This window comes from Drosophila ficusphila, unplaced genomic scaffold, assembly GCF_018152265.1.
Source record: "Drosophila ficusphila isolate 14025-0441.05 unplaced genomic scaffold, ASM1815226v1 contig_197, whole genome shotgun sequence".
In the NCBI taxonomy this organism is placed as follows: domain Eukaryota; kingdom Metazoa; phylum Arthropoda; class Insecta; order Diptera; family Drosophilidae; genus Drosophila; species Drosophila ficusphila.
Genome location: NW_025064091.1, coordinates 3484390 through 3743912, shown reverse-complemented (window position 1 = coordinate 3743912; position 259523 = coordinate 3484390). Strand labels below are relative to the sequence as shown.

The 259523-nt window shown below is 43.7% G+C and overlaps 27 protein-coding genes, 2 long non-coding RNA genes and 6 other non-coding genes across 43 annotated transcripts; 21 read left to right on the top strand and 14 right to left on the bottom strand.

Moving 5' to 3' along the window:
- Positions 1-21484: 21484 nt before the first annotated feature.
- Positions 21485-21566, bottom strand: Trnas-aga. The gene has a single exon. It is a non-coding gene; the product is annotated as a tRNA-Ser (tRNA).
- A 24041-nt stretch (positions 21567-45607) lies between these two features.
- Positions 45608-45689, bottom strand: Trnas-cga. Its single transcript has one exon. It is a non-coding gene; the product is annotated as a tRNA-Ser (tRNA).
- A 344-nt stretch (positions 45690-46033) lies between these two features.
- Positions 46034-46115, bottom strand: Trnas-cga. The gene has a single exon. It is a non-coding gene; the product is annotated as a tRNA-Ser (tRNA).
- A 313-nt stretch (positions 46116-46428) lies between these two features.
- On the bottom strand, positions 46429-46501 carry Trnar-ucg. The gene has a single exon. It is a non-coding gene; the product is annotated as a tRNA-Arg (tRNA).
- An 848-nt stretch (positions 46502-47349) lies between these two features.
- Trnas-aga lies at positions 47350-47431 on the top strand. Its single transcript has one exon. It is a non-coding gene; the product is annotated as a tRNA-Ser (tRNA).
- A 4347-nt stretch (positions 47432-51778) lies between these two features.
- Positions 51779-51860, bottom strand: Trnas-aga. The gene has a single exon. It is a non-coding gene; the product is annotated as a tRNA-Ser (tRNA).
- A 37123-nt stretch (positions 51861-88983) lies between these two features.
- LOC108097460 (MICOS complex subunit Mic10) lies at positions 88984-89489 on the bottom strand. The gene has a single exon (XM_017199734.1). It carries the CDS (start codon positions 89404-89406, stop codon positions 89182-89184), a length of 225 nt encoding a protein of 74 aa, XP_017055223.1. The 5' UTR covers positions 89407-89489; the 3' UTR covers positions 88984-89181.
- A 12934-nt stretch (positions 89490-102423) lies between these two features.
- LOC108097450 (MICAL-like protein 1) lies at positions 102424-104361 on the top strand. Its single transcript, XM_017199722.1, has 2 exons — positions 102424-102460; positions 102546-104361. The coding sequence occupies exons 1-2, from the start codon at positions 102458-102460 to the stop codon at positions 104346-104348; spliced, it is 1806 nt and encodes a 601-aa protein (XP_017055211.1). The 5' UTR covers positions 102424-102457; the 3' UTR covers positions 104349-104361.
- A 2157-nt stretch (positions 104362-106518) lies between these two features.
- On the top strand, positions 106519-107480 carry LOC108097456 (cuticle protein 16.5). The gene is given in 3 exon segments (XM_017199728.2): positions 106519-106589; positions 106722-106937; positions 106939-107480. Coding segments are annotated over 3 exon segments (603 nt in total). The 5' UTR covers positions 106519-106586; the 3' UTR covers positions 107323-107480.
- A 1651-nt stretch (positions 107481-109131) lies between these two features.
- On the top strand, positions 109132-110188 carry LOC108097476 (basic salivary proline-rich protein 1). Its single transcript, XM_017199751.2, is given in 3 exon segments — positions 109132-109863; positions 109866-109908; positions 109911-110188. Coding segments are annotated over 3 exon segments (1053 nt in total).
- A 3459-nt stretch (positions 110189-113647) lies between these two features.
- On the top strand, positions 113648-115889 carry LOC108097440 (calphotin). The gene is made up of 2 exons (XM_017199709.1): positions 113648-113727; positions 113839-115889. The coding sequence occupies exons 1-2, from the start codon at positions 113725-113727 to the stop codon at positions 115747-115749; spliced, it is 1914 nt and encodes a 637-aa protein (XP_017055198.1). The 5' UTR covers positions 113648-113724; the 3' UTR covers positions 115750-115889.
- Positions 115890-117369: 1480 nt separating this feature from the next.
- On the top strand, positions 117370-118651 carry LOC108097432 (pupal cuticle protein G1A). The gene is made up of 2 exons (XM_017199701.1): positions 117370-117407; positions 117527-118651. Exons 1-2 carry the CDS (start codon positions 117405-117407, stop codon positions 118580-118582), a joined length of 1059 nt encoding a protein of 352 aa, XP_017055190.1. The 5' UTR covers positions 117370-117404; the 3' UTR covers positions 118583-118651.
- A 1583-nt stretch (positions 118652-120234) lies between these two features.
- On the top strand, positions 120235-120588 carry LOC108097397. Its single transcript, XM_017199653.1, has one exon. It carries the CDS (start codon positions 120235-120237, stop codon positions 120586-120588), a length of 354 nt encoding a protein of 117 aa, XP_017055142.1.
- A 1968-nt stretch (positions 120589-122556) lies between these two features.
- Positions 122557-123792, top strand: LOC108097429 (hornerin). The gene is made up of 2 exons (XM_017199700.1): positions 122557-122608; positions 122669-123792. Exons 1-2 carry the CDS (start codon positions 122606-122608, stop codon positions 123764-123766), a joined length of 1101 nt encoding a protein of 366 aa, XP_017055189.1. The 5' UTR covers positions 122557-122605; the 3' UTR covers positions 123767-123792.
- An 819-nt stretch (positions 123793-124611) lies between these two features.
- Positions 124612-126377, bottom strand: LOC108097425 (prisilkin-39). Its single transcript, XM_017199693.2, has 3 exons — positions 125703-126377; positions 125242-125648; positions 124612-125122 (listed from the first exon to the last, which is right to left on the bottom strand). Exons 2-3 carry the CDS (start codon positions 125242-125244, stop codon positions 124763-124765), a joined length of 363 nt encoding a protein of 120 aa, XP_017055182.1. The 5' UTR covers positions 125245-125648; positions 125703-126377; the 3' UTR covers positions 124612-124762.
- Positions 126378-126527: 150 nt separating this feature from the next.
- Positions 126528-133332, top strand: LOC108097664 (putative vitellogenin receptor). The gene is made up of 5 exons (XM_017200111.2): positions 126528-127081; positions 127227-127640; positions 127724-130261; positions 130466-132879; positions 132937-133332. The coding sequence occupies exons 1-5, from the start codon at positions 126691-126693 to the stop codon at positions 133105-133107; spliced, it is 5928 nt and encodes a 1975-aa protein (XP_017055600.1). The 5' UTR covers positions 126528-126690; the 3' UTR covers positions 133108-133332.
- Positions 133333-133624: 292 nt separating this feature from the next.
- On the top strand, positions 133625-134312 carry LOC108097449 (protein CutA homolog). The gene has a single exon (XM_017199721.1). It carries the CDS (start codon positions 133702-133704, stop codon positions 134257-134259), a length of 558 nt encoding a protein of 185 aa, XP_017055210.1. The 5' UTR covers positions 133625-133701; the 3' UTR covers positions 134260-134312.
- A 339-nt stretch (positions 134313-134651) lies between these two features.
- Positions 134652-161574, top strand: LOC108097584 (pre-mRNA-splicing factor ATP-dependent RNA helicase PRP16). The gene is made up of 5 exons (XM_017199973.2): positions 134652-136609; positions 136845-137038; positions 158775-159687; positions 160642-160783; positions 160856-161574. The coding sequence occupies exons 1-5, from the start codon at positions 134773-134775 to the stop codon at positions 161451-161453; spliced, it is 3684 nt and encodes a 1227-aa protein (XP_017055462.1). The 5' UTR covers positions 134652-134772; the 3' UTR covers positions 161454-161574.
- Positions 137674-145354, bottom strand: LOC108097586. 3 transcript variants are annotated; one of them, XM_017199975.2, is made up of 4 exons: positions 144373-145354; positions 140743-140921; positions 140050-140154; positions 137674-139065 (listed from the first exon to the last, which is right to left on the bottom strand). In XM_017199975.2, the coding sequence occupies exons 1-4, from the start codon at positions 145007-145009 to the stop codon at positions 138970-138972; spliced, it is 1017 nt and encodes a 338-aa protein (XP_017055464.1). In that variant the 5' UTR covers positions 145010-145354; the 3' UTR covers positions 137674-138969. The 3 variants fall into 3 exon arrangements, with proteins under 3 accessions (XP_017055464.1, XP_017055466.1, XP_017055465.1); XM_017199977.2 differs by lacking the exon at positions 137674-139065 and adding an exon at positions 140241-140289; XM_017199976.2 differs by lacking the exon at positions 137674-139065 and adding an exon at positions 140233-140289 and having other exon boundaries at positions 140062-140154.
- LOC108097585 (multiple epidermal growth factor-like domains protein 6) lies at positions 161485-163198 on the bottom strand. The gene is made up of 3 exons (XM_017199974.2): positions 163103-163198; positions 162164-162722; positions 161485-162102 (listed from the first exon to the last, which is right to left on the bottom strand). The coding sequence occupies exons 1-3, from the start codon at positions 163196-163198 to the stop codon at positions 161546-161548; spliced, it is 1212 nt and encodes a 403-aa protein (XP_017055463.2). The 3' UTR covers positions 161485-161545.
- A 723-nt stretch (positions 163199-163921) lies between these two features.
- LOC108097670 (39S ribosomal protein L38, mitochondrial) lies at positions 163922-165619 on the top strand. The gene is made up of 5 exons (XM_017200124.1): positions 163922-164150; positions 164228-164383; positions 164454-164811; positions 164872-165170; positions 165237-165619. The coding sequence occupies exons 1-5, from the start codon at positions 164000-164002 to the stop codon at positions 165521-165523; spliced, it is 1251 nt and encodes a 416-aa protein (XP_017055613.1). The 5' UTR covers positions 163922-163999; the 3' UTR covers positions 165524-165619.
- LOC108097669 (inositol polyphosphate-4-phosphatase type I A) lies at positions 165562-172434 on the bottom strand. The gene is made up of 9 exons (XM_017200123.2): positions 172159-172434; positions 171798-171961; positions 171474-171632; positions 171133-171417; positions 170027-170554; positions 168977-169526; positions 167372-168692; positions 166279-167012; positions 165562-166160 (listed from the first exon to the last, which is right to left on the bottom strand). The coding sequence occupies exons 2-9, from the start codon at positions 171916-171918 to the stop codon at positions 166028-166030; spliced, it is 3831 nt and encodes a 1276-aa protein (XP_017055612.1). The 5' UTR covers positions 171919-171961; positions 172159-172434; the 3' UTR covers positions 165562-166027.
- Positions 172435-172809: 375 nt separating this feature from the next.
- LOC108097758 (F-box/LRR-repeat protein 4) lies at positions 172810-176326 on the bottom strand. Of its 2 annotated transcripts, XM_017200270.1 has the most exons (10): positions 175259-176326; positions 175102-175195; positions 174787-174991; positions 174121-174729; positions 173952-174061; positions 173723-173887; positions 173494-173659; positions 173237-173428; positions 173103-173172; positions 172810-173041 (listed from the first exon to the last, which is right to left on the bottom strand). In XM_017200270.1, the coding sequence occupies exons 1-10, from the start codon at positions 175571-175573 to the stop codon at positions 172976-172978; spliced, it is 1992 nt and encodes a 663-aa protein (XP_017055759.1). In that variant the 5' UTR covers positions 175574-176326; the 3' UTR covers positions 172810-172975. The 2 variants fall into 2 exon arrangements, with proteins under 2 accessions (XP_017055759.1, XP_017055758.1); XM_017200269.1 differs by having other exon boundaries at positions 175102-176326.
- A 324-nt stretch (positions 176327-176650) lies between these two features.
- LOC108097797 (tRNA-dihydrouridine(20) synthase [NAD(P)+]-like) lies at positions 176651-178446 on the top strand. Its single transcript, XM_017200328.1, has 3 exons — positions 176651-176899; positions 176962-177924; positions 177981-178446. The coding sequence occupies exons 1-3, from the start codon at positions 176686-176688 to the stop codon at positions 178229-178231; spliced, it is 1428 nt and encodes a 475-aa protein (XP_017055817.1). The 5' UTR covers positions 176651-176685; the 3' UTR covers positions 178232-178446.
- Positions 178447-178725: 279 nt separating this feature from the next.
- Positions 178726-181438, bottom strand: LOC108097763 (mRNA-capping enzyme). Its single transcript, XM_017200284.1, has 6 exons — positions 180989-181438; positions 179976-180932; positions 179775-179913; positions 179333-179606; positions 179074-179270; positions 178726-179014 (listed from the first exon to the last, which is right to left on the bottom strand). Exons 1-6 carry the CDS (start codon positions 181190-181192, stop codon positions 178848-178850), a joined length of 1938 nt encoding a protein of 645 aa, XP_017055773.1. The 5' UTR covers positions 181193-181438; the 3' UTR covers positions 178726-178847.
- A 626-nt stretch (positions 181439-182064) lies between these two features.
- On the top strand, positions 182065-185612 carry LOC108097435 (serine/arginine repetitive matrix protein 3). Its single transcript, XM_017199705.2, has 4 exons — positions 182065-182615; positions 183950-184001; positions 184276-184421; positions 184490-185612. The coding sequence occupies exons 1-4, from the start codon at positions 182394-182396 to the stop codon at positions 185105-185107; spliced, it is 1038 nt and encodes a 345-aa protein (XP_017055194.1). The 5' UTR covers positions 182065-182393; the 3' UTR covers positions 185108-185612.
- Positions 185613-186490: 878 nt separating this feature from the next.
- On the top strand, positions 186491-199672 carry LOC108097565 (centrosome-associated protein CEP250). Of its 5 annotated transcripts, none has more exons than XM_017199946.2 (11): positions 186491-186895; positions 186960-187128; positions 187488-188048; positions 188109-188212; positions 188287-188394; positions 188652-195245; positions 196444-196539; positions 196599-196918; positions 196982-197081; positions 197449-197721; positions 197943-199672. In XM_017199946.2, the coding sequence occupies exons 1-11, from the start codon at positions 186857-186859 to the stop codon at positions 199155-199157; spliced, it is 9579 nt and encodes a 3192-aa protein (XP_017055435.1). In that variant the 5' UTR covers positions 186491-186856; the 3' UTR covers positions 199158-199672. The 5 variants fall into 5 exon arrangements, with proteins under 5 accessions (XP_017055435.1, XP_017055436.1, XP_017055437.1 ...); XM_017199948.2 differs by having other exon boundaries at positions 186492-186895; positions 199311-199672; XM_017199949.2 differs by lacking the exon at positions 197943-199672 and having other exon boundaries at positions 186492-186895; positions 196982-197292; positions 197449-197555.
- A 1787-nt stretch (positions 199673-201459) lies between these two features.
- Positions 201460-206458, top strand: LOC108097594 (tyrosine aminotransferase). Its single transcript, XM_017199991.2, has 4 exons — positions 201460-203017; positions 204570-205084; positions 205323-205616; positions 205847-206458. Exons 1-4 carry the CDS (start codon positions 202672-202674, stop codon positions 206189-206191), a joined length of 1500 nt encoding a protein of 499 aa, XP_017055480.1. The 5' UTR covers positions 201460-202671; the 3' UTR covers positions 206192-206458.
- A 226-nt stretch (positions 206459-206684) lies between these two features.
- Positions 206685-209189, bottom strand: LOC108097595 (plasminogen receptor (KT)). 2 transcript variants are annotated; one of them, XM_017199993.2, is made up of 4 exons: positions 208957-209189; positions 207855-207962; positions 207544-207784; positions 206685-207135 (listed from the first exon to the last, which is right to left on the bottom strand). In XM_017199993.2, exons 2-4 carry the CDS (start codon positions 207942-207944, stop codon positions 207002-207004), a joined length of 465 nt encoding a protein of 154 aa, XP_017055482.1. In that variant the 5' UTR covers positions 207945-207962; positions 208957-209189; the 3' UTR covers positions 206685-207001. The 2 variants fall into 2 exon arrangements, with proteins under 2 accessions (XP_017055482.1, XP_017055481.1); XM_017199992.2 differs by having other exon boundaries at positions 207855-207957; positions 208957-209061.
- LOC108097596 (sodium leak channel non-selective protein) lies at positions 207952-222125 on the top strand. The gene is made up of 17 exons (XM_043207339.1): positions 207952-208458; positions 209960-210121; positions 210198-211465; positions 212182-212294; positions 212362-212472; positions 212541-212684; positions 212818-214347; positions 214696-214827; positions 214898-215263; positions 215790-216540; positions 216772-217071; positions 218086-218280; positions 218455-218641; positions 218741-218995; positions 219576-219849; positions 219914-220076; positions 220322-222125. Exons 2-17 carry the CDS (start codon positions 210007-210009, stop codon positions 221219-221221), a joined length of 6804 nt encoding a protein of 2267 aa, XP_043063274.1. The 5' UTR covers positions 207952-208458; positions 209960-210006; the 3' UTR covers positions 221222-222125.
- A 351-nt stretch (positions 222126-222476) lies between these two features.
- LOC122319714 (mucin-2-like) lies at positions 222477-234626 on the top strand (the record flags this gene model as incomplete). Its single annotated transcript, XM_043209542.1, has 10 exons — positions 222477-222986; positions 223200-224396; positions 224547-224789; positions 224877-225290; positions 225630-228110; positions 228198-229847; positions 229935-231842; positions 231930-232124; positions 232212-234236; positions 234324-234626. Coding segments are annotated over exons 1-10 (10860 nt in total), but the record flags the coding sequence as incomplete, so codon positions are not given.
- A 273-nt stretch (positions 234627-234899) lies between these two features.
- LOC108097761 (mucin-2-like) lies at positions 234900-246477 on the top strand (the record flags this gene model as incomplete). The annotated part of the gene is made up of 7 exons (XM_043209541.1): positions 234900-235424; positions 235512-237206; positions 237372-239417; positions 239613-239807; positions 239988-243698; positions 243942-245821; positions 246233-246477. Coding segments are annotated over 7 exons (10200 nt in total), but the record flags the coding sequence as incomplete, so codon positions are not given.
- On the bottom strand, positions 246433-247881 carry LOC108097762 (antigen 5 like allergen Cul n 1). Its single transcript, XM_017200282.2, has 2 exons — positions 247232-247881; positions 246433-246945 (listed from the first exon to the last, which is right to left on the bottom strand). Exons 1-2 carry the CDS (start codon positions 247834-247836, stop codon positions 246642-246644), a joined length of 909 nt encoding a protein of 302 aa, XP_017055771.1. The 5' UTR covers positions 247837-247881; the 3' UTR covers positions 246433-246641.
- A 3279-nt stretch (positions 247882-251160) lies between these two features.
- LOC108097465 lies at positions 251161-251625 on the top strand. The gene is made up of 2 exons (XR_001771784.1): positions 251161-251451; positions 251506-251625. It is a non-coding gene; the product is annotated as an uncharacterized LOC108097465 (long non-coding RNA).
- A 1866-nt stretch (positions 251626-253491) lies between these two features.
- On the top strand, positions 253492-255249 carry LOC108097438. Its single transcript, XR_001771779.2, has 4 exons — positions 253492-253763; positions 253995-254164; positions 254221-254287; positions 254354-255249. It is a non-coding gene; the product is annotated as an uncharacterized LOC108097438 (long non-coding RNA).
- Positions 255250-259523: the final 4274 nt, after the last annotated feature.

Genomic DNA, 259523 nt, shown 5'->3' with positions numbered 1-259523 from the left:
TATTGCAGGTGCGAAAATATGCTGCAAATGGTGGCAAGCAGATGTGGATGAATAACCGTGATGTGAGTGCTCCAAGTGGGTAATAAAAAATAAGGTTCTTCAAGAACTCTTCACAGGAAAATGTGAATTCAATTAAAGTGCCTTTATAATACTCACATATTCAGTTATAAGTACAAACATTTTGGGGTTTTGAAAATTGTAAATAATTAATAACACACAACATAGAATCGAATGAAACCTAAATTCATTTGCGAGTATACCCAATTCCTAACCAGCCTTTAGACAACTGGCTAACAACCATAAGGAAAAGTTAATTACCTCCAACTAGCTGCAATTTGCAGATGATCTTAATTGAAGGCGCGCGTTGAACCCGATGAGAAAATGCAACGCGAGAATTTCGACACTTTAAACGCACTGCCTTTTTTATATTCCCTGTGGAATCACAATTAAAAAATGATTCCCTTATATATTTACTCATGAATTTACTACAATTCTGTTTTAGTTTATATTGCAAAACACAACCTAATACAAGTATAGATGAAAAGATAAATTGCAAAGCTTACCAGCATTTGTAATATTTTAATTTATAACAAAATGTTGTCTTTATAAAAAGTAGACATTCTTTCATTAATTACAAAGTCTGGGGGCTATTAAAAAAATTGTATTACCCATTAAATGAAGGCTTTTTTTTTGAAGAACAACTATTATGTGTTTTTATTGCTTTTTAAAATATCTGTGATATTTTTCTTCGAGTGATGTTGCGCTGCAGTTGCTGTTTTTGCTTGCAGTTTACACGTTTTAAGTTAACAACTACAGCAACTGCCTATCGGCCGGCACCATCAATTGACCTTTCGCATTGGCCAGTCGTGCCCCCGCCACGCCCCCTCCTCCTCCTCCTCCTCCTGCTTTCCGCCTTTCATCGGATGAAGGGCTTGGGGAGCCAAGTGCTCCAAATAAAATACGCTGCCCAGAGGCCCCAGTCGCCAGGCCCAAAAGTCTCCGTCCGAATCGCAGTCCCAGTCCAGGAGGCTTATCTTCTTAGCCGACTGCCGACGTGCCGGGGAAAATCTTCGGGGCTGGGAAAATGCACTGCGTGTTCGCCCGCCGGTCAGCCCTCGAGTTCCAGTCAGGTTTTCCTCCAGTCTGCAGTCTTCAGAAGGAGCCTCCTCGCAAAAAGGCAATAAAGTGCGCATAAATTTACGCGCGAAATCAATCTGGTAGGTTGGAAATTAACCGAAAAACGAAGCAGGAAAACAAACTAAGCTGTAGATAGTTAGAGGTATTAAATACTCTACGGAAATGAAGTTTGTTTTATTAGCTTTTCCAATAAGGTAACAGTATGTAATCAAGTATTATAAAACTCTTAAGCGTACAAGTTGGTTCAACTATAATTTAAATCTGTTCCATTCTTTAACTTTCTTTAAAAATATTTCAAAATATCAAGAAATAATAAAAACCATATTAAATTATTTAAATACTATTTAGTGGTCAAATGCTCTTGAAATATATGAGGAACCCCCTTTTGGTAAGAGTATAATGTGCTGAAAGTAGAGGTGGCTATAGCTCCTCATCAAATCGCATTTTAATAGCTGGCATGGTCAGCTTTTTTTCGCCTTACCCTTTGGCCCCTTAAGTGTGAAATTTAACCAGCTACCATGTAGAAGGCAGAAGGCTCAAGCCTTGGCAAAAACACGATCATCGCATCTTGGCGGAAAATGTTCGGGAAAATTAAGAAAACAAAGGAAAGCCCTCCGTGTGGATGTCGGATGTCGGGAAATGCAGTGGCTCATAATGACTTGATGGGGCCAAACTGAAACTGATTTAATTAGGGATACGGCAAATGCTATTCTGCAGGAGCTGTCGAAATCAATAGTAGTTTTGTAGCTGGTGTGTAGTAGTTTTATACAAAAAATCTTAAAGAAAATAAAGTGTTATCTTGTTTAAGAATAAAAATTTTATTTGTTTGATAATTTGTAAAAAAAATTCCCTATTTAAACAGTTTTATAGATTTTTAATGACATCATGATTAAAATAAAATAAGTATTTTTAAAACTTAAAGCTTCTCTTATTATTTACATGCATTTTTTTGGTTTCTCTCCCTTTACCACTATTAATAACAATTAATTTGTATTTATGGCTGGGCATTCATGGCGCAAAGGGTGCCCACAGCAAAATGCAATTGCACAAGTAAATCCTTGTAATCCCCACATTAGTCTCCCCTTTCTCCGCTTTTCCGCTTTCCCCCTTTTCCGCCCCTATTTACCATCTTTCGCCGGCATCTTGCGCTTCCCCTTTCTATTTTGGCTGGCTTTTTTCGGTCTTAGCAAATTACCTTTACGAGTAAGGCGAAGGGGGTTGGGTGGAACAGTGGGGCAGGGCGTGACAAACCACATGCGATTACACTGACGAGGGGGCGGAGGGGGTGTGGCATTGGGTGGCTAACAAATCGCTGAAAATATGCGATGCGTGTGTCGTTGGTTGTGGAAAATGGAGCGGGAAACTGCGGGAAACAAGCACTAAGGTAATGCATACCCGAAAAAAGTACAGTAAAAACTGCCCAAAAGAACCGTTTTTTTTTCTGTCAACTTAATGCCTTTCAAATATATTTCTTGGAACACACCGCCTTTGTATTTCAAATGTTAAGTGAACAGAAATGCTGTTTTGTATTTGCAATTTTTTTAATGCAAAGAATATTGTTTGAATTTCACTTCATTCTACATACTACGAAGGAATATTCAATTAATTATATTAATTATTATATACAACATATATATATCCCCTATACTTTTTCTATATACACCAACTACACGTATAATATTCTCTCTGGAAAAAAAAACTTAGCACAAGGCGCCCCCAAAACAACAAAAACAAAAAAAAATAAGATGGCGGCGGGCAAACAAGTAAAAATCGCATGCAATTTGAAGAAAAATATGCGAGAAGTAAACTTTTGAAACGACGCATTTTTCCAGCTTTTCCAACCATCCCACAAAACGCCCTGCCCCTCCCCCCTTCCCCCGTTCTCCGTGCGGGTGGTTTGATGCTCATCATAGCCATGAAATGTGCAAGTGCGTTAGCCCCAAAACCAATTTTCAGTAATGACTGCATTTTGCCGTCGTCTCAGCTTTTTCCCCAGAAAGAAAACCCAGCCCGCCTTCGCTTTTCCCCTCCCCCATCCTCCCCATTCCACCATGTTGTCGGTTTAAATGCACAAAAGCGCGCCAAAGGACATGCCAAGGACAAACGTTAGTTGAACCGGGACAGCGGGTGGAAAAGCGTGGGGTGAGGAAGGGGGAGGGGAAGGGGGAGGCGTAAGGCGGTAAGGGGAGGCGCCTTGCGTAATTTGCTGCGGCAATGGCGGCAAAACACATCGCAAAATGGCGACAGATCCAAAAAGGGGAGTCTGCCACACCCCCTTGGGCTCCCTTTTCGCCTTTGCGGGTTTTACAATTTTAAGATTTATTTACGTGCTTCGGGGAGTTCTCCCCACCGACTGACTATCTTCCACCCCCCCTTTCCCCTACTCCCTACTCCCGCCCCCTTTCTCCTTTCTACTTTTCGCTTTCCCCTTTATGATCCCTCGGCCTCTCTGAGGGGCGGATAAATGCATGCGTTTGTTGGCCGAGACGCGCCAAAAACTTTTCCCCCGCTTTTCCCGAACGCCAGCTGCATACGAAATGGTGGTAGATGGCAACCCTGCTCTGCCGCCGCTGCCGCTTTCGCTGCCAGGGTTGGCATGTGCGTGTGTGCAAAAGTCAGCCTGTGACCTGTTTGTCCTCTAAAGTGAAATATTTTGCAGCAGGCGAAATGCAATTTGCTGTGTGTTGTGTGGGCAAAACTTGAAAACACTCGCACACAAACGGCGGCATTGGAAAAGCGGAAAATGCGAGCGTGTCACGCGAAAGATAACAAATTAAAAATATATGTTCGTAAATATTTGAACATATAAAATAATATTGATTAAAATATATTTTAAATGTTTTATTATAATAACATTTATTGTAAAGTTATTTTTGAAGCAATAAAGTCTTGACTTTTTTAGCCTCACATTTAATAAGTTTTAGGTTAAATCGAAATTTTTTTGTTAAAATGCTTGATTGAGAAAATGTAAACTGTAGTTTAAGTTTTGGGAAGTCTAGTTAACTTTGATTAGCTGTTTTTAAATCTTAATTAGTCATCAACCTATTTATTTTTTAATCCATATTTTTTATAGCAGTCGAGTGCCATCTCCATTTGCGTTATCCTGCTGAACTATCGGTTATTCGACCATTGCGTAAGATGTCGCTGGAGCGTCATTTAATGCGCCGCCAGTTGTCTTAGCAGCCGCCTTCCAGTGGCCACAAGGGGGGTCGCCCAGGGGCGGTGGGTTGGACTGACAGAAAGGGGGAGCTGGAGACGTCGCTGGCATATTTCATTTCCCAGCTACTTTTTTGCCGCTTCATTTGACAGAGAATTCAGGGGGGCGAGAAGAAAGGGGGGAAGGGGGATTGTGGGTGGGGGTGTAGTGCAATGGGATCTCCATCATAATCTTGCCCTCTCCGCCCCTCTTCTGCCACGCCCCTGGTCGCTGCTCTAAAAACGCAGAATGTATTTGAAATGTTTCAGCATTGATAAATAGTTTTGCGCTGTCCTGCGGGGATGCAGTCAGTTTCACAGCTTTTCCCTCCCCCGAAAATTTTCCAGCCCCAGCTCTTTGTGTGTGTGTGTGTGTGGGTTGGCTTTCGAAATTAGGAAAATTAATGTGGGAAAATGCTGTGCCCCAAAGTGAAGCGAGCGAGGCAACAAACGCATTTCATATATCATACCGAGCAACGGCAGCCGGAAAATTTATCTCTGGCATTGATTTTCCACTGAGCTATTTCTTTTATTGAAATTTCCCGAAAAGGAAGCAAAATAAAATCATAAATTCTATCTTATGATTTTTTTTTAGCTGGGCTCATATTTATGGTTGAGTTATTTTCGCATTCGTAGTTTGAGTGCGGAAACGATAGCGAATAATAACAGGAAGAATATATTTCAAGAGAAAATTGCTATGGTACTATCTAAAAAATAAGTTTGACCTCAGATCGAGGAAAGAAATTAAAGGAAATCGTACAATAGGGCTTAACTAAGATACATGTTTCTTAAAATAAATCGACCAAACTATATTTGTCATTGGGAAACCACTTAAAACTTAACCAATAAATTAAGGTTACCAAACCACAATCTTTAGATGTATGATACTTAAATATTGGAGCTCAATTGGTCAAGTTATGTGTTTGTATTCTTTTTGTATGCTTTTTAATATGCCATTGAACGACCCTTTAATGTGGTTGCATTCCTTGTTATTACCACTGACAGCTCCTCTGGCCTTTTGGCTGACCGCCTGCCACATCGAATTATGGCTCGCACCTCAACATCGATGGCAATAAAACAGTTGAAGTCGAACACGAAAAAAACGTTACATGATATGTTTCGGGTTACTTGAAGGCGAAAAAAAATTGTAAGCAATTTGCACGCGAGGCGATAAAAATCATCTTAAACGCGCGATTAATGTCAATTTTATCAATAAAATTATAAATAAAGACATGAAAACGAGCCGAGTGCGAGATAAGCGCGAATGAAATGCGAACGCCAGTCACAACAACCAGACACTAAGATACCAACAGCAACAACAACAACACCAAAACCGACTGCAACATCCAAAAGGCAACAACAACAACAACAACAGCAACAACAACGGATCAACAACAACAGCAACAACAACAGCAACAGCAACAACACCGTGGAACAGCAGGCAAATTATGGAGTGTGTGGCACAGGCTCACGTTGCATGGGGCACAATCCAAAAGCCAGGGAAAGCCGATCAACTCGGTGAAATCGAACTGGAAAACACACTGCTCATTGGGATTATTGCATATATCACAAAATATATGTTTAAACCAAAATAATAGTAATATAATATGTAGGTTTTGCTTGGTGTTTAATATTTTTCAGAATAGAATTCAGAGTCCAAAATTACAAAAATTTTATTAAGTCACATTAAATAATACATAACTTATTTTGCAAATTCAAAAACCTTTAATATTACAGAAACTTAACTATAAATATTTAACCGATAATTTAATTGTTTTGAATTCCGTAATGTTTTAAATATTTTAGCCCACTAAATATTATCCAGATAAATGCGAAATACCTTTTCGAAGGGGAACATAAAAATAAAACGCAGCTGGGCCGGCTGCTGGCCTTAATCCTGGGGAGATTAGCCCGTTGAGAGAGCGGGAAAGGGGGGCGCTGACCAAGAAAGGGGGGCGGGGCAGTCGAGGGCGGCTGATGCAAATGCGCAGCTGCCACATGCTCAACTAACTTCGGTGAGTTTTTCGGTCCAGAAGCAGAGTGCCAGTTGCATTGCGGGTGTTCAGGAGTGCCGAAAGGGGGAATGAGAACCAAAAGTGGTCGGGGAGAGGGCCTAAAGCGGCAATTCGGCTAAAATTTATTTCATTTCATTCAACATGCTTAGCACAGTAAGCACTGTGGCTTCAGAAAGATCTCTTTTTATTCCAGAAAGATCCTCGAAACTATCATTTAAACAGTTATTTTATTTCATTTGCCTTGATATTGTGCTGCCATTTATTTTACACATTCTGTAAAGAGCTGAAAATATAGAAAATATATTATTTTCGAGGATTTCTTACAAGTTTTAAAATACTTTAAGGATTTTTTTAAAAACTTACTTTTCAGTTAATTTAAATGATTTTTATTTGATTTTATTTTGTTATTTTGTTATGTATGTTCTATTTGTTGTTTATTTATCTGCGGTTATGATCTGTATTTTATCCTTTTAAGTATATCGCCAGTAAATATACATTTATTAACATAATTTATAAATTATTTTTCGCCCACTGTTTCTCCAATCGAGGCGTTCGCATTTCCCACGCCAACTGCCAAATGGGCGAGTTCAAAGCGTTTTGTGCACGGCCAAGATTCCGCTTCCAATTACACAAAAGATTGCTGAGAACTCACAAAAGCCGAACAGAATCCGAGTCGAGAGCTGGAGTCGAAGACCAATTTTCCAGCGAAATGTGCAACGTGTCAGCTGAGTGGGAAAACGAAACAAGAAGTGGCGAAAAAAATCGCGAAAATTGAAAACTGCTGCTCCAATTGCAGACCGATGACGTCATGGATAAGGCTCTGAAAAAAAAAACAAAAAAAACACAAAAAAAAAAAAGAATAAGGGGAAGGGGAGTGAGCCACTTGTTGCCAATTGAAAATTACACTCGCATGCCAAAATGCCTTTTTCCGATTCGTAATTTTCGCGATTTGCATAAACTGTGCGATTTCGGCCTCAAATTATGCCTACCCCTTCTGTATTTTTTCTTAGCTATTTTCTGCTGTTGTTGTTTTCCTTTTTTTTTTATTTTTCCTTTGTCGGCATGGCGTTTGTCGTCGTTGAAGCGCGCAAAATTTTCTTAATGAGCTACAAACAATGCTCGTAAAAAACGTCGAGCCCAAAAGCCGCTGTATGGCCAAATTAATCGCCGAGGAGCATGCGATGCTAATTTGTTATTGTTATGGTTATTGGTGTAACTAGTTTGTCGGAGTCAAAGACAAAGAGACAGAGTTTCATTGGGACTCCGATTGCCACTCCTTGCTGCCTCTGCTGAATTTACAGAGTGTCCTGCCAGCACAAAACTCAAGAAGGCAACTCGAGGAGTGTGAAGATGACGAAGGATACTTTTGCCTGCCTTATAAATTTGGCTACTTAATGGGAAGTTTTCCCAGGAATTCTCATTTTGGTCACCTTTTGTCGCTGCTTTGAAGTTCTTTTTCTTATTTAACATATGAGGTTTTCTTGAAGGTGAATTATTTAAATATTTAGTAGCAATGAAAACTTATGTTATTTGTTTATTTTTATTATTACAAAAAATAGAAAGTCATATAAAATTAGTATGCAATTCAGTTTCTATCAACGATAAAATATATAGATTTTTGTATTTAATGCATTACTTTATTTCCAAAGAAATATATTTAAATGGTCCAATAATATTCAAAAAGAGCAATTAATCACAAAGTGTTCTGTGGGAAACCCAAGTCAAATACAATGTAAATGGGATTCTTTTCTACAATCGTTTCCCCTGAAAAGTGAAACCCTTTCGGGGATTCCGAATCGCCTCCTCACCATGGCAGCTCAGCTGTAATTACACTTTACTAAATCAAAGTGATCCCCCCTCCAATCGAGTTGACAATCGGGAAAAAAAACCATACAAAAAACCAGGCAGAAGCCAAAGATCAATGGAGCAAATGCCGCCAAAGAGGTTCTGTTCCTAGGTGCGATCAGCCAAACTAGTGGCCACGTCAACTGGCGAAAGGAAATTGCAACTGGCAACTTGCAACTTGCAGCTAGCAGCTAGCAGCTAGCAGCGTGCAATGTGCAACGTGCAACGTGCAACTAGCAATGTGCAGCAGCAAATTAAAAGCGGTGCGCGGGCCGATGGGCTGGCATATTGAAATAAGATCAATATCGCAGTGAGCAGCGCGTAGTTGCGTTTAAAAATATAACTACGATTGTTCCTGCCAACAGAAGCAGTGCAGCAGCAGCAGCAGCAACTTGCAACAGCAGAAGCAGCAGCAGCAGCAGCAGCAGCAGCAGCAACAACTGTCAAACAAGCAACAAGACATATTACGGGCGCGGGCAGAGAACTCAACTTGGCCCAGACATCGACCCTCGAGACTCATTTACAACTGACCGAATGAAAGCTCCAAGTATCGCAGTATCGAAGTATCGCAGTATCGCAGTATCGCCGCATCTCACTAACCGACTACTCGAGTATCTGGCTATCTGGGTATCTAAGTATCTTTCTGAGTGTGTGTGTGTGTGTGTATGCTTGTGTGTGTCCAACACTTTACGCCAAATCGATTGTCCTGCCCCGAACAGATGTTGAGCATGGGATCTTCCGAAGGTGTTCCTTCCGCCCATTTACCAGTGATGTCCATTGAAAAGGGTTCCAATAACAAATGCTAAGAAATTGATACTTTTTGGAAGGTCAAATAATAATTTTATTAGTAATATTGAGTAGTGAATTTACCTTTATAGAAAGAAAACCTCACTTATACTACCCAACACTTAAATAATTTTATATACTCTGCGTTGGTAAATATGTTAAAGTGAAGGTTTGTTTATTTGAATTTCATAAATTTTATATATTTTTTCAAAACTTAGATTTAGCTTGAAAATCCCCAAAAGATTGGTACTTCCCTCAAAATGTAAACTCCGAGACTTGCACTTCTTTTCCACTTTTTTTGTTGTTTTGTTTTTCTGGATTTTTGTTTTGTTTTTTGTTGGCCGTGTTTGCTGCCGCTTCAGAGGAAATCGCCGCCAACGCTGCTACCATAAAAACAATTGCTGTTGTTGTTGTTGTTGCTGCTGCTGCTGCTGTTGTTATTGTTGGTGTTGTTGGTACGCAATTTAAATGGAATTTCTGCTACTGGGCCCACGAACGTTGATCGCCATAAATAATCGCGCTGTGGCTGCAGATTCAGCTTTTGCTTTAGCTTCAGTTCCTGCCTCAACTTTGGACTTCAAGCAGGCAGCATCAATGGTGGCGGTGTCGCAGCAGCAACAACTGCAACAACAACAACAACAACAACAATAACAACAGCAACTGTTGTAGCAGCAACATTGCCAGCAACAACAACAACAACATGAACAACGAGCAACTGCAACGGCGACCGCATCTCAGATCGCGCGATAAGGTAATTGGACTATTATGTCAAAAAGTATTTGGCGTTTAAGAAATATGGCCTGGCATTTGACATTTCGGCAGCCAGTAGTCGTTGTGTTTCCCCCCAGTCCCTCCCCTTCACCCCCTCCCCCTTCCCCCACCCCTTTTACAGCCCCCCTTTTGAAATTCGAACTGCAGCAATTGCCACAGAACAAAAGGTGCACATTAAAAACTGTTCCGATATCGAGATTGCATTGATCGCGGCAGTCGAGGGTTAAGGGGACAACGCATTGTCACCAGTCGGCGGAAAGTCGGTAAGTCGGTGGTTTTAAAGTGTTAAGGGTCCCCCGAAATGATCAAAGCCAATGTGCGTGGTCATGTAATTGATTACGCTGCGATCTTCAATGGCCATCGCAATTGTGGATCTGGATGTGGATCTGGATCTGGATGGCAATCGGTGCTCGATGGAAATTGCCATTGGGTGGGGCAACAAAAACGAAAAAAAAAAGATCGAATCGTATATCGTATCGCAGCGAGATTAATCATTAAATCCGAAGAATGGTGCGATGATCAATGGAGTCCGATTGTTTAGAGCCCTAATCGATTTGGGGTGTGTCGAGGCATTAAAATGATTTATCTGCCGACTTAGGAACATGATTTACAATGCGTTTTGATCAAATAAGAGAACTGGAAATGTTTAGTATGGGATAGGAAATGTTTTAAATAATCTTAGTAAATAAAATAAAATATGTATTACTATTTAAGAGTATATAAAATTTGGATTTACAACCGAAAGGCTTATAATGTAATGTGTTATGTGAATATACAACAAAATTAATAACACTATGCTTTAATATTGCAAAGCTATTATAGTTTCAATGTTCAAACGTTGAACGAGAATCCTTTTCACAAAAAAAGCAAAATGCAGCGATGTGATCTTCATTATCTGTTCCTTTTTTGCGTATAATTGTATGAGATATCAAAGGCATTAAAGTGCCTCACCCGGCCATTTAATTAACCAGGGGCAAGCTGAATGAGCCAAATTGAACATCCCCAAGCGGGAAAAGAGTTGGGTTGGGGTTGGGGGATATGGAATATGGGATATGGCTATGAGAACAAGATGAATTACCTTTTGCCACTGCACGTGAAACTGACACGCCAAGGTGTGTGTTTCCCTGTGTGTGTGTGTGTGTGTGTGTGTGTGAGGGGTATTCGGGGGTTAAGGGAATGGGGGATCTGCAAAAAAGGAAAAGAAGAGCCAGGGGTTCCGGCCATCGTGCCACACATGGCTTTCAACACGTTTTTGGCCATTTCGGCCGCTGCAACTTCTGCGTGACGACTGCACCGGCGACCGAATGATGGCTTAATTCATTTGCTCGCCCGGTTCGCCCAAAATGCATTTTTAATTTAATTTCATGAGGGAAAAGGAAAATAAATTGAATTATTTACTCTGCCTTGAAACACAGAAAAGGAAAGGAGAGCAACAAAACATAAAGACACCAACATCGCGGCACCGAATCCATTAAAATAAGTTTCAATATGGCCGGTACGCTTTCGATTTGGATTAAGTGCAAGTGCAGGGTCTCAAGCCCTTTTTGAAATTCCCCCCACCCTTTTAATTGCCCACCACAATTATGATAAATAGAAGTTCGCTCTTGGCGAAACTCAACTCAACTCAACCCAACCCAACTCAGCTCTATTTTTGCATAATATTCCTTTTTTTTTCCACTATCCGACGGCGCGGATTATACGCAAATCGTCATTGTTACCCCGGCTAATTTTCATATTTTTTCCCCCTTTCGGTTTTTTCGTTTTCATGCATTTAATTGGATTTGGAGCTGGAGAGACGGAGTCGTTTAACTGACTGCGATTACATTCTAATTATGAAAAATTCTTAATAACCAAATGATACAAGGTGGAATGAACAAGAAAAACTTTCAGGGAGCACAAAAAACAGGTGGGAGAAACTTTGGACTTCGTCTCGAATATGGAGTGATGTGGAATTATCTTTTTTTGGATATTAAGTAATAATATTATAGAAGTTTTTGATATATTTAATCGATTTTAAATAAATATTTTAATAATCTATTGATTAGAAAACAGGTTACAAATTAATCAAAAATTGATTGATACTCGTTTGTGTTACTAACTCTATTTACAAATCACTTAGATATTTTTTATGGCAAACTTTACGACCAGTTTAAGCCCAATTATGTATATTGTGTTATTTTCAGTTAATTACGCAATTGCCAAGCGCTGTGTTCATTTGAAGGAATTTCCACTTTTGCGAGTTGTCAAAGTCGCGGCTTGTTTGCATATGCCGTTGAGCTTTTGTGGCCATTTATGAACTGAGCGTTTCCTTTGTACCTGCGGAGATAAACCACAATTGCCCATATGAAAAGTCGTGTGTGTGCTTTATGTATTTGGTCAGTGTGACGTGTTGTTGCCCAAATGCGCATATCAAACATCAAACATCAAAGTGTGCAACATTTCAACGTCTTCTACGGCGACTTCAACTTCAGCTGCGTTTTCCACTTCGACTGCAAGTTGTGTCAATGATTTGAATATCGCAACATTTGTGTCATACCGAATGAAATGATTTCTTGAGCTGAACATTTTCTACTTTTCAAGCGGTTTCCAAAATGTTGCAGCAACATGTTGCCGGCGATCGGTTGACCAAAACTTAAAAATAATACAAAACTCTAGCATAAAAACCAAAATTGATTGAGTGTCTTTAATTTGATGTACACTAAAGAATGATTTAAGAATTTTTATTAAGTCAAAATAGCTTTTATTTATGCTTATCGTCTTTGTACGTTCGTTTAAATAAAAATTGGGAAATTATCAGCCTGCAAATCATTTAAAATTTTATCTTTGAAGGTATGCAATCAATTTTATAATTGCTTAATGATTCTCAGTCACCTGTTTATTGCGCTGAGTGTAGGCACACAGCGATTTCCAATTGCACCATTTGACAGTCGGACAAAAAAGTTGAGAATTCGGACAATGGAGACGATGACAACGCAGCAGCAACATAAATTGCTGCAACTGCAATGCGGACATCGATGTGCGTGCCTGACCAAAAAAACCCAAAAAAAAAAAAAAAAAAAAAAATAAAAAAAAAGACTCTCCACTCGATTCTGCAGCTCGCTTTAATTGAAAGATGTCAATTTGCAAACGCACAAAGTGCGTTGCGCAACGGCAACACCAACAACAACAAAAACAACAACAACAACGACAACAACAGTGACGGCAACAACAACCGCAACAACTGCACATAACAACTGCAGTGAGCCACAAACAACGAACTGGGAAAACAACAAACGAGGCGATCTGCGGGCTCCAAATAAATTTCAGCCAAATTGCCAACGTCAGCGACGCTATCAGCGGCATTTATCAGTTAGCTTTAAACTCCCAAGTACTCAGATGAGCTTAAGTACACTGCGAGAAAGCTACCAGGATATTAACAATTATTATAACCCCTTTGTTCAAAGCCAATTCTCTGGTGCTTGAAATAGTTCAAACATTTAAATCCAAATATACTTATGGTAATTGAATTAAAAGTCTTAACTTGTTACAGTTTTATAAATAATTAAAAAGGCCTTCATAAAAACTATTGTTTAACAAAAGTTTTTATAAAATAATTTTTAAATTTGTCAATATGTAACGTGACCTGAAAATTGTATTTTCAACTTGTAGGTCTTTTAATAAATGAAGTATTTATTTGCATACTTTATTTTTGTGACTTACGATTGTTAAATCTTGAACTCTCTATTCTGTAACTAATTTTGTAAGCCGTCAATTTTTAGCGTGCAACGATGTGTGCGTGTTTTTTTTTTGTATAGGCTGCATGCTTTATCGCAATATTTAATTGGCAAAATATGCGTCTAAACGCACATAAATTGCATTGCTAACGCGTTTGTTGCGTCTTCCCTCTCGCCTCCACCTGTCTCTCCATCTCTCTCTTCCTCTTGCTCGCACAACATCATCTGGTGGAGCGTCTTCTTCTTCTTCTTCTTCTGCGGCCACCGCACGCCAATTACCCACAGCAACAACAACAGCAACCAATAACAATAAAAACAACAACATACGCACACGCAATGTCAAGGCATTTCACTCAACTGTTGCTGCTTTTGTAATTACAGTGAACACTCGGCAGATGGAAGCTCACAACTAATGATTTCATTTTTTGGCAGATTTTTGTTCAATTTTTATGATACAACCAGTTCTAAATATCCAAAAAAATCGGTTTACTGAAAGTTAACCAAAATTCACTACTTCTTTCATAAATTTTCTAAATTTAATCAGATTTTAAACGTTTGTTTTTTAATTCTCTGACGAACTGCATCATTCGTAAATTTTGTTATCGTTTTTTTTTTTTAATTTTATGATACATTAGTTACTGTTTATTAGTAACTGTACTTAGTCCACAGATTCTTTTGTGGGTTTATTCTGTTTATTTCACTGATGCTGCTTTGACTACTGTTGCTCCTTCAGCAATTTTATCTTCTGCTGCTGCCACTCGATGTTGCTGCTGTGTTGCTGTTACTGCGTTTCTGCTGTTGTTGCTGCAGCGGCAATTGCTGTGCGGTTTTCTATATAGCGACATCGTCTTATATTAGTCCGCAGATGGAGGTGACGGCGATGCGAACTAACAGAATTGCTCAGCTGCACTTACCTGCCGCAAAGTGTCACAGTTCTAAAGGCCTTGCTGTAGGCCTGGTTTACACTTGAAAGATAAATCGTTTTTTTTTTTAAATTTTCAAGGAGCATCTCCACAAAATTTTCGAGACAATTCGCAATATCGTAAAATAGATATTTGAAAAAGCTGGTATGCAAATAACTGAATAATTGAAAATAACTTTCCCATTAAGATACAATGATTTGTATCCATTTTATGCAGGTTTTACCGGAATAAAAGTAAATTAAATTTTTTTTTAATATTTTGTTAAATTATCACAAGGTTATGAGTTGGACAAAAAACTCAATTGTGGTTACTTCGATTCGTAACTTTTCTGTTTCCGATTGAGAAATGCCAAGAAGTGTTTCGAATTGCTGGATGTTCGCTTTAAGGCAACCTTGAATGTGCTGCAAATATTTATATAAACTTTATTTATCGGACGGGTGAGACATCTCGCTGGCTGAACTTGCCCCGAAAACTTTTAACCAGCACAACGACCTTCGGTTAAAGTTGCGGAAAATCCACTTCACCCTCCCCCTGCTCCCCCTGTGTGGGTGGGAAAACTTTGTCTTAAAGTTCAAACTGGAGCAAAAACTATTTGCCCCAAATGCGGCGGCCACAATGCATTCTTCCTTCTCCAGATCTCGTTGGCGAAAAACACATAGATACCTATGTGCATCCACGGGGTATAGTACTATATATAGTATAAAGCATGCACTCGCTACGGAGTCTGAGTGTGTATATAACTCTTTTTTATTTGAATGCCGGCGCATTCCCAGACATCGCACATTGGTCCCTTGGCAGTTGGCAAGGTCATTAAATCGGAATGCATTTCTTATGATTCAATATGGAAGTGATTTAAAACTTTTAGATAAAATTATTGGTTTGACTGGTTGTTAAATGTATAAGTGTGTATCTGTTAAAACAATTACTTAAGAATGTTTTTTTTTTCTTAAATAAACAATGTAAAAGAAAAGTAAAAAAAAAGTGAAAGAATTACTATTAAATTTAAACGCTTAAATTGATTTAAAAGTATTTGAATCGCTATATGTATTTTTTCTATAAAAATGTAATGTATTTAAATATTTCAAAATCATATCTTTTAATAAACGGTTTAATTGTTTAATGGTTTTTTTTAGCTTTATGGCCAGTGTGCCACAGCGGCGTCGCAGCTGTTTTCGCGAGTAACTTGAGCAACGTCCTTGGCCATCCTCCTGCTTGCACTTAAGCCTTTCTCTCATCGCACCCAACCCCCTCCCCCAATCCCCTCCTCCGCCCCTTCTTCGTTCCGCAAATCTCCCGCTTTCTCCACCGCTTTTCACCAACCTCCGCCCAACTTTTCCTCTTTTTCCTGCTGCTGTTGTTGTTATTGTTGTTGGCTTGTCTGGCGTTGTCTGAAAAGTTTTCCATATTTTTAGTGCCAGCGAACGAGAGTGCGAGCGAGAGGGCAACATGAAAGGGGGTGTGGAAGGGGGGGGGAGAGCGAGACAGACAGATAGAGTTTTCCAGTTTCCCACTTTGCAATAAGTTTCAAACTTAAATAAGGATAATAAAATGCTGTCGACTGCAGCAGCATCCTGTGACTGTGTGTGTGTGTGTAAGTGTGTGTGTGTGTGTGGATGTCTCATTTGTTCGCTTAGGTACCCTCCCCCCTGTTTCCCCCGTCCCCTTTTGCCAAACCCCCTAAGCCAACGTCCTTGGGTTTGTCTGCTCGCTGTCTGCTCTTCCTGGGAAGCAACAACAACAACACCACCATCGCCGTAGAAAGAAGAACAAGGACTTTTCCCAGCAACCTTGCCATTGCCACTCCCACTCCCCACCGCTCAACCGCTCAACCGCCCAACCGTCCACCGCCACGCCCCCCCCCTTTTCGCCGCATGATTCACTCTTGAACAACTTTTTAACATAATGAAATCAAATAAAATGTAGGTAGAAAGCTGATGCAGCCAAAGACACCCCATACATATAAACGTATATAAATCCCCATATATATATATCTATATCTATATCTATATATATAAGTATATTTATATGGGGAACTTGTGCGAGTCTGGGGGAACAACAAAATATGTATTCCAGTTGTCTGCGGTTTTAGCTGCTTATTCTGTGGAACACTTTCGCTTTTTACCGGAGCAGCGGAAAATAATGCAGTCAGAGCGACAAATGCAGATACAAATACCGATAAAGCAGCGGATGCGGATGCGGATGTGGATAGGGATACAGATACAAGTGCAGATACTTCCGCTGACTCCACTTAAACTGAAGAGTTAATGCAGATTAGGTTTCAGTGCTCTCATCACCTTAAGTAGATTTATAATGTGTGTTCTTTGATTATGAGTGAGCTTGTTTATTTTGTGTGCTGAAAAGCTAATAAAAATTCATGCTTAAATCTTGAGAACCATTAAGTTTATTTTACCTACTTTTAATTTAAGGATATTAAAATTTTCAGGCATGAAAAAATACAAGAAAATCCTAAATACAAGTCTTTGTTTTTCCAAAACAACAGACAGCGGTCCTCCGGTCGTATACTTATTTTTTCGTACATGTGAATACTATTTCCTCGTCGCTTGTCCTGCTGAATGGCTTCAATTGAGCCGAAAAAAACAAAAGCGATTCATTTCGGTTCTGTCCAATTCAATCTTGTCCCTCTTTTCCCAGCAATTTAAATATTTTCCAACAATTTTCCCCCGTCCAATTGCAAAATGAAAATTAGGGAAACAAAAAGAGTGCACAAAAACTATATTGAGAGGGGAACCTCATCCTTTTTTCTTGTTTTTGTTTTTGCCGAGCTGCTCATTTTGGCAAACAGCCGCTGGCAGCTGGCTGAGTTTTCCATTGCTTTTCCCGCCGTTCCGCCCCGCATCTTGCATCATTCGGTATGCGACACAATGACAATTGCAGTGCAACCGTTACGGTTGCCCCACCTTCGGACCCCGTTTTACTTCAACCATCCCGACTGCCTCATTTGTGCATGATTTTCTGCTTCAAATGAACTCGTCTTCGGCATTTATCAGCCGATTTTCAAATGGGGGAAAACTTTCCATGAGGGGTTACATTCGATTCCATGTATTTTCCTACAAATTCGGCAAAGGAGTAACTGAGTAATCAAGTTTTGTACGTTATTTCATGATTTGACTATTATTTAACATATATTTAGTTATAATGTATTTGCTTTTGAAGTTAAAATTTGATAAATTTAAAATCTTTTTGTATTATACAACTTTTTGGGTAGAGCTTTCTTCTTTGTTTTTGATATCACAGACTTTTCAGCTTCCAGTTGCGTGCGTCTCGTTTTAAGCTTGACTTGGCCAACTCCCAGTGACCCCTGCCACGCCTCTGTGGCGACACCGCCTTCGAATTGCTGCACCACCCAGCACCAACCCCCACCACCACCACCACCACCACAACCACCCACCACCCACTCATCCTGCGCTTCATTTCGTGCGCTGTCGTCCATCAGTGAAATAAAAATGTCACTCCCATTGCAATCCATCACGTGACAAATGTCCCTCTGCCTCTCGCTCGCTCCTTCTGCTTTCGGCGTCATAGTGCCGAAAAAAGGAGCAGTGCCAGGATCGGAGAGTACACAGAAAGAAATACATAAAATAATTTAAATTGGGTTTGAATTGGATAAGAACGGTTTTCGATAACAAAGTATAGCCCAAATGAATTGATTTTGCGTTTTCAATTTGTTCTTGGCTATTTAATCAATAAAAAGTCTTAATTCGAAAAAAATCATAAAAATTTAAAACGATTATTTAACTCTTAAAGAAACTTTTGGATAAGTTTGAGAATTATCGATTTAATTAATTTTTCAAAAATAATGAAGATCTGATTTTGACTAAATGTTATATTCTTTTATAATGGATACTTGTAGCGCTTACCTTTTTAACTTCTGTTTAATATAACAAGAGGATAAGAGAGGATAACTACTTAGGTGACTTAAAATGAAGTAAACATTTTTTCTTAGTGGAGTGGGCGGTGTGGGAGTGGCAGGCGGCCAAAAGCCAAAGCCAAGCCCAGCGAATGACGTGACATGGCGAAAAACTTTTGGTTCGCCAGCAACACGCAGTGGGCGTGCGGCAGGGGGCGTGGCACACTCCCACACACACACACTGCTTTGTTATTTTTTTTTTGTATTTTACCCATTTTTTTTTTGCAATGTTTTTTTTTGTGTTCTTCACTCTTTTCTGGTCTGTTATTTTTATGCGCCTTAGTCTGAGTTTGTCTTTTGCCTCGCTCCTTTTCTTCTTCGTTTTTTGTTGTAGATTGCATCCAAAATTTATGTTGTGTGTATGTGTGTGTGTGTGTGTGTGTGTGTATGGCAGTGGTGGTGTGGGTGCAGGACTTGGCCAAAATGGCCGCTCCAAGTCGATTATTTATAAGCACTGACAGCGTCGCGTCAACTTGATGATAAACTATGTTTGCCGCGGCGTCCTAATTGAAAATAATGTTAGTCGGCCCACCGCCCAAATGCCCACCCAAAAGCCTTCCCCAATCACGTTTCCCATTTCCTGCTGCACTTTGAAAAAGTATTGCATTTTTCATAAATTTCGGCAACCTGTTTTGGCCATAATGACATCGAATAGCATTAGAGAAAGGTTTTAAACTGTTTAAACTCTTTTCTTAAACAACTTCAATCCAGATAATTTCCATTAAGCCAGGATACCAAGTTTCCAGAGAGAAATATCAATCGTTTGGAAATTTTATTATAAGTTAACTCAGAGGTGATTCATTCATTCTAGGTTTTATACTCCTTTTTTTGTGTAAAAAATACACTAAAAAATAAAATACGAAACCAAAGTAAATGTTTCATTGCTAAAAGTGACTTATTAGAATATAATATTATTTTATTCTATTTTTTTGCGTGTGATTGGTAAAAGTTTCGGCCAGGCAGAAGCCAAAGGAGCTGTAGGCGCACTGGACGTATACGCAATGTCACGTAGGCGGTGGGCGGGCCAGAGGAATGGCAAAGGGGGAGCGAAGGGGGGATGCGAGGTTGTAAAAAGCGGGAGGCGAGCAAGAAAAAAAAAAAAGTGGCGCAGCCCCCGAAAAATTGCAATCAACTGCAAAATTGCCGACGTAAACGATGGCCAAAAAAGAAAAAGTACAACAAAAATTTTATATTGCCGAGGGTGCGGGGGAGGGGACTGCAAAGGGTGGTGAAAGGGGGAAAGGAAGGGGGGTGTGATGGGAAAATCGAAACTGGCAAGGACCAAGGAAAGTCGGACCCGGGAGGTGCAAAAAAGCGAAGGAAAACTGCAGCCAGCAGCTGCCAGGACACGTACATCCAACAAGCGTTGGAGAAGCCTGACGCTGATGGAGTCAGGAGCCAAAAACGATGTTTGTCCCACTCCCCCTTCCACCCCCTTCCCCCTTCCACCACCCTTTCGCCACCCCTGCATTCCACTCCCCACGCGTCCCCGCCACCTGACTGCGTTTTTACTTCCCTGGCCTTCTTTCTCTTTTTTTTTTGTTTTTTTTTTGGTTTTTGTTCTTTTTGTGTGTGTTGTTTTTTGCGCCAAGCCCGTCGTAAAAACAAACTGAACTGAAAAGCAGCCCAAGGAGGCAGCCAAAAGGAAAGCAGGCCCCCTAAACCAAGCCAAACTACCCAACTGCATCTCCAGGGAAATTCTGGGGAGAGGGGCTTGAGGGGGGAGGGGGAGGAGGTAGGAGGATGGCGTTTCGGGTGGAGGACAGGCCCAAGGAGCTCCGGCAAAAGGCCAAAGAAGCAACGGAATTAAGTGGTTCCTTGCGAGACTTTCGGCATGCCCTCGCTTTTCGCAGCGTTTTCTCCTCATTGGGGGAACAATGCGGAAAAAGGAGTTCAATAAGATAAACTATAATTTATAGTACAAATTTGTACAATAAAATTATTACTAAATATAATTAAACACAGCCATTCGAGGTTCCAATGTTTATTTAATTGGAAAATGTCTAAAAATGCCAGATAATATATAGTTTTTCATTTATAGCCTATTAATTGATTCAAAATGGAATGTAGATTTATAGATTTAAGATCTATGGTTTTCTAATATTGCACGGATTGTTTATATTGATGCTTATGAAGTATTATTAAGGCAACCCTTCAAGGTTTATTTACTTTCCCTGCTTTCTTTAGATCCGCGCTAACTCTTCTATTCTGCGTGATTGTTAGAGTAGAGGTTACACACACAGAAAAACAGGCAGAAATTCCATTAATTTTTGTCCTTCTTATCGCTCGGTGGCTCAGTGGGTCGCCGATGGATGGTGGGGTTGTGTCTACCACCAGTGATTTCCACCGCTTTTCGCCATTTTCCGCCCAGTGCAATCTTTCGTTTTCAGGGTTCCCTGCGTGCCGCTGTGCTGCAGCTTTGGCTTAGCAGCGTCACGTGCTGCAGCGCAAACTTAACGCATTTCCGTGCCCAAGGAGCGCCGCACCACCCCACTGCACCACCCACCGCCGCCCGAAACCACTCAGCCACCCACTGCACCACCCAGCACCACCCAGCACCACCCAGCACCAGCACCACCGAATTGCGGGGAGGGTGGGGCGTGCTCAAGGGCCTTATTGATGGCAGCAGCGACATGGCTGCGAAAATTTATTGAAGCGTTAAGTTGCTGCCTTCGGAGACTCGGTTTAGTTTTTCCCCCAAATCACTCCGCTTTTCCGCTTTTCCTCCCTCTCCCCCCTTCACCGCCACTTGGCAGGTATGAAATGCTCTTTTGCATGACCCCCGAATCGCTCCCTGCAACTTGCCCCCGAGTGGTTTTCAGTGTACACTTGTCCAGCTGTTGGTCAATACACGAAAAATGCATTACGACTGTGTAATTCCATTTAATTAGTTGCCCGAGCAAAGCCATCACAGATAGCAAAATAAAAATGGTACAACTAAATAGGGGACAAATAGGAGTTAAAAAAAGAGGATGCTGAGACTCAAAGACTCCTGATTGCCATCTGAAATTAACATATCCAAAAACAAATGTTTAAAAGTTCAAAATAAAGGAAGTAAAACAAAATAGGAAACTATTGGAAGTCCCGCTGTATCTTTCTTGCAACCACAAATAAATAAATATATTTCGATCGGTTTTCACTTTACAATATAAAATATAATTATATACAATCCGCAGTCGGTAGGATTCGAACCTACGCTCCCAGAGGGAATCTGATTTCTAGTCAGACGCCTTAACCGCTCGGCCACGACTGCTTGATGTTTATGGCCAATTCCTAATTGGCCAACACATATGGGCCAGATTATTTTATAATCTATTTATAGATAAATCTGTTTAGATATGATAGAACCAATTTTATTATAGAGTTTCTTAAGAGGTATTTGTTGATAAGATTACACAATCAATATAATTTAAAGATAATAAGCAAATAATAAATGCGTACGTTAAGAAATTCTAGTTAAAAACTTAGTAACTTAAAAATATTACTCATCCGCCAAGTTGGTTTCATACGCATCAGCATATATGTACAAAGTCACCATAAACTATTTTTCAGCATCCGTGCATATTCAAATGTATATTTTAACACAACATAATTTAATTACTTACGAAAAAATCGAATTAATTTGTAGTGCTTAAATGGTAGTTAAAAATAAATTGTTCATCCGCCATGTTGGCCTCACGATTCTCCGTAAAATATTTTCCAATATTTCTGAATTGTCAATTGTAACTTCTAACATACCAAAATGTAGTTACTTGCGCAAAAATCAAATGCATTTGTTACGCTAAAATGGAAATTAAAAATATATTATTCATCCGCCATGTTGGCCTTTGTGTTTAGGAAAGTGTATGTTTTTAAAAAGTTTTCCCACCTTCTGTTCACTTTATCCACACTATAATTGCAAAACAATACAAAAATGAGGCGATAGTGAACTCTTTACTCCACTTTCCACGCTTTGTTTTTTTTTTTTTTTGGCAGCCAATCAATGTTCGATTATCCATAATTTTATTTTAGCCGCTCTCATGCATATTTCGCCCCAGTCGACGGATGCTACATTCCTGGACAGTTATAAAATTTTGCAGTGGCAGGCGATTTTCCCATTTTCCACCGGCCTGCCATCCGTTGGGGGAAATGTTTATTTGCCAACTCTTCATGTCTATTAGGGAAAATTAATAGTCTATTTATTTTTTTGTTTGCTGCTGCCTGCCATCAAAATAATTCGACATTTAACGTGGCAGGTGAGCTGCCAGTCGATTTCAAGTATACATATATATATATATATATAGAGTTTCGTTTTTTTGGAGTGCAGGCACAGGACAATCCAAATCGAATCGAAAACCACTTGAAAGCAAACAAGCAAATTCCCAACCGTTGTTGTGCCATTAAAAATGAATTAAAGATAAGTTTGGGGACGGTAGACTTTTGTTTTGACGATGGGCTCCATTTTGTTTGGTTGCATTATCGATGAGGTGCCAAATTGATTCCAAGTGCATTTACGTGCATGTAATTTGCCTACCGAAGGGTTGACTTTGACTTCCAGGGGATGGTACGTAAAAAATCCCCGGGTGAGAAACAATAACAACATTTTAAAGTAGAATTTATAATGAATAGGAGGAATAAGAGATAAATAAAGACTTCATACAAAATAAATATTTTAAAACCAAAACATTAGGCAAATAGTTGATATTTTTAGAAGTCCCAAAAAAAAAAACGCCTTTGAGGTATGCAACATATTTTGTAAAATTGAGGTAAAGATAATAAATACAGTATGTATTATTTGGTTTTGAATTATGTACCTTACTTAAATATTTTAATACAAAATAAGCAAAAAAAAATGGTACATATTATTTTACAATGTTTTTGATATTTTATATGATTAGTTAATATACATATATTTTTTTAACTTATATATAAAATGTATATGCGTATACGTATTTTTCTTGTTATGATATTTTTTGTCAGGTTTTTTTTTTGAAAGGCTTGCAACATTCCGTGTTGCATCAACAACGCGAAGAGCTCAAAAACTGCAGCTCAAGAGCGGCGTAGAAAAGAGCGAGGCTTAAGTGTGGCAAGAGAGTGGAAAATGGCAAGCAGCGTGAGTTTAAACTGCAATCGAACTTCAACTCAAGCGTCGCAGCCAGCAGCGCAGTTGGCGTTGCAGCTCAAAGAGAAGGAATGAGAGAGCTCGCGTGAGAGTGCAGAACATTGAGTGCTAATCTAAGAGCGATTGCCAGAGAAAAGTGAGCACAAGCAATGATTCGAGTGCAATGTGAAAGTAGAAGAGGAAGTGAGTGCATGTTGCAAGGAAAAGTGAGTGTTCAGTAAGAGAGGATGTTAGAAGAAAACCATTTAAGTTGATAAAAGTGTTACAAAGATTATGAAAAAATATGAATAAAATTAAAAAAAAATTATGTTTAATAAATATTTAACTATTCTTTTTATGTGTATTAATAAATATGTGCTGTAAAAATGTTTTTATAGGAAAGTTTAAAAATCAGCTTCCTGTAGTTGGCTTAAGATCAATTCAATGTGAAATCCAAGTGGAAATCTAAAATTTTTAAAAAAGAATTAGAAAGGTTAAAAAAACTTAAGGCTTAATTTGGATTTTCATAAATAATTATTAAATAAAAAGCGGATGTTGGTATGACAAAGATTTAGGTATTGTCTTAACAAGTCTTAACAAGATGGAGGAGTAAGACACATATTTATATCATAAATACATCTAAGAACTACAGTCTTAAAAAATAGCTAGCTAAAGTTAGGGCTAGAGAAAGAGTCCTTGGAGGAATTGAGCGTACGAGGTAACGGACACGAGTCCGTTTAGAAAGTAAGAGACTGTCGAGTGCAATGCGAAAGTGAGTGCATTGCGAAAAGAGAGTTCATCTGCGTTTGAGTGCACCGCTGACCAGCTGTTTGTGTGTGGGCGTCGAGAAGGGGGCGGCGAAGGGCGGCAGGGTGGCGTGGGGGGCTTGTGTAAAGTTGTTGAGTGTGCGATTTTTGGCAGCGACGTCGACGACGACGACGCCGGCAGAGACAGAGGCATTGAGCCGGCGCACGTGGCCACGAAACTTCGACAACGTTCGACGTTGCAATGGGTGTTAGACCCCCTCCGTCTCCCCCACCCCATGGCTCTCCACCTATGAATGGCCACCCCCTTGGCCCCCCTGCCGCCCCGCACGCATTCGCAGCCGCAGTTGAGCCCACTGGCCACGCCTACGCAGCGGAGGCGGCAGAGGGAGAGGGGGCCGTTGGAGGCGCTAGTTGGGATTGGTGCGCCGAACTGGACACTGCCACAGAAATATAACACCCCTCGCTCTTCTACCCCCGAATTCAACCGACCCCTTTGCCACCGCTTCCTTCTCTTCTCCTCTTCTCCATGCTCTTCTTCGGGGCTTTTCGGACATGGCGCGTAAAAAGGCGCTGCTGACGTCGGCGTCGGCGTCGACCTTTCCTGTAAAAATTTTTGGGGATTATTGATGCGAGGCGCACTGAAACGAAGAAGAAGAAGAAGCAGAATAAGAATAGGGGGTGAAAATAGGGTTAGAAGAGAGGTGTTATGAAGAGCGCTATTGGGCTAGGGGAAGAAAGAAAGAGTCGGGAGAAGAGGGCTCGGAAGAAAGGGAGTTTAGGCAGATGGAAGAAAGGGAGTTTTTAAAAGTGGTAAGAAAGGGGGTTATTAGAGAGGGAGCGGACCGAAACTTAAGGGGTGCAAAGTAACCGAAGGGTAAGAGAAGACAGAACGAAAGAAAGTGGGGGAGTTGAGGAACAAGAGGTGACAAGGGGAAAAAATAAAACGTGACCGATGGGGAGGTAATAAAAAAGAGGGATAAAAAGAAAGCAGAAGAAAGCAGCGGTGGGGTGCAAAACTACTGTTATTTTTCGTTTCCTTCCCCTCTAGTTTTTGTCTTCTCTCCTCTTTGTCCGTGGGCAAGCGCAAAAAGCAAATGAAAAATATTAAAAACTATTGATGAAGCACATTCGAAAGAGAGGCAAATACCCGGCCAGAAAGAGAGAGGGGCTGTGAGAACCAGAGAGAGACGGCATGCGTGAGTGTGTGTCTTTTTTGTGTGTGTGAGTGTGTGTGTGTTTGAGTGTATGTGTGTGCGGGTGGACATAACGGCATAAATGAGGCTTTAAGCTTGTTAACAGCCAACGCAGGCAGCGATGCCGGCGTCGCAGTCGAAAAAGTTTTTAGTATAAGTTACGAAAACTAATCGTGTGTGGGAGCGAGAGAGGTAGCGAGGGGGCAGCGGGGGAGGGAGATGGAGAGGGGATGATGACCCCACCAAAGTTAATATGCAATTTTTCGCGACCATTTCCCTTTTCACATATTTTGCTGGTTAATTACACCGAGTTTGCGTTGAAATATGTTTTTTGAGGGTGCACCAAAGTGTAAACGCTGGAACTCATCAAGGTGAAAGTTATTCACATCACTCAAAGGATTTATTGAAAACATCCAACAACATTTTAAATGTTAAACAAAGGTGATTACACAAAAGCTATAAAGTTGTATTTTTCTGGTCAGCTGGCAATTTAAACAATTGGTTTAGAAATCTTGTCTGTTGATCAGAGAAACAAATCAAATTATTCTTAATTTCTTTTTTTTTTTGATTCGGTGAAATTGCCTAAAAATAAAACAAATCTTATTGGAAAACCAATTTAAGATGTACGAGGTATTTGGGTATAACGATAATTTTAAGATAAAGACTAGAATCAGGACTGAAATCGCCTTAAAACAAACAAGTTTATATCATACATATGCTTACTATATAATCACAGGTGTGTGGGAAAGGACAGAGCTTTCCTTTGTGACTTGTTCATTGGCGGGACGAATCAATTTTCGCCCTGCCGTCGAAACTTACCTGCCCCGGCACAACTGTACCTGGGCACGTCTGTATCTGTATCTGTAGCTGTATCGAATCCTTTGGCGCGTTCGTCGCGACATGGCAATCGCTCTAAACAAACACAAAATGCAATAAATTCCGAAGGGCCGAGCTTAGGTGTGAGTGCTATCGATTATGGGCCCGAAAATCCGCATTCGCAGACGGACAAAGGAGCAAAAAAGCAGGACTCCGGCTTTGCATGTGTGGTCCTTTTGCTCAGACACACGGCCAATAGATGTACGCATTGATATAGTTCCGTCCGGGGAATCCCAGACGAGGCGGGACTGGGCGGCGTGGAAACGGAGTGGCAAGTGGCAAGTGGCAACCTGGCCAACCCGTAAACTCCGGCTGCCGAGAAACCCGAATCCCGAATCCCGAATTCGACTCCCCATCCAAGTCCCAATCCAAATCCGAGTCCTAAGCGAACACAAACGGTCTGGAATCGGCTGCCCTCCGCCCCCAAGTTTTTTCCTTTTGTTAATTAAGTTTCGTTTGTTTTGCGAGAGCCCTCAGACCGCACCGTTGTCGTATTTGAACTTTTGGCCAGGACACGCCAGGATGAGCACAAAAATAGGAGCACAGAAAAAAAAATTATTTTAAAATATTATCAACACCTATAGAAACATGTCATTAAAAACTAATTGTCACAAAAACCTTTATTGTGAAGTTTAAAATGCATACATTAATTAATTGATTGATAAGAATATAATTTACTTATTGTTCCTTTTGTAAAATTAATGCTAGAGATTATAATTTACTTATTGTTCCTTTTGTAAAATTAATGCTAGAGATTTGAGGACTTAAAAAAATAAATCATCGTATTTCTTGAAATGATATGCGATACCATTTAATATAAAAAATAGTGTTTCTTGTGTCACTTAATAAAAAATCTAGTTACCCCACTTATTTGAATAAAGAATTATTTATCTTAACTCTTTTAATTTTACAGTGTCCAAAAGGGTCAAAGAATTTGAGGAAATGTGGCCATATGAAGCAGGTAAATGGGATTTTATTTTATTTGAGACTTCAGCATGCGGGCGTTCAGTTTATTTTCAGTGGGTTCGGCTTTGGTCATGTTCTTTATGCCTGAGTCGTCTTCAACTATCTGGGAGTAGTGTAGATAATTTTCGAGGTAAATCGGGATCACCATAGAGATCCCCATTCGATCCCCACAGGCGGCCAACTCACTCCACAAAAGATTGATTTTTACCAATAAAACAGCGAGCAGCACGAGGGGAAGTTACTTTAATTAATAACTTGTCAGAGTGCAAATGACATGGGGGAAGCTACCAACTTAGCGCCCTTGGGCCAAGCAATCTGAGCAGCAGCTCCGTTCGGGCCAGCATCTTGGCCCGGCCCGAAGTCTCAGCGTATTTGGCAGCAGGAGACGTGCGGTAATAGCGTAATAGAGCAAAACAGAGCCAAAACTCTCGAGTTAATTCGCGGCTTCCATTTGAACTTGACTCGATTTAGTTGTGCTCCTTGCGGAAGATACAAATCATATTTGTCGTTGGCACTCAGCTTTGATTTTTGTAATTACTTTTTGTACTCCCTAAGAAAAAGAATATTTTATATTCTAACTATGAAACAATAATAATAATAAAAACAATAACCTCAAACCTCTCGAATGTTTCATTTAATATTTTGTTTTCTTGAGGTAAATTTGTATTCTTCATCATAAATTTCTTTTTCTTTTGAGTATTTTCCACATCTACTTTTCCACTTGACCACAGATTTCGCAGCTCCTTTTGGCCACTTTTGGCGACGTTGTCGAACTTCATCATTTTAAGGTCAAGCAGATGGAGTGGAAATATAAATAAACCGGAATAAAATGGAATAAAATAAAATAGGATAAATAAAAGTGGCAGATATGACCGCCCCCCTCATTTCCATCCATTTCCCAGTGGCCGAGCTCCATCTTCCCTTTTTATCCATCTCCATGCAGCCATGTTGACCTAATTTTTTAACCCTCTGCCGTTTGTTTGTCTGTCCGTTTGTTTGCGCAAAATGGGTTAAAACTTTTCCCCCACTCTCCCTTTGTGTGTGTGTGTGTGGTGTGTGTGTGTTTGGAGCTTAGGGGCTGGCTGACTGGGGTTAAGTTAAGTAAGGCAAACTTAGGCAAACCGGCTCCGCGTCCCCCGTGCTTTTTCTGACCCCCACGCAAAATGTCACACAATGACGCAGCGCTAAAATGGCAGTCGCAGTAAATGCGAAAGAGCGAAGGGAGCCGAAGGAATGTTGGTGTCTTTCAAGGATTCGCAGACCCCTTGGATTCTCCCACTTTCATCCGGGAATATTCTCCCCCCCGCCCCCTTTTTTCTGCTTCTGACTTTGGCGTGACAAATGCATGGGGCCAATGTGCAATGTAATAGAAAAAGTTAAATTAGACGCACTGACATGGGTTTCGCTGTCCGGATTGAAGTGGGGGAACTATTTCTAATCAATAGTTGTTCAATCGAAAACGAAATGGTGATTAGGTAAAGGTAATATTTAAAATTAGAAAAACCATATGAATTTCATGCTTATAAGAAAGTTGTTTAGGGAATTAACAAACAATGTACAAAATATATTTTTTCGGCACACATTACTTTATGTTATTTTATAGTATTTAATAACTTCCATTCTGCATTTCTTCTGCCGACTATTACAGGGTATGGTCATTTATTTTATTTCCTCCAATCCCACTTCATTTGCTACGTCATTCATTACGTCATCGGTTGCCTTTTTCGTTCTGCGCGAAGGCAAGACAATCTAGCCTCCCAGCGAAGAGAACCTTCATCATGGCCATCTCCATTGCCATGTTCATCTGCAAACCCATCATCATCATAATCGCGATTAAATTGCAATTTTTCTCACTTAAAGAACGTAATTCGCTGCGAGCCAACAATAATGACGGCCAAGTTAATGTTTTGCTTACCACATTCATTTCAACTCGCAGCAACTTTGGACACGGAATGAAAACCAAAATGGGAGTGAATAGAACGGAATGGCAGTGAAGGTGCGGAACATAATTAATAACTCAATCCAAGCGGAAACCCTAAGACAGGCATTCAGTGCAGTTTAGTTCAGCTCAGTGAAGTTGGAGTTGCACTTGATTTTCTTGCATTTGTACTGAGAAAAAATAAATATGCACTCTATAAAAAAAGAAAATTAGAGAGGACTTAAATGAAATTATAATTAAATGTTTAACGTGCCAATAAAGCTGTTTAAGAAATGATTTATGAACTTTTTAAATGAAATATTTAATTGAAGTTAACATACTTTTAAAATTCTTAGAAATTTGTAAAAAGAATAGTAAATAGTGAATTTCTTTCTTTGGTTTAAATTGAAGTCTTTTTAAAATAGTACTTATCATAATTACCATTTTCCTAAATGTGTTAATAGGAAATTCCATTTTAATTAGGAGAATATTCAAGAAGAAGGTTCCTTAAGTATCTTTATTATTTCAGATTGCTGTGCAGTGTTTTTCGTGGATGTTCGCACCCTGCGTTTATGAAGTGCGTGATCGACTTGGCGTTAGGAAGGGGCATGAAGTGAGGGGCATGCCCCCAATACAAGCTGCCTGCCCCTCGTGAGCGGTCATAAGATAATGGATAGCAGACCCACGCACACTTCGCAGGGGGCAATTAAGTGCGGCAAGACAGCTTGAAAAGGCGGAAGCGTCGCCGCTCTTGACGCACTCGCAATGGGGCGGGCAGGGGAACCCGTGATTATAATCCGGCATCGACTTGCCACAAAGAGCCTAGATCTTGTGGCAGTGCCCCCTTTTCGGCTGCCCTGTAATTAGCACTGGGAGACAAGCGAGTGCGTCGTCTAACGGAGGGATACCACACTATCCACTGTACTTGCATAGTATATGGTATATGGTATGGTATACCAGGTACAGTGGGGACTCGGGCCCGCGGCCGTGGGCGTTTTCGGATAGGCGTGTTTGATTGTTCAATCATAAGCGGCTGGCCATAATCACAGTGCTCCCAAGCGCTCTGTTTGCCTTGGCAATTAACCGGGATTTCCCGCACCCGGCGGGAATCCAGATGATAGCGAAGATTATTGGGATCTTAAGTGGGTCCATTTGGCGGGGGCCGATCATGATAAACGGCCGATGGATGGTTTTATAATGGATTTCGCCAAGGGCGATGCGAGCAGGAAAACGCACGAATGATAACTTTCCATTGGGCTGGGTGGTTGCAATGGGTTAGGTGTTGAAATTATAGAATCCACTGAGGCACATTCCAAGCTGAAGTATTAAGGGAACGAAATTAGGTACCTATATTTAAAATAGATTTATTGCAGAAACTGAAGGCTTTATAATCACAAGTTTTGCCAGCAATCCATTCAAATAAAAACTGAAATAAAATGCAAAGCATTAAATATAAGAATCAGGAGAAGAATAACTTGAAATTAATATTATTTTGAGTGTCAATGAACCAAGTCAAAAATATCCATGTAACATTTAGATAAGATCGTTACAATACTTCTTCCAACATTTCATATTTTAATATATGTACGGAGTTGAGAACAAATTAAATACAAATAAAATATAAAATAACCTTTAGATTCCCTTTTATTCTCCCTAAAATAAAAAGGGTTTATACATAAGTATGATGGGACTTTAAAAAGGTAATATAACATAATAACTTGAAAATAATATTATTTTGAGTATCAATGAACCAAGTCAAAAATATCCATGTAACATTTAGATAAGATCGTTACAATACTTCCTCCAACACTTGAAATTTTAATATATGTATGTACGCAGTTGAGAACAAATTAAATACAAATAAAATATAAAATAGCCTTTAGATTCCCTTATTCCTTCCTAAATTAAAAGGGGCTTAAAAGTATGATGGGACAGGCAGCTGTCGGCGGAGAATTCCCCCGATTGATTGAGTCGCCGCCAAGTGGCCGCCTTGCCTCGAATTATATCGGTAATCTTAAATGCCGCGAACAGTGCCACTGCCACATTCACATCCACTTCCAGGGAAAAGGCAAAGAGAAATGCTCTTCCAATAGCCGCATATATACATATATATATAGCCATATATTTATGTTTACGTCTATATGTCCGTATGTAGATGAGCATTTAACGCGCCGCTTGCATGTGAAACGAACAAGTTGCTGCTGGGACCTCCAGCTGCACCTGCAATGCATTTAATTGCTGTTAGAACTTGGCCATAACGGCTGATCTGCCCCGCATTCCCCACCCCCCTCTCACCCACCCCCCTAACCACCCCTTCCCCCCGCCGTTCGAACCGATGATGATGAATTGCATTTTGCACACTTTAATTGGATGAATGTGTAATTAAGTTGTGTGCCAGTTCATAAATTGAATGCAGCTCCAGCTCGCAGATCTCGCAGCAATGCAAAATGCAACTGCAAACGTAAAAAAAAAAAGAAATGAACAAAAAAAATTAAAAAAGAAATACTACCAACCGTTTTCTCGCTCGTCTGTCTGGAGCTTGGGTTTCGGCCACAATTTCCGTGAAATCTTCAAATCAAACAAGACACATGCGTTGCGCATGCGCATTGTCCGCTGCCATCTGCACCACGGCATCACGGCCACGCAAGTCCTGTCGCCACACTGACCAAAAAAGCTGGGATAAAGGTGAAATAAGAACATACCAAAAACATTGAAAGCCAAATGAAATGAAAGGATAAGATACAATATGTATTTTAATACATAAATATTAACCTGGAATCGCAAAGTAACCTTATTTAATATTTGACTTTTTAATATATTAGCAATGTTACTTTAAGATGTAGTCTACTAATTAAAGGTTGCATCATAAAAATGTATGGTTCTTTTCTAGTAGCAAATTATTTAGAATTCTTTTATGTTTTGTTATTTCTATAAAACACCCATAAACCATTTTATTTGGAACTATTTTTGTATAGTGTTCCAGAAAGGGTGACCCTTGAAGGAGGCAAAGGGTTAAGCGGTTAGGGGGGTGGGGAAAGGGGCATTCTGGGGGGAAAGGGCACTCCTTGGGCCACCTTGCTGGCTGTTCGCTGCTCAGTGAGCCGTCGTCATCGTCGCGTTCAACTTCGTGTTCATTAACGCTTTGCCCATTAAACTTGAGGACTGGTTCCCGACCATCCAGCCACCCCTTCTGCCCAGCAAACTTCATCCTGCTCGTCAACCGGCCTCAGTGCTTTTCGGAAAGCGTTTAATCGCATTTACATAGATTAGGCAGAATTTGTGTGAAATTGAAACTCAGCGAACGCAAAAAATAAAAATAAAAATGCAGGAAAAAGCGAAGAAGCGAGGGAAATGAATAAATAAAAGGCGTGCAAAGTGCGAAGATAACACGAAACCAGGTAGTTTCTGATGGACAGAAGAACACCGGAGTCAAGATAGATTCATTGGAACAGAATTAAAAAGAGTGACAAAATAATAATAAAACAAGAAGGAAACCCTTTCCCTTACCCTTGCAGCCATAAAATATTTTGAACAAAATACACAAAGGCTAAACAACATCGAAGCTATTACAAAAGCTATATGATAAAATCGTGCGATTTTTGATACAAGCCTAGGGAATAGTAATATGAATTATAAATGTAAAAAATATAAATATTAATATGCAAAAATAAAATAAAACTACCGAAATTGTATTATACTGTTGCTCTGTCTCTCTCTTTCTTTCTCTCTCTCCATTGGACAATTTTTAGAGTACCCACTTACTGTTGGATTCTGTTCGCCTGGTTGAATATGTTGGGATTGGCTGACCGATTTTGAGGAGACCAATTGGTAATCTTGGATTTCAAATACCAGGCAAACAGAAATCAATAGATGGGAGTTTTAATTGTATGAATTTTCCCGAAAAAAGTGTGGCATACTTTTGGGAGAAAGTAAGAAAACTGAAAAGTGGCCTTGGATTCTGTTCTGGAATTCTGTTCGCCTGGTACTTAAAAAATGCGTTTGGCCCAAAAATTGTGGTCTTGGCTGACCGATTTAAATCGAACAGAAATTAAATCAATTTAATCGTTTTTCGTTAGTTTCTTATTAGTAAAAACATTTTTCAGCCTTACAGATAAACTAAGAAATATTTAGAATACCATTTCTGGGTCGATATACGTTTATATAGATTGTGTGCCAGTTTTTATTGGTGCAACTACTCAAGTCCTATCTGCCACGTCCATTTCTGGCCCTCCAATCTTTAGTGCATATTTTCCTGGTGCTTACTTTCCTGTTCATTTCGTTCTGGCATTCTTTTATTCCTCTCTCTTTTTTTGTAGACTGTCTTTTTTATCACAACCCAAATTTCTTCATCAATTAAGAACATCAACGAGTTGAAGAAAAGGGGGAGTGGAAAGGTAGCATCGAAGCAGAACAAAGAGTGGAAAAACAAGCCAAGAAATAAGACCAGAACTGGGAATGGGTGGAAAATGGCGTCTATGCCTGTCCATACTTGTTATTATCCTTCGAGTCGAGGACGCTGACACTTTTTCGTCATTACTGTTAAAAGCGTTAAGGCAAAGGACGAAGCGAACCCAACAAACAACAAAATGAAAAGAGTTTTATCAGCCAAAATAAAAGGAAAACAGCCAGCAAAAAAAAAAGCGACGAAGAAAAATAAGCAAAAAAAAAAAAGTAGTGAAGGAAAACTGCAAGGAGCTGGCATAAAATCTCTGTAGGATCGAGGGACGCGGGCGGGACATGGCAGGATGTTTTGTTGGCCAGGGTGCCAAAAATTGAGGTTATCGCTGAGCAACGGCAGGACGAGCACGAGAAGCTCACTGGGAAAAAGGGTGGACGACAAAGGGTCCCTTTCAACCACATTTCAGCCATTAAAACTTCGAATGAAACAACCAATTAAATTATGGCAATTAGATGTAAATAGGTAAATAGTTTTTTAGCTGCATATTTAAAAAAAAAATATTTATATTGTTTAGAAGGTCACAATGTGAATAAAGTTGGAGTTTTATTCTCATTACAAATATTTATATCAAATAATATAAATATTAATATCAAAATAACTCTTGTAAATTTTATAGTAGGTACATATATTAATTATTTAAGGAAATAGTACAATTTTTGGAAATTATAAGCGTGGCTTTATTTTTTTGGCGTGTTTCCAAAAAAGCCACACACAGGAGGCAGCTGCATACGGGACAAAAATGCCAAGGCGCGTGGGTCGGCATCAGGGTTGCCAACTCTACGTCTTTTTACGTAGATCTACGTACTTTAAGCCTTTCTTGCAAACCTACGAACTTAAGTCCCAGAATCTACGTATTTTCTATCAAAATTGTTCAAATTTGCAAAATAGACTGAATGGGCATAATTACCTTTATTTTCGCGAAAAAATTAATAAACGTTCCGTTTCTTACTAACGGACACCCCTAGCCTCTTGTTTAATTTGTTTAAATTAACTACAGGTGGTATAGGTAGGTTTACCAGAATCTCGTGGCAATTAAGCCAAACTTTATACACAAATATATTAAAATCTATTCATTATTTAGCCTTATTTACTTCATACTCTATGTGCCAATATATAAATATCTATATACACAGATCATTATATTTATATTTGCATGTAAAGTTTGGTTTATTTGCCATGAGATTCTGGTAGATCTAAAATTCATAGATTTTTTTATTTTTAAATTTGTTGTTTGTTTGCTGTCTACTACTTTTAGGGTAATATAAATTGTCATTTTATTTACTTTTACCTACCCTACTCTCTTAATTTCCCTCAGAAAAAAAGTACGTAGATCTACGTATTTTCTATATGGCAATTTCACATTTCTACATAACTTTCTTTGTCTGACCTACGCCTTTTTATAAATCCGAGTTGGCAACCCTGGTCGGCATGTCCTTCATCGGGCTCATCAGGAGTGGCAGAAGACGGACGGACAGACGAACGGACGGACAGAGAGACGAACGGACGGACAGAGAAACGGACGGACGGAGGCAGCTGCAGCAGGATTCTCGTCGTCCTCGTCTGGTGAGCCCCGTACAGCAAAGCATCTTACCATAGTCCTGCGTGCTGCACGCGTCGTTGCGCTTAAATGCCAAAATGCAGTACCCTCCTCTGCCATCCCAATTTTTGCTTATTTCTGCCGCCTGCCCCCCTTCCAAACCCACTGATTGCCGTTTTTCCAGGCATGCCCACTCCATCCTGAAATCCTCCTGCCACACACACATCTTACAACGCAAAACGAGTGACATTTTCAGATAAGACGGCGTGGGCATACACTTTTTGTGCTGCGTTTGTCCTTCCTGCCATGGAAACTGCAAATCTATTACGCCCAACCGAATCTGTAAGAAAGTAGCAGCTTTAAATAATAAGGATATAACTAAGCTTAGATAACTTAATCTCTATTTCTGCATTTCATAAGTAATTGTTGAAGTAAATAAAAGCAAGGGGATATGGTAAGCAATTTAAGCTTACAAATAAAAGACAAACTTAAAATGCTTTGAGAATATTTTTTTAAATTTTAAAAATATATTTAATAAACAAGGTAAGCTCACAAAAATTGAGGTAATAGCCAAAGGCATCAGTGCGTTGTGCATTTATTTCGACAAAGCTTGGCTTTTATTCGTTTTGTTTGTGGGTGGGCGTAAAGTTTTTCCCAAGTTTTGGCAGAGATTGATGAATTTTGATGATGTTTACGCGCAAAAGAAGAATTTTTCTTCAGCTGCATTTGTAGGTCTCCCAAGCAACCAACCAACCGACCCGCCAATCCCCTCTTCCACAAATTCCCCCTTTCATTTTTGTTTTTTTTTTTTTTTTTTTTTTGTGCAAAAAAGAAGTTTTTGGAGCTGTGCAGCGAGCGGCATCCTTGAAATAACCTTAATCCCCGGCACGAGGGGCAAAATGAATGATGTTCTGCGGAAGGCGAATGGAGATACCCAATCCTTCGTGTTTCTTGGTGTCAGCGGCCTGCATTCCTTGAGATGCCACGCCCACAACACCCACACTATCACCCCCCACCAGCTTTATGTTTCAAGGATATCGTTTCATTTTTTACCCCACATTTTCGTCTTCGGTGTCGTCGTTAGATTTTCATTTTCATTGCAATTTCATTTGCTTGCCGCACGAAACGCAACGCAAAGTGGCCAGGACCCCTCGCAGTTATGCCATTCCTTCTTTGGCATCCCCTCTCCCCCCATCCTCCCCCACCCCCTTTGGCGCCACCCCTGTGTCCTTCGGTGCGTGTGCAATGCAAGGACGCATATTAATATCCTTACTTAGCTGCATGAAATGTGCTTAGCACGTTTCCACACTTTCCATCGCCTTCCCCTCTTGCATTTTCCCACCCTGTCACTTGAATAGGTGCAAAGGGGGTGCCAAGGGGAAGGGGGAGGGGGTTCGAAGGGGCCAAAGGCTCCCCTCATTTTGTAGGGGGACCAAAGAAGCTGCAGGGAATTTCTTGTTGGTTCTCAGTTCCCAAGGGGCGAAATCGGGAGAGGCCTTGGATTTATTAAAGCTATTCAAAGACGTTTTGGGATTTGATTTTACAACAAATGGTTGTTTTTCGTTTTTAAGCTATTAATACGAATTGGCATTTAACCAGCTGTGAACATAGGGGAAAATAAATGGTGTGTTTTTAAATGGAAAATAGGGTATTTAAGTGCATATTTGATAAAACAAAAAATAATACAATGAAATGTGGATAATAAGTGGTTGGAAATTATGTTTGGAAGGGAGTTATATTCTTATAAGTAGAGCAAGCATTTCAGTTTTTAAAGTAGAAGAAATTGTATGGGCAAAAAAAAAACAATTTACTTATGCGATAGTGAGACACTTTCCGCTAGCAATTAGTTCCACTGCGAATTGGCGCTGCGCTGTCCACTTTCGCAGGACGTCGAGGAATATCGCTCATGCCACATGTGGACCGGGGACGCCAATGGCAATCGATGAGAGGCTGCACCAACTGCACACACACAACAGCAACGTGCAACAAGGACAACACAAAGACGACGTTTATGCAACAGTCATTCGCTGAAAATGGCAGCCCATGGAGCAAACAACAAAGGGTGTGGGGTGAAAAATAAAAGAGTTGGCTGCAAAAAAAAAAAAATCATCAGCAGGGAGGAAAAGGCGGAAAGCAGAAAAAAAAAGAAAAACGTCGCTAGGAATGGCATGAAAATGAAAACCTACCGAGTTGCAAGTGGATGCTCTCTGTGTGTGCATTTTGATGCTCTTATTGCGTTTCCCACACACACACACACACACACACACACAGATAGCAAATCAAATGAAACACCAAAACACAGACAAGGGAAAAGCGAAGGGAGAATGGAGGGGGAGAAGGGGGTGGGGGAGGGGGTGGCAGAAATTGAGTGCCGCCCATGCAATTTGCAGTTATTGCCCCAAAGCATCGCAGCGCAGAGCCCCTAAAAAACAGCCAGAAAAAAAGGATCCCCTTTGGCAGAGGCTTTCATTTCGTCAGGATGGAAATGCGGATTCTTCTATTTTTTCTTTTCTTGCTTTTCTTTTTTTTTTTTTTTTTTAGCTTTGCTCCTGCCAGCATTGCCAAAAAATCTCCAACCGGACGCAGTTGGTCAGCTAAAAATCGCACTCCTCCCCCGCCAACCGCCCACAAATATATGCACGCTGGAAAAGTGGAAAAGAAAATGTAAATGAAAAGAGCGTGTGTTGCGGAAAAAGGGGGGAAAAGGGAGCGAAAGCGAAGTGAAACACACGAAACAAAAAGAAAGAAACTAATTCGATTAATCATCAGGCCAAAAGGCAGCAGCAGCAGGCAAAAGGCATCCTGCCCGGACCTGCCAGCCATCCAGACAACAACAACAACAACAACAGCAGCAAAAGCACAACACAACTCGAAAGGGGGGAAAAAAATAAGGAAAACTAAATGGAAAGGACCCCGGCACGCACACACACAGCAGCAAGGAGATACTCACAGATACTTGCAGCCCACTGCAGCTGAACGGCGAACGATTGTTGTTGCCGCTGCCACTGATGACTGACTGTAACACACCCAACCACCCAACCACCCACTTCTTTGCCCGATTCTCGACAAGCCGAAAAAATGATGGGGAGTCGGAAAATGAGGAGGGGCTCCGGGTGGACGGCAATCAGAGCCACAGGAAGTCGCAACCATGCAACTCGGGAAATACTCTAACTAAAACTGAAAGCAGAAGTTCACTATAAAAAATACGTGTATGATCTTTAAAATAAATACATGAAAATTAAGATTAAAATTAATTAAATATAATGTAACCATAGGTAACATCTAAATAAAAGAAATAGTTATGTTTTTTCTTCTGCTGAAATCCAAGATGGCTTTAATTAGTATATATCTTTTGCTGCTCCAACTTGATGACCAGTTGATCGTACTCCTTCGCCTGCAGTGATTCCCTCTACCGTGTTTTCGTGGGTGTCCGGGTTGAAGCGAAGGCGTTGCTACTGACGCAGCGCCATCCGCCCAGCCCCACCGGCACCACCACCACCTCTGCAGCTGCTGCACCACTGAATGGCCTGCCCTAAGCCAGTGGACCAGTGGACCAACTCCACTGGCGACTCGGCCCATCCATCCGGATTCAGCCCACACGACGCATGAACAGAGTGGCATGTGTGTGCAAGTGTCGGGGGCACTTTTAAAGGGGCTAACGAGGGGGGCCAGCCGGATGTCAGTGTTTGAACTGACCAATCTGCAGGCATATATTGCAATAGGCGCAAGCTGCAGGGTGCAGGACACACAGTGCGTATGCGCAATGCCAATAAGAAACTCCCACAGGTAAAGAAACTCCGAAAGTCCGCTTTACAAAAGTTTTATACCAAATTTGTACAAGATTGTCAAAGAAATATCATAAGCTTGGTAAAAATAACTTAACTCGGCTTTATGTTATTTTGCCTGAAAACATGAAAGAAAATGCGTTGAGACAAAAATAATTTTGGACCATTTTTTGATGTTTTTACTGAACAAAAATGTCAAAAAAATGGAAAATTCGATTTTGCAAAAATTGTTAGGGGGCATGATAAATATTTCGAAAAATTTTATTTACCCAAATTTAAAAAAGCTGGTATGCAACTATTTTATAGGCCTAGAATAATGAAAGAGAATGCCATCTCCGTTGATACAAAATGCTTTTTGATAATTTTATGATGTTTTTACTGAAGAATTCGATTTTGCGAAAATTCTAAGGGGGAAATATAAAATAAAATACTATGCTGATGCCGGAGATGCTGATATCACCTCAATAAACTGGACAACAGGCTGCAAGATCAAGGATTTATGGCTAGATTTTCTATTGAACTCCACTCCAGGATGCAGAGCATAAACCCATTGGGGTAAGTATTACATTTTATGGAATAATTAATTAGCATTAATAAACTTACGAATATTTTTCAATTCTTTGTTTCATTACATGTGACTACTATACCTTCCTGCTTGGAGTGAACTTCAAGATGCAGTGTATCAATAGCCCAAAGGGGTAAATATCTTTTTTTTACTTAAAATTTCCTAATTTAATTTTTTTTTTTTTAATTTATTTTTAGGGTAAAGTGTAAATGTTGTGTATAAAGTGGTTGCAGTGATTATCTTTCTTGAAGAACACGAGAGGTTTCAGTGCAGATCAAGGATCTAACTGAGTAAGTACTTTCTTTTTATATCAACGGGGATGTCATTTTCTTTCATGTTTCTAGGCCTATAAAATAGTTAAATTTTTTCGAAATTTTTATGGGCTTCATTTGGAAAGTTGGGTATGAAAACGTGTGTGAGACTTCTTTAGAGAGCGAGGAATCATGGCTGTTTTTCTCGGTACCTGTTGGAAATCAAGCGGAGGAGGCATATACTTAGAGCTAGCTGCGGACCTGAATCTGGGGGCTGGGGCCATGCAATTAGTCTAATTGCAAAGCATGCCAGCCAGACTATTTCCATTTGCATTCCCGTCCAAATCTGGCCAAGACAGATCGAAGAGGCAGCGGGCAAACTGGCGCTAATCGTTCAAACGAAATCAGCAACAATTCATTTGCACAACAAGCGCCCAGCCAGAGTTCCATTTTCAGAATTCGAGGTCCAGAGACCACTATACAGTATATACATTATACAGTATACAGTATACAGTGAAGCCAGAGACTGGCCAAGTCCAACTGGCAGATTATCTTAATTCACGTTGTGGGAGACTAATGAGTGCAAACCGTCGAGGAAGTGGGAGAACAGCCAGCGAAAACAAACGTGAGGCCTTTCTCTCAACCGCAGAAGACGCCTCTCATTTTGGTTGTGGCTGTGGGTTGGGTTGGGTTTTGTATTTGGAATTCGAATTAGGTTTCGGTTTGGGTTTCGGTTTGGGTTTGGGTTTGGGTTTTTGGATTTGGATTTGGACTTGCGATCGGACGTTCATCCATCGTGGCACTCAACAAGATGCGTGCATTCGGTGGTTCTGAGTGGTGCAGTTGTATTTCGATGTCTGGTGGAAGCTGCGTCTTTAATTGAATTAGTGGGACCAGTCAGCCAAGCTACGTTTACTCGCTACAGGCACTGAGAAAAATAAGTGGGAAACTATACAAAGTGGATTTTATGAAAGAAAAAGATTTCATGTACACAAAAAACACATATACGTAGTCACAATATTTACTTAACCATATTAAAAATAAATGTGCAATGAAATTTATGTTAACAAACTTTTATGAACACCATAAAAAAAAACCATTCAAATGTTTTCTTTTTAATTTTTTTTTTCAGGGAATATAAATATTATTTGTCATTTAAAAATATTATATTTTGCAACTCAAATGGATAAAAATATTTTCTCTGCATGTATGGAGCTCCTCAACTCGCAGCGATCTGTGCGTTTCAAAATCGCATTAATTGCGCGCGAGTTCCCGAACTCGAACGCGATTCCCGGGCGATTCTGGGCCCCCACGCCCCCTTTAACCCGCCAATGGCCCGCTTGGGGTCCCTGGGGCCTGGAGCCTTATCTGGCCGAACGCGTTGTGCGTTGTGCTTGTGACGCCTTGTGTCGCTTTTAATTAAGCATAAATTTCATCACACAAGATACGAGAGATGCAGTTGAAAGGGGCACGCAGTGGGTTCTTGCATTTTTATTGATGTTGCAGCAACATGCAGAGCGGCACGACCCAGGCAGCTATTTTCCCCGAAACAGATCCTTGGGGAGACATTATGACAGCCGCCTAATTGATTGAGCCATTTCACTGCTGTCCCGAAAACTTTGCATCTTAAACGGGGGGGAAATGGTTGAAGATGATGGGGTTATGGTCGGGTGCAACTTTATTTGGGGGCCCCCTCGTTTGTCAACCGTCCGCACACAGATTGCACAGCTGCCGTAGTTGGCCAAGACAAATGGAGCGTCATTACAGTTGGCCAGGAGCAAGTGCCAAGTAGCAAGTACCAAGAACCGCCAGCCAGGAGCCACGTCCTGCGGTCAGCCATCCAACTGAGGAGTTGCAGGAAGGAGGAAGTGGAGGTGTTGAGGTGCCGAGGAGCTGAGGAGTTGGCCTGGCCAACTGGAGCGTCAGCAGTTCCCCCAGCGAGCCATTATCGCCGCCACTAGCCATCGATCAAGTCATCTTCATTTAGGCTTGATCTTAACAGCAATACAAATACCAAAAACTAAAAACTATAACTAAGCTTGCACTTAACTTTCCAATTATTTGCAAACTGATTTTTCTGTATTTTAACATTTTTCAATACCTATTCTCCCGTATTTAAACTACCAGCTCGAGCTTATCTTTATTCAAAAGGCAGGACTTCCGTTTCCGCGTATATAATATCCACGTATCGAATGGGCTCTTTAAAGGCACCTCCGACTTCCTCCGTTTTGGTAACTGGCGAAACGTGGGTCAATGACTTGGCCAAAAGCTTTTGTTTGGTTATTGCTTTTGTTATTACAACAGCCCACACATGTGCCCGTCATCCATGGGCCACTTTTTCTTCTGCCATTCTTATTTCGGCTCGTTTTTTTTCCTGGGCTTGATAAGAGCGACAGACGCTGCCCATTCCGAGCACCTGACAAACACCTGTCTGGCCGAGGTCCTTCTGCTCCAGCTCCTTTTCCTCCCCATCCCCGTTGTGAACTCCATGCCCAATCTCATCCTGTTCCTGTTCCTCGAGCTCGTGGCTCCTGCGGCCTGGCCTGCTCTGTTCTGATTTTTTGTCATCATCGTTTGAAATCGTATCGCATTTTTTTAAAGGATATTGTTTCAAATAATTCAAACTGTAGGCACACTCTGCAAAAAAATATGCTAAGCAAACTTAAGGATTTGGCAGGAAATTATATACTATACAAGCTTTAGATTGGTAACCAGAGTTACACAAAAAATGAAAAATAATATTAAAGAACTCTGAAAAGGCAATCAATCTACTTATTTACAATGTTATTTATTTGCAATAATAAAATACAATACATTTTTTAGGATGTTGACTCTTAAAATAAATGGATTTGAAGTCTTCTTTTTGATTTAAATTTAATTTGTTTAGGGGAATAGCTTAAAATGTGGAATACGTTTTTGTTTAGTGCAGAATTGGCTCACTCTCCGCCTCGGTTAATGTTTGCGCCAATATTTTGCGGGCAGGTGGTTGCTGGCGGGGGCTTGCCACCGCGGTGGTGGGGCATCGACGGTCTGGCCTGGTCAACGCGGGGAGGCGCCTCCATCGGTCGCCACTGGTTTTGCTATTGCTTTTGCTTTTGCTGGCAGCTCCGTCGTCGTCGTCGTCGTCAGTGTGTCCAGTGGAGCGTGATGTCGTCTGACATTTACGGATATATGTACATGGACAGCCGATTACTCACATAGGGAATCAGGGGATCCAGGGGCGGGGGGAAGAGGGGGATGGGGGTATTTTGGAGAAGGGGGTGAAACGCGAATGCGGACTTTGCTTTTGGACCCCGTGGCCCCAGTCCATCCATCCTCCGCCGGTTTGTGCCTCGTTTTATGTATTCCCGTATTTGCGTTTCCTCTTCACTTTTTTGTTTTTTTTTTTTTTTTTTTGGCTGCTATATGCGGCTCCTCCTCGAAAATATAGAGGATAACACGGAGAAAAAAAAAAACGAGAAAACTTTGCAAAAATTTTGTTAACGTAAAAAAGTCTCTTTGTTCTTGTTTCGGTAAATGGGAGAGGGGAATGGTGGGGTTCGGATGGATTTGGTGGGAGTATTCCATAAAAATATGCTAGCCATGTGCTTGCTCTTTTTTTTTTTTGCTCTCGATCTCTTGGCAAAAAGTTTCTTCACTGCATTGAACAGTTCGATTGGGTTTTATTTAACCATATTGCTGAAAATCAAGAAAGGTATTAAATTCCCTTCAGGGGAATAATAAAACATGTTATATTTAATGAAGATACAATTGATTTTGTGAAAACTCCGTTTGCTTTTCTAATTTTGTAACTTTATATATTATTTGTTGGGCATATGTTTTAGAGCATTTCACAATCGTTTTGGCCTAGTTAGTGGATCCTTCAGTAGCTCCGCGTTTTTCTCCCGTCCATTTGAGGGACTCAGACAGCCCCCTCGGCAACCTCTGCACCCCAACCCTTAACCCCCCTCGTGACCCCTCCCCCTTAACCATTACCTCTCCGACGTATCGTCAATATTTTGTACCTTTATCAAAATTAAATTCCGGCTATGAACGTGTGCCTCTTTCGGGGATTTCTGTTTTGTGTTTTGAATTTTGCATGTCTGATGTCTGGCCATCAGCCTCCCAACCCTCCCCCAAAAAAAAAAAATCCGTTAAAATTTTCCAGGTTGAGAATGATATGGGGTGACATCGTAACTGTTTCACTTTAATTGTGAACCCAAGTGGAGTTCCTGAATTCAGGGATTCTGAGCCTATCAGCGATTGCCCTGCCATCCGATTGGGGTGAACCTTCAGTTCTTTGGTGCAAGCTGCAACCCCATTGCAACGCACTCATTACAACAAAGGCCCAAAAGGAGTGCTTGATGGATGCCAGTGGCGTGGTTCCGTGGTTCTATAGTCCCTTGCCCCTTGTCCCTTGTCCTTCGTCCTTTGGTCCTGATCCCGTTTGCCATATGTGTGTGGTTGAGTGGGCTGCCTTCTTTTTCGGGTGGCTAGGTGGTTGGGTGGTTAGCCGGTTTGGTGGGTGGGTGTTACCGGCTCATCGATATGAGGCGACTGGCCGCAACCAATCGCAGCGCGAATGCAGCGCTGCAAAAAAACGCAGCTACAGTGCTGACCAAAAGGCGACGCCCATGTGCCCGCCTGCGATTTGCATGCGTCGCCGTTGCCGTTGCCTCAAAAACGTCACCCAGCCACCCCCTTTAACCCTTCGCCAGTGCAAGGGGGTTGCTTATGTGCCGCGTGTGCACGTTAATTACTCCGCAGTGTTCTCGTTCGCTCTCCCTCGTTCCCCCCTCCATCCATCTCGCTCTATTCCTGCACACACTCAACAACTTGTGAGTGTGTGTGTGTGTGTGTGGGCGGATGTGTTGTGTTCATCAATTTGCCATCGATTGCAAAATGTGAAGTCTCAATCAGCGGCAGGAACAGCAGCTAAAAAATTCACAGTGACAGATAATAAAGTTTACGAGTACCCTCACTGGCTTCCCTTCAAAAAGTCAGCCTTAAAAATGCTGAAGGATTTTTTAGGGAGCAATAGAAAAGATATAGATCATTTGCAACGTTAATGTATACATTCCAAAATAGAATGTTAATTTCGTTAGAATGTTACATTTTACATATTAAGCAGATTTACATAAATAGCATCTCTGGTTGAAAAGAAATATATTCTTAAAATTATTATTATTATAATTTAGTTTATAATATTTATATTTATTTCATCACTCAAAGATTTATTACAAAACATGTAAAACAAATAAGAAGGAACTCTGCCATTCCCTCCGAAAAGCAGCTGCACATGCCGGGCTTACACCAATCTCAGATCGAACCCTATATGGTATATAGCCCTGGTCAGCCTAGTTGGAAACTAAAAATAGAGCGGTCCAGCAACAGCGCGGAGTGAGTGAGAGAGGGCGATTTCCGCCTCCATCGACAATATGTTTCACATGCACCAATGTCGTGGGCATTTACTACCATTTTTTTCGCCTCTTTTTTTCTGCACCCCCCTTAACTATGTTACCCCGTAATCCCCGATCAGTGCCACCCACTCCAACCAGCCCCCTCTTCTCATCAACCACTTGCATCCATAATAATTGAATTGGAAAAAACCAAAGAGGGCTGGGGGCCGCGGTCTGTTGGTTGGTTTAACGCTACGCGACCACAGGAAAATTGTAATTAAACAGGATATGATGTTGGTAAAGGTCCAGGCCAGGCCATCCATGAGTGGGTGTGCCAGTGTGTGTGTGTGTGGCTGGATGTGATGGCTGAATAAACTTGTTGTCTCCTAATTGGGAAACCGCTGGGGCAGCTCGGGCAACAAAACCCGTGCTGACGGACTTCAATTTGTCATCAAGTTTAAATGAAGTGTACGTAGAAAAATGGAAATTATTGGAGAAGAGCCAAAAAGAATTGGAAATCGCAGCCGGTAGGATTCGAACCTACGCTCCCAAAGGGAATCTGATTTCGAGTCAGACGCCTTAACCACTCGGCCACGACTGCTTGGTAAAATATGCTGGAAGACGAATCCGAGATACTATTCAAAGGGTTAATATCCTTCTACCGTTAGTGATCCTCACTTATTCGAAACAGTAAACACTACAAGCGATGAACTACTGAATTTAGATTTAAAAAAAGATTTGGGAAATATTATTAATATTTAACATGTCTTATTAACTACATAGCCATATAAATCATTAAAAATATTGCCATCAAAAACAGGAACACTTTTGTATTGCACTAGAATTAAAGAAAGACAATATTAATTTATTATTCAAGCTCTCTAAAATTATAATTTAATTTTTATGCAATGCATATCATGTTTATCCAAAATATAAGGACATTTTCGCAGCCGGTAGGATTCGAACCTACGCTCCCAGAGGGAATCTGATTTCGAGTCAGACGCCTTAACCACTCGGCCACGACTGCTTCTTGTTCTTGCGGGTGACAAATGAGCTGCTTAGCATTCGTATTTGTGCTAAAATCAATAAAATTGCAAGCATTCATTCAAGTGAAGAAGCTGAACAACAAAACTTCTTGGCAGGAAAAGTAGGAGAATAAAATGTAGAAAACATAAAAGGAGCATGGTATTTATTTGAAGTCTCAATATGAAAGGACAAAACTATCTGCAACAAATAGGTTTGGCTGATCAAATTATGGCTCTAAGAATATATATAAAAATATTTTAAAAATGATGTAATCAAATTTGAAACTCGGAAAAGAAAAAAAAAACCACGTCTTTCGACCGTGACAGGACTCGAACCTGCAATCTTCGGATCCGAAGTCCGACGCCTTATCCATTAGGCCACACGGTCAGTTGTTTCATCACCGCTAAAGTTGCCAATAAAAGCAACCAATTGAAGTTTATCTTGAAAGGATGTGGCAGGATGGGGGTTGAGCCACAAAGCAAGGCTTGAAAAGTTTCCTTAGTAATTTATAAGTATGTTTAGTATTAAGATCTTTATTATTAAAAGAAGAAAATTATAAGAAAAGCTACGCACTATAATGCGTTACACTCACACGCATAGTTTCAATGCACCAAATCGAGCGAGACGGGAATACTCTCTAAATTAAAATCCCCAAGTGGTGGGGCACTATAATGTAAATCAATTGAATACAAAGATACACCATGTGGATTAACATACTTGATCAATTGGACACAGTATTTAAAGGGATACTGGAAAACACTTTCAAAATGCTTAGTACATTAGGCTAAGTTTACCTTTGATGTTATATATTAATTAACGTCTCCGTTACAATATATTAGTTCATTAATATGATTTAGTATTTTAAATAATTGCGAACTTTCGCAATTTATATTTGTTTGGACATTTGTATACATGTAAGTATTAATCGATTATAATATGTGCGTTATGGGTAGAATTCGAAATAGAGGGAGAGGGTATGACAAAGTGTTGGGGATAGAGGGAGAACGATAATTCAATTGGTTGATGAGGCGGAAAGTGGTAAGGTAATCTTGCACACTCATTTTGCACTGAACTCGCCCACAAAATATGAACTATTGAATAAAATATAAAACGAGTTTTAGTTATACAAAAATCAAGGAGTTTAAGGATTTATTTTGTGGATTTACTCTGAAAATTGATTTTGATAAGAGTGACCAGATGTATTTATGGATTAAGGTGGTGACTTTCGCCACTAAGCAGTCGTGGCCGAGCGGTTAAGGCGTCTGACTAGAAATCAGATTCCCTCTGGGAGCGTAGGTTCGAATCCTACCGACTGCGGTTTAAGACACTTATTTTATAAGCTATGATATGATATTTAGAAAACACATCTTAGGTAATTATCTAATAATGTGTATATGATATTTATTAGTTCTATATTTATTTTGTATTTAAATAATCGGTCATTTGTTTTGATTTAAAATTCCTATGAGCCCCACAATAAGCACATCTTGTTTGCCTTCGGCAAAAGAGAACATTATTGACCTCTCCTCATGACCGTTTCATAACCGAAACCTGAAGGCACGGCGCTGTCCTTAGGTCCCCTGCCAAATCTAGATTACCGCAAAAACACAGGCCGCACAACATCTAAATCAAAGGTGAGGTCAGGTGGTTGTGGGACAGGTGTAAACCAAACAGCCAGACAGATAGCCCCCAAAAAACCCACACTTTCCCCCCCACCCCTTGCGCCACCAAGAGACAGACAGTTTATTTCATATCTCGGCGAATATATTCGAGCTTAATAATTAATTTTTGGCGAGCCTCTGGCGCCGTGTCCTTTTCGCAGGAGCAAGAGGCCTTGTTGAGCACAACCGGCGACATCCGTTTCAGATTTGGATCTCCTCGCCAACTCCACTTCAGTTCTGTTGGCTCTGTTCTTGCCTGCTTTTTGTTGGTAGCTGATTAGCCGCACTTAGTGGAACGGCATTAGGCCACTTGACGAAATTAAAGGGATACTCCAAGGGGTCCTGCCAGCCGAGGTCCTCGGGCGGTCGTGTGTAACGGCGACAGCTGCTAAGACGTGCAAAATAAACAGAAATTCCTACCGAAAATATAATCCGGAAGCAGCCACATAATGACAAACGCTGTGTGCGAGCGAGACGGCGGGCCAGTGGGCGAGCGAGAGGGTAAGAGGGTGTGTGGAGAAGGGAAAGGGGGAGGGGGAGGGGGAGGGGGAGGGGGGAGGGGGATAGATCCACAGGACGAGACAGACAAAATGCCTTGTTCCAGCTCGAGCCGAAAAGAGGAAAAGGATTATAAAATACGACAGAAAAAAAGGAGTATTGGGCCGAAAGGTAAACTCTGCTGACCGAGATTCAAATACACTTATGAACTTAGGCAGATTAAGTTCAATATTACCTGTATTTCAAACTCGTCGTGAAAAGATTTTTTACAAATAACAGAGGCAGTACTTTTTTGTATAGCTCTTAACTTGATTTTAAAATATTAGGAAATTTTCCTGTGATTTTTTTCCAATCAAAATATAATATTTAAATATTGAACATATCAAATATATTCGACCCATTTTTCCAACATTTCTCCCTGAATTCTCTCTATTCTTCGAAAGGGATTTTCTAAAATTTAAAATATCCTGAGAAAGGGTATGTGGATAAGCCAAATAAAAAACATTGACTCGGGGCGATGCCAGTGCCATCGACAGCGGCGTCATTTGGCGTGCATAGAAACCGTTAGTCCGGCCCTCGACAAAATACAAGTAAATATATCCAAAAAAAAAAAAGCAGAAAAAAAAAAAAAAACAAAAAAAAGAGAAATGAAAAGCGGCGGGCGAGGAGCCCGAATGTTTGTACTTTAAATGACATTCCGCAGTAAATTTCACGTTTATAGCCGGCACACAACAAATAAATATCAAGCGTTCAGCGGCGCTGCAAGGGCTGCCAAACAATTGAAAGTGGACGAAAAACGAGGAACGAAGAGCGAAACGGGAACGGATGAGGGAATCCTGCTGTCGTCCTGCTGCCACCGCCAGGATCAGCTCCTCCGACCAGCAAAACAATAAAAAATGATTGCACAAAATAATAAAATAGCGGCAGAGGACGGGGAATCAAGAAGGCCAAAATGGCCCTTCTCGGCGCTTCTCATAAATTGAAATGAGTAAGAGGGCCATCGACGCAGGATGCCAGCAGTTTTTGGAGTTAACTCCGAAATGGTTATAAATCCACCATGTGTGCTATAAAAAACATAAACTTCTAGGCTTTGGGAGTGGAGGGGAAAAAACAAAAGATTTGCTTACTTAAAACTGTTTGTGAGGAGTCTATATTAGGAGAAATTAAACAAATATAACAAGCTATGAATGTTCTTTTAAAAATGATGTATAAATTATGATTTGCTCTTCACTATAAAATGAGGTAAACAAAAATGTTATGAACTATATATTTTAAATATCTCCAAATGTTAAACGTTGCTATAACCACGTTTGGCTTCAGGACTCCTTTCCCACCCATGGACACTTGCTTCCCCAATAAATACACTCTGTGGCCATCTGGGCGTCACAGGGCGGGGCAATCAACTGGTCGGGTTTCCTGACTGGAGAGGACTATCCCAAGACGAACGTATCTGCGGCACTTCATCTTGATTGACATGCGCATTGAGAGCGTTGACATAATGATGGACAGACCTGATCGCCAACTGCGTTGCTTGATCTGACCGCTGGACTCGGATTGCATCCGTCCTCCGAACAGAAAACTCGGAATTGGGAATTGGCAACTGGAAGCTGGGAAACGGGAAACGGGGAACTGAAAACTGAAAACTGAAAACTGGGAGTCGGCGCTTGGAGTTAACCACTCCGGACGATATGCGTAATGAGAGGAGCTGCTCCTTTCCGATAGCGGTGATTGCGGCCTTTAAGATTTTCCACAATATCAATTTTCATTGTTTCGTGGCTTTGTCACTCACGATCTCTTTGCGATCGGTGCGATCTGCACTATCTGCGACGACATAAATAGACGCCAATTAAATGGGCCCTTAATGGGACACGTTTTTTGGTCCTTACACTAGCGAAAAGATGGTTAGAGCTCTAGTTAAGTTTCGGAAGTCGTTCAAAAAAAATATGAAGGGGTGGAAAATATTTGCTCTCACTTAAAATATATTATAATATTGTTTTATAAATATATTATAAAATAGATGCCACTTTTGAATGACAAACTTTTGGTTAAGACAGTTGTTAGTTGTAAACTTTATATGTATTTAAAACTAAGCAAACAAAGACTATTTATTATTGCTTCCAGCTTGAGTAGAACTTGAAAAAAATATGTTGTTAAGCTAACCCTCTTTATGTCAGATGCCGGAATTGAGGCAGCCACAAAGTAACGGCAAAACGGAAATAATTTTACAATAAATTATATCAAAACGAATCGCACACACACACACAGACACACACACACAGCCACGCAAATATGACACAGAAAGTTCTTGGCTAAAAGGGGGCAAAAGGGGCGGGGGGAGTGGCCAGGACGAGAGCGGGACAGAACCAGTTTCTTGAAACTTTGCGAGACATAACGGCGTCTGCCAAAAAGGAAGCAGACAAAGACCAAAAACAGCAACAAAGGCCAAAAGCCACAGCCGTGGGCGGCAAGCGAAATGGGGGCGTGGCGGGTTTTCGGGTCGAAAGGCAGAACACCCTCAAGAACTTTTGTGGCGACAATTTCCCTGACTTTTCATACCCTATCCTAAAAAGGATATAATACATTAAGTCAGTGAGATGATATTATTATCGGTACATCTCTGAAGTTTTTTCAGTTAAAAAATAAAGAAATAAACTATAGAATGTATTTGTTTATGTATTTAGTTTATCGTGTAATCTAAATCATCCTCTGTACAAGTTGAAATTGAAACGGGCTTGCAAATAAATTCTTTAAGTGTTTCTCAGGAGAAATGTTTTCCTCAAGGGTATTTGGTTGAAGTTTGATATCCTGGCCGAGTTCTTTATTTTTTGCCATGCTTATTGCAGTCTGTTTTTGTGGCATTCGGCCTAAAATGCCGAGACCTGTCGAAAACTTTTTCATCGACTTGCCGGGATTGTGAGTGGGTGCCAGCCAAGGTAAGAGTTCGCTTGGTTATCGCCAACTACCAGTGCATTTTATTTTGTTTTTTTTTTATTTCAATTTTTTGTATCGAATATCGAAGGATTTGATATGAAGGCAACAACTTAAAGAGAAAGCAGCCATATTTTATTCGAGCTCAACAAGGATATTGCAACTACATATATGAAGGCCTTGTTTATTTATCAATATTGTTGAATTAGAAAGAGATGGTTTTTTTTTATAATTGTTTATAATATTTCACTCCTCTAAATTATCACGAATTAGAAAGAGAGCGATTCTAATGAGCTTTAAATAAAAATTACGGAACTGCTATTGATTCCATGTATTACATTTTGCGCTGCTGGGAATTGAACTCAGAGCTGTCAGTCTTTTATCGACCGATTTAACCACTGGGCTACGGTATACTATCAGAAAGCAGAAAATGTTGGGATCAACTTAAAGATCACCGATTTAAAAATAGATTTATAAGAAATAAAAATTTTCTAATCAATTTTTTTTTTAAGAAACGGGTATTTTTTTATTTTTTGTAGTTTTAGATTTTTTTTTTCCAAAAATAAGTTTTTCTCATCGCAGTCGGTAGGATTCGAACCTACGCTCCCAGAGGGAATCTGATTTCTAGTCAGACGCCTTAACCGCTCGGCCACGACTGCTTATTGGACACAATTCCACGGACAGATTTTAAAAAGGGGTGAAGATATCAAAGCAACCCACTTAAAAATACTTAAAATTGCTTATCAGACACCTTATCAGTGAGCTCTTCATATTGGCATGAAAATACCTTCCATTGAATAGATTATATAAAATAATAATATGTATTACTGTAGCAAAAAGTAATTCACACCATTTTGCACGTTTGTTTCAAACCCAAGCTTACACTTTCAGAAAATGTTAACTTTTTGTTAGATGTCCCCTTTCTAGTTTATTTGTTTGTCATTTAAGTGGTTTAGTAGACCTTTTCCCCAACCCGCTCGTCATTCCCTTTGGCTGTCTGGCGATGTCTGGTGCTTTGTCAGATTTTCTTATTGCGTGCTCTTAATGACACGGCTCCAATTAAAGCGGCGCACATTGTCAAAACAGCCGCCAACGAATTGAAATCAAGACGGGGCTCCACAACAACAACAACAACAATAACAACAAGAAGAAACCTCGGCGAACTGCCGCAAGTTGAAAGCTTCAATTTACCACCCATTGTGCCTTATGGCAACTCTGGCAGATCTCAAAAGACAGAAAGGAGACCACGGCGCATGCGCCCCGTTCCTGTTTTTTATGCTCCCCCCTTCCCTCTTTCCCTCTACCCCCCAGCATATTTCCCCAATTGGGATATGCAAAGAGAGCACCTGTTGCGGGGACTTTAGGGGGGCTTGTGCCACAGGGATTTGTACACTAGCAATAATTAAGTAATAATATTATATTTAGTTACATTTGCTTCCATTTAAAATGTTATTCTAAATACAAAAGATGACTAGATAATAAAAACTCTATGCTGTAGCTGTCAACTATCGAAATAACAGCTTTATTATATAAATATAAATATTAATTTCTTATATTATATTCAAATTTTTAATTATATTAATTTAAAATTAAAGCTAGAATTTTAAAAGTAAGACCATTTTCATGGTTTTGTAAGATGGTTTTGTCATTTATTTTTTATTTTTATAGGACTGTCACAATTTGGGTAATTTATTTTGTGGCGAGTGTATTAGGGAGTTGAGTTGGTGGCGCGTGGGTTAAGCAAATTTCTTGATTTACGTTTCGTGGTGGCCAGTTGACAGGCAACGCGAACCCCGAAAACACCAGAAACATCGAAGCGAAGCCCCGAAGCGGAGACAGCGGAGACAGCGGTTCCCCTTGATCTGGATTTGGATGTGGATGTGGATGTGGATGTGGATATGGATGTGAATGTGGCTAAGGATCCCAATGGGAATACCAAAGGTTGAGGGGGAAAGATCTCTTTATGGGCTATGTGTTGAGGGGGAAACGCGGTTACAAATTTTACAGCTAAGCAAATCGCTGGAATTAATTGCCCGGCGATAAGCAGGTGCCCCTTCAACATTCAATTAAGTTGTTGCCGGATTGCAGGTGCAAGGTGCCCCCCGAAACGGGGTTGCATGCAACGCCAATCCCTCGCCGGAGGAGGTGCGAAATCCCCGGCGAACGGCAGCCAAAAAATGCCAAACACTCGCCAAAAGCCCCCTTGCGAATTTATCCGTTACTCAACCGAATATATATATATATATATATATGTATATTCACATAAATCGAGGGATCCCCTTTCCATACTTCGCTTTTACCTTTAAAATCCAGGACTGTAAAAAGTGGCAGCTGCCCCTTGCCACTGAGGTAGTCGGCAGTCAGTCGTATTACTGTGGCATCATCGCCCCGGGGCCACGCAATTTATGGAAGCGATTAAGTCGGGGCAACACGCGTCCCCTGAACCCGTGCCACTATCATCCATCGCAGATATCGTTCGTGCCACATACCAGGTCATTCCCCTTGTTATTACATCAGTTTTTTGTCAGCATAAATCGATTTATTGGGATCCTCGTCTCCGCGAACGCTGCTCCTAAATTGTTGACTTTTCAGCGTTCATTTGACGCAGGTCGGTTCGCTTTTTCGATGGATGAAATGATATACTGCAGTCGAATTTTTAAGTACATAGATCCCAAAAATGACCTAAAGGTATGTGCCTACTTATCTGCTTTGATATAATAAAATAAAATTTAAGTTTAATTTAATAAATAGTTTGTATACATTTCACAATATATATCTCTTTCACTGTTGATACTTCTCAATTTAAAATTAAAGATTTCAATTCTTTTTGGACATTTTTTAACCATATCCTTTCTCTTTCCGCTAGCTTAACTTTCGTATTTTACACCCAGACTTCCTTATCTTATCTGCATCGGCTTATCTAAACTTTATCTTAATTTTCCAGCTCCGTTTTATCACCGAGCTAACGTAGCAAATCATCTTTCTAGGATATCGCCCACAGGCTGCATCAGCGTTTTCCCTGCATTTTCCAGCTTTTCCCCTTCTCCCCTCCCCCCCCATTTTTGACTCCCCTTCGTCCGAAGATCGGTTTATTGGAGGCATCGACTGCCAGAATGTCAAATGCACGCAACACCAGCCAAATGCCATTAGCTTCTCCCCGAGTTTCGCCCACTTTCCGCTGGCCAACTTCACTTGGCCTTTCTCTTTCTCTTTCTCCTTCTCCCTCTCTCTCTCTCTTTCTTCCACCCTGTCGCCGTCTCTGTCCCCAAAACAGCCGTCTCTTTCCCGCGCCGCATGGCCCATTACGCTGTCCATTTGAGTGGTCATTATAGTAAATTTGATTTGGACTTGGCTGCCTTGCTCAAGCTGGAACACTTGGCTCGGCCGGAACTACACTGTAATATCAGAACTAAGGAAAAGTCTACAATTCCCAAGCCTAAAAGAAAAACTCATTAACAAATCTTTTCAATATGTAAATATGTCTGTATATTTAAAGCAATAAAAATAATGTAAAGATAATTTTACCTACTTTAATTACACCCACAAAAAACATACATTTCAACCTATAGTAAAGGCATTCTAAAAACAATGTTCCCTTATATTTCTTTCAGTGCCTTGCCGCCTGTGCCACACCATCAATAGCCAAGTGACACAGCTGCAATGAAAAGGGGAGAGGGAAGCAGGGAGGCAGGGGCGCCGGCAGCGACTTTGAGAGGGGGCAGCTGAAATATCGAACACGTAGTTAATCAATCCATTGGTGGTCCAAAAACACGACGCGCCAGCAATTACTGTTAACTGGATTGTTGCTGTTACCATTCCTCAGCCTCCTGTACGCACTTTTCTCCATGGGCGGCGATGGCAGGGAGAGAAGGGGGAGGGAAAGGGAGGGGAGAGAGGGGAGAAAGGGGGGGTGGGCGAATGGAATTGGTTGCCAACGTGGGCGGCAACATCTCTCACAGTTGGCAACATTCTATTTTCCAATTCTTCCGAAGATCCCGAAACCTCCTCCTCAGCTGTTTTAACTGCAATTAAAACGGTTTCTGGGCCACATTTCATCGATGCCAAGCGATTTCAGCCAAGTAATTACATTGTCATTACATTGAAAAGGCCTAGAAAGGTGAAAGCTAAATGGAATTGTGTAAAAAGGGAGATTTAAAGATGGTTTTTTCATTGAAGAGACAAGAACTTTCATTTGGAGGTAATAGGCGGATTAAACAAATTTTGAATAGCTGCAATCGCTCTGTAATTTCTTTCGGAGAATTCTAATGGCCACAAATTAAGAGATCTTGCTCTGTAGAATTACCAATCATTGCCGATTCCAGAGACATCCATTAAGTCCGGCTAAAAAGTGTGATTACATGGGTTTTTTAATGTTTCTAGCCGCATGTGTAAGCACCTCTTGGATTGCCCTGCGATTAGATTAGTTATGCTCGGCTAAGCAAAGACGCGGATTCCGAGATACAGATCCAAATGGGGCGGCCACTTGAAAAGGAAAGTGGGCGGGGCATAATTGCCAGTGGGGGGATGGGGAAAGATTAAGAAGGGGGTTAACTATTTTGCATACACACACGATTCCAGAGCCTTTGACTGCTTTGTTGTCGCGTTTCGCATAATTACGCGCAAAGCTTGATTCTAAACTTAATTAAAATTATTAATACCAGGGGCGTACAAAAGGAGGGGAAAGGGGTTCCAGGGGGTGGTGGGGGTCAGCCATGAAGGTGCGCAGAAAATGCGTTCAGGCGGCCGGAACTAATAATGCCGTGCATGCAAAGCGGCGATTGCCAATCCCCATTGGCTTTTCCGCAGGGGCAGCGCGAGTTTAAGCACTGGAAAAAATATTTATTTAAAAAAAGACTATAAATATATAGTCAGTAATGTTGAAACAGTTACTCATAAAATGAATGACTTTGTAGCTTTTTATTTAGGGCACCTATAAACTGTTTACAAAACATTAATTCAAAGTGCATAAAACTTGTCTTTAAACTCATTTATTAACTTTGAATATGTTGTGTTAAATGTATTCACCCCAAAGTTGTTAAATATATATTATTATTACTAAATTAAAATTGTAGAATATTTTCTTATCATTCAAATGAAGCTTGCTTTCCAATGGTTTAGGCTACATAAAATTATTTCGAACCAACTCCAAAACCTTTCATCCCACAGATTCCATCTGCAGGCCTTACTTCACAGACCTCTCCTCCATTCTTCCAGCTGCTTCTGTTTCGGGAAGAATTCTTCCGACCTGTTGCTAGTTGCAAGTTGCAAGTTGCCAGTTGCCAGTCGCAGGTTGCAACCGGCAATCAGCACGCAATTGCGAAATGTTTTTCCTAATAGAATCCCATGTGCGCATCGCATCGCATCGCAAAACTTCGGACTCGGCTCGCATGCAAATTGCGAACAATTATATTGTACGATGCGGCAGCGCCAAATAGGAAATATTTTTATGGAGAACAATTTAACATTTTCATATTTGCGCGCAGGGGCAGCTACACATTTTTTTTTTTAATAGAAATAATTGCAACTGCATGACGAGCTAGCGAGCCAGCTCGCATGGAAAGTGGCCAAGATTCGCACCTGGCCACGTTTTGTAGTATGTAGTCGTAATTTTGCGAGGATCGCGTCAAGATGTTCGCACTTCGTAATTTGTGCCTGTGTCGTCCCATAAATTTGATGCCCAATTATTGAAATTGCATTAGCTGTGCGTAATTGCCGGGCAACATTCACTTGCGTCGCGGAAAAGTATAAAAAAAAAAGCCAGCGTTCGGAAAATGGAAAATGGACCAGCGCAACATCGAGTTGCATGTCCAATTAACACTTATGTCATCAAGATGGCTTGCAGATCGTTCGAAAGTGCGATTTTCGCCTTATTTACTGCCTGTTAATTGCGTTTAGTTTGCGCCACCGTTGAGTGGGCGTGGCCCATGTCCGCTTGGAATGGCTTGGAATGCGTTCTCCAGTAAGCCGCGTTTATTCCGCGACAATTTCCTTGTAAGCGGAAGTGTCGTATGGTGTTTACAAGGACGTATGAATAATGTTCGGGGGAAGTGAACTCAAAGCCTCACTTCAGTTATCGTTAATCGGAAAAGAAAACACAATCTGCTTTCCGCAAATTGTAACTGTGATTTATGACTTTGACATAGTTTTTTTCAAGAATTTATAGCAGATAATAGCAAAAATAGATAATAAAACTATGTATTAAAAAATGATTAATTAAATAATAACCTTCAACAATTATAATACCAATAAAATTGAACAAACACAATAATTTTTATGGTCTGTAATAATAATGGCTTACTTAACAGATTACCCAATAAATTTTCTTTATTGGATATATCCTACACTAGTTCACTGCTCCGCCGTCAGGTGGGGTTCTCCCATCCTTAAAAAAACACAAAAAAAAAACAAAAACTCGAGCTTGTTTATTCATTAGGTTCTGCGGAAAAACGTGTTTAATTTGTGACAAAACGAAGCGAATCTCCCGACAACGCTTGGCCCGCGGGGCTACTGACTCATATCAGTATCGGTGGCATCTTCGACTCAACGGCGGTGGAGCCACAGCCTCCACTGGGTTTTTATCCACGGTGGGGCAATAAAAATTTATGAAGCCAGCCAGAGAGAGAGAGGACAGGGTTCAAGCTTAACCCATTAACGGCCAATGATCGTAATAAAGAGGCTACCAAACGAAAAGCTACTTACCAAAGTAATTTACTCCGAAGGCTTTTAATTATAAACTCAGGTGGCTTTCCATTTTTATTAGGCTGTGTGTGGACTTTGCAGAATTTATTCGTTTGAATTGAATGATTTTGTTTCACGAAACACTTTGTGTTGAATATTATTACCTCTGTCTTAAGTAATTTATATACCTCTGCAGAGGTTGTTATCCATTTTTTTCTGTTTTTATTTTCGTTGCTTTTTAATAGGTTTTTTTGAACTGATTGCTTACTCATGAATTTTCCAAGCCAAGTTTAATAGGTTAAGACTTTTGGAGGAGTTATTCCATGGTGCGTACAACTGCGTCAACTCCTGATGCTGCTAAATTAATAAGAATCGGGCGCATGCATTGGGAACTCGTTTCTCAACTAGGCTCAGATACCCAGATACCCCCCTCGGCCCCACCCCTCCTCTGGGGGCTGCGACGCCCCTGGCTTGAGCCTGATTCAACTGAGCCTTGGCAGATGTCACGACGCGCATTGTCAAACAAGCCCGAAAAAAATCCAAGCCAGGCGAGCGAACAAAAACAACAAAAGCAAACAGACTCCAAAAATACAACAAAAATAAGGAACCCAACTCACACACAAAAAAGCTGAAAAACAAACGCAAAGTTGGCAACATTTTTTCGCTTGGCAGCCACCAAATTGTAACATAAATAGACTGGCAAAAGTTAGTTAGTGCAGTTGTAGTACACCGCTAAAAAAAGGGGGTTACAAACTAAAGGCAATCCTTCAGTTAAATTTCAAATATTTTCTCAAGACTGAAACTATTTTCTATTTAGAAATTATATAATCACTCAAATTTATGAACAGAGTAATCTACTTAAAAATAGCTTTAAAATATATACATTATTATATTTTTACAGATATCTTAGTGTACAGAAACTTTATCAAGGCTTTTTTCAAATTCAAAATATATATTTATTCTCTGTGGAGGAGTACTCACTTCTAGGGAGAAGGAATAGTGCCAGGGACGTGGGTGCGGGAGTTGCAAGGGGGTATCTCCGCGGGTGGCGGGATCGGGGGTGTAAGTGTCTCCTCCAAATGCTGCTGCACATGCGCAACTGCAACAGCAACAGCAACAGCAAAAGCAACAACAACAACAACAGCAACTGCAACAACAGAAACAGCAACGTCAACGAGAAAAGTTCAACATGGCTTGTCGGTCTTTGTGGCGACCATGAAAAACGTGACATTTTTATGTTGCAAACTTTAAATCTTTCATATCAGAAAATGAAATGTTGCAATGCAATTGACTGCAACAGCAGCAGCAACATCAGCAACAACAACAACAACAACCACGTTGGCATTTTCAGCAACAACAATTGCAACAACCATTCATGTGCACATGTTTCTCAGTTCTTCGGTTTTGGTTTTTTGTTTTTTTCTTCTATTTTTTTGGATTGGGATTTGGGTTTGCTGGAGGTTTTGCATTCTGCTCGAGCCCCATTCAAATTAAGTTAACAAAAGACAATTGTCAGTACTTTCCATCTCAATTTCCATGAGCTTACAAAGAAAATGTCTTAAGGATTGTGCAACTTTCTTAGGTTGGTTAAAGAAGATTGCTTTTATTCTCACATGAAGTTCTGAATTTGATTTTTGCAAGCGCTTTTTAACTAATACAAATTTGGTTGGTTTCTCATTCTAAAATTTACAAGAGTCCCATATTAACAGCAACTTATTGCAAAAAAAACCTGCAGATTAAGTGTTTGAAATGGAAAAGCTTACGTTCTTTTGACGTGTTATTAGTGGAAATATCGAAATACGAGCGGTAACGAAAGAGGCTTAAATCTTAGATGTAAAAGGGGGATAAAGCCGGATCAAAACAGTTTGCAACGCAAGAAGGGTTTTCCACTCACCTTCCTGCACCAACTCGTTGCATTGATTAGCAATTCCATGCAGAGGAAAAATTCAAGATGAGTGCAGGTTTTTCGTTTTTTGTTTTTGTTCGCTGAGTTTTTTTTCGGTTCTGTCGGTGACATTTAATTTATGCTGACGTTTTTTTTATTTTTTTTTTTGTTGTTTATTGCGGTATACATATAGAACGCCCGGCGATTCCCGAACCCTTTCAATTCGATTTCAAGCTATATTCTCTGGCCTCCCCGAGCTGTTCGATTTTGGTTGGCCAGCGCATCGACACGCATCTGTATGGATATATCCATATCCATATCCATACCCATATGCATATGCACTGGCTACACTCGCTACACATACGCCCCGTTGGCCAGCACGGTTTTCTGCTTATTTTTGTCGTATTTTCCTTTTTAATTACAAAGGAAACAAGAAGGATGCAGCGCTCTTTTCCGCCGATTCCCTCTCTCTCTCTCTCTCCCTCTCACTCTATATATATGTGTGTATATATTCGGAAGGGAAGGGGTTTTTTTTTTGGGGGAGGGGGATTCCCGCTAGTTTTTGGGTGGTTTCTGCTCCTCTGCAGTGGCAATAATTCGATTAGTGCTCGTGTCTATTTTCAGCCTCCTCTTGCTGTCCATTTTTTATCCAGGCCCCGTTTTTCCTATTATTTTTTTCTATTTGTTGCTGTTGTTGTATTTTTTCTGCATTTTTTTTTGTATGTGAGCTTGCTGCGCCCAACAGTTTTTCCAGCTTTCTGCTTGTTTTGCCATTTTTCCACCCATATTTTGCCAGCGCTCTTGTTTATTTTGTATTTTGTATGCCTTTGTTGCCGCCAAGGATGTTGCATGCTGCGCTGCTGCAGGACTCTATCGAAGCGAGGACACCCGCGCCTGGACATTGGTCATCATTCATCAAAGTGAAATGTTGATTTAGTGCCCCGAGCTGATGCCACCAAAAAAAAAAAAAAAAAAAAAACAACACAGAGGAAAAAAACAAGGGAAAAATGCTGCAAAAAGAGGCAGCCACCAATGGAGGATGCACCTCCCTTGTTGTTGTTGCTTTTTTTTTTTGCTATCCGAGGATGGGGTGACGGTTTAGGGTGGCTTAGGGTGGCTCAGTGTGGGCGGCCGAGCCTGGTGGCGCCATTTTGTAGCCTGCCGCCGTTATTTTTGTTGTTGTTGCAGCGTGTGATGAATTGGTGCTGTTTATTCGACTGCAAACATAACCAGCATGTGCAGCAGGGCTCAGAAAAATGGTTGAGGAGACGAAGGGGGGTAAAGGGGGTCGAAGAAGGGGTGGAAAAGGGGGCGGAAAATAGGGTGAAAAATGGGGGGTTTTAGCTGCTTCTTGTTATGCTTTTTGATTAGCAGCGGGCGGAAAAAAATGGCACAAGAAATAGAAGAAGCCGAACCAGATGAAGAACGAAAAGAAAGCAAAATTAAAATTTCCCAGGACATGTGTATGTGTGTGTGTGTGTGTGTAAGAAATATGCAAAAATTGTTCAGCAGTCGAATAGAATATATTCTATTGTTTAATAGCAAGTAAATAATTTCATATAGATTAAAAAACAGTAACAAGCTAATAGCATTTAAAGGCAATAAGATAATAAGTGTTTTTTTTTTTAATACGAGATATATGATTCATAAAAAATGTAAAATAATAATATGTAATGCAATCTAAGGATTCTAATTATCATACTTTCTAAATCTATCCCCAATTTAGGGTATAAAATTGGCACTTTTTTCACAATGCAACATTTTTTCGCTCCGCTTTCGTTTTCATCTTTTCTTTGTCATTTTTTTCGGCGTTCGCTGTTTCTGTTCTGTTTTCCGTTTTCCGTTTTCCGTTTTTTCGAGTGTGTGCGGGCTCCATTGCTGGCCAATCAGATCGGTGGAGGCGGCCGCATGCGAGGGCGTGGCATTGCAGGCCCGATATCGAGCTGTACTATAGCTGCCTCAAATGTTGGACCCCCGTCGATGGGGTCCTTTTTCACATACGGGAGTTACAAACAAAAAAAAAATAAAAAACTAAAATGGAGAATGGGAAATGGGAACCGATGACGATGCTGGACAAATTTACATAGCTGAAATGGAGGGGGTGGGGATAGGGGGGAGGGGATTTTGGGGGGACTTTGACAAGCTCCCTGGCATATTGATTGAACGCTGCCCGCATGCAGGTGAAATGCAACTCTTTTTTTTTTGTTGAGAGAGACTTTCCACGGATTTTCCTTGTTACTTGTCCACGACGAGTTCTTTTTAATTAACGCTAATTCCAATTACATATTTCGTTGATTTCGTTGTTTGATTTTGCCAGGTCAGAGATTGCAGATATTCCCGCATATATACTTTTTTCAAAGTGGTTTTTTCCTGTTGCCAGGGAAGTTTGACGAAGTTTGCCAATAGAAATGAGCATTGTCTCAATTAAAGATTGTAATTAACAGCATGGCTTAATTGTATAGAATGATTGCAGAGGGAAGTTATTGAACATAACCTTTTTAATACATCTTGAATCAATTCTTGTAAAACTTTAACTTATAAAACGAAATTTAAAACAAAAAAGGAATTTTAGAATATCAAACAATTGTAATGTTTAAATACATCAAATAATTTTTGCTGTATTTAAATAATCCTTCCAAAGTTCACCTCTATAAATGTCTTATATAATTTAGATTTTTTCTTTATTTTTTTTCCGCTTTTCAGCAAGTTGCGGGCGCCATAAACTTGGAGATCGCTGGGGATCGGCGAGCAATGCGAATGACATTCGTTGCACTATTTTTCCCCCACTCCGCCCCCCTTTTTTGTTTTTGTTTTTTTTTTTTTTTGTTTGAGGTGCTCTTCTTCGCGTTGTTGTTATGCATTCCAATGGCACTGGGGATCGTCGAAAAATGCGCAGATTTTCGTTCGGAAGAGCAGCTCTTTAAGGAGGGGGCGGTCCGTCAGGGGAGAGGGGAGGGAGGGGGAGAGTAGAGTGCAGGCGGCGGGGGGCGGCGGACAAAAAGCGCAGGCGGGTGGGCGCCGTTGGCCCCATCGCGAGAGCCAAGAACGTAAAGCATAATAAAAAGTCGTGCCTTACGTGCAGCAGTTGGGAGCCCCTCCCCCTCCACACCGCTCCCAACCCCCCCCTTGCCGCCCAGCCCAATGCCCCTCTCACTTTGCCCGCCAGCCCCCCATTCCACCCACTGCGAACTGGAAGAGGGAGTATATTAACTTTTAGCTGGGTTATGGTACAATTAGTTTAAACATAAAGTATACATATAATCCTATTATTTAATTAAACTAAATTAGTTTTTAAAAAGTTAAATAATTTTAAATACATATCGCAAAATATCTTGTGCCACTACCTAAAAATTAATCAAGATACTTTAATTCTTAACACACATAAGAAGAGGTGTTTGATTTTGAGCAAGTCTTCTTTAAAAATAAAATGTATATAAATATAATTGCTTTAATCAATTGATGTCTTTAAATATATATTTACTATATTTTCTAACTTCAAAAAATTGTTCTTGAAAAATACAATACACCTAAATATACATTTTAAATATCGTTTTGAAATTTTTCTATATTATGCTTTTCAAATTTAACTTTTAATGAGTGTTCACAAGTCGTTTTGATCTCGCACTGTTGGCCGTTGCATTTTTTTCGGTTGCCTAAGCAAAACATTTTTAGTGGCCATGGCAAGGACCCCCCACCCTTCCCCCACTTCTCCCCGCCCCTGCCACCCCCTCTGCGATTTGCTGTTTTCCGTTTTTTATGAGCGTCTTAAGGGCACGCACGATTTTTGTGATTTTTGCGTGGCGCGTTTCACCGCGGCAATGGGCCTGGTTCTCAGTTGCAGTCTGAATCGTTTCGGCCCGGCCATAACCCCCATCCCCATTCCCATTCCCATCTCCATCCCCATGCCCCCCTTCGCGGCCCGCCCATGTGCGTTATGTGGCACTGATTACCGTTGGCTGTTTCGCGAGCAAAAGGTCAGCAAAAGCGCAGTTTGTGCCATGAAAATGTTTCCTGGGCATCGCTTCGAACGCTTCGAAAATTGAATTTAATTTATTTCGCAGTCGACGCTGGCAGCGCAGTGATTATGATTATGGCCCCGGTTCGAGGGACTTTAATTAACCGAAATGTTTATGAGCCTTTGCATTTCCCCATTTCTCCATCAAGTTTTCCTAGGATTTTTTAATGCAAGAACTGTGTTTTGGGGCCGGTCAGTCGCCAGGTTTTTCTCTCTCTGTTCCCTGGTGACCACAAAGGGGTTTCCGCTTTTTTTTTTTTTTTTTTGTGTGTTTTTCCAGCAGCAGGTCCTTGTAACATTTGCTTGTTATTCTAACAAATTCGACATTCGACAGCAGCACAAAAGTATAGCCAAAGGAATTGCTGCTAAACAGCAATGGCAGTAGCAACTTAATAATGCTCTTAAAAAAACTGTAAGTGGTTAGTGTTAACAAATTAATAAATGGCAAATATGTAATAGTAATAAAGCTTATTTGGTAAAAATTAAAAAATACGTATTTTGTTTTCCTATACAAAAGTAAAATGAAATGTAAAGACAATCTCTTCTCCTTGTATTTTATTTTTTTGTATAATATTTCTGCTAACAAATGAAAGTAAGCTTTCTTCGATACAAAAACACATCATTAATTTTGACGCAGATGTTTCCTGGTTTTTTTGATAAAGTAACATTATTTTCTTGATCGAAACTTAAGGCTTTGGTGGTAATTCCCTCTGCCAAAACGAATGTACACCTTCGAAAGCAAGGCAACTAAGAAGGTTTAGGATCTCTTTTGGGTGGGCGACAGGTGGGTCGAGTGTGTGTGTGTGAAAAGAAAGGGGCGGGGCTGTGGGCGGAGGGGGAGGGGTGTGCGGATGGGCCGTTTCAGTGTCGGTATCTGGGGGCTATACGACAGTACAGCAAATGTGAATTTAGTTGCCACCAAAACTGCAATAAGCCGGTTGGAGGGGGAAGATAGGATGAAGGCTTGGAGGTTGGAGGTTGGAGGTTGGAGGAGGAGAACTGGGAACAGGACAACGTCATTGCAGTCATTCGGTTGCCGCTACTTCGCACAGCTTTCCTCCCTTTTTCAGTCACACCAAGAAAAATATCACAAATATGTTAAAGAGTTTGATAAATTTATAAGCAGATACCGATTTTTAAAACAAAAAAATAAAGAAATATTTTTCTAGTGCTTATATCTTCAAATAAAATCAATAAGCATTCCATTTGGCGGTTCTTAAGTTTACTTTCTTAAGGTATTACTAAGCTTTTTGATTTAATTTTAAACCAGTGGAATTTTAAAATTAATAATGTAAAACTGAGTAATTTAATCAGTTCTTAATTTATAGGCAGCTATGTTAATTTTTAAATATTTCCTTTTAGCTTCAAATGATCTCGTTTTATTGCAACAAGACAAGCAGTATTTTTCAGTTTTTCCCTGTGTGCAGGCATTGTTGGTCCTTCGAGCTTTCTTGTAATCCTGTCAGAGCACGTGTGTGCTCCCCTCACCGCCCCTCCCCTCCCCACCAGATCCCTCCACGCCCTTTTACGCCCCCCGTCCACTTTGCTCTCTAAAAAAGCGAGCTGGAGTCCTTGCATTTTATTTTCGTTTATCATTTATTTACTACTCAATTTTTCTACTACTTTAGTCGCGTTGCTCTTCGGGGGAAATGGAGGGTGGTGCTGCTGGTGGGTGGTGCCTGCTGGCGAATGGGTGGGCGGTGTTTCGGTAGGTGGTGTGTGGTGTGCGGTGCGGTGAGGAGCGGCCCAAGTTTATTTCGTATGCCAAGTAACGGCAGCTCAGTGCAGCTGTTGTTGCACGCGACTTTATCCTTCAAATGTCCTTGCGTGCGTTGCAAACGCCGACGACCATTTTACGTGCCACAGCACCGGCCCCTTTGACCCCCAGCCCCCCTTTCAGTGCCCCCGCCCGCCCCCTTTGGAGCCCCCGCGCCTCTGGATTTTAATGGCTGCAGCAGCCCTCGGGGAGTCCCCGCAGTGAGCAGTGCATCCACATCCTTGCATTCGTGATGCGGCCGGCTTTGCCCAACGCCTCCTCGCTCCCTTTATCCTCTGTCCCGAATCTCCTTAAGTACACCGCAAGAAAATGGGAGCTTAATATCACAAATAGCAAGAACACAAACTGGTTAAATCTAAAGGAATTCTATAATCTGGTTGTCAGTAATTACTTTGATTTTTAAATACATACGTAGTATAAAAAGAATATATATTTTGCAATTATTATTTATTCACGTAATCTTCTTTAAATACATTTAGAATTTTTAGCAAGTGAAACATATTTTAATTTGAAATAATTAAAGCATAAAACTACGTAAAACATTTTCGGAAATCTTTTTCTAATACGGTAATTAGTTTGTTAAGCAATTATTATTTATTATCAATATAATATTATACTTTTGACCAGTTTTAAATTTGATTTTTATTTTATTTCCTATTTTACTTGTGCCTTTTGTATTTTTGTTTGATTGCCCAAAGTTTCTTTGCGTGTTTGTTCCTCGTCGCCATTTTAATTTTGCCTGCTGCACAACGTCGAATTTTCTAATCTTGTGCGGACTACGGCTCCCCAGTTGCTGCCTCGTCCTGTTCCTGCTGCAACTCCTGCAACCCCCATCCCTTTCCATCCCTTCTCCATTCCCACTTTTCGCAGCTCCTTGTGGCTCCTCGTTGTTTGTTGCTGTTGGTTCGGGGGTCGCAGCATTTTGGCGCCAGAGGTCGTTTAAAGGACTTTTGCCGCAGGCCTTCTGCTCCCCTTCCACCAACCCCTTTCCCCATTCCCCATTCCCCTCACCCTCCTTCTATCCCCTCCTCCCCATTTACTCACTGTGTGTGCGTGGCTGTACTTCGTCCTTCGTCCTTCGTCCTTCATACTCCGCCCAAGATGGATGACGTGTCAGTGGGAATTGATGATGCTGGGGCTGGCCAGAAAACAAAAATGGCGGCTTCCTGCAGGAGCACTTCCCCTTTTGGCCACGAGGCGTATGAGTGATGCAGCCAAGGCATCCAATCCCAATCCTCCTGGCCACGATGTCACCCACAGCCGATAGCCAGGCTAAAAGGAGAAACGCAAGAGCTACCACATCCCAAATTGAAAGGGTTTCAATTAATAGCAAGCGTTTTTAAATACCAAATCATTTGTGTCTTTGATTTTATAAACTTACTACGTTAAATATGCAGCATTTTCCTGCGAGAAAATAAGGTAAATAAAATTTAGGCTCATTTCAACCAGAAATAACACCAAAATTAACCCGGTTAACTTAATTGATTTTGGCCTAAGCAGAGAAAATAAAAAAGAATCAACCCCTTGTCAAAAATAAAAAAAATCAGTAATCGTAATTTGTCACCCAAAAAATCAGCATTTAAGCCATAAAAAGTGAAATAATGGACAGAATATGGAATGTCCTACCTCGTTAGACTCGTAACATGATTCCTAATGAACTGGCATTCAAACCCAGAAATTTTTTTTTTTTTACAAAAAAAATCTTACCTTAACCTTAATGTAAAAATTAAAAAAAAAATTTCTGTGGAATCAAATTAAAAAACTATAGTGATCATTACCTAAAGTTATTAGCTGGAAAAATCAGTATCTTACTGACCTGTAACTTCTGCTTTTGCCTTTGGCCTTCAAATGTTTTGCCTTATCAAAGTAGGGGAAATTTCTTAAATTTGCAAGTTGATGCTTCTGAAAGCTTGGCAGGGCCCTTTAAAATCGAAATCTAAGCTGCAAATCTGGCCGAAAGGGTTGACAGGCGCGGGTCATCATCCCGGGCAACCAACCTCCGCATCTCAGCCAAAGTTTATGGCCAGGAAAACAATTTGACGATCAGTGCCGCGACTGCCACAAAAGCTGAACAGCAAGAGTTTGCGCGGCCACAAAATCCAATCACAAATTGCCAGCGTCGTTCAATGTTGTTGTCGTGGTCATGGGCAGAACAGCAACAACAACAGCAATAGCAATAGCAATAGCAACAGCAACACGAGCAACATTGCGGCACAGCGACAACATGCGGCAAGATGTGCCAAAAGCTTTTTGGCCAAAAAAACTCGCTGGTGTTCGGTGGTTCGCTGGTTCGATGGTCCGCTGGTCCGATTTCCCACTCGAGAGCCCGCCCGTTGTTTTCGCCGTCCGCTGTTGTTGTTGTTGTTTGTTGTTGTTGCACTCGCCATGGTGCCATCGTGTTGCTCCGGGGACAAAGCTGCAACAACACAACGGCAACCTGCGATCATGGGGCTCATGTTGCGCGCGCGTTTCCACTCACCTGGCGAGATTTGTGCCAGCAGACAAGTGCGACATGATGTTATGTGTCAACAGCTTAATTCGCAGCGAGACGAGCGAAAAGTCGCGATCGCAATGGCAATGAGAATGCTTTTCATGCATTCTATATATATATATATATATAGTATAGTATATATATATATATATATTGGACGGAATCAGGAACGCGTCGTTGTCTGATTCCAATCTGCGTCTGCGGAAAAGCAAAACAAATCCGAACCGCCAGCCGAATAAAAAGGAACGCACACAATTATTTATTATGCTCCGCTCTTTGAGGTGACACCCCAGTCCAATTCTCATTCTCAGCCAAAGTCTCATCCTCTTTCTCCGGCGAAACGGAGAAACGGAGAAACATTGAGACAGGGACATAGAACCGAGTGGAGTACATGGAGTTTTCTTGGAGCTGACACTCCGGTCAGTTGGACAAAGACAAGTTGGGCAGTCTGACCTCATTGAAATTGACCTAAAACAGATTAAGTTACCTTAATTGTATAATTCTATATCGGAGTAACTTACTATTAAGAAACTAGTTCACAAATTCAGATTTCCATATCACAACCTTTATAAAAACAAACACCTAACTGCAAGTAAACAAGTGTAACTTGCATAAACATTAAATAACATTCTACAACACCCATTGAAACATAATCACCTGCAATAATCGTATGTAAACTCACTCAAAATTAATCAAACTCAACAGCTTTTTATGGCAGAAATAAACAAATAGTATACTCATCCAATGAAGCAGTAAACCGACGGCAAATGATTCCCACTCCACTCGATTTTCAGGCACTGAAGCAGAAGTCATCTGGCAATGATCTTGGGTTTCCACCACTGCCAATTTTCCACTTTTCCTGCCCACTTTTCCATCTTTCCTCGCCCATCGCCATCGTTTTATCCCTCCTGTCAATTGCCTAATTAGTTGGCAACATTTTTCCCACGCCCACGCAACTTGAACTGCCGAGCGAGCCACTTGTCTCCCACAAATCGCCATGATCTATGGCCAGAAAGAGAGGGCTTCTTGTTGTGAGAAAGGGAGGGAACGATGAGGTTCGAAAGAGATGGGAATAGGTCATGGAGGGACCAAATTTGGCAGCTGGGGGAAGAAAAAAACGATGGGGAGACATCAACATCGAGCCAATTGCTGGGGAAATCAAAGCACGCTGTTTTTTGGTCAAAATGAACAGGGAAAGCGCAGCGACACAAGGGGGGAATGGAGGGGGGAAGACAGCGAACAGAAGACTGCGCGAGAAGAGAGCAGAAGATCCGTGAAGAGCGGAGCTTCGCGGAGAGCCAACAATAAAACTCATAAATCAAATAAGACAAAAGACTCGAGGCGAACGCAGGACACGAAAAACGAAAGCTGGCGTGCGTCGCTCGCTGCCACTCCCCCTCCCCCGGCACTGAGAGAAAAAGATAGTTATTTACATTCAAAAAATCCTACCTCGGAGGCCAGCTACAATTTAAATACGGCGATATGTAGATTCTTTTAGAAAAAAGGAAAATACAAAAAGAATCCTTTTTGAACAGATTTTAGATTTTTGTAAATATTTTTTTATTGCTTGGTGACATTTTTTTTTAAAAAGATGCTATTAAAATTCTTAAGCCTAATTTTAAAATGTAAATTGTTTTACATACGGTAGTTTAATTTACAACTTAAACTACAAACACATATCAATCACGATTGTTTACTTTAAAAAGTTCATTAAAAAGAAATAAGCACCACTTTTTTTTAACCATATTTCTTCCAGTGCACTTCTTCTAGGATCCCGAACAAAGGGCGGCGGGAAAGGGGGCGTGTACAACGCAATATTGAGCCACGAACTGCGAACAATGGGAGCAAATAACTGGCAGGCATTTCGCAGTCTCAGTCGCTCCCAGTGCAAGTCCGCATCCAAATCCAAATCCAAAACCAAAACCAAGTCCCCATCCAAATCGAAGACGCGAAGGCGAGGACGACAACATAGACGTAGACATAGACATGGACATAGATGGTCTCCAGATGAGTCTCCCAGCGATGAAACACGAAGTGGAGGAGCAACATCCATCGACCGCCGACCGCCGACCACCGAAGCAGCGGCAGTGGCCCAAACTCCCGAGTAGCCAGCGATTTTCAAGGTAAGACAAACACTCTGCCGAGGGGATTGACATGCCCCAAACGGCAATGGGGAGCCCGATCAATCGAGCCTCACGAACTCTGGATACACTTGGTGTGGAGTGGGTAACCCATCTTGGAAGTCCTCGTTCGGGCTGTAGCCGCTACCGAAATTCAAAAAAAAAATATATCTATACTTATTCTAAAGTTGAAAAAGAACTTTTTCAAATAATTAGTAGAAAAATAGCAGAATTATTTGGCAATAATATTGTTTAATTACAATTTTTATATTATAAACTTTTGTTTAAATCATTTGATTTCGGAAGTACAAAACCTTTAAAAGAGGAACTATACTTTACTCCATTTAAAATGTGTTTTCATGTTTACAACCTATTGCTTGTTGGTTTTAATAAATGGTTGGGATTAAATATCCTTTAGAAATATTTTTGATTATATATAAATACATAATACAAAAACTAAACCAAACCACATGCGGAATTCCAGTTACCCTCTGCAAATGGAAAGAGTCGAAAAGTCACCAAAATGATGCACAAGTGTCGCCCCAGAACCCGGGGAAAGATCGAGGGCAGAGCGCTTTGGGATGGGATGGGATCCCGGCCAATCTGGTGGGGATGGGAGGTGGAGGTGGAGGTGGAGGGGGAGGTGGAGAATCAGAATCAAAAGCCAGGGTCTTCGGAGGTGGGTCCACAGTCTTAGTCAAGGGCACTGGCACCGGCTGTGATTGTGATTCCGACTGGCCAGCGACAAGATGAATTTCCAGCGTATTTCGCTTTGTTACTTTTTGGTTTCATTTCGGTCATGGGACCCAAAGCTAGATATATATATATTCGAATATATATATATATATATAGTAAATATATAGAAAGATTTTTTGGGCGCTTCGTTACACAAAATCACGAAGCGGATCGTGCACGACTATTTTGCGTGAGCTGAGAGCATGATCAGCACTCGACTAAAGGACCCAACTTTAGTTGGCCCATGCAGCTGCGACCCGTTTGCCCAGCTTCAGCTTCGATTTCCCTTACCTCCCCCCACCCCCTTCAAAACCCCCCCAACCACCCCCCACTATATAGGCAACCCATATCCCCCGATTCACACTCCTTCGCCGCACTGGCACCTTTTGGGCTTTTGACAGTTTAAAGACCAGAAATAGCTAAAACGAGAGCCACCAAATTGGTTCTGTAATTTGAACTGTTGGGGATTTCGGGTCGGCAACCTGGCACACGTCCAAAAAAAAAGGAAGGTGAGAAGGGGTTTGGCTGGCTTTTTAAGGCAAAATACTTTAATATAAATATACAAACATGGACATAAAAAAAAGGGTTGTACAGGTGAAACTATTTGAATAACTAACAATGCAATCGAACTTTTGGGTGTTTTAAATACATTCCTTTGCAAGATGATCTTTTGAATGTATCTTTAAAAAAATGATGAATGTAAATTAATTTGTAAACTCAAATTAAAGCTACTAAAATGCCTAATACATTTTAAGAAAAAGAAATTAAAGTATTTTAAAAATGCTAATAAAATCAAAGAAAATTTTATTGAACTTCCTTCCTAAATAAATTTTAAATTGAAGTAGCTGATATTACCAATTATCAATGGTTAAACCTTGTTCGTCAAGTTATGCCTCAATGATTCCTCGCATTGGCACTTCAAATGCACCTTTAAATATCCCAAAGTTCGTCAAGTTTTCAGGAATGTCTAAGCGAAACTCGAATCTCTTTAAGCCAAGGAACCCAGGCACTTTGTTTTATTTCTCACGCCTTGAACTTGACCAGTGGCTTTAACCTTTCGCTGACACAGAGAACTTGCAGTCCCGAGTTCAGTTGGGCTAATAAAAATAGCATCATGTTGCATCTGTTGCAGTTGCAATGGTTGTTGCTGATGTTGCTGTTGCTGTTGCTGTTGCTGCAGCAACAACTTGACACGACGGCACAAGTGCCGGGCAGCGCAGTCGACGTCGCTGTCGACGTCAACGTTGGCAGAGTTAATGAACATAAGAAATTCGTTTACATTTTTGCCATTTGTGCGAATTAGAGACAGGGCGACAAGGCAACTGTGCTTCTGCACTTTTATTACTGCCAACTAACTAGATAACAACAACAACAACAACAACTCCAACAACAACAACAACAGTAACAACGAACTGAACAACTTGCGCTTGTCAACGGAATTTCAGTTGCCAACTTCCTTTACTCCTGACTCTTTTTTGGTTTTTATTTTTTTTGTGAATGTGGAAATAAGAGGAGCCGAACTTTAGAAAGATATATTCTGTGTTAACCATTGAGTTTATTGGAAATAACAAACAACCATTCAGTTTTGTTGTATTTTTTGCATTTAGTTACCTTTTAATATTTCTATTTTTCAACAACTTCTACAAGTTTTGTACACCATTTAAAATAATTTTGAAATACTTGTCTTCTTTTCTGATTAAGTTCCTTTTATAATTCTTTAGTTTAAATAACACAAAGCTTTATAGACTACAATCCGCTTAGACCAAACATCCTTTTTGTAATTTTTCAGTTCAAATGACACAACGATGTGTTTGTTGTTTTAAACAGAAGTTCTCCCCAGAGCCGAGTGAATTTTCTTTTCGGATCGGGGCCACCCAATATCGAATCTGCTTTTGGGCCCACCTCCCACCGCCCATTTAGTTGGGTTTTCCGCCAGTACATCGATATGTGAACAGTGCCGGGGAAAATGGGAAACAAGATACAACGAAACAAAAAAAAAAAAAAAATTAGAAACCTTGCGCCTGTCTGCGAAAATGCTGACTGAGGCAGAAGAACAAAGGCGAATTCTGCCAGGAGATGTCGGCAGGTGCCGAAATCGGGGACCAAATGGTGAGCGGGGGGGTGGGGGAGGTGGTGCAACAACGAGGCTTCACTGTATGTGCAAGTGTTTTCCAGTTGATGTAACATTACTTTGAAATCTTTTGCCAGGCAGCCAAATGAAAAGCAAAGAGAAGATGTTCGCCGCAGCCGAAAAGAGGCAAAAGCCCCCGATCTGGGCAACAAGGGGCTTCTGGGCGATTAACCCACTAAATACTTATGGCTTCTGACCCATTGAGTTCTTCATTAACAGAGCGTTAAATAGTTTGATTTATTCCGAAGGGAAAAAGCCATGATAATTATGCTAGCTTCAAAAACAGTAAACCTCTTTGCAACACAAAATCAGCAATCTCTATTAAATGAAAAATTAACATGTTTTTTTAAATTGGGGGAGAATGTTGAATTGGTTATAAGAATATAAATCATTAAGGTAATAAAGAAAACCTCAGCAGATAAAATTATTTTCAATAATACTCTGTCTATTTCCCCAAATATTAAAAAATCCAGCAAAAATTGTTTGTTGTACATACTACATAATTTCATTAAAAGAATACTGGAGGTTAATTCCTGGTTATTAATGGGTTAAATGGGGGAACTTCGAGTGGCGTTTTGCAGTTGAGACAACGGATATGGATACTCGGCTTAATTTCACCAGCGCTCTGTTGGTCAACTGGCCAAACAAAGTTTGCCATTTTATTTTTTTTTTTTTTTTTGGTTTTTTCGCTGGCCTTCAACGGAGGAAGGGGGACGGGGTGTTTTGGAGGGTCGGGGGTCAAAGGGGCGGCGAGAAAAAGGGGCTTGGACGGGGGAGGCCTGGACGATGCACGCGAAACGCTTCGCTGGACAATGAACAAGCGAAATTAGAGAATGTAAACAGCGAATTTTATCCTGTTCGCTGCTTTGCCAACACCAGCAGCCCCAATAACAACACTTTTGTCAACAGCAGTGGTTAACTAAAGAACACCATTTAAATAAATAATAAAGATGCAAGTTACCCAAAGAAAAATCAGAAAACAATTGGTTAAGAAAGGTTTAATATGAATCGAAGGTCTATAGAATTTGTTTGATAATGAAACAAAATGTTAAGATAAAAAACTTATATCTAAAGGAAAAAGTAAATTTTTTAAAGCTTATAAAAATCAAAAAATAAAATAAATTGAATAACAAAAATGTTGTTGCTGAATTATTTTATAATTTTTTTTATCAACATTTTTCTGTTTTATATCGTTGACTTCTGCTGTTGTTATGTGTACAACAGCCAGATGAACAAAGCTCCAATGAAACGTGGACCATTTTTCTTTGTCCTGAGCCTGGACCTGTCCAATGGAGATGGTAAGAGCGAGAGGGGGAGAGGGGGGAGAGGGGAGTGAAGGAGAGTGAGGGAGGGGGAAAGAAGACAGCTACAACGGCGCCAGTTGACACGTCTTTTTCCTTTGACAAACATTTAAACAGGCGCTGTGACCAGCAACAAAAACAATTACAAGCAATTCAAGTTCCACCTTAACCTTCGACTTAACCTCGACCATAAAAATAAAAGAAGAAGAAAACACAGCGGCAGCAACAACAAAGTCAGCCTCTGACGTGATAACACTAAATTAGCAGTGACATTGATTTTCCGGGGGGGAAAGAAGAGTGCGTGGTGGCAAAGTGGCTAATTCCATTGCCAAGAAGCTGCGGGTTCCGACTGACAAAGTCGTGACCTTTTCAAATGACAGTCTACATAAGAACCCAGAGATCTTAGTGTTTAGAAAAATCAATTTATCTACATATATATGTGTAATAATAAGAAAGTGTTCAAAAAGAATTTTAGGGAGCATATTGTGTGAAAACATCTTTAAAGATCAATGAAAAGTACCCCAAATAAAATGACAAAAAATAGTAATTACATATAGAGACGATTGCATGTGTATTTCCATAGAATATTTTTGGCTGAGAGGATGGAGGATATTTTCTTTGGGACTGTGTGTTTATAGAAATCCCTGACTAGACATAAAATCCAGTCGGGCGTATATATACAGGACCCAATACCGAAACCATTTCGGCCACTTGCCAGAAGGAAATGCGCAGAGTGGAAGGACGAAGGGCTAGGCCATTGTTAGCGGTTGCCCCACCACCCACTGAACCACCCACTGAACCACCCACTCATCTGTCCGCATTACGTCTAACGGTTTGTCGGTCTGCTGCCGCTTCATCAATTCAGTCCATGTCCGACCAACAGAAACAAAACAGGAGTGGCCCAAAGGATCGGAGACTCCAGATTCCAAATTGAAGGTGGAGATGGAGATGGAAACGGAGGTGGGGTTCAAATGGAGAACGGACGACATTTCCACATTTCCATTTGAATAATTTAGACATTTTCGTTGATGAATAACCGAAAGCACATTGATAGATATTCGCTCCACTCCTCCATTCGCCCAACCATTCATTCAGTCCGTCGTTGTCTACGCAGTCCGACCTGTACGATACCATATATCCATATCCCTTATATATGTATATACACACGTACACACATACAGTGGGCTGTCTGTCTGGAGTCAAGTGGCCCAGTGGAGTGGGCATGGCTCTCCAATACTATCCCCACATTCGATATACGCCTTTGTGTCCAACTTCGTGTTTCTCGTTTTGGTCAACTTTTGGGCTTCAACTTTAAGGCAATCTACCAATTAAATTTGCAAGAGGAGGAACTATTTAGAGTGGAGATAGACTTGTTTTTAATTAATATTCAGTTATTGAATTTATGGGGCGGAAATTGATTCGGAAAGCAAATAAATATCCTGTCGTTAAATTCCAAAAAAATATAATTCGAATCTAAAGGATAAAAAGAGCATAGTAATAAAACTTACCAATAGTTTACCAACTTTTGCATTTACAAGAACATTAAGTAAATTGATTTATTCACTTGCATTGTGCGTGCACAAATGATTTGTAACTACACATAATTAATGGTGGATAATGTTTACAATAATTCCACATTTGCAGTTCCAGCTTTCAAAAAAATAGCACCACTATTTTTTCCGCACTTTGGCGCATTTTTTTCATTATGATGGATTTATGAGACATTGTCTTGTTGAACAACAGCATTCGGCAAATTGTTGCCAACTTGATTGTGAAATATGTGTGTTCCTGGTTGGTTGAAAGTGGCAATTTGGTGGGGAAAGCTACCGACTTAAGATCCCCGGACTCTAAGCACTGGAATCCCGAGTTCTGGGTGGGGTGTTCAGCTTGTAATGAGCCAGCGCTAATTAATTTGTATAATGTGCTGACTGAGAGACGACCACTGATAAGTGGCCGTAAACACACAAATGCATGTAGGCCCCGATCCCCTTTTTTCTTTTTATTTTCCTTTGCTCGCCGCCACTGAACGCTTCGCATAGCTTTTTAGAATTACACGAAGACAAATACATAGTTGTTTTGTTATTTACTGAAATTCTTACACGCTATTTTATTCAAGTTTAAATACTCATTTTTTGTATGCATAGAACGATGAGTTAATATAAGCAATAGTGAATCTTTGACATAAATAAAATAAATATCTTGTTTATTTTTAATTAAAACTGGGCTACATTAATATCAGAAATTATTTTCTATATACGTAAGTAAGAACTGCAAAAAATAGTTTATTCAAAACTCACTCAGCATTAAAAAGATTCGGCACCTTTTTTATGGAATGATATTTAAAAGATATATTTTAGGATTATAATAATTTGGCATTCCCTTTTGTTTCAGTGTATCGGCCAATCAATTATAGTTCCTAAACACCCGACTGCCCCTCGAGGTTCGCGTGGTGCGAAGAGTAAAACGTTTATAGTGCGTGTAATCAGCTCTTAACTATAATTTATAAAACTGCATTTCTTGCACCCGTCACTGCTCCCCTTCCCCTTCCCCTCCCCCTCCGCCCCCTTTCCCCCCTATCCAACAACTAAGCCGGGTTAGTTCGCAGTTTAGCGCTGGAAGAAAAAAATGAAACAAAAATGGGGGAAAATAACGCATCGGCACGACGGAAGCAATAAACTTCTGTATAATTAAATAAAATAAAATTAAAAATGTTAATGAGCCCGGTCTCAGTTGGCAGAAGGAGAGCGTAGACACCTTACTCTATAATCATGTTGGGTAACTCTTTTGGATCCGAACGCATCGCTTCCCCAGTTTCCCCAGAATTTCGCCCCGCTTTCCTCCTCTAGAATCCCCAATGTACGGCGGCCTGTAAACAATTTAGCGTGTCTCTTCATATTATATCATTAAAATTAATACGAGTTTAGCGTGCCGCAAGTTATTCACTTTGGGCTGCTGTCAAAGTGCGTCCACCAATGCGATCCATTGGCCCATTCCATTCCGACCACTTACACTTAACATACAGAACCCCATTTTCGCGCTGCGTGTCGCTTAACTAATGGGGGAGACTGTTCCCAAATCGCTGATTGCACCAGACAACGATCGGATTAACACGCCAATTATTCAAATCGAAATTGAAATAGGTGATGGGGGAACCACGTCAAATCGCACTTGGGAGTGCATAAATAAGTTTCGACTGAGATCTTGTTATTAAGTGTATATCTAATAAATATTTTATAATAAATTAAGTCGAAATTTAATTGGGTGATGCTACAATAGGTAGTTTTGAAAGAGCAGTTGAATACAAGTAAAACATAATAAAGAAAAAGTTTATTCCTCTAATTATTACAATTACTTTAATTAAACGTATTTACAAACAATTCATGGCTTATTAACCTTTTAAATGTAAGTTTTCTTATGTAAACATCTACATCTTGTTTTAAAATTTAAATATTTCTCTCAACTGCTTACTATATACATACATATATCTTAGACCAAACCAAACTGAACTTAAGCGATGATCGTCGGTTATGCAAATCAGAAACTGTCCACAACTCCCCTTTGCATCCACTTGTTTTTCCACCTGGCGGGCATTGTTGTGGCTGATTTTGCTTGTTTTTTATTATTTTTTTTTTCGTTACTTCTGGCCTAACACGACACTGACAAATGTTAATCCATTAAGGCCCTGTCAATGGGCAAATCTGTCACAACAGCGCAGGAACTGGAGGGGGTTCGCCGATGGTAAAGCGTATTAGTTTCGGATCCTGAGAGTACATCTTAATTGGTGCAAGGTGCATTGCTTTACTCCTTTTCTCAGCCAATTTTTTTTGCCTTTTCCCTGCATTGAAAAAAATTACAGAATCGGTGGGGTTTCCTTTTTAAAGTATACTAGATAAAACACTCAGATATTTCATTGACAAACGTTATGATTACCTTTTTATTAGAGAAGTATTAGGCTATGAAAAAAGTGGATAACAAAATTTATTAAAATATATACTTTATATCTAACAACAACTTGATCAATTAAATATCAATTCAATAGAAATCAAACGAATGAATAGGAAGTTACTTTCCTCAATCATACTCCTGTTAATGATATTTTTTTCTCTGTGCTGGATTTACAGAGACAAATGCGAATGCTAAACTTGGCCAACAACAAATTGGCAATCAGGCCGGGCTTTCCATCGCTTTGCCCACTGGGCAGGTGTTGGACAACTTAATGCGAAAAGGAGTCTGGGGATCCGGGAAAGGAAAGGAGTTGAGCTGCGTAGAGCGCGTGCCGTGTAAAATTCTTAAGTGCCTGCTCATTAATCGTAATCGTCTGAGGCCCTGACCCCTTCTCCCCTTCCCCCTTCTTCCTCTCCTTCTCCTCCGCCTCTGTTCCCTCGTTTTATGATCGGAAGGGGAGCTCTTTTCCAGCTCCTTTGACGCCTGCCGCTCCTGTTTTTTAGCTGCCACGTTCCCCGAAACCGCTTGAGTTTTACACTACAGTTAAAATATTTATTTATTTTAAGTGTACAAAAAATTTACACAATTCTGATAAAAGAAAATTTGCCATAAGTGTAATAGATCAACTGAAAATATATTTTAACTTGCTAATCTGATAAAACAAATTTGAACAATGGTACATTAAAATATTTTGTATTTTTAAGGCACCAATTTTAAATTAAAAATAAAATACATTTTAGCATTACCTATTTTTCAAAATATTCTTTACTTTTAGTTAATATTATTAAATATATTTTGTTAGTTTCTTATAAGAATTGCGTTTAAAGAATCGTTGTTACTCTGGATTTAAAATAGGAACAAGTCACTAAGTTTCTTAGCCAAGTTTCTTAAGCCAGCTCCTTTTTGCATATTCAAACCGGCAGTTGACAAAAAATGAAAGCCATGGACGGGGATTGGGGATGGGGTAAAAGGGGGTGGCGGGTTAAGAGGGGGAATGGAGGTACCTTGTCTAATTGCGAACTGGATAAACACCAAACTGCCGGCTACGCCTCTTTGTCATTTGTCAGCGTTCGTTTTTAGGTGTAAATATGTTAATGAGTGTGAGTAATTTCCTAGAATTTCCTGCCACTCGCGATTGTCGATAGGCGATAGGCAGGCTCGGCTCTTAATTGGAATTGGAATTGCCGGGTGGCGTATGACGTATGCCGTCGATTAATTTCGCTCTGTGCGTAATCAAGTCGAAAATTTATTGAAGTTGCAATAATTGCGCCTGCGGCGAAAGGAGTCGTCGGCTCCAACGGCGCCAATGGGTTAAATGATGGGCTAAGAGGGGGTTAAGGGGAGCGGGGGAGCTGGGGGTAGCGGGTTAGTGTGAAGGGTTAACGCAGCAGCGATGCTCATTAGAAAAGCTTGAAAAGCTTTCGCCTGCGTGCGTTTGATTTGAGCCGCAGACGATGACGACAAAGCTTCACAGGCTCTACACTGCACAAAACTGGGAGTGAAATTCAGAAGAAATTAAAAACCTGAATGGAGGGAATATAAATGGAAAATTTCCAAGGAACCATTGCTTAACTTCTTGGAACTACGAGCTAGAAAGGCACTTTAATTAATTATTTTATTAAATTATTTTAATATTCATAATCAGCCGTAGTTAAATGAATCTTTCTAAGTTCCAAAAAATGCATTTTTTTATTCAAACAACATTAATAAATAATTTATTAAATATTATACATAATAAATTTGCCACCGTGCACCACTTGGCACTGCTTAGTTCTCAGTTAAACACCATCCAGCGTTTAGAAGCCCCCTTTTCCCGCCCGTGGCTTTTCGTGGAAAGGGACTTACAAGGGGGGCGGGGAGGGGAGGTGAAGGGGTTCTGGAAGTCATGTTTCATGCATGAATTGTAGCATAACTTTTGTTGTTCCTGTGCAATCGAGTCAAGTGGCACACAGTCGCGCTAAAATACACCGCACTTTGTGTTTGGGGATTTCAATCAGGATCTGAAAACCTCCTTGAACCCCAAACACCACAAGCTCCGCGAAATACGCACTTGTGTGCCAGTCCTGATTGTCAGCGAACTGTAATTGGGATATAACCAATCCTTTAACTCAGCCATCTGTAGTTTAACACAAGTTTACTGCAAATTAAACATTAGCATATAGAGTTTGGTCACCTGGCTGAAGACAAATTATTGGCAATGCCTGTGGCCCCAAGAACCTCAGCTTTAATGGGAAACAAAAAGCGCCAAAGCCAAGGTCCCCCTCCATTATATATACATATTTGTTTGCCTTTTTTTTTTTTGGCTCAGCTAGGTCAGTGATGCGATTCCAATGCCCTGGGGGCCAGCAGTTAGTCTGGACTTCCCCCATCCAATTTCCAAAACCTGGCGTTAAATTTATTACACAAAAAAGGGGACCCAAAAAAAAAAAATAAAGGAAAACCAAAAAAAAAAAAAAAAAACAGACCCTCATGAAGAGGAATTAAAACAATTGCATGCTTTGCATAATTTTTGTAAACAAAGTGGCCGCTCAAGAAAATGTAGAGGGGATGGGGAAAATTGTGGGGTTTTTGGGGGAGTTTCTTGAGGGTGGATCACCTTAAGCTGCCAAGAAACGCGCGAAAATGCGAATTAATCCACAGCCTGACTTCTGCATTGTTTAAGCTTCGCTGATTTGGATTTCAGCCACTTCAATTTGCCTCTTCCCCCCGGCGAACCTGGCTATCGATTTACCAAATCAGCTAAGCCCCCCGCCCGCAGTTACTGAAAATCCACGAGGCCCTCTCCCTTGGCTCTGTCAGTTATTCAATTTTTGCCATTTTATCGCTTCAACATGGAAAACCTTTTAAAATCACACACTGTGAGAAAGGAGGCGAACTTCTGGGGAGGCGGGAGGATAGGCTGTGGATAAGGAAGCACACTGGAGAGTATTTCGATATACTTAAAGATTCTTGAAGTACAAGCTTCAGAAAAGTATTGTAAAGTTTATGTAAAGCATTACTATTGTAATATAAAAAAATCAAAATATAAAAAAAATTGTGTAAAAATATATACATATATGTAATGGTTTACAAAAATGTCTGAAAAAATAAACAGAAATAGAAAATGATTACAAAGTAATACAATCCATTCTCCCCTTGCAACGCGATCTTAGCATAATAAAAAACTATAACTTACTTTCTTTCGGTGTACGCACACATGGCCTGTCAGTGGGTGGCTGAGTGGGCTGAAACTCTTATCAACTGTTATCGATAGGCCGACTGAGCCCCAGAAACTGAAACCGAATCCACAGCCGAAACTGAGCCAGGAAGTAATACTTGGCCAGAAGTTGGGGCCAACAGCCTTCCTCCAGACAAAAACACACTCATTCACACACACACACACACACACACATGCTGGCAGCACACACACTTTGACAACTATAATTGGCTATAAAACATTTCGGAGGGCCGTTGACTGACATTTCAATAGACTGAGGAAGTGGCTAAAAAGCCAGCCGACGAAACCGAAAATCATGCGAGCTGCAAAGTTTGTTTGGTGGAAAAACCGTAGATAAAAAATAATACCAAGACAAAGAAATGACTTTTAGAACCTTAAGAAGGGTAAAATATATATACATATGTTTACTCCGAATTAAAAGCATAAAATCATTAAAAGAAAACCCTTTATTGCTTTTGTATTAACAAAAACTTTGCAACTGCCCATCAAATATTCCTTGGGCTATACTTATTTTCACACTTTACCTAAACACTGTTCGCAGGGACATTAATTTGCCATTCCCGTTCAAAGGACACGCACTATCACGCACCCTTAAAGCCAAACCCCCTCTTAAATTGAACCCTCTACTGCCATGCCGCACCTCTAATTTCGCATTGATGCACTATCATTTGGCTAAAACTTTTCAATTAAATGTTAATTATGCGAAATTGACATTGGCCATTATGACAGGTTGCGGGTTAGTTTTCGATCCCCCCCGTCCCGCCCCCTCTCCATTGGATCCCCCCTGCGGCACAGCGCCACTGGCCAGTGGACTCTTGAAAACTGCAAATTTAATTTAATTGCATTTCATACGCCCATTTGGCTGCCACTTTGAGGTTCCTCGCGTTGCTGTCTGTGCAACACTTGACTTATTTAGGCACCGAAACCCCGAGAAAGAGACGGGGAGATCGTTGGCGAAAAAGAGTGAGGGAGAGAGAGAGAGAGAAGGACCCCTGTTCGGGTTTTTGTTTGGCGCAAAATTTTAATTGCCTTGCAACGGGCAACTGGAAACTGGCAACTTGCAACGCGCTCGGTCTAAATTTGGTTACCTCTTTTGCTCAACGAAAAAAGCGGCTTGTTTTAAGCGTTTTGCCGCTGCGCTTCGCTGGTCAAAAGAAAGAGCTGGAACAAGAATTTTTGTGCAAGAGAAAAATACGAGAAATAAGGTAAATAAGGATAAAATAATATATAAAAATTATTAGCAAGAAATATAGTTACATAATATGTATAGTTTTATCAAGCATAGTGACTTTATTTTATGTTCTCTTCCAACAATGAAACTATACTGCTAGCAAATGCACATAAATTTAAAACCCAGCTTAAAACTCTCATTCAAGTCCTGCCAGCAAATAAACAAACAATAAGGGGCACGAATTGGAAGCCAAGTTGCGTCTGAAAAAGGTGCGACAATTTAGACGTTGTCCAGGTCACCAATTAAATAGGATACTTGGGTCCTTGCCACTGTCATTTCCAATTGCCATTCACATTCGCCGCCCATTTAACCCGATTGTCACTCGATGCAATAAATTGAAATTGACCAAAAGCGTGCGGCAATGTGCAATGTGCAATGTGCAATGTGCAACTTGCAACTCGCAGCGTGCAACGTGCAACGTGCAACGCGTATCTTGTTGCAAACTCTGCTGCAAGTGTCGCTCGTTTCGTTTATACTGCTGCCGGGAATTCGGTTTCGGTTTCGGTTTCGCTTTTTTTGGGGCTTGGCTTGACAATAAATGTCAACACTTGGCGGTCGCTAATTTATTTGCGCGTCCGATGCACCGTTCACCGTATAAAATGGTTTCCCAGGATGAGGATCACCGATCGGTCCATCGATTCAGATGGATCTAAGCGGATTTCGAATACCATGATTCTGGGAAAAGGAATATTCATATAGGTACTATATGCATCTCTAAAGGTTAATGGTTGAATATAATAGTATTCACAATTTCCCTTTTCAATTGTTTGAGAAGAAAGAATTTGTAAATTTTTCTACAAATTTTAGTAGGGTGACCCAAAATAGCACTTCCATAATCCATAACTTTGCCAATTTTAAACCGATTTCAAAGTGGCATACCTTCTAAAGTGTGTGATGGGATTCTTAAACAAATAGCAACTAAAATGTTGACTTCGGAAAAATCTTTACTTTACTTGTTAATTCATGACAAGTTATTTTAAGTTCTTATAAGTTGCAGAAGGGTGACCCAAAATACTTTCTTTCATACCCAATAGCCTGGGGAGATGCAACCATCTTCAAAGGAGACTCGAGCACACATTAACCACTCGCATGTCTGGCATTAAGGCAAAAAGCAGGGTGCTGTGCGTCTCTTTCCGCCGGCTTGTTTCTGTCTCTGTCTCTGTTTCTGGGGTTTCGCCCACCTTTATGACGAAGGCCAAACAAGTTGAGGTAGGTTAATTTTATTGGCCAAATAAGTGGGTATCAAATTTAATGGACAACGGAATGAGGGAAACAGAGGGAAAGGGGCTGGCACTTTGGGGGAGGTGGAACCAAAAGGGGGAAAAGGAGGAAAAGTGGAAACGCGCGGTGCATAAAGCGTAAAAATGAGCCAAAATAAATAAGAAAGCCGCAAACGGAGCCACGAAGAAGTCGAAGTGCTTTTCTTGCCAAAAAGAGACGGCAAGGGGGCAAACGGAAAGAGAGGGAGACAATGGACTCGACGGCCCTTTGATTGATTGGTTGGCAACGGAAGCGTGACGTCACAGACAGCGGCTGAAACTGCCAACAATCCCACAGATTTTCACTATCCGGAAAATCAAAAATCCACATGGAAACTAAAATGCAAATGCTATTACGATTGGTAAATTTATTTTGGGAAATAACAAATATAAATATGAAATATAAAAAGCATAAAGAAATGTTTCTTATTTCATCAAAATCTCTTTAGCTTAAAAATTAAACTTTCTGTGGCAAGGTTTATAACATTAATAAGATTAATTGTATATTTATTGATGAATTAGATATATATAGGTATATATTTAATTTCAGTATGTCTTACATTTCACAAACACAATATTAAATATGTCCACGTTGATATATAAAACAAATCCAATACACCTTCAACATATGGAGGTGAAAAACTGAACTGCAGTTGTTTTCTCACTGCAATCACAACTGAGATTGGCTGGCCATATGTTTGTGGGTTGGGAATTACCTTAACCTACTTCCCACTCCCCCTTTCGCAGTGCCTTTCACCCACTTCACCCACTGATTGCTGGCCAATTGCCTTTGGACCTGGCTCAATGTTGGTTTACTTTAGTTTAGTTTAGTTTGACTTGACTTGAGTTTGGTTTGGGTTTGCTTTGCTTTGCCTAGCTGCCATCTACTAACAAGCCGCCTCACGAAATTCTTCCGCAATTTTCACATAACTCAGCGGTGGAAAAGGGGGATGGAGGAGGGAAAGGGGGACTGCTGGCAATTTTCACGCTGATTTCTCCTCAGGTTTTCCACTCTGCGTATCAGGATCGTGTGATCTGCCCCCTCGGAGACGCATGATCACGTTGGGCTTACGCATCATTTAATGGGTTCGTGAAGTGAACTTGCAGCACCGACTTGTTGATGGAAAAGCCAACTTCGTAGCAAGGGGGCTTTTCCCTCTTTTCTTTCTACCGAGATGATGATGATGATGATGATGAAGAAGAAGAAGAAGAAGGCACCCACCAACTGGGCATACAACTTTATCACTTGCCCACAAAATATCTTCAATTGGTTCCATTAAACTTAAGCTGCGATCCCTGAGCACGTTTCTGCATCAACTCCATGACCACCACCTGAACCCCCTGCGCATCCACTCAAAAAACACTGGAAAAAAGCTTTAATTAAAGTGAATACCAAAGTACATATTGCTAAAAAATGACTAATATAATTTGCACAATTTATATGTCAATCAGAGAGTATAAAAAAATTCTGTTTGCTATTTCTATTTTTTTACATTAACAACTTATAGACAATGATTTTTTTTATGAAGACCATTTGATTTTCGAAGAATTATATTTAAATATTTTCAAAATAATTTGATTCTTAGAACGACTACAAAAATATTCAATAGCAAACAAATATAAATTCAAATTTTATAAGTACAAATGATGATTGTGTGATTTAAAAATGTTGATATAATGAAAGTTGATATAAGAATTGTAGCGAGAATGGAGTTATATTTAGGATGCGATCCAGGAAAACTATATTTTAATAGAAAGATACAAAGCAAATGAAACTTTTATATGGTTTGTCATAACTTGTTAATTTGTTAGTCCGAGTTGCTATCAATTTTGTTAAGTGCAGTTGGTGCGGCTTCCTTCGTGCGTTGCCATCATCATCGTCATCCACATGGCCGCATGGCCGCGTGGTCGTGCCCAAAATTAACCTGACCAGGGCATGATCATGAGGAGCAGCATCAGAATCGGCGGCAGAAGAAGTGGCAGAAGTGGCAGAAGCGGCAGTTGGAAAGCAAAAGGAACGCAGTCCGAGGCTCGCTATAAATTCTATTGGCGTATCTATCTACACTATTTCTAATTTGGGACTCTCCCCCTTTTCCTTACCCCTTTTCCCCCCTCCTCTTCGGGGAAAATGTGGGGGTATTTTTTTTTTTTGGTGGGATCTCGACTGGATTAGCTCGCAGCTCGCAGCTCGCTTTGGCCAATTTAAGTTTAAGTGCTTTGGTAACAGTTTCGCGCTTTCGAAACTTGAGTCGTGATTTATTTTCCGCCGCCTCAGCCTCCTCCGCTCGAGGAATGCCTCCTCGATTCTCCGCTCGCGTTCTGTGGGTTTTCCTCAAGTGCCGTTTTTCACGCCACGACACGCAATCGCCGCGGCCCGGGTAAATTAGGAAAATTGATCTAAATTTTCTTGGGAACCTTTGCCATTCCAACAAAAAAAAAAAAACAACTAAGTAGGATCGTCAGCATTCGAAAAAAAAAGCAACTGGATAAAATAAAGGGCCAACCATCAGACATATGCTTGGCAAAGAAAAGAAAAAAGAAACAGAAAAACCTGAGGGCTTTTCGCCAGTGGCTGCGGCTCATCAGCATTTGTCCAATTAAAATTCAATAAAAATTCAGGCGATTCCTGCGAAAATGAACCCGGCAACTCGGGCCGCTTATCATAAAATTGCGAATCTCCAAATCGGGGGCATGACTAGGAGCAATCAGTACAAGTTCCATGTAAACAGTATCGGCATCAGGGAGCCGGGGAAACTGGCAACAACAAGTCCCAGTTAAAAATCTTTGCCGGGTCAGCGACAAAGTCAAGTGCAAGACGCAGTCAAAAGCTCCAAGCCAACGGCTCCTTCGGTTCGCCTACACTTAGAGAAAAATTGGAAAGAATTTCCAAGGCAGCTTTAACTAATTTCAAAAATATAATAACTAAAATGCTAGCCATGAAGATAATTGTTTTTTATGTAAGCCAAAGTTATTTTTATTAACTGCAACTATTAATTTCTTTTTCTTTCAGTGCATTAGTAGCCAGGCAACAAATGGTGCAGTGCATCAGCGGAGCAGTGTGGCATGCAACCTGAACTTGCAGCTCGTTCGGTCGTCACATAATCTGCTCCAAATCAAAATTGCTTATTAAACGTGGAGAGCGCGAGAGCTTCGAGTGCAGAGGAATGGTTCTGGCCACTCGGTCTAGGCCTTCCTTTTGTTGGTATGATGTGCAGCCAGTTCTGGCCAAAAGGATCTGAGAACTAGTTCAAAGGGAGTTTTACTAATAATAAATATACGTACATACATAAAATTTATGTAAATAATCTTGAATAAATAATTGAATTAACATAGGTATGTTAATTGAATACTTCAAATGTTAAGCTAACCTAACTAAGAGATAATTTACAAAACCAACAAATCATTTAAACTATTTATCACATTTTATGTAAAAGAAATTTACACAACAATTTCTTTACTAGTTACCTATTTTCCAAAATCTTGCCAGTTTTTAAACCATGAACCAAAGATTTGAGAACCAAACTAATCATCTCAACGGGAAGCTGCGTAGCTGCCAAAACGAATCTGTCGCCGCATCGGATATCGTGTATATCGTATATATATAAATGTATATATATATATATATATGGCCAGTCAGTGGAAAAGGAACGGCGAAGAAAAATTGCTGCCGAATTCTGAGGCCACAGACACAATCCAGAATCCAGAGTCCAGAAAACAAAAAACAGAGTTCGAGTCGATCACGATTGCCTCTCCGCTCGAATCGAGGATCGAGGATCGGGGATCGGGGATCGGGAATCAGGGGATTGGGGATCGGGGATCGGGGTTGGAGAGTGGAGGCACCAATGGAGGCAATGGGTCTTCGACTATCTTGATGGGCATGGGATGCGATGCGATGCGGCGCTACAGGCTCAACTCAGCCGAATTGAGCATTGATCGACGATGACGATGACGATGTCGACAGGATCAGAGTTGCCCACTCAGATATTTAGTTAGCCAACCTAAATCGTATAAAAAATGCTTATATTAAAATGTACTTCTTTTTATTATATACTCAAAGTTAAGTGGCTAAATATTTATTAAGACGAAACAAAATATTTCCAATGTGTTCAATACAGATTGGAAATTGCTTTTGTATATTTCCCAAGTAAATATATTTTCTTATAACATACAATACAATTTATATGTATTTGCAGCTTTAAAGCTAAAACCTTTTAAATTCTAAGTCCCTTTCAACAGAATTTATTTTATTTAATTTCTACATTTTCTCCAAATATTTTCTAGCGCATTTTCGCAGCACTAAAGAAAAGCGTGATGCACTTCTTTCTGGAGAGTGCAAAGCTGCCAATGAACCAAATCCAGCCTCTGGTCGCGGATCTATCTCAATTCCTACATTTGACCTGTGAACCGTAATGGATTTTGTATATATTATAATTGCCGACCGTGCTACACAATCTCCTTAGGTTTTGAGTGCGCTTTTTCGACTGGAGTTGCTCTTTTGGTTGGTCGATCAACCGATTGCCTCGGAAGCAACTGCATTCAACTGCATTCGAAGCGCTGCCCTCGACAATATCTTGGCAAATGGATCGCGAAATGCGATCTTTCCGAGAAGAAGACAAGTTGAGAGAGCCGCGGAGCTGCGAACTGATGGTGAGGGGGGCATTTCGGTGGACTTGTCGCATTAGCACCAACCTGAAAACGGGATTAGACCAGATTTATGGTGCCCTTGAACGATCTGCTGATCGGTGAACATGAAAGAGCGACTTGTAATGGCCGAAAAAGAGGAGAATCGGTGTCGAATGCCATCGAAGATTGGCACAGATCACTTGCTTTAGATCGCATACTGATCTAGATTGGAATAACTTAATAGTGCGCTTTTTCGTTGAATCGAAAATATGCATGAAATCACTTGTTTAAAGAGCTTTCAATTGGCTAATAAATGATTAAAGCTTTGGATGATTGCTCTGAATTAATTATGTTAAATTAAAAGTATTTGAAGCGATAGATAAACGTATACCATATATATTATATGATTTGCAGTTTATTTTGTTTCTTATAGACCATTGTATACAGCATCTCAGTAAAAAGCCGAATTTCATCGAGTTCACGTGTTCAAATCATTCCACATTCCACATAAACGCAAGCCACCGAACCACAGGTATTCATATGTAAAATAAAGTATCCGAATGTTCTGTAAATCACTTCCGTTGGGAGAACTTCACCTCGTTGAGTTCCTTTTCACAGCCACGATATGCCATTCCCACTCCGAATCCAGTGCCCAACCAAACGGGCCAAATGCGCCTCCGGAAGAAGAGTAAGGTGACCACCGATCCGATGACCAGACCTCCGATTCCCTTCACCAGAGAATCGGAAAAACAGCGATTCAGGGTTTCCCGCAACCGATCTTCGGGTGCAGTCGACATATTTGCTCTCGTTCCAGCTGATTATCGGAAATTTATGAATTTGTTTTTGCTGCCAGATGATGTGACATTAACCAAATCGAAAGGGCTAAAGCAAACAACTACGGAAATCTCCGGGGTTACTGGGATTACACAAAAGTTCAAATGTTCCAGTTGAGTCCGCGTGATTTTAGCCCATATCTACTTAAATTCCTGTTGCCACATTAACAGCTCAGTTGGCCAAAAGCGGGATTATAACTCCGCTTTGAGGCTCTGCGGAGCCACTTAACCTTGTTCAAGCAAATCGATCACGATCGATTTCTGCCAAAATAGATAATAATCGATACGTACTCGCTGGCCCAATCTTCGGCCATCTTATCGATCTATATGGGCATGCAACATGCGATTCCGAGTTCCATTCTGATTCCCAGTTGGCCAATACACTGGTACAAACAAATTGAAGATACTAGACTATTTTCACAAGAAATGAATAACTTATTTAAAACGAATGACAAGTTTAGGGAGCTTACATTATATATATTAATGTATATTAAAATGTGATATTTAAACATATTTATTTCAATTATTATATTATCAATGTATACAATATGTTCGGTTATTTTTTCTGTACAACTTAGCTTGCACCTACAATCAACCATTCGAGTTCAGCCTCGACTTTGGATTTGGCTTCAGTTTGTGCCTCGGCAGCTGGTTAGCCGGGTAATCATGTCAGCATAAGGCAGAATACCGCAACATTATTTTTATCGATATGGCCCAAACACTGGGCCAAAAAATGAAAATTCAAAGGAATGATGGAGTAAGAGTAGTGAATGTCCAGGATATCAAGGTTGTCAATAATATGAAAATAATAAATTGTCTATAAAATCGTTTGCTAATGGGGTAACAGTGCATTTTAAATTTCATTCGGGGAGAGTGGATCAATAAATAGACTGGTAAAAAATGTGTAAATAAAAAGGATTTCGTTTTATCACTACCAAATAAAAACGTAAGTTGAATTAATTAAGTTACTGGGAAATTCTTACGTTCTGGAAATTCTTTATAAATTTGCTATATTTTCTCAAAAGAAAACGCTATTCCCATCCATATTATTTACATTTCCGGAGAAGCGTATTCCCGGTTCACCAGTTCGCCCAACTCCCAACTCCCTACTCCCGATTCCCAAATCCCAACTAGCAACTCCCACCGAAAAAAAACCCACTCCGATTTTGGCCGACTGCTTGGGAAAACGGCGCAGGCGACCGTGTTGACGTGTTAAGTGCTTTGGCCAAGAGATGGCCCCGAAAAAAGGCTGAGCAGAAAAAAGAAGGCAGCAATTGGAAAAAAGACTTGAAAAAGTCCGTCTGCTCTTCCACTTGCTTGGGCTTAGGCTATAATTTCAGCTCACCGCCCACCATTTTTTGGGCTTTTGTTTTTTTTTTTTTTTCTTTTTATTCGAGGCGTTTGGGGGCGCAACGGAGCTTAACTCGAAAATTGCAAATTCGGGTGTTCAATCGAGTCAAATCCTTTTCTATTACCAACTCAGCCGCTGCGCTGCGCTCTGTGTTTAAAGAAATTGTCGGCCTCATGAGCAATTTAATGCCTGATTTGCCTTTGCCTTGTGCGATTTTAACTCCGACTCTGGCTCCGATTTAGCCAGGAACTCCGTTCTTAGCCTTTGGTTGCATTTTCATGCTTTTCCCCCCGGCCACGTAGGTGATTCCCGCTTTTGGGTGTTGGCACAGTTTTCCGCCTGCGAATTTTCCCTTAAGGATGGGCGTGAACCTCAAAACTGAGCAACGGAGTCAATTGTTTTATTAACTGACTTCTCAAATGTCCACAGTTTTTTTACTCCCAACTTCTGAGCTCAATAAAATGGATAAGGATTCGGATATTTTAGAAATTAATGAATTTTAATGGGCGACATTATAAAAGTATATGTAATGATTAGACATTATAAAAATATATGTAATGATTCGAAATTAATTCTAAATGCATTGGAGATGAAATAAAATAAACTACTTACTTATTTTTCATCAATTATTTATTTAGGAAATTAACTTTAATTTTTAGAAAATAAAAAACTAAGCTTTGGGTACAAAACCACCTCAATATCTGCGATTATCAGTTGGTCAGTTGAGCACAGCAAATTGGCCAAACTACTCAAGATCATAATGAAGACATTTATGGACCCGCGACCGGATTCAATTGTGCGGCATTCAACAATTTTTGCAATCAATGCGAATCGGACTAGGAACGGGAATAATGCGATGGCCTTAGGGTACTGAATGCATCTATGTGTACACCTGTGGTCAACATATTAGTAATGCTTCAATAAAAATAAACAAAATTTAAGTGTATGCTGAATAATCAAATACAAGAAGCAACCATATTGTACGAAAAAAGTAAGCTTTAAAATTATTTAAATTGGTTTTATATAATATGTTTGTGTTCATTAAGAAATGTGCGTTATATTCATTTATTGTTTAAAATAGTAAACAGATTTAAAAAAATGTAATTTAAATTATTTGGGAGTAGCTTTCGACATTGTTTTGGAATCCCAATCACATTCATGTACATTTTGTTAATCCTTACTAAATTTATTTATCTGTGTCGTATAAAAGCACCTAAATTTGTGATAACCCCAGGGGCTTTGTGATTTTTTTGCTGACCCCACCTGTGGGCCCGTGTGTGTGTGTTCTGTGTGCGTTGGGTGGGTGTCCCTGTGGCCGATCGTGCTCCCCAAGACTGGCGATTTGGAGGCGGGGGGCGGGGGCGGGGGAATCGGCACAGAGAACAACTCAATGAGGCACATGCAAGTCAAAACATTGGACCTGGACCTGGATTTCGGACTGGGCTTGGACCCGAGCCCGCTGGCCATATGCTCGCCCGCTCTCATCAATTCCGACTTGGGGGCCTTGGCCAGGCCTGTATTTTTTGCCTTTTTCTTCTTCTTTTTGGCCAGGGATCTGAGCCCGGTCCACGCTGGTTGGCTGGGGCTCATTATAGATGCAGCGCCGATTTGTTTTGTTGTCCCCCCATTTGACTTTGAATTGATAGCATCAGGCAGCAGCCAACATCCAACTCCGTCGGCGGCTGCTGCTCAGTGCTCAGTTTTCCCCTCCTCTGCTTTCCATCCTGCCGGGATTTTCCTTTTCGCCTGCCTTTGAGATATATATAAATGTATTTGAACAATTGAGTGTGCTGCGCATGCGCGCTTGCCCAGTGCAAATATTTTAGATTCGCATAAACTTTGCATAGTTTTTGCCCGGCTTTCCGCTTCCATTTCTCTGATTTTTAAAACGCCTGCACAGTGGGTAAATTACCTAAAGGAGTTCGCAATTAAATGTAATGACTCCGTGGCTAAAAATATTATTATTATTATCTAAAAGGGAATGGTTGCGTGAGAGAAAGGAATTAAAATAAACCATAAATATTTGCATATAGTGATAATAAAGCAAGTGACTGTATATTTGCTCATTTTAGCATGCCATTGTTCATTTATTTTTATATATTATTATTTATTTTAATTAATATCTCACACTTCTTAAAACATTTTCTCATCATCGCTTTTCTGCATTATTTAATTGGCAAATCAACTTTAACAATTCGCTGTTCGAGTTTGAAGAAAGCAAATCTAGAGCTTAGGGGAATTCCCACTCACGACCACTGTTTTTTATGACTGCGTGTGCTCCGAGTTGTCCACGCACTCTCTGCAGTCACTGTAACTGCAGTTTTTGCTTTCCTGTTCCCGTTCCCGTGTCCGTGTCCGTTCGCGCTGTCTTCACTGTGGCGCGGTGCCCTGGGCTGTTTAGCTGCGCATTTTTATTTAACATATCATTTAAAATTCATGTAAAACACATGTAGCTGGGCTGCGGGCTGCTTTGCATACGGTGGGCATAAAGTACGAGCCAGCGGACAAAACGGACACACGGACAAGTGCAGGGAAACAAAAACTTTAAGGTGGCTAACAAATAATAATTTTTTGTTTGCAAATTGGTTATTAAATCCGTATTTATTAACCAAAATATATACCAATTAATATTAAAAATATTTTTAAATTTATTCTTAAGCTTCATAATAAAAATAATTTGAAAACATTTTTCTTTAAGCTTTAAATTATTTTAAAAATACCTATTATTTTATTACCCCTCTGTTTCGTTCAAATACAATAGCAATATTTGCTATTTACCCATTTCTTTATCTAATATTTAATTTATATTTCTTTTCGTGTACGGACGGACAAGACTAGCGGACAGTGGAACGGACACATCACACCCAAGCGCCAGGAGGGATCGTTTGTGGGAAGCGGAGGAGGGATCGGGGATCGGGGATGGGGAATGGGGATTGGGGAATGGGGATTGGGGGATGCAATACCCAACCCAACGAATTCATAAGCAAAGGCAGAAGGTCTGTATCTGAAGTCGCATATCTGGATAGGCGAGGATTTGGCCATGGGTTCCTTTTGCCGCGATGAAGATGTCGCTTGTTGCTTGTTGCATGCTGCATTTAATTTGTAAACAAAGTCTTTAGTTTATGACTTGAAGTTTTATTTTAGCATATCTAGGCTCCTCCCGCTAGCATTTTGTTGGAAATTTGTAAACAATTCGGAATTCCAGAACGCATCATTGCCAAAGCAATTTGCATATGCAGAGGGGCCGAGAACCGAAAGAAGTTGAGGACTGGAGAACTTCAGATCTGGTCAGTGCGATCTGCGGGTTGTGGGTTGTGGGATCGGGGATCTGGTATCTGGTATCTGGTATTCCGGACAGAAGCCATTGTTGTGGCCTCGAGGCTGACCTTTTGGCCCCCTCCGCCGTTTTGGCCGTGGCAGCCGTAACAAATCAGCAATGACGTGCCCCGACACTAAATGCAATTTATAACACTTTTTTTTTGTGTGCTCCTCTCGGCTTGCCCCTTCTCTGTTCCATGCCTCTCGGTTGCTTCGCCAGCGAAGATTGTCAAACAACTTGACTTAAAGGCAACTTAACGAGCAGCCCCCCGATGAACGACAACTTCATCATGGGGTCGACGCGGTCTCCTCCTCAACGGAGGATGCTGTCATCGGCATCAACACACGATGGACCCGCGGTTCCGTGGACCCCGAAAAAAGCCATCAAAAGCGTTCAGCCAGCGAACTTAAAAGGCAACGAGAACGGCATGAATGGTGGGATTGGATGCGATGGAACGGAATGGGAGGTGTTTTGGCGGAGAAAGAGGCTTTCACTAGGGAGAGATTCACGGTACTGTAAATGCTCTTTATTCAAAACATTTATAAGCCCAATAGCATTAGTAATATTCATCAGTTCCAAAATTGCTGGCGTTTGTTTAAGTTGTGGATTGATTCCAAACCAATTTAATGGTAAGATAAATAACAATATCTGCACCTGTTTTATTACTATTTTTTTATAATAGATTTAAGTATTTGAAAGTGTTAAGTGTTCTTTAAGAAGTAATAATTTCAAATATTTTGCACGTGTTAGAAATTAAGTTACATTTTCTTTAAAATTTGTTTGGTTTTGAGCTACTGAATACTACTTAAGACACCTTCAGCCTATAGATTAAAACCCTCACATATTTCTCAATGCAGCCTGGTGATCTCATCCGATTATTGCTCGACTATAGGGTATATATTATCTGCCCTACTCCTGATATATTTATCTTCGCAGAGCCTCCCACGACAGCGAACTGCACTTGTCTGGAGCTTGGTTTTTATGAACGCTTGGGCTTTAAAATAAAACTACCGCGACTTTCTCCGCTCTCCCCTAACATTTCACCTACCCTTCCCCCAAAAACTCTCTCTTCCAAGCACATGAATAATGCAAATGCCCGAGACTGCGAGAGGAGTTCAGATATCCTTCCGAAAAAAGCAAGATATAGCCCTACACACATAAATGCAGTGAGAGAAATCTTAGCATAGATAAATATTTCTATGAAGGAAATATCTAATAGTTTTCAAGTAATTTATAATATTTTAGTAGGCAAACAAAATGTACTTATTATCAGTTAAAATTAATTAAACATATTTATTTATCTTATTTGATTTATAACTCCAAAAATTATATTTATTTTAGCAATTATTTAACGTTTTCTTAAATGGTTACCTTTCAATATTGGATTTATTTTTTTGTCTGTGTGGTCGCATCTGGGCTTAATACGCCATAACTCACCAACACCCACACACTGCCACAGTGACACTAACAGGGACACGCTCACTCACTCATACATAAAACACACACACACACCAACACAGAGCAAGGACATCGCATCTCATCTAATATGACCGCCCGTCACTCATTAAGCCGTCGCTGTCGTCCGCTCTTTATTGTTGTTTATATTCCTATATAGAAAATGTTCGTAGCCGGCGGTTATCAGAGCCCAGGAAATTGCGATTTTTCATTTCGGTGTTTTTTTTTTTCGCTTTTTATTTTCGGGGAAAAATAGAAAAACGTCGGCGGGGCGGCGATGTGAGCGTATCAAATTTTGTCAAATTTTTCGTTGCTGTTCTTGCATTATTTTAGCAAAATAATTAACACGAACCATCCATCCATCCATCCATCATTTAGTCAGTCCGTCATTCTGATGGTCTGGCCTCGTCCTCAGCCTGATTTAGAGATGTCCTTTTTGGCCTTGTTATAGGAAATATGGTTTTGTATTAAGAATTTTCGGGAATTTATAATTATGTATTTATAATTATTTTCCATTTAGGGAAAATAGAAAATCTAAAATATATGTTGTATTTATTTAACTTGTGTGTTAAGTAATTTATATTTATTCCATCTTATTCAAACTAAAATCTAATCAATTAAATGGTTTAAAAGAAATTTTCTAACAATAGTAATTGGATTTATTTTTATATTTTCTAAATGGCAGCACTGTTTTTGGTCCTGGCATTCTGGTCCTTTTGCCTTGAGGCATTTATTTATGGTCCTTCCTAAGCAGCCGCATTATATGCAACATTTTGTCGCCTTGTGATTATTTTCGGCTTTTCCTGGAAAAGTGGGCGTTGGGGAATAAAGGATGGGGGCGTGGCAACTGCACCTCATTTTGCTTGATTGCTTTGGGCTCGAGGCTTTTGCCAAGTTGATTTTTTATTTGTGCCTGTCGCCGTTCTGCAACCATCATCATCATCTTAGGGCTTTTCTTGTCTCCAAATGAGATGAGTTGAGTTAAGATGAGTTGAGTTGAGATGGGATGAAATACTGGGGGGGTGGCACATGTGCTCGTAATATTTTAGTGTCCTTTTACTTATGCACCACCCACTCAGTGGTGGCACTATCCCCAACCAACATCTTTGTTTCTTTGATATTTGCTTAATTTTTAATGGGCCAGCCTGCAAGTAGGCAGCCATATTTTTGTTTTACAACCCCAGCCACTTGGCTTAATTAAAAGGAGAAGGTTGTATCTTTAGGATTCCAAGATAAATAATTTATATTAGTGCCGTAATATATAGACAGCATGTTTATCCATTATTTTGCCTACTTTCAGGCCGCTTATGGGAATTGGTTGTGGGAAATTATGCCTATTTATGGGCTGCTTACCAAATTTCGATACATAAATTAGTTCATCTTTGTATACTTAGTCAAAACACAACACGTTCGGCTTAGCAATTATACCTTATTACTTTTTTATCTCTGTTTAGGAAATTTTTAAAATCTAATTATATTTTGCAAAATAATAATTCATAAGTGGATTTGAAAATGTAATAAAGCCATTATAATAGCAATACTCTCAACCCTTTTTAAAAACATATTTCAGATAATCAAAAAGATGGTTCAATTAAGTGATGGTAGTAAGTTTTAGAAAAAAAAATAGTTTTGCATCAAAACAACAATTTATTTCAAACGAAAATAAGGGTCATTTAATGGGGTCTTATTATGAAATCATAAAGTTTGCTTTGAGCAAACTAATAAACAAAGTATTACTTCCAATTGGTTCCGGTCTATATCCACATCGAAATTTCGGTAAAATTTCATTCATTAATCAAATAAAAATTAAACCAATAACAGTCAAGACTTGCTTTGGAAATTTAATTAATTACCACTGTGTGTTATTCCAAAATTATATAATTAAAGGCAAACTGGGCTAATAGATGATGGAACAAGAATTTGGACTTATGGAGGTTACGTCAATGGGATTCCCCGCAACAACGGGTGACCAGCGAAGATTTAGCCACGTTCATAAATCATAAAAATAAATACTTGCCGATTTTTCAAGTGTGTGAACCCGAGTGTCGGAAAAAGGTAGAAAAACAAGGGAATGTTTGCTTAACGGAGGGCGAACTCTCTTTAAAGTAAAATATATACAAAATATTAAGATATTTTAAAGTATTAATATCCACTTAAATAAAAGAATAAAAAAAACAATAATTCAAACAAAAATAAACATTTTGAATATTAAAATGCAGTTAATAATAATAGGAGGAAGTTAAATTTATGTGTTTACAATTTTTGAAACCTAAAAAAAAAAAATAATAAGCCCCAACATTTTTAGACCATCCGTGACTAAAATAACATTTCAATGGCATTATGGAGAGCTCAAACTAATAAGCTTTTTGTGGTATTGAAAGAAAAAAACAACCAGCAAAAATCCCCGCAATTACTGAGTGTTAGGAAATCAATAAGCCCGTTTGGTATTTACATAATTCATTGAATATGAATTCATCACAGAATCATGGACAGAATTAGCCTTTAAAGGCGTTTCGCCTCGGTTTCCCACAGCTGGCGATCATTTCCCCCTTTGGATCGTAAAATCATTTGACAAATTGAATGACATTTCGCGGACAATCGGCGATGACAGCAAAAATGTCACTAATTATGCCAATCGAAGCCGATCTGGCCGATCTGGGATCGATTTCGATCGTCAAGTGTCGAATGATGGCACATAGTCGGGTAAACTTGATTTTGTAATTGCGAGCGAATTACGCGAACTCAAAAGTGGTTTTAGCCTGAAAACTAGTTTCGTGGGTCCAGTTGGTACACCCCTTTAGTTGTTGTTTATGGAAGATGTCACGACGATGGCTTTATTATGCGCTCAAATCAAATGGATTTCTCTGCGAGAAAGAAGTTACTTTGTACACAACAATTGCGGCTTAATTTCGCTTTCAATACGATTTTAATTAGCGCGATTCGGTCGTAAAGCTGCCAGCAGACGACTTCCTTCGATTGCCCTTCACTTTCGCGGATTATGGCCGTAAAACAATGATTAAACTTAATTTTTAATTCCATTTCGTCTTGGACTCTGACACGTTTCGCACTTGGCGAGAAGGTCAGGGTCTTCAATCCACATTTAGCCACCTTATTTCTGCCGAGTAATCAAACAAGTAATAAGATCTCGGCCTGGCCAAAACCTTCGCATCGATTGATTGCCGTCGTTTTTGACGAATTAACGCTGCTGATGGAAAAGTCCCCGCAATATTTGGTCAATCAATTAAAACGCATCTTAAAATATCGGCCCAAGTGTGACCGATTTTTCCTGTTTTTCCACAGATGAAGCAGGTGCACACAAAAAGCAATTGTTGCAAATGAAAACGCTCAACAAATTCCGATCGTTTGCCTGGCGAATTAAGCCGTGAAACTGTTTGCCTTTCGGCAAGTCTCTGGGAATTTACGGAACAAACAAGCCCACTCGAATGCGTTTTACATTCATGCCAGATCAGCATTGAGATCTAAGCATATATTTGCGATGCCTCAGATGATGCTAGAATTTGGCAAACAGTCGGCCAGCTTGAGTTTACTAGTGGCATTATTAATGCTAATGTTTAGGCAAAGTGAGGTTTAAGTTTTGGAAAAAAAAAACAATAAGGAACTATAAAATTGATTCACAAAACAAGTGTTAATAAATCCTAAAAAAAATGGAGAACATTTGAAAATATCCATATTAACTAGAAATAAAAACCTACATATGAAAAATCATTCAAACAAATTAATATACATATATTTTTTCCGCTAAAGTGCTGACAACTCCCCCATAAAAAGCAAATTATTTAATTAATGTTATACGCATCCCAAAAAAAAGCAGACATTTACTGGCTATAAAATTGATGGAGTATCCCACTCATAAACTGACAATGCCAACTTATGATTTACTGACCAGATCGAAGATTCTGATGCGGGCTGAAATCATAACATCACACCCACATCTCGAGATCTCCAGTGGGGAATTGCCCAAGAGCAGCATCTGCAACATGCAAACATTGTTTTGCGGTTTTGCAAAATGTTAAACAGAAATGCAATTTGGCAAACGTTATTTAAGAGCTCACCGTGCTTGTCTTATTTAAGCATCGTTTTACTCATAACGATCGGCGTTGAGTTGAGCTCAAGACGTGGCCAAAATACATGGCTAACAAGTGTGTCCAACATGCATGTGTACCCCAAATAAGGGGGCAAAAAAGGGGTTGGGGAGGGGTTGTATGGAACTGAAGGTGTAAAGGGGGTCCAGTCTCCGAAAGCCAGTTGTTGTTTTTGTTGGGCGAAACAATTTGTCGCGATTGACGCCGGTTTCGCAATTGTTTTATGGCCGCTGCCGAGGGCCAAAACCCCTGGCAAACATTTACCATTCTCAAACACGCGAGCTGCACAAATATTTGAAGAGCCCACGTCGGCTACCAGAGAAGAACCAACTACTATATCAAGAGTGGAAACCGAAAGTGTTAGGGGAGTATACCTTGTATAAAAAAAAATTGTTAAGAAACTGCAAAGAAGAAATTAATATTAGAAATTGTCTCACAAATAAATCTTGCATAGAATAATAATTATACTTAAAAAAAGGTAATTCAAATCCCTGTAAAAAACCTGTTCTAGACATGCAATTTTTGGGAGTAATATACAATTTCGTAATCATTAACAAACACAACAGTTTCGAAAGTATATTTATGAATTCTAAGCTTCTGTTTCTCAATGTCTCCTAATAATTTCTTTTTTATTAACTTTTAAACACAAACGAGCTTTACTTTTTTGTAGAATATTCTTTTTTTTTCTGTGCTAATCCAAGAGCAAACGAAAATAATTGAGGGCTGAGATCCACACCTCTGTTAGGTCACCAACAAGTTTGACTGACAAACGCACAATCAATATCAATAAATGTATACACACAGTTGTTCAAACTTGATCTATTGTTTGGCGACAGAAGAGAAAGAACGAAAACAAATATATATAAACATATATCTCGGACCTAACCATAATTATAAATCTTTTGTCGCTCAACCTGATTTTTAGACAGACTCTGGCATTTGTTTTACACAAAGGCCATCAATATATTTAAGGCTTTAATTTTATCGTGTTCTTGTGTTTTAATTACAAGCAAAAACAGATTAAATTTTCATAATTAAAGGCATGCCAAAAGCAAAACTAGAGTCCAGACAAGGCAAGGCATTAAATCTGAATATTTTTAGGCCTAGAGTTTATGTTCATAAAACGAGTTTGGATGCTCCGAACTGAATCGGCAAAGAACCTCAACCATTCCGAGTGATTCACGCTTTGTGACTTGTCCCAAAAAGTTGGCCAGATCCACAAAATTTGCATTCTCTAAAAATATACTTCCAGGTTGTTTTGCAGTCAAAATTTGGACGTCACAGTAAGATGATTATGTAAATAAAGCCGGTGCTATAGGAAAATAACTGATTGAAACATAAATTTACATAATTAACTAAACGAAATTGTTCAAATATGAAAAGAAATGGGAAATACAAATATTTAAAATTCTACCTTATTCATTATTCATTTGATTTTTCGACAACACCAGAACAAGGAAAGTAATGGTAAGAATATGGAATTTCAAACCTCCTGAATTAAGATTGAGCAATTATAGTAATCAGCATTCATTATTCAATACATTTATATTTGCTCATTTTTCAAGCAATTAAGTTATAAGCTCTATTGACAGACCACCTATTTTCATCATTTTGACAAAACAAATCAATAAACAAAAATCCAATTCTTTATAAACGAGTTTTTAATGTTCCCTCCCAGTTCAATGTTCGTTAACCAATTTAGATTTTTGGCTAAGAGCACACGAACTAAGCCATTAAATACCCTTTCCTATTTTTATTGTTATCTCAGGTTAATGGTTACCTTGCTTTTATTATGAAAACAGTAAATTTATTAACTTAAGCTAATTTTACCAAATGATGGCCATAAAATCAGCTGAAATATCTGTTAACCGTATAAATTCATCCATAAAATGTAAGCTGAAACTTTATATAAAGGTTGCCTTTATTATTAATTCGCCAATGCTGGCGAAACTAATTCGAAACTGGATTTTCTGTCAGTTGGCACACTGAATCACTTAAAATGAAATTGAACCATGCCTTGTTGGCTTCACATTTGTGGAGTATGCAACTAGTCCGTTCTCGTGCCGTAAAAATCCAAAAGTAGAAACATTTTGATTGAACGCCGCCTAATAAGCAGCGTCAATCTGAGTTTGAGCATCCATCGATTGATTCTCCAAGCCCAATTAGCAGACTCATTGGCAGGCCAGAGTCTCTTGGCCAAAAGACAAGGAACTGGTTGCCGGTCCAAGCCGATTATGACACCCGGCTGAACTTGCCAAGCGCTAATCATTAACTCCACAATTAGCAAGCCATCGGGAGGATGGAGTTGTACAGAGAAAAAATACTACTTCATTCTGCCGTAAAATGTACAATCATTATTTTAAATGTAGTCGTTGTACCATCTTTTTCAATTTATTTAATAACCTTGTTTTTTTTCTGACTTTAAAAAGATAATCAGAATAATTATATTATTTTAAGCATATTATTCAGCGGCGAATGGTTAAAATATTTCTATTTGTGTAAAGGCCAGACGACAGTTTAATTGACGGAAAGGCCAACGCAGTCAGACCCGGAGAGGTTCTAATCAAGATGATAAGATCACCGCTTTTGTTATGTTACCTATGCAAATTCGCAAACCGAAATCAAAATAGGAAAACCAGGCAGATGCTTGAATATGTAGAAATTTTCGAGGGAACCGCCGAACGGAGCCAAGATCAAAACAAAACTCCAATTAGCATAGGCCCATAATCTTTTGTGGGTATAAAAACCTGAATCGCCCATCTTCAGATCAACAGATTCGGCCCAAACATGGTAAGTTTCGGTTCTTGGGGGAACATTTCGTCCACCGCCCGTCCCGCCCTCTAGTACCTATTAACTTTCTTTGCTCCCCTTGCAGAAGTTCTACGTCATCGCTTTGGCCTTTGTCGGCCTCGTCGCCGCCGATGTTAGCCACCTCAAGTTGGGCCAGTCCGCGGATGGAGGCTATGGATTCTCCGCCTCTTCGTCTTCATCATCCTCGTACTCCTCATCAAGCGGAGTGGTTGGAGGTGATTCCAGCTCATACCAGTCTGCTGAACACTTGAAAACTGCCCAAGTGATTCCTGGAGGGGATTCGAGCTCTTACCAGCCCGCTGAATACACTCCCGCTCACTTGAAGCAGGGATCATCTGCCTCTGGTGCTGACGAAGTGGTTCCGGGTGGAGATTCGAGCTCTTACCAACCTGCTGAATACACTCCAGAGCATTTGAAATCAGCTGAGATTGTTCCCGGAGGTGATGCCAGCTCTTACCAGCCCGCTGAATACACTCCTGCTCATTTGAAGCAGGGATCTTCTGCATCTGTCGCTGCTGAGGTTGTTCCTGGCAGCGAATCGAGCTCTTACCAACCCGCTGAATATACTCCAGAGCACCTGAAATCTGCTGAAATTGTTCCTGGAGGAGATTCTAGTTCTTACCAGCCTGCTGAATACACTCCAGCTCACTTGAGGCAGGAATCTTCCGCCTCTGTTGCTGCCGAAGTTGTGCCAGGAGGCGATTCCAGTTCTTACCAGCCCGCTGAATACACTCCCGAGCACTTGAAAACTGCCGAGGTTGTTCCTGGTAGAGATGCTAGCTCTTATCAGCCCGCTGAATATACTCCAGAGCACTTGAAGTCGGCTGAAATTGTTCCAGGTGGAGACTCCAGCTCTTACCAACCTGCTGAATACACTCCTGCTCATCTTAAGCAAGCATCCTCAGAGGCTGTTGCTGCTGAAGTTGTTCCTGGAGGAGATGCCAGCTCCTACCAGCCCGCTGAATATACTCCAGAGCACTTGAAATCAGCTGAAATTGTTCCTGGCGGAGATTCTAGCTCCTACCAGCCCGCTGAAAATACTCCTGCTTATCTCAGGCAAGTATTGACTGCTCCTCTTGCTTCTGAAGTGGTTCCTGGAGGCGATTCGAGCTCCTACCAACCTGCTGAATACACTCCCGCTCACCTCAAGACTTCTGTTCCGGCACCCATTGGAGCTGATACGTATGCCCCAGCTCCAGCTGCCATTGGAGCTGATACCTACACTCCTGAGAAGTTTATTCCTCAGGCTGATCAGGATGCCCACTACAAGTATGTTCAGGAGCAGCAGCAAGAGCAGGAAGCCGTGGTTCCCGGCGGAGATTCGAGTTCTTACCAGCCCGCTGAATACACTCCTACGCATTTGAAGACTTCTGTTCCGGCTGCTATTGGAGCTGATACCTATGCCCCAGCTCCAGCTGCCATTGGTGCTGATACCTACACCCCTGAGAAGTTCATTCCTCAGGCTGATCAGGAGGCCCACTACAAATATGTTCAGGGTCAGCAGACTGCCTCAAATGGAGGAGCTTCTGGATCCTATTCCGTCTCTTCCTCGGCCTCTTCTTCCGTTTCTGTCGGAGGATCTGGCTCCTACCAGAGCACTTATGTTCACAGCCAGATCGGAAACGCTGCCCCCGAATACCAAACTGGCAACCTGATCGCCGCCTATGTGAAGGGAGAGGCTCCCGCGGGAACCAACACCATCACAACCGCTCATCAGTACGAGGAGCCCACTTCCAATGGCATCGAGGAGTTCAATCCCGAGACCCACGTGCCAATCGCCATCGGTGGAGACACCATCACCCCTGCTCACCTCACAAAGGAGGCACAAGAGACCCAGTACGCCTCCAATGGCGGTTATGTTTACTAAAATAAATCTTTAAGAGCCCTAGAGTCTAATAAATTTAAATATATTTTTTTTCAAATTATTCAATAATTTGTTTTTTGTGATTTTATGTGATTAATTGGTATTTGCATTTCCTTTCTTGCATTTTTCGAGTTTGTATTAATCAAGGCTCCTTACCTTTGCTTAACATCCACAGTATTACTTTTATCTTATAACCTGTTTTGGGTGAAGCATTTCCCGTTCACAGTTACTCAATTATAGTTCTCGGAAAGCTGATGTTGCATTTAAGTTTCCCCAACTCCAGTTTATTAACCCTGAAACTTGCATTAACTTGTCGTCCTGCCAATTAAGTTTGGTCTTACCTCTGCACTGAGATTTAAATAAAGTTCTACAATTGAGATTTTTAATTGATTGAATTCTTCTAAAACAAATTCAAACCCTAATCATGATCTACATTAAATTCGAATTTCTAGAATTTTCTTTTAAATTGTTTTTAATATTTACAAATATATTTATAATTATATTTATGGAAAAAAATAATAATTAGTAAGTTATCTGACATCTAGAAGCTCTTTTCCTGAACAGGATTGTGTCATTCCTGAATTTATACTCGCATATTTTTCTCTGTGTACGAGCTGCATTTCAAGTTCATGGACACCCGGCAGACGCAAGTTGTGGCAGCGAGTAAAAGTTGTTGCCAGCTATTATTATGTAAAGCCCGCCCTGGAAGTCGTAACTCTTTAGCGGTTGTTCTCAAGGCCGTCTTCTGCCGGCTTCTCAGATGGGTTTATGGCTTTTTAGAAAGTGCGAGTGCGAGTTCGAGTGCGAGTGCGAATGCGAGTGGGGATCTGTTTCCGAACACGACATTCTGGGGGCCATCAATCTGGCCAAGTGTCTCGAACGAGGCCAGATCTTCGAATGGATCTCTTCTTTTTTTGGCCGGCCCATTTCTGCGGTTAACCACCGAAATGTGGCTAAAACGAGAAAAGGTTTCGTGGCGTATAATGTGCTAAATTGAATGTTAATTAGTCGAACCTCTTCGCTTCGGGTTGCGGGCTGGTCTCTGGTAGTTTTTTTCTATTTTTTGACTTGGTTTAGGATTTAATTTTATGGCCCCCCGTAAGCCGCCGTTAATAAGCTTGATTGAAGACCCCACGAAAGGTGTCCCAAAGTAGTTCACCCGCCGAAACCCGTTGCGTCGATGGAAAAAATATAATATTGTAAATGAGGCAAACCCGTTTGCGTGTGCGATTTCGTTCGTTTTATGTTGAATTTAATTTTTTATGTGATTTTCCGTTTGGTAGTTTTGCTTAATATATTGTTTTAACCCCCGCCCTGATTAGTGTTGCCATTTTGGCGATTTTATTGCTAAATGCAATAAAACAATGTGGGCGAAAGAGATGTTCATTAATAATCAATTATTCCTTATTACTAGCCATTTCCAAAATGAACAGACCAACTAATTTGCCAAATATATTGTATATTTCAAGCGCTGCATGGTGTAATTTTTAGGTCAAAATTTGAGTTTCATAAATGATTTTATAAATAATTTCCGAGGTAGTAATTAAATGTTGACTTATACTTTATCATAAATGTTCATTATATTAAATTTGCTGGGTAGGATATTATATATATATTATTATATTATATATATTATATATTATATTAGTCAACAAAACGTACAAATTCTGTAATACAATTTTTTTATAAATATAAAAATATTATAACCGGAATAGTAATTGTAAACATGTAAACTATCATTCCTTTTGTTTTCAGTAAATATAAAAATATTATAACCGGAATCGTAATGTGGGTATTTGTAAACATGGAAACTATTGTTCCTTCTGTTTTCAGTAAATATAAAAATTTTACAAATATTACAGAATGCATTTTCCAAATGTAGCTGTTAATTACAACTAGTATTTAGCTTTGAACCTCTGAACTTCAGGCACCTCTGGCCCACCAGTTGCTGTTTGTCTCGATTTTATGATGGTGACTTTTGCTGCCGCTTCTTCTTCTTCTTCTTCTTGGTCCGCTTGGCCGCTTAACCCGCTCCATCTTCTGCTCCATCATCTTCTTCTTCTTCGGCGGCGGCTGCTGTTGCAGTTGAGAGACCGCTACAAAGCGGCGCTTTTCTTCGGATCGACCGCCGGCCGGCGGCTATAAATTGAAAGCCCGCTCTAGGGACCGGCATCAGTCGCAGCCTCAAGCTCATCCAGCAAAGTCGCTTCAAGCCCCCACAACAAACCACCAATAATCAAAATGGTCAGTGAAGGATTACAAGATATAAACCACCAAAAAATCAACCAGAAAAATTTATATAATTTTTTAATTACATTTTTTTTTTGTTTTGGTGACCTGTGTTAATGTGAAGTGTTGTTGTTATCCTACTTGCAGAAATTCCTTGTTGCGTTCGCCCTGTTCGCCTGCGTGGCCGCCGATGTGAGCCATCTGAGCAACGAGTACCTGCCGCCCCTCCAGCAGTCGTACGCCGCCCCCTCGGTGAGCTACTCGGCCCCCGCCGTCCAGCAGTCGTACGCCGCCCCTGCCATCCAGCAGAGCTACTCCGCCCCCAGCAACGAGTACCTGCCGCCCGTGCAGAGCTACTCCGCCCCCCGTTGTCCAGAGGACCTACTCCGCTCCGGCTGTCCAGAGGACCTACTCCGCTCCCTCGGTCAGCTACTCTGCTCCCTCGGTCAGCTACTCGGCACCCTCAGTGAGCTACTCCGCCCCCGCTGTCCAGCAGAGCTATGCTGCCCCCGCGGTCAGCTACTCCGCCCCCGCTGTCCAGCAGTCGTACTCCGCTCCCTCCGTCAGCTACTCCGCTCCCTCGGTTAGCTACTCCGCTCCCTCGGTCAGCTACTCCGCCCCCGCTGTCCAGCAGACGTACGCCGCCCCCTCCGTCAGCTACTCCGCCCCGTCGGTGAGCTACTCCGCCCCCTCCGTGGATGTGGGCACCCAGTACGCCTCCAACGGAGGATACGTCTACAGGAAGTAAGGAGGCAAGGAGCTCAGAGGCCTGCAACTGAATCCGAAACAGTGTAAATACATGCATACTGCCCCAGTTCACCATCCCCCCTCCTTCTTTTTTTTGTGCACTGTAAACTATTTTAACAACGAAAAGTAAAATGCCAATAATCCGAAAAAAAAACAAAATATATAACTTTTTTAATGGAACTTGGGAATCAATGGAATTTTAAGGAATTCTACAAATTTAGACAGACGAATGCTCCAACTTAAGAAGAACTTTTCTAAAAATAAGGAAAACATGGTAACAATGAATACTAGTTTTGGAAAACTATATTTTTTGGTTCTTAAGGATGAGTACATATATAAAGACTTATAGTATATATCGAATCCAGTTAACTTAAATAGAAAATTTTACAAGCCACAAAACGAACTTGTAAAATAAGATTCACCCTTTATTTAAATTGGTTAAATTATTTACTTTATTAACAAATCCAACACTGAAATTTAAAAACCTCTAAGTTAGCCTTCATTGTATTATCCATACCCAAGTTACCCAATGGTTTGCGTTCGTATCCTAAAACAATAGAAAACAAAGAAAATCCAAATAAATTAATCTTAATGGTTTTGTAATCCAACAATCAAATAAGTTAAATAGACAACTGGTTTCTTTGTATTATTTCTTTGTACTAAAACCCGAAAATAGAGGAAAAAAAAACTTTTTAGGAAATGCAAATATCGGAATTACAATATTTCTATACATTAAAAGCGAACAAAGAAACTTTTTATTTAGTGTCAGTCTAGAATTTTTATAGCATGGCTTTAAATAGTTTAGTTTAGTTAGGCTGTTTTGAAACTAAAGCCAGTTAAACCAGATCATAAAACTTCAGGCCGCATCAATGTCCAATGTATTAATTTATGATTGTTCTGACAAACCCACGTTTTATAGTTTTGCATTTAGCAGGTTCATTTTTGGCAAATCACCAAGTTTGTTGTTTTGTGAAGCAAAACAATTTTACGTTAAGCTTTAATTAATCCACGAAGCTTTTAATAAACGGATTTAAGCTTCGAATAAACTTGGAAGCTGCGACTAACTTGTCTGTAAAACTTTACTGCTAATTTAATGTCTTGAACAAGCTTTATAATTAAGTAGAGCTTGCAAATTAATAGTTCCTTTTTTAAGCTTTTACTTTAATAGGAGACTTTCAACACTGGAACGCTTAAAACAATTTATAAAATCATGCTAACTACAATTTATAATACACATACTAAAATCCTAGAAACATTAGGTACTGAAGCCTGAAACTTGTATTATAAGGAATCTATATTTTGTAGTTAAGGATGTGAGGATGTTTTTCTCTGACGCTTTTCTTGGACCTTACCAACACTGTGTTTAAAGTTTATTTTACAAATTCAGAACTTCTTTAACCTCTTTTTGTTTAGATTAGGTAATAAGTTAATCACAAATAAATTACACCTTTTCATGTTCTTTGTTTTCTTTTCTTTTTAAAGCCATTTCTCATCATCTCTTTTCGGTGCCCCATGCTAAATTTGGCATTCGTTATCGGCGTTGGTTTATATATGTAAAATGCGGCCGCAAAATTAATTTTTATAGTTCAGTTTTAACACTTCCCCTCGCCCTTTTTTGGCCAGCAAATTTGCGACTATTTATGGAACCTTTTGTGGTGATGCAAAGCAATTTCCGTTCATCGAATGGGAAAGTGAAATGGAGCGGCGACTATTTATGTAATATGCCGTCTTATAAGTGGTGGATTCGAGGCCCGTGGCCACATAGTTTCCGTCGCCGTGGAAGCTCTCAGAGATCAAGCCGCACTTCAACATGATCCATCGATGGGCCATTCTGGTCCTGATTTTGCCCCTCATCCGCGGGGATGTGAGCCACCTGTCCAAGGATTACATTCCACCGAGTGCCGAACAGGACGTGCACACCCGTTCTGAAGCAGCCAACGAGATCCAGAAGGATCCATCCGGGTTCTATCCCTCCACTGGATTACCTCTGCCACCTGGTTATGCCATTCCCACGGGTGGTAATGTCCCACCTCCGCCTGTTCAGCCGCCAAACTTCCCGCTGCCCATCTACCCGCCCTTCTTTGGATTCGGCGGAGGTCCTGGCGAGCAGGGAGTGGGTCCTGGCATCGGTCCGGTGCCCTCGGCGTATCCCAATGGTGGGCCCTTCCCGGGAGGGCCGCCAAATGCCGCATACCAAGTGCCGCCAAATGCAGGAGGTCCCTTCGGTGGAGCTTATCCCCAGGGACCTGGTTTTCCACCACAAGGAGCGGGTTTCCCACCTCAGGAAGCGGGTTTCCCTCCTCAGGGAGCAGGATTTCCACCACAGGGAGCAGGATTTCCACCACAGGGAGCAGGATTTCCACCACCGGGAGCAGGTTTCCCTCCACAAGGAGCTGGCTTCCAACCACAAGGAGCTGGCTTCCAACCACAAGGACCTTTTCCACCACCAGGAGCACCCTTCCCCCCACAAGGAGTACCCGGAAATGGATTCCCACCACCGGGAGCTAACTTCCCTCCGCAAGGAGCTCCCTTCCCACCACCGGGAGGAGCTCCTTTCCCCCCGAATTCCTGACCAACCAGGGACTTCCCTGACCAATCCGCAGGGACCCTTCCAAGGACCCAATCCCGGAGGATTCAATGTGCCCGTGGGATTCGGTGGACCAGTTCCCGGACAGAATCCCTACCAGCAATTCCCGCCCGGATTCGGAGGACCGGCGCCACCAGGCTACTCGGATGAACAAAAAGAGGAGGAGCACAAGGATGCAGAGAGGACTGTGGTGCCACCGCCTCTGGCCGATGATCCCAAAGGCATTGCGGATACCGTCTACGCAACAAATGGCGGATATGTCTACCAGAGGGCCAAGTAACCCAAAGGTTTTATAGCCCCAATTTGGAGGGGTTCGAGGGGTTCGATGGAAAGGAGAAGGAGGAGGAGCGCATCAACATGTTCATTATAAATTATCATCCATTTTTTTGTTTTGTATCTCTCCGTTTGTGTTTTTATTTATTTATTTGTTTTGTGGCCGTAAACCAGCGAACAGACAAAACGATTGTCTTTATGCAAATCGAAGTCTTCGCCAAAAAACTGACTGATAACCATAAACGAGACGATATATCGCCGTGATTGATACACATATACATATGTATGTTTTTATGCATACACCGTCTTGACGTCAGTTTCATAAATTATGATCTCTTCAAAAGTACAGACAAGGCGATAAAAGTCTGAAAAATATTGATAATTCGTTTTGGTTTTGGGATTTAAAGCTTAGTCCTAGGGTTATTATGCACACATTATTTACGATCTGTGGACTGCATCCCTAAAAGTTTGTTGAACTTTGGACAGTCGATAAAAAGTAGCATTTATTGAAATATATTTTTCATGTATATTTTCAACAAAATGATACTCAATCAAAATAGAGATTAAAATCTACTACCACAATTTCGTAGCTTCAAATTACAAAACTTATTACAGCAGCAAAGCAAAACGCTTAAGATCCATATCAAATTTTTGTTTTTTATTTAAAACCTTTACAACATAAAGATTAATCTTTAAGTATTTTGTATATGAAATTTAAACAGAAATCAATGAACTCTCAAGTTTTAATCATAAATGATTTTGGTGTTAAAAATACTGTACTGGAGAAATATCAATTACCAATTAATATCATAGAGAAGTGAAAAAAAGAGGTCTATAATTAAATTGACCTCCCAGAGGGCAAGCATAAGAGACTAAAATTAATGATATATGTGGTTTCTGCAAAATTCTAAGAACCGTCTGACATAATTTCAGCTGCTAAAATTGGTTGGCCAAACTAGTTTCTGACGTCAAAGAGTTTCCTTAAAGAACATTTATGTTAATTCGTTTCTTTCTCAGGCATAACATGGGAATTGGCATAAAAGAGGGGATTTTTCCATCGATAAATTTTAGCTTTGTTCAATCCCATATTTAGCCTCTCATATAAAAATTACAAAAAAAAATACGATTTAGACGTAAGCTAGCACGAATTGATTTCTATTCATCTTTTTTTACATCTCCACTGAATTATTTATGTTTTGGTTTTGATTGTCGTTGTTTGGGATCCAATAAGCACATTTAAAAGCTTATATGACATGTTTTTTTTTATGGCTTTCGAAGAGTCTGCGAAAAGAAGATAATTACTTTTAGTCTTTTGTCCGGGACCAAGGTGGGAGATCTTTCTGTTTGCTTTTGTAAGATGGTTTATTATCTTACACAAGTCGGGGGATCAGTTGGTTTTAAAGCTCGCCCACTCAGTTTTATGTGAAGGTTGGTGATTTTTAAAGAAAAGTAAGTAAATAGTATTGTTATAATTTTTATCTAGTATCTATGAAGTATTACAAGTATTTCCGTTTATTTTTGTAACTACACCATACATTTATGTTTTATTTTTTGTTGCTTCTTGTTGGTAAGTTTCCTGATGTGGGTAGCAATTGTTCTGCAGTTTAAAGTATATAAACTATTATAATTACAAAAAAAAAATTCAAAATAGGCTTTAGGTTTTACCATCTAATCTAAAATTCCACCAAGCGTTTTGGCAGCTTTTAGTATTTAGCCACTCTTTGGTTCAAACATATGCAAATGGAGATGGGCCTTTGGCTTCGCAGTTGGCATATCCAATTCGATTTACGAGCTTGTTGCAATTTTCGCCAGACTCCGCTTGAATATTCATCGCGAGCGTGAGCTATGGTTTTGGCTATAGAGGCTGTTCGCAGGGCAATTAGTCATAATTAAGCCCCACTGTGCCCGCGGTTGTCAAGGGGCCCTCAACTTGACATTTTCTTTTGTGGACCTGAACCTTGTTTTCAATTTGTCACTTTTCTTCGGCCTTTTGTTTGAGGCGCGTGTTTGGAGCTAAAGCGCCAGATGCTGCAGAAGTTCGCATTCAAAAGTTTTGGCCTCCGAAGATCCGCATTATCTGGCATTAATAATTGTATTATCTCAAAATGGCTCGGTTGTACGCCCATAACACGCTTATCATAATCTCTGCGACACACGCCTACGAAATGCATATATAAAATATCCATATTGTGATCGAAATCGAAATCGAGATCCCGCCGAACAATCGGAGGCCCCTGATTACCTATAACTTATGGCCCATTGAAAACGTCCGAAGGTTGGACACATGTCTGCCACCGACTGAGATCTCAGAAGTTGGGAAATCGGCCGACGAGCGATTAACATCTTGCCATAAATTTCGAGATGGCTAAAACAATGGATGAAAGTGGTAGCAATGCGTGAAAACTCCGAAATGATTTTTCGGGGAGAATGTAGCTTCCACTTAGCTAACCGCAGCCTATAAATTATATTTCTTAATTTCATTTAAATGATTTCGTTTGTACCAAAAAAAAACGAATCATAAATTAAACAAATGCATAATAAATCATTTTATTAAGAGAATAGTAGTCTTTATTATAATCTTGAAAATATAGTTTATGTTTTAAACTCTCTTCAAGTAAATGCATCGCACATCAGCTATTCAAAAGAGAAGTCAATGCACTCAGGTCATCAAGCTGAAGTGGCCAAGGTGTCAATTGGCCAGATGGACATAAACCATGCCAACTAGATATTGATAAATATTTAAACAGCTTTTGCACACCCATTAATTTTTTTCAGCTTTGTTTCAATTTACTACACTGAAACAAAACAGAAGAGACAATTCAAAACAAAACTGGCATTCAAATAACGAATTACTTATATTTATTGAAATTTAAGTTGCTTTGATGGCAATGCAAATTTTGAAATGAGTAACCTTAATTAGAAATCAATTAAAATAGACAAAATCTTTTATTAAATTCAGATAAATGGTCTTTCAAATAATATTGCTAAAATAAAAATACACAACTAAACCTTTCTGTTAATTTTTTTGACTAGAAGTTTTATACTTTTTCACACAAATTACTATGATTTAAATAGATTTTTAGGAGACTTTCAGTGTCCCTCTTATATAATTTCAGGGTGTTAACTTATACGCTCAGCTGCCAGGCTATAAAAAAGTAGAGTCCTCAGATAAATTAAAAATGCACATTATAACTCGGTGTGTAACCCGGCTCAGCCATATTCGGATTTTGTTTGTTATCAAACGGAGGCTTTGGCGACTCCGCGATGAGTCGTGCTTTTGCCCATTTAATAATCCGCACCGAAATGAGATGTGTTTTGCATGATTTCATTGTTGGCCATCTGCATTAGCATTCCCCCCCCCTCCTTCCCCCTTTTCCCTTAATCATCGTGTGGCCAAGACATCTGGTGGATCGCACCAATTAAGGGGAGAGCTGCCAACTATAAATGCAGATGGGGTCTCCAAGTTGGTCATCAGTTAATCGGTTACGTTCGCTCGGTGCACCTCTCAAGCTCTCCGTTGTTGGTTTAGTGACCCCAGTGAAGATGGTAAGTGACCATCTCGAAAACCCTTTATCCACCGAATTTTTTTTCAAGTGACGTATCCAGTGATAATGAATGATATGACATGTGATGCTATGTGATTTGTTCTACCCGCAGAAACCCTTTGCCTTCGTTGTTCTGGCTGCTCTCAGCTTGGTGGTGGTGGTGAGCGGACGTCCGGGTGCCCAGTATTTGCCACCTCTGCCGGTGAAGGAGGTGTCCGCCGCACCCAGCTACCAGCAGGTGGTGCAGCCCCAGGTGCAGAGCCAGGTGCAGCAGGTGCTCCACTCGCAGATCCACATTCAGCCGCAGATCCAGCCCCAAGTGGAGTCCATCAGAGCTTCCATTCCGCTGGCCAGCTTCACCATTCAGTCGGGCGGACAGCAGCAGCAGCAGTACCAGAGTGCTCCGGCACCAGTTCCGGTTTCCATTCCTGCCCCAGCTCCAATTTCTATTCCTGCTCCCGCTCCCGTTTCCATTCCTGCTCCTGCTCCCGTTTCCCTACCCGCTCCCGTGGAGATCCAACAGCCAGCTCCCCAGGTGATCTACGAGGCACCCAAGCCCATTTTGGCCACCCAGACGGCGGTGAAGAACGCCTACCTGCCACCCACTCCCGTCCAGCAGTTCGTGCCCGCTCCGGAACCAGTGGTTGAGACCATTGCACCACAGCAGGAGACCATTACCACCACCTACACTGCTCCCGCTCCAGTTGCAGTGCCTGCGGTCTATGAACAACATCAGGTGGTGCAGCAAACCTACTCCGCTCCTGCTCCAGTGGTTCAACAAACTTACTCTGCTCCCGCTCCAGTGGTTCAGCAGACATATTCCGCTCCGGCTCCAGTGGTTCAGGAACAAGTTTACAGTGCTCCAGCGCCAGTGGTTCAGCAAACTTACTCCGCTCCCGCTCCAGTGGTTCAGGAACAGACCTACTCCGCACCAGCTCCAGTGGTTCAGCAGACTTACTCCGCTCCGGCTCCCGCTCCAGTGGTTCAAGAACAAGTGTACACTGCTCCAGCTCCCGCTCCAGTGGTTCAGCAGACCTACTCCGCTCCCGCTCCGGTGGTTCAGGAACAGCCTCAGGTGGTTCAGCAGACTTACAGTGCACCAGCTCCCGCTCCAGTTGTTGAGCAGGCGTACTCCTACCCAGCTCCAGTGGTTCAGCAGGCTCCCGTTATTCAGCAAGCTCCTGTAATTCAGCAGGCTCCAGCTCCAGTGGTTCAGGAAGTGGTTCAGCAAGCTCCAGCTCCAGTGGATCAGCAAACTTACACTGCTCCCGCTCCGATTGTTCAGCAAGCTCCAGCTCCAGTGGTTCAGGAAGTTATTCAGCAGGCTCCCGTTATTCAGCAGACTTACTCTGCTCCCGCTCCAGTGGTTCAGGAAGTGGTTCAGCAAGCCCCGGCAGTTCAGGAAATCGTTCAGCAAGCTCCAGTGGTTCAGCAGACTTACTCCGCACCCGCTCCAGTGGTTCAGGAGGTCATTCAGCAGGCTCCAGCTCCTGTGGTTCAGCAGACCTACTCCGCTTCGGCGCCCGTTTCGATCCCTGAACCAATTCAGCAGATCGTGCAGCAGCCGCAGTACAGTGGTTACTCCTACCAGTCACCCCAGCCAGCTCCAGTTCAGGTTTCCCTTCCAGCTCCAGCTCCCGTGGTGATCCCAGCTCCTGCTCCTGCTCCCGCTCCCATTTCCATTTCTGCTCCTGCTCCTGCTCCCATTTCCATCCCTGCTCCTGCTCCTGCTCCCATCCAGCTGCAGCAATCCTTTGTGCCCGCACCACCGGCACCCATCCAAGTGCAGCAGCCAGCCCAGCCCATTGTACAGTACAACCCACCAGCGGTGCAACAGCAGCAGCAGATCTCCTATGCTCCCGCTCCCGCTCCAGTTGCAGTTTCAATCCCTGCTCCTGCTCCTGCTCCCGTTTCCGTTCCCATTGTCCAGAAGACTGAGATCGTGAGTGCTCCCGCTCCTGCTCCAGTTTCCGTGGAGATCGGAACGAGCTACGCCGCCAACGGTGGATACCTGTACAAGTAGGCGGATGCCAGTGAAAGGACCCCGGCGGAAGTCCGAACTCGCATCGAGTTGGGCAACCGAACATCGATCGCTGATCGGTTCATCTGAACTTAGTGTTACGTAGCCAATTTCTAGCACCTTTTTTTCGTTATACAAATTTTTGTTACGTTTTTGTTTACCAATAAACTGTTTTTGTTAAAAAAAATAGAATGTGGCTTCATTTGAATATTTTATTGAGAAGGAAGTCGAGCAACATTCGAATGGACAGTATAATAAATTCATTTTATTCCTGAGATTTAACAGGACATTGTGGAATTGAAAACCGGTTAGTTATTGGTGATTCATTTGTGTGCCTTCATTGTGCAATTGGTTATCAAATAATTTAATTACAAACAACAGGTAAAATATAGATGTATCAATTGAAAGTGGAATACAAAACCTGCTTGCAATAAAATAGAATGTCATTCGAGGTATCAGTAATTAACTTTTCGCAGAGAAGTTTCTCCAAAATACTAGACATGTTTGTTTCACTAATTTTTGATCTGTACCTATTTAGCGCATTGAAATCTTTTAAAGACATTTATATCTACCTTAATTGGCATTTTAAGAACAAAACCATATCGCGTAAATAAATCTCTCTTATTTAGAACAATTCCTGAAATTCCAGTACTAATCATGAAACTCCATCTTCCATCGGTGACTTGAGTTATGGCTATTTCACAAAACGGTAAGCCGCAAATTATAAATCACTTAAAGCGGGTTTGTCCTATAATAAAGTATAAGGTGGATACATTAGAAACATAATAGCTAAATTTAATTCCTAAACTGGTGATATTTATTGATCTTTCTAAGAATAATAAATTAAATCTGTTTATTGGGTTCAAAAGACTTTCGCAAGATAGTCTTTGAAAGTCCTGGTTCGGTGTTTTTATAAATGGATTTATAAAATGGATTATTGTTCTAAAGCTGTGAAAAGAATTGGTTGGGATTTCTGTAAAAGTTCTTTAATCAACCAATATAGATTGTTTATATTTCTGAAGAGACTTCAAGGATGTTGATTCCCATTCAGCGGACATTGTAAGCCGAAAGTGTGTAAGCCATTGTTCCCCTGGTAATTCCCCCCCAATGATTAATGGAGTAACTTTCCAGAACTCGGTCGATGCTGGCTGCCTGTACTCCAACCTCCGAATCCGAATCCGAATCCGCTTTGATGGATGAGTAAGTGACGGAACCGACTTATGAATGGAGTTCAATAACGAGTTTCGTACGGGCCGTGTATGCCATTTCTCATGCATAGCATTTCTTCCCCATTATCAACATCATCATCTCGGATTCGCAAGCCACAGAATCGGATTCTGATTCAGATTGGAGCTCGAGCTTAGAATGAGAATCGTTAGGGGAGTGGAAACGGTGAAAAGTCGGAATATTATGGGCGGCTAATGAGCTTCGCGGACGAAATGCTTCATTATTATTGCTCTTTTATTTGTCGATGGCTGGTTTAAAAGGTATAAACGATATAGTTTGTTTGGCTTTTCGGTGTGCGTTTGTTCTGGTTTTCGTAGCGCCTTTTGACATTCGTGTATCAAGTTGGCCCGACATTTTTTTGCCTCGACTATAAATAGGTTGCCTGATTGTGGACAAGGTACTAGTGTTCTCACAACTTCGGTCCCAGCAACATGGTAAGCTTTGGATGAGACACCTCTAACTGGGAGTACAGTTTCCTTTTCGCGAAATCTTTAAATCGTTTTTTGTTGTATATATTTTCCTAACTTTGTAAATTTGTTCTATAATTTTTTAGAAATTCTTCGCTGTCCTTTCGCTTGCCCTTTTGGCTCTGGCTTCGGCCGATGTCAGCCACTTGGCCAACACCTACCTGCCTCCCCACTCCGGAGCTGCCTCCACCAGCTACGAGTCCTACCAGGCCGCTCCCGTTGAGGCCGCCGCTTCGGAGACCTATGAGGCTCCTGCCGCCGCCACCACCTACGAGAGCGAGTCCTACTCCGCCCCAGCTGCCTCCTACAACAGCGAGTCCTATGCCGCCCCAGCTGAGGAGACCGCTTCCTACGCCGCCGAGACTGTCGAAGCCGCTGCCGAGGAGACCTACGAGCAGCCCGCTGCCTCCTACGTGGCTCCCGTGGCCACCAAGACCTACACTGCCCCGGCTGTGTCCTCCTACTCCGCTCCTGCCGTCGTGAAGAGCTACTCCGCTCCCGCTGTGTCCGGCTACAGCCAGACCTACACTGCTCCCGCTGTGGTGAAGACCTACTCCGCTCCATCTGTGTCCAGCTACACCGCTCCCGCTGTGGTTAAGTCCTACACCGCTCCCGCTGTGGTGAAGAGCTACTCCGCTCCTGCCGTGTCCTCCTACTCCGCTCCTGCTGTGACTAAGACTTACACCGCTCCCGTGGTAGCCAAGACCTACACCGCACCCGCCGTAGTGAAGACCTACACCGCCCCCGTGGTAGCCAAGACCTACACCGCTCCGGCTGTGGTCAAGAGCTACTCCGCTCCAGCTGTGTCCTCCTACACCCAGGCCTACACCGCTCCCGCTGTGGTCAAGTCCTACACCGCTCCCGCTGTGTCCAGCTACTCCGCCCCGGCTGTGTCCTCCTACACCGCCAAGACCTACACCGCTCCCGCTGTCTCCTCCTACACCGCTCCCGCTGTTGTGAAGACCTACTCCGCCCCAGCCGTGTCCACCTACTCCGCACCAGCTGTGTCCAGCTACACCGCTCCCGTGGTGGCCAAGACCTACTCCAGCTACTCGGCCCCCTCGGTGGTGAGCAGCAGCTACTCCGGATCGTCGGGATCCTCCGGCACCGTCTACGGCTCCAACGGTGGATACGTCTACTAAAGACTGCATCCCAAAACGAAGCTAATCATACGACAAAAACCTTTTTTTTTCCTACAATAAATCGAATGTAATGTGCTAAAAACAAAGAAATCTAATCTATTATTATTAAACAAGTTATATGGTAAGGTTATTGTCATACAAATCAAACAATCAAGAGGCAAAGATTCGCTGCCTGATTCCATTTGGTATCCCAAAGCCTAGTTGGCTGTAAAATTTAATAATTTTTCTGGTTTGGCCAGTTCTAAGATTCTAGTCATGAGGTAATTCCCAAGAGATTTAATCGTTTTTGCATAAAACCGGGATTGAACAAAGGTAAATATTTGATTCTTTCAAAACCGCAAATTTTGTTGTATAGAATGCACATTGTATTCTGATTTGGTAACCGATTTAGTTATCAAGATGACGAATCCATTATTATATTTAATTATTAGTATGCTGATTAAATGGCGTTTTTTTTACTGCAAAGATTATTAAGTGGACGACAATTTAAGTACAAGTTACAAGTTCCAAGACCTTATCCAATTCGGATTATTAAAAATAATCTTATAATTCTTATAGTTATAATTATTTCATTATAATTCAAGTTGATTCCACTTTCCCTTTTTTTCCGTTTTTTTAATCTATTTTCTAACCTGGTTAAAAATTTATAAAAACGTGTTTATAGATTGTTGTTATACATACAACTTCGCTGATCTTTCAGCCTTAAAGTTTATAGCACAGCTTCCAATTATTGCATTGTTAAACTTTTGTTATTGTTTGCATTTTTTACCTTTGAGGAGACACATAACCATTAAACAAAGCCGCTTTCATTTCAGATTGGCTCCTTTAAATCCGATAAAAAGCGTCATAAAATCGCAACATCACAGCCAATTAAACAGTCAACGGTCCCAAAACCTTAAATGCAGTCGTCAGTTTGCGATTGCCACTTTTCAGAGAAACCCATGAAAATGTGCTAGCCAAGTGTTATACAAGTTTTTAAACTATTGCGGCAAATCAAGAAGTCATAAATACGAATATCGAGCGAAATGATAAATAAGAGGAGGGGATGGCAAACATTTATTTGCCATTAAAAGCAGAGCTTATTAATTATACGGATCCAATCGGCGAGATCGTGCAACTGGCATCGTGAATTTATATTTATGTCTGTCGTCAGGCGAGTCCCACTCTATACCGTCCCTATACGGATATATATATGCCCAAATGGCAGTATATCCGAATTTGCATTTCTGTTTGCCTTTTCCACTGCCTCTGCCGTTTCTCTTGTGAATGGACCAAAGTGGCGTGTGTGCATTATATACACCCGATATCCATATATACATATATATTCATACACATATGTGTAAGCATGCATACATTTATAAATTGTATCGCTTAGTGCGAAATCGAAATCGGGTTAATGTCCAAAAACTTGTTATGCCCAAAGCAAGGCAAGGCGAAATTGTCGAACTGAGACAAAAACAATCGAAAGGCGATGAAGAGGAGAGCGGCCAAGAATCAGGCCATTCTGCTGGAGAGAGCTCTTCCTGGAGGCTCCGGACTTCCAGCTCAGGATATAAAAGAATGCCGCTGGGCGGTCAAGAATCGCATTGAGGAATTGCCAGCCGCAGGAATCGGTTTTCGGATTTACAGCGTTACATTGCATAACATAAGTCATGTCGAAAAAGGGTTACATATTCACCTTTGCTTTGGCCCTGCTTACATTAACTGGCGCCAATCCAGTAACTTATATGGCAACGGACTCGGAGGTCACCACCACTCGACCGAAACTCATCATCGAGGAGTTGGAACCCATGAGATACGAGTTCATCACCGAGCACCGACCCACTTCGCTGGGGCAGAACTATTATCTGAAACCTGGTCAGTTGGTTGGCTCTGTCACTCTGGATTCGGATTCCCTTCAGGTGCGACACGATCAGGACGATGGAAAGCCGGTGACCAGCAAGCATAACATCCTATTTGTGGCATATGCCAAGGAACTGGCCCAGGAAACCAGACTAAGGAAGTAGAAGTAGTTTCAAGTGCATTTTATATATGTTTAAAACGCGATGTGGTATTATCAACATAAAATACATTAGTGGTGAAAACCAGATACATTTTTTTTTATATTTTGGTGCTTTATAAAAGATAAGCTTTATTAATTGTAATAAATACTTTTTTAATTTATTTTGTGTTTTTACCAATTTTTATTTCATTTAAGGAAATGTTAAAAGGAAAACTTTTTGCACAAACCAATTTAATTTCCACAAAAAAAAAATATATTTATATAAAAAAAGCAACACATTTCCCGAGTTTTCAACACTCAATAAACTACTTTGCGGATTTATTTAGCATTGATTTGAAGAACATTTTATCTGCAAACACAATCGAATTAGATTGGAAGACATCTGAAGACAAACTGATCTGCTAAAAGATAACTCCATTCAACCGATCTTCGGTCCAAAATGAACTTCCAAAACTATTCACCTAACTCAAGTACGCATCTCGTAGACAAACTTTAATTAGTGTGATTTTGTTTTCTTGTTGTGCTCTACAAGAAATGGGTATACTAACTTTTAGAGAAGAATATCTGTCATTAGATATACAAATCTAGGAAGGAAGGTTATAATTATAATATCTTCAAAATGTTTAATATTTTCTATTCCACAAAATCGTATTGAAATTACTTTTCTTTGCCAAAATAAACAGGTAGTAAATTTATTGCTTATGATAGCAGCTTCGTTTCCTAAACAGTTATGACAATAAATTGTTGAACAATAAAATGCGGCGAATGACTTTGACAATTTTATGCAAATTGACCCAATGGACTTACAAGGGTATTTTTAACATCCACCATAAACTCATCGCCTTGTTTTTTGTTTGTTGTTAATTCCTCGGCTCTCAGCATTTTGTTTTAATTATATAAACGCACGCAAAAGACATAAACACAGCGAGTACAAGCAAAAAGGTGCCTGACCATTAAGCCATTAAGCGATGTGTGTGGATTATAATTAATGTGTGCGGTGAGTAATCGATGCCATTCGAAGCGGGCTGTCAGTGCATGGGGGCTCTGAATTCGAATCCAATCTATTCCAATTCGATCCTCAGTCTCTCCGCTTTTTTACTCTTTACTCTTTTTTTCTTTTTTGGATTTGGATTTGGATTGGCTTGGATTACCGGGCTCACGAACCCGCGAACTTCTCACCCGCGGCAGAGCGCATCATTAATTACCTTCGGCGACTTCCGAAATGGACAGGGCTAAAAATAAACGGACAAATAAATAGACTCTACGACATCCTCCAATCGCGCCATTCTTTATTGGCACTAATCAACAGGGTTTCAACTTTAACGTCAGGAACAAAATTTAGTCAAGGAACCATATTTATGAGGTAATATTAAATATGCAATGAATTCCCTCAACTCGAACAATTTTTAGGGATTTAAGGGAATTCAATTTTAACATTAAACAGTTTTTCTGTATTCTAGTTGTACGACTTTAATTTAATATATTATATTTTTCGTTTCACAAATTATTCTTTCGACTAAGGTCTTTATTCTTATTCTTTTTGTAGAAAAGAACTTAAGCGTGGGAGTTATGTAAATTTAATGTCCCATTGTATCATTACTAATTTGGCAAGCTAAAAGCCACTAACTAAAGCTGGGAAATAAAAGTAGTAGCTTGGCACTTCTGTTAAGTATTTCTTCGGAACTAATGTGATGTAGTTAAGTGTGCGTTTAATCAACAGCAGCCACCGAAACTACGATCATCAACACCAGAAACTCTTGCCGCCCCATTCCATTGCGTTCTAATAGCATTGCTTTATTTTTTGCGCTTCAGCTCTGTGATTGTTTTTTTTTTTTTTTTTTTTTTTGCTCTCCACTTTTTGCGTGTGCTTCTTTGGGGGATTGGAAGATTTGTACCTGCACACCCATTGTTCGAGGTTTCCTATAAAAGTGTTGGCTCGCGGCGACTGTGGCATCAGTTCCAATTCCCACAACGCTGAAACAGCAGCTAGAAAAGCCCATAAGCCGAGAATCCCTTTAAGAATGGTAAGTGGTCTTCGGGATGATGACTTAACTTAAGATTCACCTCGATTTTTTTCTTTTTAGCGCTCCTTTGCTGTTGTGATTTTGGCCTTGGCCTCCGTGGGTCTGGTAACCCCCCTGAGTAACACCTACTTGCCACCGAAGGTGGGTGTCCAGAGTGGATATAGTGCGGCGGCTTCGAGTTCCTCGGGATCTTATGCAGCTCCGGCGGCCACTTACGCCCGAAGGGTTCAACCCGTGGCGGCTCCTTCCAGGCAGTACTTGGCTCCAGCTGCCAGCCAGAGTAGCTACAGCTCGGGAGGTTCCTCCCACTCGGGATCAGCTGCATCCCATGGATCTTATGCAGCTCCTTCTGTATCTCATGGATCTTACGCTGCTCCATCTGTATCTCATGGATCTTACGCTGCTCCATCGGTTTCCCAAGGATCGTACTCCGCTGGATCTGTTTCCCACGGATCTTACTCCGCTCCTGCTGCATCCCATGGATCGTACTCCTCGGGATCCTACTCAGCTCCTGCTGCATCCCATGGATCCTACTCCGCTGCCTCGCACACCAGCTACTCTGCTCCTGTGGCCGCTCCCTCCAGGAAGTACTTAGCTCCCGCTGCCGTTTCCCATAGCAGTTACTCCGCTCCCGTGGTTTCCCACAAGAGCTACTCCGCACCCGCAGTTTCCCATGGATCGTACTCCTCTGGCGGAGCTTCTCGTGGTTCCTACTCCGCTCCTGCTGCTTCTTACACCCATACCAGTTACTCCGCTCCTGTGGCAGCTCCTTCCCGGCAATATCTGGCTCCAGCTGCTTCGCAGTCAAGCTACAGCTCCGTTGGATCATCCTACTCCGCTCCAGCTGTGTCCCATGGATCCTACGCCGCTCCAGTGGCTTCCTACTCGGCTCCGGTGGCTTCCAGGAAGACCTATGCCGCCCCAGCTGTCTCCCATGTGAGTTACTCGGGCTCCAGCCAGGGATCCAGCCAGGGTTACGCAGGAGCTAGCCACGGATCTGGCTATGGTGGATATGGATCTGCTTCTTCTTCCGCCTCTGGATCCAGTTACAGTCACGGTTCTGTTCAAGGATCGGGTCTGCGATCTGGCTACGGATCGGGACATAAATCCGGTTCCTACGCTTCGAACGGCGGCTACGAATACCGCCTGAAGCATTAAAAGGATCTCAACAACAAACATATCAATCGAACAACAATTTCTACAATTTTTTTTTTTTATCGAACGAAATAAAGTTAAGAATGCAATTCACTCTGATCTTTTTGTTAAGGAACTGGAAAAGCAAAAATACTTTCCCAAAGGTAATTCAGAAGTATGTAGTTTTTTTAGAAGGTATTTTACGTTAAAATCTGACTTCTTAAAAAAAATTTGTACAATTTTAAGTTCTGGAATTGAAAAAAATCGACCAAAAATAAAAAAATTAACTAATGATGCAGTTTGTTAAAGAATTAAATCACATAACTTTTTGAGGTATGCCACTTCAAAATAAGAGATCAATCAAAAAGTTATGGGCATTTCTCAAATCCATTTATTTTTTATGAAACCATAACATATTCAATTCTATTTTCTGGCTGCTCTACCCATTAACCCATCTACCCATTGATCAACGAGAGCAGTGGAACCACGTTCGGAGATTGTTCGAGGAGCAGCAGACAATTATTCGTCTTGGAGGAGCGATTTATAATTAAGATTTATAATTATTAAGGGTTTGTGTTTCTTTAGAGATATCTTTCAAATGTAGGATATTACATTATAGATTTTAACATATTATTAAGTATCGAATTGATTTAAAATTATCTGCTATAATAAAAATAAATGTAAATAAAATGTTTTTTATTAGATTGGGGCTTTATTGAAAATGATGAGTGGTTTATAGAATATCCTCATAAGGAGTGGCTAAAAGAGGTATGATTCTTTATGGCAGATACCAGGCAAACAGAAACGCCTAGTAGGTGTATCATATTGAAAACATTCCACCAAAATTAAAAAACAAATTGAAATGTATGTTAATCAATATTAAGCACTCGAAAAAGTTTAGTAACCATAAATTGCACAAAAAAAATTGCTTAGCCAAGGAAAAAAAAATAGGGGAATATAGTTGTCCGCTTGCTCCATTGTTGCCTCTCAGTTAGGGCCTCCATTTCATGGGTACTTGGCCTAGTAGACGTAGCCGCCGTTGCTGCCGTACTTGGTGTCCAGGCCAGAGTAGCCGGAGTAGCCCGAGTATCCGGAGTAGCCGGTATCCGCTGGCAAGTAGGTGCGAGAGGGCGAGGTGTAGGTGGTGTACTGCGGCACCGCATAGCTCCTGTAGCTGGACGAGACGATCGGCGAGGCATAGCTGCCGCCGCCCGAGTAGTATCCGGATCCACTCGAGTACGACGGATACGAGGAGTATCCGGAGGAGTAGCCGGAGTAGCCACCGCTCAGGGGTGGCAGGTAGCTGCGCGACAAGTGCGACACATCGCCGGCACAGAAAGCCAAGGAGGCGGCGAAGATTGCGAGGATGGCGAGGGAGTTCTGAAAATTTTAAAAAATAAATTAGAAAATGTAGTACATATTAGATAAATATTAAAAGACAAAAAATAAATGGTAATATGTATCCATGAAATAGGTAACTACGCTTTATTATTTCTTACCATTTTGAGAATGATTTGGGATTAGGTTCGTAAAGTCCTGAGAAGGATTAGGTTTCTATTAGCTGTATGCACCGAATGGAAGCCGACGATCAACTGTTGCTAATCCAGCGGCCGGCTCTAGTTTTTATACGCTTCTAAGCGCGAATCGCTCGCTGTGCACCCAAATACCTTACAACTGATTTTAACGCCTTGACGCGGACATGTCGGCGGACAGGGCCCATTATTCAACGGGCAACCGGACAGAAGAGTCCCAGCAGCTGGCTAACTTTGAAAAGTTCGTCATGTTCGGTTGTCATCGCCGCTCGTTCGATATCCCACGACTCGGACTCATCCAGCGGAGAAGCCCCGAAATTGTCTGGCCGTGGAAAAACCACGTTCGCCGAGCTGTGCCTTATAGAGTGTATGCACTGAAAGGAAATTCTTTTAAAGTTATTGAAATACGATATAAATAGTAGATTTACCTTTCATTTTTAAATTAATTTAATTAATTGTAATAGCAATATGCGTCATCTAGCACAATAATCGCTTCTGTTTTATATTTGTATTTATAATTTCTTCATTTGAACTTTGCAATTCATTTAGTAAAATTTGAGCTGCTGTTTTCTCATAAGCTATATTGACCTGATCGAAAAACTTGCTACATTTTTCTCTGAGTGCATTCCCAAGTTTGGGTTTGGCTTTGCGTTAGTTTTTATTTTTACGAGTGCGGCACGCCCCCTACGGCGTGTGAAGTCGCACTCGCTCTTTTCCTTAATTATACAATTTGTGAGTGCTCTTCTGGTTTCTAAGCAATTCGGGTTTTGTCTCTGATTTTTTATGACATTTCGCGGTCGACGGCTAAAGCGCTTTGGTCTTGTTTATATGTCGTCGCTCATAAATCTTGCGGCATAACCGTTATTAATTGTTGCAATGGGTCATCGGAATGGGCAGATGTTTCTGTTTTGGGTCCCGCGGTTTCCCACTGCAGCGACGCGCTTCGAGATTTCTAGACACACGCTGACATCATAGCCAGCTAATTAATCACTCTGTATTTGGTGCAATCCTTTTGCGATCCATGATTTGATATGTGATGGTCGAGTTTTGGAATGGGTAGTACCCCGATCGCTGGACGTTGCCACCCGGGTGCGGTATTTGGCATACACTTCGAAAAATATGCTGTTAATTGTTTTAAATGTTTGCTTTTCTTCTTTAAATACCAATTACAAGTAACCCTTTTTCCTGCCCAACCTTAGTGGTGTTTTCTTGTCTAGTCCCTCTGGTCACTCGAAGTTAACGGTGCTTTTCCAAAGCCCGACGACTGGCTTAATCCACTGGAACAGAACGGTTTCCTCGTTCAATTCGTTTTCGGCTTTCAAAGCTGCAAGCCGTATTTCCTTGTTCTTGTTACTTTGTTGTTTTTTCGCTATTTCAATTAATAATTGTCTATTCAAGTTGTGTGTTTTGTGTTGAATGTGTGTGGCGGAGCACCAGGTGCCCACCGGAAAGAGAAGGAACCGAGCAGAGAGCCCGAAGATGAACGTCGGCCGGCGAGGATTCAACCTAACCTCGCAAACACGCGCTCGCCATTGCAGCGGAGATCCAGGAAATCGCCTGAAAAACGATCCCACCAATGGATTCGCATCCCGTAGAGCTGCTGCGCGCCACGTGGCCATTATCCCGCTGCTCCGACTTTTTGTCCTTGTTCTCCTTTGCGGTGCGACTGCTGCCGGCACGCCGGGATCAGCGGACACGCGGTGCGATGTTGGACAATTCCGGTGCAGAGACGACGGCTGCATCTTACAGGCGAAGATGTGCGACGGACGCGGAGACTGCAAGGACGGCTCGGATGAACTGGACTGCGGTGAGTGGAACTTAAGGAAATCTTATAACCCTTGAAAGCGGTTATGTATGTATGTATGTTTAAAACTTAGCTATTGCAAAACATCCAAAAACATAAAATAAAATTATTAAATTATATATATTTTCATTCCATATCTAATATAAAGACTACAAACTGTGCCGACCGCCTCATTGGTTCCCGTGTGCCCAGCCACACGGAGCCTGCCTGGCAGCGGAACTAATGTGCAACGGCATCGACAACTGTCCCGGCGGCGAGGATGAGCTCAACTGCCCGGTCCGCTCGGGATTCCGTTTCGGAGACGTCCACCGCAAGCGCAACTGCAGCGACACTGAGTTCACTTGTCAGCAGGACCGCAGCTGCATCCCGATCGAGTTCATGTGCGACGGACGGAAGGACTGTGTCGACAATTCGGACGAGGTGGCCGGCTGCAAGCAGGTGGAGTCCACCTGCTCCTCTGCCGAGGGACATCTCTGCTCCAATGGAAGATGCCTGCGACGAAAGCACTGGGTTTGCGATGGCGTCGATGATTGTGGCGATGGAAGCGATGAAAAGGCATGCGGTAAGTTAAGGCAAATAATATGCCTAAAATATTAACTTCTGCATTAAAGTGATTAACCAATTACAAAACTTTCCTTTCTTCAGCGAACCTCTGCCAACCCGAGATGGGAAAATTCCTGTGTCGCAATCGCGAAGCCTGTGTCCCGCTGACTGAAGTGTGCGATGGCCACCGCGACTGTTCCGATGGAAGCGACGAGTCGGAGAGCTGCACATCGAAGCCGGATTGCACGGTGAAGAAGTGCCCGCCAGGTGCCAAGTGCCAGATGATGCCCACCGGTGGAGCGGAGTGCCACTGTCCGTCGGGATTCCGTCAGGCAAAGTTCGAGGACAAGTGCGAGGACATTGACGAGTGCCAGGAGCGGGATGATCTGTGTAGCCAGAGCTGCGAGAACACCTCCGGCGGATATCGATGCGTCTGTGATGCGGGGTACCTGATAACCAGCGATAATCGCACCTGTCGCGCCAATGCGGATCACCAGCCACTGCTGCTGTACACCACCCAAATGACCGTGATGGGAATGCACCTGCGCGAGGACAACGTGAGAAACCATGTCTTCCAGGTGGCCGGAAATCTGAGCAAGGTCATTGGCGTGGCCTACGATGGCAGCCACATCTACTGGACGAACATCCAAAACGAGGCGGAGAGCATTGTGAAGGCCAACAACGATGGTTCGCATGCAGAGATCCTACTCACCTCCGGATTGGATGCCCCCGAAGACCTGGCAGTGGATTGGCTAACGCAGAATATTTACTTTTCCGATAATATAATGCGACACATTGCCGTGTGCTCGAACGATGGCCTCCACTGTGCCGTGTTGGTCACGCAGGATGTCCACCAGCCGCGTTCCCTGGCCTTGTGGCCCCAGCGGGGTCTGATGTTCTGGACGGATTGGGGTGCCAGGCCCATGATTGGCCGTGCCTCCATGGATGGCAGTCGATCGCGTCCGATTGTGAGTGACAATATCCATTGGCCGAATGGCATTGCATTGGATATGCACCAGCAGAGGATCTACTGGGTGGACGCCAAGTTGGGCAGTGTGCAAACGGTTCGGCCCGATGGCACTGGTCGTCGCACAGTTCTGGATGGGATGCTGAAGCACCCGTACGGCCTGGCCATCTTCGAGGATCAGCTGTACTGGTCGGATTGGGCGACGAAGAGCCTGCATGCCTGCCACAAGTTCTCCGGCAAGGGTCATCGCGTTCTGGCCAAGGATCGAACCATTTACGCTGTGCACATCTATCACCCGGCCAAACAGCCGTATTCCGATCATGGTTGTGCGAAGGCCAGGTGCTCCCATCTCTGTCTCCTGGCCGAACCGGATGCCGGTGGCTTCAGTTGCGCCTGTCCGGAGGGAATGGTGCTGTCGGCGGATCAGCAGCGCTGCACGTTGACCGAGAAGCGCCAGCGATTGTTTGTGGGTCTGGCACAAGTGCTGCTGGAGATCGAGCACACCGCTTTCGGACGCCATGTGGTGAGCAAATCGCACACGCTTCCCTGTTCCATCCACGAAATGGTCTACAATCGCATCAATGGCAGCCTCATCATAGCGGATAATGATCAGCGTCTGATCCTGGAGTATCAGCCGGAGGAGCACGAGACCAGCGTGCTGGTGCGCTCGAATCTGGGAAATGTGAGCGCCTTGGCCTTCGATCATCTCAGCCGCAACTTGTACTGGGCGGACGTGGAGCGGGGTGTGATCGAGCTGCTCTCCCTGCAGACGCGTCATCGTGCGCTGATCCGCTTCTTCCCTGGTCAAGAGTGGCCCATTGGACTGAGCGTCATGCCGGCGGAGGGTTATCTTTATGTGGTGCTGAAGGCTCGAAGGCACACGCACATCGACAGGATTCCGCTGAGCGGAAAGGGAGAGCAGGTGCACGTATTCGAGGACGATTTGGGCGATGATGACATCAAGCTGGCCGCCGATTACGAGACGCACACGCTCTTCTGGTCGGACAGCGATCTGGGCAGGATCAGCTACTCAGACTACAGGCAGTCGCAGATGCAAACCTTCCGGGGGAAACTGAGGAAGCCGTACAGCTTGGCTCTCGTCCAGCAGGATCTTTTCTGGAGCGAACTAGGCTCACCGGGGATTTACTGGACGCACAAGAGCAACATGGGTCCGCGCAAGCGGATTGACATAGAGGCGAAGGGTGATCCTGGTGCCATTGTACCTAGTGTTCCCATCGCCGCACCGCGTAGGATTCCGCTGGCCTCCAGTTCGCCCGTCAGCCGGGAATCGCATCCCTGCCAGCAGCAAAACGGTGGCTGTTCCCATATCTGCGTGGGCGAAGGTCCCATCCACGCCATCTGCTTGTGTCCAGCCGGATTTGTGTATCGGGATGCGGGCAATCGCACCTGTGTGGAGGCTTTGGACTGCGAGTTCCGTTGCCGCAGCGGCGAATGTCTGACGATGCCGCATCGCTGCAATGGACGCCGCGATTGTGTGGACAACTCGGATGAGATGGACTGCGACGAGGAGCACCGTCGGAAGACGAAGGTTTCCTGCTCGCCCAAGCAGTTCGCCTGCCACAGTGGCGATCAGTGCGTGGACAAGGAGCGTCGCTGCGACGAGCGGAAGGATTGCCACGATCAGTCGGACGAGCTGCACTGCGAGTTGTTCGGTAAGCGAATCCGGAGAAACCTGAGTGATTGTGTCCACTCAGAAAACTCAAACAGGGAGTGGAGCGTACACTTAGTATATCTTTGCAGAAAGTTGGAAAAGATCCATGGTAAAAATAGTTGAAATTTTGTGAAATGGAAAACACATCATAATATAAAACCTTCTGGCCTTACTTAACCAATCCCCTTTAATTTCCTCTCCACAGACAAAACGAAGAAGTGCCATGTCCACCAGCATGCCTGCGACAATGGAAAGTGCGTGGACTCCAGTCTGGTGTGCGATGGCACCAACGACTGCGGCGACAACTCCGACGAGACGATGTGTGATGCATCCGCGGCCTGCGAGACAGGGATGTTCCAGTGCAGCAGCGGGTCCTGCATTGCGGGCAGCTGGGAGTGCGACGGACGGATCGACTGCAGCGACGGATCGGATGAGCACGACAAGTGCAGCCATCGCAGCTGTCCGCCGGACATGCACCGCTGTCTGTTGGGTCAGTGCTTGGACCGGAGTCTGGTGTGCGATGGCCACAACGATTGCGGCGATCGATCGGACGAACTGAACTGCGGACCCGGTTCATCAGCAGTGAATATATCCTGCACCGAAGATCAGTACCAGTGCACCAGCAACCTGAAGATCTGTCTGCCGTCCGCTGTTCGATGCAACGGAACCGCGGAGTGTCCGCGTGGCGAGGATGAAGCCGATTGCGGCGACGTGTGCAACATCAACGAGTTCAAGTGCCGATCCGGTGGGCAGTGCATCCGCAGGGACTTCCGCTGCGACGGCGAACGGGATTGCAGCGATGGCAGCGATGAGGTGAACTGCGAACAGGAGAAGGGCAGCCACAACCAGAGTCAGATTCAACCGTGGGCCACTTCGAGGCGCGCTTGTCGGCCGCATTTGTACGATTGCCACGATGGCGAGTGCGTGGACATGTCGCGGGTGTGCAACAACTTTCCGGACTGTTCCAACGGACGCGACGAGGGACCCCAGTGCGCCACGGCCTGCCGATCCGCAGCCGGTCGGCAGGTGTGCCAGCACAAGTGTCGAGCCACTCCTGCCGGCGCCGTGTGCTCCTGCTTCGATGGCTATCGCTTGGACGCGGATCAGAGGAGTTGCTCGGACATTGACGAGTGCCAGGAGCAGCAGCCGTGTGCCCAGCTGTGCGAGAACACTCTCGGTGGCTATCAATGCCAGTGCCATGCGGACTTCATGCTGCGCCAGGATCGCGTCAGCTGCAAGAGTCTTCAAGCGGGCGCCACTCTGCTCTTCAGCAGCTTCAACGAAGTGAGGAACCTCAGCGAACAGCCCGTGATGCTCAGTGTTGCCTGGTCAGCGAATGATTCGAAGATCTCCGGCTTCGATGTGGATATGGAGCGGCAAATGGGTTACTTCTCCGCCGAGGAAGAGAGCATCGTATACCAATTCGATTTGCAAAAGAAGCACGTAGTGCGCGCCTTGGCTCTGTCTACTCCCACGAAAGTCTCGCTGGATTGGGCCACTGGCAATGTGTATGTGGTGGCTGCAGCCGGTCAGGAGATCCAGGCCTGCAACTTTGATTCGCGCATGTGCGGCAGAGTGCTGCACGTGAAGAATCCCAAGCACATCAAGCACCTAACTGTGGATGGCTACCACGCAAAGCTCTTTTATTTGGCGATACACACGGAGGGCTTTGGCCAGACGAGTTCGGAGATTCACATGGCCCGGTTGGATGGCAGTCGCAAGGATATGCTGATGCAGCGGAGTGAGAGCTACATGACCGCCGTGGCCATCGATCCGCATCAGCAGATGTTGTACTTCGTCGACCTGCACACACGCACGCTGGAGAGGATCAGCTATAGGTTCAAGATGGGACCGCTGCGCCGACCGCAGATAATGCTGCAGAAGTCCAATGCGTTGATGCATCCCTCAGGATTGAGCGTGTTCGAGAACAATGCGTACATCGTGAACCTCGGCTCCATTGAAGCGGTGCAGTGTGCTCTGTATGGAACGCGTGCCTGCAAGAAGATCAACTTGAATGTGCTGAACGCCCAGGACATTGTGGTGGCAGGAAGATCGCGCCATCCGCAGCCGGCGTCGCATCCTTGCGTGCATGCCCACTGCCACGGATTGTGCCTACAGGCCGATTACGGATACGAGTGCATGTGCGGCAATCGCGTGGTGGCCGAGGGCGAACGGTGTCCCCATGGCTCCGGCAACGAGGTGGCCGTGGGTTCGCCGAACAGCCTGGAACTGGAGCAACAGCCGTCTGGCAGCCACTGGCTAATGGCGCTGGTTGTACTGATTAGCGGATGTTTGGTGGCGGGACTCGGGTACTTGTACTATCAGTACCGGAAGCGCGGCCACACGGATCTCAACATTACCCTGCATTTCCAGAATCCGTTGGCGACGCTCGGCGGCACCAAGGCCTTCTTGGAGCACGAACGTGCCCAGGCCGGTGGTGATTCCGGCCAGGAATCGGGATCGGGTACGGGAACCAGTCATGGCAGCAACGAAACCTTCACCACGAACAGCATGGCGTCCTCGAATTCCCGCCTGCCGAATGCCCTGCAAAGATTACTCCGATCGCGTCAGTCGTCCACCGATCCGATGGCTCAAGAACTGCTTCTCGAGAGCCCCAGAGTGAGTAGCGGGGAGAATATGTGATCCAATTGATTGCCCTAACTCCGTACCAAGCAGGAAAGCAGCCACCTACACGCGATGGACGGAGGACGGCAAGGAGGCGGAGGCAGTCGGCAGGTGCCGGACATCCTGGTGGCAGATTTTGACGACGATTCAGCCGCGCACCCAGCTGGACAGTTCGGGGGAAGTCACTCAGTCATGGATGCGAATGCACGACTTGTGCCGTAAATAAAAGGGAAATCCTAGCTGGAGAACTGGAGACTAGTTATAGATGTTAAGTGTTAGATGGTTTCTGTTACTTTTCATTGTATTTATTATAGCTCTGTAGTTATTTTCGCATTTAAATGTTACTCGGTGATTGGTGTTGATTTATAAAGCTGATTTATTTCAATTTTTCACAAATATTAAAATAATAAACAAAAAAAAAAAAAAAAAAAGAATTTTAAAAGGCAACTCTTTTGTTTTATTTGGCCCACTTTTCCCAGAGTATTAGAAATCTATTTATATTTTATATATGTGTATTCAAATAAAACAAAACAAATTGAAAATGCCTAAAATTTGAATTAATGAAGTTTCGATTTAATGTAACGGAAGCCTTCAAACGGCTTTTTTTAATATTTCCCTTGGAGTGGCAACTCTAAAAATTTAGATCATGTGAAGGGGACCCAGGGATGTAGACCAACAATATCTAAAAAATAGCTAGGTCATGAGCAACTGGAAAAGCAGTCTGGCAACGCCGTAGCCGGTCTTGCTTTGCTTTGTTATTGCTATCTGCAATTCGCACCGAACTTGGGTTTTTTGTGCCGTACAAAGTGCAGGTTAATGCAATTTCGGATCTGTGCAAGGTTCTTGCCCTTTCGCTGGGTGTTTGCGCGCAACCTGTTCATCGTTGCAAGCGTCACCGCGGTCACAATCCGTCCATCGTTTGCCTCGAGCAGTTTGTGCAACGCTGCCAATCAAAACAGCTGCATCTCCTCCAGTTTGACATACAATACCGTTGCCAGGATGAGCGACCAAGCGGGTGAATCGCCAGCAGCTGGGAAGTCCTATCAGCCGGGCAGCAGTTCGGTGGCCTTCGTCACCACTCCAGATCGCGAATCGGCAAGGAAGCTAGCACGCAGCATAATCGAACGTAAACTGGCCGCCTGCGTCAATATTGTGCCAAAAATCGAGTCCATTTACCTGTGGGAGGGCAAGGTCAACGAGGACAGCGAATATCTGATGATGATAAAGACGCGCACCAGTCGCATCGACGAGCTGAGCAAGTTTGTCCGCGAAAATCATCCGTACAGCGTCGCCGAGGTCATTTCACTGCCCATACAGAATGGCAATCCGCCGTATCTTGACTGGATCTCGAAGACGGTGTCGGAAAAACCATAGATTATACCGAATTTGTAATGCGTTTAATGACAATAAAGGTTTATTGAACGTGAGCGAATTGTTTTTGTTTTAAAGCTCAACAAGGGCGCCAAATTCAAGTGTTGCCAGTATGTTTTAATTTACCTTCCCTTTTTAGAAGTCTGGTAGTCGCAACGCTTAGAAAAGCAATAGATAATTGCACTGACATCAATTTATACCAACACCTTTATATACTTCTAAAAAAAAAAGTTGTAGGACTTAAACAAGGTTTTATATGGTAAAAATTATAAATTATAAATAAATATAACATATATAAGTAAATTGTAATAAAAACCAATGATCGAATCGTTTAGCTACGATATAGCCAGAGCTGCGGCACTGCCACCCACATAATTTCAACGAGGTGGCAGCCTCAGTGGTCAGCTGTGCGGCGCAACGCCAACGCGAATGAATCGTTTTTGCGGCAACGAGGAGGAATTGCGAAAAAAGCAGCAAGCAGGACACTAATCCACTTGGCCAAGGCACCGGAACAGGATGTCCGACGACGAGACCGGCGTCCACCGGCTGGAGGGCACCTCGGGCCAGGAGACGCGCGGCGGCCTGGTAATCCGGAAGCCCAAGGACGCAACGCAAACGAAAAGTGGCTTCAAAGTGCCGCAGGGATCTCTACTCGGTCTGGACAAACTGGCGGCCAAGCGACGGGCCGAGAAGGAGCAAGCGGAGCGTCTAATCTCCTTCCAGGACAGCGAGTACGACGACGCCGCCGGCGGTAGTTCCACGCCCCAAGCCAACGCATCCGGCGGCTCGAGCGGCAGCAGCAGTGAGTTCGCCTTCAAGAAACCGGACACCAAGAGCTTCGAAAAGCTGCGCGGCCAGCTGCGCGAGCACAAAGACGAGACGCCCTCGCACACCGGCGGCGTTTCGGAGAAGGCGCGCGAACGCCTGCGGGAGCACATTCAGCGGGACAGGGAGCGCGGTCGCCAGGTCAGCACAACCACTTCGGGCGAGGAGAGGAGCCGGGATCACCGCGACCGGGATCATCGCAGGGAGCAGGACAGAGAGCGCGATCGGGACCGCGACAGGCGTCGCCAAAGAGACAGAGGCAGGGAACGCGAACGCGACCGGCATCGAAGTCGCGATCGGGATCGAGATCGGGATCGCTCCTTATCCGAGCGTAGTGTGCACACGCCGCGCTCGGAGCCGGGAACACCAGGTGGCAGCCACGGCGTATCCAACAGCTCCTGGGACGATGAGGATGGCGAGGGCAGTCAGCGCAAGTCCGATTGGGACATGCCCACGCCCCGTCGCCATGGCAGTCACGCTGGCGAATGGTCGGCGAGGAGCAGCAGTAGCAGCAGCGGCAGTCGGCGCCACCGGCAGGATGACACGGCGCGTCCGACGCCGGCGCATCGCTATAATCAATGGGCGCACGACCGCAAGCGCAGTGGCGCCACGCCCTGGGGCGAGGATCCCGAGTCGCTGGACCTGTGGGAGGAGGAGCAGCGGCGCCTGGACCGCGAGTGGTACAACATCGACGAGGGCTACGACGACGAGAACAATCCGTTTGGCGGCGCCAACTCGGAGTACTTCCGCAAGCGCGAGGAGCAGCTGGAGCAGAAGCGAACGAAACGCATTAGCGCCCAGCAGCGGCAGAACAATCGGGATAATGAGCTGTGGGAGCGGAACCGCATGCTCACCTCGGGCGTGGTCACCTCGATCAGTGTGAACGACGACTTCGACGAGGAGGCACTGGAGCGGGTGCACCTGCTGGTCCATCACATCATACCGCCGTTCCTCGACGGCCGCATTGTGTTCACCAAGCAGCCGGAGCCGGTGGTGCCCGTCAAGGATCCCACCTCGGACATGGCGCTGCTGGCGCGCAAGGGCAGCGCCCTGGTGCGCACCTATCGCGAGCAGAAGGAGCGACGCAAGGCGCAGAAGAAGCACTGGGAGCTAAGCGGCACCAAGCTGGGCAACATCATGGGTGTGCAGCGGCCGCAGGACGACGAGGATGCGCGCTTCGACAAGGACAACGATACGGCCGACTATCGCAAGGACCAGAAGTTCGCCGATCACATGCGGGACCAGGAAACGGGCGGCAAGAGTGACTTCTCGCGCAAGAAGACCATTTCGGAGCAGCGGCGATTCCTGCCCGTGTTCGCCTCGCGGCAGGAGCTGCTCAACGTCATCCGGGAGAACTCGGTGATCATCATCGTGGGCGAGACGGGCAGCGGCAAGACCACGCAGCTCACCCAGTATCTCCACGAGGACGGCTACAGCCAGCGGGGCATGATCGGGTGCACGCAGCCGCGTCGAGTGGCCGCCATGTCGGTGGCCAAACGAGTCTCTGACGAGATGGACACTCAACTGGGTAGGCATACTATCTAACTAAGTGTTGAGAATATATTTAAGTAGTTCTTATAGAAGGAGTATAGTCTCTTTGATAGTTGAGCTGTAACTCCAATGGGATGAAAACCCTTTATAACATTTATGTTCCATTCACGCTGTTTTAAAATGATTTATGTAGCCTTAAGTTTATTTCATATTGTTTTCCAAATGATTTGTAAAACTGCATACATAAAATCAAATTTATATTCTTTTTTCAGGCGAGGACGTGGGCTATGCCATTCGATTCGAGGACTGCACCTCGGAGCGCACAGTGATCAAGTACATGACGGACGGCATCCTGCTGCGCGAGAGTCTCCGCGATCCGGAACTGGACAGCTACGCGGCCATCATCATGGACGAGGCCCACGAGCGATCCCTCTCCACGGACGTGCTCTTCGGACTTCTACGGGAGGTGAGTTGCTAACCACATTGATCCTTACCTTACTTATTGGTTCTCCAAGAAATTTTTGCTTCCCCTTTATTGGTTTGATTCCTCAAAGATTTCTCGAATTTCAAGATGATTTTAGGTGGTGGTTACTTGCATACATTGTTTAAATGTGGAATACTTTCCAAAAAAAAAAAGTCTTCTGTTTGCAAATATTATCAAATAATATCCAAAGTCATTTTTAAAACAAAGAGTTTATAATTTCGCATGAAAAAGTCAGATTTTATGTAAACATTTTACCTTTTTTGGCATTCATTTCTTGACTTTGTTATGTTGGCTTAAGGTGACATGCGCCTATCTTCATGCGACAGAAAAAAAAAAAAACAAGATAAAAAAGAAACGAAGTTCAATTAATATTGAAGGTGATAATTTTATCTATTTGATTATTATTGCTATACTATCGTTAACAATGCCAAGGTGTGTGCCGAAGAGCCATTTAATTACTATGAAGTGAACAATTAATTAGCTCGTTAATGTTTTATTAAAACTCTATTAATACAGTAACTGAGTTCCGAGTTTAAGTTCTATATTTACCTTTTCTTGATTTACTCGATTCCTTCTCTCGAAAGAAAATTCCATTTAAAGCAAAGACACAAAGTAGATTTTGTTGTATCCGATGGTAAACATTTAATAATAATATCAATATAAAGCATTTTACAAACGTTTTATATTTGAATTTTTTTCCACATTGTCGAAATGTATATAAGACTACTATAAATATTTTATAAATTGCTTAAAAAATACAAAACTTAAACAGAATAAGTAATAATGTATATTAAGCTTACGAACTAGCGTTCTGATTTCGTTTTCGTTTTTCCATTGTAATTTTGTAAATTTTCTCTCTGTTTCTGTTTCTGTTTTTGTGGGTTGCGTCTTCTTTGAGTTTATTTATGTGAGAGTCCGAGTAGATCGTCCGGTTCCCTATATACAAAAATATGCAGTTTTTGCTTTGATGTTGCGTTTCTATATATTTTTGTTTCGTTTCTAAGTCATTGTGTTACTTGTCGCTCGGTCCATTGGTCGATCGGTCATGTAGAGCTAAATACATAACGAAACATTTCGAATGTTTGATTGTTTTTTACAATGCTAAATTATGCCTGCTACGTAGAGTTCTCATCGATTGATTTTCCTGCCCCTTTGGGTGGATCTCTTAACTACGCTTAAACAACAAAGAAAACAAAAAATGTTGACTTGCATTCGCTTGCCATTTTCACAATGTATAAATATAATAATATGTATACGTATTTAATCACATGAAAACAAAAAATTAGGGCAAAAAAAAAAAACAAACAAATATTTAATAAGTCTTTTCGAATTTCACAGTGTGTGTGTGTCTCTCTCTCTCGTTCTGTGTCATATGCACAATTGTAAATACAAAAGTATTTGATAAATTGCAGCTCGAGTTGCAACAGCTATACAATCATGGGCGGGAGTGTAGTAGTAGTAGTAGTGGTAATTGTTGTTGTGTCTTGTTGTGTTGTGACTTAATGATGTGGGCCATGTTTCTTGCTCTGCTTTGCTCTACCTTTATCTTAATCTTTTCTTCACTTTTTATTTCTTTTATTAAATTTTTACCTTAATTTTTAATACTGCCAAAAAGCCCTCGCCCTGATCTGAATATTTTCTTGGCTCTCTTTTATTTTATTTTTATTTTTTTTTTGCACTTATATACGTATATTTGCATTTGGTTTTTTTCCACTGCCCTTGGCGTTCTTAGCCAATAAATTATCTTATCATCCGAATTTACTTTAATACTTGTGTTTGCTGTATAAAATCGCTCTGTGGTCTGTGGTCTGTGGTTTGGTTTTTTGGGCAAGGTATTTCTTTTCTTTCGAATCGAAATGAAGTATGGCATATGGGGGGTGGCTTTGGGTTGGGTTTTTTTTTTCTTTTGCTAGTTACTTTGAGTGGGAATAGCATTTCTGGCGATTATTGAGCACCAGCAGCATGCCCGCATTCATGCCCACGCTGCCCCATTTCACGCACTCCGACATCTGCAAGATAGATTCACTTGTAAGACACGGGGAACAAACAGGCATACGTACGTCTCTCATGTGGCGATGAAGGCGGTTAGCCGGAATAAGAACTATGGTAAATAGCCGTAAAAAGTAGAAGAAGTTATGTGTGCGCACCTCTTCTCATTCTCAATTTCACCAAAAATATAGCTTTTCACTCCACATATTTTAAGATTCTCCAAATAAAGTTTATCGCACATTAAGGTTGCTAAACAGAATCCGTAAAGTCTTAATAATCTTGAGGAAATTGAAAACCAGAAAGTGGTTGCACATCAAACATCAACATCAAATGGGCAGTTTTGCAGTCTCACAGAAATACAAAATAAATATATACAAAGTAATGCTTTCAGTTCAGGTAGAAGATGATCGATCGCTTTCACACGAAATGTGGGGAAAATTGGGTGGATGCATTTTAGATTTTTTTCTACGGTTTTACTTGTGGAAATTCCTCGGGGTTAGCATCTCTATTATTTGTTTTAATTTTTTTTTGTGGCATGAGCAAAGCAAGCATGAATCTGTGGCTGAATGATGATGATGGTTAGAAAAGATAATGTTTCTTTTTCTAGTTTCTTCAGTACGTTTTTAGTCCACGATTTTCACTTTTCGTGCATGCGTAGTTTTTTGAGTATATGAGTTTTGGTCAGTGTGTGTGTGTGTGTGTGTGTGGTTTTTACATAGCCTTTTTTTTAAGGAATTTTCTTTCTTTTTTTTGCTGCTGCAACTACAACAATCAATGCATGTGGGTGGCGGGGGGAGGTGGGGGAAAAGGGAGAAGAAGGTGGTTGTGTGGCAAATTTGGGTTTCTGTGTCGGAGCTTCATGTGCTTTTTTTTTTTGCTCCTGGCCTTCATTCTTTTCTTCATTTCTGTTTTTTTTTTTTTGAGAATTTTTTTTGTTTTTTGCCGGCTGACTTCGCTTATCAATTGATCAGGTGCAGCAGCACGTGATTGGCACTCGTGGTTACCTGTCGCTTGCGCAGATCCTGCTGACGACTCCCATATCGACACCAGTAGACGAAGTGCTTGTTGTTGTTCCACAGACTCTGCTTGGCCTTGCGCGCCACCGACACCTGTGACAAATTCAAAATAGGTTAGTGACATCGTTCCACAAGTTGGGGACAAGCGGCAAGGCGGCTGCTCATATACACATTTTTACTTGTACGTCGTTCGATATTTCGACAGGGTCCTTTTTACCCGAAGCTACGCTAAATAAAGATTCGAAACCAAATTTTGAAAAGAATAATTTAATTTCTTGGGTTGCAAAACAGGGAAAAAAGCTTAAGCCACTCTTAATCACTTCGGAATATCACAGATTGTAATATATTTAATTCACTTCACTTCGTAAAACTACATAATTTGATTTGAATACTTCATAGTTTACCTTATTTAAGCTTTAAAAAAAAATAGATATCTACTTAAATCTAACTTGAAACTGAGTTATTACTTACGTATTATTTTGACTGAATATTAGTTTACTATAAAAAGGCATTTTCAATTATTAATTCGCTTAGTAAAATATATTTCCTAGAGAAATATTCTGAAATTTATACGAATAATCTTCACTTTCCTAAATACTAGCTTAATATTTCAAATATAAGTTCGCCCTTTGGCTATCTGACTTTAAGTAGAGTACGTGACTTTTGGCAATATCCTCTCACCTGATTGCGAATGTCCTTTTCGTTGTGCGGCACCTTCTCCTTGTCGGCAAAGTTGTTGATGCGCAACTCCCATCCGTGACTCCAGATATCGGCCAACGACATCTTGATTAGCTTATATGTGCCATTCTCGCGTATTTTCACAGAAAATATCTCAATGGTCTCGGGCTTCGGTTTATTGTCTGCAATCGGACAAGATCAAGAGGAAAATATAATTAGACTGTGTGTGCACTTCCATTAACATCACTTCAGGCCATGCTGAATGTTTCCCTGGCAATTTACCAGAACCCCAAGCCCCCGAACAGGTGATCCCCATTGCAATTCGTTTATGCCTTGTATGCAGGCAATTCAGTAAATAATAATAACAATTGATTTCCATTTGCGATCATCGATCGAATGATTCTCCGCAGACCAGCGTAGAATATTAATTGGGTGCGCATAACAAGGTGAAAATAAAATCGGGGTTAACTGGCAAATGCCTTTCAAAATATTTAAATGCATCTATGGGTAATATTCTGCCGTTTATGGGTACTAGTAGTTTATTTAATACAAAATATTATTCCGGGTGTTATGTATTTTCTTGTTGTCATGCTCGTTACGTTTAGGAACTCTTCAAGTGACATAATATCATGGTTGTCATGAGTGACTCGAACTGCTGACTGCACAATTCGTTATAGCATTTGTGAATTAACTGCCGTGCAATAATTAGCACTCCTTAGTATTTTACACTCAGTCGCTTCTGCTTCTTCCTGCTCTAATGGTATTTCTCAAGCCAAGTATATAATTCGTTTATTTGCTGCCATGTCCCACCAATTTGCAGGCATTTAAAATTGTTTAGAGCGTTTTGTGGGTGGCTGACTGAATGGTTTGGTTGTTTGGTTGTTTGCTTATTTGGTTGTTCCCCCGTATCGTTTTACCTCGGGCTCGTGGCAGTAATTTTGTAAGCGAATCACCATTATCTCCCTAATGGCATTTCATTAAATTCATTTTTATTTTTTACTGAACTTTGGGCGTGAGATTTAGAGTAGCAAAAAATGCTAATGCACTTTGCAGTGAGCTCACCTCTATGATATTCAAATTAAAGCCATTCAAAGGGTACACATTAAAATATACTGCAGGCAAAAATTGCTTTTAATTTGAGTGATTACTGCATATCAACCTACGGTTTTTGCCCATTGGACCATTAATCGTTAAATGCTATGACACCTGTGTTTTGCCCCAATATATTTATGGATTTAATGCATATTTGCTTTTCTGTAACGCTTTCTAATGAAAGACAATCAATCAAATTTGATACCACCCCTCCGATTTCTATGCGAGTTTTTCTTTTCTTTTTTTTTTTTGTACGTGACATGGGACCATTGTAAATATCGTTGATAAGCACGCATGCGCAATGCACAGCAAATTCCACTGCCATTTCTTCGACTCTTTGGAAACACATTCGTACATATGTATATGTATATCTATATGTATTTGGTATACATATGTACATATATCATCGTAAAAGCCAGAGTAATTTGCTTTGGACAATAATCAGTGGCTGTCCGAGTGCCTTGTAAAACGATTAGCGCTAGAATGCAAAGTTTTATTGATTGGAAGCCCTTTTGCAACCCAGAAAAGCTCTCATTATCATGAAAATATGTGTACAATTTGTACTTGCACATTTTCCCATACAAGTTGGGGTAAAATAATGGCTTTGAATCTTTATCTTCAAGGTAAATCAAAAGTGTGGCTCCCCTGGCAACTCATTTTGAATTCTAGATTCTCAGACCTATTATGGCAAAATCAATCAAATATACCCATATGTCAGTGTCTTTTTTTTACCAAAGAATTAATTCTTTAAGCGGAAAATTGCCATTGTTGTAGATAAAACGTTTTGCTTTGTTGAACTATAAATAGTAGAAATAAAAAAAAAAATAATTGCTAATTAATTTTTACTAACAGTGCTACTTTTTTGGCGCTTGCTGTTGCATATACCGATAAACCCACACTCAGCCACACACACACACGCTTGCATGGTCGGCTGCGGCACGTGTGGTGGGTTATTGCCCGGCACACGAGATGCAACAGTCGTGTGGGCGTGGTGAGTTTGTTTGCAGTGCAGTGAAGCTCACCACTTCTGCCACCCAACACTCACACACACACGCGCACAGTGGAGACCGGCTGCGCAACCATAATCTGATTTAATGTTAAGTTTTCTCCTAACAAGTTTCCCTGTCCCTGATTTAATTACTTATCAACCTTAGCGCGCTTGTACTGTAACCACACAGTGGTTGCTATTATTCAAAAGATAGGGAAATGTGCGTGACTCGCGGCACATGATGCACAAGTCAGCCTTATGTTTACTTTGCTTTCGGTTATTCGGCTTTTTTATTATTCCGTTTATTTATTTTTTTCCGTCTCTCTTTTTCGTTTATGTTTAAACCTTTGGTTTTTGGGTTTTTTTTTCTGTCCAAAAGTTTGGAATATTCTAGCAGCTGTCGGCGCAGCATTGTGAATGCCCTCTGCCGACGCCGACGTCGACTGCGCTGCCGGTGGGCGCATTTGATAAGCTCCTCCGTTTTAGTTGTTGCTGTTCGTATTGGAATCTCCTTGCGATTAGATAAAAGCACGGCCCTTGTCTGCATGCATGTGTGTGTGAGTGTATTTCGTAGCCAGTGCGCATGTGTGTGGCGTTTGTTTATTGAATGACATTCTACAATTTGCCCAAAAACCCATAGATTAGCTTAATGGGCCTCTGACGTCTGAAGTTTTGTGATTAATCATCGAGAGAGAAATTCGTTCAGGTATTCTGCAGTTAGGTTTCAGCCTCTTCGAGGTAAAACTACAGGAGAACCTCGAACAAACAACATAGACGAAGTTCAACAAACTGGGCAAACAATGCAAAACATAAATAAACATAGTACCTTAATATAAACTAGGACAAGCAAACAACAACACATGATTGGGAATTAGGAGCTAAATTTGCTGAAATTTGCATAATAAAATTTTGATCTAGTCAAACAAAGGAAAGTATTTTAGGGGAATTAACACAAAATCTAGTGGGGCTTTTGGGGAATAAACATTGTTTCTACAAAATCACACAATTGCCCAAAGCGCATTAGTCAACCATAATAAAAGATAAGGAGCGACGCCAAACCACAAAGAGAAATGAAATCCCATTAGCACTTGCTGCATGCAAAAGTGCATGTGATCAAGAAGTCTGAACTGTATCTGCATGTTTGCTTGGCTTTTTAAGATTTGCTCAAACTGATAAAATATTAAGTGGTTTGCAGGGGCGTGATATTTCATCAACTAATGTAATAGCTTTAGCCAATGCAAATCTCGTTGAAGGTGTGTGTTTAGCGGTGTTTGCTTAAAAACATTTTTCTATACTTTATCTAATCTCTAATACTAAATCGTTGTACCTTTGCCTTACCTCAACGAAATTCTTTATCTCTGTATCATTAATAAATCTAAATCATTTTTCGGAAAGTTTTTTAAGATAGCAAAGACTTCTAAATTATTAGTATTTAAATTTATAGCACCTTTTGTGCTTAAATCCATTCATTTAAAAATTGAGAAGAAACCTTTACACGTTTGGAAAAATCTTCACTGCTACTACTGTGATACACCATTTACCGTTAAGCTCACCTTTGGCCACCTTGCAGAGGACGATGCCGTACCAGGACGCCACTGGCGTCTCGTTCTCGTCCTGCGTCTCCAGGAAACTGCTTCCGTTGCGCGGAATAACCAGCCGCGGTGGGTGGGATAGGTTTTTGGCTTGGGTGGGCGGTGGAGTGGGCGGCTGGATGGTCAGCGGACAGTCGAGCTCCTCCAGGACGTCGACGTCGACGTCGCCGTCACCGGAGGCGGCGGCAGCGGCCGCAGCTGCTGCGTTGGCCGCCGCCGCTTCGGCAGCAGCGCTGCTGCGGATCTCGACAATAAATCCGCACTCGACGACGGCGCAAAAGATGCGCTGCTCCTCGGGCTTGAACCACTTGGATTCGCGCAGCTTCTGAACGGCGACGCTGCTGCCGAAGGTGGCGCCCACGATTCCGCCGGCCTTGTGGGCGGTGGGCGGCATCAGCCGGTGGGCGGTGGGTGTGCCGCCGTGGTGGGGATTCTGGTGCTGTTGCAATGGCGGTGGCCAATTTGAAGTTGGTGAGCTCGGTGCCGATTGGGAGTAGCCGCCACCGCCGGTAGGTGGCGCCACGGCCACCGGTTGGTTGTTGTGACCCTGCAGTGGCCACCACTTCAGCGAGCTAACAAAACTGTTCGAACGGTTCATTGTGGGCGTGGTTGCGTTGGGTGGGCGTGGGCCTGGGCGCCCAACTTTCACTCGAAAAAAATTGAAATTCACTTTTCCGCGCGTTTTCCGGAAAAACGTCTTTGTTTGCAAGAGTTTGGTGTGTTTCTTTTTTTCGATTTTCGGCTTTGACGCTCGCTCCAATTCGCTCTGTTTATTTACGCCTCGATTCGCTTCTTTTCTGGTTTATGTTTCTTTTCTGTTTGGTTTGCCACTGCCACTGCACGAAGTTCGAGTTGTTTTGCTGTGTTTCAGTTTCAGTTTCTGGCTTTTCGTGTTTTTTTCGCTGCTGAGGTATTTTGCCTTATCCGCTCGTCGTTGGTTTGCTTTTTTACAAATGTTTTGGGGTACGACGCTTTATATGCCTCTGCTCATGGTGGAATAAGTTTAAGGTGGTCTTGTCGACTCCCTCAGTCCGTTAAAAAGCCCAAGACCTGAACGCGAACGATCTGTTTCGTTTGCTCGGTGCGCTCTCTGCTGCAGTCACGAAGCGTTCATATCTCTGTCGGCGCTCTGAGCTACGCTCACGCAATGTTAACCCAAGCGTTAACAGCGGTCGCTCTCTCGCTCTTCGATGTTAACCCGAGCGTTAACAGCGGTAGCTCCCTCGCTCTCCAATGTTGACATTTTGACAGCACAGTGCACAAGATCTCCCTCTCTTGGAATGAATTGTTGAACATCGTCGAAAATTAAAGTTCCAATGGTAAAAATGGAAATACCTTTCAAAATTGCCTAAAAGATAAACGAAACTGAACATGTACTTTGTTTTCTATACACAGGTAGAAATAAATGTAATGGTTGTACTATAAAGCTTGGCTAAATATGTACTTATATTAGCAATCTTCATAATATTTTGTGAATATATTTGAGAATTTCTAGTGTTTCTTTTGTTATAAATTCGAGACTTAGAAAACATGCCTAATGTTAATCTTTTTTTTTTGTTTTCTTTTTACCAACGATAAACCACTGTTCATTATTGTGGCCTTTTCAGATTACAGTTCATTGACGACGGCTAATAAAAATATGAAATTCGTGTTTTTAGTTTCTGTTTCCAAATGGATTCGCCTAACAATATTATTATCAAAATTTGCAATCTGCAACAAAAAACAACTCTCCAAATCATGTCCACTTCAAAATCTAGAATTTTCGACTAGTTTCAGATTGGCAAAATGCTTTTAACATGAATAAATGAAAGATTTCAGCCAGTTGCATCCTTTTTGTTTATTCCAGCGTTAAGATTGCAGTGCTGTTATGTTAATGTTAACTGCATTTCGAGTTTTTGTTTCAATAATAATAAACAACATAAAAAATTGCAAATTTCGGGCATTTGAGAGACTATCTAAAGATAAATAAACGAAGAGCTATATTATTTATAACCAAAGCCGGTTTCGGAGAGAATTCTCAATTGGAGACTCTCTGTCTGCTCTCGCTCTTTGAATCTGTGGTGAGTTTGGCATTCCGCTATGCTGTCTTCTCATTTATTTGCCATGTACTTCGCCTATTATCTTAATAATTATCTATTCCACGGCGATTAAGCTCCAATTTCGATCCTTTTCGGGATCGTGGAACCTATCCCTTGCAACTAAACTTGTACGAACGATTTATGGCCCTCCGATTGGAATCATTACAGGGGCTTTCGTTAACGTCGCAGTTATTATGTATTTGTCACGAACCCAGATACAATACCGATTCGCAGATACGTCACAAGCCAGGTGGATTGATTGATGTGGGAGGGGATTTATTGCCTATTGGTTAATGGTTTGTTTTCGATTCGCTTCGACGGCTTTCTTGCAGATTCCAGGTCGCGGGACTTCAGTTTGAACATGTGATCGTTTACAGGTGAAGCTTGTCAACAAGAAACTAACAGTTATTTCAGGGTTTGAACTTCTGTATTTTTAACAGTGAATATAAAAAATATTCTACACCGCTAGAAATATGAAATGTATTAATCATATTTTATTTTTTATTCGTTTCCAACCAATGTTAACATATACTTATTATTAATTTAATTTTTTATCGATTTTGAAAAATTTCTTAGGTTGCCGTACAAAATCAAGGGATGATTGATACAATCATTGCGAATTTCGGAGCAGCTAAAAATAAAGCCGAACGCTTCGAAAATGGGAGCACGGATGATAATTTTATTTATAGCAACGCTAGAATATTTTGCTGTTGCAAATTTTTAATGCTGACCAGCTGAGCAGGTTGTATTAAATTGCCGTCGACGACTTCCATTTCAGAAACTGGATTTCCGAGATAGACATTCATGTGCAATACGAAAACGTTCGTCTATCACAAATTTTAAGATTTGAATACAAAGTCTTAAATCGTACATGAATGACAGCAATAACAATAAAAAGTATGTTTATGTTTTGCTCTGTGTACTACTGCCACAATCGCTGCATCCCGTGGATCGATATCGTGACGGGGGAAACTCGTGGCCAAAAACGAAAAGTTCGAAACTTTTCATAGTGACGTAGTCATCAAGTTTCGTTTCTTGAGCGTGCGTATCTATTTTTTTTTCTTTTAGGTATTTCGGTGCTCCTCTCTTTATTTAAGGTGCGTGTGTGTGCGTTGTCACGTACAAACATCGGAGAATCGGTTCCGTTTGGCTTGGGCTTTTGGGTTCCAAGGGGAGAGAAAGAGAGGGAGCACTCGACAGCCGAAACTAAGTTGACCCATTGCCGGTGCCAAAGCTTTAAACTGGGCCAAGAAGCACCAGAGCCACCAGCTGAGGCAACAGAATCGGAAAATGTTTCGGGTCAGCACTTTTTAATAGTTTCTGTGGTACGGACTCAAGAATTTATCTACTGACTCAAGAATTTATTATACCTTATTATTTGCAAGATGCATGGTAAATATCGCAAGTACATGGTAATTCTATAAAAGTTGTTCAGACTTACATACAGAGAACAATTTACAAAGTAAGACGAGCTATTTGACTTGGCAAACTTGTCCCATTTACACAGCTTTTTCAAGAGGAAAGCTATTTTAAACAAGGGATATCAAGATGTTAAATGCAATCAGCCTTATTATTCCTACCAAACAAACAACTTTCAAAGATTTTGTGATAATAGGTGGGTAATTTTAGACCCCCTAAAAATATGAATGAAATCTGCTATCTGCTCTATGTTTAGCACAGCTATCTTTAAATTGTTTACCAAAGAACTTATCACTAGTTAATAATCTTGGTCATCAATTAGAAAGAAGTTTGAATACTTTACTTTTGAGATATTTACTGAATTATAAAGTTACCCTTTAAGACACCTCTTATTATTCAACAACAATTGTACAACAAGTACAAGTGTTTTTATTTCTTGGCTTAAGTTTACTATTAGTACAACTAGTAAGCAACATCATTTTTAAGGGCATTCTAAGTTCGTCTTTTATTATTAGTTTTATTTTTCGTGTCTTGTTTTCGTTTCAAGTTTTTCATCTACTCTTTTTACAGTCGTCGTCTCGCTGCTGTCATCTAAAAATAGCATTTGCAACTCGCTGTTTTTGTTGTTGGCTGTTTGCCGTTTGTTGTTGTTGATTTTTCTCCATATCTATTTATAGCTTTAACCTTGGCTGCCGGCGGAAAACGTCGTGGAGAATAGGCGAGTGGAGACTAGAAGGGTGGATGCCAGGTGGAAGGGGGAAGGGGGAAGGGTAGTAGCATTGTTGTTGCCTATTCCAAGTGCCTAATTAGCGAAGCCGGTCCAATAAAATGTTGTTATAGTTGTTGTCGAAAAACGACAACATTAAATGTGGCACAAATCAAAAATTCATATTTCAGCACTTAGGCGCACTTAAATAATTCTTCGTAGTGGGGAAAAACATGAAAAATATTTAGGTGTTTGGGGTTTAGAAAGGGTGCCTCTAAATAGACCCCATATTTTATGCTGCAGTTTGGCCAATTAAACTTAAACTTCAAAACATTTGACAACATAAGAAATCATTCAAAATATGAAATATAAATAATAATAATAAAAGTGGCTTACAAAATCTTTTATTCAAAACAATAAAGAGATTTTAAACTGAACTACTTATTTAATACTACTATCTTGACCGCTGCTGTACCGATCCCCCTCACCAGCCACCTGCAGTTTCTCTAATTGCTCTGCAGTTTGCTAACACACACATACATATGTATGTATGTATTTATGTACCTTGCTGTCTTGTTCTACTGCTGTTGTTGTTTTTGTTTTTGTCGTTCTTGCTGCAAATTGCGCAATCAAATTGAAAGCGCTGCCCGTTTTGAGCGTGTGTGTGTGTGTAGGTCAGTGCCTCAAAGGAGAAGATACCGTTCTGACAAGAAACAATCTCAGTCAATCTGAGAAGATAGTTTATTGTAAAAAGATTTGATTCACAGGAGATTGGTTATATTACTTGATTTTAAAATGAATTATTTTTTAAGATATATTTATATTACATTTTGATACTTTCTGTTATTTTGTAAATACATTTTAAACTCTTAAATTTCGTATCATATAGTGGGAATTTTTGTGTGCTAGACTAAAGTGTTCACACACTCATACTCGTAGTTTAAGTGCTAATTTCAGATTTGATAAGATTGCATTCACTAATATCGATAAAATTTAAATGTTTTCTTGCTTTCTCACGAACAACGAATATATAGAAAGGGTATTTAAGCAATGTCACGTTTTTTCACTTCGATTTGTTTATTTCTTTATCATGCGCATAGTTGCCTTAGCTATATCTAATTTATTTTTAGAATTTTTGTCCTGGTTTTAAGATTTCGAGTACCTTTTTTGAGTATTTTGCACTTATTTTGAGTGTGATTTGATAAGATTACACTTAGTCATAGCAAGGCTGATTCAGCATTTCCTTCTTTTCTGACGATTATATTTTTAGAAAGGGTATTCGAACGCCTTCTTTTAGGTGAAATCTCAATAATTGCGCTTTTTCTTGTGTTGGCAGCGATCGAAGAAAAAGAGAACAAGAAACTGCCACCTGAGCTCTCAGAACCACCTGTATTTGTTTACCTTTGTCGAAGGCTTTTTGTCGGTGCAAATGCACGGGGCTTCCGATTCGGGCTCGGGCTGCATACATAAATAGCTAAATATATGAATGAAAATCGAATAAATAAAACCGTCATCTCAGCTTAGTTCGGTCTTAGGCCAGTGACAAATGGAATCCGCCGTACGTGCGCCAATCTATCCATCTACTTCGGAATCCATACGCCTTATTCAGCCAAACCCGCACACTATCTGAAAAACATAAGTACATATATACGACTCGAGTGTGTATTATTTGCATGCGGAGTATCTGTGGCAACCAAACCCGTTTCGTTTGGGGACTTAAAGGCTTCGTTTTGCGCATTTTACCGCCAAATGCCTTCGCAATCTGGTAATATCCAGACTTTGAGCTCTTTCCGTTTCGCTCTACGACATTCTACTACTAAATTCAACCCTATTTCTTTCACTTTCTTTTGTTATGACTCTCCTGTCTACACAAACAAAAAACTTAATGGTATATACATACGTACATAAGGAGACTAAAACGGATATGGGTATTTGATAAATAAACGATTTTTTAATTTCAAATTAATTCGAACCGAACTCTGAATGTATTTGTATCGGGAATACCAATTAAAAAATGTAAAAATTATATTTTTTCCTAAAAAATATTTTCTAAAATATTTGAAAAGCTATATTTTTTTTAATATTTTAAACACTTGTTCTTTTTATAATTCTTAAATTTTTAATCGGGTATCCAACAAATTGAAAAGCTGTTAAAAAATGTTATCCTTCACATACCTGTTTTGTTTCACATATTTTTTCCTGTGTGATCTTGTGGTGGGTGAATGGGAGGTTTCGTGGGGGATTGGATGATGTGTCTGGCGCTTTCAGAGGGCGACTATCCAAAGTTCAAGCCCGCGACCCTCTGATAGATGGAAAATGGAAGTAAACAAGCGGGAAAAACACCCAGGGGCAGACAAAAAGAACCGGAGGAAGGGTGGCTGCCGAAGGAAGGTGCGATGTGAACACTTTCAATTGAGTGCCTGTCTAGTTGTTCTGTCAACAGCGTCCACAATGCCCCAGGTCAAAGCTTGAAAGCTTATTTGATAAAAATACAGAATTGTTTGCACTCTGATGGAATTCTACTCAAGACGTTAACAGACAGACAATAAGTACATTCCAGTTACTTGTAGAGTTCCGACTCGGAAACCTTTGGCGATTACATACATATTTATAAAACGAAAGTAATAACTTGATTTAGGGAGAGCATATTTTTTATCTGGATGAATACATGAAATAATTCAAGGTCCTAAAATGACAGTGGACAATATTTTTTAATTTTCCTAGCTTTACTTATTCTATCTACGGGGCTTAAGCCTCCAAAGTTAAAGCATGAGAACCATCTCTGCCGCTCTGCCCATCCGCTGCTAACGTCGCTGCCCGCGTCGCTGTCAGCATTCCACTGCGCATTCTTTTTTATATTTTTTTTTCGGCTTTTTGACGGCTATTTTCAGACATTTTTATAGTCATGCAAACGAGACACGAGCACAAAAACAAAGTGAAATAAAAGACAATTCAGACAGATAAATGAAAATATGCTAAAAAGAGTTGTCGCTCAATTTGTGTTTTTGTTTTCGGTTATTTTAACAGCCGCGGGCAAGACAGAGCCGCTTCCTGGTCAAACGAGAGGGGGATTTATTGGGGGGACTTTCATAAGGCGGAAGGACCTGTTAAACAGCTGTTCAAGATCCAGTCGAATTAAAAAAAAAAGAAACGACTACACTTAAGAAAAAATGGCCAAGGGAAAATGAATAGGCTTATGTATGCTGAAAAAGAAAAATAATTTTCAACATATAAATTAATGATACAAATTGTTAAACATGAGATAAAAAGAATATTATTAATTATATTATAATATAGCCTCTAACATTTATTTTTAATTTTTATAAGTGTAAATTTATATTTATTTTGCCGGCTTGCTCTCCATCTTAAGCTCTCTTTCAAAGACTCTCCACTACTCTCTCTTTCTCTCCCTGGTTGCAGTGTATTCACCTTCGCCGTCTGCAAATTGATGAAAAGTTTGTTTATTTTGTTTATTTTCAGTTTTGCACATAACTTGTTTGCGAGCCTTAGTGCCAAAACAAAAAATGCAATTTCGGTTCGTGACTGTTTTGATATTTATTCATTGAAATTTGTTGACTTGCAAATCTGCTCGCAGTTTTGAAATACTTGTCTGTGTTGTGTTTTTTTTGTTTTGCAAATTTTATCTTGTTTTGTTTACATCTTGCGCTTCGTTCGGTTTATTTTTTGTTGTGCTCGTAGTTTTTGCCAAAAAGCCATAAATTGCTCTCTGCTACGTCACAGGCCCATACACATATAAACGTGCTGTTTTGATGTTACTGCCACACCTCCAAAAGCCAAGAACAACAACAAAAATATCTCGAAAACTCACCACACTGCAAAACTTGGTGTTCTCTCTCGCTGGATTTGCTCTCCTTCGCTCTCAATCGCTCAGTCAGAGGACTTTTTCACTCCCCCTTTTCCGCTCCCCCATCTTATTTACCACTTTTCCCAGTTTTTTTTCTCCTCTCAAAATCTGCTATTCATTATTGCTTTTTAGCCAAAAACTTTTACAACTTGAGCAGATTGCATTGTTTTTATTTTGGTTAGGTTCAGCTGGGGAGACCATAAAAGTGCCCCAAAATTAAAATGGCTTGTCGTTAAAAGTTCGCATAATGCTAGGAAAATGAATATTGGTGACCAGTTTTTGGAAAATAATTAACTGAAAATGTTGGGGATAATACTCGTATAATGCAAACATATGTAAATAAGGCCATGGAAATCGTGGACTGTACATATGTATTTATGTATGCATTTACTCACTGTACAGTCATATTTTCGAAGTCTCGTCGGGATCAGTGGAACTGAAGTTCATCAGACTCGCATAACTCACTTGCCACCCACAAACTTCCACCGAATACCACCCACCACCCACTTTTCGCCCACCCGCCGTTCAAAAATTTGCATCCAGCAACCTCGAGCACAACGTATGTGCCTCAATGCAAACGCTCGGTAAATTGCATCTGCGGCATTTTTAATTTCCAACATACAAACGCTCGTACGCTTGTAATTTATATCGGCGTATAGCTACGCATAATAGAGATATATTTGTATCTTTAAATATACACACACGATTTTCGTTGGCGCCAGGAAAGCGTTTTTCCAAGGCTTCTTCGTTCGTTTTTGGGGGCTAATGCCAATAGAGGCCAAATATACGGAATAATAACGTTTATCCTCAGATTCTGCCGTGTTTCATCCATTAAACTCATGCTTTTTAAAAGCTAATCAAATTGTTAGCCTTACGGATAAATTTTCAGGTTGGATATTGAATGCAATAATGTTTCTTAAAAAAATATATAAGCAAGCAAAAACCAAGACAAAATAATCGTAGTATTGGAAATAGGTACTATTTTGAGAAATTGATAAATTGATAAAACCCTCATCGTATTTTTTGGCCCTAAATTCATCCTCACATGCTTGTTAAAATTCCGATGTTTTTGTAGATACAAATGGATTGTTGTCATCGTGAAACTTTTTGGCAACGTGCCTATGAAAAATAAAATAATTTTATTTAAATTCGTGGCATTTTTGATTGGCAGAAGTGCATGCAATTTCCTCCTCAATATCACATCAACGAATATATATATTCCTTCAATCCCATATTGATGTGTTGCTTTTGTTTTTCTTGTTGTGGCTCTGTTTTCATGTTGATTAAGTGGGAATCGAGAATATTTAAGGGCATTATCTGCTCGAATTCTCGCAAGCTTCCTGTTTCTATAATAAGATCATGTGCAAATGTTCCATATAGATACGGAATTGCGAACTGTGTTTGCACATGATAGCAATCGATAGCCCTGCACCTTATTGAAAGAAAGTGCATTCGATTATTTTAATTGACGTCCACGAAAATGAACTTGAGTGGTCTTATCGGGATCTAAAATAGTCCAACCCATACAAGTGCCAGAAATATAGGTGGCGCTCTAGCTGATATTGTTTTACGACTTCGATTGAATTAGTCCCAGTATCAGTTGGTCTTCGAGTACAATGTTCTGCTACCCATGCAGAAATAGAATAAAGCACGTGATCTCAGTCAGTTAGTCAGTTAGCCGGGTTATTAGTCACGGCTGATGCAACGGACGAAATAATGGCTTAAATCTGGAAGAACGATTCCATAATCATCGTCATCTTGCAGTACAGTTCCAATAGAAACGGAAAGTTCCCTCGATGAGTAAGAAGTCGGGATGGGATACGTGCATTTCACATTCACACTCCTAATCAGCTGGCCTAAATCGCACATTCATACGAAAGTGTAGTATAATAATACTTTAACCGGGTTGAGTTCTTTTTTCTTTTTACAAAGTTTTATACTCAAACCTGATTAGCGGGTGGGTTCGTAAAACACATGACCACAGAGACGTTAGTTTAATCAGTCGACCTTGAGATTGTGATTGGGAAGTGAGATAAAACACAATAAAACGACGTTGTCCGGTAAATAGGACTTTAAGATAGTGTCGAGATCTCAAAATAGAAGTGCAGTTTAAATGGCACTGTAAACTTATAGATTACCTTGTACTTGAAAAGGAATGTCCCATATAAGAAACACTATAAGTGCCTAAGACCGGTAACGTAAAGTGGTCATGATAAATAATTGATTTTAAATCATTCTCTATAACAGTATATCCACTGTACCGGTGGGATGTTTGTTTCCCTCATTAAAGTATTGCAATTCTGATAATTTAATAGTGATTTATATCCGTGCAATCTTCATTGAAGAACTTTGTTCATATTGCCAACTGAGTGATAAGCATACATGAAAAATGCAAATATACTATATTAACATTCATTTATCGGTTATCGGTACTCTATCGTAATTACCGCTAACGCCCACGTGACGTCATCTGTTGAGATAATAAAACCGTTGCACGATTGCGTTACGATTACCGTTACCTTCTCTTCGGATCTCTTTTCAATAAAACCATTTCGCCAGCATCATAAATTTTGCGCACAAGCAATAAATACAATACATATGTACATGTACATGTGTGTGTGTCATATGCAAGCCGATAAGCTGCATAATAAACCGCATTACGAATGGGTTGCGAATCGTGGAAATGTGGGTGGTGGGTTCTTCTAATGCGCAGTTTGCTTGGCTTTAACTTTGATTGGAATTGTGAGATTTTAAAAACTGTTCGCTTACTCTCCATAATAATATTTCATTTTTAATTAACATAAAACAAAAGCTTAAACTGCAAGCAATATTTTAGAGTAACAATTCGTACTTCCATGAATAATATCCAAAGCAATTCTTCATATAAAACCCCTGAGCGCTCGTTGAAAACGAATTTACCTGTGGTTTGTTGAATATTTCTTGAAAAGTGCCTACGTGTGTGTTGACACGGCTGCCTTGAACTCACCACACCGCATCTTACCCCTTCCACAATGTTATCCCCAACCCCCACTCTTTACGAAATTCACCACGAGCCGAGTCAAACCCGAAGTTTAGAAAACCGAACTTATTTTTGGGGTTCTCTTTATCTTTCGCTCATCCTGTTGCTGCGGTGAATTCGCTCAGTGGATATGAATTCACCTCCAACGAATTTGAGCAGGACTCTCCAACGAATGTGCGAGAGCAACTCGAAGAATGGCGAGGACTTTGCATCCCCAGTACTTGTAAACTCAAGGGGGATATTGTTTTTATAGTTTGAGATATAAACCTTTTATCGACGATTCATATAATGCCTGATATCGTGAAGAATTCCTAACAAAAGGTGGTACGATTATCCATCAAATATCAACCTATTATTTTAATTAAAACAAAGGTATTATTTTGTATTTCCTTTAAAATGTTTGTTAGGATACTTTTTGGTCGAAACGCCTAAGTTTTCTAGGACGCTTAGCCAGAGCTACGCCTTGACCTAGTGAAGGGTCAACGACTGCAGCGAAAAGCTGGACGGGATGTGGGTCACATTTGTAACCGTTAGCTGGGTAATCTGACCCCCGCTGCTCCACTTCATAAATCCCATGCGGCGAACAAAACAATAATCCTTTCCACTAACTTGAGTTGGAAATTAAGCATGAAAATGTTTTACGAAAAAGCGGCAAGGATTTAATCCGAAATAAATAATGATTTAGTAAAAAATGTGGATATACAGTAGAATCCTGTTATAACGACTCCGCTTATAGTGTCCGTCCGGGTTGTGCGTCGAAAACTCGATGGTTTGGTTGGTCCCCATACAAAGTTATATGAAAGGGCCTCCGCTTAGAGCGTTTCCGCTTTTAGCGACAAACCGCTTATAAGAATGAAATTTTTCAAGAAAATTGAAAAATTTAACCGGATATTGCGTCGTGCCGGAAAAAATACAGTGCCATAGTTCCAAATTTAAGCATCAAAACACGCTGTTAGAAATGTATGTACACATGCCAGAAAAAGTATGCGTACAAACTCGATGCCTAACTTTGATCGCTAAAAAAACATATATATATAATTGATATCGACTTAATTTTTTTTTTTATTGTTAACACATTTATTGATTATAAATATATTTAGTTTTTATTAACATAACACCTTAACTTTATTTATTAAAATTAAAAAACGAAAAAGTGACGAATTTTTAGCCAGAAAAAATATGCGTACAAACTTCAAAGTTGCTTAAAAATGGTACTTAATTCTAATTTTTAATAAGAAGTGGGGTACCCCTTTCGTTTGATAGCTTCCTCCAAACGTTTTGGCATTGATTGTACCAATTTTTCAGTCACCGATGGGGAAATATTAAGCCATTCTTCCATAATGACGTCCTTCAGCATAGCCTTCGATGTTATGGTTCGAAGGCGGATCCTGCGCTCCAAATGATCCCATAGATGCTCTATGGGATTCAAATCTGGCGACTGAGGTGGCGAGTGCAACTGGTTTTTGGTGTTATAGAGCAACCATAGCTTTACATTGTGGGCTGTATGCTTCGGGTCATTATCTTGCTGGAACCAAAAGTCCTCAGCTAACCCTAATTTTCTGGCGCTTTCGTGCAAATTATCTTTTAAAATTTGCAGATAAGCCTTGTGGTCCATGGTCGACTCGATAAACACCAGATTTCCTACTCCACTTGCCGCCATACACCCCCATACCATCACACCGCCGCCACCATGCTTTACAGTCGGAGCAAGATTTTGCACGTCCAGCGCTGTACCGCTCTTACGCCACACCAGTTTTCGCCCTTTTATTCCAAAAATGCAGAATTTACTCTCGTCGCTGAATAGGACCTTGTTCCAGAACACTGCAGGCTCCTGGACAAATTTTTTGGCAAAATCTGTTCGCTTTCTCTTATTGGCCGGCGATATTAAGGGCTTCTTCCGCGCGGTACGGGCATGTAAGTCCTCTTTCTTCAAAATTTTTCGGATTGTATCCTCATGAAGATCTTTGTTGAACTTCTCCTTGATGTCCTGAGTAATTTTGAAGGCTGTTAATCGAGGATTCAGCTTCACACTCTTCAAAACGTCCCGCTTCTCTCGATCCGTCAGCTTAGGTGGCCTTCCAGAACGTGGCTTTGACCTAATTGACCCGTTTAAATCGAAGTTTTCGAGCACTCTTTGTATAGAGGAATGAGCTCTGCCAACAATTTTCCCGATTTCCCGCAGAGTTTTCCCCTCATCTCGGAGTTTTACAATTAGTTTCCTTAAATCGGGATCAATTTCTTTTGTCTTCTTGCCCATTGCGATTTTTTCCTCGAAGTGACGAAATTTGCTCAAAGAACAAGTGCCAAGCAGTTCTTAGAGCTTTATTTACCGTTTCTAGTAAACTAACGGTACCTAAAGCTGCATACAGAGCAGATACACATCGTTTTTCAAATTTGTACGCATATTTTTTCTGGCTAAAAATTCGTCACTTTTTCGTTTTTTAATTTTAATAAATAAAGTTAAGGTGTTATGTTAATAAAAACTAAATATATTTATAATCAATAAATGTGTTAACAATATAAAAAAAAAATTAAGTCGATATCAATTATATATATATGTTTTTTTAGCGATCAAAGTTAGGCATCGAGTTTGTACGCATACTTTTTCTGGCATTGTATTTGTCAGTGAACGTCACCCTTGCTTGTGTGCGTAGCAGCGACACGAAGGATGTTGCACTGGCACAACTCTCTGTTAGTTTTAGCTGTCGCCTTAACAACGCTGCTGCGAGAGAGAGAGAGTCGAAGTGCAATGCCGACGTCACACTGTGTGTGCAGACCTCATAGTCTATTCCATGAGATGTCCCGTTATATTTCTAGTTTTTTCTTCTTTTTTTCCGAGTAAAACTGAATGTTTTAATTTGCTAAATGCAATATGTGCAATAATAAGCTCATTCAGTTTTCAGTATTTAGAAAAACCTATGTTTTTGAATTTAATTTATTAAATTTTTCGTTTTAATTAAAAAATTAATTTGATTTATTTTAAAAACCTATAACAAACACAGCAACCATAAAATAATCAAAAAAAAAAAATTGTTTTCCTCCTTTTGCTTAGTGCGTCTTCCGGTTATAACGACGAAAAATGGTCGGTCCCTTGGAAGTCGTTATAACCGGATTCTACTGTATATATGTACGTATAAAAGTGGGTTCCTGCATTCAAATGCTTCACTTCAAGCACTATCACTTATTCCCCAAATATTGTTTTACCGTTAATGAGAGTATAATTGCATACATACATACATACATACATATATTATTATTCTTCCTCTTACCTTTCAGATTGTGGCCCGTCGACATGACCTGAAGCTGATCGTGACCTCGGCCACGATGGACTCCACGAAGTTCGCGACGTTCTTCGGCAACGTGCCCACCTTCACCATTCCAGGACGCACCTTCCCGGTGGACGTGATGTTCAGCAAGAACACCTGCGAGGACTACGTGGAGTCGGCGGTGAAGCAGGCGCTCCAGGTGCACCTGACCCCCAACGAGGGCGACATGCTGATCTTCATGCCGGGCCAGGAGGACATCGAGGTGACCTGCGAGGTGCTCGAGGAGCGCCTCTCGGAGATCGAGAACGCGCCCCAGCTGAGCATCCTGCCCATCTACTCGCAGCTGCCGTCGGATCTGCAGGCGAAGATCTTCCAGAAGTCCGGCGACGGAGTGCGCAAGTGCGTCGTGGCCACCAATATTGCGGAAACGTCGCTCACCGTGGACGGCATCATCTACGTCATCGATTCGGGCTACTGCAAGCTGAAGGTCTACAATCCGCGCATCGGCATGGACGCCCTCCAGATCTACCCCATCTCGCAGGCGAACGCCAACCAGCGCAGTGGTCGGGCAGGACGCACGGGTCCTGGCCAGGCCTACCGCCTCTACACCCAGCGGCAGTACAAGGACGAGCTGCTGGCGCTGACCGTTCCGGAGATCCAGCGCACCAACTTGGCCAACACGGTGCTGCTACTGAAGTCCCTTGGTGTCGTTGATCTGCTGCAGTTCCACTTCATGGATCCACCGCCGCAGGACAACATCCTCAACTCGCTGTACCAGCTGTGGATCCTCGGGGCTCTGGACCACACCGGTGCCCTCACCACCTTGGGTCGCCAGATGGCCGAGTTTCCCCTGGATCCGCCGCAGTGCCAGATGCTGATTGTCGCCTGTGGGATCGGCTGCAGTGCCGAGGTCTTGATTATAGGTAAAGGAGGTTCTTATGCATATAAAGCATAGAACTAATAGAATAGTTAGAAAATTAAACTAAAAGTGCTTACTCGAGATTTAATGGAAATTCCCATCATAATTTTGTGCTTAGATATTTCTAAAAAGGAAAAAAAGAGGTCTATTGCAAGAGATAATGTTTTTAGCGAATAGATAAAAGCGAATAGAATAGAATAGAATTAATAGAATAGTTCAAAAACTAAACTAAAAGTGTTTACTCGAGATTTAATGGGAATTCCTATCATAATTTTGTGTTTAGATATTTCTAAAAAGGAAAATAAAGAGGTATATTGCAAGAGATAATGTTTTTAGCGTATAGATAAATAGAATAGAATTAATAGAATAGTTAGAAAACTAAACTAAAAGTGCTTACTCGAGATTTAATGGGAATTCTTATCATTATTTTATGTCTAGATATTTATAAAAAGGAAAATAAAGGGTCTATTGCAAGAGATAATATTTTTAGCGTATAGATAAAAGCGAATGGAATAGAATTAATAGAATAGTTAGAAACCTAAGCTAATAGTATTTACTCGAGATTTAATGGAAAATCCTATCATTATTTTGTGTTAAGATATTTCTAATAATATTTTTAGCGTATAGATAAACTCGAATCCAACTGCGACATTTGTTTGGGCAATGTTTTTATCGCTGACACTAAAACGCAGAAGAGAGCAATTAATTCGGCGAAGAATTCGATTGGGTTCATACAAAAGTTAATTAAACAACAAGTAGCATATAAAGTTATTGTAATCAAACAGCCAGAGAGTAGATAGCGATATTATGAGGCATTCCCATCCATTCAAGTTATATTGATTCGATTTTAAGATGTTCAAGTCTTTGTGCAACATAGAATATAAGTAATTTAACATCTGTAAGTTATATCTAAGGTTATCTGTATTAATTCAAAATCTCTTTCTTTTATTTGCCACAGTTTCCATGTTGTCGGTGCCCTCGATCTTCTACCGACCAAAGGGACGCGAGGAGGAGGCGGATGGGGTTCGCGAGAAGTTCCAAGTGCCCGAGTCCGACCATCTGACCTACCTCAATGTGTACCAGCAGTGGCGCCAGAACAAGTAGGTCCAATCAGCATGACTCCAATCCAATCATGACTGAAACCAGCTAATCAATCCCATATCCACTTGCAGCTACAGTTCCTCGTGGTGCAACGAGCACTTCATCCACATCAAGGCGATGCGCAAGGTGCGCGAGGTGCGCCAGCAGCTGAAGGACATCATGACGCAGCAGAACCTGAGCGTGAAGAGCTGCGGCACCGACTGGGACATCGTGCGCAAGTGCATCTGCTCGGCCTACTTCTACCAGGCAGCGCGACTCAAGGGGATCGGGGAGTATGTGAATCTGCGAACGGGAATGCCCTGCCACTTGCATCCCACCTCCGCTTTGTATGGCCTGGGCACCACTCCGGATTACGTGGTGTACCACGAGCTGATCATGACCGCCAAGGAGTACATGCAGTGCGCCACCGCCGTGGATGGCTACTGGCTGGCCGAGCTGGGTCCCATGTTCTTCTCCGTGAAGGAGTCCGGTCGCAGTGGAAGGGAGAAGAAGAAGCAGGCGGCCGAGCATCTGAAGGAGATGGAGGAGCAGATGCTGAAGGCCCAGCACGAGATGGAGGAGCGCAAGCAGCAGGCGGCCGAAAGGGAGGAGCAGTTGGCCGCCAAGCAGGAGATCGCCACCCCGGGAAATGCCACGCCCCGTCGCACACCGGCCAGGATCGGCCTCTGATCAGCTTACGAATAAGACACCTTTTGTAAAGCCCGTTTCGTTCAATTCATTTATGGATAAGTTTAACATGTTTTTTTTTGCTATACACTCCCCTAATAAAGAACCATTGTAAACTGAAGAAGGAGAAGGGCCACGAAGCCCACTGCTTGATTACTGGCTGCTCCACTCTCCACGAAGATGCACTTGTTGTCCTCCAATCGGTGGGTCTCGCTGCAGGAGCACTCGCCCCACTTGCAGACCATGGCAGCGGGCTCAGTGACGTTGTCCGCCTCCAGTGATTCGTTGCGACACTCGCTGTCGTGGCGACAGAGTGCTCCGAACGGCACGATGGGCTCACAAATGATCCGCTCCCGCTGGCTGTCCAGGTCCTCGTCCAGTTCATCCCTCTTGCCCACCTCGTTGGCTACCCTTTTGGGGTAGTGCGACGGTCGGCAGCTGCAAATGTGATCCAGGCACTGGCCATCGGCCTCCAGGTTTAGTTTGCACGGAGGGCTGTGCTCGCAGGACTCGCCGTAGGCGGCTCCCGGGATGCACTTGGTCATGTTGCGGTTGTGCACAAAGTTCGGTGCGCAGCCGCACTTCTTGGTTTTGGTGAGGCAAATGGAGGCGCCGCAGCCGTCGCAGTCTTTATCCTCGCGGCAGCTGGATTCTGGGAAAGTAGGATATGAATACTATTCTGATTATATGGTGTTTCCTCTCAGTGTACTCACGCAGCACGGCCAGGCATCGTCCCTCGTGGAGCTCGAAGTGGTTGCGACAGAGGCACTGGTTGGCGGAGCAGGAGCTGAAGCGATCCGCCAGCTGGCACTGCCGCTGGAACTCGCACTCTCCGCCCATTCTGACCACCTCCGGCAGACACCTCCTGCGATCCGCACTGGGCACGAATCCCGCGGAGCAGATGCACTGGTCCCATTTTGCAAAGCAGATCGCATTCGGCATGGGACACGGACAGGGGCCGCCGATGATGTTCGTCAGCTTCTCCTCCACGGGAGAACAGGCCACCTTTTCCCCGGAACCACGTGCCGTGCAGATGCAGGCCATGTCCACACAGCGACCGCGCTCAAACTGCGCACACTGGACGTCCGAGCTGCAGGACAACTCCAGCAGATCCTCCGATCGAGTGGCCGCTGGAAATCCAGCCAGCAGCATTAGAATCCAGATGTGCAGCATTTGAATTTTAGTTTTCTGCGGTTGCTCCACGTTGATCGACTGACTTGGGAAACCGTTACTTACCTGGGGATCAGTAAAAAGCTCGGCTTTTAAAAACACCTATCGATTATAGATAAATTAGTGCTGTCCGTTTTTTAAACGGTTCTAGCCTTTTTGTATTTTTGAATTATGTTGAGTAGTATACCAAGAAAAAAAGGGTCTTGGAAAATAATAAGGAATGTTAGCTTAGCGTTCAAGCTTTTCAAAACATTAAGTCGTTTGACTGTAAGTCTTAATATGTCCAAGTCATAATCAAAAAACTTTAACACAAATTTCTGGTAAAAACTATTAAAAATGGTAATTGTTAATTTAATCAAATACATATTTCGAATTATGGTCAAAAAAGGAGAAGTATAGTCCAAATATGCAGGGATGTAAGCCCTGTACCACCCCTCTGCGTCCGTCCAGTCTGTTTATAAGAACCGCTGCTGCGCATTCACCTGCTTCGAATTTCTGCTTGCCTCGTTTTTGGTGTCCCAAAAACAGCCGATTTTGCTGCCCAAATCGATTTTCGACACCAGGCAAACATAACTCATAGCTGGTTGCAGCTGGTAATTTGAATTTAATGAATTAAATTATATAACGGTTCTTTTCTTAAGAGAGCTGTCCTTGAAAGGCTTCCCCTCACTGTTCCACCAATCAGAAAGCCGTCTCGCTGAAAAGTACCGTTACTTCAAAGTAATCATCAGATTAGAGATGGAAAACCACGTTGATTCTTTGTGCGTGTCACGAAACTGGCACGCCGCGCACGAGTAATTAATAAACGTCCATATGGTTGTTGTTGTTGTTACAAGAATTATTTGTCACGCGCCCGTCACTAAGTAAATATATTTTAAACTGATCAGCTGATCGATTTGCACCTTCTTAGCGATTCTGTTTGCCTAGTGCTTGCAATCTAGTTCGTCACAATTTTCTTGCGAAAAGTGTGGTTCTTTTCGTGCATAAGCAGGGACGGACGCAGAAAAAAATTTCGGGGGGTCCGATCGAACAACTTTTTATTTTATTTATTAAACAAAATTAAATCTAGTATAAAACTATACAACACTCTGGAACACCCCCTGTGTCCGTCCCTGCAAATATGGAATCTTACACACCGTAAACTCGTAATCGAATTTCCAATCATTTGGCATTTACACTTCAAATTTTAAACGAATTGTTTATTGTTTAAATTTAATTGATAAAGCTCAGCAAAGACTTTAACCAATTTGAAAAGCTCAATTGTGATTTATCAATAACAGCGGGCGGGCAGTCTGGCAACATTGTGGAAAACGGTCGTTAGCCAACACTGTCGGCAACTCTAATAAAAAACGCGAGCCGCCTGCAAATTACAAAACACCATGTCTTTCAGTAATTTGTTAATGAAAAGCGGCCTAAGCCCGGGCGTACGTGGTGCCCAGGCCGGTGTCCTGATGACCACCAGCCGGCAAGGGCACACCATCCGTGGAAAGCCACCTGGCGTGGCTCGTTCTTTGGAGCAGAGAATCCAAGGTAGGTTGTTGATGTAACCATTATTCTAGAGATCTTTCGGTAACTATTAACCTGTTGTTTTTATATCCAACCAACAGAGGAAAACGTCAAGGATCCAGAGGTGATAGCCCGCGTAAATATTGGCTTCCCACAGCTAAAGGAATCCCGATCGGCGCAGTTGAAGGCAAGATTGGAGCACCTAAAAGCTCAAAGGAGCAGCAAGGAATTGGAGAAACTGGCGCGCAGCAATAAGCGTAAGTAAATCCCGGAAATATAATATGCTTTTTATGGTATTAATGGAAATATATGTAAATACCTGCCCAGTTATCATCGATTTGGACAAAGTGCAGCAAACGTATGTGAAGACGAGTGGTCAGCATGATCTTCGATTGCTGGCGGATCACTATGGCGTCTTCGAGCATTTGTTCGGCAGTGCCTACTTTGTGCCCCGAGTGCCGCTCAACATAAGCTACCAGCTGGATGGCGATAGCCTGGCCCCCGTCTACAATGGCAACGTGATCAAGCCAGCGGAGGCAGCAAAGGCTCCCCAAATCAGCTTCGATGGAAAGATAGATCCCATTACTGGACAGCCCGCTGGGCAGGATACCTTCTGGACCCTAGTAGCCACCAATCCCGATGCGCACTATACGAACGGCAAGGCGGAGTGCCTGCATTGGTTCATGTAAGATGGGGTTTCAGTTTAATTCTACTTGAATTTAATCATAACTGATCTCTTTTGTAGTGCCAACATACCCAATGGTCAGGTGAACGATGGCCAGGTGCTCGCCGAGTATCTGCCGCCTTTCCCGCCACGCGGTGTGGGCTACCAGCGCATGGTCTTCGTGCTCTACAAGCAGCAAGAGCGCCTGGATCTGAGTTCCTATCAGCTGGCCAAGGACGACTACAGCAACCTGGAGAAGCGCACCTTCAGCACTCTGGACTTCTATCGCCAGCATCAGGAGCAACTGACGCCGGCTGGCTTGGCCTTCTACCAGACCAACTGGGATGAGTCGCTGACGCAGTTCTACCACAATGTTTTGAGTGAGTTTGGGGGTATATAATCTCCATCAGATCTTTTATTTATAAAGTGTTATTTATGTCATGCAGAGAGCAAGGAGCCGGTGTACGAGTACGATTTCCCCAAGCCGTACCTCTCCGATCAGAAGTTCTTCCCGCTGAAACAGCCCTTCAATCTGTACATGGACAAGCACCGCGACCAGAAGCAGCTCAACAAGGAGTATCTGGAGCGCAAGCTGGCCAAGACGCATCCCTTCGAGGGTCCGGAGAAGCCGCTTCGCTTCCCGAATGCCCATGCCATTCGCGATGTGCCCTCTTGGCTGAAAACAGAGATCAGGAAACAGCGCTTGGGCACTGGACGGGTGCAGGATTATTAATGGGGAATCCCCGTACAACGATGTTAAGTTTTTCTGTGTAATAGTGGTTAACAAGTTTGTTTTTATTCACTGGAAGTACATGAGTCGCTAAAAGTACACAATTGCCTCATCTGCAAACTACAACTACGTGGGTATAGCCTAAATAAATATTGGAAGGGGGAGGGGGAATATATAGCGGGGGCATGCCATCGAATTGGACTTGGAATTAGAGTTGTGTGATGCGTTAACAATTGTCCGGAAGATTCTCCTTTAATGTGCTAAATTAATTAGTTTCCTATTTACTTTTTACTTGATCTCTCATTTCGTTTTGCTTGCCTTGCGCAAAATTGGTTAAATTGTTTTGTATTTTTGGCACAGTTTTATACGTTTTGTTTTGCTTTGCTCTGCTCCTGCTTTTGCTTTCTATAAATGATATATATCTCTGGATTCAGCTGCCCACGGTCCGTTCGAATCCCATTAAGTACTTGGACATCCAGGAACGGATCACGATTGCGAGTGGAAGCATTAAGTTTGCGCCTTGCCGTAGCTTCCAACTGGGGGTCTGTACATCGCCGGCAGAAAGGAGACCTGAGTTCGGTTGAAGGCGTACTTTCGCTTTCCAATATTCTTGAGAACGTTGTCCATGCGCGTGCCCTCACTAAAATGAAATGCATGGAGACAGTCTATTTAGCATTGGGGGGCTAATTGATTAGGGATCTTATTACGAGGTTAGCAAGGTATGCCACTCCATACTTCGATCATTATTTTCCTCTCACCTTCGCATTGTGCTGAGTGCGTAGGGCACGTGCTTGGCCGGCAGCTGGAACTCGCGCACGAGGACACGGCACTGCTCCAGGGTGACCGCCATTCCGGTGCGATCCTTGGCACTCTTGCAGGAGGTGAACCGCAGACCGTCCATCAGCCGGCAGGCGTCCTCGGCCAAGTGCAGGATCTTCACGTTCTTCGAGACGTTGGCCCGCAGCTGCTGCTCCATGAAACCGAGCAGCGATTGGAGGGACTCGCCGGAGTCCACTGTGCCGAGGCCCAGTTTGCGATAGCGACCGAAGTACTGACTCAGCCGCAGATAGTTGTCCCAGTTGGAGCGGTGCTGCTCCCGCGTTTGGCCCAAGGTCTCCGCGAAGCTGGCCTTCTCGTTGATGCCGATGTTGAAGAAGACGGGCGTGATCTTGAACGAGATGGAGGTGCCGTTGCCCGGCAGGGAGTGCTCCGGAACGGGCAGCTGGACCTCGAGTGCCTGGCGAGATCCTGTGACTCGGGGAGTGGGCGCCAGAGCCGCCTCGCCCTGCGCACGCACCAACTGGAAACTGACCGCGGAGAGGTCCTCGATGGCGATGCACATGTCGCTCCACATGTCCGCCTCGTTCCCGTACAGCGTCAGCAGGCCCTCGAAGTAGGCCAGTGGCCCCAGATCCCGGAGCATCACCAGGTAGCCCATGTCCAGTTCGCTGCCCCACAGCCGCAGCATCAGGGAGCTGACCAGAGCGGTTAACTGGAAGAGAAGGGGGAAATGATTTCGGTACAGAAAAATATTAGAGATCCTGTAATGAGTATTTCATCAGGAATTCGTGGATCCTGAACTACAATCAATAAATATTTCTTTGGGGTTAAGTTAATGTGAACAAGTGCGAATTCAATTAGTAAATAAAGCTAAAATTCCTTCATCATTTATACCTATCAAAGTTATTTGAGAGTTATCACAAATATATTGTTGAGCACCTCAATTATTTCAGTTTAATTAAAATGGAAAGATTGTAACTACTTTTAAGGTTTAAACCTAAACCCAAGCTTGTTTACCCTCTCCTATTCACTTTCTCCATTTCTCCATCATTAGCCAACTATGATCCTTACCGCTTGGGAGAAGCAGACGTCCCGGCGGTAGGTGATGCTCGCCTGCAGCCTGTTGCAGCGCATGTCCTGCTGCAGTCGCTGCACGGAGTGCATCAGCCTGGCGGTCTTCAGCAGGCGGTCCATGGCGTGGCGCAGCTTCCGCATGCTGGGCCGCAGCTCCGCCGCCCAGTCCGTGGTCATCGAGAGGTCCAGGCCGTCGGTGAACTTGTTGCCCTTCTTCACGGCCGCCGGCAGAGTCACTCCAGATCCGTTGCCACCCTCCCCGGAGGGCTTGAGATCCAGCTCCAGCTGGGGTGGCTGCTTGCCGGCCCTGGGAGCAGCAATCACATCCGGCGCCTGTTGCGGCGCCACTGCAAATCCCTCCCGTTTTATGGGAGCCTTTGGATGGCGCAGCCGAATCGCTGGACTGTCGCAGCGACCGCAGAAGAACTTCAGCTTGCTGACCAAACACATCACGCTCGCCTCGATGTTCAGCTGGGTGAGATCCAGGGGCTCCGGCTCCTCGGTGGGCCGATAGTAGTTGGCCGACGGCGAGGAGCTCATCAGCTTGGTATCCAGGAAGCCGGCCGGCGGCTGCTGCTGATTCCGCCGCTGCTGCGCCTGCCTGCCCACCATCTCGTCCAAGTCGATCAGCTGCAGCACGGATGGCGCATCAGCTGGCGGTTGTGGAGCCTGCGTGGTGGTCTCCTCCGGTCGCGAGTGCCAAGCCAGCGGCAACGACTGATATGTGGCCGCCTCCTCCTCCTCCTCGTTCCCACGCGGGCTCCTGCCCTGCTCCAAGCTCCTCAAATGATCGTTGTAGCACTTCACCACGTGCTGCAGCGAATCGATGGCTCGAATGTCCAGCGAACTGGACGGGGAGCTGTTGCTCGGATGCCAACTGTTCGAGCGCATCAGCGGCGGCTGACCGCGTGGCCAGAGATCTGGGGGCGCCACCACCGGCGTGGCAAAGTCCTCCAGTTCCGGCGACTTCAACTCCAAGGCCGTCAGCTGCTGGGTGATTTTGCGGAACGGCGACATCGGCTCCATCATCACGTTCTCCGGCTCCTCGATGATGCGATGGCGCTCGATGAAGGCCACCGCCTCCTCGACGATGCTCGGCTCCCAGATGTTGAGCAGCGTGCGGGTGCGCGCCACCATCTGGTTGCACAGCGGCATCATGTCCTTGGAGCTCCTCCGGCCGGCCAACTGCAGCAGCTGGGACATCAGCTCGACGATCTCCTTGCGCAGCTGCTTGGTGGCCTGCACCGCGTCGTTGGCAGCCTGCACCTTGCACGCGTTGCTCTGTTCCAGCTTCCACGATTTGCTCTCCTGCAGCAGTCTAAAGTATAAAGTAAATAGACCACTTAATACAAGAAGATTCGATGGGATTGAAAGCAAAGGTTAAAGGTAAAAGTTAAGAAGGGAAATCTCTTAGTTTCAAGGAAAGAAAGAAAGTAATCATCGATTGATGATGGTGAAAAATCAGGTTTTCTAAAGATATATAACACACATAGTTTAATAAGCCAAGATTGTCGGATTTTCCTCACTTATTAAGGTTGATATATGTTTGAGTTGAAATGGGAACAAACTCCTCTTTAATGTTAAATTGTTATCCCCACTCACTTGATGAGACCGCCGCACTTGCGTCCCTTGGCATCGTGGCGAGTGAAGGCGCCCACGGTGACCACGTCCAGGAGTCCCCTTCGCTGCAGCGTATCGTTTTGGGCCCACATCCGCTGCACGTGCAGATTGACCGGCAGGAACTCCAGCGACTCGTCCGCCTTCGCCGAGGAGCGCTTGAAGGAGACGCCTTCGCGGGCCAGCTGCTGGATGTTCTGCTTGGCCTGCGAGTAGTCCTTGAGCAGGCGCAGGTGCTCCTCGAGCAGGTTCATCTGCCGCCAGCGCCACTCGCCGCTCAGCTCGCCCATGCCGGAGATCTCCTGCAGCAGCTCCTTCTCGCGCTGGATCCAGATGGAGAGCAGCTGCTGGGGCAGCTGGCAGCACAGGCGCGCCTCCAGCAGCGTCTCCTGCACACTGATGTCCGCTCCCAGGGAGGAGTGCAGGCGGTAGGTGCGCAGGCGGGGATTGGAACACACCCTTTGCAGGCCGCACTGCTGCGGCACAAACAACCGGACGCCCAACTTCGGAGGCAGCGATTGGGTGCGTCGATGAGCTGTGGATATCGTATGGGATTAGCATTAAACAATGCAATTTAAGCTGTGAATAAGTTGCTTAATGAATCAACATGGGAACTATCTATGTAAAGATTACTCATATTTCCTAAACTTTAGTTTTAATATCTTGTTTGTACAACTGAATAAAATACGAATATAAAAATAATGTTTTTTCTCTGACTAATATATAGCTTCTATGGGGTTTTACTTGGCTTATTGAGTACATAAACTGATGGGATAGAAACAACCACAATTGCTATGTACATATAATGTTGATAATATCGATTGAATAACAAGTTTTCCCCACATCTTTAAAACATATATATGTATAGATTAAATTTGTATGATATCGAGTGAATAACAAGTTTTTCACGCATTTAAAGCACACTAGCATTAACTTAATATTAAAATAAAGCTCTATTCTTAACCCTCGAAACATTGGAACCCTGCTCCCCAAGGAATCTGCTTGGGCTACATTTAGAACCCCTCCGTTTCTCACCCCTTCTGCCGCTGGTGGCTGCTCCCGTTGCGGCGCTCGATCCCGAAGCTGATCCATCAAAAAGCTGAGTGCTGGAACGCGGTGGTCCGTTGCCCGACTGGCCGGTCTCCACGGCGGCGTCGGGTGACCAGGAGGCCAGCGTGATGAAGCCACACTCGCCGCGCGGCGAAGTGAGCGGCAGTCGCAGCCGACTGGTGTCCTGGAGAACGCCCAGGTTAACCTCGGCATGGCCCAGCGGAAGGGCGGTGAGCGTCATCCTCTCGCGGACATCGAGGACACTGAAGCGAAGTCGCGTGGCGGCCGAGCAGCCAGCACTCCGCTGGAAGCGCATGGTGCAGAGGAACTGCGGACTGCGAGTGCGCTCCTGCAGCTCCGTGCGCGCGTGCTCCCGCCAAACGCAATCCTCTCCAGTGGCCGGCAATAGAGAACAGACCACCTGCGGATTGGGCGAGCGACCCAAGGTGTCCAGCGGAAGGGAATCACACGAGAGGGCCGTCTCGCAAATCGGCAGCTCCGAGAGGTCGAGTTCTGCGAAAAGAAAAGCGAAATCGGGTGAGTTCACCAATGGGGGGACACATCTTAAGCGGGGGAGGATCAAAAAAAACAAACAACAGTTAATTCCGTTTAAATTCATTAGCAAATCAACAGTTTATTCCAAGAATAAATTCATCTTTTTAGCTCCATCACATGGATTAGATTCCCAGCTCCGATATTCCTTCGGATTAAATATACATAAACATACAACATATAAATTCAAAATAGAGGAATCAATTGCTACCCATCTCCGATTACGAGTACAACATACAAAGTTTAATAATAATAATAATATGCAGAATGTGTGCGAATGATGTGTTTCTTGTTTTGGGACTCGCCCAAAAATGGAATCGAATGACAATAAACCGAATGTGGGTGCTGCGTGAGAGTGAGCGAGAGCGTGAGTAAGTAAGTAGGATTGGAGTGCAGGTGCGGTTGCGTGAGTGGAACAGAGCATTGGTAAATGTTTGGGGTTTGGTTAACAGAACTGAAACAATAACGACCTCCACGCTCCTCCGGCTGATTGTTTGGTTTTGGTTTTGTGGTTTTGGGTTAGAACTGTATAAGATCACCTTCAAACGAGGCCATCGCCTCCTCCTCCGCGCGGCCATCCTGCAGCTGCAGCTGCTCCTGCACCTGCTGTTCCAAGGGCAAGGATACGGGCATCCCCAGATCAATGTGATTGCCCATTCCCGTGGCGTTCAGCTGGCGGCTCTGCTGGGCTAGTATCTTATCCTGTAGCTGGCGGATCAGCAGGTTCAGCTTCTCGCTGGAGGCCTGTTCGATGCAGTTCACCCAGGCCAGTCGCTCTGCCGAGCTGCGGGTGATAAAGCGCTCCGATGTGCTGTCCTTGAAATCTGCAACAGTTTATAAATCAAACAAATGGCTTTAACTCCTAGGGAAAGCAACTTACCTATATCAAATACGTAGCCCTCGGGATCACGCTCCTCATTCTGGATCCGCGGACGACAGTTCTCCAGCACCAGGAGGCCGGCCACCGCTGACTTGGGGTCCTTATCCTTGAGGTAGAACAGTAAATTGCCACGCAGTTTACACCAACGTTCAACTCTGACTGTGGGCGGGAGAATGAAGTGCATAAGCAGAGTGCCTGGACAGGACAGGACCTTCTAGTGGGTCGGGTGGGTGTGGATTTTTGCGGGTGCTCGTGCAGGTGGGGGTGCAAGAGTGCAGGTGGCAAGTGCCAGAGCAAGTGCATGAGTGGTCTAATCAGGGATACCTTCGCTGGAGCGCCACAGGAAGCCCTCCTGCCGGTCAATGATGATGAGCGGACCCTCCTTGTCGAATCGCGTCGCTGGATTGCTGGCCAGGGAGTTCAGTTCCGACTTGTTAAAGCGCATGGCGGTGGCGGCGTCGCGTTGTCGTTTGCGTCGTCGTCGTCGTCTGGAAATGGAAATGCAAAATGGAATTGGATGAAACTCATTCGATTAGCAATCCGTAGATGGAGAGGCACTCCCGCAGTTGGCCACATAAATAATTCACTGCAATTACACGATGTGTACGTGGCCCGGTGGGCGTGGTCGTGGCCCTGGCCGGGCGGAGGGGGTCGGGGCAATGCTGCCAAGCGTACACATACACACCTCCTGCTCCTGCGCCTCCCTTTTGGTCCTGCTGCGACCTCGTTACGCCTTGTTGTTATTGCCCGTGGCTAATGATGCCCAGCTGGCAACGGCCACTCGCTCTCACTGCCTGCTCCCGCTGGCCAACGAGCTGTGTCATCCGATGCTCCGAGAGTCTCCCCCTGCCCCACCGCTTGGCTTTATTTAGCTAATGATAAACAAACTAATTAAATTTAGCTACAGATAAGAGCACTGCTCTGCTGCTTCATATTGGAAAATCTGCTGTGGGCGACAGTGTTGAGCAGTGGCATGCCTAGAGATGACACAAGTTGTCGTGACTTGTCGTGGAGTTAAATAAAAACTTATGCGATGAATAGTCTTTTTAAAAAATGTTTATTATAACCAATTGTAAATTACAGTTAAATTTATTTTTGTAAAAGTTGAATCTCAGGTATCGACGTTCTAATTGGAAATTTATCAGCTGGACTACAGTGTTGAATAGTTCTTGAAGCGGTCTCACTCGTTGCTTAGAGATGGAAGACTAGCAGCACTCATGAGTATCGACACGAAAATTTAAATTGCTGAACTGCCAAAAAGAATATAGAAACGTAGATGCATAAAAGAAAAACCGTTAAATATTTTTACACAATAGTGATTTAAAAAACGACAAGATTTATATCAAATGTATTATATTTATAACAGTACGTAGATAACATTTAACTATAAACAGAGAGACAGAATGACACACATAAAAGGATCTAAATGTACAATGATCATGGTACCAGGGATAATAGCTATTAAAACTGCATTGTCCGATTTCCAATTTTCCAGTTCAGGGCTAGTGATGTCGGCTGCTCTTGATGTCCACGTTAAATTGACGCGACCAATCTGACAACAAATCAAACTGGAGGACATAAGGTGTTAACTATATAAGCAAATTCGAAAATAAGTTAATGCTAACTTACATCACGATCCATGATATTATCGCAGAAACTCAGGTCGAGCAATTGAAGCTTGGGACAGTGAACCAAAATGCTGAATAATTTAATAATTAATTGTTATTGTTATATTATATTATTCAATATTGAAGAAAACCTACTCATAAACACGTTCGTGCGTTATGTTCAGAATGCCCATGAGGTCAAGTTGCTCCAGATTCTTGCCCAGTGCGGCAATATGCATGAGATCGCGTTCGGTAGTTCCCCGGACCGCCGACAAGAATAGCTTTTTCAGCTTGGGGCAGTTGGACAGCAGCTGGAACAGGCCATCTCCGAGAGATGCTTCCCTTAAGCTATAGCAAAAAAGCAATAAAATAATGGGAAATAAATAATATATGTCAAGGGACTAGACACTAACCACCAGCCCAAATCGAGCTCCTCCAACTGATGAAGGCGCGCCAGCGACTGGAGTCCTCGGGCTGACAAAAAATGCGCCTTCCAAAGATCCAGAGAGATCAGCTGCGTATTGTAGGTGGCCAAATGGGCGGCCACATTATCCATGTTTACCGAGACACCACAAAAAGCTAATCTCAAATATAAAATAAATGTTTTAGGGTTTCTAAATCAATTTATTGTCCTTTGCTTACCCAAATTCAGGTGTTTCAGCTTGCGATTGCCCTCGAGCATGCTCAGCAGAAGTTCCGTTTCAAAGGCCGTTTGGAAGAGATCGAGACGCTCCAGATTCTTGAGGTTGGCAAGACAGGAGAAATTTAGCAGCGGCGGATCAGTAGCGCAGTTGCGCAGGCTCAACTCTGTGATAGTAAATATATCATTAAAATATGTATTCTTCAGGAAAAGGTGTTGAGTACAGCCAACCTATTAGATTATCACAGACTATGCCCACGTTTTCAATGCAGCTAGCATTGAGAAATTTACAGGAGTTTAGTCGCAGGTGGGTAAGATTATCGCCGCGTTGGGTGAGGAATCTAAAAGGGGATTATGAATGGATTAGCGTAATCCTTTAGATCCTTTAACCAGAACTCACTTCTTAAACTCGGTGGGCGAAACGTTGCCAAGACCGCCGCACCAGGATAAGTCTAGCTTCCGCAACATGGTTGCCCGACGGGCCAGGGTGCACAGCAACTCCGAGCTGGCCACATGCCAGTAGGGCTTCAAGCTGAGCTCCGCGTAGAGCAGCGGATGCGTGGAGATGTCGTAGAAGATGCGCGACACCTGGCCCACGCGAAACAGGGACTTCAGGTCCAGGTAGCTGAGTATGCGCAGGAGGATCTCGAAAGGCAGATCAGTAAGGCAGATTTGCGGCGGCGCCGGGGGCTCCACCCGATTCTCCATCAGGAACTGGCTCAGATCGTTGTTGATGAACTCGTGCAGCTTGGTGGCTCCATCTTCGCCGACATTCGGTTGGAAATTCAGCGTGCGCAGCTTGTTGCTTATGGTTCCACCACTGCCTTCGTGGGGTGGCGAATGTCCAAGAACTTCCGCCGCAAGTGATTGCCTCTGCGATCGCTGTTGCATCCGCTTCTCCTTGCCAATGAGCTTTTGCGCTTGGAAGACGGTGCGACCGCACAGCATTATGGCATCGATTTCTGTGTAATAGTTCAGCCTGCTGTGGTTGAAGTCTATGCGCAGCGTTCTGTAGGAAATTAATAGGTTAATATTAGTCTTAATGGTCAGTTTGTTGGGTTCTTACTTCGTCATCAAGTTGGTTTTCTTAAGTGGCGGCGCAAAGCGACGCGAGTCTGCCGGCGGTCTTGCTAGATCCTCTTCAGTGGCCTCCCACAGACAGGTCCAGTGTTTGGTGAGGCTGTAGGCCCAGATTCGAACTACGGCGCCTGGATTAAAGGTCTCAAAGATGGCCACTTCCGTCGGCACGACAAACTCCTCAAAGTACACAACTGAAATGAATTGAATTAATGAGTAAAAATTGTTTATATAATTAAATTTATGCAATCTGTTCAAATAAAACTCATCATCTTTAAAAGCGTCCCTATACTAAGAATCTTACCAACATAGTCGTGAGTGGCCAGCTTCGGTAGATTCTGCGGCTGAATCTCCCGCGTGGCTGACGGAGCCCGCTGCCACCAGTCGCCGTAGGTGCGCTGCGGGCGAGAGTTGAAGGGGAAGTCTGAACGGGTGTTTCTACCAGCACCAGACCGACTCACCATGGGAAAGGTCTCGGGATAGTCGCCGTAGGCAGGATACTTTGTTGGCCGCCCAATCACGTTGGCCGCCGTGTACGAGATGCTGTAGTCGATGCCATACTGCGAGCTGAAGTCCAGCACACCGAGGACATACTGCTCGAGGTAGTAGCCCTGGTCGGACTGCTCCTCCGCCTGCATCTTGCTGCCGCTGCCAAACCAACCGCCGTACTCCCGCTGTCGCTGACGCAACATGGCCGTGAAGTCGACGAGGGCGTCCGCCTCCGCCTCCGTGTCGCTGGAATCGCCCGGTTCGCCGGCGTAGGCCAGCAGGGACATTGCCAGCGCCAGTTGCCTCGGACGCGGACCAAAAGTCAACCTCAGCGTGTCGATCGCCTGCAGGCAGCACGCGAGTCCCAGTTCCCGACCCGCGTACCAGGGCAGGCGATGGGCATAACCAAGCCAGAGTCGCTGTCGCTTTCGTTGTTCTTCCTGATCCGGCTCCCTAGTCCCCTGACTGAATTGTCCTGCTGCTGGTTTCCCGTTGGTTGGGTTGTTCTGGTCGCCAACGGTAATTGTGCTCCCCGAGCGTGTCCTTTCTATAACGTTTTCGTGGCTGAGGACCACTTTTGTACGGTCTCGGTGCAGGGCCAGACCTTAGGGGCTCTATACCTTGAAATTCTCAACAAAGGTAACCTTGTATATGAAGGAACTTTTAAAGTTTCAAGGCTTAATGTGTGATCCTTGGGTGTATCGCGTCCTTAGGTTTTCCGTGGATGGGGACCACTGGGGTTCGGTCACGTTGCTGGGCCAGACCCGAATGAATTTTGCTCCCGGTTTGTAGTCGCACTTGGAAAATGCTAATCCAATTAATGGTAAATTGTAGGGTCCTCTTTGTTTTCCAGCTTTATCCGCGCTTTGCTTTTACTTGGTCCGGTGAACTTTGACTTCTACCCGCCTCTTCTGTCAATGGAGGGGGTCTCTAATTGTGCTAATTTTCTGGGCGGTAGCAATTTATACAGCTTGTTCTTTGGCAAAACGAAATTGGCTCACAAAATTTTGGCTCGTCAAAATGAAAACAACAATGTTAGTTAGTGGTGGCACAAGCAACGATGCCTGATACTTTCCTTGAATCCGTGACTTGTAGTTTATCGATGTTTTCTTCGCTAATCGATAACATACACTTAAAAAACTGTTGCTAAATATAGTAAGATAAGGAAGATTATAAAAATATGAATACAAATTTAATTTATTCTAAATTGAATTCTAATAATTTAAGATCTATGATATTACATAACATTTTTCCCCAACAACTTCATGTCTTGATGATCGTCATGCAAGATCGTCGTCAGCAGCTTTGTATGATTGCTCTATCGTGCAGAGGCCACCCTATCTTAACGTACCTAGTCCCCCTAATCCAACGGCGTGCAACAGCTGAATTCTGCAATTCCATGCTGCGATTGCATTTGCCATTGTTTTTCAAAAGGTCCTTCAGCATGAAGACTCGCCCGAGGCTGGACTACCGCAACAAGCTGATTTTGGCGCCCATGGTGCGTGTAGGCACACTACCCATGCGCCTTTTGGCCCTGGAAATGGGTGCGGACATCGTTTACACGGAGGAGCTGGTGGACCTAAAGCTGATCAAGAGCATTCGAAGGCCCAATCGTAAGGGAACTGCACATCAAATCACCAAATTACCAATCTAACCATATTCCCTATCCCTCCAGCTGCTCTTGGCACCGTGGACTTTGTGGATCCCTCGGATGGAACGATTGTTTTCCGAACTTGTGAGCAGGAAACCTCGCGTTTGGTCCTCCAAATGGGCACCAGTGATGCAGGACGAGCTCTGGCCGTAGGCAAACTGTTGCAGCGCGACATCTCTGGTCTGGACATCAATATGGGTTGCCCCAAGGAGTTTTCCATCAAAGGCGGCATGGGCGCCGCCCTGCTCTCGGATCCCGACAAGGCAGCGCTCATTCTGCGCACTTTGTGCTCCGGCCTCGACATTCCCGTCACCTGCAAAATACGCATCCTGCCCGACGTGGAAAGTACGATCGATTTGGTGCAAAAGCTAGCCGCCACAGGTATTGCAGCGATTGGTATTCATGCGAGAACGCGCGACGAACGACCTCAGCACCCTGCTCATCCCGAAGTTCTGCGTGCGGTGGCCAAAGCAGTGGACATACCAATTATAGCCAATGGTGGCTCGAAGAGCATGCACTGCTACGAGGATCTGCACAAATTCCAGGCGGATTGCGGTGCCCACAGTGTGATGGTGGCCCGTGCCGCGCAGCAGAATGTGAGCATCTTCAGGAAGGAGGGTCCGCTGCCCATGGACGAGCTGATTGAGAAGTACCTGCGATTGTGCGTTGACTACGACAATGCGCCGCACAACGCCAAGTACTGTGTGCAGAGTATTCTCAGGGAACTGCAGGAAACGCCGCGCGGTAAGCGCTTTCTCCAGTGCCAAACACTTCAGCAGATTTGCGAGATTTGGAACCTAGGCGACTACTGCCGCAGGAAGCAGAGGGAACTCAAGACGATGGGTAACTCGGGTAGGGCGGAGGTGGAGCCACCCGAGGCGCAGGCCAAGCGACAGAAGCTAGAGGAGGCGGCCACGGCCATTTCGGATGAGTTTGTGGGCGTCATTTGCCGGAACATGCCCTTTCTGCGTTCCACTTTTCCCAGTGGTAAGTGACCAGTGATTAGTAAGCAACAGTTTCTACATCTTCTCCCTTCCCCACAGATAACCATTTGCCGAAGACGCAGCTCTATGTTTATGCTGGGAAAGCTGGCAAATCGCCTCCAGTCTACGAAACGCAGCAGTGCGACAAGTTGTTCCGCTCTATTTGCAGCTACGATGGCCAGCGATTTAGCAGCTCTTTTTGGGAGAAGAACAAGAAGCAGGCGGAACAGGGAGCCGCTCTGGTGGCCCTACTCCACCTGGGCCACTTGGAGGCGGAGGCTTTGCGCGATAATGGCAGCCTGCTCAATTGACCACCTTAGCTTGTTATCTGTTTGCCCATTTGTGTTAAATTGGTACCTTCTCGACTATGTGCGAACTACTTTGTCAGGTCTTCAATTGTATGATTTTTGCAATGCGAATTGCAGCTTCCTTTTATGTTTAAAGTAGTTGAATACTAGTGTTACTTGAACATAATTGGGTTCAAATTATGTATATTTTCTCAATAAAGAAAAGTTCAAAAATGTTACGTTTATGAATACTATTTTCCTAAGAAACAAAAGGACTTCTCTAAAATGTTGTTTCAATTTTGCAATAAAGTTGTTGGTTAAATTCAGAAACAAAAAATATGTATTTGCTTATGAATTTACACATGGAATATTCAAGGAATGTTATTTTTTGTTAACCCACAGCTTACAGTAAATCCTATCCCAATAAAAACATAATACATCACATTCCTCTAATTATTTAAGGCCTAAAAAGATTTCAAAATCCAACTCCCAACGATCATTGTAATTCAAACAGTTTGTTCGGCCAACACAGAGTTGAGTGTAATTCTCATTTTGAATTATATTTATTGGGAGGGGCTGTTTAATTTCCTAGTGTCGGGTTCAATGGTGAGATGGAGAGATGAGGCGTGAGGAGCTACGCTTAGTGGGGCCGGCGCTGGCCCTGCGATCCGCCATGGTGACCATGGCCATGCGGATGAGCATTGGGCGGCGGCGGCATCATGGCATGATCATCGCGAAAGCCGCAGTTTGCGATGTAGTTTAGTAGGTATTCCTTAGTAACCGGGTGCTTTATGCTCTCCACAACGGCTGCAATAGCATTAAATAGTAGAGTTTATCCAAGCTGGTAACCGATTATTTTTACTTACAGCGTGCTGTATTGTAGCTATTGGGATGCTTCTTGTCTGTTCGCTCGCGCATAAAATCCCAGTTACCAGACTGATTCATAGTGCACTCAACGATCCTGTTGTCCAAGTCACGGATCTCCTTTGTCAGCTTTTGCATTCGCCCGAATGGAGCATCATGGCCGCCCACATAGAGGAAGCCCACTTTCTTGGTGAGCAGGCTGCATCAAGCAAAAGATGGTGGGTTAAACCCATGGGAGAGGCTTCATTACAACTATCTTACCCTTCGCCGCGTTCCGTGATAATTTTTAGCCGAAAGTCCACGGAGTTCAGCTCATGTGGCTTCCACTTGAAGACGTCTGGGCAAACGCCAGCGGTGTACGGCTGCTGGGATGGCTGAAAGATCAGGCCATCGGGCTCGTGGGCCAGCGCTCTTGAGAACTTCTCACCCAAAAGGCGGGCAGACATCCAAATGTCCCAGAAGTCTTTGCCGCGCACACTAAAAGCCTGCAGTCTCTGGTTAATAATGCCATGCTTCATGCCGAGGATGCGGGGTCCTGCATTTGATTGTTTTATTTAGTTTCATTAAGTTAATAAATATATGAAATACTTGATTGCAATTATTTGAGTGAATATATAATAACTATACATTCTCTAAGCAATAAAATGCAATAGAGTCTTGACAAACCTTAACGATCATCCTACCCAACAACAAACCAACTCACCTATAACATCCTTCTTAATGTAGTCCAGTCGATTGGGATAAAATGGCTCGTCCTTTACATCGCGATGCGAAAGACGCACAATATCGTAGACGAGGTAGCGCGGCGTCACAGTATCGCCAATCTTGTCCAACACCATTTCCTGCAGGGCCAAAACGAAAAAGTGATTAGATAAATCCAGCGATCTGCGATTGACAAAGTTACCCCATCGACCAGCGTGCCCTCGAGGTGTTCATTTAGGTTCTTGCCATCCACAAATGCCACGTTCTCCACCTGGAAGCACGAGTGGTTGCGGTCGAAGAAGTACACCTCATCCCGGCCGTCGATGAGCATCATGTAGCGTGTGCCATCCGCCTTCCATGACACTCGATAGGGTATCTCGCTGAGTCGCTTAATGTTCTCCTTTTCCATTGAAACGGGTTGGGCGCCGGGAAAGCCGTTCTTGTTCCAGTGGCACCAATCCTGCACCTTGCGCTGCAGATCCCCTAGTCGCGGCTGATCGCTGACTTGCCGCACGCCCGGCACGCCGGCCATAAAGGTGGCGTTCTTTATGACCATCTCGCGGCGTCGCTTCTTTCGCGGCTGTCCATCTGATGTGGATGCATCGCCATCGCCCTCAGCTTCCTCGCCTTCCAGCTCCTCGGCGTCCTCCTCTTGTTCACCAGATTGCTGTGAGGTGGAGGAGCTGTTGTCGTCGAAGTGCCGCTTGCGACTGTCCGGGACCGAACCATCGCCATTGCTGTCATCGTAGTCCAGACACCAGTTGGGTTGCTCTGGCGCTGGAGGCGCATCTTCCTCGTCTTCATATCTCTTGTACAACTCGTTAATGTAGTCCTGCTTGTAGATGCCCGGTGGTCGAGCATTGGCAAAGACCGCAAGGGCTGCCTCCACGGAGCAATCCAGCCGTTCGACCATGTAAGAGACAATCAGGAAGCCGGTGCGATTGAAGCCGTGAGTGCAATGCACGGCGATGACGTCAAAGGGACGCTCGTTTATAAAGTTGTCCACGATCTCGATGAAGCTGTGCGTCTGCTCCGGCGAGGGTGTCTCGCCATGCCCGCGACACTGCAGCTTAATGTACTGCGCGCCACGCTCCTCCACCGTCGAACGATCGTAAAAGCGTTTCGTGTTGGTCAGATCCACCCAGAGGCCCAGTTTAAGCTGTCATTAGGGATTAAGCGGTTACAAGTGGGCAGCAGAGAACGAAAACTATCTACCTTGAGCGTCTTGCAGTAGTCAAAGAGCATCTCGGGGCGAAACGTGCACTCTATGGGCATCTTGTCCTGAAAACTCTGACTTAGCGGGGTTTTAAAGGCCAGAAAACGCTCAGCGATGATGGAGTCACTCTTGCGGGGGCAATACAGCCAGCGGTTGGGCAACGGCCCGGAGCCACGCTCGCGATCTCGATGGGATTGGGCCATGCTGCGGTCGCTTCTGCTGCCAGTTGATGACGACGACCGACGACCAACGACGACGACGACGATCGCGAAGAGGACGAAGGACGGGCGCGATTCGCGTTCCCGGTGCACGTCGAAGGACGGCGGGGGTAGGGGACAGTTGCTGGAGCAGATGTGGATCCCGATGCAGCGAGTGCTCGCCGGCCTTTCGAGGATTCGTTTTCGTCGCCCTGGAGAATTGTTGTGGTTGCGTTGAGTGTGACCGCGCACAAGTACAACAAGCATACGGTGGCCCCCAGAAATATACCAAAAAGTACAAAAATACCATATAACCGATAGCACCGGTGTTACCGTATCAGTCGCAGGCAGCGATGAGTAGTTGCTATCGATAGCTTTGCTCAAACTTTGTTGGGGGTATTTTTTATTTTTTCAAATTTGAATTTCAGATTGTTAAAAGATTGCACAAAGCTTTTGTGATATTTAACTGAAGTATGTATGATTTATTTTTGTTTTATGTTCGCATTAGGCATTGCCAGAGCTCGCAAGGTAAAAATCGGAAAAAGGTAAATATTATTTTTTGTAATATTTACATTTCTGTTGTAAATACTCGAAATTTACTTCTCGAAATTTATTTCCAAATTACGGAAACAATAACAAAAAGGCTTATTCTAGGGCAGATTTCCTCATTTTACTAAAGTAAAATGGTAAAACAGCAAAAATTTGTTTCGTTTCAAAAACGTCTATCTTTTACCGCTAAACTATATCGTTAATCGGTTTTCAAAATTCACACGAGCTGCAGAATAGTAGCGAAACTTTTGCATAAAAATAAACAGTTTAATTGCTGCATATTTCCCCGTCGGTGTGTATACGCATCGCGATTCGATATGAACTTGGGGCACACACAGCCCCACAAAAAACCCAGAGAATTATTTACTGCAGTGTAAATAAACAAGGCGTCCCCGCCTTATTGTTTTTGGGTTCGGATACTTAACAACAAAATGCTCGCTCGGCCGCAGAAATGCCCGATGTGAAAATCGAATGGCCATTTCGCTCCTCATTCGATCCATGATCGCTGATCGGGCGCGATCTCCATTCCAATTGTAAAGTTTTTTTTCTCCAAATTCCGATCATTTAATTTGCAGTTTCAAATAGTTCGATCGATCGTATCGCGGCCCATTTAACCGAACTAGACCGTAAGCCATTTGGGTTCGTCGTAAATTTTTCGATGGCCGCGACCGTACCGATTTCGCAGGCCCCAAAACGCCAGCCGGAACCCAAATTCCCGGCAGCAATGCGGCGAGGATCGGGAACGGTGAACTCCAACCCGGCAGTGCCCAAATCGCCGGATGCACTCACCTCGCTGGTGGCCAGAAAGAGTATTACGTCCATGTCGGAGGAGGAGATCATCCAGGAGAACCTCAATGAGATCCTTGACCTCAAATCGCGCGTAAGTTCGGGATCAGATATATATAGGCTATTTGGAGTATCTAATATCCATAGGTAATTTTTTTTTTGAGTACATTGGCAATTCATGCGATTCTTAGAAAACAATATAAAAACAGATAAAGAAATAGTACCTTAGAATTTCTGCATCCCCACATGGTTTTACGCGAACTCCTCATTTTTCCAATCCATTAAAGAACTTGAAAAGTTTCGGTTCAATATTTGTTAATGTACATACATATATTACTGATATAGAACTTTGAAATAAACCATTAATTTTTAGGTGTTTCTTGCTAATTTGAAATTAAATTGGATAAAAGGAGCTTTCGATTTTGGATTCCAAACTATCAGTGCTTTTTTTCTGTGTTCGTGATTCATCGGAAACACCTTGATTTACGGGCACGTCATTACCGATCATTTGGGCTCCCAGTTTTTTCCGAGATTTGCAGCCGTCTCTCAAAGTTTGTACGACGCCATCGTTTTGTGGCGCCGTCATTACCAGCAGTTCGAAAATGTGTCGAACATAAAACCTGAAATGTGCCGTTAGTTTTGCCTTAGATCTTTTGCACCTACAGTGGATATCGAACTTGCCTTAGTCATAATGTTCGAAATCACTGAGAATATATTGAGCCACTAAAAACTCCCATTTAAAAGTTTAGTTTTTAAACAAATACCTCTAAAATGGTTAATTTAATTGCACTTTGAGTGCTTACAACATCTCAAAAATCGCACATTCCAAACCCCAACAGACTCATAACATTAAAATCACCTTAGAAGTTTGTTTCCGGTCAAATCCATATGGAAATCAGATAAACGAAACATATCTCCCAAATACACACAACCTTTCTAGGCGTTTGTGTAAATCACGCCATTTTATGAAGTGTAAGATAATCAAACTTATATTGGGTTTCTTGTGGAATTTTTGTGTGCTATTAAAATAATTTCAATGGACAAGGTGGGGATTTTGAACAATGTACTACTGTACTACTTGCACTACTTTTTTACTTTGTTATATTTATCAGAACACATTTTTTTCTAACACTTTGATGTTCTTTGTTGTATGTTTATTATAATTAATTTAATATGATGTTGCAGAGGGTTTCGGCTATAATAGTGTCCACTGTAGAGCCTGTAGTTGCGAGTCCATTGTTTTTCTCTTGTGTATAAGCGTCTATATGCATGGAACGTGGGAATTGTAAACAATTGTTTTATGGCATCACTCGCAAAAACAGAAAGAGAAGAGCGAACCGATAGCCCTGAAAATTCTGTGATTGCATCCAGGAATAATTTAATTGCTGTCCCCAATTTATCATTCTGGTTTTATTTGTCCTTTTGCAGGAGGAGCGAAAAGCCAACGGACGCCTGGTGGCTGTCATCGTTTGTTTTCTGGGTAAGTTACTAGGTTTGGGTGAGTTGCAAGGAAATATTATATACATATATTTATAATTAATATCAAAGCAGGTTTTCGGTTAATAATTTATAAGAGATATTTAAAACCTTTTGTATAAAATTATTTGAAACAATCTAAAATCTTTTGATTGGAGATCTTTTTAAAAAAAAAAACCCTGATAGCAAAAGTGATTGGTTTTTAGGGCATTTACTTATTAAATTATTTATTTATTATGAGTTAATAATAATTGTTATCCACCAATCTCTATCCTCAGTTCTCTTCCTTGCCGTTTACCACGCCTGCGTTCGAAAGTCGGAGAACTCGCTGGCCGGCGTCCTCGTTCCCGCTGGCATCATGCTCTCCTACGGCGCCTGGGTGGCCGTCCTGGCCAAAAGGGACAAGCACCGGCGGGCCATGTTTGTACGACACACCCACTTGCCGGGTTTCAGTGGCCAAGCTCACTCAGAAATGCTCTTCCCCTTTTGCAGGAGCGGCACATCGAGGAGGTCACCTTGAAGAACAAGATCGAACTGGAGGAGAAGCACGCCCGTCATGCGAAGCATTCTCAGTCGCACTCGAATCTTGGACACTCTGGCACGGACTCGACGGGCAGTGCCTCCAGCACCCTGCACTATGTAAACGAACTGCTTCCGAATGGGGAGCACCGCAAGAAGCAGCGACGCCATCGCCACAAGGAGCGTCCTGGCGATCGCGAGGATCACCATAATCGACAATCCCTGGAAGTGGGAGTGCATCGTGGAGCACCGAAGCGGCCCAGTTTTCGGCAGAAGCTCTTCGGCCAGACCATTGCCCATGTGAAGTTGGTCGAGGCTCAGAGTGATAGCACAGATTCCGCTGGCGGAACAGGCACGGGTTCAAATCCAGTTCGTAGTTCGGGTGCGAGTTCAAATCCAATTCGTAGTACGGGTGCGGGTTCAAGTCCAGTTCGCAGTACGGGTGCGAATTCAAATCAAAGTCGAAGTACTGCTGCGAAACCCGCATCCACCGGAGGTGACTCCTCCAATGCCGGCGAGAGACGCCAGAGACTCCAGCGCCTAGACACGCTGCCTCTGCCGCAGGTGGTGCGAGTCGGCTCGGTGCCATGATGATATTTAGGCTAGAATTTTTTTTTTTGTTCTTTGGGGTCGAAGGGAAGGGGCTGGCCTCGCTACTGTATCGCGTAAATAAATGTATTATAAAAAATATAAACAGGAAGTTCGCCTTTATAAATAGACGGCAATCAAAGGAAGGAAACGATCCGATCTCCGCATCGAAATCAATGCAGAATACGTGAGAATTGTATTGTGCAAACAGTTGCGCCCATCTGGCAATCTTTTCACATTAATAATTGGCTAGTGGAAATCAAAGCATCGTTATTATTTCTTGCATTAAAAAAGGAAATTATTTATTTGAATACTTTTTTATATTTTTATAAAGCTGAAGTATTCTACAAATTAAGTAATATTTGATTAGCAACTTAGTGGCCAGCTAACATCGGTTTTACTCCATCCTCCCCTAAAAACATCTCTTTTTTAATCACTTTATTGTACATCTTTTTCCTCGCTGTATTTTGTTTAAATCACCTTCAAAATATAATGTAAATACAATGCATTTCCATTGTTTGCCCGTTACTTTTACGACCAGCACTATGGGCTCCTATGTAGACGTTCCTGTTCTCGTGTGCGTGCCCAGAGACACGGAGTGGGCGATAATTCCGGGCACATTGTTTTTGGCCATTGGTAATTGTTATTGCAGTTTAATAGCTTACATGTGGTGGGCCACACTCTGCCGCCGGTTGCCCCCTGCTTTTTGGAAATACCCCAAAGCCAGAAGCACTTGATTGTTTACTCGTTGCGTTGTTTGATGCCAAAATCAGCGCCGTCAACTTTGAACGGGCAAAATCATAAAAGGGGCGGAATTTATGGATTAAATTTAGCAAATTACGATTTTTAGGTACAAATGTAGAAGCAACTAAGAATCATTTTGGTTGATTTACAAGTATTTATCGAGCTATTCAAGTCCAACAAGTACAAAGTGTATTAAATTAGAAATATAATACATATACATATACACAAATATATATTAATTTTTATGTTTATAGAATTTAATCACAAACGATCGACTTTTTCGAAAATGAAAAATTTAAACGCCGATGACAATTATTTCAGCCGCGTAATTGGAGGAACACCCCTATTCGATAGCCCGACAACAGGGCGGCGGAGACACCAACCGGGGTTGTTTAACCATGGGTCAACGATAATATTTTCGGGGAATTAAAAAAACCGCAACTGGCATTCAAATATCGATTCCAACATGTATGAATTTTCTCATCGAGTTTATCCACATCTGCCGCTGCTTTGCTACTATTAGAAAAACGTTGTACTTAAGATTTTAGGTAGGAAAACAGGGAAACCAGGTCATCAACCATAATCGCGGTCGCAACAGTCTGCGATGAAACATCGATGGTCTGCAGTCATCGATCTCAAATATTTTAAAGCATCGATGCGCTCACCTTTAGCTCAAATTTCAAATTAAACGACGCCAAACACTTAGTTATTTCTTAGTTGTTTTCGTTCGCGTCAAGTAGTCCGTTTTTCGTCTAAATTGAAGTGTCAAAATTTGTTGTGTAGTCCGGGTCGAGCGAATAGTCAGTTTACTTCAAGTTTACGTAGAAATAAGTACACATCGGACCAGCAGCTCCGGTCTGCTTGTGTTTGTAAAATTATATATTTTTTTCGAGTCGTGTTTTTTTTTTTCGATACAGTTCCGTTAGTTCTGTTGTGCGTTGTGTTTTTGGTTAAGAGTTCCGTTGCTTTACACTTTGTTATCTTTTTTAACCCGTCAAAACTGTAAACATGGACCTTCGGAGCTGGGGCAAGGTCCTTGTTTGCTGGGTAAGTTTGTGGCTTCGGTTTCGGTAGTGTGTCCGTCAACCTCATAACGATTCTCCACCGGTAGGTTAAAGAGTGTCACTTTATCAGCGACTCGTTCAGCTCGCTGGAACATTCCGACATCAACGCGTTCTTCAGGGCCTTCGTGAAGGAGGTCAACGCGGAGGCGGTGGTGAAGGAGGCGCTGCAGGATCAGCCCAAGAAACGCCGCAACCCCCTGCAGGCCTTCCTCAGAGGTGAGTGGTGTGGTTCCGAGATCCAAAAACCGACGTATATTCCCCCAAAACGGCTGCAAATTTGCGCATTTTTCTGAAAACATAGTTGCCTGAGAATCCTGTCCGACATACCTTCACACTTGCACCCCGAAATTGTCATACAAACACGTTCCTAAAAACGGGGTGGCAATCCTAAATATTTTTGCAAAGAAAAGTTTCCTTATTATTTACCCTAAAATGTTAGGCCTTTTATATTATCTTCCATGTCTTCTGCATATTCTTTGTAGTATCCCAAGGCCCTAGATCTGCTTAATTGATATAATTTATCAATGAAATTAGCTCTTAGTAGGACTATTAAAAATTTTTTGATTTTCCCCTAGCGATCTATCCGGAGTTCAATGCCCACGTGAACGAAAGTGGTCGCCTGGTCCACTCGGAGTACCTGTACGCGTACACACTGCTCCTGCATTATTCGTGCGTGAAGGTGCCCACTCTTTTCTTTCACAACCTCTGCAAGGCGCTGCCGGAGCAAATACAGGCCTGCATCGTCGCCCTCTTTGAGCAGACAGTGGACCAGCCACTGACGCGCCAATATCTCCGCCAGTCGATAGCCAACGTGGCCAGCGTTAGCCGGCAGGGCGTCCCAGTCAGTCCAAGCCAGCCCAGTCCCGAAAAGGCGGACAACGATGTTAATTCGTCCCCATGCTCGTCCAGACCCACCTCGCCACTGCCGGCGGACAGCACGCCACGGCTTCGGCAAACGCCAATCCTCCAGACATCCGACAGCGACACCCCGCAGACTCCGAAGACAGAGCTGCTTGAGGCGCGAACGCGGGAGCTGCGCGGAGTTCAAGCCCAGCTGGCGGTAATGAGCTACGAAAAGAACGTTCTCGAGGAGCAGACTGTGGAGTGGGAGGGTTTAGTCAAAACTCTAGACAAAGGTACTAATAAATCAGGGTATTTCAATTAGTATCAATATTAATTCCTTTCTCGCTTCGCAGAGAATAAGATAGCCAAGAGTGAGTTGGCGAAACTAAAGGAGTCTAAAGCCCAAACCGAAGAGGAGGAGGCTGATCTGGCACCTCGTTGCGATGAGTTTGAACATGTAGGTAGACCGCCAGATGGTCACAGGTAGTCCGGATCCGGGCCGTAAACTAATAAAACTTTACCTTATTTCAGTTGAAGCGAAGCCTGTTAAAGGAGATCAGTCTCAAGGAGGCAATTATCGCCGAGACCAACGATAAGCTGATGGATTTGCACATGGAAAAGTCCGAGCTGATCGAGGAGGTAAGCTACCTGTTTGCTTTTATAGACTTTATACAACGGAAATTATATGCTCGATTTTCGGCGAATATTAGCGGAAAACTAGGAACAAATTTTGCGAAACTGTACGCTTTTCTTTTATAATTGGAAAAAAGTTATCCTTTATAAGTAGTAAATTTAGTCTTTTCAAGTGAATGGATTTATTATGATATTTTTTAAAACTTTTTTTTTTTGATAGATTTGTTAAAATTGTATGCATTTCTTTGTTTTTTTTTTTTTAGCTCAAAATGTCCGGGGAGCAGTTAATGATGAGCATGGATCGTAACCGCGAACTGGAGGCGCGCCTTGACGCCATTAACTTGTCGTTAACGATCAAGGATAACCAGATCCGTTCCCTTGAATCGGACAAGGAGGAGCTGGAACGATGCCTTCAGGAAGCTCGCGAGGAGCTGCACAGTAGGCGGGAGGTGCTCAACGCATCCTCCGACTTGTTGGACTGCTCCCTATCGCCACAGACCTCGCCACCCGAGAACCTGGCCAGCGCAGTTATTGACAAACAACTGCGCGAAAAGGAGCACGAGAACCTCGAGCTCCGGGACGAGCTGCAAAAGCAGAACGATTCTATTCGTCGGCTTACCCAAGCCGTTACTGGAATTGTCAAACGCTACGACCCGGAGCTCGAGCTGTTGGACAATCCCGACAAACAGCTCGATCAGCTCCTGGATAAGTGTCAGACATTAGCCCAAGAAGCCCAGACGAAGATTGTCAATCTTGAAACGGAATCCGCAAAAGCCTTTCGTAAGCATCAGAAGAAAGAGCACAAGTTCGAAATGGAACTTTGCGACAGGGACATTGCTCTGGTGAACTTGCGGGCGGAGAACGAGGCGTTAACCGAAAGCCGCGATCAGCTTAAAGAGAGGGTCGCAGACCTTTCCTGCATAGAGTACCAGCTAACCCAGAAAGAACAGCAGCTCAACCAGTTGGGGGCTCAAATCATGGAGCTGCGCAACAAGAACGCATCCCTCGAAAGAAGCCTCGAGCGTTTTGAGGAGGATCGAAGCGCCGATGCAAAGCTGCTGCAGCAGAAACAGAACTGTTGCGACTACCTGCGCAGTAAGTACGACCAGTGCCGCAGCCTGCTGAAAACCAGCAACGAGGACATGGCCATGCTATCCGAGCAGCTAAGAGTGGACGGCTGGCTAAACGTGGTGAAACGCGTAGGCGAATTGGTCGAGGTGCAGGCGCAGCACGAAGATCTCAAGCGGGATCACGCAGATTTGGAAACGCGCCTCCAGGTGAGCCTCAAGGTGCACAACGAATTGCTGGAGAGCCGCAAACTGCAGCACATCGACTTCACCCAGTGGCATGAGGCGGACCTTCGTCACGCTGAATTCGTAGAGAAGTCGAAGGCCAAGGAGCAGGAATATCAAAATGTTCAGCAACGCAACACAGCGGTTATTCAGATGCTTAAAGCGGATCTGGATAAAATGGAGAAGGAGCAGCAAAACGCCCAGCAAGAAAAGGAGCGTTTCCTAAGCCGCATTAATAGTCTTGTTCGAACTGAAAGTACTGAAAAATCCTCTGTATCTGGGGAAACTATCGAGGGGTACGAGGAGGTTGTATTGTTGCTTGAGCAGCAGATAAGCAAAGCCGCCACTCTCAACGCGATAGTGAATGATCAGATTGGGCAGTTGGCAGAACTTGGACGGCAGAAGGACACTGACACCGACGAAAGCAGCCGTTTGGCAATCAAGACCATGTGCAAGGGGAAGTATAGCGAGCAGGTCATCGCTTCGCTGGAGGCCACGCTCAAGAAGTGGCATGCTACACTGAAGTCCAAAGAAGCCGAAATGGCCAGCAAAGCCCAGGAGTTAAGCCAACTGCAAAGTATTATGCAGCGCTCCACAAACGAGCTGTCTTGGTCACAAAACCTCGAAGATGAAGCGGCCAGTGTCAAAAGAACCATTAAGGATCGTCTCAGGACATTTGGTGTGCTTACCAAGGCAACGGAAGGTGGAGGCGAGGGCCTTATCTATTGGGTGAATGAGTTTGTGACGACGTTCAACGAAATGGCCATGAGTCGCGATGTCCTGGAGAGGAGGTGCGAAAATACCAACGGGATCGTCGAACAACTGCAGCGGAAGAAGGCTCAATTGGAGGAGCAAATGGTTCAGCTGCAGGGCCAAGTGGTTCAGCTGCAGGATCAAAGCGAACAAATGGCCTTCAGCCCAACCGGCCCCAAATGGAAGCATCTCAGGGACACCATCAATAACCTGGAAGAGGTCAACAGTAGGCTGAGCTCGGACAACGTGGAGCTGCATAAGAAGCATTGTGCGTTGAGTCAAACTCTATTCGACTCGCACACGGAGGTTGGTCGTCATGCGTCAAAGATTGTCGAACTGGAGGCTGCGGAGAAGCGGAAGACAGGCGAGTTGTACGAGTGCCAAAGGAAGTATGACGAATTGAAAGCGGAGCAGACGGCAACTGAAGAGAAAATCTCAAAGTTAAAGGATTCATATGAAAAACAAATTGAAGAGTTGAAAGCCAAATGTGAACAAGGCAGCAAAGATGCAAAGAAAGAGGTAGCAGAAACCGAGCATTCTGAAGGCAAACTGCAGGAAAGCAAGGAAGAGATCCAGAAATTAAAGGAGGAGAACATTGAGAACAGCCAACAGTTGAAGGATGCAAAGGAGGACTACGAGAAGCGCTGTCAAGAGCTCGAGAAGCAGAAGGAAGAGCTTGAGTCGAAGCTGAAGACTCTCGAAGCGGAATGCCAGCAGCGCTCGGAGAAGGTAGCCAATAACGCGGGCAACGATGACGAGCTGAGGACACTCAAATGGCAGCTGGAGGAGGCGCGCCAGTTGGAGCAGCAACTGCGCCAGACGCTTTCCACGCACAAACAGATAATGGAGGAGTCGTGCGCCGAGCTGGAGGAATCTCGTTACCAGTTGGGAACACTGCGCCAAACGATTGCGGCGCACCAGAAGATTCTGAGCGAATCGAGTGCCCAGGGCGAAGCGGGTGAACTGCAGGAGAAGCTGCTCCAGCAGCTGCAGAGCGTTATGAATGGCGGCGAATCCGGATTCGAAGTAGCCGGCTTGCCATCCGAAGTCATGCGTCACAGGCAATCCGGATCATCGGGTGCTTCCAAGGCTAAGGCACAGGCGGAACTCGTGGCCAAGCTACGGCGCGAAAACAAATCCTTACAACGGGAATTGGAAGCTCAGGTATCCAAGGAAGAGGCTCACCTAGCCGAAGGCAAGGCTAGACTGCATCGTGAGAATGAAGCTCTTAAAAAGGAATTGGAGGAGGCTCGTCGCAGGGAGAAGCAACTGGGCCAGCAGAAGCCAACTGTTGAGGTTAAGTATGCCAGGACCCTGGCCGCACAAACCGATCTTGTGGGCAAACTGCAGCATCAGAAGGAGACGCTCAGAAAGGAATTGGATGCGATTCGCGCCAGGGAAAAGCAATCGCGCCACCCAAGGCCAAGCGGCCGAAGTCCTGAGCCAAGGTATTCCCGGGATAGGACACCACAAACCGAAACGTTGGCCAAATTGCGGCGCGAGAAGGAGACCTTGCAGCACGAGCTGGACACGGCGCGCCAAACCATTGAGAGCAAGGAGCAGGTTATCAGCGAGTCGCATGCCGAGCTGGAGGCCTTCCGTCGCGACAAGAACAAGCTGCTCGAGCAGGCCGAGCTGCAACTTTCGCAAGCCAGAGCGGATCTCGAGACCCAGAATGAGCTCGTGGAATATGTGAAGAAACAGAAGGAGCAAGTGCAGCAGGAGTTGGATGAGGCGCGGCACCACGAGTCGAGTACCGAAATGCAACTCGCCGAGAGACATGCTATGCTCGATTCCCAGGTTGAGTTCCTTGAGACTCTGCAGCAAGACAAGGAGGCAGCGCAGCGGAAACTGGAGGAGATTAGCCTGCAGGAGAAGGAACTTCGCGAACAGTTACTGAACAGGTCCAATAATGAGCAGGCCCGGGACTCGCTGGCCAATTTGTACATGGAGAAGGTCTCTGTGCAGGCCGATCTGGACAAAGCCCAGCTAGTGGAGAAGATGCTGCGCCTGGGAGTGAACAGGTGCTTGCAAGCTGAGAGGGATCATGCCGAGACACGAGCTGTACTCGAAACTCTGGTGGTCTCGACGGAATCTTCTCAGCGCGAGTTCGCTCGCCTTGTGGAGCTGCAAATGAGACAGGAGGCGGAGGCGGCGGAGGGCAATGGAATGCCGGAAGAAAACCTATCGGTGGGCGGAATACTCAGGGAGCTGGAGAAATCCGATTCCCAGGAGTTTGAATCGCACGCTGTTATGGAGAACCAGAAGCAGCCAACAAACGGTTTGAAGAAAGAGCAGTGCGAGGAGAGCCAACAACCATCCAATACTCTGAAGGAACTTGCTGAGGTAAAGGCTTCATTTGAGGAACTGCGCGAATCCTTGGCTCGTTTACAGATTGAAAAGGAGTCCGTTGGGCAGGAACTAGAAAAGGCTCGGCTGCAGGAGAAGCAGCAGCGTGAGCAAATGCGGGAACTCACCGAGGCTAAGATCTCACTTGAGAAGCAAACAATGCTCCTGGCCAGTCTGGAGAGCGAGAAGGAGTCTGTGCAGCGGGAATTGGAGGAGATTCGCCTTCGAGAGAACCAACTGCTCGCGCAGATACAGAACGGATCGAAAGCTGAGCAGGAACTCGAGAAACAAACTGAACTTCTCTCCTATTTGGAGAACGAAAGGAAGTCGGCACTGCGGGAGCTAGAGGAAGCTCGCCTTTTGGAGAAGCAACTGCTTGAGCAAGTACAGAAAGGATCGCAAGCTGAGCTGGAACTTAAGAAGCAAACCGAACTCTTATTCAATCTGGAGCGCGAAAAGAAGTCTGTAGAGCGGGAACTGGAGGAGATTCGCCTCCGAGAGCAGCATCTGCGCGAGAGGGTACAGAAAGGATCGACAGCAGAGCAGCAGCTTGAGAAGCAAACCGAACAGCTATTCAAATTGGAGCGCGAAAAGGAGTCGGCACAGCGGGAGCTAGATGAAGCCCGCCTTCTGGAGAAGCAACTGCGCGAGCAGATCCAGAAAGGATCGCAAGCTGAGGAAAAACTTGCCGAGGCAAAGGCGTTGCTTACAAAACAAACCGAACTTCTGGGTCTCTTGGAGTGCGAAAATACGTCTTTACAGCGGGATCTAGAAGAGTCTTGCAAACTGCAGAAGGAGCTACAAGAGCAACTGAATATCAAATCGATCGCTGAAATGGAACTAGCTGAGGCCAAGACGTCCCTTGAGAAACAAACGGAATCTGTGGCTAAATTGCAGTCTGAGAAGATCAAAATAGAAGGCGATCTGGAGGAGTCCCGCAAACTGCAGAAGGACCTACAAGAGCAACTGAAGAACAAATCTATCGCTGAAGTGGAACTAGCTGACGCCAAGGCGTCGCTTGAGAGACAAAGCGAATCCTTGGCTCGTTTACAACGCGAAAAGGATGCCGTCGAGCAAGAACTAGAAAAGGCTCGACTGCAGGAGAGGAAGCAGCATTGGCAATTGCAGGAATTCATTGACGCTAACAGTTCGCTTGAAAAACAAACCGAATCTATGGCTAAATTGCTGTCTCAGAAGAAAAATATAGAACGGGATCTAGAGGAGTCTCGCAAACAGGAGAAGAAGTTACTTGACCAACTGAAGAACAAATCGATTGCTGAACAGGAACTTTCCGAGGCCAAGGTCTTACTTGACAAGCAGACGGAATTCCTGGCCAAATTGCAGTCCGAGAAGATCAACGTAGAGCGGGATCTGGAGGAGGCTCGTTCTCAGGAGAAACAACTTCGCCAGCAAGTAGAGAACGGATTGATCGCAGAGCAGGAACTTTCCAAGGTTAAGATTGAGCTTGCCTCGCAAACCAGTCGCTCGGCCAAGTTGCTGTACGAGAAGAACGCTGCAGAGCGGGAACTAGAGAAGGTTCGCCTGGTGGAGGCGAATCTCCGCCAGCAAATGCAAAACAATGCGAGTGGCCAGCAGGAGAAGGAAAGGCTCTCCGAAGTGCTGAGCGAGAAGCAGGCTTTGCAGCGGGAGCTACAAATGGCCAGAGATCGGCTCATGAAGGCCGAACGCGATCACCAGGCGAAGATGTCCACTCTCGAAGACCAAGTGGACACCCTGGAGCGCGGGCAAAACCTGGAGATCGGAGCCCTCAACTCTGAGATTGAGCAGCTGAAACGTCGCCTGGCCGAACGGGCGAACCATGTGGTCGAGATGCAGCAGCGCCTGGACAAGGAGGTTGTAGAGCGCAATCACCTCCAGGAAGAGTTGGGCCTAGTCACCGATCAGCTGGCCAGTAAATCCGAGCTGGAATTGCGTCTGGGCGTCGAAATCGCGGGACGCAAACAGGCCGAGGAGCAGCTGGCCGAGATCAATGAGCGCATGGCCGAAGTCAACCAGGAATTGGATGGCACGCGGCTGGTGCACGAAGCACAGCAGTTCGAGCTGGAGGAGAAGACCCGCGAAATTGAGCGGGAACGCGCCGAAACGGTGGAGCGTATTCTGTCCTATGAGCGCCGCCTGGAAACCCTCGAGCATCAGTTGGCCGAAAGCAACCAAATGCTGGCCGAAAGCAACCAGAAGCTGGCCGAGATCCAGGCTGAGATTCAGGCCAACGAGACACAGGGTCCCAGTGATCTTGGCGCCACCTACAGCAAGGCGGATGTCCCCGAATCGGATGGCAGTCTCGGCGAGCTGACGGCCAGGAATAACAAGCTGGCGCTCGACTGCCAAATACTGCAGGCCAAGTACCGCGATGCCAAGGAGGAGATCCAGCGCTGCGAGCAGAAGATCAAGGACCAGCGGCTGGAGATGGAGGGCAAGCTGGACAAGATGAAGACCAAGATGGTGAGTCGATGCGGAGTATTTGAGCCCGAGTTCGAAGCCAAGTCGTTGGGTTTCGCCAAGGTGGCATGGTTGCGCTGGTCGAGGGTGGTTCATTCCGCTCTCGGTTGTCTCCTTCATCACTTCGGATGGTGTTCGTGGCGAAGTGTAGTGAGGGAAATGATCAGATTCGGGCACCATGCCATCTTCCACCTTCCTTTGGATCTGTTGCTTGTGCATGTTTTGCTCTACTAACTTTTTATGTTGCTGTGGTTGGATGTTGATTTCGGTAGCGTTGTATATTTGTTGGTGCTGTAATTTACGAAGAAAAGGTGGGTCTGTCCGTTCAAGAGCTTGTTTCCCAGAAACAAGAACACGCTGAGTAGTATGCAATAGTTTACTTTAGAAATGAGACTTCAAAAATCCACACTTGCTGCGCTGTAGAACTATTGAACTTGATTGTTGTCACATCATGGAATTAAAAACATATATCTTTCCTTCCTCTTTCTCCACCCCACTCACTCCAATGCAAAAATCACCCATCCGCACCGTATTCCCAATACCAGAAACCCCACATCCCCACAATGCACCACATATGTGATGCGCCACGCCAACAGAGGAACCGAAAGACCCAGACGCGACTGACGGTCCGTCCGCATGTTGTTGACTTTTCGGTGGAGAACGAAATGGCAAGACCAATAATTCGAACGGTAGCAGTAGGACCAGATCAAGAATCCGAAGCGGTAGCAGAGTCGCTCGATTACAGTAGCCAGCGCCAGGCGGTCCTCTTGAACCTCCGTGGCGGCCGACGAACCTTCCAGTGCACCAGCACCGGCTTGGTCTTGTTTTTGGCGGGAGCACATGCTGTGTTCCTGGGTTTGATGCACATGATCCTGTTCAAGAACGAAACCGATGTGGTTCTTCAGTCCCGTAGACCCAGCGAATTCTAGGAACATGACCTTTTGTAGTTACGTTTGTTACTTAGCTGTTTAAAATTTGTTATTCGTACTTAGTTAGATTTTTACATAAGATAAATTTGCTATATGTTACGGCATTATCCAAAACTTGTTTGTGTTTGCTGTCCTCCTCACTGCTGTCTCTCACTCAACCCTACAACCGAACCTACTGATCCTACACCTCAATTTACACTGCCCATACTAACGATCACGCACACGCACACGCATTCGCATTCGCATTTGGACACTTGACCCACTGCCAACAGCGATCCCTGTACACGGCGGAGGTGACTCGCATGAAGGAGAAGCAGGAACGAGATGCGGCCAAGAGCTCGGCGGAAATGGAGGCCCTCACAGCCCAGGTAAGCATGGTTGTTTTAAACCTGAGTAGCTTAAAATGATTAATTCTTTTCCCTTTTAGAATGCCAAATACGAAGAGCACACGCGCAAGCTGTCCAACCAGATTGTCCGGCTGAACGAGAAGATCCTGGAGCAGCAGAAGCAGCATGCGATCATCAGCACCAAGCTGCGCCATCTGCAGATGCAGCCCGTCTGCGAAGCGAAGCCGTCGAGCTCGACGATCACCGTTTCGGCCACTTCGTCGACGGCGACCGAGGATTGGCAGCCCTTCAAGCGACCCAATGCACCCTCATCCAATTTGGCAATGGAAGACGAGGAGGGCGAGGTCTTTAATAACACCTACTTGACGGATCTAAAGTTGGGCCGTGTTCCGGACATAACGTAAGCCCGTCTTTCGTTTGCAATATATGTGTCGGATGGTAATTTGTAATTTGTTCATTGCAGGGCCGAAGAACTTATCTATCGCAATTCGTTGCAACCGCCACACTTGAAGAGCACCTATGCGGCGCAGTACGATCTGAGCAGTCAGGACGAGGATATTAAAGTAAGCGTCGCCGGCAGAAGTGGCACCAACAGCAGCATCAACAGCACCACCACCAACACCAACACCATCAACAACAGCAACATTTTAAGAAACAGACAAGGCTCGAGCGGCACATCCTTGAACGAGCCGCAAGCAGCAATCAGGGCAAAGTGGTCTCGCATGCTGCGACGCCAGTAGCTCTATTAACCCTAACTTCTAACCTAGAGACTGAGTGAGCCTTTGTCCCATGTGAAGTCTAAAAGTGTCTCCGAATTGCTGTGATTCTTATTGTCATTGTCTTGCTTTATATGTTGTGTTGTTGCGTGTTAAATAATCAATTTTAAACTGGGGTTTCAATATAATTCGGTTTTTGTAATCATTTTTGCAGGACGGACCGCATAGTTTGGATGACAGCATGAGTGCATTGTTGAGCTCTTCAGGCACGGGAACGCGCAAGAAGTCGATGGGCACCCACTATAAGCGACCAGGACCTCCAACGCCCAGCAAGAACGGCGGACGATTGTCCTTCGGCAGTTCGGAGCCACCGCGCGAAATTCTGCGAGAGTTTGGCGATCATAGCAACACCGGCAAGACTCCGGCGCGTTTCAAGTTTCTTACGCAGCGTTTTAGCGTTGGCAGCAGCGGTTTGCCACGGGACGAGGTAAGTAAAAAGAAATCAATGTTGGTAGATATGTCATTTTCCATGTTTTGGTTGTGTTCAATGTGCTTTTGTTACAAAGAAATGTAAGCTAGTTAGTGGGCTATTGCTTTCGTTCAGTGTAAAGTGTGCCTCAGCTGCCACGTCTCGTCCTTGTCCACTTCATGTTCTTTGTGTGGCTGTGTAGCTCTGTAGCCGGCAATTGACTTGGCAATCTCCCACAGCTGCCGCGTCGTCAGCGGCCGAATCTTCTGACCGGCGTGCACCGCCGCATTTTGCGCGAGGCGGTTGGTTTGTTTTGCACCTCAACGCCGCGCAAGAGTCGCTCCTACTACGATCATCAGCGTATGATTCGTGCCAGCGATCCGAAAACCTCTGCGGCTAATGAAGAGGATCAGGAAGAGTTGGTGGAGGAACAGGAGGAGGAGGAGGAGGTAGTGGTTGAGGAGGAGGTAGAGGAGCACCCAACGGAGGATCAAGCTGAACAGCAGGGCACTCCGCACCTGTCGAACGCAGCACTGCTGGCGATGACCAAAGGCAACACGCGTCGTCTCACTGGTCAAGCGAAACTATGTAAAGGTCGTGTTTCCCTCTGCTTGCATGGCAATATTTTTGCCAAGAGCCGACCGCCGGCATTGAAAAGCACTGGCACGCGAGTTCAGCTGCGCCGAAAGATGCGTCAGGAGCGGATGGGTCGCTTCGACAAGGCGCGTCACCTCGACCAGATGTACACCTCCGGAAATGTTTCGTATGCGGTGCAGAAATCCGGATCTGGCGATAATAACAACTACAGCTTTCACAATCGCAATGAAGATCGAGTGGAGCGTCCGCTTGTAATGGGCAAAACCGTTGTAGTGGAGGGCAGAAGAGGGATAGGAAGTCCAGCTGTGGCGGCCACTTTCAGCGTGGAAAAGCACAATACCACTTGGCAGATGCAGCAGCAGTTTGAGACCGAGAACCAGGCCACCTGGACGCTGGCAAACGGCGAGAGTGCGCTGGAGCAGGAGAGCCAGGAGGACTGGCGTTTCGAGCAGTTGTGCCAGGAGACGGAGTCCACGGCACCGTTCCAGCTGCAGCCGCACATCTACAAGCCAGCCGAAATGCCAGCGGAGCTGCAGCTGCCACAACTGGCTGCCTCGAGGAGCAGCAACATGACCGGTTGCAGCTGCACCACCAACGTGACCAGCGTCTCATCCTGTACCACCTACTCGATGGGCAGTGTGCACATGCAGCCGCTGCCGCAAATCAATATCACCTACGTCCGGCCAACGAGCTCCCAAATGCACAACAAATCCACGGACAACCGCTCACCGATGGCTCGAATTTGGCGAGCTCTTCGCAATCTGAGATTCGGCGAGCGGGTGATCGTGGGACTGCTGTTGCTGGCCATCGTGGACTGGGCACGCCGGTTACAGGTAACAGACTGGTGCTGGTGGTAAAGGATTGGGACTTTGAAAAGGCCCTACTCGTGGTTATTAGGATCAGCCTTCAGATAGCTCGCACCGCCAACCAAAGCAATGGAAATCTCACAAATCCCAATATGCTAGGCTCAAATGATTGCAATATGTACTCATGTCTTGTCCATTTTACAGAATTCCCCGCCCAAGCGACGACTTAGCAACATGTTCAAGCGCAAGTAGGGGCGCTTTCGTAGTATTATATATCATTCCTGTACCTTAGGCAGATCCGTCAACGTCTCTGGAACTACTACTTACTTATAACTTTCGCAAAAAATGTGAACATTCGAACTGGCTTGTTTTGAAATCTTGCTTTATTATAATTTATCAGTTTTTTTTTTGATTTTCGTTTACAATTTAAATTTAAAAATTGATGTTAACTGTATGTTTCATTGAGTGTATCTATGTATCTACCGATGCCTTGCATTGGCTAGCGTAAACTAAGGGCAAGCGTAAGATATGAACAATAAATTTAGGAACATACGTATTTAAAAAAATGCTCAAACCCGATTTGATTTATTGAGTCTTTATTTGAGAAGAAAATGTGTTCTGCTTATTGAGCGCCAGAAATTTAGATTTAAATTACACCTAATTGGGTGTGACAGTGATTGAAAGTTATTTGATTTCCATTCCAATATAATATTTCTTAATCATTTTCCGGAACGATATTTTTTTTGATAATTCTAAGATGCCTCTTTTATTCGGAACAGTGTATTTTAATTGCTTTCATTTGTGGTTAAAAATCTTGAATATGTAAAAAGTTTAACAAACTAATCTAATTGATAAAATATATAATGTATATTTATCTAATAATAAAAAGCTAAACTTAAGATAAAATAAAAGTATATTTTTGAGCCCAAAAAATAATCTTAATTGAAATTAAAGGAAAACGGTGTGTAACTACAATTCCCGTGTGTATTGGGATTTACTCAATAACTTACATAATAAGTTTCGCATTTCACGATTATAAGAAAAGGGAGGCCGGGACTATTAAGCGGTTGTCTTTATCTTGGCTTTCAATATCGAGGGGGGCGTGAAAACGGCGGCAGCAACGGTCAGAAAAAAGAAGTTCAAGAAAACCTGCTCCAAACAAGGTGAGCAGGAGGCTCGCTCCACCGATCGGCTGACTTACCCACTGACTAGCCAGCCTGATATCTGAGAAATCGGGGACTGTTATGATGCAATGGCAAGGCTAGCACGAAAAACATATTTTTGTTTATCGAGAAATAATATGTCAATTAAAAGCCCGGTCAGCAAAACAACAACATTGAGTGTTCACTGTGTAAATAACAAAAAATGTTTACAACAGTCAGCACATTTCAGCAGGGGCGGACCCAGGGGGGTGGTCCTGGGGATCCGGATCCCCCCCCCCCCAAAATCTCAGAATTTTTCAAATTCCCTTACAGCATTCGCTCTTTTAACCATATAAACTAAAAAATTTTTGATCGGACCCCCCCAAAATTTTTTTCTGCGTCCGCCCCTGCATTTCAGCATTATTGGCTAGGTTTAAAATAATTGAACGCATTCACTTGCAACAAAGGCATTACGTCATTAAAAACACTGACGTTAGCGGAGCTTTATGAGAACGTTTTAATAAATACAAATTTTAAAAATAATCACAAAAAATCAACTCTAACGGCGTTAAAATGGTAATCGGATTAAAACTAAATTGGGATTTTATTATGGCATTAATTTTTTTTAAAGAAATTTAAGTAGCTGCTATTAGATCTATAAATAGAATAACGTTATCATTCCTTCAGTTTTTGGTGCGAACCATCTTCGTCATGACACTAAGCCAATTTCCAGTTGAAATAAAGCCTAAAATACGGCCATCACATTCTTCTGTTGCGATTTGTTTTTATGGTCTCCTTTAGTCAAAGACTATTTTTTGCAAAATCATACGTCAATTGAGTTAAGCTCTTGATTCTGGGTTTTTGCGACGCAATTTGGGAACTGCAACCGATTCCTGTCCGGGGATCAGCTCCAAAATTATTGCAATTCCCAGGAATTGCATCGTCATCGTCAACAGGTGTGGTTGTCCAGTAAATCTAGCTGATCTAGTTGATCGGGTTCAGATCGGTCTGACTATAGTCTCTAATGCATATTCGATTATGCAAATCGATGCGATTACATCAATGGACTTGAATGCCTCAGCGAATTCCGCATCTGGTGAAGGTGTTTAATAGGTATTTTCTTATTAATGGTAATTAATGTTATTCAAAGGGTTCAAGTATTCTGCATGTCTGATAAGATTCAATTGTAAACGTACTTTTAATTACGTATCCTTTTTTAGGTGCTTCTCTGATAAATAAACATTAGATTAGTTACATAATTCATAATAAATTTTAAATATATAAAACGCTTGCATTCTTCTTAAATAATATGAATACAACGCTGCTGTTGAAATCATTATATTCATTTGATTTTAAATGGTAGTGTACAGAACCAATTGATTATTTAAAACGCAAATATTATATTTCAGATATAGGTAAACATTCGATATTGTGAATCCTTTTTAAATTCAGTGGTTTCTATTGTAATGCACTGGGTTATTTCTGACATTTCAGTACATTTTTCCATCCATTTTCCGGTTGAAATGGTAGTGTTTAGGCACGTAGTTGACCGGATCGATGACCGCTAAGATCGGAGAACCGGGAAATCTTTGGGTGGGTGGGTGGTTTAATCGGTCGGGTGGGTTCGTTCGGCGATTTGGCAGTGTGCTTCGGTTGGGCGGATTGGATGGATGGGCGGGTGCGAAATGTATCGGCCCTCGATCACTAGATATGCATTAATGGTTTTGGTTGGTTGGTGTTTTGGATTTGGCCCAAGACGTTATAGACAACTTTGGCGCATTTAAATGAATCGATGCGATGCGGCTGTTGTTGTTTATATCAAATCGAACTAAAAATCTGGTTCCGAGTCGGGCCAGGCATTATATGAATATGATTTCGAGGCGGCGGGTATTCAAATCAGTCGGCGCCCCGTGTTTGTTGTTCTTATTTTATTCGATCGGCCCTCTCGGCTTTAGTGATCCGAAGCCAAAGTCAGGCGCGTGCTATCCGCCGGTGTAAATGTGTGTGTGTGTGTGGGCTATATACCCGCATCACACACAGATATATAGAGCCTATATGTCGGCGGGTAAGCGGAGCCCGCCAGAGGCGATAAAAGCCCCAAGAGATCTCCGAAGTAGATCAGTTTAGTTGAGAATTCGCAAACGAGCCAAGAGATCCCCAGCCAGATTTAATCGGTCCGACTTTCATCGACCAACAGCCCCACCGATCGCAACTCTAATGCTTGTCTGGAACGATAAACAGGATACCAATTTCACGTTCATTTGAGCCATTTGCTCCACAGACTAGGAATCGAATCGCAATTAAACCGTTCAATCGAGAGCATTTCGAATTTCGTTTGTTTTTGTTTGTTTTGTTTTTTTTTTGTTGTTGTTGTTGTTGTTTTTGGATTTTTGTTTATTGTTAAAAGGGCCTGTCTGGTGATAATGCCCAGTAGTGTTGCCAACGAGAGCCAGTTCCGATTCCAGAGCAGTCGCAGTCGGGCCAGCTGTCCCAGCCGGAGTCCCAGTGAGCCGGAAGCGCCGGCCACGCCGGCCACGCCGACCACCGATGAGGTCGACCAGACGCTCTCCGAGCTGCAGCTCCAATCGCAGGAGATCCGGCAGCAGCAGGACCTGATTGCATCCACCAGCAGCAAGGGACGCGGACGCTCGGGATGGCAGGTGAAGGCCTCCAAGTTGTCCGCCAACACGCACAATCGCATCCGGAACATTGTCGAGTCCTTGAAGATCAAGCCGAATCCGGAGAAGCCCATGATTCCGCTCTCCATTGGTAAGTTTTTTGTAGTTATCAGTTAACTATTTATATAAATTATTGAATTTAAAATTTAAATAATATTTCACGGTAGAGTATTGAATGATTATAAATACGTCGGTGACACTAGGGAAGCTTTTTTTCAAAATAACTTTTTATAATGAAAGTATTATATTTAATACCAATACTTTCTTCAGTTCTTGTTATTTATATACACTGCAAACTTTTGCATCTTTTTATTAGTAAATATTAAATCTTGTTTTAAAATTGCATTTTATGATAGGATTCATATTGTAAATTGTAAGCATCCTGTGAGATATTCACCTTTGCATTTCTTGTTTTCCTAAAAGAGCGATTCAATTGTTTTTAATGCACTGACCAAATCATCTGATCAATTTCACCCTTCTTATGTATTTATATGTATTCCTTTAATTTATAGTTCAAAGACCAGTTTAACTATCTGCTACCTACTTCTTGGGGTTAAATACTCCCTGAGTTCTGGGAAAAATCCCCTGTAGCTAGTGCAAACTATCCAGTTTTGTTGGTAACCTGCTCCTCATTTTACCATATCCCCATAACAAATCTGACGTTTTTGCTACAAGTTTTCGGGCTCATTTGAATATTTTGGATGTGTGATCTCTTTTGCTTCTGCCGTTTTTTTCATTTTACTCATTTTTGGAAGCTGACTGGCATAAACTGAAGAAACAAGTTTTTCGCAAAAATGAACACCAAAATGAACTCGGTACATTTTTGGAGTAAATCGATGCATATACTCGGATGTGTGCCAGTACACACCCACAAAATCGAGCCAATCAGAAATCGGTGCACGGTGATTATATCGCCAGCGATTCTCGGGTGATGGGCTTCCCTGATATAGCACATATCCGAGATAAAAATCGGGTTTTCGGCCTTAGGAAATTTACAGAATATGCATTCGCCGATCGGCACGAGTTTCTAAATTCGCGCTTAAATATTCCAGATACCAGATATATAAAATGTGTAAGGCTGTTGTTGTTTCGAATGTTGTTCTTGTTTTTAGTAATATCGTATTATTTTTGTAGCGAGGCACGCGCAATTTATTTGTGTTTTGAGTGGTATTTGCATAAAATGTAGTTCCACCTGTTTAGCAGACTCGAGAATCGAACTCGGGATCCCAACCAGAAACTTCTCCACTGCTTATCCAGTGGATTCCCGGTCGGGAATCGAAGCTAGGCGGAAACGAACGAGTTAGCCATTGACCCAATGCAACCTGTGATTCGGCAGCGAAGTCACCTGATTTTTATTTTTGGCAACAATTAATGCAAGGTTTTAAAGTGGATTTAACATTGATAACTTCAAGAATACTGCATGATGAAACAAAATATTTATTCCATATAAATATATATATAACATTCGGTAAAATTATTGTGGAAAGATTTATCCATTAAAAATGCATACCTATTATACTTATTTATATTGATTTGATAGCTTTGCATAAAGCCTTTTTTGAAATTTAAATGTTAGCAAATATTAATCTTGTTATAAGGAATATATTGAGTACTAATTCCTAATTGTTTTTTTTTGCTACCAGGTGATCCCACAACCTTTGGCAACCTGAAGGCCGCCGATGAGACGATGAAGGCGGTGCTGCATTCGCTGGAGAGCGGCAAGTACAATGGATATGCCCACACCCAAGGTCACGAGGTGGCCCGCCAGGCGGTGGCCAAGTACAGTGCCCACCAGCGGACCGACGGGGACATCGATCCGAACGAGGTGGTGCTCTGCAGCGGATGCTCCTCGGCACTGGAGTACTGCATCCTGGCGCTGGCGGATCGTGGCCAGAATGTTTTGGTGCCGCGTCCAGGATTCTGTTTGTACCACACGTTGGCCGAAGGACTGGATATTGAGGTGCGCTACTACGACCTCCTGCCCGATCAGCAGTGGCGCGCCGATCTCGTCCAGCTGGAGAGTCTGATCGACGAGAACACCGCCGCTTTGCTGATCAACAACCCGAGCAATCCATGCGGCAGTGTCTTCGATGAGAAGCATCTGCTGCAGCTGATTGACATCTGTGAGCGCCACTACTTGCCCATCATAGCTGATGAGGTAGGTAACCCAAGGGAAACGGCTTTAAATTATAACCCATGCCACGGAGAATTAAAAAATATAGCCTTTGTTAAGCTAAATCATGAGAGGTTGTTATTTGAGAACAAAGCTTTTAAACAATCATTTTAAGAGCATACCTTCATGATCAAGTGAAATGGTATTTTGAAGAAGAAATATTTTCAAAGCCATGCAAGTTTTAAATAGTTTTCATGTTAATAAAGGTGTAACTTTTCCCCAGATTTATGAACACTTTGTGTTCCCTGGCTCGAAGCACTTGGCTGTGAGCAGTTTGACCAAGGAGGTGCCGGTGCTCTCCTGTGGAGGATTGACCAAGCGATTCCTGGTTCCCGGATGGCGAATGGGATGGATCATCGTCCACGATCGCAAACAGCGTTTGGCCAATGCCATCGGTGGACTGAAGAACATGTGTGGTCGCATCCTGGGATCCAACACCATTATCCAGGGAGCTATACCCGAGATTCTGACCAAAACACCACAGTCTTACTTCGACGGGGTTATTGAAGTGCTTCACGTAAGTAATTTTTAATAAATACATATATTAAATAAGATGAAATGTGTTATTCGTAAAGTAAACAACATTCTCTTATTGCATTAGTTTGATTTAATTAACTTAACATAACTTAAGTAATATTAAATGTAAAAGCATTTCAAGATAAAAAAATTTGCCTTTTATAGACATTTAAAAAAATATTGATTCACAGACCTATTTAACCATACTTTCCCGCTTTCTTTTCCGTGTAGTCTAATGCAACACTGGCCTACAAAATGCTGAAGCCGGTGCAGGGCCTCAACCCGGTGATGCCCAATGGAGCCATGTACATGATGATCGGCGTGAGCATCGAGCGCTTCCCGGCCTTCAAGGACGATACCCACTTTGTCCAGGAGCTGGTCAACGAGCAGAGTGTCTTCTGTCTGCCGGGCAGCTGCTTTGAGTATCCAGGATACGTGAGGATCGTGCTCACCGTTCCGGGACCCATGATCGAGGAGGCCTGCTCCAGGATAGCCGAGTTCTGCGATCGCCACTTCAAAAAGGACAACCGCACCTTCATCGAACACGGATTGCTGGACGAGGATCTTGCCTTCTGAACTGAGCTGGGAGCAAAACATTTATTAGACATTCTAGACTACAGTTTTTATCAAGTGTACATAAGTAAATGTATATAATAATATATATATATATATATATATATATATATCAATCATTAACTATCCAATATAAGGAGTATTGTCTCAAAAAATTGCTGGAAAAGTGAAGCGCACACACAGATCGAGAAAAGGAGCAAGTTAACTGCGGTTAAGTAAATGGTCGTTATAGAGGAGGTCTGAATATAAATATATATATTACGCGGCCTATATATATTTGAGCTATCTAGCGCTGTAGGCTGGCTGGGGTTCTGTGCGATAAAATATGTGTTTCAATGTGAGTTTAAGAATAGAGCATCGCTCCTTGGGAGCATTATGATATGATGACACGTGCTTTTAAATCAATGGTAATTAGTTGTGTGGAGTGCTTAGGATATTCAAATGGTTAGTAGAAGATCTTTACTATTGCATAATTAATTAGTTTGATTATGCACCAATTTATAGAAATAGTATTGCTTGCTCTTGATTGGTGGAGATGTGTTGTTAAACGCTATAAATGGTTCATTGTGATGCAGGTGAGTGTTGTGAATTGGTGTTGAATGGTCCCTACAGTTCAGCATTGTACAATCTAGCTAAGGGCTTTTTTAAACGCCTGAAACTGTGTGTGAATTTGCTTTGCTGATTGTTGTTGCGGCTTCATCTTTTTGTGGCCGAATCCTATTGATTGCGGTGTGTTCTTCACTGGGGACCTGAGCACGAGAACCCAATCCCGCCTACAGACTAATGGGGAAAGGGGCAGCCTTTCTTCTGATTCTACATGTGGTGCGGATGCATTTTCTTCTCCATCTCGGTCTCCACGCGAGCCTCGTCGATTCCAGCGACCGTGGGCAGTCCACCTGGCCAGTGGAGCAGCTCCTGCTCGTGCTCCATTATCATGTTGGCCTCCGCTGGAAAGGATTTCAAAAATAGGTGATTAACATTTCTGGTTTCTGTTGGACTAGGGTTATTGTAATTAAAATGAAATTACATATTTTGAGCGACTTAAAAACTCCACTTTTTACTATGAAACTCGGTATGATGTTAATCATAAAACTTTGCCCAAAAATATGCTTTCTGCATTCCTTGTTATTCTTTTTTGAGAGGGTTGAAGTATCTTAAGATTCACTGTATATTTAAATCATCCGATACGAATCAATAGCATGCACTTTACTTAGTGCTTTCCAATCTCTAGAGATTTGTGTTGCACCCAAGTGATTTTAAAACCAACTGATGTGGAAATGCCCTGAGGTTTCAGTGACCTGTTTTGTTCTGCTGTGAGATGTGGGAAAACCGCCCTTCCTCCGGGAAATACCCACCTTGGATGCGGTGCAGCTTGCTGCCGTAGGCCCAGTCGGTGTAGTAGCCCACGACGAAGGTGAGCGGCACGAGCGGAGCCAGGGCGGAGACCCTCTTCACCCGCTGGTAGTAGCTGGCGCAGCCGTACACCGCGCTCAGGTAGAAGCCACTCAGCCAGTAGAAGAGCTCCCGGTGCTGGGCGATGGCCAAGGCCTGTTCCCGCTGCTTGATCTGGTAGTGCATCTGGATCCAGCGCTCGATCTGCAATCGAATGATGGTCAAATGGGGATTATGTAAAGACAATAAGACTGTGACTGTGCAACTGACTCACCTTGAGCTCCTGGCACTTGCGGTAGATGGGATCATCGTGCTCCGGATAGCCACTGCCGGAGGTTTTCTTGCACGAGGCCGTGGCACCCATTTCGATGCGATTGCTGCTCTGAAATTGTGGGATTTTTAATGGTTCGCCTCGCTGCTATTGTTGGCCACTCCGGCGGAGTTGCCACTCCGGCCAGGAACCATCGACCCGGCTAAATGCTAACTGCGCAGGCGTCGTCCCATTCCTGTCCGGGGGTTGCACTGGCCACCAGTGAATGACAGCACTGCGAGGAGCTGTCAGTTCAGTTGGCTGACTGTGGCACTGCCTGACTAACAGACCGAGTGGCCAAAGAATCCCGTCGAAGACCGCGTCCAAAAAAAAGCTCCATTAACGAGCAACTCGACGCGTGTTTGGCTTGAAAGCGAATGAAAAAAGGAGGATTTGTGCCAACAGAAAGTTTAATTATGAGTGCTGCAGTGATTTTTCCCACACTCTGCTGTGTTGCAAGCGATTAATGTGTGGCAACTGTGACAGAAATCGCGCGAACTCGTCGCTTTCCTCCGTCGAAAAGTAGTCAGGAATACCTCCAAACTAAATCCCAGTCAGCAGGCGAAAAGTGAGTAGACAACATCGGCCAAGACAAAGAAAAATGCCATCACATGAATCCGGGTGTACGGCCATTGGATTGGATTTCGACGGGGGGAACAGTGGAACAGTTTGGTAATGACAATGGTTTTGCAAATTGGGGATGGGATGTGCCATGTATAGTATATAGTACGCTCGAACGGCGAGAAGTGGTTGCTCATTCGGGGGTTGCAAGTGCGAAACGACTCCTTGGCAGACTGTCTTTCAGCCACAGAGAAATAAATAATAATTATCTTGAAGATATATTTCAAAACTTGATTTCCTGCGATACCATTTAAACAGTCCATTATTTAATATTTTCATGTTCAAAATGAATGAGTATTAATATCTATAAACCTACTAAAGAACCTATAATCATTTTGATATGATTGAAATATATCAGCAAACTTTTATATTTTGACATAAAGAATGATACATAGATGAGCTTGCATCTTTGATTTGAGTTTATAACTTACATGTAAAAACTTACCGGATGTATTCGAAACTTATGGAAAGTTTTTCGGGAAACTTTTTCACGGTGCAGCGAGCTGAGTTTGAGTGGTGCACCTTCAACCCACCTTGGCAGCTGTTCGAATGTAAATATTGACACAGGTCTTCGCTCTAATTGCCGCCTGGCAGGGAGAGGAGTTCCCAGGAATGTGGGGATTGCAAATTGTTCGGTTATAATGGCCCACGTTTGGATATCGAACAAACTTGCACTGAAAAAAGAGGAAACATTATTGATTCGTGTTCTTCATGAAATGTTAAGTCTTTTTGAATAACATCTTAAAGTATTTATTTTATTTGTTTATTATTAGTATACTGAAAATATAAGAACAGAAAGTATTAATGTTGAAAGAAAACTGAATTTCATAAAATTTGCAGAAGTCTCACTTATTTAAAATCTCACTTATGTAAAAATATGAAATTACAAAATGAAAACAGAATACAAACATATTTTGTTACGATATAATATAGAAACGGTAGTTTCGGTTTCAAGATTAAGAAGACACTGAAGACCCAAAAATCTATGTATGTATAAGAGATCCGCTTCCAAATTTTAGATCAGATAAGATAAGATTAGATAAGTTAAATGAGAGCAAAGAGAAAGTTCCGAAAGGTTCTCTCCCATTAAACATTTGCCAAAACAACGGTTATTATTTCTTCTTTCTCTTCAGTGTACCAATTTACTTGATAAATGTACGAAACATACATACAGTAGAATCCTGTTATAACGACTCCGCTTATAGTGTCCGTCCGGGTATTGCGACGAAAATTCGATGGCTTAATTGGTCCCCAGACAGACTTATACACTTAAATAATTCTGCTTAGTGCGTCTTCCGGGTATAACGACGAAAAATCGTCGGTCCCTTGAAAGTCGCTATAAGCGGATTCTACTGTATTTGTTTTTGTTGAATAATATTCTATTTGGGAAAGGTACATTTCCCCTGGCTCCTATTCAATAAATTTAACTTTTTTTCTGTTTTCCGTAGCCACCTTCAAGTACCGATTGTTCCATGGGGCAGGATGCGCCGCTTGAATGATTGACCGCCTTCAGATTCGTCGCTTGGGTGCAGCTGCTAGAAACAAACGCGCGGGAGGCGGGGGAGCGGGAGGACCAGGAGCAGGCGGAGGCGGAGGAGGAGGAGGAGGAGGCGGAGGCGGAGGCGGAGGAGGAGGCGGAGGAGGAGGAGGAGGAGGAGGGAGGAGTAGGAGGAGCAGGAGGAGCAGGAGGAGGAGGAGGAGGAGGCGGAGGAGCGGGGGCGGCGGTACAGGGAGCGGGATCGGGCTCTGGATCTGGATCGGTAACTGGTGCATCAGCGAGCGCAACGGTAGCGCCACCTGTCGGCGGGCCAAGCAGTCACCATCATTCGCATCCGCATTCGGCGAGCGGCATCAACACGCCGGCGACGGCGAGCACCAGTTCCTCCAGCGGCAACAGCTTGACGCCGCAGCAGCAGCAACAGCAGCAGCAGCAGCAACAGCAGCATCATATACAGCACCACCAGACCCACCCGCATCCCCACGGGCACCACTACAACCACCACCAGCATCCCCACGCGCTCCACCATCCGCATTCCCATCCGCACGGCCACCACCATCCGCATCCGCTCCATCCGCATCCGCATTCCGGGGCGCACTCGTCCCTGCGTCACTCGCAGCAGCAACTGCAGCAGCAGCAACAGCAGCAGGCAACATCCGCCAGCCAATTCAGCTTTAATCCCTCGCCGGGCAGCAGTCCTGGCAACGGTTTGGGTCTGGGCGCTCGCCAGGATGCGGCCAGTGCGCTCAACAGTCCCACGACCATTGTGAACTCCGGCAGCGGCAGCGGCGGCGGCAGCAGCGTCGCCTTCGGAATGCAGCCGCAGTCCTCGAGCGGCGGCGGCGGAGGAGGAGGTGGAGGTGGAGGAGGTGGCACTGGAGGAACAGGAGGCGTCGGAGGTGGAGGCTCCTCAACGACGGCAGCTCCCTCCTCGGGTCACAACAATGGCGGAGGATTGGGATCTGCGATGGGAGGCGGCGGCGGCGGAGGACTCAATCTGCTGGGCGGACTGGGAGGAATGGGTGGCATGGGTGGCATGGGCGGAGGAGCAGCTGCCGCCGGAATGGGAATCTGCGGCGGGATCAGCAGCACCGTGGGCAGTGCCGCCATCACCGGAGTACCGCCCATTGGCCTGGGCATTGCCACCGGGATCGGGAACAAGATCATGCTGGGAAGGAAGCAGAGCCTGAAGGGAGGGGAACCCTTCCTAGCGGACTACGGACCGGAGGAGTCGCTCAACGAGAGCGCCGACATCGAGTGGGTGAACAAGCTGTGGGTGCGGCGCCTGATGCGACTGTGTGCCCTCGTGTCGCTCACCTCCGTGTCCCTGAACACGCCCAAGACCTTCGAGCGGTATCCCTCGCTGCAGTTCATCACCTTCGCCTCGGACACCGCCGTCACGCTCCTCTTCACCGCCGAGATGATCGCCAAGATGCACATCCGCGGAGTGCTGCATGTGAGTAGCTAGCAACAAAATAGAGATTGAAGTGAATTTATAAGAATTATTTATGCATAAGAATTATTTATTCATAAGAATTATTTACCTATTTATAAGAATTATTTATTCAAAAGAATTATTTATTTATAAGAATTATTTATTTATAAGAATTATTTATTTATAAGAATTATTTATTCATAAGAATTATTTATTTAGAATAATTATTTATTCATAGGAATTATTTATTTAGAATAATTATTTATTCATAGGAATTATTTATTTAGAAGAATTATTTATTTATAAGAACTATTTATTTATAAGAATTATTTATTTGTAAGAATTATTTATTTGTAAGAATTATTTATTTATATGAATTATTTATTCATAAGAATTATTTATTTATAAGAATTATTTATTTATAAGAATTATTTATTTATAAGAATTATTTATTTATATGAATTATTTATTCATAAGAATTATTTATTTATAAGAATTATTTATTTATAAGAATTATTTATTTATAAGAATTATTTTTTTATAAGAATTATTTATTTATAAGAATTATTTATTCATAAGATTATTATTTAGTTATAAGAATTATTTATTATTATATTTTTATTTACCCAAATCAGGGTTCTCCTCTTTGAATATTATTTTATTTTACAAAAATTAATTGCATATAACCATTTATCTATCACCTCGTTAATTTAATTATATTATTATTTTCTTTTCAGGGTGAGGTGCCTTATTTGAAAGATCACTGGTGCCAGTTTGATGCCTCCATGGTCAGTTTCTTATGGATCTCGATCATTCTGCAAATCTTCGAGGTGCTCGAGGTAGTTCCAAAGTCAGTATATATCTCCAAAATCAAAACCACGGCACATTAATTAACAAAAGATTTGATTTTATCTTAGGTTTTCCTACTTGTCTATTATGAGAGCTCCTCGACCGCTGATAATGATTCGCTTCCTACGCGTCTTCCTCAAATTTAGTATGCCAAAAAGTCGAATTAACCAAATCTTCAAGTGAGTATCTGGTTGTTATCAAAGGAATTAATAATAACATCAATTAATTTTTTAATTTCCTTCCACAGACGTTCGAGTCAGCAAATTTACAACGTAACATTGTTCTTCCTCTTCTTCATGTCTCTATATGGTTTACTTGGGGTTCAGTTCTTTGGAGAACTGAAGAATCACTGTGTTATGAATAACACGGAATACGATCTACTTAAAAGACCGTAAGTTTGAGATTGGTTCTTGGTTTTTATATTTGCAAATATTTTTATTTTTATTGTAGAAAACGAATTTCTTAATTTATTCATACCGTCAGTTGTGGTAAATCATTTGAAATGAACTTTTTCCCTGTTTCAGAATTCTGACGATCAATTCGCTGGCCATTCCGGATACGTTCTGCTCGATGGATCCCGATTCGGGTTACCAGTGCTCGCCCGGAATGCGCTGCATGAAGATGGACTTCCTGAGCAGCTACGTGATCGGATTCAACGGGTTCGAGGACATTGCGACGAGCATCTTCACGGTTTACCAGGCAGCCTCGCAGGAGGGCTGGGTGTTCATCATGTACCGGGCCATCGATTCGCTGCCCGCGTGGAGAGCTGCCTTCTACTTCAGCACGATGATCTTCTTCCTGGCGTGGCTGGTGAAGAACGTCTTCATTGCGGTGATCACGGAGACCTTCAACGAGATTCGCGTGCAGTTCCAGCAGATGTGGGGAGCACGGGGCCACATCCAGAAGACGGCCGCCTCGCAGATCCTGAGTGGCAACGATTCTGGCTGGCGACTGGTGACCATCGATGACAATAAGCACGGCGGACTGGCGCCGGAAACGTGCCATGCCATCCTGCGATCGCCGTACTTCCGGATGCTCGTGATGAGCGTCATCCTGGCGAACGGGATCGTCACGGCCACCATGACATTCAAGCACGACGGACGACCGAGGGACGTGTTCTACGAGCGGTACTACTACATCGAGTTGGTGTTCACCTGCCTGCTGGATCTGGAAACGCTCTTCAAGATCTATTGCCTGGGATGGCGGGGCTACTACAAGCACTCGATACACAAATTCGAGCTGCTCTTGGCCGCGGGCACCACGCTGCATATCGTGCCCATGTTCTATCCCTCGGGATTGACCTACTTCCAGGTGCTGAGAGTGGTGCGACTGATCAAGGCGTCGCCAATGCTGGAGGGATTCGTCTACAAGATCTTTGGTCCCGGCAAGAAGCTCGGCTCGCTGATCATCTTCACCATGTGCCTGCTGATCATCAGTTCGAGCATCTCGATGCAGCTGTTCTGCTTCCTCTGCGACTTCACCAAGTTCGAATCCTTTCCGGAGGCCTTCATGAGCATGTTCCAGATCCTCACCCAGGAGGCCTGGGTGGAGGTAATGGACGAGACGATGATTAGGACCAGTAAAACGCTGACTCCTCTGGTGGCGGTGTACTTCATTCTGTACCATCTGTTCGTCACACTGATCGTGCTCAGTCTTTTCGTGGCGGTGATCTTGGACAACTTGGAGTTGGACGAGGACATCAAGAAGCTGAAGCAGCTTAAGTTCCGGGAGCAGAGTGCCGAGATCAAGGAGACCCTGCCCTTCCGACTGCGCATCTTCGAGAAGTTTCCCGATTCGCCGCAAATGACCATCCTGCATCGCATTCCCAACGATTTCATGCTGCCGAAGGTGCGCGAGAGTTTCATGAAGCACTTCGTCATCGAGCTGGAGACGGAGGACTCGCTGGTGGAGAACTGCAAGCGGCCCATGTCCGAGTGCTGGGAGTCCAACGTGGTCTTCCGCAAGCAGAAGCCCGTCAGGATCATGAACAAAACGGCCAAAGTTCGGGCCGCCGGCAGCAGTCTCCGTAAACTGGCCATAACGCACATTATCAAGTGAGTTTAAAGTCTATAAATATTATCATTATATTACTATTATAATTATTATTTTTTTAACTTTGGATACAAATAATATCTGTAATTTATGACTTTTTTTACATCAAATGCAATGGAAGATCTTCTCTTCATTTCAAATACAATTCACGTAAAGAATAATTTCCGGTGATTGTCGCATTATATAAATCTAAAAAAATATAACACACGTTTTTTTTTATAAATTTTTAATTGAACTTAAAGCTATTGTTTCTTGAACTTTAAAGTAAGAATGTTTTAAAAACCTGAAACTCTACCTTTTAGCTTAAATTAAATTGGCGTATGTTGTTTAAATTTCCTTTATTTCCGCAGTGACAGCAACAACCAGCGGCTGATGCTGGGCGACTCGGCCATGTTGCCGGTGGTGGGGACCAAGGGGGGCGGTGGGCTGAAGTCGCAGGGGACCATCACCCACTCGAAGCCGTGGCGCGTGGACCAGAAGAAGTGAGTAGCTGGGCCCAGCCCCATCGAGGCGGCTCGATCCGTTTGATGTGTGTCCACTACCAATCCGCAGGTTTGGTTCCCGCTCCATCCGCCGCAGCGTTCGCTCCGGATCCATCAAGCTGAAGCAGACGTACGAGCATCTGATGGAGAACGGGGACATTGCCGCCGCTCCTCGAGCGAATTCCGGAAGAGCCAGGCCGCATGATCTGGACATCAAGTTGCTGCAGGCGAAGCGCCAGCAGGCGGAGATGCGGCGCAATCAGCGGGAAGAGGATCTCCGGGAGAATCACCCATTCTTCGACACTCCGCTGTTTTTGGTGCCGCGGGAGAGCCGGTTCCGGAAGATCTGCCAGAAGATTGTCCACGCGCGATACGATGCGCGTCTCAAGGATCCGCTGACTGGAAAGGAGCGAAAGGTCCAGTACAAGAGTTTGCAGTAAGTGGAGATCCTTCAGAAAATGTTGTGTGTTCCTAATGAGATAAGTTATTCGATAGAATTACAAATATATAATCCATGAAATATTTTAAATTGGGTAGATCAAAGGTCATATATCTTATAATTTAGCCATTTGTAAAATTCTCAACAGAAGATTAATGGATGTGTTCTTGATGAGATTAGTTATTCGATGGAACTACAAATATATTTTCCATGAAATGTTTATTTAATTTAAAATTGAGTAGATCAAAGCTCATATAGCTTATATTTTATCCATTTATATAATTCTCAACAAAAGATAAATGGATTCGTTTTTGATGAGATTAGTTATTCGATGGAACTACAAATATATTTTCCATGAAATATTTATTTTAAATTGAGTAGATCAAAGCACATATTTTTATAATCCTCAACAGAAGACACGGCCGCGTAATTCAGCATTGAAGCTCTATGCTTAGTAGAAAATTGAAATAGAAGTATTGCCAATTTCTTTTAGAACCTTCAATAATCCCCAAATCCTTTGCAGCAACTTCCTCGGACTGGTGACGTACCTCGACTGGGTGATGATATTCGCCACGACGCTCTCGTGCATCTCGATGATGTTCGAGACACCCAACTACCGGGTGATGGATCATCCGACGCTGCAGATCGCCGAGTACGGGTTCGTTATTTTCATGAGCCTGGAGCTGGCGCTGAAGATATTGGCCGACGGCCTGTTCTTCACGCCGAAGGCTTACATCAAGGACGTGGCAGCCGCCCTGGATGTGTTCATCTATGTGGTGTCCACCTCGTTCTTGTGCTGGATGCCCCTGAATATACCAACCAACTCGGCGGCCCAGCTCCTGATGATCCTGCGCTGCGTTCGCCCGCTGCGAATCTTCACCCTCGTTCCGCACATGCGCAAAGTGGTCTACGAACTGTGTCGCGGCTTCAAGGAGATCCTGCTCGTATCCACGCTGCTCATCCTCCTGATGTTCATCTTCGCCAGCTACGGTGTCCAACTGTACGGTGGCCGTTTGGCCCGCTGCAACGATCCCACCATCTCGAGGCGGGAGGACTGCGTTGGTGTCTTCATGCGGCGGGTTTTCGTCACCAAAATGAAGCTCACCCCGGGTCCGGATGAGTCCTATCCGGCCATGTTGGTGCCACGGGTGTGGGCCAATCCGAGGCGATTCAATTTCGACAACATCGGCGATGCCATGCTGACTTTGTTCGAGGTTCTTTCCTTCAAGGGATGGCTGGATGTCCGCGATGTCCTGATCAAAGCCGTGGGTCCGGTGAGTCCTAAAATACTAAGGAACTTTTTTTATATGAGATATAAAAGCAAAAGTTCCAACACAATCAATTAGAAATTTACTAAAGTTATTTTTTATGTTTAAATTATATTTACATTAAATTTCATTAAGAATGTTATTTCTTTGAACTCAGTTTTTAAGCTGCTTATTCTTATCAGATTCGATTTCAAGGGTTTCTTTTACTTCTCGACTTAATTGTTTTCCTCCTTCCAGGTACATGCCGTCTATATCCACATCTATATCTTCTTGGGCTGCATGATCGGTCTGACGTTGTTCGTGGGCGTGGTCATTGCCAACTATTCGGAGAACAAGGGCACCGCCTTATTGACCGTCGACCAGAGGCGATGGTGTGATCTGAAGAAGCGACTGAAGATCGCCCAGCCCCTCCATCTACCCCCGAGGCCCGATGGCCGCAAGATCAGAGCCTTCACCTACGACATCACCCAGCACATCATCTTCAAGCGGGTCATCGCGGTGGTCGTGCTGATCAACAGTATGCTGCTCTCCATCACGGTTTGTACTGTATTTCAGTATTCCAGGGTTAGACGGAGCACGAAGTAACTGCATGTGTCTATAGCTTAATCACGGATAGATATAGATTGATCGTCAGACTAAAATGCTTAACGCAAAACAACAATGCCATGCCGAGCAGCAATTGCGTCTGACAGTAAATTAAAAAGCGATCTACTTTGCGCACCAAAAAATGCATGATTACTACAAATTGTGCATTGCTGATCAAAGGTCATAAAAATACAATTTTCGGATAAAAAATGATTTAAAAACAATTCTCAGTTATGTTTTCGTTTGTATTTAATATTATTTTTGTTGATTTCTTAAATATTATTTTAAATATTAGTCGATGTGTTTGTTTACCTTATAAGGTGTGTTTATTTATGTTTCTAGAAAAAAGTCGTTTTCAGAATTAGCAAAAATATTTGTGGATAACCCCAAGGAAGTCAAACTTCCTTTTTACCCATATCCATATCCATCAGCAATTTCCAAAGTAACCTTCCTGACCGAAAAATATTATAACATACAAAAGTTATATCATATAAACCAAAAATACTTTAAAATAGCTAAAGTACGTAATAATTTAAAAGGTACAAAACTAGGAAAACAATTAGATGCGCAAAACATTTGTATTTTAAGTAAACTGCCAAAAAATATGCCTTTGACTTTGTTAAACGATGTCTTAGACACAAAGTCATAAAAACTGCATGCCAGCACGTTTGTACAAATTGCAAAAGTATGTAGACAACGGTGGTTAACGACCCACTGTCGCTGAATTGGCGATATATGTACATATATGGTATATTGCGAACACAACCGCGAATATAGCAAGATAGTGAATGTATGCGGAGTTCGATATAGTGAACCCAGATGTACGATACAGTAGTGTGTGACTGCGTAGATTAGAGCTTAGCGATTTGAGCCCGGGGCTCTAGAAGATTTTGCGGAGCGGTGTTCTCTATCGTCTCTTGTCTCTGTCTCTGTCTCTGTCTCTGTCTCTCCAATTGTCTACTGCAGTGGATCAAGGGAGAGGTGCATACGGAACGCCTGGTGATCGTCAGTGCGGTATTGACCTTTGTCTTTGTGGTTGAGGTGGTGATGAAGAACATTGCCTTTACACCGCGCGGCTATTGGCAATCTAGGCGCAATCGCTATGACCTACTCGTCACCGTTGCCGGTGTGATTTGGATTATTTTGCAGACCATTCTGCGGGTAAGTTGTTGCTGTTGTCTGCTACCTAACCAACCAGCTTCCACAATAACCTACAACAAAACACTTCCTACATCCACTTACCCCCAATCCATAACCCCATAACCCCCTAACCCTTTGACCCCTTAATCCGCAAACGAAACGAAACTGACCTCTGACCTTTGATCTATGTGGCAGAACGATCTGTCGTACTTCTTTGGCTTCATGGTGGTCATCCTGCGCTTCTTCACCATCACCGGCAAGCACACCACACTGAAGATGCTCATGTTGACCGTGGGCGTGTCTGTATGCAAGTCCTTCTTCATTATCTTTGGCATGTTTCTGCTAGTCTTCTTCTATGCGCTGGCCGGGACGATACTCTTCGGTGAGCTGGGTGTCCAATGAGCCAGCCCCATGAGTCCCCAAGGACCCTCAACCCGACTGACCGCCGTTCGGCATCTCTCGTTCTCTCTCTTTGTTTCAGGCACCGTCAAATACGGCGAGGGCATCGGTCGCCGTGCCAATTTCGGGTCACCGGTCACCGGCGTGGCCATGCTCTTTCGGATCGTCACTGGCGAGGATTGGAACAAGATCATGCATGACTGCATGGTCCAACCGCCGTACTGCACCCTGGGCAACAACTACTGGGAGACGGACTGCGGCAACTTCACCGCGAGCCTCATCTACTTCTGCACCTTCTACGTGATCATCACGTACATCGTGCTCAACTTGCTAGTGGGTAGGTCGCAATCGCAGTGGGCGGGTCAACGGGCCTCTAGATATGGCCAAAAATGTAATTTGGAATTCGCACTTAAAGGCTATAATTGCATCATGCGAAACTAATTGTTTTCACTTTCAAACTGATATATATTTCCCTTTTCTTACTAGGAGATAACGTTCGCCTAATCCTTAAGTATTTATTGTTTTACAAGGCCGAATTAAAGTTAGAAGCAACTAATAATCTCTTTAATTGCAACATTTTAATTTCCAATTATTTTAATAATTTTTAAAACTGAAAGCTATTATCAACTTACATTATATAGTCGCAATACCTAATTGCGTTTTATAAAACGGTTTGCTTTTATTTTAAATACTTTTCTTGAACTGCACATATTTATTTGAAGTATTTTACTTTTAAAGACAATATGACTAACCTGTATACTATTTCAAGGTTATTGGTTTTTAAACAACGCAATTAAGTCTATAAAAATGTACCCATAATAACTAAAATTTATGTATTGTCAGACATTATCGTAGGTCAAATGTGACTCATAGGCCTGCAATAGCACAAGTTTGAATTTATTTTTCCCTTTTCGCAGCTATTATCATGGAGAACTTTTCCCTCTTCTACTCGAACGAAGAGGATGCCCTGCTCTCCTACGCGGATATCCGCAACTTCCAGAACACCTGGAACATTGTGGACATCCACCAACGAGGCGTTATTCCCGTGCGTCGGGTGAAGTTCATATTGCGCCTGCTGAAGGGACGACTCGAGTGCGATCCCCAAAAGGATCGATTGCTGTTCAAGTACATGTGCTACGAACTGGACAAGCTGCACAACGGCGAGGATGTGACCTTCCACGATGTCATCAAGTGGGTGATTGCAATCCCTCTATTTGAACAATTCCAAATGGTTTCCATTCGCAACTGATTTCAGCATGCTGAGCTACCGCTCGGTGGACATCAGGAAGGCTCTGCAGCTGGAGGAGCTTTTGGCGCGCGAGGAGTTCGAGTACCTGGTCGAGGAGGAGGTGGCCAAGATGACCATTCGCACCTGGCTGGAGGGGTGCCTCAAAAAGATTCGGGCACAAAATGCTAGTGTAGGTTTCCACACAATTAAGTGATTGAATATATGTGAATATATTATAAGTTGTATTTAGTTGAGTAGTTTTTTTAATTTCTGTAATTTAAACTGTAGTTCAAATGTATATTAAGGTTGGAAATTGAATTTAACGTTGAAAATAAGCTAACCATATAAATAAGTTTATTTAATATATTCTATTTTATTCTAAAAATCTATTTTATATCTTACACTCTACACTTATTTCTGTTTTCTGTTTTGCAGAAGCAGCAAAACTCGCTGATCGCCGGCCTGCGGGCGACGAACGAGCAGCCCGTGATGCGGCCAAATGTGCAGGAGGACAAGGCGCCTCTGGGGGCGGCGGACAAGTCGGCGATCAGCACGATCAGTGGGGCGGTGGCCGGCGCCTGCCCGCCCACCAGCGACGCCTTCTCCCCGACCTTCAGCTCCACGGAGAACGAGGAGAAGGACGGCAGCAGCAGCGCCGTCGTATTGCCCGCCCATCCAGAACCGCCGATCACGGGGGCAACTTCGGCGTTAGCGGGAGGGGGAAGCACGAGTGGACCAGTGGTCTCGACCGCTCGCCATGTGATGACGGTGGGCAAGCGGGGCTATGCCCTCAACCGGTCCGATTCGACGGGCAGTTCGGCGGGACGCAAGTTCCTGGCGCCCACGTCCAGTGATCCGCAGCAGCGATCAACGCTGAGCGACAAGGAGCGGCTGCACATCAGCAGCCAGCAGCGGAAGAAGAACTCGATGACCACGCTGCCGCATGCCGGCCAACTGGGTCAGTTGGCCAAGCAGCGAGGCGGCGGAGTGGGCGGCGGCGAGGCGAGCAAATCGGCCAGCTTCTTTGCCCAGCTGAACAGCGAGATTGGCCAGTTCCACTATCCGACAATAAATGCTGCCGCCGCCGCCGCCGCGCTGCACGGCTATGGACATGGCCACGGACATGGGCATGGTCATGGACATGGTCACGGACACGGCGATCATCAGCAGCACCATCATGGCGTCTTGGGCAGCCCGTCGGCGATGATGAGCCAAATGATCGGGGGCAGCGGCAAGCTGCTGCCGTTCAACAACCAGGCGAATGCCGTCTACGAGGTGCACGACTGGTGGCAGGAACAGGTCCTTTGTCCGCAGACCAGCGACGATGAGATCTAGCAATGGGCCTCCAGATGGCCGAAATGCAGCCGAAAATACCGCAGAGGAGCCTATTAAAACCAAAAAAACCAAAAACCATAAACCAAAAAAAAAAAAAAACAAAAAACAGAAACCAAAAATAACAGACATCAAATATCAACACAACTAGTGGCCTAGAACTTTTTTGTATATGCCTAATAATTGTAAATTTATCGGCCTCACAATTAACGGTTAACAATTCTAACGAGTATATACATACATACATACATAAATAGCTTTAGTTTTAGCACTGGTAAAACATAAAAAACAAAAAAACCAAAATAGATGAACATGAACAAAGGATAAGGGGCAACCATTAGTTTTACGTTTTGTTGTTGTTTGCGTGCTAGTTGGTAAATATGATCAGTCAGTCGGTAACTTTGTTATAGCTTAAATATATAAAGAAATATATATTATATATATGTATAACGAGTACATCGCATATGGATTGCATATGTCTTACGTATAGTGCAAATTTATAAGCGCGCTGCCTCACCAATGGAGCATTGATTTTCGTAAGCTGCCAAAAAAAAAAAAAAAAAAAATAAAATAAAATTATTAAAGACAAAAACGCAACACTAGCTAACGATTAAATAGGAATGCCAAATCGAAAACCGAAAAAGAACCCCTTAACACACTTCCAACTAGCCAAGTTTATACCAAATAGCAGATAATTGTAGACAAAGACGGAGAGGCGGAGCGAGCAACCTAAGCAGACACCAAATAGAAAGAGATACCTATTAAAGTATTTTGCGATTAGCCAACAAGAACTCAGCACAAATTACTGTTAAAGTTATTACTACGACTGTAGCGAATGCCCCCTCAATTCGATGCGACCTCTCCCCTTCCGAAGCTAAGCGTAATAAAAATCGTTGAAATTGCAAAACGTTTTAAAAAAAAACTGTCGTGGGTGGTGGCGGGTGGTCAATGAATGAACTTCGGGCTTGGGGGAAACGTGTGGGTGCTATGCTAACTGCGATTATACGGCTCTTATGCAAGCCCGTTACAGCCCTACGGAACTTGTGCGTGTCTCGGACGGAACCTTGCATCCGTTCCCGTTCCCTTTCCCGTTCCCGTTCCCGCAACAGAACCGAACCGATCGAGCTTTTGCCCCGCCGTCTACGGAATTCAAATTCTTGCACAGACGCGACACCTGACTCCGCCCCCGCGACTACGGCTTAAATATGCCCTTCAGAGGGCCGCAAAGCTCAGTACCGAGGGTGTCGCTCGGGTGTTCACAGCACTCTGAACCCGCCTCGCAACAGTACACCAGTCCAGGAGAGAGCAGCACCACGTTGACAAGATGCAACTGTTCGTTTTCTGCCTCCTGGTGGCCACCACGGCCGCCTTCACGATGCTCGGCCCGCACATCCGCATCGCGCCGGGCCAGAAGTCCAACGAGATCGTGCTCCACTTCCGCAATCCGTGCAACAACAAGACCAGCACCACGACCCTGAAGCCGCCGTCGCGACCGTGTCCCGATCATCCCACCACACCCTCCTGTGAGCACCGCACTTCCAGTGCCTCAACGAGCAGAGGCACCTCCCCGAAGCCCACGCTAGAAACAACTATCGGGACGACTTTCGGGACAACCCAAGTAACTTCCTCCACGACACTTAAGCCTACGGAAGGCACATCGGAGAAACCGACGACTCTGAAACCAACTGAGGCAACCAGTGTGAAGCCCACAACTTTGAAGCCCACAGAGGGAACCTCGGCCAAACCGACAACTCTGAAACCAACTGAGGCAACCACTTCAAAGCCCACAGAGGGAACCTCGGCCAAACCGACAACTCTGAAACCAACTGAGGCAACCAGTGTGAAGCCCACAGAGGGAACCTCGGCCAAACCGACAACTCTGAAACCAACTGAGGCAACCACTTCAAAGCCCACAGAGGGCACCTCGGCCAAACCGACAACTCTGAAACCAACTGAGGCAACCAGTGTGAAGCCCACAGAGGGAACCTCGGCCAAACCGACAACTCTGAAACCAACTGAGGCAACCACTTCAAAGCCCACAGAGGGAACCTCGGCCAAACCGACAACTCTGAATCCAACTGAGGCAACCAGTGTGAAGCCCACAACTTTGAAGCCCACAGAAGGAACCTCGGCCAAACCGACAACTCTGAAACCAATTGAGGCAACCAGTGTGAAGCCCACAGAGGGAACCACGGCCAAACCGACAACTCTGAAACCAACTGAGGCAACCAGTGTGAAGCCCACAACTTTGAAGCCCACAGAAGGAACCTCGGCCAAACCGACAACTCTGAAACCAACTGAGGCAACCAGTGTGAAGCCCACAGAGGGAACCTCGGCCAAACCGACAACTCTGAAACCAACTGAGGCAACCAGTGTGAAGCCCACAACTTTGAAGCCCACAGAGGGAACCACGGCCAAACCGACAACTCTGAAACCAACTGAGGCAACCAGTGTGAAGCCCACAGAGGGAACCTCGGCCAAACCGACAACTCTGAAACCAACTGAGGCAACCAGTGTGAAGCCCACAACTTTGAAGCCCACAGAGGGAACCACGGCCAAACCGACAACTCTGAAACCAACTGAGGCAACCAGTGTGAAGCCCACAACTTTGAAGCCCACAGAGGGAACCTCGGCCAAACCGACAACTCTGAAACCAACTGAGGCAACCAGTGTGAAGCCCACAACTTTGAAGCCCACAGAGGGAACCACGGCCAAACCGACAACTCTGAAACCAACTGAGGCAACCAGTGTGAAGCCCACAGAGGGAACCTCGGCCAAACCGACAACTCTGAAACCAACTGAGGCAACCAGTGTGAAGCCCACAACTTTGAAGCCCACAGAGGAAACCTCGGCCAAACCGACAACTCTGAAACCAACTGCGGCAACCAGTGTGAAGCCCACAACTTTGAAGCCCACAGAGGGAACCTCGGCCAAACCGACAACTCAGAAACCAACTGAGGCAACCACTTCAAAGCCCACAGAGGGAACCTCGGCCAAACCGACAACTCTGAAACCAACTGAGGCAACCAGTGTGAAGCCCACAACTTTGAAGCCCACAGAGGGAACCTCGGCCAAACCGACAACTCTGAAACCAACTGAGGCAACCAGTGTGAAGCCCACAACTTTGAAGCCCACAGAGGGAACCTCGGCCAAACCGACAACTCTGAAACCAACTGAGGCAACCAGTGTGAAGCCCACAGAGGGAACCTCGGCCAAACCGACAACTCTGAAACCAACTGAGGCAACCACTTCAAAGCCCACAGAGGGAACCTCGGCCAAACCGACAACTCTGAAACCAACTGAGGCAACCACTTCAAAGCCCACAGAGGGAACCTCGGCCAAACCGACAACTCTGAAACCAACTGAGGCAACCACTTCAAAGCCCACAGAGGGAACCTCGGCCAAACCGACAACTCTGAATCCAACTGAGGCAACCAGTGTGAAGCCCACAACTTTGAAGCCCACAGAAGGAACCTCGGCCAAACCGACAACTCTGAAACCAACTGAGGCAACCAGTGTGAAGCCCACAGAGGGAACCACGGCCAAACCGACAACTCTGAAACCAACTGAGGCAACCACTTCAAAGCCCACAGAGGGAACCTCGGCCAAACCGACAACTCTGAAACCAACTGAGGCAACCACTTCAAAGCCCACAGAGGGAACCTCGGCCAAACCGACAACTCTGAATCCAACTGAGGCAACCAGTGTGAAGCCCACAACTTTGAAGCCCACAGAGGAAACCTCGGCCAAACCGACAACTCTGAAACCAACTGCGGCAACCAGTGTGAAGCCCACAACTTTGAAGCCCACAGAGGGAACCTCGGCCAAACCGACAACTCAGAAACCAACTGAGGCAACCACTTCAAAGCCCACAGAGGGAACCTCGGCCAAACCGACAACTCTGAAACCAACTGAGGCAACCAGTGTGAAGCCCACAACTTTGAAGCCCACAGAGGGAACCTCGGCCAAACCGACAACTCTGAAACCAACTGAGGCAACCAGTGTGAAGCCCACAACTTTGAAGCCCACAGAGGGAACCTCGGCCAAACCGACAACTCTGAAACCAACTGAGGCAACCAGTGTGAAGCCCACAGAGGGAACCTCGGCCAAACCGACAACTCTGAAACCAACTGAGGCAACCACTTCAAAGCCCACAGAGGGAACCTCGGCCAAACCGACAACTCTGAAACCAACTGAGGCAACCACTTCAAAGCCCACAGAGGGAACCTCGGCCAAACCGACAACTCTGAAACCAACTGAGGCAACCACTTCAAAGCCCACAGAGGGAACCTCGGCCAAACCGACAACTCTGAAACCAACTGAGGCAACCACTTCAAAGCCCACAGAGGGAACCTCGGCCAAACCGACAACTCTGAAACCAACTGAGGCAACCACTTCAAAGCCCACAGAGGGAACCTCGGCCAAACCGACAACTCTGAATCCAACTGAGGCAACCAGTGTGAAGCCCACAACTTTGAAGCCCACAGAAGGAACCTCGGCCAAACCGACAACTCTGAAACCAACTGAGGCAACCAGTGTGAAGCCCACAGAGGGAACCACGGCCAAACCGACAACTCTGAAACCAACTGAGGCAACCAGTGTGAAGCCCACAACTTTGAAGCCCACAGAAGGAACCTCGGCCAAACCGACAACTCTGAAACCAACTGAGGCAACCAGTGTGAAGCCCACAGAGGGAACCTCGGCCAAACCGACAACTCTGAAACCAACTGAGGCAACCAGTGTGAAGCCCACAACTTTGAAGCCCACAGAGGGAACCACGGCCAAACCGACAACTCTGAAACCAACTGAGGCAACCAGTGTGAAGCCCACAGAGGGAACCTCGGCCAAACCGACAACTCTGAAACCAACTGAGGCAACCAGTGTGAAGCCCACAACTTTGAAGCCCACAGAGGGAACCACGGCCAAACCGACAACTCTGAAACCAACTGAGGCAACCAGTGTGAAGCCCACAACTTTGAAGCCCACAGAGGGAACCTCGGCCAAACCGACAACTCTGAAACCAACTGAGGCAACCAGTGTGAAGCCCACAACTTTGAAGCCCACAGAGGGAACCACGGCCAAACCGACAACTCTGAAACCAACTGAGGCAACCAGTGTGAAGCCCACAGAGGGAACCTCGGCCAAACCGACAACTCTGAAACCAACTGAGGCAACCAGTGTGAAGCCCACAACTTTGAAGCCCACAGAGGGAACCTCGGCCAAACCGACAACTCTGAAACCAACTGCGGCAACCAGTGTGAAGCCCACAACTTTGAAGCCCACAGAGGGAACCTCGGCCAAACCGACAACTCAGAAACCAACTGAGGCAACCACTTCAAAGCCCACAGAGGGAACCTCGGCCAAACCGACAACTCTGAAACCAACTGAGGCAACCAGTGTGAAGCCCACAACTTTGAAGCCCACAGAGGGAACCTCGGCCAAACCGACAACTCTGAAACCAACTGAGGCAACCAGTGTGAAGCCCACAACTTTGAAGCCCACAGAGGGAACCTCGGCCAAACCGACAACTCTGAAACCAACTGAGGCAACCAGTATGAAGCCCACAACTTTGAAGCCCACAGAGGGAACCTCGGCCAAACCGACAACTCTGAAACCAACTGAGGCAACCACTTCAAAGCCCACAGAGGGAACCTCGGCCAAACCGACAACTCTGAAACCAACTGAGGCAACCACTTCAAAGCCCACAGAGGGAACCTCGGCCAAACCGACAACTCTGAAACCAACTGAGGCAACCAGTGTGAAGCCCACAACTTTGAAGCCCACAGAGGGAACCTCGGCCAAACCGACAACTCTGAAACCAACTGAGGAAACCAGTGTGAAGCCCACAACTTTGAAGCCCACAGAGGGAACCTCGGCCAAACCGACAACTCTGAAACCAACTGAGGCAACCACTTCAAAGCCCACAGAGGGAACCTCGGCCAAACCGACAACTCTGAAACCAACTGAGGCAACCAGTATGAAGCCCACAACTTTGAAGCCCACAGAGGGAACCTCGGCCAAACCGACAACTCTGAAACCAACTGAGGCAACCACTTCAAAGCCCACAGAGGGAACCTCGGCCAAACCGACAACTCTGAAACCAACTGAGGCAACCAGTGTGAAGCCCACAACTTTGAAGCCCACAGAGGGAACCTCGGCCAAACCGACAACTCTGAAACCAACTGAGGCAACCACTTCAAAGCCCACAGAGGGAACCTCGGCCAAACCGACAACTCTGAAACCAACTGAGGCAACCAGTGTGAAGCCCACAGAGGGAACCGCGGCCAAACCGACAACTCTGAAACCAACTGAGGCAACCACTTCAAAGCCCACAGAGGGAACCTCGGCCAAACCGACAACTCTGAAACCAACTGAGGCAACCAGTGTGAAGCCCACAACTTTGAAGCCCACAGAAGGAACTTCGGCCAAACCGACAACTCTGAAACCAACTGAGGCAACCAGTGTGAAGCCCACAACTTTGAAGCCCACAGAGGGAACCTCGGCCAAACCGACAACTCTGAAACCAACTGAGGCAACCAGTGTGAAGCCCACAACTTTGAAGCCCACAGAAGGAACCTCGGCCAAACCGACAACTCAGAAACCAACTGAGGCAACCACTTCAAAGCCCACAGAGGGAACCTCGGCCAAACCGACAACTCTGAAACCAACTGAGGCAACCAGTGTGAAGCCCACAACTTTGAAGCCCACAGAGGGAACCACGGCCAAACCGACAACTCTGAAACCAACTGAGGCAACCAGTGTGAAGCCCACAGAGGGAACCTCGGCCAAACCGACAACTCTGAAACCAACTGAGGCAACCAGTGTGAAGCCCACAACTTTGAAGCCCACAGAGGGAACCTCGGCCAAACCGACAACTCTGAAACCAACTGAGGCAACCAGTGTGAAGCCCACAGAGGGAACCTCGGCCAAACCGACAACTCAGAAACCAACTGAGGCAACCACTTCAAAGCCCACAGAGGGAACCTCGGCCAAACCGACAACTCTGAAACCAACTGAGGCAACCAGTGTGAAGCCCACAACTTTGAAGCCCACAGAGGGAACCTCGGCCAAACCGACAACTCTGAAACCAACTGAGGAAACCAGTGTGAAGCCCACAACTTTGAAGCCCACAGAGGGAACCTCGGCCAAACCGACAACTCTGAAACCAACTGAGGCAACCAGTGTGAAGCCCACAACTTTGAAGGCCACAGAGGGAACCTCGGCCAAACCGACAACTCTGAAACCAACTGAGGCAACCAGTGTGAAGCCCACAGAGGGAACCTCGGCCAAACCGACAACTCTGAAACCAACTGAGGCAACCAGTGTGAAGCCCACAACTTTGAAGCCCACAGAGGGAACTTCGGCCAAACCGACAACTCTGAAACCAACTGAGGCAACCAGTGTGAAGCCCACAACTTTGAAGCCCACAGAGGGAACCTCGGCCAAACCGACAACTCAGAAACCAACTGAGGCAACCACTTCAAAGCCCACAGTGGGAACCTCGGCCAAACCGACAACTCTGAAACCAACTGAGGCAACCAGTGTGAAGCCCACAACTTTGAAGCCCACAGAGGGAACCTCGGCCAAACCGACAACTCTGAAACCAACTGAGGCAACCACTTCAAAGCCCACAGAGGGAACCTCGGCCAAACCGACAACTCTGAAACCAACTGAGGCAACCAGTGTGAAGCCCACAACTTTGAAGCCCACAGAGGGAACCTCGGCCAAACCGACAACTCTGAAACCAACTGAGGCAACCAGTGTGAAGCCCACAACTTTGAAGCCCACAGAGGGAACCTCGGCCAAACCGACAACTCTGAAACCAACTGAGGCAACCACTTCAAAGCCCACAGAGGGAACCTCGGCCAAACCGACAACTCTGAAACCAACTGAGGCAACCAGTGTGAAGCCCACAGAGGGAACCTCGGCCAAACCGACAACTCTGAAACCAACTGAGGCAACCAGTGTGAAGCCCACAACTTTGAAGCCCACAGAGGGAACCACGGCCAAACCGACAACTCTGAAACCAACTGAGGCAACCAGTGTGAAGCCCACAGAGGGAACCTCGGCCAAACCGACAACTCTGAAACCAACTGAGGCAACCAGTGTGAAGCCCACAACTTTGAAGCCCACAACTTTGAAGCCCACGGAGGGAACCTCGGCCAAACCGCCAACTCTGAAACCAACTGAGGCAACCACTTCAAAGCCCACAGAGGGAACCTCGGCCAAACCGACAACTCTGAAACCAACTGAGGCAACCAGTGTGAAGCCCACAACTTTGAAGCCCACAGAAGGAACCTCGGCCAAACCGACAACTCTGAAACCAACTGAGGCAACCAGTGTGAAGCCCACAACTTTGAAGCCCACAGAAGGAACCTCGGCCAAACCGACAACTCAGAAACCAACTAAGGCAACCACTTCAAAGCCCACAGAGGGAACCTCGGCCAAACCGACAACTCTGAAACCAACTGAGGCAACCAGTGTGAAGCCCACAACTTTGAAGCCCACAGAGGGAACCTCGGCCAAACCGACAACTCTGAAACCAACTGAGGCAACCAGTGTGAAGCCCACAACTTTGAAGCCCACAGAGGGAACCTCGGCCAAACCGACAACTCTGAAACCAACTGAGGCAACCACTTCAAAGCCCACAGAGGGAACCTCGGCCAAACCGACAACTCTGAAACCAACTGAGGCAACCAGTGTGAAGCCCACAGAGGGAACCTCGGCCAAACCGACAACTCTGAAACCAACTGAGGCAACCAGTGTGAAGCCCACAACTTTGAAGCCCACAGAGGGAACCACGGCCAAACCGACAACTCTGAAACCAACTGAGGCAACCAGTGTGAAGCCCACAGAGGGAACCTCGGCCAAACCGACAACTCTGAAACCAACTGAGGCAACCAGTGTGAAGCCCACAACTTTGAAGCCCACAACTTTGAAGCCCACGGAGGGAACCTCGGCCAAACCGACAACTCTGAAACCAACTGAGGCAACCACTTCAAAGCCCACAGAGGGAACCTCGGCCAAACCGACAACTCTGAAACCAACTGAGGCAACCAGTGTGAAGCCCACAACTTTGAAGCCCACAGAAGGAACCTCGGCCAAACCGACAACTCTGAAACCAACTGAGGCAACCAGTGTGAAGCCCACAACTTTGAAGCCCACAGAAGGAACCTCGGCCAAACCGACAACTCAGAAACCAACTAAGGCAACCACTTCAAAGCCCACAGAGGGAACCTCGGCCAAACCGACAACTCTGAAACCAACTGAGGCAACCAGTGTGAAGCCCACAACTTTGAAGCCCACAGAGGGAACCTCGGCCAAACCGACAACTCTGAAACCAACTGAGGCAACCAGTGGGAAGCCCACAACTTTGAAGCCCACAGAGGGAACCTCGGCCAAACCGACAACTCTGAAACCAACTGAGGCAACCAGTGTGAAGCCCACAACTTTGAAGCCCACAGAGGGAACCTCGGCCAAACCGACAACTCTGAAACCAACTGAGGCAACCACTTCAAAGCCCACAGAGGGAACCTCGGCCAAACCGACAACTCTGAAACCAACTGAGGCAACCAGTGTGAAGCCCACAACTTTGATGCCCACAGAAGGAACCTCGGCCAAACCGACAACTCTGAAACCAACTGAGGCAACCACTTCAAAGCCCACAGAGGGAACCTCGGCCAAACCGACAACTCTGAAACCAACTGAGGCAACCAGTGTGAAGCCCACAACTTTGAAGCCTACAGAAGGGACCTCGGCCAAACCGACAACTCTGAAACCAACTGAGGCAACCACTTCAAAGCCCACAGAGGGAACCTCGGCCAAACCGACAACTCTGAAACCAACTGAGGCAACCAGTGTGAAGCCCACAACTTTGAAGCCCACAGAGGGAACCTCGGCCAAACCGACAACTCTGAAACCAACTGAGGCAACCAGTGTGAAGCCCACAACTTTGAAGCCCACAGAAGGGACCTCGGCCAAACCGACAACTCTGAAACCAACTGAGGCAACCACTTCAAAGCCCACAGAGGGAACCTCGGCCAAACCGACAACTCTGAAACCAACTGAGGCAACCAGTGTGAAGCCCACAACTTTGAAGCCCACAGAGGGAACCTCGGCCAAACCGACAACTCTGAAACCAACTGAGGCAACCACTTCAAAGCCCACAGAGGGAACCTCGGCCAAACCGACAACTCTGAAACCAACTGAGGCAACCAGTGTGAAGCCCACAACTTTGAAGCCCACAGAAGGAACCTCGGCCAAACCGACAACTCAGAAACCAACTGAGGCAACCACTTCAAAGCCCACAGAGGGAACCTCGGCCAAACCGACAACTCTGAAACCAACTGAGGCAACCAGTGTGAAGCCCACAACTTTGAAGCCCACAGAGGGAACCTCGGCCAAACCGACAACTCTGAAACCAACTGAGGCAACCAGTGTGAAGCCCACAACTTTGAAGCCCACAGAGGGAACCTCGGCCAAACCGACAACTCTGAAACCAACTGAGGCAACCTCGGCCAAACCGACAACTCTGAAACCAACTGAGGCAACCAGTGTGAAGCCCACAACTTTGAAGCCCACAGAGGGAACCTCGGCCAAACCGACAACTCTGAAACCAACTGAGGCAACCACTTCAAAGCCCACAGAGGGAACCTCGGCCAAACCGACAACTCTGAAACCAACTGAGGCAACCACTTCAAAGCCCACAGAGGGAACCTCGGCCAAACCGACAACTTTGAAACCAACTGAGGCAACCAGTGTGAAGCCCACAACTCTGAAGCCCACAGAGGGAACCTCGGCCAAACCGACAACTCTGAAACCAACTGAGGCAACCAGTGTGAAGCCCACAACTTTGAAGCCCACAGAGGGAACCTCGGCCAAACCGACAACTCTGAAACCAACTGAGGCAACCACTTCAAAGCCCACAGAGGGAACCTCGGCCAAACCGACAACTCTGAAACCAACTGAGGCAACCAGTGTGAAGCCCACAGAGGGAACCTCGGCCAAACCGACAACTCTGAAACCAACTGAGGCAACCAGTGTGAAGCCCACAACTTTGAAGCCCACAGAGGGAACCTCGGCCAAACCGACAACTCTGAAACCAACTGAGGCAACCAGTGTGAAGCCCACAACTTTGAAGCCCACAGAGGGAACCTCGGCCAAACCGACAACTCTGAAACCAACTGCGGCAACCACTTCAAAGCCCACAGAGGGAACCTCGGCCAAACCGACAACTCTGAAACCAACTGAGGCAACCAGTGTGAAGCCCACAACTTTGAAGCCCACAGAGGGAACCTCGGCCAAACCGACAACTTTGAAACCAACTGAGGCAACCAGTGTGAAGCCCACAACTTTGAAGCCCACAGAGGGAACCTCGGCCAAACCGACAACTCTGAAACCAACTGAGGCAACCAGTGTGAAGCCCACAACTTTGAAGCCCACAGAGGGAACCTCGGCCAAACCGACCACTCTGAAACCAACTGAAGCAACCAGTGTGAAGCCCACAACTTTGAAGCCCACAGAGGGAACCTCGGCCAAACCGACAACTCTGAAACCAACTGAGGCAACCAGTGTGAAGCCCACAACTTTGAAGCCCACAGAGGGAACCTCGGCCAAACCGACAACTCTGAAACCAACTGAGGCAACCAGTGTGAAGCCCACAACTTTGAAGCCCACAGAGGGAACCTCGGCCAAACCGACAACTCTGAAACCAACTGAGGCAACCACTTCAAAGCCCACAGAGGGAACCTCGGCCAAACCGACAACTCTGAAACCAACTGAGGCAACCAGTGTGAAGCCCACAACTTTGAAGCCCACAGAAGGAACCTCGGCCAAACCGACAACTCAGAAACCAACTGAGGCAACCACTTCAAAGCCCACAGAGGGAACCTCGGCCAAACCGACAACTTTGAAACCAACTGAGGCAACCAGTGTGAAGCCCACAACTTTGAAGCCCACAGAGGGAACCTCGGCCAAACCGACAACTTTGAAACCAACTGAGGCAACCACTTCAAAGCCCACAGAGGGAACCTCGGCCAAACCGACAACTCTGAAACCAACTGAGGCAACCAGTGTGAAGCCCACAACTTTGAAGCCCACAGAGGGAACCTCGGCCAAACCGACAACTCTGAAACCAACTGAGGCAACCACTTCAAAGCCCACAGAGGGAACCTCGGCCAAACCGACAACTCTGAAACCAACTGAGGCAACCAGTGTGAAGCCCACAACTTTGAAGCCCACAGAGGGAACCTCGGCCAAACCGACAACTCTGAAACCAACTGAGGCAACCAGTGTGAAGCCCACAACTTTGAAGCCCACAGAGGGAACCTCGGCCAAACCGACAACTCTGAAACCAACTGAGGCAACCAGTGTGAAGCCCACAACTTTGAAGCCCACAGAGGGAACCTCGGCCAAACCGACCACTCTGAAACCAACTGAAGCAACCAGTGTGAAGCCCACAACTTTGAAGCCCACAGAGGGAACCTCGGCCAAACCGACAACTCTGAAACCAACTGAGGCAACCAGTGTGAAGCCCACAACTTTGAAGCCCACAGAGGGAACCTCGGCCAAACCGACAACTCTGAAACCAACTGAGGCAACCACTTCAAAGCCCACAGAGGGAACCTCGGCCAAACCGACAACTCTGAAACCAACTGAGGCAACCAGTGTGAAGCCCACAACTTTGAAGCCCACAGAAGGAACCTCGGCCAAACCGACAACTCAGAAACCAACTGAGGCAACCACTTCAAAGCCCACAGAGGGAACCTCGGCCAAACCGACAACTTTGAAACCAACTGAGGCAACCAGTGTGAAGCCCACAACTTTGAAGCCCACAGAGGGAACCTCGGCCAAACCGACAACTTTGAAACCAACTGAGGCAACCACTTCAAAGCCCACAGAGGGAACCTCGGCCAAACCGACAACTCTGAAACCAACTGAGGCAACCAGTGTGAAGCCCACAACTTTGAAGCCCACAGAGGGAACCTCGGCCAAACCGACAACTCTGAAACCAACTGAGGCAACCACTTCAAAGCCCACAGAGGGAACCTCGGCCAAACCGACAACTCTGAAACCAACTGCGGCAACCACTTCAAAGCCCACAGAGGGAACCTCGGCCAAACCGACAACTCTGAAACCAACTGAGGCAACCAGTGTGAAGCCCACAACTTTGAAGCCCACAGAGGGAACCTCGGCCAAACCGACAACTTTGAAACCAACTGAGGCAACCAGTGTGAAGCCCACAACTTTGAAGCCCACAGAGGGAACCTCGGCCAAACCGACAACTCTGAAACCAACTGAGGCAACCAGTGTGAAGCCCACAACTTTGAAGCCCACAGAGGAAACCTCGGCCAAACCGACAACTCTGAAACCAACTGAGGCAACCAGTGTGAAGCCCACAACTTTGAAGCCCACAACTTTGAAGCCCACAGAAGGAACCTCGGCCAAACCGACAACTCTGAAACCAACTGAGGCAACCACTTCAAAGCCCACAGAGGGAACCTCGGCCAAACCGACAAGTCTGAAACCAACTGAGGCAACCAGTGTGAAGCCCACAACTTTGAAGCCCACAGAGGGAACCTCGGCCAAACCGACAACTCTGAAACCAACTGAGGCAACCAGTGTGAAGCCCACAGAAGGAACCTCGGCCAAACCGACAACTCTGAAACCAACTGAGGCAACCACTTCAAAGCCCACAGAGGGAACCTCGGCCAAACCGACAAGTCTGAAACCAACTGAGGCAACCAGTGTGAAGCCCACAACTTTGAAGCCCACAGAAGGAACCTCGGCCAAACCGACAACTCTGAAACCAACTGAGGCAACCAGTGTGAAGCCCACAACTTTAAAGCCCACGGAGGGAACCTCGGCCAAACCGACAACTCTGAAACCAACTGAGGCAACCAGTGTGAAGCCCACAACTTTGAAACCCACAGAGGGAACCTCGGCCAAACCGACAACTCTGAAACCAACTGAGGCAACCAGTGTGAAGCCCACAACTTTGAAGCCCACAGAGGGAACCTCGGCCAAACCGACAACTCTGAAACCAACTGAGGCAACCAGTGTGAAGCCCACAACTTTGAAGCCCACAGAGGGAACCTCGGCCAAACCGACAACTCTGAAACCAACTGAGGCAACCAGTGTGAAGCCCACAACTTTGAAGCCCACAGAGGGAACCTCGGCCAAACCGACAACTCTGAAACCAACTGAGGCAACCACTTCAAAGCCCACAGAGGGAACCTCGGCCAAACCGACAACTCTGAAACCAACTGAGGCAACCAGTGTGAAGCCCACAGAGGGAACCTCGGCCAAACCGACAACTCTGAAACCAACTGAGGCAACCAGTGTGAAGCCCACAACTTTGAAGCCCACAGAGGGAACCTCGGCCAAACCGACAACTCTGAAACCAACTGAGGCAACCAGTGTGAAGCCCACAACTTTGAAGCCCACAGAGGGAACCTCGGCCAAACCGACCACTCTGAAACCAACTGAAGCAACCAGTGTGAAGCCCACAACTTTGAAGCCCACAGAGGGAACCTCGGCCAAACCGACAACTCTGAAACCAACTGAGGCAACCAGTGTGAAGCCCACAACTTTGAAGCCCACAGAGGGAACCTCGGCCAAACCGACAACTCTGAAACCAACTGAGGCAACCAGTGTGAAGCCCACAACTTTGAAGCCCACAGAGGGAACCTCGGCCAAACCGACAACTCTGAAACCAACTGAGGCAACCACTTCAAAGCCCACAGAGGGAACCTCGGCCAAACCGACAACTTTGAAACCAACTGAGGCAACCAGTGTGAAGCCCACAACTTTGAAGCCCACAGAGGGAACCTCGGCCAAACCGACAACTTTGAAACCAACTGAGGCAACCACTTCAAAGCCCACAGAGGGAACCTCGGCCAAACCGACAACTCTGAAACCAACTGAGGCAACCAGTGTGAAGCCCACAGAAGGAACCTCGGCCAAACCGACAACTCAAAAACCAACTGAGGCAACCAGTGTGAAGCCCACAACTTTAAAGCCCACGGAGGGAACCTCGGCCAAACCGACAACTCTGAAACCAACTGAGGCAACCAGTGTGAAGCCCACAACTTTGAAGCCCACAGAGGGAACCTCGGCCAAACCGACAACTCTAAAACCAACTGAGGCAACCAGTGTGAAGCCTACAACTTTGAAGCCCACAGAGGGAACCTCGGCCAAACCGACAACTCTGAAACCAACTGAGGCAACCAGTGTGAAGCCCACAACTTTGAAGCCCACAGAGGGAACCTCGGCCAAACCGACAACTCTGAAACCAACTGAGGCAACCACTTCAAAGCCCACAGAGGGAACCTCGGCCAAGCCGACAACTCTGAAACCAACTGAGGCAACCAGTGTGAAGCCCACAACTTTGAAGCCCACAGAGGGAACCTCGGCCAAACCGACAACTCTGAAACCAACTGAGGCAACCACTTCAAAGCCCACAACTTCAAAGCCCACAGAGGGAACCTCGGCCAAGCCGACAACTCTGAAACCAACTGAGGCAACCAGTGTGAAGCCCACAACTTTGAAGCCCACAGAGGGAACCTCGGCCAAACCGACAACTCTGAAACCAACTGAGGCAACCAGTGTGAAGCCCACAACTTTGAAGCCCACAGAGGGAACCTCGGCCAAACCGACCACTCTGAAACCAACTGAGGCAACCAGTGTGAAGCCCACAACGTTGAAGCCCACAGAGGGAACCTCAGCCAAACCGACAACTCTGAAACCAACTGAGGCAACCAGTGTGAAGCCCACAACTTTGAAGCCCACAGAGGGAACCTCGGCCAAACCGACAACTCTGAAACCAACTGAGGCAACCAGTGTGAAGCCCACAACTTTAAAGCCCACAGAGGAAACCTCGGCCAAACCGACAACTCTGAAACCAACTGAGGCAACCAGTGTGAAGCCCACAACTTTGAAGCCCACAGAAGGAACCTCGGCCAAACCGACAACTCTGAAACCAACTGAGGCAACCACTTCAAAGCCCACAGAGGGAACCTCGGCCAAACCGACAACTCTGAAACCAACTGAGGCAACCAGTGTGAAGCCCACAACTTTGAAGCCCACGGAGGGAACCTCGGCCAAACCGACAACTCTAAAACCAACTGAGGCAACCAGTGTGAAGCCCACAGAGGGAACCTCGGCCAAACCGACAACTCTGAAACCAACTGAGGCAACCAGTGTGAAGCCCACAACTTTGAAGCCCACAGAGGGAACCTCGGCCAAACCGACAACTCTGAAACCAACTGAGGCAACCAGTGTGAAGCCCACAACTTTGAAGCCCACAGAGGGAACCTCGGCCAAACCGACAACTCTGAAACCAACTGAGGCAACCAGTGTGAAGCCCACAACTTTGAAGCCCACAGAAGGAACCTCGGCCAAACCGACAACTCTGAAACCAACCAGTGTGAAGCCCACAACTTTAAAGCCCACGGAGGGAACCTCGGCCAAACCGACAACTCTGAAACCAACTGAGGCAACCAGTGTGAAGCCCACAACTTTGAAGCCCACAGAGGGAACCTCGGCCAAACCGACAACTCTGAAACCAACTGCGGCAACCAGTGTGAAGCCCACAACTTTGAAGCCCACAGAGGGAACCTCGGCCAAACCGACAACTCTGAAACCAACTGAGGCAACCAGTGTGAAGCCCACAACTTTGAAGCCCACAGAGGGAACCTCGGCCAAACCGACAACTCTGAAACCAACTGAGGCAACCACTTCAAAGCCCACAGAGGGAACCTCGGCCAAACCGACAACTCTGAAACCAACTGAGGCAACCAGTGTGAAGCCCACAACTTTGAAGCCCACAGAGGGAACCTCGGCCAAACCGACAACTCTGAAACCAACTGAGGAAACCAGTGTGAAGCCCACAACTTTGAAGCCCACAGAGGGAACCTCGGCCAAACCGACAACTCTGAAACCAACTGAGGCAACCAGTGTGAAGCCCACAACTTTGAAGCCCACAGAGGGAACCTCGGCCAAACCGACAACTCTGAAACCAACTGCGGCAACCAGTGTGAAGCCCACAACTTTGAAGCCCACAGAGGGAACCTCGGCCAAACCGACAACTCTGAAACCAACTGAGGCAACCAGTGTGAAGCCCACAACTTTGAAGCCCACAGAGGGAACCTCGGCCAAACCGACAACTCTCAAACCAACTGAGGCAACCACTTCAAAGCCCACAGAGGGAACCTCGGCCAAACCGACAACTCTGAAACCAACTGAGGCAACCAGTGTGAAGCCCACAACTTTGAAGCCCACAGAGGGAACCTCGGCCAAACCGACAACTCTGAAACCAACTGAGGCAACCAGTGTGAAGCCCACAACTTTGAAGCCCACAGAGGGAACCTCGGCCAAACCGACAACTCTGAAACCAACTGAGGCAACCACTTCAAAGCCCACAGAGGGAACCTCGGCCAAACCGACAACTCTGAAACCAACTGAGGCAACCAGTGTGAAGCCCACAACTTTGAAGCCCACAGAGGGAACCTCGGCCAAACCGACAACTCTGAAACCAACTGAGGCAACCAGTGTGAAGCCCACAACTTTGAAGCCCACAGAAGGGACCTCGGCCAAACCGACAACTCTGAAACCAACTGAGGCAACCACTTCAAAGCCCACAGAGGGAACCTCGGCCAAACCGACAACTCTGAAACCAACTGAGGCAACCAGTGTGAAGCCCACAACTTTGAAGCCCACAGAGGGAACCTCGGCCAAACCGACAACTCTGAAACCAACTGAGGCAACCAGTGTGAAGCCCACAACTTTGAAGCCCACAGAGGGAACCTCGGCCAAACCGACAACTCTGAAACCAACTGAGGCAACCAGTGTGAAGCCCACAACTTTGAAGCCCACAGAGGAAACCTCGGCCAAACCGACAACTCTGAAACCAACTGAGGCAACCACTTCAAAGCCCACAGAGGGAACCTCGGCCAAACCGACAACTCTGAAACCAACTGAGGCAACCAGTGTGAAGCCCACAACTTTGAAGCCCACAGAAGGAACCTCGGCCAAACCGACAACTCTGAAACCAACTGAGGCAACCACTTCAAAGCCCACAGAGGGAACCTCGGCCAAACCGACAACTCTGAAACCAACTGAGGCAACCAGTGTGAAGCCCACAACTTTGAAGCCCACGGAGGGAACCTCGGCCAAACCGACAACTCTGAAACCAACTGAGGCAACCAGTGTGAAGCCCACAACTTTGAAGCCCACAACTTTGAAGCCCACAGAGGGAACCTCGGCCAAACCGACAACTCTGAAACCAACTGAGGCAACCAGTGTGAAGCCCACAGAGGGAACCTCGGCCAAACCGACAACTCTGAAACCAACTGAGGCAACCAGTGTGAAGCCCACAACTTCGAAGCCCACAGAGGGAACCTCGGCCAAACCGACAACTCTGAAACCAACTGAGGCAACCAGTGTGAAGCCCACAACTTTGAAGCCCACAGAGGGAACCTCGGCCAAACCGACAACTCTGAAACCAACTGAGGCAACCAGTGTGAAGCCCACAACTTTGAAGCCCACAGAGGGAACCTCGGCCAAACCGACAACTCTGAAACCAACTGAGGCAACCAGTGTGAAGCCCACAACTTCGAAGCCCACAGAGGGAACCTCGGCCAAACCGACAACTCTGAAACCAACTGCGGCAACCAGTGTGAAGCCCACAACTTTGAAGCCCACAGAGGGAACCTCGGCCAAACCGACAACTCAGAAACCAACTGAGGCAACCACTTCAAAGCCCACAGAGGGAACCTCGGCCAAACCGACAACTCTGAAACCAACTGAGGCAACCAGTGTGAAGCCCACAACTTTGAAGCCCACAGAAGGAACCTCGGCCAAACCGACAACTCTGAAACCAACTGAGGCAACCAGTGTGAAGCCCACAACTTTAAAGCCCACAGAGGGAACCTCGGCCAAACCGACAACTCTGAGACCAACTGAGGCAACCACTTCAAAGCCCACAGAGGGAACCTCGGCCAAACCGACAACTCTGAAACCAACTGAGGCAACCAGTGTGAAGCCCACAACTTTGAAGCCCACAGAGGGAACCTCGGCCAAACCGACAACTCTGAAACCAACTGAGGCAACCACTTCAAAGCCCACAGAGGGAACCTCGGCCAAACCGACAACTCTGAAACCAACTGAGGCAACCAGTGTGAAGCCCACAACTTTGAAGCCCACAGAGGGAACCTCGGCCAAACCGACAACTCTGAAACCAACTGAGGCAACCAGTGTGAAGCCCACAACTTTGAAGCCCACAGAGGGAACCTCGGCCAAACCGACAACTCTCAAACCAACTGAGGCTACCACTTCAAAGCCCACAGAGGGAACCTCTGCCAAACCGACAACTCTCAAACCAACTGAGGCAACCAGTGTGAAGCCCACAACTTTGAAGCCCACAGAGGGAACCTCGGCCAAACCGACAACTCTGAAACCAACTGAGGCAACCAGTGTGAAGCCCACAACTTTGAAGCCCACAGAGGGAACCTCGGCCAAACCGACAACCCTGAGACCAACTGAGGCAACCAGTGTGAAGCCCACAACTTTGAAGCCCACAGAAGGAACCTCGGCCAAACCGACAACTCTGAAACCAACTGAGGCAACCAGTGTGAAGCCCACAACTTTGAAGCCCACAGAGGGAACCTCGGCCAAACCGACAACTCTGAAACCAACTGAGGCAACCAGTGTGAAGCCCACAACTTTGAAGCCCACAGAGGGAACCTCGGCCAAACCGACAACTCTGAAACCAACTGAGGCAACCAGTGTGAAGCCCACAACTTTGAAGCCCACAGAGGGAACCTCGGCCAAACCGACAACTCTGAAACCAACTGAGGCAACCAGTGTGAAGCCCACAACTTTGAAGCCCACAGAGGGAACCTCGGCCAAACCGACAACTCTGAAACCAACTGAGGCAACCAGTGTGAAGCCCACAACTTTGAAGCCCACAGAGGGAACCTCGGCCAAACCGACAACTCTGAAACCAACGGAGGCTACCACTTCAAAGCCCACAGAGGGAACCTCGGCCAAACCGACAACTCTGAAACCAACTGAGGCAACCAGTGTGAAGCCCACAACTTTGAAGCCCACAGAGGGAACCTCGGCCAAACCGACAACTCTGAAACCAACTGAGGCAACCAGTGTGAAGCCCACAACTTTGAAGCCCACAGAGGGAACCTCGGCCAAACCGACAACTCTGAAACCAACTGAGGCAACCAGTGTGAAGCCCACAACTTTGAAGCCCACAGAGGGAACCTCGGCCAAACCGACAACTCTGAAACCAACTGAGGCAACCAGTGTGAAGCCCACAACTTTGAAGCCCACAGGGGGAACCTCGGCCAAACCGACAACTCTGAAACCAACTGAGGCAACCAGTGTGAAGCCCACAACTTTGAAGCCCACAGAAGGAACCTCGGCCAAACCGACAACTCTGAAACCAACTGAGGCAACCAGTGTGAAGCCCACAACTTTAAAGCCCACAGAGGGAACCTCGGCCAAACCGACAACTCTGAGACCAACTGAGGCAACCACTTCAAAGCCCACAGAGGGAACCTCGGCCAAACCGACAACTCTGAAACCAACTGAGGCAACCAGTGTGAAGCCCACAACTTTGAAGCCCACAGAGGGAACCTCGGCCAAACCGACAACTCTGAAACCAACTGAGGCAACCAGTGTGAAGCCCACAACTTTGAAGCCCACAGACGGAACCTCGGCCAAACCGACAACTCTGAAACCAACTGAGGCAACCACTTCAAAGCCCACAGAGGGAACCTCGGCCAAACCGACAACTCTGAAACCAACTGAGGCAACCAGTGTGAAGCCCACAACTTTGAAGCCCACAGAGGGAACCTCGGCCAAACCGACAACTCTGAAACCAACTGAGGCTACCACTTCAAAGCCCACAGAGGGAACCTCGGCCAAACCGACAACTCTGAAACCAACTGAGGCAACCAGTGTGAAGCCCACAACTTTGAAGCCCACAGAGGGAACCTCGGCCAAACCGACAACTCTCAAACCAACTGAGGCAACCAGTGTGAAGCCCACAACTTTGAAGCCCACAGAGGGAACCTCGGCCAAACCGACAACTCTGAAACCAACTGAGGCAACCAGTGTGAAGCCCACAGAGGGAACCACGGCCAAACCGACAACTCTGAAACCAACTGAGGCAACCAGTGTGAAGCCCACAACTTTGAAGCCCACAGAGGGAACCTCGGCCAAACCGACAACTCTCAAACCAACTGAGGCTACCACTTCAAAGCCCACAGAGGGAACCTCTGCCAAACCGACAACTCTCAAACCAACTGAGGCAACCAGTGTGAAGCCCACAACTTTGAAGCCCACAGAGGGAACCTCGGCCAAACCGACAACTCTGAAACCAACTGAGGCAACCAGTGTGAAGCCCACAACTTTGAAGCCCACAGAGGGAACCTCGGCCAAACCGACAACCCTGAGACCAACTGAGGCAACCAGTGTGAAGCCCACAACTTTGAAGCCCACAGAAGGAACCTCGGCCAAACCGACAACTCTGAAACCAACTGAGGCAACCAGTGTGAAGCCCACAACTTTGAAGCCCACAGAGGGAACCTCGGCCAAACCGACAACTCTGAAACCAACTGAGGCAACCAGTGTGAAGCCCACAACTTTGAAGCCCACAGAGGGAACCTCGGCCAAACCGACAACTCTGAAACCAACTGAGGCAACCAGTGTGAAGCCCACAACTTTGAAGCCCACAGAGGGAACCTCGGCCAAACCGACAACTCTGAAACCAACTGAGGCAACCAGTGTGAAGCCCACAACTTTGAAGCCCACAGAGGGAACCTCGGCCAAACCGACAACTCTGAAACCAACTGAGGCAACCAGTGTGAAGCCCACAACTTTGAAGCCCACAGAGGGAACCTCGGCCAAACCGACAACTCTGAAACCAACTGAGGCAACCAGTGTGAAGCCCACAACTTTGAAGCCCACAGAGGGAACCTCGGCCAAACCGACAACTCTGAAACCAACTGAGGCAACCAGTGTGAAGCCCACAACTTTGAAGCCCACAGAGGGAACCTCGGCCAAACCGACAACTCTGAAACCAACTGAGGCAACCAGTGTGAAGCCCACAACTTTGAAGCCCACAGAGGGAACCTCGGCCAAACCGACAACTCTGAAACCAACTGAGGCTACCACTTCAAAGCCCACAGAGGGAACCTCGGCCAAACCGACAACTCTGAAACCAACTGAGGCAACCAGTGTGAAGCCCACAACTTTGAAGCCCACAGAGGGAACCTCGGCCAAACCGACAACTCTGAAACCAACTGAGGCAACCAGTGTGAAGCCCACAACTTTGAAGCCCACAGAGGGAACCTCGGCCAAACCGACAACTCTGAAACCAACTGAGGCAACCAGTGTGAAGCCCACAACTTTGAAGCCCACAGAGGGAACCTCGGCCAAACCGACAACTCAGAAACCAACTGAGGCAACCACTTCAAAGCCCACAGAGGGAACCTCGGCCAAACCGACAACTCTGAAACCAACTGAGGCAACCAGTGTGAAGCCCACAACTTTGAAGCCCACAGAGGGAACCTCGGCCAAACCGACAACTCTGAAACCAACTGAGGCAACCAGTGTGAAGCCCACAACTTTGAAGCCCACAGAGGGAACCTCGGCCAAACCGACAACTCTGAAACCAACTGAGGCTACCACTTCAAAGCCCACAGAGGGAACCTCGGCCAAACCGACAACTCTGAAACCAACTGAGGCAACCAGTGAGAAGCCCACAACTTTGAAGCCCACAGAGGGAACCTCGGCCAAACCGACAACTCTGAAACCAACTGAGGCAACCAGTGTGAAGCCCACAACTTTGAAGCCCACAGAGGGAACCTCGGCCAAACCGACAACTCTGAAACCAACTGAGGCAACCAGTGTGAAGCCCACAACTTTGAAGCCCACAGAGGGAACCTCGGCCAAACCGACAACTCTGAAACCAACTGAGGCAACCAGTGTGAAGCCCACAACTTTGAAGCCCACAGAGGGAACCTCGGCCAAACCGACAACTCTGAAACCAACTGAGGCAACCAGTGTGAAGCCCACAACTTTGAAGCCCACAGAGGGAACCTCGGCCAAACCGACAACTCTGAAACCAACTGAGGCTACCACTTCAAAGCCCACAGAGGGAACCTCGGCCAAACCGACAACTCTGAAACCAACTGAGGCAACCAGTGTGAAGCCCACAACTTTGAAGCCCACAGAGGGAACCTCGGCCAAACCGACAACTCTGAAACCAACTGAGGCAACCAGTGTGAAGCCCACAACTTTGAAGCCCACAGAGGGAACCTCGGCCAAACCGACAACTCTGAAACCAACTGAGGCAACCAGTGTGAAGCCCACAACTTTGAAGCCCACAGAGGGAACCTCGGCCAAACCGACAACTCTGAAACCAACTGAGGCAACCAGTGTGAAGCCCACAACTTTGAAGCCCACAGAGGGAACCTCGGCCAAACCGACAACTCTGAAACCAACTGAGGCAACCAGTGTGAAGCCCACAACTTTGAAGCCCACAGAAGGAACCTCGGCCAAACCGACAACTCTGAAACCAACTGAGGCAACCACTTCAAAGCCCACAGAGGGAACCTCGGCCAAACCGACAACTTTGAAACCAACTGAGGCAACCAGTGTGAAGCCCACAACTTTGAAGCCCACAGAAGGAACCTCGGCCAAACCGACAACTCTGAAACCAACTGAGGCAACCAGTGTGAAGCCCACAACTTTGAAGCCCACAGAGGGAACCTCGGCCAAACCGACAACTCTGAAACCAACTGAGGAAACCAGTGTGAAGCCCACAACTTTGAAGCCCACAGAGGGAACCTCGGCCAAACCGACAACTCTGAAACCAACTGAGGCAACCAGTGTGAAGCCCACAACTTTGAAGCCCACAGAGGGAACCTCGGCCAAACCGACAACTCTGAAACCAACTGAGGCAACCAGTGTGAAGCCCACAACTTTGAAGCCCACAGAGGGAACCTCGGCCAAACCGACAACTCTGAAACCAACTGAGGCAACCAGTGTGAAGCCCACAACTTTGAAGCCCACAGAGGGAACCTCGGCCAAACCGACAACTCAGAAACCAACTAAGGCAACCACTTCAAAGCCCACAGAGGGAACCTCGGCCAAACCGACAACTCTGAAACCAACTGAGGCAACCAGTGTGAAGCCCACAACTTTGAAGCCCACAGAGGGAACCTCGGCCAAACCGACAACTCAGAAACCAACTGAGGCAACCAGTGTGAAGCCCACAACTTTGAAGCCCACAGAAGGAACCTCGGCCAAACCGACAACTCTGAAACCAACTGAGGCAACCAGTGTGAAGCCCACAACTTTGAAGCCCACAGAGGGAACCTCGGCCAAACCGACAACTCAGAAACCAACTGAGGCAACCAGTGTGAAGCCCACAACTTTGAAGCCCACAGAAGGAACCTCGGCCAAACCGACAACTCTGAAACCAACTGAGGCAACCAGTGTGAAGCCCACAACTTTGAAGCCCACAGAGGGAACCTCGGCCAAACCGACAACTCTGAAACCAACTGAGGCTACCACTTCAAAGCCCACAAAGGGAACCTCGGCCAAACCGACAACTCTCAAACCAACTGAGGCAACCAGTGTGAAGCCCACAACTTTGAAGCCTACAGAGGGAACCTCGGCCAAACCGACAACTCTGAAACCAACTGAGGCAACCAGTGTGAAGCCCACAACTTTGAAGCCCACAGAGGGAACCTCGGCCAAACCGACAACTCAGAAACCAACTGAGGCAACCAGTGTGAAGCCCACAGACGGAACCTCGGCCAAACCGACAACTCTGAAACCAACTGAGGCAACCACTTCAAAGCCCACAGAGGGAACCTCAGCCAAACCGACAACTCTGAAACCAACTGAGCGAACCTCTGTGAAGCCCACAACCTTGAAGCCCACAGAGCGAACTTCAGCCAGACCGACAACTCTGAAATCAACTACGAGGAGAACTTCACAAAGGACAACAACCATTAGGCCCACAACCAAGAGGACGTCTACTGAGTCTGGTAGCACGACCGAAACTCTTCCACCGTTCAATATATTTGATGTGGTATCTGGTTCGCCATTACCATCAACCACGACCGATGTTTAGTACGAGACTCGGATCTCAAAATATTCCTATAGTATTGATAAGCTTTTTGAAATTAGTTCATGTACATTTGTATTCTAATAAACACTCAACAACCGTAGATCCTACAGCTTGCATAACAAAAATGCATAATTTCTTTAAAGATTCTTAAATGGCCTAAGCACTACGAAAAAAAAATTTATGGTTTGTAACTTTTTCCAGGTGGCTGTGCTGTTCAGAGTACGAGTACGAGTATTGTTTCCTATTCCTAGAAATCAGGGAACTTCACAGGGGTATGTTGTTGTCCAGGGCGTTGTCGTCTTCGGCGCTCTCCTCACTTTCATTGTCGCTGTTGGCATCACGCCAGTCGCAGAGTCCAGGGAACTTTTCGCTGATCCGATGCTGGAGGCATTTGGAGCCCGCCGGACCGGGTTGGTAAATTGGTTCGTTGAATATGTTGTTGTAGTCGTAGTTGCAAGTCAGCATGAACTGGAACCGATTCGATTTGGGCTCCAGAAAGCGAACACCGGCGCATCCAACGCGATGCACTCGATCCGAAACCAAGAGGGTAAAGTGACCAATTTTCTTGCTGTCAAAAAAAAAAATATGTAATTAAAAATCTATTTTTCAAAGTTTCTGCTTACAGTTAAAGTTACAAAAATCTTAAAAGAGATATTTTTAACCCTTCAGTATTTAAGTAAATAATATGAGTACTAAAAAGGCAATTCTTTGGTAAGGAATTGATTAATTTAGAAAATATAATATGTATGTATAATCATATTGTATATGCAATCAAGTATCATCGGTTTGATTTCCTTTTTCGCCTATTTTTGTTATGAAAAGTTTTTAAAGTGAAATGTACTTGATCGTCTTACCCCTGCGGATGTGGTCGATATCTGTCGATGAAGGTCTGATTGGCATCCTGGTACTCCCGGAACCAGTTGATCACAAAGGACTTCATGCGCCGCGAGTGCGACTTGAACTCCCGTCCGATCCAGAAGTATCCGATATTCTGGCCGCTGAACTTGAAGCGCGGCGTATTGCGGCACTTGTCGTGGGCGAACTGGCACCGCTTCGCATGAAGGGCGGCCATCTGCTCCAGTTCGTTGTCCCATCGCAGGAGTGGCATGTGGGCGGCACTCTGATAGCCAGCCAGATCCCCGCTGGCGATCTTCGATCTGGCCAAGTTGTGCATGTCGAGCAGAAGTTGTCGTCGCCGTTCGCTCATTTCCAGGAGCTTGGGTTCCGGTCCACAGGCGGCGGAGAAGCTGCCATCATTGCCACAGGCGGTGTGCGGTACGTGCACCACATGCGTTCCGTTGTACAACTCGCACAGTGAAGCCTTGCAATAGCCACCCAATTGCGTGGTGGTGCTGGTGGTGGTGGCTCCGTTTGAACTTCCCAATTCACTTAGCACAAAAAGGAGCACTGCAGGCGCCCAAAAAGCGGCAACGCTGCACTTGCTCAACAATCTCGGCATCTCGACGATCAAAACGCTACTGAGCTGCTATCCGCGAGCACTTTGGGTTTATGAATGGGCTTGAATGCGAATAAAAAAGCCACTGGACGATCGGGCCAGCTTCGCTGCTTTTCCCACATCTCTAGGGTTGGGCAGCGCTGCGGGGTCCATAACTGGTTCTCATTAGAAAGAAATTAGCCATGGGAATTAGCCGCTGCGGCAAGTGGAGCTTCAAGATGAGGACATCCCCACAGTCGCCCATTCTTAAAATAATATCTTAATCACCCAGAGCCGATAATCTGGGTATAATCTTGGTTATGATTAGGTGGAAATTGCCTGGCTTGGTAGAAACTAGTTATTAATAGCTGACTATGCTCAATCTTAAAATTTTTTTAATATATTTGTATGGTTCAAATAATAGGGGTAAGCAATTTAGAGTTTGTTCCAAAATTATATATATTTCAAAAAATGTCAACGCAATTAATTGAAGACCGTTTAGGAATTAAACTATTAGAAATAAAAATTTTTTTTTATGAGTTAAAGTAAAGTTTAAATTGAATGGACTAACTAAAAGTTAAAGATTGATTTGGTTTTATAAATACCTTTATTACAATTTTTATTATTATGTGATTAAATAAAAAACAATTAATTCCTACGAGTGTACTTTGTTGTCCAGTGCACAAACGAATAAGTTTGCCCGGGAATGACCACCCACCAATCATCCGAGGCTTCCGGCTTTGCAACGCACACTTTGCACCACCATACCGATACTATATATCCGCCGATCCAGTCTGATTTCAGCCGATCCGTGGTAGACCGGTTTGGCTGCGGCTCATCTAGTAAAACTGTGGGCCTGGCCCCGTGTAAATAAGTAGTATAATCAGTAACCGCCGGCCAGTGTGGGAAAAATGCTCGCTTCAAGGCAATTGCCGATAAGTAGCTGACTCGGGGAATTACTGCCTTTGCGCCAGGTTTTACAAAACTAAGCTGGCTAAAAGCCGTTAACATAACACATCGGCAAAAAAAAGCCGTCGTAAACCCAAATCAGCAAAAAAGAGCAAAACAATATAAAACATGGTGTAAAGATGGCAGAACATACAGAAATTTAAGAAACGTCGACAGAAACGTGCCTCACACCTAATCGGCATTAATTAAAATAACAAAGCTTCGACAGCTGAAGTTCTTCGCACTAAAAACACTAACAAAACCAATATGCGAAATATGCAAAAAACCGAAAACGCCGATAATACGAAAAGGCAAAAAAAAAAAAAAATCAATTATGACTTTGGTCATTGTGACGTCGAATGGCCATCCCCGAAAAAGCAAAAAAGAATGGTTCGCGACTTTTATTGATTCTGGATTCGAGTCTGGGTCAATTCTATTTTTGATTCTAACGGTTTTATCGTACCGTGACCAACAGGTTTCAAATACTTGGGTTCTTGATACTTGTTTTCATTTCAACTGTAAGTGCTGTTGCATATTGTGCTTACAACAGGTTTGGTTTAAATGGGGCTTATCAATTAGTAATTTTAAGTAAAACTTCTCAGTGAGTACACTAAATAAAAATAAATTCCAAATATTTAAAGAGCAACGATAACAAAAATGAAAATTCCTGAAAAATGATTTATCTGTCTGAAAAAATTCAAAGGGGAATGATTTACGTGAGCTACAATAATATTACAACCTTTTCTACTTTATTTCGTACGTGCCATTTGATAGGATCGTAAAAAAAAAGCAACGTTTGTCAGACTTTTAGTTTTGAAATATTTTTCTAATGAATCTACCAGGGTATTTGACTCTTCGGAGCATTGGATTTAGAGTCTAGATTTCGCTGCTTCTTTTATTGGCCAATTACGATGCGGCTGGTTGTTTCGCTTTATTGACTCCATCACATCACTGAGTTTCTTTAAGAAGTTCGGCTCATCCGATGCGATCATTCACTTTTGTTCTAAAAAGCGTTGAAGAATTAATTTATGCATTTGGGAAAGTTTTATGAGTTACATAAGTGTATTTACGTTCTTTCTATTGCAAAAGTCTTTAGAAATGTCGGGTTAATTTCCAAGATTCGTTTTGCTATAGTTTTCCCATTATTCATTGAATCTATAAATTTGTGCGTCACTTTAACAACGAAATCCTAATTCAATTGCAGTCCCAATAACAATTTCGAATCGAATTGCTGGAAAATATTCAATTGGTCTTGGGATTTATTGGCTGACTCAGCTGAAGTTGTCTTGCATATATGATTAGCAAAATATGATTATGAATGATTTGTGAGCGGCAATCGAGCCGCAACCGCAATAGCTATAATCGCTATTATATGGCCACGATTTCAACTGGCTAGACTCTCGTACTCGTATTTCGTCGACATCGACATCGACATCGACATCGGCTCTTAACTGCTGTTGTAATTAAAGATCTCTGGGCAGTCATCGTATAGATCAAGTCGAAGTTGAAGTTGAAGAAGATCGCGTGTGGATATTCATACGTTTGTACAAATATAATTTGCATAGAAAATGATTAATCACGCAGCGATTAATTGCCGTCGACATCAACGTTGCAGTTGTTAAATAAAAACAATAAATTTAGCAGCGACTAAACATAAATTACTGTGAAAATGTGTACGAAAATACATTTTGGCCCGGGTAACCCCGCCAGGCGTTATGATTGGCAGCATAATTAGACTTTGTCTGGCTGGATTGCTGGATTGCTGGATGGCTGGCTGCCCGGCTGGCCATCTCCCGCTGCACTTCCTCATTCTGTAATTACACCAATTGCGGCAGTACATCACGTTAAGCGTGACGCCATTTGACCTCCAGTTGGGCGATAATCATATATTGGCACGCCAGAACTATGGAAATGTCGCCAAGCAAGAAGTGACAAAAGTGCACAGAAAATTGTATACTAAAATATCTAACAAGCTGCAAAAAATGGATTTGCAGAAAAGTGACCAGATCCCAGCACTTCTAAGCCTATATCTTTTATAATTTTTATCCGATTTACAAGTGGCATACTTCTTTAAGTTTGTCAATAACATATCTAACAAGCTGCATCATTAGTTTATTTTGCATATAATGTTTTGTCATTTTTTATGACCCCTCCTTTGAAAAGTTGCAAAAAGAATCATTATTTTATTAATTATTAATTAATATTAATTATTATTATTATTATTATTATTATTATTATTATTATTATTATTATTATTATTATTATTATTATTATTATTATTATTATTATTATTATTATTATTATTATTATTATTATTATTATTATTATTATTCTTGTTTAAAAAACCCAACCAGTAAGCCATTTCAGAGTAAATAAATGAGTGACCCTTGATTCATCTGTTCATATGGAGATTACAGAATATTTCGTTTTCCAAATAATTCTGTAACATCAGTGAAATGGAGGATTTAAATGGGAAAAAGTCTGAGAATGGCAGGGTTTGGGAGTGCGAAGATAGCAACGAATGGCTTGAAGAGTCTCCTCATAAGAGGACTCGTCTCGAAGACTCAAAAGAAGTAAGGGTTTGGATATGTAGGCAATTAGAACCTATCGAGTCGAACACCGTTGGTGACCTAACTCTACAAATTTCTGAAGAGACGCCCGATACAATTGATTCAGTAATTTAAAATATTGGTAAGGCTCAAGATTGTTTATTACTGCTTTTCTCATGCTAAAATCTTATTTCAGACTGTGTACTTTTATTAAATGCGAGACTTGCAGGGCCGCCTAATTAGCCGGATGAATACAAAGAAGATGTGTGCTATTTGCTACTTAGTTGGACAATATAAAAACCATTTTCTCCTTTTATTGAGAACAATTTGGGTATTTGGGTTTCCGTTGGACTCTGCTGAATTTTTCGTATTTGGTATTTCGTTACTCCTATTATATTTGAAAGTCAGAAAAAAAAGTTCTGGCAATCCGTTGGATGCATGATAAAGAAATGTAATTGGTAATTATTTAATGGATCCTACAATCTGAAACTGAAGTGGTTGAACACAAAATAAAGTTTTTCAAATAAAAGGAATAATTTCCACCCAAATTTCGATAAGTTTGGGACGTAATTTTCCCTGGAGTGTCTTGTGTGATTATGTTGCAATCCTCTCTGAACTTGGCCATAACCAGTGCACATATTGGCCACACAACGATTGCGTCACAGCATTTGGCTGGCTCTCTAATGTCCGGCGATGAAGGCTTCCATCACAATTAGCATATTTCGTCCAGTGTCTTTCGACCCGGCTCTCTTGTGATCTCTTTGTGTGCGAGTGTGTTTGTGTGTGTGTGTGTGTCCGTGTGAGCCACATAATTGCTGGCAACAGAACGTGACGTTTGCAATGGCGACTTTGTGTCGTGGGTTGTTACCTTGGCAATTAGTTGGTCGAATCTGCCAAGGCATAATTACATACACGATGCAGCTCTCTCCTAAATTTATCAAACTTTGCTCCCTCTGCACTGTGCGCTTTGTTTATATATTTTGGCATTTACAGTCTTAATTAAGCTACCTTATACGCAACCGTTCATTCATTAACGAATAGTTAAAACACATCCTTTTATGCGGTATTTAGAAATAGTTTCCCAAAAAATGCATGCTAGTGAAAATATACCCTTAGTTTTTGTTTCCTTTTAATAAAAAAAAAAAAACAAAAATGATGACTGCAAATTTAGAGGATCCATTGCTTCCATTTTGGCCAAGCTAGAAATAGAAGCCCTTTATATTTTTTGGATCTTGCTCAGTCGTGGTATTTTTGCATTTTGGCTTTAGCTTTTTCCGAAAATATTGCGTGTTTTGCAGCGCGGTTTTCTGGCTTTTCCCCCGCTTGTTGGTGTTTGGGTTTTTGCTTGTTGTTTTTGCACGATGCCATTACGATTGTCAGCCAGTTGTCAGGTGTTGGCTAGCTGCATTTCATTTTCATTTCGCTTTATTAAATTTAATTCTCGGCTTTGTCTCTCCGCTCATATGTGTGTGTGTGTGTGTGTGTGTGTGCACTAATTAAATTCATGCTGAAATTTTTCTAATTAAAAGTTTACTAATGAAATTTATGCAGCTGCTGCTGCCAATGCTGCTGTCTGTGTGGGTTAGTGTATGTGTGTGTGGGTGTGTGTGTGTATGGGTGTGTTGGTGTATTCGGTTGAAAGCCCAAAAGTCGCGCTTTCAATTAAAAATCGCCATGAACGGTCGGGATTTAGCTTGGAATGGGCACTTTACACACGGACAGCTGGCGAGTTTGATGTGCTCGAATTAGATTTGTATTAAATTGCATTTTTGTGGTTATTATTTATTTCATTGCCTTTCGCAGCACTTTCATGTCTCACATCTGCCACAGCGTTTTTTTTTTTTTTTTTTTTTTTTTTGGTTGTTTTTAACGTGTTTGCGTAAACAACTGCGTGGGCAAGTTAATGCAATCAAATGTGGCATAATTAAAAACTAATATCGGCGTCGGAGGCTGAAAGGCCGAGAGGGTCCGTGTTGCGGTTTCATTATCAACTTAGTGTAAATAAATGAGCAGGCCGTGATTTAGTTGATTATATCGATATTTGCACATCGTCATTAGCCCGAGGAGTTTGACTACTTTGATTTACATTGTTTCGCTCCTTTGAAAAACCAAAACTCAAAGGGGGGCACCCAAACGAAAAGTGTAAATAAACCAGCAGGCCTTGATTTATCTATTTGCACATTTTAATTTCAATCGTCGCAAACCAGACGAAACACTATTTTGAAACTAGAACATAGAATATTATTCCGATGGAGTCTCCAAGTGAGGGTTTGTCTCGCAAATGCAAGATATTTGACCGCCAATACACTATTAAATGGTGTGATGAGCCTCCTTATAAAAGACGTCGCCTCGACGAAGCTAATGAAGTGTATATCTACCGTCGGGAACAGATCCAATCGGATTTATGCAACGGCCTCACTTGGGAAACTAAAGTACAAGTGCTTGATCCACCAGGTGATTGATTAATTGTTCTTAAACTTCGCTAACGCACTTGTAGATTATTAGTATTAATAATTAGTATTAACAGATCCCAAATGGGATAGGTTTTCTAAATTTACTTTACTACATATTACATTTTCTCGGGAGTAAAATTATAAATTGAACCCTCTTAGACAAACGTTTTTGGTTTCAGATTAGATTTCTCAAACATTTTACTAATTATATTAAATACTTTTTTTTAAACAGCTCAAAAAAAAGGATTACTTTCGAATTTAGTTAAAGGAGTTAAACACTTGTATTCTATGTTATTCAAACGTTAAATTATTTAAACACAGAAGTTCTAGAAACTTCATGATTTTGGATAAATGTTTAAATTTTCTATTTTATAAAATTCGTAAGATGAAAAATTTATGTTGGTAAGTATTACAGAGAATCAGTTACGAATTATAGAAAATATTTATGTTTTATTTAGAGTGATAAAATAGGATAATTAAAGGCGGATATTAAAAATTAGATTTAGCATTGCTTTATAGATTTTGGTAAGTCTATTGGATTTTTTTAACTAACATATCAGTAAGATTATATATTATATATTATTGTTATAGCTCAAAAAAAGGATTTATTTTTGACTTGCTTTTCTAATTTTAATGATCAAGTGAGGATTGTTTTTCCTGAAGACGGGACTATTAAGTAATTACATGCACACACTAACACACACGCGCACACACACACAGAGAGAGGCGCACGTGTATGCGATGGCAACTAAATTACGGAAGCGTTTTGCGCTATGTGGCGCCTCCCAAGGATTTCATTTGGCTGGCAAGTCACGTGATGTGCAACAGCAGCAGTGCGCTGTTAACTTGTGGGTTGTGTTACGGTAAACGCTCTCCTCCGGGTTCCCTTTGGCTCGCGCGGAGGTCAGGGGTCAGGGGTGAGGGGTCAAACGCCGACCCGACACAATGATAAACTGCGTGCCGCAATATGAGCCAGCTAGCCGCAAAACTTTTGGCCAAGAACAACGACGACGAGTGCTTAGCGGCCAACAGAGAAAGTCCAGCCTGCCGCTAATTTATGTCCTCTTGGCCCTCTCGCAAGATGGATCCACATCCAGACTGTTGGCCCATGGCCCCTTGGCCAGTGCAGTTGGCCGGCTTTCGCTCTCTCTTTCCTTTCTCCCGAGTGTTTAACATGCGCCGACTGGCGCTCTTTCTGGCTTTTATACCTCCTCCATTCCCACTTGCCACTTGGAGTTCCCTTTTCGGTTCGGTTGCGACATGGTCAACTGGCACATGGCATTCCCAGCGGCACGCTCCGGGGGCATCAATATTCCCGACGCTGGACGCGCATGGCCACCTCCGGAGGGGAAGGCGGTCGCAGGACCACCGGAGATCCCAAGACACGCTGCTGCACTGCGCGAAAAAAAGTATTGTAAAGTTATATGTCCAAGGAAGCAAGCCATCGCATTAAAGTATATACGAAACATGTGGAAACTATAAAGATACATTAATGACTTAATTTATTTTTCAACTTAAATGAAAGCATTAGAAAATAAATCTATGAATTTTTGATATTATTAATATTAGTATTTAATTATATTAGTTATAAGGTATTTTTTTTATGTATAATTATGAAATAGGTTTTTGGGGAAAATAGTATTTGAGTATTTCTTTTTATTTGAAAGATTTATGGCTATATTCTATCTATTTACTTATTTATTTTTTTTTATGGTTTAAATGGAAAGTAGTCTATATTAAAATTTCTAAAACTAAAAAAATTCTCTACCGTGCAATTAAGATGCTTGAGTAGAAAACTAGCAAGGTAAATAGTTACTGCACTTCTTGTGCCATAAACTTTCTGACAGTGCACCGATTCCGATTGCGATAGAAATACTTGCACAGAGACACGGGAGCCAAGGCTAAAGCACAGTCAAAATATTGACACGACTTGCTCTTGGCCGAGCTCTTTGTTGCGCTTTATTGACACTGGCCAAGGACGTGCACCGCATCCTGCCCTCGAATCTTGGAGTCCTCGAATCTTCGAGTCCCCGAAACCACGAATCCTTGAATCCTCGAATCCTGGCATCCACTACTTGCTGCTTGCCACTTTGTGCCTTCCGTCTGCCGACTTCCTTTTAATCTCGATTCCAAATTGGTCGATTTTAAAGACATTTGCTTTGTTTCGAATGGCTTGCATTTTGAAATTCGTTTACTTCAATAATGCCAAATAATGGCTGAGATTTCGTTGGGCGATTTATATATTTTCCACCGGCTGGTTTTCCCTTCTTTCCTTTTTTTTTGCCCAGAAGAAGATTCGCTCGTGTTCTCACGTATGTGGTTTGGTTTTCTTTTCTTTTCTTTTTTTTTTTTTTTTGAAATATTGCTTGTATTTTGCCCTTTATTTATGCTCGTTTCGCCTCGTTTTGTTTGGTTGTTTTCTCGTTTTTTATTCTGGGGGGCTTTTGTCTTTGCCGCATTCGAAAGAGGAGAGCGTGTTTGGCTTAGCCGATTTGCACGGCTTCGAACTAACGCAGGGGTCTTACGATTGTGGGTGAAAATTCAAAGATGGAATCTGTGCAATCATGGCAGAAGGTAATGCAAGCTAAACTAAAGGTAAAGACCCCGAGATCTGTTAAGTGTTTTACTGCTAACTTATGGTTTAAAAGCATTAGTGGTTTTAATATTTCTTATGAGTAACAATTTAATGCGGAAGAAGTGTTAATAAATAATACAATTTAAATAATTTGTAAGAAATATTGAAATAAAATAAATATAACTATTTGAAAGATACAATTGTAAAAACAGTGGCACCACTGCGTATGAGCAATGCACCTTGGCCAGTATGTAATATAACTTATTAAAAACTCTTAAATAATTGCGAAATTGCGCACATAAAATTAAGTGTTTTGCTATGAAATTATGGCTTAGAAGCATTAGTGGTCTTAATATTTTAAATGAGTAGCAATTTAATGCGGAATAAGTATTAAAAAATAGATTCACCTTTTAAAAATAATACAATACAAATAAATAATAAAAAATAAATGTAAAACTAGAAATAAAATAAATATAACTATTTGAAAGATACAATTGTAAATAACAGTGGCACCACTGCGTATGAGCAATGCACCTTGGCCAGTATGTAATATAACTTATTAAAAACTCTTGAATAATTGCGAAATTGCGCACATAAAATAATAAGGGTTTACCATAGCATCCTCCCATTTTCATACCAATTTAACTGCCCATTTTTTTTGCCTCATGACTTTCATTTCGCCGCAAATGGCCGGCATTGTTAACGTAAGTCAGTTGGCCATCGACTTGAGCTCATCCTGATTGCATGGCGTAAATAGTTCGCCGGGGAGCAAATGTCCTTTTGGCTGATGGCTGTTGGGTGTTGGGTGTTGGCTGTTGGCTGTTGGCTGTTGACGCTTAAGCCACTCACATCATAACGTAATCACTTTACGTTGCCGCGTAATGCAGACCGCAAACACGCATACATTCACATTCTTCCGGCGAAGGCGAAAACGGCGGTCTTACGGCATTTCCATATGCAATTGGGCGCATTAATTCAATTGAGCCGATTTCAATGCTCCCACAGAATGCTAACGATAATGACAACGGCCAACCGACCGACCGACCGACCGACCGACCGACCGACCGACCGACCGACCGACCGACCGACCGAACGGTTCGTCGGCCAATGAACAAATGACATTAAATAAATAAGCATAATTAATGCAGTCCTTCGACAAGTCCTTCGCTCCTTCGCTCTCTCCATCGTCCTTGATCCTTGACTGTCGGCGATGCCTATCTATCCCGTGCTATTCGGGGCCATCCCTTTCTGCCTTGTGCCTAATTTAGCCCGATGGCAGACTTTATGCCTCGACAGGAGCCAGGAGACGGGAGACGGGAGAGACGACTTCGAGTTCGGGACACTAAGTGGCAGCAGATTCCCAGAGACTCTATAAATATGACTGTGAGTCATAAAAATGTATGAGGCGCAGTTGTCGAAGGGCATGAATTTTATGCGGGCCTTGTTGTGCTCCTTCGCTCCACTGGGGACAAAGTGCCATCAAAACTGCAAGTAACATTTTAAATACAATATACTCGTATACTCCTAATAAGAAACGTGACCATTCAGAATGCGTCTTGGGTAATTTTTTACTGGCCTTCTGGAATTAAATACAATGGCATATTGCTAAGGAAAATTCTTGAACAATTAAAAACATTGTGTGAATAGAAATCACAAATACATAAATTTTTTGGAAAATCTTCATTTAGACCTTTCGATTTTTTAGCTTGCTTGAATTTTATGCACAAAGTACAACGTATTCCTGAAAGTAGACTACTTATATTAAGTAGGGAACTTCTTATATGTACTTTTATTGTATCTTTTTCTCCCTGTGTATGTGACAAGGACAATCATTACGTGTTGGTGTTGTCGCACAGCTGGGACCACACCCCATCCCCATCCTCCTCCATCCGCATCTCCATCTCCATCTTCATCGGCTGCTCCGTCTTCGTTTCCGTCCATCTCCTCCTGTCCACATCCCTCATCCTGGATTCCACCCATCCCGCTCTCCCCATTCCGGATTCCCCGTGCCTTATCCAACGATTCCGGATTGGCAAGTAGCCCCATCGCCACGTGGCCACGTGTTTACATGCGCTCCGGCCATAAAGTAACGCCAACAAACGCACTTTACAGCCTCCAAAAGTCCCGGCTAGATGGAAGCTCTGTGGGCGGGATGACAGTCCTCCAAGTGCGCACTCCTGCCGAAGGTGGCTCATGCTAAATTTTTAATGAAACGTCGCATAGAAAACGGCAAAACTTGAATTTATGACTAGCACATGAACACACGGACAAGCCGAAGCAAGGACAAGGGCTTTTCTTTTTTGAGAAGAAAGGTATGTTTGATTGTTTTAAATTTAAAAAAATTAACAAGAAATTATATAAATTTATAAAGATTTTGTGAAACCAATTTAAGCACTTTTAATACTTTTTCTGCTTATTTTAAAATTATTTATAATATATATACTTATAAAACCAGGTATCCCAAAGTCTGGTGTTTTTATCTAAGTGTTTCTTTGGCCGTGAAACCTTTTTTCCAGCCGGAGGCTCGGGTCACGACCCGATTTTGATTAGCTGCGATTGGTCGCAGTTGTTGACGGCTGCTTGATGCCAAAATAAAAAGTAAGATGGGATTTCCCCTCGAAAAGAAAAAAGGATTGCTAACCTTATGAACCAGGAAATTTGGATTTAAAATAAGCTCTACACTAAAAAATCAAAGCTCTAAAAAATCTGAAAAAAAAAACAAATTTGCAATATGTGTCAAATAAAATATAGAATCCATTACTGTTAACCAATAAATTGTAATGAAGTGAAATAAAAACCAGACTTAACTTAATGAATCTTTAATTGATCCACTTTTCTCAGAAATCAATTCCATTTAATAGCTTTCAAGGACGATTCGTATTCCGGGTGAAAAGTCTTGACTTTCCACTGGTAAAAATCTGTTCGATGACGGGCCTGATCAACTTAAACCATCAGCCTGTCATCAGTTTTTCTCAAACTGCCCGCTTTTATTTTCCAAAGGAGTCTGATGGATGTTGATGTGTTGAGACTTTCGATATGCAAACTCAGCTGCAGGTTGTAATAAGCCTTTAAAAACTTTTAATTGCCTCCACTCAATGCACACTCATAATTGTCATTCTTGTCGTTGATTGCTTTTAAAATTTCTTTATACCATTCGTTGAAGGATATTTACAGTCTATTAAAAAT

What these genes read in the sequence shown, in the direction of transcription:
- LOC108097460 (XM_017199734.1), bottom strand. Translation starts at nt 89,406, where the DNA reads ATGTCGACTGCACCCGAAGATCGGTTGCGGGAAACCCTGAATCGCTGT.
- LOC108097397 (XM_017199653.1), top strand. Translation starts at nt 120,235, where the DNA reads ATGTCGAAAAAGGGTTACATATTCACCTTTGCTTTGGCCCTGCTTACA.
- LOC108097664 (XM_017200111.2), top strand. Translation starts at nt 126,691, where the DNA reads ATGTGTGTGGCGGAGCACCAGGTGCCCACCGGAAAGAGAAGGAACCGA. An exon ending in GCTGCACTGCGAGTTGTTCG is followed by an intron (nt 130,262 to 130,465) that starts GTAAGCGAATCC and finishes TCCTCTCCACAG; the next exon opens with ACAAAACGAAGAAGTGCCAT. An exon ending in TGCTTCTCGAGAGCCCCAGA is followed by an intron (nt 132,880 to 132,936) that starts GTGAGTAGCGGG and finishes CGTACCAAGCAG; the next exon opens with GAAAGCAGCCACCTACACGC.
- LOC108097449 (XM_017199721.1), top strand. Translation starts at nt 133,702, where the DNA reads ATGCAATTTCGGATCTGTGCAAGGTTCTTGCCCTTTCGCTGGGTGTTT.
- LOC108097584 (XM_017199973.2), top strand. Translation starts at nt 134,773, where the DNA reads ATGTCCGACGACGAGACCGGCGTCCACCGGCTGGAGGGCACCTCGGGC. An exon ending in CGAGATGGACACTCAACTGG is followed by an intron (nt 136,610 to 136,844) that starts GTAGGCATACTA and finishes TTCTTTTTTCAG; the next exon opens with GCGAGGACGTGGGCTATGCC. An exon ending in CAGCAGTGGCGCCAGAACAA is followed by an intron (nt 160,784 to 160,855) that starts GTAGGTCCAATC and finishes ATCCACTTGCAG; the next exon opens with CTACAGTTCCTCGTGGTGCA.
- LOC108097586 (XM_017199975.2), bottom strand. Translation starts at nt 145,009, where the DNA reads ATGAACCGTTCGAACAGTTTTGTTAGCTCGCTGAAGTGGTGGCCACTG. An exon ending in CCTCTGCAAGGTGGCCAAAG is followed by an intron (nt 140,922 to 144,372) that starts GTGAGCTTAACG and finishes GTCCGATTGCAG; the next exon opens with ACAATAAACCGAAGCCCGAG. An exon ending in AGGATCTGCGCAAGCGACAG is followed by an intron (nt 139,066 to 140,049) that starts GTAACCACGAGT and finishes TCTATCTTGCAG; the next exon opens with ATGTCGGAGTGCGTGAAATG.
- LOC108097585 (XM_017199974.2), bottom strand. Translation starts at nt 163,198, where the DNA reads ATGAGTTATGTTTGCCTGGTGTCGAAAATCGATTTGGGCAGCAAAATC. An exon ending in CAAGCAGAAATTCGAAGCAG is followed by an intron (nt 162,723 to 163,102) that starts GTGAATGCGCAG and finishes TATAATCGATAG; the next exon opens with GTGTTTTTAAAAGCCGAGCT. An exon ending in ACGATGCCTGGCCGTGCTGC is followed by an intron (nt 162,103 to 162,163) that starts GTGAGTACACTG and finishes CTACTTTCCCAG; the next exon opens with AATCCAGCTGCCGCGAGGAT.
- LOC108097670 (XM_017200124.1), top strand. Translation starts at nt 164,000, where the DNA reads ATGTCTTTCAGTAATTTGTTAATGAAAAGCGGCCTAAGCCCGGGCGTA. An exon ending in TTTGGAGCAGAGAATCCAAG is followed by an intron (nt 164,151 to 164,227) that starts GTAGGTTGTTGA and finishes TCCAACCAACAG; the next exon opens with AGGAAAACGTCAAGGATCCA. An exon ending in GAGTGCCTGCATTGGTTCAT is followed by an intron (nt 164,812 to 164,871) that starts GTAAGATGGGGT and finishes TCTCTTTTGTAG; the next exon opens with TGCCAACATACCCAATGGTC.
- LOC108097669 (XM_017200123.2), bottom strand. Translation starts at nt 171,918, where the DNA reads ATGCGCTTTAACAAGTCGGAACTGAACTCCCTGGCCAGCAATCCAGCG. An exon ending in CCTGTGGCGCTCCAGCGAAG is followed by an intron (nt 171,633 to 171,797) that starts GTATCCCTGATT and finishes TCCCGCCCACAG; the next exon opens with TCAGAGTTGAACGTTGGTGT. An exon ending in GGCGATGGCCTCGTTTGAAG is followed by an intron (nt 170,555 to 171,132) that starts GTGATCTTATAC and finishes TTCTTTTCGCAG; the next exon opens with AACTCGACCTCTCGGAGCTG.
- LOC108097758 (XM_017200269.1), bottom strand. Translation starts at nt 175,573, where the DNA reads ATGTCCCTGCTGGCCTACGCCGGCGAACCGGGCGATTCCAGCGACACG. An exon ending in GCTGAAACACCTGAATTTGG is followed by an intron (nt 173,660 to 173,722) that starts GTAAGCAAAGGA and finishes ATTTGAGATTAG; the next exon opens with CTTTTTGTGGTGTCTCGGTA. An exon ending in ACGCACGAACGTGTTTATGA is followed by an intron (nt 173,173 to 173,236) that starts GTAGGTTTTCTT and finishes TAAATTATTCAG; the next exon opens with CATTTTGGTTCACTGTCCCA.
- LOC108097797 (XM_017200328.1), top strand. Translation starts at nt 176,686, where the DNA reads ATGCTGCGATTGCATTTGCCATTGTTTTTCAAAAGGTCCTTCAGCATG. An exon ending in GAGCATTCGAAGGCCCAATC is followed by an intron (nt 176,900 to 176,961) that starts GTAAGGGAACTG and finishes CTATCCCTCCAG; the next exon opens with CTGCTCTTGGCACCGTGGAC. An exon ending in GCGTTCCACTTTTCCCAGTG is followed by an intron (nt 177,925 to 177,980) that starts GTAAGTGACCAG and finishes CCTTCCCCACAG; the next exon opens with ATAACCATTTGCCGAAGACG.
- LOC108097763 (XM_017200284.1), bottom strand. Translation starts at nt 181,192, where the DNA reads ATGGCCCAATCCCATCGAGATCGCGAGCGTGGCTCCGGGCCGTTGCCC. An exon ending in ACTACTGCAAGACGCTCAAG is followed by an intron (nt 180,933 to 180,988) that starts GTAGATAGTTTT and finishes CCCTAATGACAG; the next exon opens with CTTAAACTGGGCCTCTGGGT. An exon ending in AGGGCACGCTGGTCGATGGG is followed by an intron (nt 179,914 to 179,975) that starts GTAACTTTGTCA and finishes TTGGCCCTGCAG; the next exon opens with GAAATGGTGTTGGACAAGAT.
- LOC108097435 (XM_017199705.2), top strand. Translation starts at nt 182,394, where the DNA reads ATGGCCGCGACCGTACCGATTTCGCAGGCCCCAAAACGCCAGCCGGAA. An exon ending in TCCTTGACCTCAAATCGCGC is followed by an intron (nt 182,616 to 183,949) that starts GTAAGTTCGGGA and finishes GTCCTTTTGCAG; the next exon opens with GAGGAGCGAAAAGCCAACGG. An exon ending in TGTCATCGTTTGTTTTCTGG is followed by an intron (nt 184,002 to 184,275) that starts GTAAGTTACTAG and finishes CTCTATCCTCAG; the next exon opens with TTCTCTTCCTTGCCGTTTAC.
- LOC108097565 (XM_017199946.2), top strand. Translation starts at nt 186,857, where the DNA reads ATGGACCTTCGGAGCTGGGGCAAGGTCCTTGTTTGCTGG. An exon ending in GTTGCGATGAGTTTGAACAT is followed by an intron (nt 188,213 to 188,286) that starts GTAGGTAGACCG and finishes ACCTTATTTCAG; the next exon opens with TTGAAGCGAAGCCTGTTAAA. An exon ending in AGTCCGAGCTGATCGAGGAG is followed by an intron (nt 188,395 to 188,651) that starts GTAAGCTACCTG and finishes TTTTTTTTTTAG; the next exon opens with CTCAAAATGTCCGGGGAGCA.
- LOC108097594 (XM_017199991.2), top strand. Translation starts at nt 202,672, where the DNA reads ATGCCCAGTAGTGTTGCCAACGAGAGCCAGTTCCGATTCCAGAGCAGT. An exon ending in TGCCCATCATAGCTGATGAG is followed by an intron (nt 205,085 to 205,322) that starts GTAGGTAACCCA and finishes ACTTTTCCCCAG; the next exon opens with ATTTATGAACACTTTGTGTT. An exon ending in GGGTTATTGAAGTGCTTCAC is followed by an intron (nt 205,617 to 205,846) that starts GTAAGTAATTTT and finishes TTTTCCGTGTAG; the next exon opens with TCTAATGCAACACTGGCCTA.
- LOC108097595 (XM_017199993.2), bottom strand. Translation starts at nt 207,944, where the DNA reads ATGGGTGCCACGGCCTCGTGCAAGAAAACCTCCGGCAGTGGCTATCCG. An exon ending in GCAAGTGCCAGGAGCTCAAG is followed by an intron (nt 207,785 to 207,854) that starts GTGAGTCAGTTG and finishes ATTCGATTGCAG; the next exon opens with ATCGAGCGCTGGATCCAGAT. An exon ending in CAAGCTGCACCGCATCCAAG is followed by an intron (nt 207,136 to 207,543) that starts GTGGGTATTTCC and finishes AATCCTTTCCAG; the next exon opens with CGGAGGCCAACATGATAATG.
- LOC108097596 (XM_043207339.1), top strand. Translation starts at nt 210,007, where the DNA reads ATGATTGACCGCCTTCAGATTCGTCGCTTGGGTGCAGCTGCTAGAAAC. An exon ending in GTGCTCGAGGTAGTTCCAAA is followed by an intron (nt 212,295 to 212,361) that starts GTCAGTATATAT and finishes ATTTTATCTTAG; the next exon opens with GTTTTCCTACTTGTCTATTA. An exon ending in TGATCAAAGCCGTGGGTCCG is followed by an intron (nt 216,541 to 216,771) that starts GTGAGTCCTAAA and finishes TCCTCCTTCCAG; the next exon opens with GTACATGCCGTCTATATCCA.
- LOC108097762 (XM_017200282.2), bottom strand. Translation starts at nt 247,836, where the DNA reads ATGCCGAGATTGTTGAGCAAGTGCAGCGTTGCCGCTTTTTGGGCGCCT. An exon ending in TATCGACCACATCCGCAGGG is followed by an intron (nt 246,946 to 247,231) that starts GTAAGACGATCA and finishes TTTTTTTGACAG; the next exon opens with CAAGAAAATTGGTCACTTTA.